Source organism: Drosophila gunungcola (genome assembly GCF_025200985.1).
Source record: "Drosophila gunungcola strain Sukarami chromosome X unlocalized genomic scaffold, Dgunungcola_SK_2 000023F, whole genome shotgun sequence".
Classification (NCBI taxonomy): domain Eukaryota; kingdom Metazoa; phylum Arthropoda; class Insecta; order Diptera; family Drosophilidae; genus Drosophila; species Drosophila gunungcola.
This window is the reverse complement of record NW_026453185.1, coordinates 97,715-371,876: the sequence shown is the minus strand read 5'-3', so window position 1 is coordinate 371,876 and position 274,162 is coordinate 97,715. Positions and strand designations below refer to the sequence as shown.

The 274,162-nt window shown below is 38.9% G+C and overlaps 23 protein-coding genes across 37 annotated transcripts; 10 read left to right on the top strand and 13 right to left on the bottom strand.

Annotated features, from left to right (window-relative positions):
* Positions 1–505: 505 nt before the first annotated feature.
* LOC128260469 (homeobox protein B-H1) lies at positions 506–6,828 on the bottom strand. Of its 2 annotated transcripts, XM_052993509.1 has the most exons (3): positions 5,751–6,828; positions 2,215–2,443; positions 506–2,024 (listed from the first exon to the last, which is right to left on the bottom strand). In XM_052993509.1, the coding sequence occupies exons 1-3, from the start codon at positions 6,637–6,639 to the stop codon at positions 1,439–1,441; spliced, it is 1,704 nt and encodes a 567-aa protein (XP_052849469.1). In that variant the 5' UTR covers positions 6,640–6,828; the 3' UTR covers positions 506–1,438. The 2 variants fall into 2 exon arrangements, with proteins under 2 accessions (XP_052849469.1, XP_052849470.1); XM_052993510.1 differs by lacking the exon at positions 506–2,024 and having other exon boundaries at positions 2,246–2,443; positions 5,746–6,828.
* Positions 6,829–92,812: 85,984 nt separating this feature from the next.
* Positions 92,813–103,843, bottom strand: LOC128260465 (homeobox protein B-H2). Its single transcript, XM_052993503.1, has 3 exons — positions 102,026–103,843; positions 96,293–96,545; positions 92,813–94,340 (listed from the first exon to the last, which is right to left on the bottom strand). The coding sequence occupies exons 1-3, from the start codon at positions 103,080–103,082 to the stop codon at positions 93,671–93,673; spliced, it is 1,980 nt and encodes a 659-aa protein (XP_052849463.1). The 5' UTR covers positions 103,083–103,843; the 3' UTR covers positions 92,813–93,670.
* A 9,762-nt stretch (positions 103,844–113,605) lies between these two features.
* On the bottom strand, positions 113,606–117,377 carry LOC128260471 (probable serine/threonine-protein kinase cdc7). Of its 2 annotated transcripts, none has more exons than XM_052993518.1 (4): positions 117,143–117,377; positions 116,434–117,024; positions 115,043–115,338; positions 113,606–114,484 (listed from the first exon to the last, which is right to left on the bottom strand). In XM_052993518.1, exons 2-4 carry the CDS (start codon positions 116,952–116,954, stop codon positions 114,345–114,347), a joined length of 957 nt encoding a protein of 318 aa, XP_052849478.1. In that variant the 5' UTR covers positions 116,955–117,024; positions 117,143–117,377; the 3' UTR covers positions 113,606–114,344. The 2 variants fall into 2 exon arrangements, with proteins under 2 accessions (XP_052849478.1, XP_052849477.1); XM_052993517.1 differs by having other exon boundaries at positions 116,434–117,028; positions 117,147–117,377.
* A 136-nt stretch (positions 117,378–117,513) lies between these two features.
* On the top strand, positions 117,514–135,407 carry LOC128260466 (plastin-1). Of its 2 annotated transcripts, none has more exons than XM_052993506.1 (5): positions 117,514–118,059; positions 131,433–132,543; positions 133,086–133,364; positions 133,597–133,850; positions 134,208–135,407. In XM_052993506.1, exons 1-5 carry the CDS (start codon positions 117,985–117,987, stop codon positions 134,409–134,411), a joined length of 1,923 nt encoding a protein of 640 aa, XP_052849466.1. In that variant the 5' UTR covers positions 117,514–117,984; the 3' UTR covers positions 134,412–135,407. The 2 variants fall into 2 exon arrangements, with proteins under 2 accessions (XP_052849466.1, XP_052849465.1); XM_052993505.1 differs by lacking the exon at positions 117,514–118,059 and adding an exon at positions 128,371–128,766.
* A 1,192-nt stretch (positions 135,408–136,599) lies between these two features.
* Positions 136,600–137,414, top strand: LOC128260477 (uncharacterized). The gene is made up of 2 exons (XM_052993523.1): positions 136,600–136,731; positions 136,799–137,414. Exons 1-2 carry the CDS (start codon positions 136,690–136,692, stop codon positions 137,348–137,350), a joined length of 594 nt encoding a protein of 197 aa, XP_052849483.1. The 5' UTR covers positions 136,600–136,689; the 3' UTR covers positions 137,351–137,414.
* A 1,371-nt stretch (positions 137,415–138,785) lies between these two features.
* On the top strand, positions 138,786–139,898 carry LOC128260476 (uncharacterized). Its single transcript, XM_052993522.1, has 2 exons — positions 138,786–138,899; positions 139,272–139,898. The coding sequence occupies exons 1-2, from the start codon at positions 138,834–138,836 to the stop codon at positions 139,851–139,853; spliced, it is 648 nt and encodes a 215-aa protein (XP_052849482.1). The 5' UTR covers positions 138,786–138,833; the 3' UTR covers positions 139,854–139,898.
* A 339-nt stretch (positions 139,899–140,237) lies between these two features.
* Positions 140,238–194,785, bottom strand: LOC128260458 (alpha-protein kinase 1). 12 transcript variants are annotated; one of them, XM_052993475.1, is made up of 13 exons: positions 194,421–194,785; positions 176,327–177,353; positions 162,389–162,733; positions 153,967–154,150; positions 152,262–152,444; positions 150,894–152,180; positions 150,333–150,807; positions 149,591–149,896; positions 143,908–144,445; positions 142,384–142,780; positions 141,545–141,793; positions 141,277–141,485; positions 140,238–141,201 (listed from the first exon to the last, which is right to left on the bottom strand). In XM_052993475.1, exons 2-13 carry the CDS (start codon positions 177,274–177,276, stop codon positions 140,793–140,795), a joined length of 5,532 nt encoding a protein of 1,843 aa, XP_052849435.1. In that variant the 5' UTR covers positions 177,277–177,353; positions 194,421–194,785; the 3' UTR covers positions 140,238–140,792. The 12 variants fall into 12 exon arrangements, with proteins under 12 accessions (XP_052849435.1, XP_052849436.1, XP_052849447.1 ...); XM_052993476.1 differs by having other exon boundaries at positions 141,277–141,473; XM_052993487.1 differs by lacking the exons at positions 176,327–177,353; positions 194,421–194,785 and adding exons at positions 155,344–155,841; positions 165,235–166,234 and having other exon boundaries at positions 141,277–141,473.
* Positions 177,904–178,847, top strand: LOC128260474 (uncharacterized protein C9orf85 homolog). Its single transcript, XM_052993521.1, has 2 exons — positions 177,904–178,024; positions 178,084–178,847. Exon 2 carries the CDS (start codon positions 178,109–178,111, stop codon positions 178,823–178,825), a length of 717 nt encoding a protein of 238 aa, XP_052849481.1. The 5' UTR covers positions 177,904–178,024; positions 178,084–178,108; the 3' UTR covers positions 178,826–178,847.
* LOC128260461 (3'-5' RNA helicase YTHDC2) lies at positions 180,052–184,504 on the top strand. The gene is made up of 3 exons (XM_052993494.1): positions 180,052–180,828; positions 181,350–181,557; positions 181,610–184,504. The coding sequence occupies exons 1-3, from the start codon at positions 180,142–180,144 to the stop codon at positions 183,655–183,657; spliced, it is 2,943 nt and encodes a 980-aa protein (XP_052849454.1). The 5' UTR covers positions 180,052–180,141; the 3' UTR covers positions 183,658–184,504.
* Positions 194,786–196,123: 1,338 nt separating the features above from the next.
* Positions 196,124–196,930, top strand: LOC128260383 (uncharacterized). Its single transcript, XM_052993350.1, has 2 exons — positions 196,124–196,206; positions 196,272–196,930. Exons 1-2 carry the CDS (start codon positions 196,201–196,203, stop codon positions 196,884–196,886), a joined length of 621 nt encoding a protein of 206 aa, XP_052849310.1. The 5' UTR covers positions 196,124–196,200; the 3' UTR covers positions 196,887–196,930.
* A 6,003-nt stretch (positions 196,931–202,933) lies between these two features.
* Positions 202,934–203,898, top strand: LOC128260384 (uncharacterized). Its single transcript, XM_052993351.1, has one exon. It carries the CDS (start codon positions 202,993–202,995, stop codon positions 203,470–203,472), a length of 480 nt encoding a protein of 159 aa, XP_052849311.1. The 5' UTR covers positions 202,934–202,992; the 3' UTR covers positions 203,473–203,898.
* Positions 203,899–205,721: 1,823 nt separating this feature from the next.
* LOC128260382 (loricrin) lies at positions 205,722–206,561 on the top strand. The gene has a single exon (XM_052993349.1). The coding sequence runs from the start codon at positions 205,758–205,760 to the stop codon at positions 206,400–206,402; it is 645 nt and encodes a 214-aa protein (XP_052849309.1). The 5' UTR covers positions 205,722–205,757; the 3' UTR covers positions 206,403–206,561.
* Positions 206,562–208,893: 2,332 nt separating this feature from the next.
* LOC128260399 (acanthoscurrin-1) lies at positions 208,894–210,104 on the bottom strand. The gene is made up of 3 exons (XM_052993372.1): positions 209,827–210,104; positions 209,367–209,486; positions 208,894–209,280 (listed from the first exon to the last, which is right to left on the bottom strand). The coding sequence occupies exons 1-3, from the start codon at positions 210,017–210,019 to the stop codon at positions 209,054–209,056; spliced, it is 540 nt and encodes a 179-aa protein (XP_052849332.1). The 5' UTR covers positions 210,020–210,104; the 3' UTR covers positions 208,894–209,053.
* Positions 210,105–211,952: 1,848 nt separating this feature from the next.
* Positions 211,953–212,629, bottom strand: LOC128260395 (uncharacterized transmembrane protein DDB_G0289901). The gene has a single exon (XM_052993366.1). It carries the CDS (start codon positions 212,501–212,503, stop codon positions 212,111–212,113), a length of 393 nt encoding a protein of 130 aa, XP_052849326.1. The 5' UTR covers positions 212,504–212,629; the 3' UTR covers positions 211,953–212,110.
* A 1,906-nt stretch (positions 212,630–214,535) lies between these two features.
* LOC128260386 (vitellogenin-1-like) lies at positions 214,536–216,745 on the bottom strand. Its single transcript, XM_052993353.1, has 3 exons — positions 216,482–216,745; positions 215,936–216,195; positions 214,536–215,469 (listed from the first exon to the last, which is right to left on the bottom strand). Exons 1-3 carry the CDS (start codon positions 216,720–216,722, stop codon positions 214,744–214,746), a joined length of 1,227 nt encoding a protein of 408 aa, XP_052849313.1. The 5' UTR covers positions 216,723–216,745; the 3' UTR covers positions 214,536–214,743.
* A 647-nt stretch (positions 216,746–217,392) lies between these two features.
* On the bottom strand, positions 217,393–219,999 carry LOC128260401 (vitellogenin-1-like). The gene is made up of 3 exons (XM_052993374.1): positions 219,714–219,999; positions 219,091–219,350; positions 217,393–218,412 (listed from the first exon to the last, which is right to left on the bottom strand). Exons 1-3 carry the CDS (start codon positions 219,958–219,960, stop codon positions 217,675–217,677), a joined length of 1,245 nt encoding a protein of 414 aa, XP_052849334.1. The 5' UTR covers positions 219,961–219,999; the 3' UTR covers positions 217,393–217,674.
* Positions 220,000–221,682: 1,683 nt separating this feature from the next.
* On the bottom strand, positions 221,683–224,020 carry LOC128260390 (probable phospholipase A1 magnifin). The gene is given in 4 exon segments (XM_052993357.1): positions 221,683–222,109; positions 222,111–222,604; positions 222,976–223,437; positions 223,567–224,020. Coding segments are annotated over 4 exon segments (1,533 nt in total). The 5' UTR covers positions 223,963–224,020; the 3' UTR covers positions 221,683–221,928.
* Positions 224,021–226,681: 2,661 nt separating this feature from the next.
* LOC128260396 (filaggrin) lies at positions 226,682–227,533 on the top strand. The gene has a single exon (XM_052993367.1). It carries the CDS (start codon positions 226,775–226,777, stop codon positions 227,345–227,347), a length of 573 nt encoding a protein of 190 aa, XP_052849327.1. The 5' UTR covers positions 226,682–226,774; the 3' UTR covers positions 227,348–227,533.
* Positions 227,534–227,710: 177 nt separating this feature from the next.
* LOC128260454 (uncharacterized) lies at positions 227,711–228,378 on the bottom strand (the record flags this gene model as incomplete). Its single annotated transcript, XM_052993469.1, has 2 exons — positions 227,711–228,096; positions 228,156–228,378. Coding segments are annotated over 2 exons (492 nt in total), but the record flags the coding sequence as incomplete, so codon positions are not given.
* An 817-nt stretch (positions 228,379–229,195) lies between these two features.
* On the bottom strand, positions 229,196–230,646 carry LOC128260381 (glycine, alanine and asparagine-rich protein). The gene has a single exon (XM_052993347.1). The coding sequence runs from the start codon at positions 230,577–230,579 to the stop codon at positions 229,341–229,343; it is 1,239 nt and encodes a 412-aa protein (XP_052849307.1). The 5' UTR covers positions 230,580–230,646; the 3' UTR covers positions 229,196–229,340.
* Positions 230,647–233,575: 2,929 nt separating this feature from the next.
* LOC128260453 (uncharacterized) lies at positions 233,576–234,620 on the bottom strand. The gene has a single exon (XM_052993468.1). It carries the CDS (start codon positions 234,451–234,453, stop codon positions 233,674–233,676), a length of 780 nt encoding a protein of 259 aa, XP_052849428.1. The 5' UTR covers positions 234,454–234,620; the 3' UTR covers positions 233,576–233,673.
* Positions 234,621–234,953: 333 nt separating this feature from the next.
* On the top strand, positions 234,954–237,515 carry LOC128260452 (polyglutamylase complex subunit TTLL1). The gene is made up of 4 exons (XM_052993467.1): positions 234,954–235,431; positions 235,485–236,064; positions 236,392–236,732; positions 237,134–237,515. Exons 1-4 carry the CDS (start codon positions 235,103–235,105, stop codon positions 237,363–237,365), a joined length of 1,482 nt encoding a protein of 493 aa, XP_052849427.1. The 5' UTR covers positions 234,954–235,102; the 3' UTR covers positions 237,366–237,515.
* On the bottom strand, positions 237,409–256,220 carry LOC128260451 (uncharacterized). Its single transcript, XM_052993466.1, is given in 10 exon segments — positions 237,409–239,276; positions 240,115–240,219; positions 240,503–241,055; positions 241,460–242,166; positions 242,226–242,507; positions 243,084–243,715; positions 243,787–244,085; positions 244,088–245,522; positions 248,040–248,381; positions 256,115–256,220. Coding segments are annotated over 9 exon segments (4,737 nt in total). The 5' UTR covers positions 248,223–248,381; positions 256,115–256,220; the 3' UTR covers positions 237,409–238,735.
* Positions 256,221–274,162: the final 17,942 nt, after the last annotated feature.

The window sequence follows — 274,162 nt, the reverse complement described above, 5'->3', positions numbered from 1 at the left end:
ACATCTAGAATTTTTGCACCTCGAACCCCTAATCCTTGGGTTCCGATTCCGATTGCGATTGCCCTTCTGCTTTCCCCGATCTGTTTGGTCAGCTGGCTGGGTACTTATGTTTTGGTCCTTCGACGGACTTCAAGGATCGTTTGCTGGACTTTCGCCTGCAGCGCCGCTTGCATGCGAGCACGCAATGCCGAACATGGCCTAAGCCCAAACCCCCCTTGGAAACGACGCCCCTGCTTTCGGCCAACTGGTGGCCAACGGTGGCAGTTATTCAATATATCAACTTTTGGCCTAATAAATGCACTAATTGCGGTTAAATGCATTTTGCATGCAATTATTATCATTAGGGGTTGGCTCGCACGTCGTCGTATATGCCACACACCCCTCCACTGCCCCCACACACATCGTTTGTAAATTGTTTCTGTTGGTCATTATTTTAATTGCCCTGGGACACCCGCCCGTGGAAGCCAATATAACGATTGCTCTATTTTCATAGTATTATTTTTTATTTAGACAAAAAAAATATGCGGTTAAATATACTTTACATTTTACAGTTACAACGTTTATAGGTCTAGGCTACAAAAAAAAAAAAATCCCTTTTATTCGATAATACATTTCGTGGTTAGGCTTAACTATACAAAATTCTTTTGCTTTTTTGGCTGCTAGTTTTTACAACATTTAAATAAATACTTGTTTAATTTTATTCCATTATTATACTCGTATATTAAAAAAAAAAACTTGTAAAAACATTTTGAATAAGTTACTAAAGCAAATCAAATAAATTAAGCAAGCACACGCACACACAGAGATACACAGATATATGATTATATACACACGCAGGCACACACAGACAAGCGGGGCCTATGCGCAAGCTCAAAAACGCGAATTCTTGGGAATTCTATTACTATTTTCATTGACTTTTAAGGGTTTCGTTTTAAATACTGAACATTTTTGTGCTTATTTTTATGACCTAACATATTACAACTGTTACAAGTTTTGTGTTGGTTTTAGGTCTTAAGTTTCTTTATGTTTTGAAATATATTTTAATTTAATTTAAACAAAATATTTTTGTACTTAAGTTTGAACCATAATAAGGATGATGATATGATTTTTGATAAATGCAAATTGCGATCAATTTAAGTTTAATTAAATGCAGGTTGAAATAAAAAGTCACTTAATCCCTATTATTTTGTTTTAATAACACCATTATTATTTTAAAAACAGCTGTATGTTTAAAATAATTAAAAACACTTGATCGTACAAATTATGATAAGTGGATGAATGTTCAGAATTAAAATCATCTGAGTTAATTTCTTGGAAAAATGTAACAAAAAAAATAATATAAATGAAATCCTTTTGAAAATCACGCTTTTGAGACCGCATAAGCCCAATGATAGACACACGTACACCCCTCCTTCGTACCGCTCCACCGCTCTATCGCTCACACCTGTATCTGGTCCTCGTCGTCCGACTGCGAGCAGCTGTCGACGGACCGCCCGGGCGGACTGCCCGGATTGAGCGTCGGACTGGGCGTCGACGGCGGCCTTGGCGGCGGCGAGGCGGAGGCGGGGGCGGAGTGGGGCTTGGCCAGACCGCTCGGCGGCGATCCTCCGCCCGCTGAAGTCGGCGCTGGCGGCACCGGATTCGCTGCGGCGGCGGCGGCAGCGGCACTCTGATAGTAACTGCTCAGTGAGGACAGCGAACTGGAGGCGGACAGGTGGGAGAAGGGCGCCGGACCCACGCCCACTCCAACGCCCACGCCCACTGACGGTACGCCGGCGTAGAGGTTGTAGGGTAGCGGCTTCTGCATGGCGGCGGCAGCGGCCGCTTGGCGGTAATAGATGTCGATGCTTGTGTGGGGCGTGGCCCCGTGGGCGGCGGCGGCAGCGGCGCCCGCTCCAGCAGCAGCCGCATACGGCCAGGCGCCCAAGTACGGCGATCCGCCGTAGAGCCGCTGGAAGGCCGCAAAGTTGCCGGCCTCTGCCAGAAGTTCCAGACCCACGGCCGTTTGGCGCTTCCATTTGGTTCTGCAAAGGCACACCAAAATAAGTAAGTTTTAAGGTGATTTGCTTTAAATAATATTCATTTATATTTAAGGAGTCTGACTAATAAAGTTTCAACAAACATTCGTAGAAATTTTAAATTACCTTTGCAAACTGTATAACTAATTGATTGATATTTTTATAGTTTATAGTGTTACAATTTCTTGACACCCACCTTCGGTTTTGGTACCAAGTTTTCACCTGGCAGTCGCTCAAGTCCAGCTTGTGGGCCAGCTCCTGTCGCTCCTGGACGCTGAGGTACTTCTGCCGCTCGAAGGACTTCTCCAAAGTCTGTAGTTGGTGGTCCGTGAAGGCGGTACGCGCCTTCCGCTGCTTCTTGCTCAGGCCGCTCATGTCGCTGGTGGAACCGCTCTTGACACTATTCCCATCGTCGTCCTTGCCGCCTAAAATAAAAGAGATGGGGATTGGTCTTTAGAAAAATGCAATATAATATTTAATTCTTAAAACTCTATAAACTCTAGAAAATTATAGTTCTATTAAAATTTGACTAAGACCCCCAAGGACTAAGTTAAACTGGGTATATCGAAATTCTATTCACAAGGAAATTAAATACTTTATTCTTTAGAAATAAGAAAAAAGTATGTTTTTTTTTATCAGTTGATAATGTTTAATAAGCTTATAAATTGTTAGCAGTTTTCATGGCAATAAAAATCACATTCTTGAAAAGTTATTTCTCATTTAACTGTTTTTTAAAAGTAACTTATTTTTTCTCAACCTTTAATGGTGATTTGGCATAGACCAACGACTTAAGTTCGGGTAATTCGATTCAGATCTCTGGGCGATCTATTAAAACAGTTGCAGCTACAGTTAGAGGCTCGTTTATGGCCACGCAATTGCCGCTTCCGCTCACAAAGCGGTTCGTGTGTGTAAGTGTAATAAAAACGTGTAGCAAAATGTCTAAACTTGCCACAAAAAGGCGCAAGAGAGATAGCCGGGCCAAGCCAAGTTCACCCCTTTTTGCGAGAAGTGTTCTTAACCGCCGCTTTTCCACCTTTTCTGGCCAGCCATTTAGTACATAAAATTTATGTAAATTCAACCGATTGTGGTTACCCGATAAGCGAGAGCGAGTTTTTGGGCCACGGTCAAAACAGGGGGCTACCAAGGGGGTTAGGTAAACTCTCAAGCGTTAAATTATTTAAAGCGAAAATTTGCCAAGTGCCGCATTTAAATTTGGTCAGCAGAGTGGAGTTTAATGGGCTTAGGAAAAAAAGGGGAAACAGCGAATTATTTACTTGTGTAAATACAATTCAGAAGCATTTAAGTATTTAAAAACACACACACATATTTAAAATAATTTTAAATAGATCAGATAGCTGATTAAATATTAATAATATCTTGTTCTCTGTTTATCACCCCCAACAAATTAAACATCTTTGTAGTATTTGGTAATAAATTTGTTTAGTATTGTACTTTGAGATATGAAACACATAAAAAATACAATGTTAATTATTTCAATTAATCATCGCTAATCAAGAGTTTAAAATGCCGCCAAGGCGAAAGTTGTTTACCGTATACAACGAAAACGATAAATGATTAATGGCAGCGATAAATGAGCGATAATGCCGCAATTGAATAAAATTAATTTTCAATTAAAGAAAATTACTCACGAATGTTGGCACCGACATTGTGAATTATCGATTTGCGAGCGAATATTTGTGGGACAATTTTCAAAAGGGCAATGCCAAAAATTGATCAATTTTTGAAAAAATGTTCATTCAAAATTTGACAAGTAAAATGTTAAATATAACATAGATTGTTTTCAAATTGATATACAAATATTAATACAAATCGTTTTCTGTATGGAATTTTAATTAAAGTTCATTTGTAGGTTCATAAATAATCTACTTTTAATCGATAATCGTTTTCTGTTTCTGTTTTTGATTTTGTTTTTGTAATCGAAGTTCATGGCAATTGCGAAATTCCGATGAACTGACGGATTGCCGCCTTCCCTGCCCGCTGGCCAATCGGCAGCCCACTTGGCTGGCTGTCATCCCAAAGGAGCAGGCCGACGCGACTACCGTTTATAAAATTGCAATTGGCAACAGGAAATTGCCGCAATAAATGGCACAAAACAGGGGGCCGCTGCGATGGAGAGCAGCAAAAACCTGGACAAAAGCGGGGATGTATAAGCGAACCGAGTGGCGATGAGATGGGATGAGCAAACAGACTGCAACATTTAGTTGTTGTTTTTGTGTTGCTCTGCTGTGCTGCTGCCATTGCCATGGGGCGACTATTAAAGGGGGTTAAATGCATTTTTATAACAATTTCCACAATTAAATGATTGCTGTGGGGCTGCAGTGGGGGGTAGGTGCGTGAGATAACTGTAGGGAAAGAGAGGCAAGGAGAGGCAGAGGGGGAGGGGAGAAGAGTGAGATGTGTGTAATTATTTGAGATTTTTTGCTGCGACTGTGGCGGTTTTTAAACTGCATTTTGTTGCTGCTTGCTGCAGTTCAGGCTGCTCTTCCCCTGCCTGCCCCTCCCGGCAGGCCACGCCCTCCATTCTGCCATAATAACTCGCAGATCCGCAGGTGCATGCCCCCAAGTTGTGGGAGGGGCAAGGGGCGAAGAGTGAGGTGGGGTAGATTTAGAAGCTTCGCAATGACGCAAACAAAGCGTGAAAATGCAATTTTTTACAACTAAAACCACAACAAATAGAAGCAACAAGAACGAGAATGTAAAATGGTCATGCAATAATTTTTACAGTTTGTTTTGCAAAGCGACATCGACGAGGCCCGCTCCTTCTACCTCCCCCGCCCCTTTTTTCCCACTTTCAGGCGCACGCTCCAAAAACAAAGACTTAGGCAACGAACTTGACTGCAGCACAACGGACTTACTTCATTTTTGACTTAATTGAATTATATTTTTAATTGGGTATGGAGAAATGTATTTAGCAACATAAATATAAAATTAACACGAATTTAGATGGAATTTAAAAGGTTAAAGTCGATTTTATTGCATTACTAACTGAATCTTTATGAATAATTTTGAGCCTTTGCTTGAGGATCAAAGTATTTACAAATATTTTAAAATGAAAAAATAGGACAGAACTTTAAAGTTTGGGTAGTTTTACAATGCAAACTTAATCAAACCAATAAGTTTCTCAATTAAAACAAATAAAGCAGACTTTTTTGTTGACCTTTCTTAATTTGATGACCATAAGTCAAATTTGTTATACTTTTGGAGTCCATTTTGTAACTCTTATTTGTATTTAGTTTAAGTTTTCAACAAGAACCCTCACACACTTTCCGCAAGTATATAATTTCAATACCTTTGACTAGGAAAACCCTTTGCCAAATGTTTTGATATTTCTTATTTCAAAATTGGTCTTGAAACTTAAGCTTGACACCTCTTCTTTGGTTGTTTGATGGGGAACTCAGTACTAACTATTAATAAGAGTATAATAACTAGGAAAAAATATTGTCTTATAAATATTATGCAAAAATTGTGGTTATCATGGAACAGAAGTTGACTGGTTAAAGTTTTTTTTATATAGCTTGGTCAATTTTCCCATTTTTCTATTTTTGATAAAAAGTTCCAAATTGGAAATATGCAGAAGTGTACTGTAGTACTTTAATATGAAAAATACCTTGATTGCTTGAATTTTTGTTTTTGAAATGACTAAGAGGGGCATCCTGACCCCCTGACCTCTATTCCCCCGCCCCGCCCTCATAGTACAGAGGCTCACCTCACCATTGCTACAAACGCTGTGATCGTCCATGTGGCCGCTGCCTCCCCCGCCGCCTCCCGCGCTGCCCGCCTCGTCGCTGTCGCAGTCCTCGTTCTCTTCGTGGTAGTCGCTGCTGTCGTCCAAATCCTGTCCCAGTCCACCAGCCGGTGGCGCCACTGCCACCCCACCACCGCCACCCACGCCGGGCAGCGGTGCCACTGCAGCAGCGGCTGCCGCAGCAGCAGCTGCAGCGGCGGCTGCTGCATTGTTTCGCGCGGCAGCGGCGGCCGCAGCAGCGGCATAGTGTTGCTGCATGGCCGCCGCATATTGGGCCACGTTTAACCCATTGCCGCCAGCGGTGGGTGGAAAATGGCCCAGCTTGCCATGCGGATGCATCAGCGGGTGCGAATGCGGATGCGGATGTGGGTGGGGATGGCCTTGCGGATGCGCATGCGGATGCGGCTGTGGGTGGTGCAGGTGGGCAGGTGGCAGAGCAGCCGTTGGTGGCTCAAAGTTTTCGCCATTATTGATGTTATTATTGTTGTTGCTGTGAGCGGGACTGCTGCCACCGCTGGATCCCGAATTGTTGTTATTGTTGTTGTGGTGGTGCAGTTGCTGCTGCTGGTGATGCTGCTGTTGCTGCTGCTTGTAGAACGCGGCCGCTGCACTGCCCGCCAGAATGTCGTTGATCATGAAGCGGGATCGATTGGGCTTCAGGCCCGATGCCGTGGTGGTGCTGCCGCCGGAGGACATGTTGGCTGTTATACCACTAATGCTGACCACCGCCGGTGGCTGCAGGCCGTAGTGGTGCGGCAGCGTGTGTGAGTGGTGGTGGTGGTGGTGCAGCTGCGGATGATGCACTGCGTTCGGCTCGCTGGGCGTTTGGGCGAGTATGCTCATCGAGTCTTTCATAGCCAGCCCAAAGAGGCGTTTTGTTGGATTTTTCTTTCTTTTCCGTTGAATTTTCTTGTGTTTTTATTTTTTTTAATTCTATTTAACACTTCACTAAAAAAATTCACGTTCACTGGAGTTACTTATTTAGGCAATTTTGAAGTTCTCAAGTTTTCTGCTCAATTTTCACCCAGCGACGTCGTGAGCGGCTTGGCTGCCAAAACGAGACTGAGCGTTTATGAAACGCACCTGCCCGACCCGCCGCTGCCTCTGCCAACGTCGACTTCGGCAGCGGCAGAGGCGGCATCAGTGGTGGTGGCAACAATTTTGCCACTTTGTCATAGGCTTTGGTATGGCCCCCTTCACTTCAGTGGGCCAGAAAGGGATGGTCGGATGCGCCCATTCGCCGCCTCTCGCTCTCCCCTGTTGCCATCTCATCGGGCCTCTCGCTCCGACACAGCGCCATGTTGCCGACGGTGTGGCGAATCCACCACGAGGTGTGGTGGAAAACCGTCTCTGCGCGGTTTTTATAGCACCACCAAATGTCGGTCAAATGGCCATGGGTGTATGCTCTTTGGCCCTTCGCTTCGGGTCTTTTGGTTCTGCGGAGCCTTAAATGTGGCCAAAATGGCGCTATTGATAAATTGGTGGATCTGTAGGGTGGAGGTAGGGTTTCGCGATATAACAAATTTTCAAAAAATAAACTGTCTGGTAAAATATATTAGCAATTAAAAACAAAGTTTGTATAAGTAGCAATACAAAAAATTAATAACAAGAAATAACCGTTTAAATGTAGATGTTTTTTATATTTCAATTACTATGAAAGCAACAATTTAATTTAATTTTGACAAAACATATGGAATTTCATTTTGGCATACCACATATCATATATCATATAATTTAAGTACTTTTAATTCTCATGATACCTAATTTTAATTTTGAATTACTTTTCATAAGAATTTTTCTGGCTCGTCTAAAAATGTAATTTAATACAAAATTTGTTTAACACCATGCTTTAAAGTCATTTAATCATTTCTTTAATTTATTTTAAATAAAATAAAACATTTACCATGTATAAAGGCTTTTAATCATTTGCCTAAATTATGTGCTATATTTATTGTTACTTCAGTGAACAAGTGTGGGATTTCTTTGTGAAAAAAAAGAAATAATAGTTGAACCCCCCGACAAATGACCATCCCCTTTCTTCGATTCCACGCTCCCAGACAACAAGATGGCAATTAAAATTTCACGCCAATAGCCCGTCCTTTGGTCTTCGTTGGCCACATGTTAACCAAGGACTAATTGCAGGAAGGGAAGCGGAGCGGAGTGGAGTGGAGTGGAGTGGGATGAACAAATGCAATTTGTCGAGAGCGGCGGTTTCCGTTTGATTGATATTGATTCCGGTCGGAGAAAACGGAGAAAAGGTCAGGTGACCTGCGAAGGTCATTAGTGTCGAGGAAAGGGGAAATTAGGGCGATGGAAGCGCGCGCTTCAATTGCGGAGCGCATTAAAATAATTAGCGTCTGCTGGAGCATCAAATGCGAGGAAAAGTCACCCGAGTCCTTCGTCCTGATGACGGTTATTGCACTTAAATGCATATAATTGCCAGCCCAGTCGCATATCCTGCGGTCTGCGGTCGATTCGAGTTCGAACTGCCAATGCCAATTGAATGCTTAAAATAATTGCACTCCAGCAGCAATGTCAGCACTGTGAAAAAAATATATATTACGAAGAAATTGAAATTATGTTTTTATGTAATTAGAGTTTATTTGATATTTAAGAAAACAAAAACTGACATTATTTTTTAAAAATTTTAATATATTCTTTAAGAATATCTTGAGGAAACAAATTAATTGATAAAGATAAAGAATATAAATGAAAATATGAAAGAAAATATTCTAGATACATTTATAAAGAAATATTAAATGCATATAAAGGTACATTTTCTAGACAACAATATTAGCATTAACTTGGTGTTATAAATCAGAAGAAAAATTAAGTTGTATTATATTGTTGTGTAAATATATTTGACAAAAAAAATGAATTGTAATTTTATATTTTATAAAATCCAAATATTTAAAAAATAATATCAAAGAATATTTTTAAAATGTAATTATTTTTTCCAGTGGAGCTGCTAGAAATTATGAAAAAGAAATGTACGAATGCAGAAACCGCAATGCGCAGTTGTCCCAATGCCACACCCCCTTTTCCCCTCGATTACTGGACAGTTGCCAGCCAACTTGGACAGTTGGCAGCGTTTTTCCGGTCTCTTCTGCGAACTGCTTAACAGTTGTCCATGTGCAACCTTCTATTTCTCGAATATCTATCTATCTATCTATCTATCTATCTATCTATCTATCTATCTATCTGCGTATCTCTCCATCTGACGATCGCATTAATTGGCCTAATGTCCACTCACTAAGTAACTCTGTTTGCACTGCAAACATCCGCAGGGGGTTTCTCCATCTTGAAGATTTAATACAATATACCGAAGGTCGAAAGAGAGAGGGGCCTAAAATTACGATTACGAATATTATACTATCGATGGTCAACGACAGGTTGGAATAGTTTATTTAAAATTTAAAAGTAAAAACTCTATGGTTTGTTAACAAAACTTTTTTGGATTATTTTATGCCAGCACTAATTTGGATTTAAGATTTAAAAAGGTGGCTATAAGACAAATCAAACGTTTCCTAACCCTTAAAGGAATATTAACTTTGGCAATTTATAAAAGAATACGTTCTTAAAGTTGGCAAATAAATATGTAAAATCAACGGGGTAATTTTCCGGTTGTAATATTTGCTTTCCCCATCTGTCCAACCCAAAAAAAAAAAAAAAAAACAGCAACCCACATGCACCGGGGCTCAACTCCTGTCCAAGCTGATCCCAGAGTCCGTCCATTTCCATTTCCATTTGTGATCTGTTTCCGTGGACCAACAGCCAACAGGCAACATTGCGGGGCCTGTGGAATCTTAATCGGCATCTTTGATATTATAATGTTCGTGTTACTGCGTGGACAAACGTAATAAAATAACTGATCGTTGTCGCTGATAAGTTAATTTACTTTTAATGTGCTGCCCTCGCCGAACCCTCGAGATCCAGCCACAGCCTGCAACGTGGGGGTAAATGGGTCCGGAGGTGACAAAGGTTCTCGCTGGACCGGGCCTCGAATATCGAAATATAGCGCTGAAACAAGGCCTCGACACCAAGATCGCGGCTCTGACTTGCCACGGCTTATTTCTTTTTATTTCCCGATACCCTTTGCACAAGGGGTCATTTAAATTGGAGCAGAAGATTTCGAATGTTCCTTCAACTTTTTATACCCAACTTAAAAACACTACCAATTTTAGAATATTTATATATTTAAATGGCTGACGACAACCTTAGTACATTTCTTATTTTAATATTTTATTATTAGCTTGTAGTTTTAAGATTAATATTTAATTTCACACTTTTATTTTCATTACAGTTGTTTTCTAAATTCTTAATTAATTAATGGAAAATGTAAATATTAATATTAATATTATTAAATGCTAGGAAACCTAAATAAATAATCTTTTTTCAATACACAAGGTCCCTTTTCCACTTTATATTATGAAAGGCAAGGTATTTAAATTGTCGCTTTGCTACATTTCCACTTGTTTTTAGTTTGTTTACCTTGCTTTATTTGGCTCTTGTTTTTGTTGGTCGCGTGTGCCGTCGATGGCCAACGTTGTTGCCAACTGATTTGTCAACAACGTGGCCAACAAAGGTGTTCTCCTGCCCCCTTAACCCTTTAACCCCCTGCCGCCCTGCGATTTATCGCTGCTCCAGATCAGTCAGCATGCCAGCTACAACAGCAACAATAGCAACAACTGCAGGATAAACATAAGCCCTGATTCAGATTTCGTTGCTCCCCCCCGCCACCCCTCTCAATTTTTCGAGGCGGCGCTCGTTTTAAAAAATTGATGTCGCCCGGGTCCCCCACTAAATGGATGCTATTTAAATTTTTACTGCCTGCCGGCACCTATAAATCCATTGGAGGTTTTCGTTATGGATCCTTTGATTCACTGGAGGAATGGGCTCCCAATCCGAATCCGAATCCGACTTCGATCGGTCCTCCCCCTTTTGGCACCTGCCCGGATTCGGGGCTTATTCACTTTTTATGGTTCAGCTTAGTCCGGTCGACTAATCAACACCTCGCTGAGATTTTGCTTTGATTTTATTTGATATCTTAATGTGGACGAAAAAGGTAATCCTTCTTAAGAGAGATGACTATAAAAAAAATTCCTCACAGAATTTGCGAGTTTCTAAAGACATTTCTAAGTACAAAAAAAATAGCCTTAACAAATTTAAATTTCTTATTATTACAAAAATATGTAATTTCTAATCAAATACCAATTCGAAGCTAAAAGTCCTGTAATTTAGAAGCCCATTAAAAATGTATCTATTATTTTAAATTCATAATTTAATTTCCACTTCTTTAAATAAAATGTTTTTGAATGTTATTTAATTAAAACAAATATTTCTTAATATGTAATTGATTTTCATTAGTAATATATAAAAGAACAATAACCATATAACCTTTATTGTACTGCGCTCGTGCCAAAACAGAAATGCCCCAGCTCCACACTCCTGTATATCTTTGATATTTTTTGTGTCCAATTTGTAGATAAACTAATGGTCCTCTCGCATATTTCCCTTATCTGCGGATGGGCCTCTTAATTAGGAGAGCAAGTTGGCTAAACGACGGACCAGGCGACATTTGCCACATTTGCATTGGCCATAAAAATATGCTTAAAGCATTTCCAAATGCAACCACTTAAATATCTGATGGCTCAAAGCTGGCGACGAAGTGAAAATGTATTTTATGACTCAATTTGGTGCACATAAAACGAACCACGGAAAAAAAAACTAAAAAATAAGGGGGATTTTTTGTGGCCCAAGCCATACAAAGTGCAACATTGTCTGGGGGAACGATAATGTTATAACGATCTTGAAGGTGTGATCAATAGCGATGTGCTCGTGATCAGAAAATAATGCTATCCAGAACGATTTTTAGTAAAAAAAAGAAAGAATATTTTTGCCCTAACATTCATTCACATATACAAATATTATAAAAAAAAATACTTAATAATAAAAAGGATACGAATATGAAAATCTTAAAACATCTCAAGTGCAATATATATGCAATATATTTATTATATATTGATAATTACTTAAATTTTTCTTAATCCAAAATTATAACACGTGCCTTAACAATATCGGCTTAACATATATTTCAAGGACATATTTTATAGGTCTTGAACTGTCACTCACGTTACCACCTCTAGATCCCATATATTTTCAGGCGGTTGGGGCAACTGCAGTTCGATAGTTATTGTTGCCGCTCGGCTGATTGTTGTTAATTTTTATGTGCAATTAATCGGCCACGCCAGTGAGCATTTATAAGCATTTCTCGCACCAAGACGAGGCTGCTATCGAAGAACCTCTTTGGGTTCCCACTCGCCGGGTCGAAGAAGAAATTAAGTCGTTTTGAATTAAAGTGAAATGCAAAATGCATCTTTGCCGGCAGGCCATAAAAAAAACGGCAGCTCGACGGCAACATTGTGGGGAAAATGCTGTGGAGAATACGGAAAGAGCGCCCCGATGATGGGCCATAAAAGTGGGCAAGGTGTTGATGTCGGGGCCATCTGCTGATCGCCCATTGTCGGCGATCCGATGGGTTAACGTCGAGCTCAGAGACCGAAACTCAACCCGACCGATCTCCAGTGCTCCCCAGATGCATCGGACATCCCGCTGCTTAGCCGCTTAGGACGATAAACTGGCGAAAGCGGAAAATATTGGCTTATACATATATGGGACAGCTGGGGACGGATGGATCAATTTGGTCATACATAAATGTTAAAAATTTAAAACAGGGGCTCGAGAAAAAAGCATAAGCCAAAAGTCAATTTTAAATTGAATTGTTTTGCGTTTTATTATTTATTAAAATTTCTTAATATTTATCTTTTTATTTTGTTATTCCATTGTTTAATAAATGTGTTTCGAAAAGTTACAAACAACCTAGCTTACCGTCTAATAAATCGTCTTTTAAGCAGTTGCTTCTTTAAATAGGAAAAATATATATTTACGTATTTAAAATGGCCGGACTGAAAGCGTGCTTAAAACCTATACTAGGTCTTAAGACCCTAACGAGAGCATTTGAAATATTTTGACAGCCTTTTACAGCCTGGAGGCTATAAAAATTGTTGACGCCCATTTGTCCTTGGCCTGGGTGGGAAATTTCCTCACCAGCCCACTGAACTCGCAGCTTAATTGCATAATTTCATATTCGGTTTCTTCGGTTTTCCTTCTTTTTTTTTCCTTTACCTTTGTTCATTTGGCAAAGCACTGAACACTGAACACTGAACACTGAACACTGAACACCGAACACCGAACACCTTAACCCCCCAAAGCCCCCGTAGTTGTGGCTTAATTGCCATGGCCGAAAGTGGCAAAGAAATGCAGTGCACTAATTACAACAACCACAACCAGCAGGGGAATTAGTGGCAGTCAGGCATGTCCTTGCTCGCCTCCTTTTCTTCGAGTGTACGATGGTGAAGGAGGAATGGAGGAATGGAGGAACGATGGAACAGGGGGAAACTGTGTCCTTCGAAAAGGCCAATTGAAGTGCGGCAACGTGGCATGTGAAATATATGTAGAATTTTAAAAGTCATAAAATTGCGGAATGTCGCCAATTAAAATTGTTGCACACACACACACTCGGGGTGTGTATGGGTATGGGTGTTCGTGTTGCACATGTGACGTGACATAAATGCATGTCATGTTCGTTGCCTGTTTTCTGTTTCGTGCGTTCACCAGGATTTTCCCAAGGAAAATGGTGTGGGGACAAGTTCGCGCGCCAAAAACTATGCAACACAATGCGCGCAAATTGCGCAATCAAATTACCAGGCACCCTCGGCAGTCAAATCCCCTCGAAATCCCCATCCGCCCCTTTAAGCTTAGGCAATCAATTATAATGTTAGCATGCAAGCTTCATAATTGCTCAAAGGGGTCTGCAGCAAAAACTGCAGGGGCACTGGTTTTAAGGACTGCAACGTAGCGAAAACTTAAAAATCCCAACTCAATGACAAAAAATGGAATGTTTTCCATTATTGATTTACTTTGATAGCCAACATGTATTTAATTTAATTTAATTTAATTTAATTTTTTTTTAATGCATTGAAACCAAAGTGAGACAGCCATTTGATGTCCTTATACTGTTAATTAATTACTTTATCATTAAAGGTATGAAAATAAAAAATAATACTTAGAAAATAAACATAATAGAATTAATCCTTTTCCATAATTGCATAATTTAAAAGAATATTTTAAGCCGAGCCTTTTTTTTATTAATAATTCTTTGTGGGCTAAAAAGTAACACTTTTAAATTAACAACGAAATAATAGTTAAATTGCTTAGAATTGTAAAGTTGAATTTTTAAATTTTTTTGTATTTTTAACTAAGGCCTTCAAGGACATTTGCCCTTTTTTCTCGCAGTGCTCGCACGTACCCTTTTCTCGCTGTTGTTGGACTACAAAATAGGCATTTTAGGCCGAGTCGTGCAGTTGGCTCCGCTGATTGCCGCTGCGTTGTTAGCCTAAGTACGGTTCGGCCTTTTGGTGTCACGTCAGTGGATTGTTACGGCCACAAGGTGGTTGAGATGGGGTGGCAAGAGGTGGGTGGGGGTTCTTGGGGGGTGGGAGGTCATTCAAGCTACGCTTTGGGGTTTTTTTTCCGTTTTAATTTCGAGCGTTTAACGTGACCGCGTGCAAATTTCCACACACAAACACACACACGCTCGCAGGCACTCAACTTTGTACTCTTTAGCGCTGTTTAGTTGCGCTTTGCATTCGCCGGCGGTTAAAGGAGTGCTGGTGGGCTAAGGGGGTGGCGGTGGGTTAAGGGCGGACTGCACCCGATAGAAACCCCCGTATTGGATGCCGGTGATTAATGACGGAATCGCATTAGGCGACCCGCGGCCAAGTGCAATGAGTCAATCAATCAGCGCGAAGGTGGCCACCGGAATTTCCATCTCCGTTTCCCTCTTGGTGACCTCTTGACCTCTGGGGCGGCATGATTAATGGAGGGTTAAGTGGCAGACTCCTGGGGAAAAATATAGAGCAGTTAAAAGCAATGTATTTATTGTTTATCTACTTTTATTTCACTAAGGCCTGTTTTTTTCTCATATTATTATTATTAACTTTTATTTTAAATAACAACAATAATAAACATAACAAAAATTTAATAACCGCCGTTTGGCTTAAACAAACAGAATTACTTAATGGAATAAATTAAATAAATAAATAATCTGTAATAATTAAGAAAAATTATAGAATTTTAGTATTCATAAATAAGAGCACCTTACAAAATGCTTTAATTAAATAAACTTATATTGTTGATAAAATACAATTTGAAGTAATATTAATGTAAAGTCAATAAAACTTTTTTGCAGAATAAACTGAGATTAAAATTTATAAAATTAAGGTGAGCTCCAGGTGAAATCAGCCAACTTAACTTTCATAAATTTAGTTTAAGTCTGAGCAAATAAAACGGAGATAGGGGAAAACTTAACTGAGTTCATCGTGTTCGCATTGCAAATTGTGTGAAAATCACTGCGGTTTTTCACAGCCGAATGTTTTTCCCTCCTAAAATATTGCCACACATTGTTTGCCCGTTGCGGGAAAAGCTCAGTCCATAATTTGCCATTACTGCCGCCCACTTCCTCGCCTTTCCCCTCTTCTCGTTTTTAATTAGTTAATTATTATTTGCGATTATTGCCTGGGTTATTTTTCGAGCGCTAACTAAGACAATTTGAAGCAGTTTTGGCGGGGGGCAGGGCTGCAGAAAGCGGAAAATTCAGGGAAAACAATACAAACATCAGGAAGAGCTTGTTTGTGCGCTACTTATAGGAAAACAAGAGAAATGTATCTGATAGCATGTAAATGTTTTCAAATATTTTGTACTTTTTTGGCAAATTACTGAAACTATATTATTTATGCACAAAAAAAAACCCTTACAATTGTTTTTATTTTTACTTTTATGGTTTGAAATAATGATGATATTTTTTGGTTTTGCGTTCAAAAAAATAATTTCGTGTTATTTTTTTTAATTTTGCTTTTGTAAGTGGCTTACATGTTCAATTAATCAAGTTTATTACTTTTAGTTTAATGTACGTTTTTGTATATCCTATCTATTTTCTTTTAACCTATTTGGTTTCCTACTTACCTAATAAACTTGTTGAAAGTGGTTCGCGTGCCTGTCCAATAGCTATTTAAGTACTGGCATATGTCTACATAGATATCCACACCAAATCGGAATGCAGCTCAGATATTTTGTCTTTCATTGCCGGGAAAAAACCCACTTTACCTCTTTTTCCAAACGCATTTCACGCACTTTGGAATTTTCCCTCGGCTCCCTGATTTTTCTTCGACTGCCAAAGCAATTAAGCCAACAAATATCGTAGACGACGCTAATCGCAACTTGAATAAATTGCATAAAAACGTTTTCCAAACGTCGGCGGGAATTGGGGATTGGGAAATGGGGAAATTCTTTGCAGAAAAGGCAAGAATACTGCAAAAGCACCAAAAGGAAAATGAAAACGAGCACGAAAATTAACTGTACTATAAAAGGTGGAAAATTGTGCAAACAAACCAACGGCCTGCCCGCCTAGCCGCAAATTTGCATAATTATGATTAATACAGACAGGGGGAAAAGCTGAAGAAAACAACAAAAAATAAAAACAACACGGAATATAGGGGACTGCATTCGGAAGCAAAAAGTTCGTGTTACTGGCTGCCAAAAAAATACAAAAAATAAAAAAACCAAATAAATGAGGAAAGGAAAGAAATGTTTCTACTGGCTTTATTTTTTATTTCGGTTTTAGTTTGTTTTGCGGTTCTCTGGCGTTTTCCGCCATAAACGCTCGCAATCAAATGTACATAAAATAATTCACACACCAAGGCAGCAACAGCAGCAGCAAAACAAACGGTTTGCTGGTCATGCAAAAGCCAATCTTAACCCCTCACCTTTGCACTGAAAGAAAATAAAGAGGTGTTTGGATAATATTATTAAATAAAATATCTTTAAACTAGTTTCTAAATACATACCCGAATTAATGGTAATCTTATTGATTGAATCTATTGTGGAAAAAAAAGATAAACAACTTAAAGATTGGTTGTTAGGTCCACTTGATATGCTAAACTTTTAATCCTTAAAAATTTGCGCATTTTTCATAAGGGGTTACATCATGATTTTTGCGTAAATTTACCAAAAATATAATTTTTTGGCTGAGAATACCAATCGATTGGAAATTTAATGACGAGAAATGTGAAATTTGTGCTCCTTGCGTTTCTGCTTACCATTTTCGCTCAGCGTAATCCAAATCGTGGTTTGCACTACTTTGCCTTGTAAGCCAGAAAGAGAGGGATGGTGGGGAGTGAGCGGGATGGGGCGAGTGCGAGGTGCACAACAACAAACCGGCGTTTAGTGGACCCTGAAGAAGGGAGTCGAGTCTGCGTGGCATTTAATTTGTCTGATTAGCATTTTCAGCGGCACGCATAAAACGCATTAAATTCGTTTCATTGTGAGCTCGCCGTTTCCCAGTTTCCCAGTTTTCCGCCCATCCACTTTTCCACTGAAAATGCAGCCGGAAAAGCACAGACGGATGGATATCAATAGAACGAAACACGAACCGTGGCGATAAGAACGGATCCGAATCCGAATCCGAATCCAAAGAGTGTAACTCGAGGGTAGCGAAAAGTGGCACCTGTTATCTGGAGGAACGTGTAAACTGCATATATTATAATGATATTTATTTGAAATTCTAAGCAGAAAAAGTTATATTTTATTGCTACCTGCCGGCGAAACATGTATTGATGGCATTTAATTAATTAAATTGTATCTATTTTTTATATGAGCAAATTTGGGTATCTAAACGTATAGTCTTTAAGGTTTTGGCCATGTTATTTAAGATATATCAAACGATACCATCCTTTATATTGCAATATTTATTAACTCTTTATTAAAACCATTAAAAAAAATCCCTTTAAAATACCTTTCAATTATTGAGCCGATGAACAATCTATGCCTATTAAATAAATGTTCATAATATTCAGTGTAGATTACGCCACAATTATGACAGTATTTAAGGGGAGTAACAATTATTAAATGAATTTACTGAGCGCAACATTTGGGCCCCGAAATTGTGACAAATCATCGCCGGATCATCAGTCAAAAGTTTGCGGCTCTGGCGGAGGTCCTGGACGCGAAGTCCTGTGACAGCTGATGAAGCTGTGGTCCAGGCTCTAAGTTCTGGGGTTTCGAGTCCCGGTTTTTGTTCCTCATTTCTTTTTTTTTCTTTTGGCCCCGAGTGAGTTGTGGTCATGGCTGTTGTTTGACGTTTGTTGACACATCTCGCTGTCATGATTGACGATGTCGCCTCGCTCTTTGACGAGCACGCGAGGCTGTTGATTTATTTATGCCCTTCCACAAAACGAAGCACAATAAAAAAACTGGCGTTTCAGAAAATATAGAAACCATACCGAAAAAAAGGAAGCAATTCAAGGGCCACATCTCACGCCCTTCCCATCGGCCAACTAATGAATTTCAAATGATGCGGCAATTTTTTTTCTCCTTTTTTCATTTTTGCCATGGCTATTAGGGCCTCTCATCTTCCTGCTTGTTCGCCGGCGGCTTTTTAATTGCCCCTCTCTTTCACTTTTTGTCTGCCCATCTCTTTCCCCGCTTTTTAAACTCCGTGTGTGGTTTTCCCGTCTATCTGTATCTTTGCATCTCTTGGATCGCCGTGGGTGCCATTGTCTTTGGGCGCGGAAATGCGCTGCCATCTTTGGGATAAAAAGATACGAGTACTTATGCAGATATCTGGCTATAGGTTTTATGTTGATTGGTGGGCGTGGCCGGTCGTGTGGGAAGCCTTTCCCAACGAGCACGCTATATCGGGCCGAACAAAAGACCCGAAAAGTCGGGGAAAAGGCAAAAGGAAATGGTTTAAGTCTTTGATTGAATATTTAAGACTTATTTAGAAAAACAAAAAATTTAATATGAGAGATTGACAAAATAAATAAAAAAACACTTTATTTTAGCCAACTTGATTCTTTTTACCATTTTTTTTTTAATTAACTTGGACAAATCATTCAATCCCAGGTGGATTTGAAAAATTTTATTTTCTTTTGCATTTGAATCATCATGAATTTTTGGAAAAATTGGCCAAAAGTGCTCTTTGTGAATGCCAATTAAATTTTTTATATTGTTTATAAGAACAATGAAAACTATTAGGGTGTTAAAGAAAATAAATCCTCTGCAGTTTTTAAACTGTTTGAGATCCTTTCCTAGTAACTCATTATATACCTCCCAAGACATATCCAAAACAAAGCCAACGGACATCGATCTGCCCACTCTCTATGTATCGGTAATCATATAGCAAAGCACAGAAACTTTGCCCGAAGTTGTTACAAATCTTTCGCTTAAGTACTTCATAAATATCTTAAATGAGTTTCCTTTTGTTCCAGTTTTTATAGGCTGGCCCCCGACCCCCGACCCCCGACCCCAACCAGCCATAGTTATGATTATTGTTTTTCCTTTTTTTTTCGGTGGTGGTCGTCCTGCGACGTTGTTGTGTGGCCGTGTTGAAGGCATTCGCCTAAATCATTCCGTGGCACTATCGGCACAAAAATCAAATGCCTTCGTTTAAACGAGCGATAAGGCAAATGCCTTCGAAAAGGACCTGCGGTCCCGGGAAAATTCACGCAATTAGTTTGTTATTGTTGTAGACGTCGAAAAGGCGTCCGAAGTCAACTCCAATCCAGTCGCGACTTCACCTCATTAACAATAATTTCGCTTTAATAAATAACGCTAAAACATGCGCTAAATAACATTTTTAGGCTGGTCCCAAACAGTAAACTGCGGGGGTGTACATGTGCACTGCGCGAAATTATGTGACGTACTTTTTTCTTTTTTCATTGAAGCAAACAAATTAAAAAAGAAAGTATTTGTAGTCTCCTAAGCTAGGGCTACTTAGATATTTATATCTAAAATTAACTAATAATTCATATATTCAAAAATAGGTTGCTAATATATAAAACCAAATAATTTGATTTTCGTGCTTTTAATTTAAATACAATTTTACGGTTTTGGATAATGGCTTTCTATAAAATGTATTAAATAGAAGAGCAAAATAATTTAGAGGAGCACCTTATCCATTTATTTAGCTGTGAATAAAATTAGACATTCTTTGAGAAATATTGTCGAATTTCTCACAGTGTAGTCCGCCTGGCTGGGCGTTGAAATTAATGTGCCGCCAGCCAGGGCGACACTAATTTGCCTGTGAACATGTCAAATCAGCCTCAAAGTAAATTTTACGCCAGCGCTCGCCGTTCATGTCCGAAGTTTCCCAAGTTTTCCCGCTCTCTCCCGTCCCGCTCGCACGGCGGGCACTTAATGAAAAGGTCCTTAAGTGCTTTCCAACGGTATTTTGTTTCCGTTTGTACTTTTTCTCTGACGTCGCCGTCGCTTGTCGTTGATTTGTTATTGTTGCCACAGTCGAGCATAAATCATCCGGCGAGCAGTGCAGCAGTATACAATGTAGTAGTACATATAGTAAAGGACCACTTGACTTCGTGGTGGTGGTTCTGGCTGTGGCTTCGGTGGATTTTCGGTGGCTCAAGTGGCTCGTGTGGTGCAAATCGGGGTGCCAGTGCCAGTGGCAGTGCCATGGGAAGTGATTAAAGTCATTTAACCCACTCTGCGCGCACGAGGCGGGCTGAAATTAATTTCTAATTGCGCACAAATGTAGGCAATGTGAGTCATATCTTGTGGGCGCCGAGGGGTTAAGGGTAGACAATTCCCACAATCCGAATTTTACTTTCTTATGCGTTTAAAAATGGTCTATACTGATCGATTTGTATGATGTTTATATATAATTAATTTTAAAATATATTAATAATAGAGAAAACTTAAAAATATAGTGACAAATTTATAAATACTCGTGGTTTAAAATTGTTTTTAAATGCATAAACCATTTAAAAATGTGCAAGAAACTCTTTATTGACTAGATCAATGAAAATAATAAATTTATGGACTCCATTGCGATGCGTAAATTATTGAAAGTATGCAATTTATTATCATTGTTACCTATAAAAAATCTTGATCTTAAATAGGTTACCATAAAATAAAATAAAATAAAATATAATAATATATACATGAAATCAAATCATTTTTTGAAAGTCCTACATTAAAAAATATGACATAGTAGTAAAAGAAACACTAACCAGACCTAAAATCTCAAATTACCGTAACTAAATTCAGACGTCAAAGTGCAAAGCGAAATATTTCTTTGATTAATTGACCGCCCGAATTTTTATGCGTGGCTCTTGCGAAAGGGTTAAGGGTATGGGCTTGTGGTAAAAGCCAAAAAACAGCCCCTTTAACCCCCAACCGCCACTGCATATGCTAATTGAGCTATAAAAATACTTTGTGCCCGAGGAGGGCAGAAAAAAAGAAGCAAATAACACACAAACATGGTCATAAATTGTGGGCGGGCGGCCACTCCCTTTGGCCTCTTTAACCCATCAAAATTCCAACCCACCCCTTCCCACAAAAGAAAAATCCCGACGCTCTTTCGCAGATTTTCTTGGCCCCAAACAAAGGGCAACTAAGTCTGATAAAGCTGGGGGTCTGAGGTTGCAGGACCCATGCGTGATGCTTTCACATAAAAATTATGACATTCAAGGCAAATGGAGCTTAGGAGGAAGAAGAAGAGCCGACCCCCCTGGATCCCCACCGGCCCACATGGGTTAAGGCGTCCTGGAGCCTGGCGTTAGAAACATGATTTTTATTTTACGCAACTTAAGTGCGAACAATAAAAACGATTTGAGGCAGATTATGTGCTGCCTCTCATAATGCAAATTAGTCATGGCCAACGCATATGCAAACGCACCCCCTCTTAACCCCTCCCGTGTGCCATCTTAACCCCCCCGTGCCGGCGCTTTATTTGTCCTGGCATTTGTTTAGATTTATGAGTGTCAGCCGCATTATGACCAACCACTTGACTTCCTGCCACGTGTGTGTGCGAGATTTTATGCCCCGCACGTTCTCGACCCACCCACACCCCTAACCCCTTAGCCCCTCAACCCTTAACCCCCTGCAGCCCCCTCGAACTTGTGTGTCTCCAGCACCAAAGACTCGTCATCAGTATTTATAGTTCCCCATTTGAGTAGTTACTTACTGGTACCACACGGCGCATACGCAACTTCCGGACTTATTTTCCCTACTATTTATTTAATACTTTCGTTTGTTTAGTATGCAATTAGCTGGGCTTTATGGTATTAAGCCGGCGAGTGCAAGAAATATAGACTAATTTATTGGCTAATTCGACTCGAGTAAGGTATGGTCACCAAGAAATGCCTATAAATGGTGGTTAAAAAATATTACACGCATTAATATAAATATATATTAAATATTATTAAAGTGCACCTTATATACATGAGAGTATTATAACTAAACTTTACTTTTTGAACAGATTTGTATCCCATTCATAGAATATAGTTTCAAATTGGCTTTAAAATTCGATGACTTTAATTTTTCAATGATTTTTAAAAACGTTATTAAAATATATTCTTGTTTGTAAACATATTATTTCTGCACACTTCAATAAATTCTGATAACCGCAGTTTATTTGAGCTCATACAATAGACATAAAGCCGTTTTATGTGTGCGTACTCATACGTACATACTTTCCTTAGATGTTTTGCCTGGGATTGGATGCTTTTTAATTGAATTTAGCAGCTAACTGAATTTTCTGTGCCGCAACTTTGTCGCATCGAAATCTTCTAGCTCATCAACTTTGCCAGCCATATCCTTGGCATATAAATGTACATGTATGTGTATAAGCATATATCCTGCCAATTAAGGGCGAAAATTCGACAACAAAGCAAAATGGTATTAACATATAAATTGCACAAAGTGCCGCTGATTTAGTTTTATTCAAGGGGGTGAAAGAGAGAGAGGGGGGGAGACTGCGCAAAGAAAGAGACGGGTAGAGACAGACTTTGCCAGTTTGTTTTTACGTCTTTGTCGTCATTTACGTTTATTATTCCGATTTTCTAGCGCAGAAAAATAACACTTATGTGCCAGAAATATGTAAATGCGTTGGCTGGGAAAAGTTTATCGTGGATTTGCGGCGTTTCACGCACGCAGTAACCACCCACAAAAAAGACCAGGAACCACCCACCCTGGAGGACACCCAAACACCACCACCCCCTCCCCCTCCCCCAAGCTCCCTTTTGCCACCGTCAACAATGAGAGCGCCATCTCGCTTTAGCGCACATTTCCGGCATTTGGCCAAAGTCTGCTTTTCTTGGCCGCCTCCTTTCCCCTCTTTCTTGGTCCCCATCTAATGCCTGAGCCCGTCTCTTTCCCGCCCACTCTACCCCTCTACCCCTCTCTTTCTGAGGGCTTTTAGCCTCCTTTCACATACAATTTACTGCCATTTCAAAGCTAAACATTTACGCTCTCTTTTTCGCCCTATTCCGTCTCTATCTCTTTTTATAGGGCACAAAATGTCGTCGACGGGAAATTGATATTTTTTGGCGTTTTTTGGCACATATAATCCAGGCATATATAATCGAAGGAATTTTACAGTGAGGACTCCTTCAATATTCTTAAAAAAGGACATAATGTCTAACATTTTTTATACTATAAGACATGTACTGTAAGTCCTTGTTAGTAAATATTACACGAAAAGTAGGAAGTTGTCATTGCAATAAGAAATAGTTTTGGCTAGCCACAAATAACTTAATACAAAAAAAAAATGTATAACATATTTTTTTTTCTTTAATAAGAAGAATCTGAATAAATAACACATTTTTTAATAGTTTTTGGGATTTTAAAAGGACAATTTTCAATCAATGTTTTATTTATAAAAAATATATTTTGAATATTTTTGAAACAGTTCCGTTACCAAAGCATCCAATCCTGACTGTCTGCCAGCATGCACATAAAATTTGGTTTAAAAATGAATTGAGTTGCCTTCCCTTTTCATGTTTTGTGTGAAAGGGTTATGCTGTCCCCCCAGAGCGGTTCTTTGTATTATTATTTCTCGTTTTTTTTTGTAAATGCGCGGAAATTGTTAATTTTATGGCCAGCCATATCCGCAGCTTCCCCGCATCCTGGGGCTCCGTTTCCATGGCCATTTCCACTTCCATTTCCATTTCCACTTCCATCGCCGTCTCCATCTCCTTTTCCAGCTGCTGTGCCCGCTGGCATTTCCAAAATGGCCGCCTCGCGGACAAAAGCGTGACCTGATGATGGGAGTTGGATCTTTTGGGGGAAAAGCGGTCTTGAAAAGGACAGGGGGGGGAGGGGGGCTGACCCCCACCAAGTGGGGCAAGAAGTAAATGCACCAATCGCATTATGGTCCGCCAACGTTTTGGCCTCAAATTGCCAATTGGCAATTGCAGTTGGCCCGCAGTATATACTATACATCCCTCCTTTCAACAACTGAGATCGGATAATGGTCGATCGATCGACGGATTCGATGGCCCCGTCTTCAAAGTTTTCGACCCCGGGCAGTTTGGCCCACGTTTTGCAGACATTTTTCTTTTGGCCCGTCTATAATTTTGAGCCAGCGACGGACGGGCCAATTGTTTTTCGAGGAGTTGGCCAAATAAAATGCATTTCTGATGCACGTCCCAATACCCCAATACCCCTCTGCCATTTCTCCCCCTCTGTTTGGGCAGCATTTGTGGCCTTTTGTCTGCCATATAATTTGCACAAATTGCAATTTAAAGAAATAAAGGGAATCGCAAAACAAAATAACTACATGAAAACAAAAATCAAAGAATATGCGAAGCAGTTTTGTTGGCGGTTCTCAATTTATTTTTGGCACTTTTGAAAATTTTCAGGTTTAGTTTAGCAAGCAAATTTGTTTTAAATAACTAAAAATTTAATGATAAAAATTTAAAAATCAGCTTTATTTCTTTAAATTTTGAAATTAAATCTTTAAAAATAAAAATCTAAGCCACAGATGCTTTAATTGTTTATTTCCATTATAATTACAACTGAATAAAAATAAAAATTGAAAAACATTTAAAGGAGAAAATAATGAATAATGCTGTATTGAAAAATCAGCACATCACATGTGTAATCAAAGCATATAGGGTTGAAAATGCAATATTAAAAATCGAAAAATATAAAAGACATAAACTAGGCCTGAAATTATTTTTACTGTATTATAACTTATCAGGTCCTTTGATTTATTTTATTTGTGTTTCTGTTTTGGTAGCACATTTTTAGTTCGTTGTGGATCGATCTCGCAGCTGGCAACCCCTATATAAAAAGCTAAACCTGCTATAAGCCAGATCGTTGGGTCTGGAACGCGATGTGGACGTGGATGGTGGATGTCGATGGCACTGCTAACCGCTCGTCAGCGAGTGGGAAACATAGAAATCACGTTTCGGCCATCAACGCTGCAAATGCAACAATTTTGAAATGCTGCCAACGGAGGATGGAGTTTGGAGTTTGTAGTTTGTTGTTTGGAGGATGGAGGATGGAGGATGGAGATGGAGCATGGGGACCCGCTGCAGTATTTCTTCATTGTATTGATTATCGGTTGTAATGCTGCAAATTAAATGCCTCCGCCATCAATCAGACAATCAAGGCATAGCCACAGCCATCGTTCTCCAACTCGAATTGAATTGAATCGAATGAAATGAAATGAAATAAAATGAAATAAAAGGCCAGACGGAGACCATAGTTTGGCGTTAGCAGCCCTGTAATTTCCCATGTTTTTCGAGCATTTTTATATGAGAAAACTTAGCAAAAATATAAATTGGCCGGACATGTTTCGGGGCTCTGGGCAGCGATTACCCGACTACGATAAGGAATTTATGCGAAAATTAAATGGCTCAAATTGCTGGGGGGAATCGCCAATTGCCAATTGCCAATTGGCAATCGGGCATTATTATGCCCCCTTTTTTCCTATATAGTTTTCATTCTTTTTTTTTTCTTCCATTAATTTTTTCATCTGCCATCTGACATCGTTTCCCATTGCCATGGAGTCTAGGTCTAATCGCGGCCAGATCTGCGCCCGATAAAAATTAATTATGAATGGGAGATCTGCACGCGGAGGTTGCTGCGATGGATGCTCGCCACTCTAATTGAAAATGCAAACAGCCAAAACAACAATTATGGGAGTTACGCCAAGGTTCCGGGCTAGAAGATACCTATTTTTTTTTTTTCATTTTTAGGGAAAAAACCTAAGGTTTTCACGAAAAATGGCCGTATCTATAGGAGCTTTTTTCTGTCTTATCAATATGGTATTAAGAAACTTATTAAAGACAGTATTTATTTATTCCATATCTTGTTCTTTTTTTTGTAAAGATCCCAAAGCGTATTTTACTCAAAAACAAAAATAAACATTTTCAAAATTTAACAACGGGTATTGTAGATTCATTTTTAATTTGATTATTGTATGTTATTTGTATTAAATATCTAAGGCAACCATAACATAAATATAGCTTTAGCAGGTGGTTGTGCATAATAATAATAAGGAAATAAAACCAATAAATAATTAAAGAAATTTATAATATATTTTTGTTTACATAAACACTTTGAGCAAATACCTTATTTCTAGTAGCAGAAATTCAAAAACACACTATTAAAGACTTCCTCTGATAAAATATACCCATCAACGAGAACTGCAGGGTATCGAAAACCGCAAAGACTGGAATATCGGCCAAGATGATGACGCTGGAGCAGATGAGACTCAGCCGTGGATTGTTTGGTGAAACTTTGTGCAACAATTAGTGGCAGCCCGCGTTGCAAGTTGCAGGTTGCAGGTTGCTGGTTGACGTTGCTAGTTGCCAGTTGCACGCTGCTAGTTGCTGGTTGCAAACGAGATTTACTTAGTGGAGCAGCAGGTAGAGATGATCGTAATGAAGCACTTAAATGAATTTAATTGTGTGAAAACTTCAAAGACAATGTGAAAAAGTGAGCGAATGAATGAATGCCAGCGCAATCATTTACTTATTCGCACAAGTTTGCTCATTCGAAAAAGCTTCAAAAGTTTTGACTTTTTTATACGGAAATAAGGCTGTATTTTTAATAGTAAAGCTGTTCAATTTTGTTTTATTATGAGCCCTTCAATACATTTCGAAAACCAACCAATTATTGTGTCAATCGGTAATTCACTTGCTGCTTATAACCCTTTTGCCCACTTCAAACGCCCACTGCCTGCCACTTGAATAATCACTCATTTATTTAACCATTCAAGTACTCACTCACTCACTCACTCACTCGTTTGCTGCCTCAATCACTCACTCATTCACCCTTTCAATCACCCAAATAACCCGCTCGCAAGCGACGAACCGTTAAAGAAGCGCCGCAACAAATCCGCCAAACTTCAATCGAACAAATCGGGGTGGCTAAATACACTGGCAAAATTTGGCCTAAATAATGGGCAATTGCTATAATGCTATTTTACAAAAGAACACTTTATTTTTAACGTTATATTTAAACAAAAAACATTTTTGAAATATATTTATTTATATTTTATTAGCCAATAATTTATATAACTGATTGGTTTGAACATTTATTTTATAATGTTGTTTAACAAATAAAGGTCAAAACTAAGAAACTTTATTTAAGATGGTGTTATCATCAATAACATGTATTATTTCACAATAAAACCTTGATTATAATTATTTTTAAAATTTGTGTAAGCAATTCCAGCCATTAATTTGATCAATTAAAATATTATTTTATCAATTTATTCTTTTAATGGTAGTTTTTATGTTTATCATATTCTAGGCATAAATGATTTTCTATTTACAATTTTTAAAGGAGAACAATTTTTAAAAATAAAAATATTTTTGTTGTGTAATCAAACTAGCGACAACCCCTTGCAATTACCACCCCAGCGACCCTGACCCGAATGTTTTTTCTCCGTTAGTTTTTTGAGATACAATCGCGGCGATAAGATCGCCCGGCGAAATGTAAATTACCACAAAAAGTGCAATTGCAGACAGGGGATTGCGATTTGGATTTGGGTTTGGATTTGGAAGGGGTGTGGGACAGGACACCAGATACCACACACTGTAGTCCGTATATGTATTTACCAGACCAGATGCCAGATGTCTATCAAGCGGCGGATTTGTTCTAGCAGCCGCTCAAACCTGGAGAATTAGAGAACTGGGGGGAACTAGTGATCCCGGAGCTCAGCTGGTGGCCAAAAAGGTGTGATCTCGCCCAGCGGGCGATCCTCGGACCTCCGAACAGAACGCGTGCCCCGCCTGATTAGCGCAAAATGTTAATTTCACACTCTGATCGCATTTCCACGACTGCGCCCAAGATGCGTTAATTTAATTTCGATTTAATTTGCGCTTCCATTTCATTCCGCTCCTCAGTTGCCACAGTTGCCAGTCCAAGTCTCCGTCCAAGTCCAGTCCATCAATCATTTAGCCCCATCTCCACCTCCATCTCCATCTCCATCTCCATCTTCATCTCCAGCTTCGAATACATATCCAAGAAGCGGTTTCATTAACAGCCGCTCGTCAAGTGCTTTTTCGGGCTCATTGTTGCATTTTGTCCTACGATCGCCGACGGCGCAGCCTTCAAAGGCATTCCAAGAGGCATACTGGCCAGTCGCTTTATCTGCATTCATCAGTTGCCAAACAAAACAAGTCAACTGGCTTCATTTGTAATGGATCTCCTCCATCGGAAGGAGCTAAAGCTGGAGCTGAAGCTGAAGTTGGTGTTGGAGCAGATGGATCTCCTGTATTCGCGGATGGAGCTGGCCAAGTTGGAGGCGGCTGCGCAGTAGTCAGGGCTCTGATTGCCTGGCATTAATCATCCAGGGTCGGCGAATGGAGCCAACGGGTGTGGATCACTAAAAAAATACACTTTTAAAATAATAATAAACAAAATATATTGTTAAGTCGCCAGACACATATATTGGAAATTTTAAAAGAAACTTTTACAAAAACCAAAAATAATGATAATAATCTGTAAAAATTCTCTGAAAAAATAATTTTAATGGTGGTCAAATTTTTGATAGCCCGTTTTCTTATAAAAAATAGTCTGGCAAAAAAAAAAGACCCTAAACTTAACTGATTCGACTCATATTATTAAATAATATACTTCTAAGACATAAGGGTTTAATTCTTTATTATTTTTCATTAAAAATGTAATTTTAGGTAATTTCTGTTTTGATGGAAGGTGTGATATTTATTTATTAAATCATTATTTTCTTAGTTATGTCCAAAACATTGTTATTTTTGTTCGAAAAATCAGGACTTTTTTGTGAATAGTAAAAACTTTTGGCCCAAAAAGGACAAATTTTTTATTTTGAGCGCATAACAGTAAGTGATTTGGCTTTTAATGGCAAAGCTGTGATGTGGCGAAGTTATATCAAAATTTAAGATTTCATGACACATTTTAAACAGCTAATTTTATATTTTTATACATTTGTTAAATGTAAGAAAAGGATTTAAATATTTTTTTTTTTCAGCGTAGCCTTAACAGTTTAGGCCGCAAAACTGTTTCCAGCTACTTACAACACGAACAAATCTCATTGTTGTAATTGTTGTTGCGGCTTCCAGCAGATCGCTTGGGTTATCGGCGGTTCGGTTCGGTTCGCTTTTCATAATGATCTCGCGCTCCCCGTGTAAATCGATCGCAGCTCATTAGACACTTGGCAATCGAAAGGCCCTGCGGTCTGGCGGTCTGGCGGTCTGGCTGGAATTGCGAATTTTTATGTAATCAAGCGCTTAAACATTTAATATTAACAAATTTACAATTATTTATGACATTTTGCGGCCGCCAATGAGGGAAATCGGAGAGCGTTAGGATCGATGATCTATAGTAGTGATGAGGGCGGCCTGGGTTGGCTTTGGTTCGAGAACTGCGGCTAGACAAATGAGCTTAAATGGCTTGGTTGGGCAAGTTATATGAATATCTGTGTATCGATTGCAGTTGGTTGGTTCTAGTCGTTTTAGGAGCAACTGTACTTGTTTTGGCTTAATAATGACATGAAATGTTATGGGACGGTATTTTTTGTTGTCATACGTGAGGCAAGCTACTTATCAGCAGGAAAATGATTTTGACTTAATAAATATTAAAATCACTTTACATTACATTTGTTTTAAGTTAGTTGAATAAGTTTTGTGGTGACTATCCCACAATAATTTCAAATTTAATTATTAAGTTAGTTAAGAAAGTTATGTAGTGACTACCCCAAGGTTTTTTTTAATGTTTTTTACTATAACTTCATTGAAAAGTTTCCAATTATGTGTAAAAGATAAGCTTTAAATCCTCAAGTTCCAAATATTATAGGTTTGCAGGCAAAGATTCGAAAAATTATAAGCAATGAATGAAATCCATATACCCGCTATATTAATTGTCTTGGACCTCTGGCATTTACCTCACACTTTGCGGCTGTTTCCTTTGACTTTGACCGCCCGCCATGCCACCCAACGCCCAACTAATTGCATTTTGATTCGGATTGATCATAGATCTGTGGCAGCTTCAGGGTGGCTGGGGCCGACAATAAGTGGCCCACATGCATATATGCCAACATTATTCATGGCTGGGCTGCGTTGGCGGCCGGGCCCAGTATGAAAACGATGCTATCTCGGGAGTCGCAGAAGAACTCCAAGAACTTCCAGAGCTCCAAGAAGTCCGGCCAACACAAAGGCCAACGGATGCACAGTAGCCACATTCGGCTAAAAGATTCCGATAAAAAACAAACGCAAGCCGGCAGCTGCCGAAGTCGAAGTCGAAGTCGAAGTTCCAGATGCCCGTCCAAAAAGAGATTGCCCTCTTCATTAATAACTCTTGCATTGATCATTAATTTCCCCACGTTTCATTAATCGTCGCCCGGCACACTGAGCACTATGTTCTTGGCCTTGTGTGTTGGCCGCCGTTGTTCCGCCGAAGTTGGGGGTTAAGAGAGTCGAGAGTGTTAAGGCCAGTAGCCGTCGATGGTACAAAATGTGTGCAATTGCATTTGGGCGGAGGGCACGAGCTGATCGCGCGGATCGATTGCTCTCAATTAGTGGCGGGAAAATTGTGTGCAGCGGCTAAGGGGGACTTCTTAAAGCTGGTATACAACTTGTAATACTGTTTCCCCTAAAAGATAACTAGTATAGGTTTTAAAAAATATTTTAAAACATTTATATAAATTTGGATACTTCGTAAGTAATATAAAATTCTATAATAGAATCTTAAGCTTTGGTTTTTTTTTCACTTTTATATAAAATGTTTACTATTATTAAGCTATTATGAAAAAAAATAAGACATAATTGTTCCACTGGTTTTTATAGCAGCAATTAAAAATAGTTACTCTTAATATTTATAGCAATTGAAATACAAATATTTGTAAAAAACATGAAATAGTTAGAAGAACGATACAAAATAATAATGCTCAAAGGAATGGCATAAAGTTTTTCTCACTTGAACAATACAAATGTATGGTAAACGACATATAGAAAACTAACTAAATATTAATGAGAAAACTGAAAAAAATTGTTGTAGCCAAGACCATAACTTGCTAAAATTGTATCCATAACAGCAGCTTAAAATTCATAACAGTTCTGGATTTGCATTCGCAACCTTTCAAAACCCAATTAGCGGTCGACATTGCCGATTCTGATTGTATTTTGCAGCCGCATAATTGCATGAGCCCCGCTCAAAGGTGAAATGGGATTGGTTTGGATTGGATCCACATCCACATCCACCCGAAAACCAGAGGAGGCTCCGCATATTCCGTAGATATTCCTTTATGCAAATGCCCATTGCCATCGTCATCGCCATCGCCATCGTCGCCGGTGCCGGTGCCGACAGTAACGGTGCTGAACATGCAAACTACCAGCCGTGAAAAATCTCGTTTTCATATATTTTACAGCATTTTTTGTGCCTGCCTAAACATGGAGCAGACCTTCTCGTCCTGCCGCCCATTGCCCATTGCCCATTGGAAAATAGGGCCAATATCAGCCAGTGCCAGCAGCACGTGTGTGTTTTCCAGGGGGCAGGAGTAGCGATAGAAAAATCCCCCCCTCTAGACGGTCACAAGCCACTAAACATCGCCCATCCAATGCCAATTCCCCATGGGCAAAACCATTTGAAAATTTCGTTTAGCGTCGCCAGGACAAACAAGGCAAACGCAAACGCACAAAAAAAAAAAAAAAAATATAAAACGAAATCAAAGCGAAATCGAAACAGGATAAATAAATGTGCACATTTCCGCTTGGCGCGCATATCCTGTCCACGCTTCCTCGACCCATCCTCTGATGCTCTATCTTTTATATATATTATTGATCTGCCGCGCATAAAAAGCCCATTTAAAAACAGCAAAAAGAGGGAAACAACAACAAAAAAAACAACAAAAAAAAAAAAACATTACGGAACAGAACAGAACCGAACAGACCACCCCCCCTGAAATGTCCTCGAAAAAAAAGGAGCAGGATTGTGTAGAAAAATTGTCATCGGCGAGACTTGAAATTGTAAAATTGGCCATTTTAGCTTTTCGGTTACGCTGGGCAATGGCTGATGGCTGTCGGATTTGGTGGGGTGGCGGGAATGTCCTGGCATATCCTGCCTATTGGCTAGACTATTTTCGGTGGAGCGGTATTGGGGGGCGCAAGGATGCCTGGGGATTCGGTTTCTCTGTATAACAGAATTTGGCTGCATTGAAGCAGAACGTAGTCGCTGAGCGGCTGGAAAAAATCGTTGGCAAATGAACGAGACGCTTTTTGGTGATACCCTGTAAAAATCCTTAAAAAAATATGTTTCGTACTAAAAGGACAAGAATGTCCTTCAAGGAAACGAAAAGTAAACATTTTTGAGAGATATAGTTCAGAAAACTTTGGGTATGGGTAGAACAATTTTATAAAGTTCTTAGAGAAAAGAAAATAATATATATAAAACAATATAATACTTACACACAGATGATAATAATCTAGAATTCGTACTTATTAAATATTTTTATTAAATGAAACATATTTTAAAGAATATATATTGGGATAAAGTGGAGACTTTTGTAATGCATACTATTTTAAGCTTATAAATTATTATTATATAATATAAAGTATTTTTATTTATTTTTCACCTAATTTGGCGTTGCCATATTAACCCTTGGTAGATCATCAATTTAGACAAATTCACGAGCCGTTGCACTTTTAAAAACCGTTTGCTCATTGCCATTTTCATTTTAATTTCACGTACAATTTTCCCTTTTTTTCCAACATTTTTCCCCCTACTATTTTTGCCCAGCTTCTTTAATGTTCTCTTTTTTCCATTGGATTTTCTTTTTACAGCATTTTAGTCTCTTTTATTCCTCGTCGATTTCCATTAAAATTCAATTGATGTGCCATAGATATAGGTTTTTCGGAAAAAGTCGGGGGAGGGCGAGGCGGAAGTGCTCAGTCAACTATTCGTGTATATAGCTGTGTGTTTGCATTGGCTGTGATTTATCGAACATTAGAGTAACATTCAAAATAAAATTTCTGTTTAAGTGCTTGGCATAGCAGAGTGAGAGTTGAGCATTTTAGCAGCAATTCATGTGGGATTTTGCCCGTTGCCCAAAAAGAGGGTGGCGGAAAACATGCAGAAACATTGTCACAGAAACATACACATAAAGAAAGTGGCAGTATTAAATGTACCACCAAGAAAGTCGATTGTAATAATTTAGTATCAATATTTAAAATATATTGAAGTTGATGGGTTTTAAGATAACAAAAAATAGTTTATCAAATTATGTAATCAAATAAATTACTTAAACAAATAAATAAATTATGTGTTAAAAAAAATATTTTTAAGCGAACTTTTAAAAATGATTTTGTAAATTCTTGTATCTAAATGCTCTACGACTTGATTTTTAGTTTGTTACCCCTTTTTTCACCCTGTGCACACATTAGACCCAAAAACGGAACTGAAGTTGAGCGCAACTTTATAAAGCCATCAAAATGCGATTAACCCTTGCTCCGATACCCTTTCTTAGTCTGTGATATTTCCGATCCGCGGGTGATTACAAGATTTCCGCCCAGCGTTGCCCAAATTAAAACAAAAGTCAAACCTAAACGGAAGTCATTTTCGGGCCGTGTATAATGAAATCATCTTTCCCGTAAGTAGTGTAACACGATAATTTCCAAACTAATTTGCTTTCGAAACAAAAATGATGAGATGAATCGGGAAGGGGAAGCGTTTGCGTTTCAGCTTGCGTCTGCAGCATCTGCATCACAATGGGAATTAAGGTAGCGCAAAACTAATTAAAGCAGATAAAGAGTCGCATTAAAACAATAGATAAAATAAGACTAGGGGGTGCATGCATAATTGAGTCTGGGTTTTTAGTTTGAGTCTCGGTTTGGAATCGTCCAACTCAATTAGATTCATGCACCACCCCCAGCCGCCAACCCCTTTTTATTTTTCATTTTTTTTATTTTTATTTGTGCGCCTTTGTCTTCTCGCCCGACGCTTTTCACAAATTAATTGGCAAACTCTACAGATACTTTTGTATCTGTATCTGCCGCTTATAATTACAGCTCGCACAGCAACAACAACTACAATGGGCATTTGTGAAATTGTCACTGTTTAGCATATTCGGTCACGAAACGCTTTGGCTTTTGGCTCCGGTTTTTGTATTCTTTATGAGGCATAACAATTTATGCGTTGGACCGATTTTCAGTTGCCACTTTTTGGGGTTGGACTGGTCTGATCTGCAAATGCCACACTCGCGTATTCCACTCGTGGTCCGCAGTTAACAGAAATTAAATGGAAATTTCAACATGGATTTCCGCTTCTGATCATGACATTAAAGTCGCCAATCTTTTGTGCGTGTTCAGTCTCATGGGCCAATTTTCGAAATAACAAAATAACCACCGTCCAAAAGCGACATAATAACTTTGGGCGTAATTTTGCGCGACACACATGTCGTATGCGTATTAATTTATGGTCGGCCCAATGGCCGAAAAGTGGCATTATTATTGAATTTCCAGTTACCTGCAATTTTCTAAAACATAAAAAAAAATGTTTTCTCGGGCTAGTAAAATTTAAAAAATTAGTAATCTTTTTTCCTGCGTGTTTTTAGATATTAAAATGATAAGTTGTTTAACAAGTTTGTTAGGTCAGATTATTATACTCAGTTATTAATACAACTTTATTATTAGAAATACAATTTAAATTATAATCCAAATATTTATTCGATTATTCTGGAATTTATTAATTATTTTTCATTTTTCAGTCCAACTAAATTCGTTAATACTATTATTAAATGAGAATTAAGAGCACTTCGAAAAAAAGAAGCCCAATAAATATTTGAAATATTTCCACAGTAACTTTCTACAAAACCCTTCGTGTGGAAGTGAAAAAACCAAGAGTTCCCCACACTTGGCATCTCCCACAAGTACTGACCTAATGAATGCCTACCATTATTTATTTGGGAAGACCCACTCACTTGCCAATTAGCATAGGAATTTACTATCTACTCGTTGCTTCTGTTTACAGCTGGCAGTAATTAAACAAGGAAATTTGCGCTGAGATTTGTGCCAGTTTCTGACCCTAATCTTGGCTTGCAAACTGGATGGGTGCATTTTTCATTTTTCCATTTTTATATATTTCTATTTTGCATTTTTCTATTTTTTCTATTTTTTTTTCATTTTCCATTGCAATTAAGTGTCGCATGCGAGGTGCGGAGGCGTTGGCATCGTGGCCATAACTATGCACATAATAACCCAATTTGGTGGGGCCCCTTCGGCCCCTGACTTTCGCCTGGGATCGTTCGGTTGTTGGTTGTTGGTTGTTGCCTGTTGGTTGGGATTCCATGGGAAAATCTGTTGCAATTAGCTGCTCGCTTTACAAACAAGAAGTCTCTCGGCTGCAAAACACGCAGCGAAAACAATTTCTAAACGCGCTCAAAACGACTTAATTATGAGTGAGAAATATGCGCGGCGAGCAACTGTATCTTATGGATACAGTACGTGTATCTCTGCATCTGTATCAGTATCTGTATCTGTCGCCCCAACTGTGGGCTAATGCATCCACATCCACGTCCACATGCACATCCACATGCACATTCACATCCCCCAGCCAAGTCTTAATTGCTCCCACTCAATCAAAGCGGGCCAACTTCATTAGACATTTGCGGTAAAAAGCTTCGGAAAAAATGGAAAAATACATTATAAAAACGAACAACTTATAACAAAAACCTACAAACCGAGTTCACACGATGTGATGAACCCGATGAATAATTAGCAGAGCCCAGCAGATGTATATACGCTGATATCGGGGCATAGTTATAGTGCCACCAGTGAATCGCCATTAATCACAGCGATCACGGGAGCTGGCTATGAAAACTGTGACTGAGAGAGTTCTTAAATTACCACCGTCGATTTTTCTTTTTTTTAGGATTAATAAATATTTTTTAGACCGCGAATTCCTAAGCTTCATGTGGCTGAGTATGGGCCTCATTTATGCATACAAAATAATCCGAACATTTTTTTTCACTAAAGTTATAATCTTATTTTGGTATTGTCTGTGGATTTTAGTTATCCACACACTCTTCTGTTATTTCACACCCCTCTCAAGCTGGAATTTTTGCATTTTTCACGCTGCCCTGCGCTTTTTTGGCCGCCCTATTGGATTTCATATTTGGAATTTTCGTTCTCCACTTTTTTTGTGCGTTCGCGAAACCATAGAAATATGTGTATTTCGTGTGGAAAATTAGTGAGCAATGTAAATAACTGTTAGTAGACACTTAAGTGTCGTCCAACCCCACTTAAAAGTTACCCATCCCCCATAAAAAGCAGAATGTGAAGTAACGATGGTCAGATGTTTCAATATATAAACATGAGATTGTAGTGTCAAATTTTTAAAAAATATATTAACTATGATAATGGCAAATATTTTTTATTAAACTTGTCTAGTTTCAAGATTGGTTTTGGGTACATAACCTTTTCATTTATTTGGTTTTCGTAATACAAATATTAAATTAATTTTATTACAGTTGTTTATTTATATAGAACTTCTTAATTAAAAAGTCTATATTTTTGTAGACATATTAAATTGGTTATTTATTTCTTAAAAAACATCTCTAATATTCGAAAAGAAGTCTTGAAGTTTGACCACAGGCATTCCCCTGGCATTGGTATTTGTAAGGCCGGTACTCACAGATACTCACGCACACTGCGACAGTTCATCGCTTGCGGTCAAATGCCCCACTTCACCCCCTCAACCACCCTTCAACCACCCCATGAGACCCCCCCTCATCCCCTCTTTCTTTTAGCGACAACTTCTCTTGGACTTTGTTAAACCTTAAAATTAGTTTAAGTATTTAGTTACCAATTTAGTGCGGAGCATGAGGATCAGGGTTGAATTGTGGAAAGGGGGTTTTTACAGGGGGGAATTCAGAAATGTGCAGGGGCGTCAGTGGGGCGGGGGGGGGCTGACAACTGCCCACTGTCCAAGCGTTGATGTCGATGATGTGTGCGGTTTTTGTGGTGACGACAACACCAAGCTTTTCAATTGAGGGTTTCCAGGGGAGGTTAGTTATATGGGAGACCATTGTCGATTTGTCGACTTAAGAATGCACCAAGCAAGCTACTGAAATAAGAAATTATTATATATATATCTAATATTTATAGCATCACTTATAAGAATATATTTAACTTCTAATAAAGATAAGAACATAAAAACAAGAACATGATAATCAAATGTTTTATAACAATAATTATAATTATTAAATTAAATATTTTTGAATTTGTTTAACAAATAAAGTCTTGTTATTATATACTAGTTCCTGAATTAATACATTGTAGGACAGGATCTGGAGTCTAGTGTCCTTCGACCTGACCTGTTGTAATTTGGTTAGGATTTTATATCTGAATGTTGGCTCTCTTGAGATCAGAACGGAAATTAAATACAAATACTAGAGTAGCTTTTAAAAAAACGCAAAAATAGGAATTGATTTTTAAATGTTGCCAGATAAAGATCGCCCATTTCGCAATGAATAGGTTATATTGTTATGGACAACATATACCGAACATATGCCTTATTGTGAGACATTGATTGCAGCCACTTGGCAGCAATCTAGATACGTTCACCCCCGGCTGGATATTGCTCAATTGGCGCATTGATTGACGGACAATACCTCAGGGCAGCCATCGGGAGATCGGGTTTCCCAACTGTGTCCACAGCGAATCCGAATCCGAATCCGAACCCGAGCCACCCTCAACCTGTTCCTCAAACCACCCGCAGGCGTGTCAGAAGATACTCATCGGGTGTCGTTCAAAATGTATCTGCCAGATACAATAACTCACAGTTAGTTACAAATTTTCGTTTCACATTTTTTGCGCCTCAGATGCACTGTGAAAAACAATACCCCAAATTGTTTTAAAAACTATCATTACCACTTTAACAGGATATGGCCTTATTTATTTGATAAATTTTCGGTCGTTTTACTTTTTAACTTTTCTTTTAAATGGTGAGAAAATTAGTTTACCTGTATACTTTTAAATCAAAAATTAATAAATACATATATATTTCTATTTTTAATAATCATAACTTTTTTCTGAGTGACCATTTTTTTCGAGTTTTGTTAATTTCTTGTTTGGTATTAAATTGTGCGGTTTTTGTGGTGGTGCCGGACTTTAAGTACCACGCATTTCTACAACATTTTCCACTTGACAAAGCCAAAGAAGGAGAGCAAAAAGGAGCTGGCGAAGAACCTGGCCAAGATGAAGCCACAAAAGCGAAGACGCTGGGCCATAAAACGGCAACAACTTCAACTATTATGGCCAGTGGTCAAGCATTTAGACGCGGCCAAAAAGGAGACGTCGCCAGTTGAAATTTCAAACCGCTGGAGCGCGGCTAAATGTGTTGAAAGCCGAAAGCCGAGCGACTCTTTGATTGATGATTGCAGCTCGGGGATGCCAAAAAAGAAAAAAAAAATGGAAACAAATGATAAAAAATTGAAAAATAAAAATACGAGAACAAACACAAATGAAATGCGGAAAAAAAAGTAAAATTGCCGGGCAGGTGAGAGATGAGCTCAGAGGATGGCCTCGTGATTAAGCGCCAAATGTATTCAGAAGATTGTAATTAAGGCCACAAAAGCTGGAGATCTGCACTGCCAGATAGCCGCTTGTTAACAATCGGGTGCTGAATCGGGCATATATAGTATGCCATGCCCCATCCATACTCGAGTATGCTATATATTCCATCTGCCGCTGACTCACGATGACGCACAATTGAATAATAACTTCTCAATGGTTTTGTCGCATGCAAAAATACGAATTAGCAACGCCATAGAAACCCAAATAAAAGCTCACCGCATCAGCATCAGTATCTGTATCAGTTTGTATCTAACCGTCTACGTAACTTTGTATCTATATATAATAGCTCCGCTTGGGTGGCATTCGTGGCTGGAAAGGCCGCCACCCAAAAATATATAAACTGTTTTTTACGACTCTTCCCGGCCGAAAGAGCTTAACAACTTCATCAGCCAGCTCGAAACGAATCGAACTGGATCGAATCGAATGATTTGAAGGAAAAGCGCTTGGAAGTAGAGCGTGCTTTATTAAAATTAATTTACAAAAATTCTAGAGCTAGATAATTATGAACCGCAATTTTATAGTTTGATATTATCATTTACATTTAATAACAATAATTTGGAATAATATTTAAAATTGTATATTCTATTCAAAAACTCTATGATCTGCAATTTTATTTCCATCTATATTCAAAATCAGTAATTTTAGAAATCGATTTCGTTGATTAAAAAAAAAAAGATATACATATCAATCTTAAAGAGTTACATAAAATTTAACTACATTTTCAATGATAAGAATAATTAGCATTTAACATAAATATTTAAAGGAATTTTCTCTGTTTAAAATTACCTATGTATCCTCTGATTAAAAAGTGCATTCAAAATTCGATATTATATATATTTTTGAACCCTCTTCCATTTATTCTTTATGAATTCATATTTATTTGCTGGGGTCGGCATTTCTGTTGGCTTTTGTTGTATTCCATCGAAGTTTACGTTTTCATTTTATGCGGCCGCAGTAATTTATGCAAAATCATTGGTCGATCGATCAATAGCCGCCGCTTGCCGTGCTTGCCAAAAAAAAAAAAACAAGAAAACAAGAAAAAACAAATAAAATCGAAAAAAAAACAGAACCGAAAATCCCCAGAGAAAATTAAAGAACCAAAGGCCGCACAGGTGCGAGCAGGAAGCGAATTTGGGAATTTTAGGGGAATCGGGGGAGTGGAACTAGTGCCGTCCATTTAATTGGATTATGAGCCAAATCCTGTCACCGTCGCAGACCACCTCCCCTCCCCCTCCCCATGAAACTAATTGCAATCGAATTAGTCAAGGAGCTCGGCAGCGACTTTCCCTCGACGTTTTTCACGTACTCGCACTCGTATTATTTTCTTCTTGGTTTTTACACATTTTTGCCCCGTCTCTTTCTCCCTTTCCACCGGCCATCTCTTTCTATTTCCGGACGGCGTCAGGGTGGCGCCTGCGCAAAGTCAGAGAGTTTGGCCTTTGAAAAAAGTGGGCGTGCCTGATGACTTAAAAGGTTTTAAATGGGCGCCCCGGCATCGCCGGACTACTGAAAAACATAAACCTCGGACTCGTATTCGTATTCGTATTCCATTCTCCTTTTTACTTTGCCGACAGCAACGCCTTGAGCCGCTCAGGTTCATTGATCCGTTTCTCCGACTCCTGGGATGCGGATCTTGGACGTGTTAAACGGTTGGGCGATCTGTGAGTGGAATTTGAAGGGAGTAGATCATGACCAAAGTAACTACCAAAATAGTTAAAAACCTCTTGCAAGCATCAATACCAGTAAAGTTATAGTTGTTTGGCTGTATATGTCATTCTATTCGAAATTATGCTATAAAGTTTTGAGAGTTTTCGGACTTTTTTTTTTTGGATTTTGGAGACCTATCAAAAAAACAAAATTCTTAAGAGTCCTTATGTTGTAACTTGGCCAATATAAGACGTATAGCCATAACAGTGACTGCTTTATAAAGCTGGCGACCTTTATTAACGATCTACAATCGGTTTGGCAAAATAAATTTAGTTTTGATTCAAAAACCGATTTTTAAAAATTGAATTTTTTGAAAAATTAATTTTTTGACCGATTTTGGCATTTTAACGAAAATTTCAAAGTCTGAAAATTTGTTCACTGAGAATGCCATTTGATTGGCAATTTAATGACGAATTCGCCGATGTATGACATTCCATCTGGTGGCTATTTTTTCCCAAGGTTTTGATACAAAACTGATATTTTAGGTGCTTTTTTTGGGTTTTTGGAGATTTGACAAATAAAAAATTCCTAAAGCGTCCTTTCGTTGTAACTTGGCCAAAATTAGAGGTATACCCATAAGAGTGACTTTTTTGGACAGCTGGCTACCTATACTACCCATTTACACTCGGCTTAGAGCAATTAATTTGGTTTAAATAAAAGAAACGATTTTTCAAAATATACTTTTTGAAAAATTAACTCTATGACCAATTTTTGCATTTTTGATAAGGGGGTACATCATCATTTTTTACGAAAATTTCAAAATCTGAAAATTTTTAAACTGAGAATGCCATTTGATTGGAAATTTAATGACGAATTCGCCGATGTATGACATTCCATCTGGTGACCATTTATTCCCAAGGTTTCGATACGAAAACCTGTATTTTAGGTTCTTTTTTTGGGCTCTCGGAGATTTGACAAATAAAAAATTCCTAAAGCGTCCTTTTTTTGTAACTTGGCCAAAATTAGAGATAGAGCCATAATAGTGACTGTTTTGGACAGCTGGCAACCTATACTACCCATACAAAATCGGTTTAGAGCCATTTATTTGGTTTTAATAAGAAAACCCGATTTTTCAAAATAGACTTTTGAAGAATTAACGTTATGACCAATTTTTGCATTTTTGATAAGGGGGTACATCATCATTTTTTACGAAAATTTCAAAGTCTGAAAATTTTTTCACTGAGAATGCCATTTGATTGGCAATTTAATGACGAATTCGCCGATGTATGACATTCCATCTGGTGGCTATTTTTTCCCAAGGTTTTGATACAAAAACTGATATTTTATGTGTTTTTTAGGTATTTGAAGACTTGTTAAAAAACAAAATCCGAAAGAGTCTTTTCGTTGTAACTTGGAAAAAATTAGACGTATAGCCATAAGAGTGACTGTTTCGTATAGTTGGCGACCTACACTACCCATCCACAATCGGTTTAGAAAAATTAATTTCGTTTTGGTGCAAAAATATATTTTTAAAATCGATTTTTTGATGAAATTAATTTTATGACCAATTTTTGCATATTTGATAAGGGTGGGGGTCATAATTTTTTCAAAAATTTGAAAATCTGAAAAAAATTTTACTGCGAGTGCCATTTGATAGGCAATTTAATGACGAATTCAGCGATGTATGACATTCCATCATTTGACTTTTACTTCTCAGCGTTTGATAGAAAAACTGATTTTGTAGGTGTTTTTTAGGTATTTGAAAAATTGTCAAAAAACAAAATCCGAAAGAGTCCTTTCGTTGTAACTTGGACAAAATTAGACGTATAGCCAAAAGAGTGACTGTTTTGGACAGCTGGCGACCTATACTACTCATCCAAAATTGGTCTATAAAAACAAATTTTGTTTTGATCCAAAAACCTCATTTTAAAAATCGATTTTTTGAAAAATTTATTTTATGGCCAATTTTTGCATTTTTGGTAAGGGGCTACATCATCATTTTTTGCGAAAAATTTAAAAACTGAACCAATTTTATCTGTAAATGCCATTCGATTGGAAATTTTATTTCGAATTTACCGATGTATGACATTCCATCTTTTGACCATTACTTCTCAGCGTTTTTATAGAAAAACCAATTTTTTAGGTGTTTTTTTTTTTTTGGGTTTTTGGAGACCTGTCAAGAAAATTAAATCCTTAAGAGCCGTGATCAAAAGTCTAATACTTTGTTCTTTCAGTGTAGCCGAAGTCGATGACTTTACAAAAACAGAAAGCATTTATAAACTGATTAATTATGGAAAGAGGCTTCCTGTCTTGAGCAAAATATTTCAAACTTTTCTATTGTCTCGTTTTCCATAAATGCATATGTATATACGATACATATAAATATATCTCCCAAAGCTGCCTCAATTTCGGCCTGCTGGCGTTTTCAAAGTCAAACGTCAAGCTGCCTGAAGTCACGTCACGTTTCTCAAATATATAAATTTATACAGATGTATATATGGGAGGACAATGGAGGCCATTCGATCAGTCGATCGGCGGCTATTATAAAATCGTTAATAAACGCTTGTCAATTTCCAGTAAAGTGTACAAAAAACGTTTATAATCATTAATAATAGCAATTTCATAATTTCGTATAGAAAACCAAAGTTTCCCCCCGCTCGCGATGTCCCTCGATTTGGAAGGGCCCTTCGGGCGATAGAGTCAGATCTCGACTCATTTTGGGTCTTTTCGGTCGATTTCGGACTCGGTCTCCGGTTTCGTCTTTCTCGAGTGCGTCAAACAGTAGCTAACCATTTTTAAAAGCTCATTTAAATATCTCTGGCGCAAAAGGCTGAAATGTGCATAAAAAGGGAAGGTATATAAATAACCAGTCGGCAGATAATCATAGACTGTCTACATAATATTTAAAGAGAAATTAACATGGGATGCTGACGGTGGGCAGTCTTTCGAGCATTTTTATGAGTTTTTGGAAGTTCTTTTAAATCTGTTATTTTTTTTTTTTGTTACCGAAGAGACTTTAATCCTGTGTTCTTTAGGACTACTTTCTTTTTAGGTCTTATAATGATTGTAATTATATGTATTTAATAATTGCTAAGAAAATAAATGTAGAGTGCGATGGTAGTCGATTTTTTTTCTATCTTGAAATAAAACTTTCCCCGCTTGATTTTCTGCATAAAAATGTATAATAAATCAGGCAAGAAGACGACACTTAAATGAGAACGCAGCGACGCATTGCGAAAACAATGCGAGGGCCTAAGCTGCTTATTTAGCAAATTGCTTGGGACTGTCTCCGTTCAAAATGTCTACATTAGGGACATTCAGCGCACAGAAAGCGGGTGAAAAAAGGGGGAAAATCGGAGAGGGAGTCTAAATTGTCCAGTTTAGGCATCAAAATTGCGCATTGCGTGCAATAAATGCCAGCAGAATGCGTGTGCGTAACTAAACGCATAATGTCAATGTACCGATTTTTACCCCTCCATTATGCACCATATCGCATCATATCATATCGCCTCCCCTCCCGGGAAATATATGGTTTCGCATTCTTTTTAGAAAATTGCCAGTTTCCGTTTCGCTTTCGCAGGGTATAGTATAGTAAAAAAGAGAAATAGATCGGGCTAAAATTCACTGGAAAAATGCTTAAACATTTTTCAAAGTGCTGCAATTTCTGGGCACAGTGAAGCGTGGCGATGCACCCACCCACGGCATTGTGGTCGGTGGAACACTGTGCGTAGCTAATTATATGGTGATCGGAATGGGACAACTGACATAGTTTTCAGAGTCAAAGGCAGACAATTCTGCGGTTTTTTTCTTTCTACACAGGTGTCTATGGAAAGTCACTGTTAGTTAACAAAAGAAGCTTCAGTAAATTGTATAAACACAATAATAGCTTTATTAAATGTTTGAAAGTATATTTAGTACTAGTTAATTTCTGAAACACTTTCTAATATCTTTTTATTTCCCTTGTATTTATTAGACATATTCATATATATGTTATGAATTTATAATAAATAGTTGAAAACTAATGGTGATAGATGATGAAACCTTATTATCTCCAATCTTTGTGTCCTAAAATCGCCAATCATTCAACAGTCATTTGTGTAACTTCTGTTCAAGTTCCACTGGCGATCTCCGCGATCCCTAAATGATCGATTATCGCCAAACTAGATTTCACACATTCCAGCTTACCATTTAGGCTAATGAACCGTTCCGCCACCAGAATGCCCAACTCATCATCATCTGCGATCTTTCGCTGATCTCTGCCCACTTTTGGCGATTGCCAGCTAGTGTAGATATGCCCATGTCGGTTACTGTACAAACGACTGCGTCATCGTCGTCATCGTGGCCAAATACTGTGCGTCATTGTCGGTAGCAACTACTACCGATCTTGCCTCCGACTTTCAATCCCGACTCCCGACTCCCCATTTCAGATGCCCCATCCCAAGTCCAAATTACCAATTCCCCGGTAGGCGCACAATTTTCGCGCCTGATCAAAAGACAGCCGGCAATTCTCCCAATCTCCCAATCTCCCAACAAAAAGATCATCTATATTCGGTGGGGGCGAGGGGCCGATTATGAATAAAAATAAACAAAATCGTACGGCATAGATCAAAGTGATCTCTCCACTTTGGTCAAGCTTCAATCTGTTTAGGGGCCGATGGGGGCGTGGCATGACGGGATAAATGCACAGTTTGCCGCATTTTAATTTCCTTGATTTACACTAGAAAAAAATGAAAAAAAATGTTTGGCAATGTAAAAGGTAAATCCAATAATAAGTCTATGGGTTAATAAAATTTAAATATAAAATGCTATTTACAAATATATTTTTATTTTATTTATATGCATTATTATTTGGGTGCATTAATAAACCGCTTGAAAACGTTTTTTATTGCCAAAAGTCCAATTTCTAAATTCTCAACAAAGTGTCCTGATTTTTCGCCCAAAAATGTCAATATTTTAGCCATAACAATAGAAGTAAGTGTTTAATAATGGAACGCCATAGCACGTTGAGCTCGTAATAAAATTGCAAATCGATTGGCATTCAAATCTGGAAATTTTCATTTTTGATCAAATTTCGCAAAAAAAGCGTGATGTTACCCCTTATACAAAATGCGAAAATTGGGCCCAAAAATTTTTTGTTTAAAAGTGATAGAGATTGTTAGATCTAGTCAGTAGCTGCACAAAACAGTGTTTTGTTTAGCTATGCATACAATTTCGGCCATGTTATATAAAAAAAACGTCTAAAAAATTGTTTATATTTTTCTGAAAGACCTGGTAGAGATTTATAAATTTTACCTGCCACTTTCTTTGAGTGTACTTATTCACCTCTTGTTGTTTTTCTTTCCTTAACCATAAAAGAAAATTAAACGAAGACATGAGGGGCGGCAAAGTCCATGCGGAAGCTAAGGCAGTAGCCCCGGTTTCGAGTCCAAATCCGAATTCGAATCCGAAGATGGGGCTGGAAGAGAGTCTTCGGATCTGAAGTGGGCCGAAACCACTTAACACAAATTACGCAGCAAAATGTCGAGACGAATTGAAACGTTTCTTCTGCGTTCCGATCAATGAAAACTCTCGGTTCATTCATGAAAAAGGCGATGCGATGATCAATGAAATGGCAAAATACCCGAACGCGACTATTAGACACATCCACAAAGTCAACAGATCGCCGGCGAACAATATATTCTAATGACAAGCGCCTGATCCCTGGTCTCGAGACTCGAACCCTTGTAACAGATTAACGACACGTCTGGCCACACAAACATATCTACAGATATCTATATATAAGAGTATCGCTGTGATAATTATAACACCTCGTTAGTTGTTTTTTGTTGGAACATTTACCCATTGATGGATCGCTTCTGGGAAACTTCAAAAGTCTGCCCGTAATGATGCGGATTGTTAATTGCGCGAAGCTTTTATTCGGTTGCCTATCATAAAGGTGCGAAAAACGTATGATCGCCGATTCAATGGGAAGATGGATGGACGGCTGTGGCTCGAAGTGCTGGAATGTCGGAAGGATCGACCCTGAGGTCTCAAGATCAATGTGATCAGTGAGCCAATCAACTGGCTGATTAACTTCATTTTGTGTTGATCTGGAAGGCGTATTTGCAATTATCTGCACTAAAATTTAAAATTCCAATGTTTGACCAATTTTTTATACCCATTTTTATGTAAGCTATTTCTAATGACCGATAGTTGCCCCAAATAATAAAAATGTGCCACTTTATTGAGCTATTTGTTACATTCTTCAAATGATTCAAAATTGGTTTCACATTAAGATGACTATTTGATTGGAGATTTAAACAAAATTTAAATTAAATTTAATATTATCTTATACCTTATAGGACCAAAAAGGTAAACATTTAAAATTCCATTGGCTACTTTTCAACGTAATTCCATAATTTCTATAAATATTCGTGACTCTGTCAACTCATCACAAGACTTTCAGCTACTGGTCACAAATCAATTCATCAAATCTTTACCAATTTTGTGTTTGTTTTTTTGGTATTTAAATCATTTTAGATCGTTGAACTTCCCTAAGAACTGAATAATTATAGGGCTATGTTGATATTAACCCTACCGACACGCAAAAATATATTAAGGAAAACCAGTAGCCAACATTTAGCCATAAAGAAATAAAAGTTAACGAAGGGAAAATAAGCCAGTGGTAAAAGTGGTAACCATTTTTTGAAAATGTTTGCATAAATTTCAAGCCAGAGAAATCACAGAGTTAGAAAGAAAGAGAGGGGAAGAGAGGGAGGGAGATAGACGTTTTCACAAACCAATAATCAGGCTGCAGAATTCTCCACGAAATGGAAAGCCCAGAAAGATTTAATGAAGTTTAGCACGATCACTTCCCCAAAGAGATGTTGGGCCGAAGCTGATCTTCGCCCTAATTGGATGCATTGCCTTCGATCCGCCAGATAAATGCTCAAAAACTGTGGAATAATGAGATAAACGCGAAAAATTAGCGATCGCAATGCCACAGATCGATGTGAGTTGTGCGATGTGCGATGTGGGATGGTGATGGGGATGGGATCCAGATCGAGATCGAGATCGGTTCGAGTTTTCAGCTTCGTTTCAGCTTTTAATCCAATCACAATCACGCAGCTGCATTTACTCACCAAAGTCGTTAGCCTAATTATATAGTGTTTCGATCGTTTCGTTTCGTTTCGTTTGCATATTTCGCAATTGTTATTGTAATTGGCCCATGATGGCTGCCAAACTTCCCGTCTCTTTCTCCAGTGGATAGTGCACGGTATTCCCGTCTCTTTCTGTAATGGAGGCCTTGTGTCTCAGCCACACATCATTTGGCCAACTCCTCTCGTAAACGAAAACGTTTTAAGGCTTTTCATAAGCAATCTTTTGCGTCGGTTTTTAATGAAGTTTTTTCAGATCTTTTTTTTTTTTTTGTTTTGTTTTTGCCCCCCTCTTTTTGTTCTTCATTTTGTTTGTTCACCTCCCAGAAAAATGGGTGGGCTAAGGTGGGGATTTGGAGGGGTCTTGAGAGCAGCTATCACTTAAGTGGCCAACGTTTCCGGCTTAGAGACTATTCCAAATATCATGGGAATCACCCAGGCAAACCAATGTCGCAGTTATACATTTTTGTACGTTTTCTCCAATATAAGTCATTGGAGGTTGTAATAAATACTTTGGCTTATGTCCTTAGATAGCCAAATAAAATTTGTTTCTTCTTTATCCTACTCCCATTTTAAGACGTAAAACAAACTTCCATAAACTTGAAGCAGTAAATAAATTAAATTATTAATATTAGCAATAGATTGTGTATTAATTTCGTCTAGTGATATTTAGCGGAATGAAAACACACAATGGTCTTATTCTTATTTCCTACCATAAGGTTTTAAAGATTCATCTTCTCACTACTCTTTGTACCCTCCATTCATCATCGATTAACAGCTCTTATGAATGAAAAAGAAAGGGTTTTTGGGAGTAGGGGGATGTTCGGGGGCCCCATTACATCTATTTTCAGTTAATTTGGTTCACTCCTTCTCAGCTCCCCAATAAACTAGCCCATAAATAATTGAACTCGAACGGAAAAGAGTTGGCGTAATTACGCTACAGAGTCTGGGGCTTTTGTCTTTTTTTTCTTTGCCTTTTCCACAATCCAAGCACTGGAAATAAAATATATTATATTCATTAATAAACACATTACTTTTTTGCTTGGAAAAATAAAAATATAAAATTATATATTCACTAATAACAAAAATAATAAATAGTTTTGACTATATTTTATGGCCACTAAAACGATTAAATGCTCTAGGTAGATAGTTGCCTTCAAGAAAACCTACTTTGAGATGTATAAGTGGTTGAAAAAAGGGTTTTCTTTCAGTGTGGGATATACATTTCCCGCTCAACTCTTTGTGGTTAGCCATTGTCTTGGCCCGAAGTGGAGCCGGCTTTTGTGGCGCGTTTAATGCGTTTTAAATGGTTTCAAAATTTGATATAATTATAATTACGCTACTACCACGAACCGCCGAAAAAATAGGGAAATAAATGGGGAAAAAACGTGAAGCGTTGTAGTACATACCGCAAAACGCGTCTAACAAGCTCCGGTAGCAATTACGGACCCTGAGATCTGAAAAGCCAGTTAATGCAACAATTGTAACCCCTTTTTGTTGCTCTTAATTAATTGCCCACAAATGAGGAGGGAAGATGTATGTGTGTCGCTATGAGGAGAGAGCTCGAACGCTTCCACTCGAATGCTCCGATTGGTTTTATGCGTTTTTTATGCAAATACAAGTCCTTCCAGGATCATTAGCATGCTCTCTCGCCGCTAATTCGATTCCGCGGCTCAAAAGTCAGAGCTCGAAAAAACGTATTAAAATTAAATGATAAATTATCCACTCCCCCAGTCACTCAGCCGACCAGCCAGCCAGCCAATGTCAAATGTAAATGATTATTATAATTGCAATTGTATCTCCGCATCTGAATCTGAATCTGAATCCGAATCCGTATCTGTATCTGTCGGACTTAACCATGCGTGAAATTTATTTAAATTCACTTTTAAGTGTGCACAAGTTGGAAATGTGTATAAATATTAAAATAGATTTATCACACGAACACTATGTATATTAACAAAGAAAAAACTGACTTTCCACATCTAACGTATCTTTATTGGGAATTTTTAATGCTAATAAAATGTTACTGAAGTGGGAAACTGTTTGCTGATTATGTAACTTTTGAATGGATATCATTTATTATATGAAAAAAATGTGTTACAACCAAAGGCAAATCCAAATCGTAGTTCCAAACCTCTAACTTATTAAGGTAAGTCAACAGAGGTATCCGGGAAAATAAATAAGGATGTCTTATGTATAATATTTATAATAAAATATTTCCGTTCAATTGTATATCTTCATTAAGAAATAATAAAATAACTCTTGAGATGTTTAATATCAAATTACATTGAATAAAGTCACAATAAATTTCGTTTTTGTTTACTGTTGGTTTGGCTATCATGTTTTGTGAAAAGGTTATATTCTCAATGCTATTTTTTCGATATGTTTGTCTTGGAAATGATATAGAACTTGATCAACGGCCACAATGTTAGTGTACGCCGTCTTTTGTTGGGGAGAACCGCACTTCCTGCCCCATGAAATGTCATTCAAAATGCGATTATGACAATTACAGTGTGCCTGCGTGTGTGTGGGAGTGTGTTTAGTGTGGCCAGGTAATTGCGTTGAACGTGCTGACAGAACGAACGACACGAAAACGATGAGTGAGGAGTGCGGAGTGAGGAGTGCGGAGTGAGGAGTGAAGAGTCGAGAATCAGTGACAGGAAACGAGGAACTTGGCTGAACGATGATGATGATGATGACAGCGCTTTGTTGACAAAACAGCTCGAAAACAGTTAAATGCATTTTAGTTCATATTTTAACAGTTGGTTAAGTTCTGTTTAATGATTTAAATAATTGCAGGCAGCTGACAAAGCACGCAAGCCGCGGCCAGGGAAAATTCCAAAAAGGGGGCGCAAGCGGTAAAAAAATTTCGAGGTGAATTGAGGTTTTTCACAGTGGCCAGGAACCGAAATTCGCGCGACAGGAACAATTAAACGAGCAGCCGACCATGACATCCCTCCCCAATTGTTCAGTTGTTCAGTTCTCTCTATATATATACACTGTAGATATGTTAATGCCGCGCTGGCGCAGGGAAATTGTCTCATTTATCAGGCGCGCAGGCGCACAAAATAAACGAATCCAAAGTGAAACGAAATTGTTCTCGCACTCGACAAACGAAATTTAAATTTTTTAATCGGTTTGTTTAGTGGCGGCACTCAAAAAAAGTGCATTAAAGTAATTAAAAAGTGAGTCAGCGGAGAGGAAGAGTGTTCCGAAGTATAAATGCTCTTAAAGTTTTACAAGGTTCATATAAAAACATATTTTAAGAATGTAAGTTCGTGAGGCTAACAATTTCTTTAAAACAAACCAAAGCTTGCAAAATGTATACTTATAAAAAGAGAGTGGTCATAAATATAAAACTTCATTATTTCAAATTTATTTATTTCAACTAAAATTATTTTTTTGTTAAAATATCGCGTAATCGAATTTAAGTTCCTGTACATATGTTACTTGGGCTGTACATTTTAATACTTATAATAAATATTATAGATTTTATTTAGAAGCTGATGTAGGGCATTTTTAAAAACCTGAGTATTTCTTTTTTATGTTGGTATATCTATTTTTAAGAAAACGATTAAAAGACTTTTTAAAAGTAAAAATACTTGTGCACATTTATTTTTAAGTTCAGGCAATTTCCTCACCTCCCAGATTAGATCATTCAGTTGCCCGTGGGTTTTTGCCAAATCCCGAATTGCTTGCACTGGGAACAAAAAAGTGTGTGTTGAGGGACGGGAGGGCCGAGAATGGGCCCGATAAGCATCGCTTCCGGTCTGGCGTTGGTGTTGCTCTTGGTTCGAACCCAGTCCGAAAATGAAAACCCAACTGAAACTGGCCCGCGGTTAGTCGGGTGTATCAAATGGGGTCTGTGGCACCTCCAACCCCGCCGAACCGGGCCATAAAAATGCGTCTATCTGTGGATAGAACAACACTGCCTCTCTGGCCACGATCCTCCCCTGATGGTAGATGGTAGATGGTAAATGCTAGATGGTAGAACGCGATACTAATTTTTGGTACCTACACTTAATTTACCTTGGGCCAACCCCGCACTCCAAATGGAAATGGAAATGGAAATCTGTAAATTTGTTTTTATTGTCATTATAATTTGTGGTGTTCCTGGTTCTAGTTGGCTGATAGCGTTTAGCACCTGACATTTTTAGTGGCAATTATCGGGGGCCGCGAGCGAAGTCAACGAACTGCCGTCGAGTGGGAGACAAAATGCCTAACTGTTCTGTTCTCTATCTGCCATTTATGCTCGTTAGAGGAGCATTAAAAGCCACACAACAAACAGAAAGCCACAAAAAAAGAAAAATAAATAACACAAAAAAACATAGAAAATCAGAAAATCAGCTGCGAACGTCATGTTGCATGTTGTCATGAGTCATAAAGCAGAGTTGCATGTCCGCGGGCAACACCAACATCCACGGTAGCAAGTCTCCAAAGAGCCGGGCTTAAAACTAAATTAGAAATTAAAAAACTGAAACGAAAAAAATGGTAAATATGAGCACATAAAAGGCGGAAGTGGAGCACTTTTTGTGGATTGTTTTGTGGGTCGGAATAAATTGGGAATTGTGGCATATACCCTAACCAAAAACTATCATACGCATCAGATGCCACTTAGTTTCCTATCATAAAAACATTTTATTTCTGTTGCTTAATTGCTTTAAACTATTTTATATTTCTTTAGAAATATTACATTTGTTAAATATAAGCACATCAGCATTATGTAATCAGTTATTTTTTGACTAAAAGGTATATTATGTTAATAAATTGGATTTTAAGTCAAATATAAATTTAGGTGAACATAGAGCTTAAGTCCATATTATCGTATTACAAATTAAATTGAATTCGTAGCGCATTGAAGTTGCGATTTAATCCATTTCACAATCAAAATCCGAGCTTCACTGCACATACCCTTCCATTTATGAGTCCGAATGCATTCCTGCAGCTGCACCACCCACCCAACCACCCCCATCCACCCCCCTTTTGCCTTCTGCCACCCACCACGAAGCCTCCTTCTTTATCTTTTTTCCTTCGTTTCGGGGCCAACTATAATATTTTGTGTAGCGTTTTTTACGACCACGATTACGTTTACGATTACATAAGAATATAATATCGCAATTAATCGCATTTAACACAAAAATGTTCGGACGGTCCAAGGTGGTATGCAGCCCCCCTCCACCCCCTTGTCCACCCGCCTATACGCCCCCCTTTTTGCATGGCATGCGTGTTGTTGCTGTTTGCGGCTGGCGCAATCTCGACACGACATACAACAATTAAAAACTTTTTTAATCGCTCCGTTTTTTCTTGAATTTAATTTGATGGTTTGCGCCGAACTCCCTTTTTGCCCCCTTTCCCCCCTTTCTACCCTTTTTTGGATTTCATTGGCATGCGATTTTGGATTAGCGTTACGAATTCCAAGTTCCACTTCCAGCTTTAGGTCTCCCATTCGTTTAAAATATGAATTCCAACAGAGCTTTGAATTTTCTCCTAACCTACCTATTTGAAAAAAAAATATAAAATATATTATTACTGAAAAAAAAGGGAAGTTAAATAGAAAATCAGTTGGAATTTCCAGCCAAACCGCAAAAATTATCCCCCAATTCCATCCATTACGTCGCTTTACGATTTAAACCCATTTGAACCCAACCAAAGGCAGCCAACTAATTTCCCGCCGAATTAAAACTTTTCAACGCACTTCAAGTGGCCACATAAAACACATCACATCGCATCACATCACTTTCCACACCTGGCCAAGACCACGCCCACGAATGGAGCTGGGATTATGGCCAAGTATCTCAGCCGTCATCTCAACCATCTCAGGCATCTGAAGCTCCGAAATTGTATTTTATTTGGTGTTTAGATTAAAAGATTATGGCTACAAATTATGGTACTTTGCTCTCCGGCGATAACATTTCCGTTGGCGGGGCGAGTCGGAGGCCTACTTAAACTCAACTTAATTTCTTTGGGCCGGCAATAAAAAATTAACAATTAATCTTGAATGAAAAATCTAACGGCCCTTAAGTTCAGAGAGATCTCTCTATATATGTATAAGCATGTATATACATATATATCGCCTCACTATCTATTTCTACGCGGGTTTCCCTTGATTTTCAGTTCGTATTTAAAAGGCTTAAAAACCAATTGAGTGGCCATTATTAAAGCGAGAAGCGAGCGGCTCATAAAACTGAGAAATTTATTCTCACACCCAATTTGAGCCCAGCCAGCAGATAACAGCCCCCTCTCGCTCTTCCTCTCTCACGCCGTCTCTTTCTATTTGTGTATACCCCTCTCTTTCCTACTCCCCACGACATGTGGCTCATTAACGCGCCACGGATTCGAGACTGCAAAACACACACCTTAATTTGTCATTAATTTGCATACGGCCAAGGAGTCGGGATCCACCCCAAAAAAAATGGAAATGGACCGAAGACGATACACTGAGGGAAACAAAGTTCTAAAGGGTTAGGAATAAGAACCTAAGAAAAGAAGTAATAAGAAAATCTATAACTAAGGTCTTGAGCTTTACAAAAAAATAGGATTTTTATTTATATTTATATTTATTTTCATAGTTTTTGTATGGGTTTTTCTATGATTTAATTATATTTTTGCAACGCAAAAAATTTGTTTTCTAATTGTCTAAGCAAATCCGCTATATAATTTCTCCCAGTGCCCAGCTCACCCTCCCACTAGAGAAGCACACAAAACACCAAAATACACAACGAGTGGAAAAATTGAGAATGGGAGAAGATTAGATTAAATGCAATGCTCGGCCGAAGCTCGGGTCTAGTGTGAACATAACTCTTAAACCAAATTACTATAAATCATTCGAAAATTCCACTTTTCACCTTCTCTGCGATGGACCTCCCATCTGGGCAGCGAAGCAAGCACAACAGCGAGGTAGAATTTAAATAATGCGGTAATAATAGACGCGCTTCAGTTGGTGTAATGACCGACTTGGGCCGACTTTTCGGGTTCTTGACTCACTTACTTGGGGGTAACACTTGTTCGCTGGCTCCGAGGGAACATCCCCATAAATTAGGCGGCTAGTTTCGGGCCAGCCCGCAACGCATTCTTTTCCTTTAGTTAGCCGAATTTTCCAAGCGTTTTCCGGTTCAGCAATTTTGCGGCCCTAATTAATCACACGACCCAAGTACGCGTTATTAGATGATGAGCAGCCATAAATATTTTATATGCATATTAGGGGTTTATCTAAACGGGACCATGTCCTACCAGATCGGTAAAGATATGGCCCGGGAAAGGAACAATTACTCTTTTTTTAAATTTGAAAGATCTAGAATAGCCTCAAGTCCATAAAATATATATATTCGAAATGAGTTTTTTATTTAGCTTATGTCTTTGTTTTGCTTCAAAATATATTTATTTAAAATGAGTTTACTATTTTCCTTCTGTCTTTGTTTTTGCCTTAAAATATATATATATAAAATTAATTTCCTATTTACGAAATGCCTTTGTTTTAATATTACCCACCGTTTTTTTCCAGTAAACTTTTATTGAGGTAACAATTATATTTTTAAGATTTTCAATAATGGTAATCTACAAGTCAGAGTCTTGAAATATATTTGCCGTCAGAAGAAGGTGTAAGTGTGCACTTGCCCTGGCCCCTTTGAAGCCACTTCCTCGCTGGGCTTTTAAGCTAACAAGACGTGAAAATGTCGCCGGATCGGCTGACTGAGCACCGACAACAAAGCAGGCGAAAAGCGGAGCAAACGAGCGCAGGAAAATGAAAATGGTAAGCACATTTTCCAGGCTGCGATGTCTGCGCATGCGCAACTCCGACGACTTCCGCTCGGAGGCTTTGGACTTGACTTTGACTGCGAATTAAGACTTGAGACGACTGAGACTGAGACTGAAAATTTATGCAGTTTTAAGTAAATTTGTTAAATGCGCGCTTTAATGCTTCGTTAACGCTTCGTAAATTTTTCACAAAAAAAAAAATATATAAAAATAAAAGAAATACAGAGCGAAACAACGGCGGAGTGACGAACAAAATAACTTGAGATCGCAGAATGGAGATCCGAGATCGGAGATCGGAGTGCAGAACTCCAGGGGCAGTTCGCTAGAAGAGCTCGGCATTAAAGTCAACCACCTGTAATGAACTGACGCCACCGCAATTTAATTCACTCTCCGCTCGGCCTCAAACTGGAACTGGCAATGGGAATCCGAGTGGTAAGTGGCGGAGGGATCGGGTTCGGGGCAGGGACAGGGGCAGGGGCAGGGACAGGGACAGGGACAGGGGCAGGGACAGGGGCAGGGAGCTGGGCTCCCAGACCCAGACCAAGACCCAGAAAAAGTCCATGACCATGGACTGTGCCAGCGATGCAAAACTGCACTGGGCCTCCGGGTATAACACTGTAAAAATTTGGAAGCTCTTGAGGTATTTTGATGACTCAAAAAAAGATTATAATAAGTATAAGTTAAGAAGTAAAGTGACATAAAAAAGGAATTTCGTTTACAATAGGTAGCCGCATAATTTAAAAGGTATTTTATTAAACTTGGATAACGTATTCACTGATAGAGGTTGTCCACCATTTGTTTAAGCTAAAAGTTATCTAACCTTTAATATTTATTTTAAAACAATATTAACACTTAAAAAAATAAAACCCTTGATTGCTGAGATAATAGAGGTTGGCCACGTTTTCTTAAAGACGCCAATATTATTAATAAAATAGAAAACTTTTAAAACTTAATATTTCTTTGTGGAAGCCCACCCTTTTTTGGGCAGTGCACACTCACACTGCAGTCTGCGCTCTTTTTCCCCCATTCCTCACTATGCGCTCCTCAATCCTCCTTCTGCCCGCGCTAATGAGCGGCGAATGGTTCTGGGACTCGCTCGTAATTAGTCATAGTCATACTTAGTAGCAGCTGAGGCGGCCTTGCCAGCAACAAATCAGCTGGCGATGGTCGCGTGACACGATCTTTTCTATATCTATATTTTTATCTATATCTATACCATATCTATTAAATATATTAAGCATTGCCATTGTGTTCTAAGTTGGGTGAACAAAAGTTTTATATTCATAGTCAACTATCGATCAGGTTGCCATCTCTAGTCCAAATCGAAGCTGCTGCGGTTGCAGATCTCCTTTGAAATTTAATCTATTGTAACTAATTAAGCTGGGAGTGGGAGGGAGGCGGTCTGGAAGGGGGAAAAGGGGAGGAAAAGCGCTTAATTTGCAGTTTATTTTCAAGCTTGCGGTTTTCGCATCACTCGCTGAAATGTATTTACATATCGCTGCATTCAAGTGCCCCGCTTTGCGAATTGTTTGCATAACATTTACACCAGTTTGCTTCCATGAGAGGTGGAAAGTCATAATAATTATGCTAAATCTGTGAATGGCAGCAGCAACTGTACTTTGTATGATAATGATGATCTCGGCGATGATCGTGAGGTGATTGTGGGTACTTCTGGGATATAATAGGGATTTTATTGGTTTCCTAAGGATTTATTGACTTTCCAGGGAAATTTTCTACAATGGATAATCGCATTGATTATCGTGAGATTTTGGGCTTCAATCAGTACTGTATTTAATGGGACAATAAAAAAAATGAGTTATTAGGATAACTTTCAGTGATCAAAGTGAGACATATATTTTCTGCACATAACCATATTTTTACGAGGGATCACCGTAATGATCGTTAGCAACATATCGGTTTATTACTGGTGCTGTGCCAGCCAATCGATTTTATCGATGCTATTAATTGAGCACTCGCATTAACACGCTAACACATTTTGTGTGCCCAATCCAACGATCACCGATCGCCGATCACTTGATCACCCGTTCATGATCGTCTGCATCTCTCTTTAAGCCGGCTGATTGCAATTTAGCTTCGCAATCCCCTCGAATCCCCCCATTTGCATATCTTTTTCATATCTCGGCTCCTCGAAATCGACGATCGACGATCGGCGGTCACACCTTCGACAAATGGCGAACTTTTAGGCTTGCTGTCAATATTCGTTAAGCTCGTCCGCCGGCTAAAGTGTCAAACCTGACAACAGCCGGGACATTTGCTTAATGATCTTACCCAGAAGTCGGGAAAATTGCACTGAGATTGCCAAAGCCGATGCGTTAAATGATATATACACCGAACAATAATTTGGCATTCGTTTCTGAAATGGTCTCTGATCTTGTACTTATAAAGATAAAAAAATATTATTTCATATTATTTACATATTTTATCACAAAAACATGTGTTGTTAAATACTTAGTGCAATTTGCAAAAGCTGTATAAAAGCTATACTAAAAGACAGTTTTATTTGTTCCTTAAATAAACTGATAGGAAGTTTTATTAGATTAGATAACACAAAATAATAATTTCGAACAGTGCACAATCTTCGACAAAGAATCCGCATTGCCATACATAAACCATGAATACGCAAATCAATTTGACATTTTCTCTCTTTTTCAATTAACAGCATTATGTTTTTGCTAAAGTTGGCTTAGTCCCAGCGAATCTTGAATCTGGGGACTCCGGGGACTTCGGGATCAGACCCCAAAAGTGCTTAATAAACTTGTTGCCAAAGCCACGGCAACGGTGAGCGACAGAAATTATAAATCGTTTCTGACATTTCAATTGACAGACACCAATGAGCGAGTTAATTTTCCAGCCCCACAGTTCCAGCTTCACAGCTCCAAAGCCAAAAGTAAATCCAATGCGTTACAGTGCTTACAAAAAGTTTTATACAGTGGCAAATTATTCCATTTTTTGTTGATTCCTGAAAAATGTATATTTATTTTAGCCAAAATGTCGAAATTTAATTATAATAAATATAACATGTTTCAATTAATAATTTGAATATATATTAAAATAGTTTTTTTAATAAATCTGTAAATCAGTTATGTATTTATTTGTTTTATACATTTTTAACTTCCTATTTTTCTTTTCCAATTTAAATGGTTTTTTTGTGTGGTAAGTCTTCACTCACCGTCGATCGGCTATGCTCATTCCCCACCCGATTTAGTCCCCCCTCTCCCCATCTATATACATATTCATATACCCCTGCCCCATCGACAGTGGCTACTGTGTTAGCTGTCGCTCAAACTGGCGATCAAATGTGGCGTGATCGCGGGCAGAGCAAAATCCAAAATGTGATTAATTTCTTGCATATTAGAAATCATTTTTCAATTACCAAGACAAGTCGACGGGCTACTTATGATTTCCTGACAACTTATCAAATTAAAACGACAAAAATCAAAAGTGATATCAATGAAGAGATCAACCAGAAGTAGCACCACCATATCGATCCGACATCAAAAGTAAACAAAACCGAAAACTGAAAACTGAAAACTGAAAACGGAAAACAGTCAGGAGAAAGCCAGAAGAAAGGGCCAAGAAAGCGGAGGGGTGATGTGTACGGCGTTGAACCGATGAATGAACGTGTGTAAGTCCGCAGTCAATGGAGAAAAAGAAAACCCATAAATGTGTACAAAAATATATATAAGTATATATGCACATATATATCGAACTCTCGTCCGGTCAAGCACACACATCAACGATCCGTAGGCCCTTAAGACGCAACGCATCGCGATCTTTAAGCTGCTTAGGGGATTAGTGTTTTCAGACATTTGACACGTTAACGTTACGACGGAAAAGGGACGGGGCAGTGGTCTGGTCTATATAAAAATAAACATTTGAGTGAGGTAAACTTGCCCCACTAAATACTCGCCAATGCAGAGGAAGTGCGTTTGCGTTCCATCAGTCAGCAGGCCGGAAAAAAAATCGAGAATGAACTGAATACCCTTTCGGGCTCATAGCCTTAGCTTTAAAATCAGCACAATTTTACTTATTTAATAATTTATTTAGATCGTTAATATATACCAATCTTTTAAATTAATATTTATTTAACTTATTAATTTCTTAAAAGTAATTTTAAGAATTATAATAGTTATAATGAAAGCACATCAACCAAACTCTTAACACCATCCCAAGATAAATAAAAAAATTTGTAAAAATACCTAGTCAATATCATTCAAACTCTTTAAGAGTATTTGAAGTTGTGAAGACTTATAGATACCATAAGCGGAAGGTATCCCAACCTCTGTAGCTGTTAAAGTGCTTTAATAAAACACATCGAAACTGTTGTAGTCACAGAAACATTAACTTAATTTTTTTAAAACTTTGTAAAATATTTAAATTTGCTTTTAGAAAATATATATATACCAACATTAAAATTTATTTAAAAATCACCTTTCAATTGAAATTAAAATTGTTACCTTATTAACTTGAATTTCATTTAATCCATGACTACTTTTATATCTATGTGCACCTTTTGCCCATTTTCCAGCTCGTCGTTGACCACTTCGCTTTCATTTGCATTTAAGCAAAAATATCTTAAGCGCACGTAACTCATGGATGGCAAGTATCTCATACCAATGTATCTTTACCTGCGCAGGATTCCCCCATTGGGGAAACGTTTAAGACACCTTTTTGGTTACGCATCGATGCGCTGCAGTCGCCAGGTGCTGCTGCTGCTGCTTCTTGTGCTGATGCAAAAAAAAGAACTGCATTTCCTTATCTTAATCTGCGCAAATTTAATTTAAACTCAATACGCAATTTACGCAAAAAGCATTTTAGATAAAGGACGAAAAACCAAAGCGAAACGCGCAACAAAGAGCTGGTAAAGTGAGCAGCCGAGCGGCTTAAAAGTCCACCTTATTGTGCCTTTTATTTTTTCCCATTTCTGATTTCTGATTTCTGCTGCTGCGCATGCGCAGCGCATGGAAAAGTTGACAAATGCCAAAATGCAAGCGGATTGTGTGTGACACTTCTGAAGAGCGGCTAAAAAAAGGTAAGTGACTCTGGGCAGTAGGGGGTTAAAAGGGTACTGGTACTGGTACTGGTGAGGGGGTTTTCAGGTCCTAGGGGTGAGGATGAGGTGCGTTCCATCGCATCGCCCGATGCATTCAATCGTTCAAATTGTTTTGCGCTAAAACTCACGTGACGAGTGCAATGGCGACGAAGCTGGGAAAGGTTTGCCATCTCTGTTCCCCTTGATTACACTTAGAAAAATAAAATGCAGAATTTACTAAAATATAACAAATGTTTTCCCAATTTTATCTAAACTGTTTAGCAACTGCTTTAATAGCAACTCTTTAAAAAATAATTCTTTGAATCACAAATTGCAAAACAAAAAGCAATTGGTTATACAGGTGTGTTTTTAGACTTTAAAAAAAAGTCTATATTGCCAAACTTTTTTCTATTACTCAAAATTTGTATAAGCACAGTTTCATGCCTTCAATTAGTTCATCATACCCCAGTTTTAATAAAATGTTTAACTATAGTGACTGATTTAACTGTTGAACTTATTTTTAGCTTATCAAAAATCCACATGTTTTTCTCTCAGTGTTCCTGCTGCTGCTGCTTTTGCGCCGCTCGGCATTTTATCAGATTTCTTAAGTGCAAAGCGAACTTGTTGGCTTTTTGTCGTCTTTAATGTTGAGTCCGAGGTTTAAATGTGACACTCGTGACTCTTGATGGGATTGCCAAAGACAGAGAGGGAGATGGCGGTGGGGCAGCCGAAAGAGATGGCCTTATGGGGGGAAAAAGAGACAGGGACTTTCGTGGGAATGGCAGATTAATTTGCACACTTAATTATTTTCAAACTCATAAACTAGAGCGCACTGCGGACACCGACTCGACTCGTTCGACAAATGAATAGAGCCGTAAAAAGTTATGCTCGAAAATTGAAAAACCATGTTAATCCACGCGAGGGCAACAACAACATTTATTTTGATTGCTGATTGAGACAAATGAAACGTTCTATAAACAGACAAATAACGAGGCCCCAACAACTTTGGCCACACGCCGCCGACAACTAAAACAAAAAAAATGGAAAGAAAAAAAAAGAACTAAAAGCGACACCGAAGCCTTGTCAAAATGCATAAAAATTCAAATCAGAATCGGGTGAAAGAGAGGGGTGATCCGGGGTAGAAAGAGACGGGGACGGGGCAAGATCAAAGCGGGATCTCAGGGAGTGGGCTTCGGTTCGGATCGGATCGGTTTGGAATCGGATCGTATATGGGATCGTTTGGGATCGAAAACTGTGAGATTTAATGCTTATTTGCGCAGAGTCAAAACAGATTTCGTTGCGGCCATAATCATGACATAAAAAAGCAGAACAAAAACGATTTTCAATTCGATTTCAATGCGCACTGCAATTTAATTAAAGCTTTTCGCTTTTCCCCGCACAATTATTACTCAAATTAAATATATACACATAAATGTATACATATGTATAAAGATTTGCCCACAAATCTTGTCGTTTGTCGGTGCTGTGCTAAGAGTCATTAAATCGGACATGCGATTAATATTATATCATTCTAAGTGACTTTAAATGCGTTCGCCTTGACAGTGGGATTTATTTCACATATTTTCGTGTGGGAAAGTCCTTGCAGTCATAAATCAAGGGAAAAACTTTAAATTGTAACCCCAAATTATAGGATGCATTAAACGCCAAGTAAGGGTCAGCATTTCGTCATGTTTCTGCTGATATTTTGTTGTATTGAAAATAAAGAAAAATGCAGCAATGATGTTATTTATTGGTTCTCTATATATACTTTATAACCTCTTAATTTTCTATAATTGTATTAAAAAAAATGTAAATGAGCAAATGTTTTCATGCTGACATACATCAATTTCGATCGGGTATTGAAGTGTTTAACTTTCTGTAGACTGTATGATTTTCCATATTTTCCCTCATTGCCGTTGAAAAAGAAAAACAATGTGTTGCGACCTTGATTCTCTATCCCATATACATGCATAGCTGACACGCCCCCCACGGCACCGCCTCCAAACCTCAATCAATTTGCAATTCGATGCGGTGATCTCTAGATTAACCCCCACAGCCCCCCGAATATTATTAGTCGTGTGGAGAACACAAATTTCCAATATAACTTGCAATTTATGTATTGTATTGCGAATGCATTTCATTTCCCTTGATTGCCCATTGCGGGGGTGTGAGAGTGGGGGAAGGGGGGTGAGCTGGGTCTCACACACGCGACCACGACCTACACAGAAAGAAAATATACTAATTATTACTGAAATTCCACAGATTGGCGCATTTCCAATATTAATCATTTCCGAATGTGGATATGAAAATTAGTGGAGTCCTTAAGAATTAATTTAATAGCGCATATTGTTTTGTTTTGTGCAGCTGTTGACCTAATCTTATGATCCCCATCACTATCCGAAATATTAATTTTTAGACCAATTGTCGTTTTTTTTTATAAGGAGTAACATCACTATTTTTTCCGAAAATGGATAAAAAAAATTGTCGAGATTTGAATGGCAATCGATTAGGCAATTTATTACGAGTACAAAAATGTACGACATTCCCTAATTGGTTTATTTACTTTTATCGTTATGGCCACATTTTTGGATGAAAAACCAGACTTTTGGCCAAATAAAATTAGCAAACCAGAGCTAAATTTATATTGTGTCTTAATATATACTTTCAAAATAAAATATATTTAAATAATAAAATAACTGAAAAACAATACAGAAATGTTATTTAAGTGCAGCGGATGGGCCAGGTGTTTGATGATCATTTTCAGAACTACTGAACTATTTCGCAACAATTTTCTCTCTGTGCATTGAAGCCGGCAACTGTACAAAATATGTTTTTTTTTCTTATTTCGCTGGCCGCCGTATGCAATTAAAAATCGGGATTGGGTGAGAATGAGTTGGCTGAGGAGTAGATGGAAGCGAAACAAAAGGAAATGTTTAAACAAATTATTTCGAATTAAACCGCAGGTATTTATTAATGTTTTGTGCTTGGCCGAGCGTGTCTCTGTCTGCGGCGCTCAGTCTAAGTGCATTTTGCGAGCTATTGCGAGCGTTTGCAATTTTACAATTAACAGCCAGTGAGTGGCAAGGTGGCGGTCGAGAGGGGGGAGGTGGCTAAGCGGCGGGTACAAAGCGGCGTATGCGTAATTTGTAATAGCTGCCAGCTGCTCTCGTGCCTCAGTGACTGCAAAAACGTTTCAATTTCAAATTCGCGGAAGTTTTCTTAGCTTTTCGGCAGTGCTTTACTTTTCGGTTTTTTGTTTTGCTTTACTAATTTTTTTTGTTTTGTTTTGTTTAGTTTTTGGTTTTTGCGGGCATTTTAATAACTGCATCTTAATTGGCACCGCAATTCCGTGAGGCATGCAACCCGGTTGGAGCAATTAAAAGCGCCCGCGGGCGATTATGCAATCGATTTCGGGTACAGTCTCACCTCGTGCTTGACAAACGGACAAATCCGAGCCGACGGCCCACTTACCCAGTTGGCCACTCGAGTGCTAAATTTGCCAACCGATTCAATCTGATCCAATCCAATCCGATAGGATACGATACGAAACGATCCGATACTGCATGACACAAAGTCGCGTTAGCCGCAATCGCCGGCGGATTAAGTATTTAATCGCCGCTAAATGGCCATGCGATAATGCTGGCCCCTCAAATTCTGGGTCCGTCATAATCCCATAAACGAGAAATGATTGCAAAATCGATGCCTCAAAGTTTGGGTGCAGTTCAATGTAAACAAATAACCTGATATCAAACTAAATCAAAGCCTTTAATAATGGTTATCATTTACTTATTTCTCTTTGAGTCATTTATTTAAAAGAAGTTCATAATCGATGCAAAAACGTTTGAATGAGGTGCAATCTAAGCAAAAACCTGATATTGCAAACATATCTACACAACATAAAAAGTATTAAAATATTTTCTTTATATATATGTTCTGTTTCCGTTTTTTAATATCTAAGTCGATATATTTATTATGTAATATTTTTGCTTGAAATGTGTAATTTGTAAATCTAAATTAAGGTATTTAATATATGACAAATCAGCAAGTCGTCTAGTTCAGTTGGCGACATCGATATGTCATCATATAAGCTCTCATTATACAAATTACAAATGATAATTTAAGTCAGCTTAAAGAGCCAATCGTTGACCTCCGCCAACAGTCCATGTCCATTCGAAACCCCGATCCCAAACTAACCCAGATTTCAATTTCGCGCAGACCCAACGCAAACAGAGAGGACAAAGCGATATATACCTATATAGATACGCGTATATATTAACAATAATCGAGGCAATTATTTAACACATTTTGTAACCAATTGTCGAGTGGAGATGACAGCCAGACAAAGTCGCTTGATGGTGAATGAAACGACGAGTTTTTGGGGGAACGATGGAGGTAAGGCAATAAGCGCAGCTAAACAACCAACAAAAACATAATGAAAAGGTCTATGTAACTGTCATAATTAAAGTAATTTGGTAGAAAATTTTTAGCCAATTAACCAAAAAACCAAGCAGAAAATGCGACAAGAAAAAAAGTTCGGATGTCTGACAGCCAAAGAGGGGCAGAGGAAAGGGAGGCACAGCGATGCTGCTTAGTTTAATACTATAAAATGCCATCATATTGAGACGATGACGGGGAAAAAATTTAAAAATAAACTTCCACAAAGAGTCTTTCTCTTTGCAACAATCAAGAAAAAATGAGACATACGTGAAGTAAGTGTAATTGAAGCCAGTTTTGACCTGGAGTATTTTTACGCATTTTAGGCGACACGGTTAACTAGCGAAATCAAAATCGTTTCGATATTTAACTCAATAAATTTACTGAAATTGTAAAATAGGTTTTTTTTTTATATTTATAATAATATAATATTTTTGTAAATATGATATGATATTTATATTGGAATGCCAGCTGGTAAAATTCAAACGAGACCCGGCGGCGACAATACCGAAAACCGCAAAAGTTTTGACGCTCAATCAAATCGGCAAAGCGTTAATAATCCGATGTGCCGAAGGTGCCAGTCAAGTGTCACCAGGAATTCTGTCAGAACCAATCGAATCATCACCGTCAGCGTGATCCCTGGGGTTGGGTATTCTTCGGGTATTCTTCGGGTTGAGCTTGAAAGCACGCCGCAAAAAAAATGAAAGGAATTCGCTAGAATTTAGTCCGAATTTTATTTTCATACTTTAAGGGAGAGTTTCGTTAAAAATTAAATCATTATAAATGGTCATTAATCTAATGTGATTAAATAAATGGTTTTTCGAAGGTAAGTCAAAATGAATAAGTTTATGTAGAGCCTCTAATTAAAACCTAAAAGGACTAAGTTCTAATAGAGCATCATGCAAGTTACAAATTTGTAGCTACATACCAGTGTTAAAATAAAAAAAAAAGTTTCACCATAAACCATAGTAGTTTACTGTAGATATACCCACAAAACTTGTCCTTTTTTTCTGCCCCAACGCGTGGGATTCCCAGCACAATTTGTATACGAAATATTTGTAACATTGTTGCCTCACCCTCCCCCGAAAATGTCTCTTTCCAAACCGAAGCCATTCAATTCAATTCAAATCCGATTCATTCATACTCGTTGCCCCGATTTTGCTGCCTCATTGTTGTTGTTTGACACAGCTGTGACCTTAGGCTAAAAACCAAAAAAAAAAAAAAAAATCAAAAGAAACAAAATTTGGGAAAATAAAACTAGAAAAGGCCGAAACCACGTAGTAAAGTAACAATCAGAGACAAAACTCCGATTTCGATTCCGTTTGGTCAGTGCTAATTATGTGTGGGGAAAACGAGAGCGAAAGAGAGAGAGAGATCGAGAGAGAGAGAGAGAGAGCGAGAGCGGGTCTTATGGAGGTGCCATAAAACTCAGTTGAACTCAACTCACCACACCCGCCAAGCGACACCAACTGCGCAGCCGTGGTGAGTGTGTGGTAGTAGTGCCGCGTGGTGAGCTCGCGACCTCCCCTTAAACTCCGCCTTTTATTTTCTAATTGATTTAAAGTGTGTTAACTTCCGCTGTCGATAATTTTGGTCCAGCCAGTCGGTCGGCCCTTCTCTTTCGCACTCAAGCGAAGACCATACCCAGCACATATGGCCATCTCTTTCGCTGCTTTCGCACCAATAAACAGCGACATCAGAAGAGTGCCAAAAAAAAAAACACGAAAATTTAATAAATAAGAGGGGAGTAGGGTGGAAAGAACCAGAACTTGGCAAATTGTTAATTAATCTTCGTGGACCCCGTCTTGCTGTGTCATGCTGTCCCGCTCCCTCTTCTGCCGACTGCGCTGTCGACGTCGACGTCGGGCAGGATGTTAAGTAAAAAGCATTTTAAAAGTTATTTTATGGCATTTAATGCAGTTTTGGATACAGAAAAACTGTGCGTTTAGATACTTTGACTCAAAGTTTGCCAGCGAGCGAGATGGCAAGCTCTACCCATCTTCCTCCCTCTCTCTCTCTGTCTCTCATATCCTGCCCCGTCACGCCCCGCCGCCCCCTTTTGGCAAAAATGGCGAACGTAACGGAAACGCTTTTATACAATTAGATGGCAAGTACGTGGCATGTGGCAAGTACCGAAAATGAGCAAACAAAAAAAGGGACCAAAGGATACGAACGAGGGGGGGTTGAGGGTTGAGGGTTGAGAGTTGAGGGTCGAGGTTGGTTGGCCACTCAAGCCAAAAGCACATATGACGTCAAATCTTTGGACTGGGGATCCAAGCGAAAATTGTCAAGGCTGGCTATAGCCTTTAATAAAAGTCTGGGTTCCCAAAAGTATATCTCACTTAGTACGCCAGTCCAGGCTCTGTAACTTTACACAATGCTTTGGCGAACTTCTGAGTTGAGTTTACAATGAACAAGTGTATTAATGTAAAATATAATAAATAAAAATTTTAAAATAATTTGTACTTATACTAAATAACTTATACATTCTATTTTTACTTTTCTATACAACTTTGTAAGCGTAAATAGCTTTATTAACAACCTAATAATTAAACAAAAAAAAAAAACTAAACTTTACCTCTAGCTCAAACTATTAAATCCAAACATTTGATTTATCAAAAAAAAAATCCTTCGAAATTAGAGGGTTCCCCATTAACGAACATTGTTAAAACTGCGATTTTCATGTACCAAATACATTGTTAACTGCCAAATGTTTCATGTTAACAACGCCAGTGCAATAATAATGAAAAAATCGATAGCGGCGAATAGTTTTATATAAACACACAATGCTAACACAGCACACAAAATTGCTTACAAAATCAACAAACAAGGCGGCCGATGTTGGCGATGGCCATGCAAAATGACCCATTACCATTAATTAGTTGCATTTAAACAGCGCCAGCAACAACAGCAACAACGACTAATGAAATGACCGCCGTCAATAAAAAGCGATAAGCAAACACGGGGCAACAACAAACTTGCTGCAGTTGCCAGTGACAATTTAAGTGCAATTAATTTTTGCGGCCATGCAACAGGAGTGGGCGGCAGTGGGGTAGGGGGCGTGACCACCGAGGGTTAACCTCAAAATTATTTTTCTTTCACTTTTGCAATACCCTTATTTATTCATAAGCTCGAAAAAGGTCTTAAAATATTTGTTTTAAATTGCAAAAATATAAATTATTTCAATAATTATGTACGGTATTTTTTGTGTGAAGAGAGGAAAGAACATGCTCTTATTAAGTTATTTTTTAGAATTTAAATTACTTGTGTTAAATCCAATTTTTGAACACTTTGTAACCAGTCATATTAGATTAAATAAAATAAATTCAAAAGATTTTTTAGTCTGCCTTTTTATACTTTTATTTTAAAAATTGTTAAGAGTATTGGAGGCTTCGTATATCAAATTTAGCATCTTGTTTGTAAATTCTCCTAGACCATGGTGTTTTTTTTTTTGTGGGGGAATCTTTGGGGGCAAATAAATATTATGACGGTATTATTAAATATGATTTGCTGTCACGCCATCTCGCACACGTAATGCTGATTATTTTTTAATTAATTTTTCTACTTTAATGCTTTAATAATTTCATTTTCGCTTTGTTTCCCGCCACAATTTTGTTTTCCAGCTTTGTTTCGCTTTGGAGATCAACACAGCTTAGAATGCCCATCGATTTGGTCGAAAGAATAGAAAGTTTAATCGGGAATAATATCTGCCTAGTTAATGATATGTTTTTGCAATGAATTAAAAACAAAGATTTATTTGTGATTCTCCGGTATAAAATTAAAATCCTATCAATGTATCTTGCAAAATGTTAACCAACATAAATTATATTCAAATTTTTTTAGTTAATGTTTTAGATTTTTCACTTGAATTCAAAAATATTAAAATACATACACATGATGTCTTAAATTTTGGACTAAAAATGTATTTATGTTTTATATTTTCTCAGTTTAAATGGATATATCCACTTATTTTGTTTATTTTTGAACTAATCGAAAGCGGAAATGTTTTCCAAGCTATTATCTTGTTTTCCGAAATAACGCGAACCGCGAATGGAAATCGGAATATTAGGGAAGGGGAAATTTGACCATAAGGACACATTCCCCACCTTTTCGAAGCGCTGTTTCGTGTAACTGTAATTAAACGAGTCAGCGATACATGATTTTAACGCCTGTCGCGCAGCCCCAGAAAAAGGACACCGAAAAAGGGAAAGCCAAACAAATAACACCTGAAAAAAAGAGCGAGTAAGCCGATGAGGAGGTGGTTTGCATTCGACTAGAGCCGTTCCGGATCCCCCGACCCCTTTGCCCGCCCCCCCTGCTCTCGAACAAGTTCACATTACCAGCGTTTCGGGACCTCTGAGTGCGCTAAGCGGCTTTTAAGGACATGTAGCCGTGTTTATCTAGTCACAAGGACAATGACGCCACAGAAATGGTTCAAGTGCACTGGCAACAATTTTCCTAAATAAAAACACGCCTGGAAAAAGGCAAATTTTTGGCTAAAAATAAACATTTTGTAAGCATTTTTTGGCCAAAATTAGACCCACAGCTGGATAAAACACTGTTTTGAGCAGCTATCCGACAATTTATTATTTTGTCCTATTCTTGCATTTTCCATTTGGGGTTACATCATGATTTTTTGGCGAAAATTGGGAAAAAATAAAAAAGTTATAGTTTGAATGCCAATCGATTTGAAATTTTATTGCAAGTACAGCAAGGTGTGACATTCCATTATTGGATCATTATTTTATTGTTGAGGCAAAAATACTGAAGTTTATTGTCCGAAATTGAAAGTAAGGCAAAATATGACTCAATAACAGAAAAAAAAAGGTTACGTTAATACATATACTTGAGCAAGGATTAATTAACTATTTAACTGGATTCAGTTGGTTTCAAAACATGAAAACTAGCTAATTTACCAAACAAAAACAATTTTTTCCAGTGCCATTTGCACAACATGTGCAACCTCGTAGGACCTTTCCGCCTATATCCTTGTGTGTGTGTCATGTGTGTGTGCCTGTCATGTCCTGGCCAGTTTTGTTTTCATTTGTGGCCAACATAAGTGACCAATTTTATGTGTCATTAAAATTGGACGCGCTACCTTCGCCTTCGTTTGCCTCTCGTTTGCTGCACTTTGTTTAATGAACACGCCAACACAACAACACTGGAAACAGGACCTGCTCTACCGCTCCCCCACCCCTCGATAGCCACTTTCTATGCTCGCTGGCTTGCATAATTAAATTACACCTGTCCCAGTTGCCGCTTGTCCTATGTCCTTTGTACTGGGCTACTCTATACGTTCTACTCGCGTTTTGGTATATTCTAGGCTCTGCACTGGAAAAAAATATCAGGAAAGTTGGTTTAAAATTAACACTATTTTTAAAGATTTTAATAAAGAAAACAGAGGTATTTTAATAATATCTTTCGAAAATGCCAAAAGAAAAGAAAATTTTAGAAAGTGGTTTAGTAAATTAGCTAATCTTATTAATACATTTCAATATATTTTATAAAACTATTTATTTCTGCAGTAATTTGGAACTCTTATCTTAAAATTTGTTGTTAAAAAATAAAATGAGTAGTTTTTGGCGTGTGTAACCCTATTCCTGCCACCGCTTAAAAGTTCATTAACGCGCCTGCGCAGCCCCGCTACCGGAAATGTCTGGGCCAAGAGGGCTAAGAGTCTATTCGGATCCGATCCGATCCGATCCATCCGACTAAACTAGTCCAACTTAGGCCCACCAGAGCAGTTGGTTTGCGGAGTGGTGTGTTATGTTGTGTTGTGTTGTGTTGTGTTGATAATTAGCCCGGCCAACGGGAACAACGGAGGGAATTTACAGTAGCACTGCCATATCGAGGCATCGAGGCCCGAGGCGCCCCACAGTGTCCGTTTCTCGGCCATTTCATTCATGGAATCTCACGTGAAACTCCAGCTGAACTGTATGGGGTTAATCAGAATTTCAAATACGCTGTCGAAAACGAATGGTATCGGGTTGACAGCCGACTTTGATCTTGACAAAGTATGATATAAGAAAGGTATCTGGGTACAAACATTTTAAAACCAATTGCAGTGACTTTGTGATAAAGAATTTCAGACATTTTAAGGCATAAGAATAATAATACAATTAAATTATATAGTAAACTGAATGCTTAAATATAAATATTTAAGGTAAGTTATGTATTCTTTATTTCCAATCTAAATAGCATTTCCTTACTTATGCTCAGCCTTTAGCTTTAATTAACTTAACCCCAACTTAACAAACTATTTCCCATTCTCCTATGCCGCATCCGTTTTGGGTTAAGGTATCACTAAATAAAAGTGTTACGCTTCGATTTGATTTCGTTTCGTATATATTACTTGGAGCTGGAGCCCGTCTTTCAATTTAAAACCAATTTTGGAGAGAGGGAGACCGATACCTAAACGCCGATCATTAAAGGATCATTAGTGCTCATAATCTGATTATAATGCGCTCAGTTTGACTCTGTTTTAGTTGATCTTTGTTTTGTTTGGTGATTTTATTTATTTTTTTTTTTATGTTGTTTAACATTTTATTAAGAAACTTTTACCTGGGAGATTTTTATGGGCTTGCCGGGGCCCAATTAATGGAGCACATCCCGTTCGCCAGTCAGCAGTCGGCAGTTCCATTCCCGTATCGTATGGAATCGCATCGGATCGTATGGGATTGCGTGTCAACGACAAATCTTGGGTCTGTCTGGGGTCATGTGAATCCGGGGAGCTAATGGTGCCGGAAATAGAATTATGAATACGTTGGCGTGCGTAATTTATGCCATTGGAAATGCTTTCGGCCACGATCTGGATGGAGGCCTCAGGGCTTTTAGATTTATCTATGGCCTAGCACTAAATAAAGCACAGGATGGATCTCTCTCCTTATTCCTCGTGTTTTGTACGTTCTCCTCACTGTTTTTTCTCCTTTTTGTTTGGTTGGTTTTTTTCTGCAGCCTCAGCGTGTGCGTATAATTTACACTTGAGCTAAAATATTGATACTTGAAAAGCAATTTAGATAAGGTCCGCAGCGAACAGACTGGAAATTCCGCTTCACACCTACCAAAAAAGAGGAAAAAGAACGGAGAAGAAGGTGTGAAAGGTATGCAGGACGGACATTAAGTGCAGCTGTCACCAGGCAAGAGAAAAATACAGAAAAACACAGGAGAGTAGAACAACAAGAGGGCAGAGGACGGAAAACAGGCGACGACCTTCGCTCGAGGACCTCGTTAGAAGTAGAAGTGCTACCAGCTGTCAGCGGACTCTACACTCTAGACTCAAGACCAACTTACCAACTTGCAGCTCACACCTCAACGCCCCAAACGATCCGCTTAATGAGTGGCGATAACATCAAAAGGCCAGACATGATTTGTCCCAGACAAACTATGCTCTACTATACTATACCAAATAGAAGTATGTATGTACAAGTGCCGGATGTCCAGCCGTGCAATTAACGTTCATTTATTTTCGAATTAACATTTGATCATCGAAAGTCAAGGCGTTGCCAGTATCATTAGCAAGTTGTTGGTTGCCTTCAGCCCTATTTAACGCCATTTTGATCTGGCCAAGCAGGAAGCTGATCTTATCAGTCGAATTAAGGTGGTTTCTCAAATAGATCAAGGACTCCAAATGGAATAAACATTAAATAAACAATACATATTAATATCAGGGTGGAATAAAAATATAGAACTATGATACGGTTTATATGACATGGATAATGTAGTTATGGTATATTAAACATAACTTTAAACATAGGACTATAGGTAAATCTAATTTCTGCCAAGGAAACAAACAAAAAATACTTGTGTTCCTTAGAATTCAATTAATTACAGCAAAAACACACACACAATAAATTTATATAAATATAAAAATAATACACATAATATTCCCTGATGTAAGGTCCCATCAATTGATTGATTATGTTCCAATTTAATTTCAAATAATTACAGCAAAAATATAAATAATATATTGGGATCTTATTCATTATTCCCCTAAAATTTCAAATAATTACAGAAAAATCCGAGTAACTTTTTGATAGACTTTCTCGACGATTGCTTCGATTCCATCCTTGATTACCTTAATGGAAAAGTTCTTGTGTGGCACACAATCTGTACTTTTTCCACTCAAAACCAAACTTGACCGTGCTTAAAAACAAAGTTATCGTGAGGAAAATTCCGGCTAATTTTCCACAGCGAGCCAAAGAACAAGTTGGGCACGGGAAAAAATGAAAAACAAAAATAAGAGGAGGCGAGAAAAAATGCAAAATGTTTTTAATGCGAACACTTTTAGCACTAATGGTGCCGGAATATTTAATTTGAGGACGCCAAAAGCGGAGCGACGATGGAGATGAAGGGCACCGAAAAGCGAATTCACATTAAGGACCAACCACCCACCGCAGAGCATGTCAAATGTGAAGCCACCCCCTGGGTGAACCACCCACTCCACTTCACCCACACCACCACCCCCCTTGGCGCTTTTGAGCTGGAGATGTTGGCGTAAATTTGTTAATTTGGCACCGATGACAACCAACCCAAAACAATCCAAAGCCAACAGCCACCACCACGTACCAGCTGAATGTGGATGGAGCAGTGGAAGTGGGTGGCAAGTGGGTGGAATGTGGGTGAGTGTGGGGTGGTTACATGGTAACAGCAACAGGCAACCCCTCGCCCACTTGGGTGGGTGGTGAACAGGTTTCAAGGACCTGCTCGGGAAAAGGTGGATTGGTTTCTTTTATATGTTCTTGAAAATATTTATTTAACTTCTCAGAAAATACTATAATGTAAGCAAATATATATTAACAGAATATTGAACCCTAAATTGTATAAATCATATTGTAATAAATATTTGATCTTTTTAAGGAAATTGTAAAATAAAACTATTTTGAAATTTGAAAAATAAAGAAAGTATGTAAATGCATTTAAAAACATATTGAACCGCCAACCATTAAGTTAAATAATATTACAATTAACTTTTTCCAATTATTATTGATTGAAATAACAAATACATACCTTTTTGGTTAAGTAAAAAAACTTGTAGGGCATTTATCTATTTTGTAAACATTAAAAGATCTTAGGGGGTATCGACATGTCCTTACCCTTGAAGATCGCTCGTTTTTTTCGACTTCTTCCTTTTTGTTCGCCTGTTTGGTGTTGCGAGTTAAAATTGTTTTAATGTCGAGTGAAAGAGAGAGGCAAAAATTTATGCAAATTGCGCTCTTTTTGCATATTTAAAAAGCGAATACACGAGCACTTTGCCAAAGTAATTTGTTACATAATGGTGGCCAGAAGAGCCAGGAACCAGGAGCTGGGAGGGCCACCAGGAAAACCCGGGACCACAGAGATGCTGCAGCATTCCGGCATCCCGGCATTCCGGCATCCACAGCATTCAGCATCATCATCACTTTCCACTTTGGGCGCCATTTTTGTTAAAAAGTTTAATTTGGCATAAGTGCGCGCCATTTTGCAGCATTTTCTTCAATTTTTTGTTGAGCTTTTCGGGGGCAACTACAAAATGGTGGAGGCGGAAGGGGATCGAAAATTATGCAAATGCCGTTTGGCTCTTAAAATATGTTAATGTTAGTCGCACTCTTTGCGCTTATTTTTTTGGGGCTTTCAGCAAATGAGTAGGAGGCCCGAAACAGGCATGTTAAAAATCCATGACGACGGGTCCGGGTATCAAGTTCAAGTGTTAAAAGCATTGAATTATATATCACTTTAGATTAATTAATTACTAACTTACCAAATTAAAAAAAACATTTGGAGGAAACGTAATTTAAGAAACAAGCTCTTTTGCTTTATCAATTGAAATCTTTATTTTAAAATAACTTTCTCAGCGCTTTTCATTGCTGTTACTTATTCAATAAAACATATTGTTAATGTATAGTATCAAGAATAAAATACAAAATTCATTTAAATATACAGAGCTGTACTTTCCCCATTTGAGATGACAAAAAATAGCCATTAAATTTGACCTCTCACACATCATGTCTCGCGAGCATAAATCATTTCCGTTGACTGAATGCAGATTACATAAGTCGTGTCATTGTTGGTCAACCGATTTCAATGAAACTAGATTTTTTTTTTGTACGCCATAAAAAGCGATTACAGCGAACTTTCGAAACGCAGAAAACACCTAAGCAGATCCAGCATATATATGAGATATAAGGGGGATATATATAGGGGTGGGGTAGTGTCATAAATCGCCAGACACGCCCCACACATCCCCAGATGTCTGGCAAAATAAAAACATGAGAGAGATAGAGATAGAGATAGAGAGAGAGACGGCGACAGCACTCAATGTCACCATTAAAAGCTGGCTAACAAAACCGGCGACAAAAAAATACTTGTCAACCTCTAACGATAATTGAGTCATAAACTTTATCTAATGACAATTTATGCCATTCAAAACAAAGCATTGAAATGGAAATAAATTTTATTCGTGCGACATTAAATCATAATTTCGAAAACAATGCCATAAAAAGATGGAGAATGAAATACCCTGGGTCTCATTAGCACCAGGTAACAGGTAGCCCCTCGAGATCCCAGTTCCTTTCCTCATGCGTAAAAGGCCGAGAGACTCGCACTAATTAACTTAAAAATTTCAATTAAAATGTCTTTTGTTCGTGTGATTTTCGCCGTTTGGCCATTAGTTCATAGCCGTGGCCAACCGGAAACTTTTGTCACCCGCAAAATGGAAACCTGCCAGCTAATGAATGCACACACGTCCGTTCCCCCCATTCCCATTTCCATTTTTCAATCCCATTTCCACGATCTATGAACTCATTTCATTTTGGGCTCGGTGTCCCCCTGTTTATTTGTTAATTTTCGGTTTTTGTTTTTATGAAAATTTCTTCATTAGCGCATAAATTAGGTTTAATTACATTTTAGTTGGCTTTATTAAAAATCACATGGCTGTGGAAAATGGCGTCGTGTTGCCCGGAAATGCCCCATGAAAAACAACAAACATTTCCACTTCCATAAATGTATCTACAAGTAGTTTTTTCTGTAATTTAGCAAACAAGTTATTTTTCTTCCAAAAAATAAGATTTCAAGTGTTATTGCAGTACTTGATATTAAGGATTAAAAGCAAACTGTTTTATAACTATTCTTCCTATTGTTGAATACTTAATATATTTATGAATATATCTTTAACAAACATTTTTAGAAAATATGATTTTATTAAACATTTTGACGACCAATTAAGGAATATCCATTTCCCCTTCCCTCGATTTTTTAAGCCTTTTTCCACTTACCAAGCTCTTCATTAATCACATACCATTAACCATCGAGCCGGGCCAATTGATTGTCAAGTGCTCAGCGAAATGAGAATGGGAAAACAATTATATTTATTTACTTTTATCGTTGCGTATTTATCTTAATTACTTTTGGTCTATTGAGTGCCCTGCGTCCTGCGTGTTGTACATTTCAATTTGATTCGACGAGCAGCTGAAATAAAGACAAAAACAAAAGCAGAAACAGAAACAGAAACAGAAAGGGGAAAACATACACGACATAACAAACCAGAGACAAAAAAGAGTCAACGACAACGACCACGGCGACAGAGACAATTCAATCAATTTTAGCCATGTTATCGCCTATCGATATCCTTTTTAATGATACGAGTGGCGGAGTGACCAAGCCCAAACCTTTTTCCATATCTACCTTACCTTTTGCTGACTTAGAGAGGCCAAGGTCTGCGGCATATCGTCGACCTCATCTCAATTTACCCTCGGCTTCTCGAAGCGGGAGTATGTCATCGAATCGGGCGGGGGCTGATGGAAAATGGTGTCGTTTTGATTCACCGCAAAACAAAATAATTCATCAATCATGTACACTTGACCGAACCAACGAGCGGACAATCCAGCGGACGGAGGAGCTGGAAGTGGAGTCCAATTTGGACAAGGCACAGTGGGCACTACATCTGGAATTAACTATTCTCATATTTAAGGTGTGTGAGAAACTGGCGGGTGCCTTTCTCGGCGCTTCTCAAGTTTTGATATCCGTAGGGGGCACGTGCCTTCCCTTGCGAATCTTAATATTTAAAGTTGCACTTTTTGTTAAGAATTAAATAGATTTTACTCTTACATCGATTTGGTACCATAAATATTTCACAGAACTAATTTACTACCCTAAGCGTATCTCAAAATTTTTCGTAATCTTTAATCTTTATACAATATTTCAACTTGTATATTCTGTATATCAGTAATTGTGTTATCTTACTGATAAGATGCTAAAAAAAACGATTTGGTACCATGAATATTTACCGATCTAATTTACTCACCTAAGCGATTGTTCATTTTATGATATTCTTAAAATCAGAAGCCTTTCTCTGCGCTTCTCAATACTTCAACTTGTATATTCTGTATGGCAAAGTTGGGCAAAATTAATATTTAACAGAACTAATTTACTCACCCAAACGTGGCTCACACAGCATAAATTACTCAAAAACTTACAGTAGACAACCTAAGTCATTTCTAATAGGCCTTTATGAGTACCTAACTAAACTGTACAATTTAAAGCGATAAATAATGGTGGCACATTTTTCACCACCACTCGCTTTAGTTAACTGCCGTCCCACTGTGCCATCCACGCCCATGTCAGTATCCAAAACCTAGGCATTCTCATACCTGGCACACTCACTCGAATAAATGTGTGGCCCTGCTGCTACCCCTGCCAACTTTCCTGCCCTTTTTCCCCTCTGGACCGTGTTAGTGCCTTTTCGAACGACATTAGATTGCCGTCGCCGCAGTTGACGGCGTCGCATCCTTTTTGGCCGAAATTGATAGTCGACCGTGTGACAAATTATCATCAATCAATTTGAGCGCCCCCGGCTGCCACGCCCACGCATAGTGACTCGCAGCAAACTATTGGAATACTTTTAGTATATAGTTGATGCTGTAACCAGGAAAGGAAGTAGCAATATGTTTGCGTTTTTCTAATGGGTATATACCCATTATAAGGGTTTAGCTAATTAGAAATGTCATACGTCATATGATTTATATGTTCTTTTTTATACTAGCTAGTGAAATAATTATCACTTTCGGTAAATTATTATTATTATATTATCAAGGCATTCTGAAAAACGAATCTTATGAATTCCAAAACAATTTACTAGTCTTACTAACAATATTTTGATAATTAATTGCTAGGGAGTTAAACCAATTCTATGATCTAACCACTAGCGCCCTAAGCTACTTATACTGTGGGGTGATTAACCAATAATGGTGCACAAAACGGCTTATATTGAGCATGTAACAACAAAAGCATGCTTTAAAAACCTTTTTTTTGTTCAAATACCGTAGTTTTGATTTCCCAACAAAGTGTCTCGAATTTAAGCCATAAAAATAAAAATAATAGTCCAATAAAGGAAAATCATACCTCGTTGGACTCGTAACAAAATTCGCAATCAATTGGCATCAAAAACTGGAAACATATATTTTTAGCCCATTTTCGCTTAAAATTGTGATGTTAACCCTTATGAAAAATACAAAAGTTGGCCAAAAAAAATTGTGGTGGGAGAGTGATAGGAATTGTTAGATTAGTTCATTAGCTGCACATACCTAAGTTTCAACAAAAACACGATTAAAAAGCCATTTGTTTGGCCTAAAGCCCTAATCCTAAACAAAAAGTCCCAAACTCATTTTTTATATTAAATATCCTTATTTTTGCCATAAGAATGAATGGTCCAATAACGGCACTACATTGGACCTTAAAAATTTCCCATTTCCCGATTTGAAGTCGCACCTGAAAACTATTACATTTATTCCAGTTATGAGCTTAATTTATTTAACTTCTCCAAAAAAATATACATAAATGGTGTAAACACACTGGGTATCTGCGTTTTGCGATCATTCAGCGAACTCTCGAGGGAAACCCCTGCGGTGTGGCTTGTCTCAACTATTTCAGGGCGACGATGTCTTCAGGTTTATCGATCTCTGATCGCCGATCGCCGATCAACGACTTCGCACGCTTAACGACTGAATAATTTTAAGCAATTTAGCAGGGGAAAAAAAGTAAGTACGAAGGGCGAGGTGTTCAGAGTGAATGGTAAGCAAATTGACAAACGTTCAAAATGTAATCAATGCGAGATGCGTAAACCGAAACCAAAGACACCATACCATACCATACCATACCATGCCGAACCAAAACCTGCCACTCTGCGATCGGGTGGATTCAATATATATTGAATGAATCGGGTATGTGGAGCAGGCCACTTTTGACCAAGTTAAGTGCTCATTAATGCGTAACACGGAGATTGGCTTCAAAGCCATGCACCGAATGCCTTTTAATTGTTATTAAATTACCTTTTGCCAGAGCCCACAGCGAGTTCACATGCCTGGACTGGACTTTGCTGGTCTGGAGTGAAGTGAATGTGAATGTGAGGACCACACGGGAGTCACTCAATCGAATACACCCTACACTGCACTGGGAAAAATGTTTTCCCAGACCATTGGGAAATCTCGGAGGCCAACTTCGTTACAAGACTAACCCTTCGCAAAAAGTAAAATATATTTTTTACAATTTACAGGCTCAAATTGAATATTTTTTACAGGAAAAAGAGTTTATCATTATTTTGGTATATATAATTTAAAGAAGTTTGGATACTTAAAATTATAAATACAGATTTTATTATATTTAAATACGATTTCAAAATAATACCATATTTTAAGGAATATAATTTTATAATTCTGTGCTTTAAAAGGTTACAACTCTTTTAATTGTCAATTTGGATCACTTTAAAATTATTATAACAATAATTTGAAGTTTTAATAATAAACCATTTATTTGTAATATCAGAAAATAAATTTTAAATAGGACATAAATAGTTTTGTACACCTAAAATTAACACCACATAAAAATAAAAATAAACCATATAAATTTCGAGAAAAATAGGTTACAAGTAGTATTTACTTCACTAATTTCGCTCAGTGTCATTTATCTGCGTGTGTGTACACAAATATTATTTAGCGATCTATTGTTGCGTTGGGCTTTCGCCAAAGAAGACGATGATTTTGCATATTGTCGGGGGTTAGTGGCAAGTTCAATCAACTATAATGCGAAACCCAAGCCCGAGGCCCAGAAGCCCGCGGCCTTTTCGTCTGCTACTGTTGGAGTAAAAATTAAAAAAAAAAATAAAATAAAACGAGTAACGAATATCGAGGAGTTAGGGTTAGGCCGGCCGTAGTGTAATGGGGGAAAAATCGAAATCGAAAACCCAAATTATTGACACTTGAGGAGAGAACGTCGACGCCTGTCTTCAACTCTTTTCGTGCCCAAGCTACCGAAAAGTGTTCATTAATGAAACTTAATTGATTCCATTCATTAATCATTAAGCATGGCCCCCACAACGAGGGGATGTGTCTTTCGCCCTCTCTTTCTAACATAGTCTCCCCGTATCTCTCTCTCCATCGCTCTGTTTTAATTTAGGGGGAGAAGGGGTTACTTCCGGCGCGGTTTAAGGGTTAAGCCTTAGAGAATGACGCAGCTTGAAGCACTTGCAAGATTATCCAGCCTCCTCTGTGACTTTCACTAAATGTTGGCGGAAAAATGGGGGAGAATTTAGGAAATATAGTTCCAAATGGGGAATCGAAGAAGCGGGCTCTCGGGTTACTAGGTCGTAAACTATGAACTGTTCATATATCATCTTCCTAAAAGGCCACACACTAAAATATGGAAAACTTCATTAATAGTTACTTAATACCCTTTTACAAGTTGCTGAATAGCCTTAGTATAATTTAAAAGTTTAATATATAATATAATTGGTAATAACATATTTCTAATCACTACAACTACAAATTTTAGAAAATGAATACTATTAGAATTAGTCTTAATATATATTTTATTTAATTCCCTAGATCGAAAATCAATTTATGAAATATTGGTGATTGCTTTTGAGAAATCATAATGTTTATCTATATTACTTAAACCTTTGATTTATTTTCCCTCTTAAAACCTTTTAAAAATACACCTTGATAGGGTATTCAATTATGCATTTTTGATTTAAAGTGTGCGCAGGCGCAGCTCTCGAAGAATGAAAAAGTGACAAATTTATGGGTCGCGACGCTTTCCACCTTTTTTATTTTTGTTTTCTTTATTTTTTATTTATTTTTTTTTTGTTGTGACAATGAAAACTCTTCCACTTTGATGTGGCTGCGATTGGATTACCCACTCGAAAATAGGTGTTAGACTAAGGGTCTCAGCGGGCATTGTTTGTGGTTGTTAAATTTATGTTCGGCTCTTAGCTAAATTCAAATTCTATCGCTCAATTATGTTGAGATAAAAGGAAATTGCTGCGACATTAACACTTTCTTAATCTGATGTTCTGAATTTATGTGCGGCCATGGAATTTTGAGGCGGCGTCTGGTCTCGGATCTCCAAAGTCTTCGAGATGGAGCTGGAATTGGAGATGGAGATGGGGTTGGAGCTGGAGTTGGAGTTGTTGGATGTCGCTCTGCGTTAATGCCACGCGCACACTAAGCGGGCCAAAGTCAAAGAAAAAATCACGGGGGAAAAAGGGCCGCTCTCTGTGGTGCTTTGGTGCTGTTGGGCTGTTTATTTTAAAATTTATTACCAAAATTATCGACTAAACGATGCAAGCAAAAACAATCGATAAAAGTGAATTCTTCGCTTGGGATCCCCAAAAGGCACGGGATGGGGGGAGAAAACCTTTTAATTTGCTTGTAACAAAAATTTGTTATCTCCTAAACTGTGCCATAAAAAACGAGAACGAAAAAGGCCGCGATCGCAGCGGACGCGGCCCCAGAGCCGAACCCAGATCCATTTTAATATATCACACACGGGAACAGGGAGGCTTAAACTGAAACTGAAAACTGAAAACTGAAAACTGAATACGGCATATGGAATACTGAAAGCAGAGAGTTGGGCACTGAAAGAGGCCATGGGCCATGGGCCACCAGACACTCAGTCTGGATTTGGGTTCGATACTCAGTCCTCCAGTTTGTTTTGGTCTCTTAGGTTTGGCTGCTTTTCGTTTCAGGCTCTTAAAAGGTGTTGATGTTTAAGTTTAACATTGTTTCTCGTTATCGTTATAGTTTAGTGGCAGCGACAACAAAAGCGGTCCAAACCAAAAAAAAAAAAACCGAACCGAAAACACACATCCAGCTTACTCCGAAAACCGAACTTGGCTAATTGATGCAACTTTTATGACGGCGAGAGGGTCCAGGGTTTCGGGTTGGTATTTTTAGCTCACACGTTTACAACCCGCCGATAAGCATCAGCAATGCTTCAGATAACAGCAACAACGACTGGGACACACTGCATATATATACATTTATATGGGGATATATACTCATACACATATATACGTATATATGGATCTCTGGGCAGTGTGTTTGTATCTGGAGCAATCGCGTACAACTTTTACATTATGCACTTTTGAATACATCTTGTGCAGATAAGACCCCAGCTCGAGTTCTGGACCTGGAGCCAAAGTCTTCGGCCTGAAGTCATCTGGGGAGTTAGGAGGTATCTCTGGGGTATTCCCAACTAAAATCATCCAACTCAACAATTTTTATTTTAAAAGGTTTTTTTCTACTATAAAAGGTTATTAAAAACGTACCATAATCGCTCAAACTTCATTTCACATAGGCCAACTGAACATAAAACTTTTATATTTTAAACTTTTATAATATATCTACCACTTTATTGTATTTATTACAGAAAAATATTACAGAACACAGAATAATATTATAAATTGGTAAATGGTTACCAAATTCTATGGTAACTATATTTTAAACAAATAAATAGTATGGATTTACAAATGAATTTTTGTTTAAATATTTGAATGATATATAAATATTTAATATATCATAATATATCATTTTTTAAAAAATTTCGAATGGGTTAACTATTATTGTTTGTGAACTTAAGTTATTGTGCACTAAGTCTTATCCTTACAACAATTACTACTATTTTTAATTATATAGTTAATTTCCATATGATAAATCAATATTTTTGTAACTTTTAGCAATCACTTTATGTGCTATTTAACCCATATTATCGGTTTCTGTGGTTGGCTTGACAATATGTTTTATTTAAATCATGCTTTTAGTTAATTCAATGGGTATCATCATGCCCATCAGGCATTGTTCGTCCGTTTTCTGGGGTTCCTTGGGTTCTTGTCTTTGCTAAAATATATTCATCACCGCCGAACTGATAGGAGGGCAGAGCTTTAATGAATGGCCACATGGAGAGTCCAGTTCCGCACTGGAGTCGAGATGAGATGAGTTGAGCTGAGCTGAGCTGAGTTGAGCCGAGCTGAGTCGAAGGTGGGTAGGTGTGCTAATTGATGTGCCATCTCCCCATCGCCATCTGCATCTGGATGGTTGGGGATGGAGGACGGAGGATGGTGGATTGAGGATTGAGGAGGTTTCAGAGGAAGAAGCATTTGAGGATGCGGATTGGGGAACAGACGACAGAGGACAGAGGACTGAGGACGAAGGAGGACTTTGGCGCACGTCATCGTGGTAGACGCGTGGGCTTATCGCGGCCCAAAGTTTTCGGGGCGTCATAAAGTTGCACGTTGTCAAGAGCCGAGAGTCCAGAGAGTAGAGTATTGCCCTCGCTTTTTGGCCCTCTTTGAGCCATGTTAATGCATCAATCTGACCACGAAGAAAGGCAGAGAGGCCAGGAACTATTTGATTTATGTAGATGCCTGTTACCGAGGTTGAATGGAAGCTGAGGAATGCTTGATGTGTAACAAAGAGAGTGCCAGGTATAAAAAAGGGGCATATGGATGAGGCTTCGAGGGGAATTTCTGGAGTATAACAGCAAAAGTCTGTAATTGTTAACATAAATAACACAAATTGTTTTTCAAAATTTTTAAAAAAGTTTCAATATTGCATAGGACCAAATTAGTAAAAGCAAAGCTCGAAAAATTATAATAAAACAAATAAATTTTGAGATTGATATATATAATTACATTTAAGAAAACACTTTAATTTAAATAAATTTTGGCAAACTAAATACCAATAAAAAATAACTGGGCTCATATTTAATCATTGCCATTGATTAAACAACATACCTTAATTTTTTTTTATTCTATCACAAACAATTATTGTTCCATACCGGAATCAAATATTTTTAAAGAACTCTCACCCGGCTAAATATAAAAAGGCAAGTCAAACCATTCCTCTCTAATGTTTCGTTGGACATATAAATAAGGAACCGTCAACTGTGTTTATTATAATCCAAACGAAAACCGAAGCCATTCAAAAGTCGCTTAGTATAGTGTATCGGCGTTACCATGACAAAGAAGAAATCGTAAGAAAAATTGATTCGAACAATGCGCACACGAAATCTATAACCATAACCATATAAAATAACCGACAGACATGAGCACACAAAATATATTTATGCAGTATACAAATACGAAAACGAATACAAATACGAATACGAATGCCGTACGAATGGCGAATATCGAATAATGAGATTCGAAAATAAATAATTTAGCACTTATCTTTAAGCAAAATGTTAACTTAATTAGATAATTACTTTAATGTCATTTTAAACAAAAACAAATGCGCTGTCGTCGCACTCCGTTCGATATTCAAAAATCGGAGATTGGATCGCGGCATTAACGCACACTCTTCCAATATTTACTGAATGAACAGTGGAAGAGAAGTAGGAGATAAAACCAAAATCGAACTGAATCGAACTGAACTGAATCGAATCGAATCGAATCGACTTCGAATGGAGCCGAAAACAAAACGTGTCGCCATCATCATCGTCATCGACATCGTCGTCGCTCTCCGTCTCTCCGTCTCCGAAACTTAATTAATGCACAATCTTTTATATTGTTGGAAATTGACTTAAATTATTTATTAGCGAATAAAATTAAAAACTTAACGCCATAAAAGTGTTAAAACCACTTAGCAAGCCATTTGCCAAAGCCACATCGCATACCCCCGCTGGGCATCCAAATCCCCCCAATCACATCCACATCCACATCCATACACCCATATCCACATTTAATTCCGATTCCACATCCACAATGCCCCCGAGTCGAGGGCAAAATCATTTATATGCGTAAAGCCTTTGTCACAAATCGCTTCATTTGACAAAAATAAAACCCAAATAGAATGGACAGTGCGTCTCGTTGGCATAAGACCGGAAAAAACGATTTACCGAAAGGGGTGAGAAATATTTATATTTAATACATTGTAAATATCAAGAAATTTAGTTTTTAACTAACTGATTTATCTAAATTAAGTTCGATTTTAATAAAAGAATATTTAAGCACTTAAATAAATAAAAAAGTCACCAAAAAAACAGCTCCATTAAACCTTATTAAGATGTTCAAATTATTTGATTTAAAAATAACTTTTAAAACCCTTTTTTACAACATTTTATTTATTTAAAGGTATTATAAAGAAAATAATAACTATTAGCTTGATTTTAAGATTACTTAACAATATGTTATATAATATAAAATAATAGTTGGTTGAATAATCTAGAAATAAGGAATCAAGAACATTAAAATAATACTTTCTTATATCACAAGGGTTCAGTAATCTAAAAACCTATTTTCTTAGAGATACTTTTGTTACTTACAACTTACTTATACAATCAATTTTTTTTAAATTTTGTTTATATATTTGGAAATTTCTATTATTTTGTGGACCCCCGATTTATATATTTAACCGCCTTACAATCGCCGGGCGCACTGTCCACCTATTAGTACGTGCTGTTTTGGAGGAAAGTCTTCGATTTGAAGCGCGAATTGGCTGTGTTTAAATAAATTAACCCCCGAGAGTTGTCTTTGTCTGCGTCGGATCTGCGATCTTGGGCCACTTGACAAGTCAGCGCCCGATTGCTTCACCTTTAACGTTTTGCGTTTTGATTTTGTCATTTTTCTTGTTGATATAAATATGCCTGCGATTAGCATAAAAAAGCAGTTAACAATTTGTACAACATTTATCTAGTTTTTCATTTAACTCTCTCGCCCGCTCGTTCGAGTATGGATTTTAAGTGGTCTTTTGTATAATGTGTAGGATATGAATGGCAGACCGTATATGTCGCTGTCTTCGGGGCTTGGTCAAGTGGGGTTTGGTCAACTTGGCATTTTGGCCCGGATTAAGCCTGGTTCATTCATGCCTTGCAGGTGAAGAGGTGGAATGTGCCGATCAGCTGGCAGCCCATAAACTTTCATTATTAAGAGCGTTTTTGATCGCAACCGACTGCGGGAACTTGACTTGTAGCTAAGCTATGATCTTGGAACTTGGTATGTGAATATGTTGTTGACAATAAGAATAATTAATGGGGTTTAAGTGGTGCAAATTTCAGACTTGATTATATCATAATAGCTTTGAGTTTTGCTTAAATTTTTCATGAAGAAAAAAATGAAAGTAAAAAATGTAGTTTAAAATATACATTTAAATGAAATTAAAAATAAACGTTAAACTTATTCTACTCTCAAATTAACAAATAAACATTTTCTTTATTTTCGTTTTCATTTTATAAGATAATTTTTTAAAAATGACATGGGTTTCACCGCAAATTCCGCAAACGAAAATGCAAATGTCTATATACATTATTAATTGTTATCGGTTACTTGTAATCAAATATAGGAATTGCTCCACAAGGAGCGTCCTTACAATTCATTTGGTAATTCGAAACGCTTACAAAGTTACAGGAGGCACAGTGGGAATTCCTCGCGGCAACTGAAAAGTACATCAAAATAGTAATCAAAAGTAATTTGCAACAGCAAAAGCAACAGCAACAGCAGCAGCAGCAGCAGCAGCAGCAGCAAAACCGAAACGGGCGACAGGCGGCCACTTGAGTCCTTTGAGCAGGGGTCCTGGATGGTATATCCAGTATATACCTTATGCCACAGGACGACGGGGTGCTGTGCTCGTCCTTCCACTTCCATTTCCACTTGGTTTACCGCGCACATCAACACCCTCGGCTAATTGATGACAAATTATTATGAGCTGCCGCCTCGCACCCAGAGCCAATTTTGATGAATGGAAATGGAAATGAAAATGGATATGGAAATGGAAATGGTTGTGGATGTCGATGTCGATGTCGATGTCGATGTTGCTGTTGCTGTGAAAATCGACGGGCAAATGGAAATGGAAAACGAAAATGAAAATGAAAATGAAAAGTCCGTATGCCAACTGACGCGCCTGACAACTGTCAAATTAGCAAATGAGCAAAGCAAGCTGGCTCACAACAATGGCAAATTAAGGCCAGGAATTACAATTTTGCATACAGGACAAAAGCCAAGGACGAACGCGAACAAAGGCCAAGCGGGGGTTGATCGATGGGTTTTTGAAGTGTCCGAATAATGCAAAGGGATTTTGGGACTTTACCACTGGGTTTTTGTTCGATTTAGGCGCCTCTCTTTACTAGAAACGTGTTTAATTCATGTTGACACCCAAGTCATCATAAGTATTTCTGTGTACAAAAGGCACAGCATTAGCAATATAATTCATATTTCAATATTAATTTATCCAGGTATTAAAAAGGAAAAAATATATAATAAAATACCATCTGCCCACTGCTCTTAAATTCTGTATGAATAAATACAAATGAAAACAATCGCAATGAGTGTAAAATTATATAAAATCAATTAAATATTACTGATGATTTGCGTTCAAGGTTACTTGCAATTCTTTGTATCACACGAACATTTTTGAATATTAAAATGACAAAAAGATTAATACAAATACAATTTACATAAATATAAAATAAAATGCACCGCTATTTAGAGGGTTTTTGTTTGATTGCAATTGTCTTCTAAATTCATCTCGTATTTAATATTCCAAATAAAATCAACAACAAATTATGTTAATAATAAAGATATAAAAAAAATAAAAAATAAAGTTAAAATATAAGTAAATGTATATTAATGACTTTCTTTGAAGTATTCAAACACTATGCAATTATATATTTGAAATCCCTTTATACTTTTGATATATACTTTTAAACAAATTTTTTTAATTGGAGACTTTGTAAAATAGTGTTCGCAATGCTCTGCATTGTACAAACAGTATTGAAAATTAAAATTACATTAAGGACTCTGATCCGTTTTCCCCCACCCCGCCGATCGATCAACCCTCGACGGTCCTTTTTGCCTTTGGCCCTTTTGCGTGCCGACTTATTGGGCCTGCTGTTGCCTTTTTTTTTTGTGTGTTTTAGTTTTTGTGTTTCTTCGCGGACCTTGACTTGGCACAATTGTGCCCGTAAATTGGCTCAACTCGAGTCGCAGTCGAAGTCGGAGGCAAAGTCGATTCCGTAATTGGATACCGATGTGGCAACTGTTTGCTTTCCGCGGCCTTTGTTTTCCGCACAGCTTGAGGTCCATTCAGCAGGACTGAACGACTGAACAACTGAACAACTGAATGACTGAATGACTGACAGGCGGCAGGACTTGCTTTTAGTATTTGTGCACCATTTACGATTTACATGGCCGCGGGCGCAGTTTAGTCACACTTCAGTTGCCCCCCAAAAAATCACAAAATGAAAACTACAGAGAGGAACCCCGGTCGGTGCGAGTTTACTCGTATTTTATGGCCACGTGCCGCACTCTCGACCTGGCCAAACAAAAGCTTGACTTTTGGCGCCTTTCGGGCATATACATACACACACACTTTGTTGTGTATATAAATCCTGGGACCACACACACGCTCGGCTAACGGCACTTGGCCCAAAAAAAAATAAAGGAAAATATACTGTCTGCAAATAATACTTCAAGACCAGGAAAGTATCGGCTTTCTGCCATATCACATCGCCACGTATGGGATCGCCTTTTTAGCCATCATCATCGCATCATCATCATCGTCGTCGCTCGGCTGTGAGAACCTTTTGACATTGGCGTGTGCCCCACCAAGGCGGCGAAATAAAGTTTTTGATACCCTATAGGGGGTATGCGGGGCCTTGCATCTCAACTCTAATGGTATATGGTATAAAGAAATAGATTTTAAGAGGCCAACATTGAAGGCTTTGACGACGTTAAGATAATTAGCAATCTTTTGGGCAAAGCATAATGGTTCTTAAGCTTATTATAGATTTAATTTTTTTAATTAAACCATTTTAAAAGATGAAATCTGTAAATATATTAAATATATATCTTTTCCAGGATATCATCCTAGTTTAGTGGATGTAGGTGCCGTAAATTTCAGGCGCAGACTGATGATTGCCTTTTGCAGTTTGCACAGTTAGAATTGATTGAAAAACCGAAAACAGAAAACAGAAAACCGAAAACCGCAAATGCAATTGCAGAGCGAATTGCAAATCGAACGCATGCAAATTGGGCCGGCGGCATCAGTTGTTGGCTTCAAATTTTCAGTGGCAGGTTCAAAACCAGTAGCCGCCAGTGGTCCATGTCCATGCTCGCGTTGGGTTTGAAGGCGATCTGGGCCTGGGCCGTCGTTCATCAGGGGAAAACTACGGAGCATCAGAGCTGCAGAGCTCCAGAGCTCCAGAGGGCAGTGCGGCAAATTGGCAGCGTTTAACTGGCGGCGACGACCGACAAATCGATTTTTCTGATCCCTGGCGCCACGGTGCCCATTTACAGTAATTTAAAGGCATCGGCATCGGCATCGGCATCGGATCCGATGAAGAAATAACTCTCGGCATTGACACAACCTTGCATCCCCCCCTCCCTACATCCCCCCCTTTTGACCCCGCTGCGCCCATAAATCTCCACTGACTCCCCGACTTTCCGACTTCCTGACCTCCGGCCATCTAATTCGATAAACACACGCATTTAAGCGCACAAATTTATTGATAACGGAAGCTAACAAAATCTCATACTCCCCTTGGTTATTCCATGTGGGTACATGGTAAAAAAAAAGTATATTTAATAAGTTATAGATAGATAGATAGTTTAAATAAATTGTATATACCCCTTTTTCCATTAGATTTTTCTATAACCTTTTTAAAGTCCTTTTTTTGTATTTTATCCATCAATAAAATGAAAAAATAATTAAGACAAGATATATTTCCTGGAAAAAAGAAAATTAATATTAAAAATTAATATTTTTATTTTAAGTTAACTTATCTGGTTATAATTATTTTTAAATCTAATCTGAGCATAATTTCTATGTATATTTATTTTTTAAACGTTCGCCTATCCAAGCAATATGTTTTATATATAACAAAGTTTTATGATTTTTAAGACGATTTTTTTTATTTCAAGACATGTGATATATATTAAAAAATTGTGGATATACATTTACTAATGCTTACTTAAGAAAATAAATAAAATTTGTACATGAAAAATAATTATATTTATTAATATTTTAAATAATTAAGAGCACGGGATATATTTTTATTTTTTAGATTATTTAATGTTTTAAATAATTATGTACCACCTTTTAGCTGAGTGTACGTAGTACTAACTATATTCCCATCGATTCAGCTCAGCGTTCGCTTTGTGCGCAACAAATCGCCTGTGTAATGAAGCAGCATCGCCTGCTCCATCTCTAATCCCGGCATCCTGGCATCCTCGCATCCTCACATCCTGACATCATCCTGGCATCCTGTGACAAATTAGCCTCACAAAGAAGTCGCTCGAGGATGGGATAAAAAAAGGCGGGCGAACTCAAGGCGCACCCTGGCCAGAAAGTTGTCAATTAACTGGGGAAAGACGGGCGATGAAGAGTGGGTGGTTGGGTGATTGGGTGGTTGGGTGATTGGGTGGCTGGGTGACAAGGACGACGGCGAACGCATTGCAATTGCTTCCGGTGTGAAAGCACTTTGTCAGCTCGGATGCACAAAAGACACAAAACTCGCCAAGCTCGCCAAATGCGGCAAATGGAGTCGCACAATGGACTCAATCATGGAAATGAGTGATAAAATCAAAGTGAGCTATTTAAATTCATGATATTATCTGTTATCCCCATCACATAGATATCATATCGAGAGCATTAACCCTAAATGAACAAAAATGTGTCACGAATTGCACAACCATTTAAATTTATGTTGTTGTGATTTCTACAATTATATTGTTGTGGGTAAATGGGGCGAAAATTTGAACCCCTTATAAGCAAATATTTACATACCAAAGAAGCATTAACATTTATTTTAAGCGGAACTTACTGCAGAACTGAATAGTTTGTTTTGTATAATTGTATAAATTCAAAAGATATTTTGAATTTAAGTCCTTAGCTTAATAAAATAATAAATAAATACTATAAAAAGATTAAAAAAAATGTCTCCTGGTATCTTTAATTTAAATAGTTTCTAACTTTTAGCCTATTAATAATCTTAAAATCTTGTCAACAAATTGTCGGCTATCCATAACCGCAAGTGATAGAAACAATATTTCCTGCACACCGAACTCCATTTGTGGGATTAGCTTGGGGAAGCTATGGTATGGATCCACTTTGTTTGCCCAATCAGCCGTGGGATGACAACAAAAATATGCAAATTTCCAGCACCACCAACCATTGGTTATGGCCTCCCACTGGCCAAAAAGTCCTGGCCGTGTTCTCAGTGAAAACTTTCGCACGGTCTGACGATTTGACGGGCCACTCATAAATTTATAAGTACTCGCACTCGAACTCGTCGCTCTCGGGGTACTCATAAAAATTTCAAATCGATGCGAAAAAAAAAAATTGTATTCAAACCGCAGCGGCGAATAATCAATTTGTTACAGAGGCGTTATGCAGACGTTTCGATGGCCGTCTCTACGCACAAATCCCGTCCAAAAAACCCTTCGACACTTGACTTGACTTGATGACGACGCAGCCACTTCACGCAGAGTCGCAGTCCCAAAGTCGACATTGATGCCAGTTGGGCTGAGAATCGGGATCAGCATTGGAATAAGGATCGAAGGAACGGAACACACATATCCCCTGCAAGGGGTTGTGTGTGTGCCACTCGAAGGCAGCGCAAATTGAATTCGCTTAGCCGCAACCCCATAAATTAAAACATTAACCAAGGCGGCGCTGTGCAAAAATTGAGATTGTCATAAAAGTAGCGAAAATGGCAAGCGGCATGTAAACAGGCAAAACAAACAGCAACGGGGTAGGTCCTCTTACCAGCTAGAGATGGCTTCGTGTCCTTGGATGTTAAAGGAAAATGATGTTTTTACTATTTTTGTATCCAACTTTAGCAGCTCTTTGCACTGCTGAAACAAACAGGTAAGTCCAAGTATTTTCTACCCAGTTTAAATATGTTTGGCTTTGATTTTCATCATCTATTCCGGTTTTATGAATATATAACGTCCTTTTTTATATTTTTAATTGGACTATTTTGGAACTGATATTATTAATTGAAAGTTTAATTTAAAATGAAACTTAATTAAACTTAATTGTAGTGCATTTAAATCAAACCAAATCAAATGTAATATTTTCCATAATATTTAATAGATTTCAATATAAAATCATTCAGTTTAATAAAATGTGTATTTTTTTCAACTACTCTTTTTAACAGCTATACAAATTATTCTTATCTATAAAAATCATTAAAATTAAAATAATACTGATAAATTTTTGTTTCAACTTGCTCGTATTGACTGTTTTTACAAGGAAAATAGTTTTAAGAAAATCTCAGCCAGCAATTAACCCCAGAGGGCCTCACGCGGCCATCTCTAAGGGGCTGATTTCCATGCAGGGTGGTTCCGATTCCGGCAAGTCAATTAGAAACGTTTCGCCACTCGAACGGCGAACGGCGAGCGGCGTCTTTGCGGAATCGGAAGCGGAATCACGATTGCCACTGGGGTGGGGCTCACTTCTTGGCAGGACTTCGCCCAGGAGCTGGATGAAATCCGGGATGAGGATGAGGATGAGGATGAGGACCAAGACCCTTGGCAAATGTTAACAATTTCTAAGTGAGCAGTTTAGTGGCCGCTTCCCAGGCCAAAATGCAACAGTTCCTCGAGTGCCCCTATCGAGTTGCGTTCGACCCCTTGAGATTTCGACTGCGACTTTTCGGCTCGTGTGTCAGCTCGCATTAGGCTCAGAATCAGAATGAGAATCAGAATCAGGATCGCAAAAAGGTCCTTCAGCCAGCGAGTCCTTCAGTCCGACGCAAAACAAAGCCCGACTCTTGATTGCTCTTTTTTCTTCGCTTTTATTATTACTACACACAATAGACGTCTTAAGACTAGGCACAAAAAAAAAGTTGTAAAAAAAATATTGTTTGGAAAAAAAAATTGTGTTGCTTTTGTTGTTGTTGTTGGTCTGCTGCGTATGTACAAAAAATAATTTACAAAAATGTACAAAATTTCCTCTAGGCTAGGTTTAATTAAATATAAAAAAAATGGTTTACATATATGTATATATATATATTTCTTCACAATTACTGGGGGTTATTCTTAGAGACAGATGAACATGGGGCTTGTCTAATACTGTTACTTCTTTTGTAATTCTATACTTATTTTTTTGTTGACTTTTTACAATTTTGAATTACATTTTTAGGTAAATTATTTTTACCACAAACTTTTATATTTTATGGAGAACTTTTAAATACAATTTCAGTGGCAGTTCCGGGATGATTTTCCCTTTTCTTAGCAAACATTAAGCTGTGCTAAAATAATAGTGATAGTATTTGTTCGTTGGGGCATATTATTTACTCCAAGGAAATTCAGAAAAATCTTGAATTGTTATTTGTAAAATTGCCAGAAACTTTTTTTAATTTAAAAAGTTACATTTTTAAAGGATTGATTTTTTGGAAATTATAAACAAATCTAAACGTTTATTATTTTTAACACAGCTGAATGTTTTTGAAAATCTAAGCCCATTGTCTTTGTTGTTTTGATTTCTTTTTATACTGATGTATTTTTAAAACAATTTGGATTACAACTTTTGCCAAAAGATGTCCACCATAATTCATAGGTCTTGAACACCACCCATAGATTATTTCTTTAGACAAATTTGTGAGATCCAGCTGTGAGAAGGAGGCGTTTCTCTCGGGGATCCTCAGACCTCCAGGGCCAGTTCCTCGTCTTCCTCCTCGTCCCGCTCCCGCTCCCGATCCTCCAGCTCACGCTCTCTGTCCCGCTCCCTGTCCCGCTCCCCCTCCTCCTCATTGAGCCGCTCCCGCGCAGGCGGACTGCCCGGATTGAGAGGCGGACTGGGCGTGACCAAGCGCTGGCGACTGCTGCTGCTGGTCCGCTCGCAGTCCGCCTCGCTGTTGGCGCTCTGGCTGGTGGCTGGCGAGCGGGACGCCGCCGGCGGCTGCTGCTGTTGCTGCTGCTGCTGGGCAGCGCCAGCGGAAGCGGCCGCCGCCGCCGCAGCGGCATAGTAGCCGCTCAGCATTGGCGCGGCGCCGGGGGGCGGGGGAGCGGGCATGCCTGGCATTCCGCCCATCCCGGGCAGCCCCATTCCCGGCGGCATGCTCGTCGGATACATGCGGTACGAGGCGGGCAGGGCGGGCTTCTGCAGGGCGGCAGCGGCCGCCGCCTGGCGGTAGTATATGTCGATGGCGGAGGGCGGGGCGCCGTGGGGGGATTGGGCGGCAGCGGCGGCCGCATACGGCCAGGCGCTCAAATAGGGCGTGGCACCGCCATACAGCCGCTGGAAGGCCGCGTAGTTGCCCGCCTCGGCCAGCAGTTCCAGACCCACCGCCGTCTGACGCTTCCATTTGGTTCTGCAATTGAGAGAATAAAAACAATCCATTTAGTCTTTCAATCGAAATAAATTAATAACCAATTATTTAGTTAAGAATTAAGTCATAGCTATATCTAAGCAACAAAAATTAATATATTATTTATAACATAAGAAAAAAACTAATACAAAAAATAAATTTAAAAAAAAAATGAATACAATACTAATATGTAAATTCTCTGCAGGGTCAATAATTCCTAATATTTTAACTCAAGAATAAATAACTGCATATTTTAATATACTAAAAAATATTTATTAAGGAAATATTAACTAACTGATACAGGTTAAAGTTTGGCAACTAAAAGAATAAACTCCTTCAAGTCAAATATTTATTCACTATGTTTTTTTAGCGCCTTAGGCTTAATTCTTTAATCTTTTAGCTCGAGTGTTTTGAGAAAGCGAGCGTTAGAAGCAGAGGAAGTCATCGAGTTCGATTTTGGGTTTGAGTCCTCATCCTCATCCTCGTTCTCGTTCTCGTTCTCGTCCTCTCAATTAATCATGGCCCAGTAGTGCCGAGTCACTCGAGGCCTCTTCTCATCCCATAATATCCCGCCGTGCGGCCTCAAGGATTCCGCCCCGACTGTTTATATTTCGCACTTAATTGTTTTGTCATTAATCTTGTGCCAGCCCACCAAAAAAAAAATAATAAAATTAAAAGAAATTGGAAATACTCTAAGCCGAAAGCTGAAAACCGAAAACTGAGGCCTTATTGGCAGCGACCCGCCCTTCTTTTTTGGCAAATCCCTTAATTGTTTGAGGCGCCAGGACCTCAACCGAAACTAGAACTAGAACCAGGTCGGGATCGTTTATTTTTTACAATTTTTGCCCATTCATCGCTAGGTTCGAGCAGCAGCTGTGAAGTGTTTTGACCTAATGGGAGATATCATGAGTTGACTTTGGGCGAGGTTATGACAGCCAAAGGTTTCTGTTTGTTTTTCCAAATATTTATTGCATTTCAGAGTGTTCTCTGGCAGGGATACTGAAATTTCAAAATTGAATTGAATTTAATTGAATAGAAAGCAATTCAATAAAACAAAAAAAAGCTTCCCTTTAATCAATACAAATATTAAACAATTAGATTGTTTTTTAATGAGCATAATTTAGTAACATTTTTTCTAATCTTAAAAAGTTCTGCATACATAAAATTCAAAACACACAACTGGTTATTTGCTATTTACCAAAATAAATTTGCAAACTTCCGCAAAAGCTGCTTAATGCCAACTTTGCTTTGAAAATGTAAAGTTTAAGTTGTTTAAGCCCTGCCACATATATATTTCACACATAAAACTGGGAGAAAAAGATGTCTAAAAATATAAACTAAAGCCTGCTACCCCCTTGGAGAATTCACACTGCCATCAGTCATATCCGGTTGCGTTTTGCGCCGTCAGCCAAGCAAGATGTTGGACTGCTGCTCCTCAGCGCCTCATCTCCTCAGCCACCACTACTCCCCCGGTTCACAATTGTTGTGGTAAGCATTCTGTGCTCGAAATTGTGACAAGTCATTGGGCAATAATTAAAAACGAAAATAAAACGCGATCGAACGTAATAAGGCGGCAATCGAAACGAAAGACTTAGGCAACAAACTTGCACTGAGAAAAATACGCAAAAAGCAGTCGACTCATTTATTGTACACAGTATACACAGATATATTCTTTTTTAACGATGCGCCGGGCAAAATGCAGCAAATTAAGCAATCAGCATAAAAAAACACAAGCACCGATAAGGTGATGGATGCAGAATACCAAAACAAAAAAAAAAAAAAAAAAACCTAACAACTGAAGGAGGAAAAGCAGCCATTAAGAGGATTTTTATTGGAAAACTGCGCGAAGAAATGGGCGCAACGCATTAAAGGCGCTGATTACCGGGCACTCAGACCCCCCGTCCCGCGATCCCCCTTTTCCACGGCCCCATAAAACCACAAAGCAAGCCGCTCACCTGCGATTCTGATACCAGGTCTTCACCTGGCAGTCGCTCAGCTCCAGCTTGTTGGCCAGCTCCATGCGGTCCTGCACGCTGAGGTACTTCTGCCGCTCGAAGGACTTCTCCAGCGTCTGCAGCTGGTGGTCCGTGAAAGCGGTACGCGCCTTGCGCTGCTTTTTGCTGAGACTCAAGCTCAAGTGCGACGAGGAGTCGCCGTTCGCCGAACTGCCGTTCTTCAAACTATCCTCGCCGTCGTCGTCCTTGCCGCCTGCAAATATGCGAAAAAATAAACGAATTTTAGTGAATATACAACTTTGGATTTCAATTTTACTGAAATAATGTTAAGCAACTTCCTAATAATTAATTATAGCAATTTATTAGTATATTTCATATAATTATGAAGAAATTAAACTCATTAAAAACATTCCTTTAGTAGTTTACCCATTTCTAGCCATTTCTTAATTTAATTTAATATTTGAAAAGGAAAATTGTAAAAACTCTTAAAGTAACTTAAATAAGGGTATGAAGACTTTTTTTTATTAAAACTAAAATAAGACCATTTTAAAAATTTATGTTTACAAAAACCAATACTTGGCCTACAACTAAAATACAAAGTAATCAAAAATAAAATTTTCAATATTATTATTTCGCCCTGTGCATTTTTTTTTAGATACGACAAGATGCCTATTGTTCTGTGCCCCTTTTTGCAGAATGCCCCTGACATATCTCATATATTTGCAATTTTCTGCAACATTTACGCGCTTTTTTTGTTCTTTTACGACCGTCCAACATGCAACAAGATCAACTGCACCAACAGCAGCAACTGTTGCAACTTTGCAAGAGCAGCAGCAGCAGAAGCAACAGCAGCAGCAACATGTGCATGTGGCAACATTGTTGTTGCTGCTGCTGCTGCAGCTACCTTTAGCTAATTTGCAATTAAACAGTTTATGAGCACAAATTACAACAACAACAACAAACAATTATCAGCATTACATTGATGGATGTGCACAGTGAAGATTGCCGCTAGCGATTTCAGCAACAGCAATGCAACCCATAATTTATTGGCTTATAAGTTAGCTTAATGAAGTGAAGTTTAAATCCGAGTGTTAAGTCATTGTTTGTGTACTTTAACATATCTGATGGCTATTTTTGTATTCTACAAATTTTGTAAAAGCAAATAATAATAATTTGTATATAAAAATTAAACACAAGGTAGGAGGAATTTTTTTGTATTGCTTGTGAAATATACCAAAAGTAAAAATTAATTACGCATAGAATATTTTTAGAAATGAAAAATGCATGTTTCCCAAATAAACTATTTTGTATTATAATATACGAATTTAAGATTTTGTATAATTTTGCTCATAATTTAGTCATATAATATCCGAATTAAAAATGTAGTAGTTTTCGAAAAACTCTTTCAGTGCATTTTGAACTCACTTGAGCTTGAAAATCTTTAAGAAATCTGTTTTACTTTGTTGAATGCTTCACTAATAACTGAGGCACTTTCTGGAGCCGGCCACGCCCCATCTTCCGCCTTCTGGCTTCCTCATTCTCCCGGGCAACTCCCACTCCACCGACCCCCTTTGTCGCCCCTCTTTTAAAATGCATTAACAACCGTTCCCCGAAGAAGTTTGACTTTCGAAGCATTTCCGCAATTTGTGTTCCACACTTGCGGAGCTTGTAGCGCCCCTTCTCTTTCCCTCCTTCTTTCTATCCTTCTCCCCCATAGTTTTAGATAGTATCACCCCCCGTGAAACCATCGTCTGCAGTTTTAACATTCGCATTTGTAATTAAGTGCTTGTGGCTAAACTGTATTAAACATGCTTAAGTGTGCAGCGCCTATAGCCCTCTCCCTTTCTCTTTAGAGCCTGCTGTCTCTTTCATTTTCTTTTTTCAGTCGGTTATTTTTTGTGTTTGCGTTTTAATTGCGCAACGGCAGAAACCATGGGAAGAAGCAGCAGCAACAGCAGCAACAGCAACACATTTGCAATTGGCCTTTTTGCATTTTAATTAAAGAATAAAAGCAACGTTCTTTAGGACCCCACCCATTTCCACCCCTGTCACCCCCCTTTTACCCTATTATTCCCTCTTTTTTGCTAAACGTTTATCAACATTTTGATAATGCTGGCGTTTAGTGCAGTCTAGTAACAACAGCAACAAAAATTGCAGGTGCAACATGAGAAGCGAGTGCGCTTACATAACGGTTGTTGGCTTTTAGTGTTACCTGCATTATAATTTGTAATTATTATTGTTGCTGTTGGGTCTGCGATTTAACATTTCCTTTACGGAAAATGTCTGGAAAATTATGTCAAGAAATAAATAACGAAATGCTCTGCCGGTAATTAAAAAAAAAAAAAACAAAGTATAATTTTTAGTAACATCTTAACATTAAAGAGGGATTTTCTAATTAAATGCTGATAGTAATGTTTGTATGGTAAAATAAATAAACCTACTAACAAATAGTTAATGGTAATCTTTAAAAAATGTTGAATAAATATGTGGGCTCTCGATATTTTTAAAACTTTTTGAGTATAGGTAACTTTTTATTTCGAATTTTTTTTTTTTTTAATAAGCCAGCAAACAATTTTACCTTTAAGGCACCTTAGTCAGGGAATTTGCCATATCAATCAAAAGTTAAATAATAAAAAGTAAGAAGCAAAAGCAGAAGCAAACCGCAAAATAGAAACAAAAGACTTGGGCAACGAACTTGGTTCGCTTTAGTGTTTTTCGTGGCGCACGTGAATTTTTTCGTGGATATCCATTAAACATTATGTGGATTAAGTGGATAAGCTTCGTCTGCCCTGCTTTGTTCCAAATATATATGTATATATACACGATCTTGGAAGCCAAAGCAAAAGCCTGGCATTCCTCAATTGCCGAAATATGTGAAAGATGATGCCCGAAAATATCAATTTCAATATTGAAACTCATTTTTTTTTTGTAGCACTCGGTGGAGGCATTGAAGTGGCAGGAGTTTTGCCCCCCTCTGATCCTGATCCACTGATTATTTTTCGAGCCCCCCGACTTTTTTTCGATCAGTGTACGGTTCGATGGGCAGAGAACAAGCTTTTGGGTCAATTTCAAACGCGGTGCCAGCAAGGATCGCTGCTTGAGACTCGTAAAAACACCACGATGGGTACGAAAAAAGGTAAAAAGAAGCAGATAAAGGAGAAGACTAAGAGGGAGTTGGAGGTGGAAAAGAATATGAAGAGGGAGTAAGGCAAGAAAAAGCAACAACTGTCGCTCGCACGCGTCTCAAGTGACACGCGAGTGTTGAATGCATCTTTCCCTCTTTTTCTGCACATATGTGTCCTTCTCTTTCTGTTGACATGTAGCTATCTCTTTCTGTTTATACTTTATACACTATTTGTATTATATTTATTAATTAAAATTTTCAATTTAAACAGTCCATAAAGTTTTAACCGGTTTCTGAAATCAGATTTTTTATATATAACTATACAAATGATTAAATAGCGTTTTAAACTTCTTTTTAGAGTCATAAAGACACAATATTAGCATTTTTTTATTGCATTGAGCGCAAGTTTAATAAAACTAAGGAAACTAGGGTATCGAATTATTCGGTGTTTAAGAGGATACCCTTCTTTTACTTGCGGTAAATCCCGCTTTTTGTAGCTTTTCTCAGCGTGGGCCCCCTGAAGGAGAGGGACAGAGAAAGCGAGAATGTCAATGGGTGTTTATATTATTCGAAACTGTGTGTGGGTTGCTCGGCTGCCCAGCCAGCAGATTAAATTTAATTTTGATTTCTTTAGTTTTATTTTTATTCATTTGTGTGTGTGTGGCTTGTGGCTCAAATCAAGGCAATTTCGTTTGGAAAAAATTGACAGCGGGAAGTCAAAACAGAAGGGGGTCACTTGGAGGGAGAAATCTCCGCTTTCTGGTTATAGTTTAATTTGTTAATTGATTTTGGCACAAGTCAAAAAAAAGAATAAATGTGAAAATTGTCCACGAAATTGGGGAAGCTTTAATTGAAACAAAATTGGTCAGGGACTCATTAAAAAAAGGGTTCAACTAAGAGCAAACAATTATGAAAATAACTAATATTAGTTGACTTTTTACAAATCTAAACATAGAATAAAAATTCAATTTATTGACGTTTTTGTTGCGATTTTTATAATATTATAAAAACGTATTATTTTAATGATTTTTAGTTAAGCTCTAAAACTAAACTTTCAAAATGTTGTATCCCACTTTAAATCTTGGAAAATAAACAACTCTTTGTTCTGGTTTCCAATCTCTTCAAACTAAATATATATATTTGTATTCTCGGCCTTTCTAAATTACATTGCAGCAAATCAATTGAAAACGCACGATTACTGCTATTTAATAGTAATTTGTCATAATTTGCATAACGTTTAAAAGCACTTAACGAGAGGAGAAAAAAGCTAACTTCAAGCTAGCAACAAAATCAATTAAATTGTTGCATGCAAAACGAGGGAGGCGGCTGTGCGGGGCGTGGCTGTCAAGGGTATTCCGATGACAGTTTCGACTGGGGAAATAAGCTGAAAATAAGCGAACACTTGGCTAATCTGGCCAACAAACCGAGGGGATTCGGAAGAGCGACAGAGACAGCGAGATAGAGGGAGAGGGAGAAAGAGAAGGAGAAGGAGAGAGAGAGGCCCAGAGACACCTGCCTCAAAACTCAGACTCACCTGTGTTTTTCGAGTCTTCGCCTATCAACCCAGCATTTTCCCCGTTCGAGCCTCACAATTTATGGTGGTTGTTGTTGCGGTCGTTGTTGTTGTTGCTGTTGTTGTTGTTGTTGTTGTTGTTGTTGTTGTTGTTGCTTTTGCTGTTGTGGCTGTTGCTGGCCGTTATCTATTAGCCAACAGCCACAACAAAAACGACAACAAAACCAACCACGCTTAGCACTCAATATATGATATATCTCGGTCGCGGGCATAAATCGTAAATTTAAAGTGGTGCGAAGTCAGGGGTCAGGTGGAAAGGTGTAAATTGGTATTTGGGATAGCCTTAAATGTATTACCGTCAGTTTTCCCTGTGGTTCCCAAAATCAATAGCAACCGAAACGAATAAAAAAGGTAACACTTTGATGTTTGCTAAACAGGACAGTCGTTTTAAATATCCGGGAAGAATGAATGCAAGGCATACATTTATTTGACTCAAAGGGCATGTTAGTGATTTAAATAATTTTATAATATTTTTTTTAAGCATGAATACTTTACTATAGTTATTTGTATCTTTAAAATGATTATCATCTTTAAATGGATTTTACCTTTTAATTAATTTATATATCAACTAGTTATTAGTTTTTTATTTAGCCTTTTTAGTTAGATACACCTCAAGTCATGCTTTGAAAACATAATTATTATCTTAAATGATATAACTTTAAAATGTATCCTTTATACTAAATAACCGCCCTTCCAGCCTAATACACTATATTTAATTATAACATTAACTAAACAATACCTTTATTGATTTATCTCTTTGGTAGACAATATGTCCGAACTTCTTTAACTTAAATTTGGGTTAGCTACCAAAATGTTACATTTTGTATACTCAAGCAGGGTTCTATGCCATATTTATATATTGCGCACATATTTATATATATATAAATATATATATATATATATATATATATGCCATATTTATACATTTGTGTATTTTCAATTAACTAGTTCTGGTACTATTCAAAGTTTGGAGCTCTTTCCTCTAGACAATAAAATATCATTCCAAATACATATTCTTTGCTCAAATCCAACTTACCACAATCATCGCTGTCGCTGTCGTCGATGGTGCTGGCTTGATCGCCGCTGATGCTGCTGCCGGCACCGCCGAGCAACATGTTGCCGTTGCCACTGCCATTGTTGTTGTTGTTGTTGCTGCTGTTGCCGCTGTTTAAGTTGCTGTTGGCACTACCACTGTTGTTGTTATTGTTGTTAGCACTACTGCTGTTGTTGTTGTTGTTGTTGTTGCTGCCGCTGACATTTCCCAATTGCTGCAACATAAGCGGCGATCGGGATCGCTCATCGTGTATGGGATGCAGAAGATGTGAATGATGCTGCTGGTGGTGATTCAGGTGGCTCAGGTGGCTCAAATGTTGCCCAGGATCACCTGGCAACCCGTGACCATGTCGATGCAGTGCCTCCAATCGCTCCCTCTCCATTTGCAGGTGATGCGGATGGGGATGTTGCTGCTGCTGTTGCTGCTGCTGTTGCTGCTGCTGCTGCTGTTGTTGCTGCTGCTGTTGCAGCACAGCATAGTGGGCGGGCGGAAAGTGGGCTAGCAAATGGGGCGGCATCTGATGATGGGGATAGGGATTGTTTCCAGGTGGCGAATGCCGTTCCCTATAATGTTCCCGCTCCCGCTCCCTTTCACGCTCGAAACGCAACAATTGCTGCTGCTGCACAATGTATTGCTGCAGAGCAGCGTGCTGATGTTGCTGCTGCTGTTGGTGTTGCTGCTGCTGCTGCTGATTATGATGATGATGTTGCTGATGCTGCTGTTGCTGGGCGACCAGTGATTCTTCCCGCTCCGAGTCCGGCGGACTGCCACGCCCCGAAGAGGCGGCTGCCAGGGCCGCTGCTGCAGCTGCTGCTGCCGCCGATGCGGCCGCTGCTCCGGCCAGAATGTCGGTGATCATGAAGCGGGATCGCGTGGCCGTCGTGGCCGTTGCCGTTGTGCCGGTGTTGCTGCCGACGGCCGGGGAGTCTGGACGCGGCAGTCCGCCGCCGACGGCAGCGGGATGGTGAGCGGTGGCACTCGGTGCACTGCCAACGGGAGCTGCCGTTGTTGCGGACATTTCCGGTGGCATTGTGGTCATGTGTGGTTTAGCCGACGACTCTGCTGCGCTGCACCTGCACCTGCACTTTGCACCCAAAAAAATAAAACACACTTTTAGCACTTCTCTGTTGATTTTAAAAGCAAATGTTGCTGCTGTCACTGGTGTTGTTCTAGCCTATGGCTTTGTTTTTGTTATAGTTTTTCAAGTTTATTAATGCCTTATACTCGTTTTCTTAGCCCGCTCTAGGTTGCCTTTGTTTTTCGTTTCAGTGATCTAAGCTCAACTTTAGTTTTAACGCAAATGTTGCTGCTGTTGTGCGCGCACTGTTGTGTGTTTGAAAGCGGAGCAACAACCGCTCGCCTTTGGCTTTCGACCGAAACTGAAACTTGCTGCCAGCAGCAACAGCAACCGCCAGCAGCAACAGCAGCAGCAACAACAGCAACAACAGCAACAGCAATAACAGCAACAACAGCAGCAGCAACATCGGCAACAACAACCAGACAGCAAAAACCAGTTGAGCCTCTGCTCTTCATCAGCAGCCACCTGTCGTCGTCTCTTTCTCGCCCACTGTCTTGGCCAACTTGCGGTGTGGTGAATTTGGCTCTCTTTCGACCCGCGGGGCCCTCTCGCTCGCACTCCCTGCTGGCCGCACTTATTGCCCGCATTTATTGGTCGTAATTGGCAGCAATTGACATTCATTAGGCTTCAATCAGCGGCCCTCGAGTGTGCGAAGTGTGGTGACTTTTTCGCCGGCAATGGCCGCACTTCTAACGGTTATTTTTATGGCACGTGGTGGACTTGGCTACTTCAAGTAATATCAATTTAAAGGTTGTCACAACTAACTAAACGCAATAACAATGGCTTAATAAATTACTAAATGTGGCTTAACTTTTTTTATATTTCTATAACTTTGTTTAATATTACTAAGCCTAAAAGAAATCTCAAAACAAACTTGAATTCCAGAAATTGTTTTTAATTTTTGAAAATATCTGTATCTTTCAAATTCTCAACTCAATTATATTCGCAACTCATAATAAATTCATGACTTTCAAGTAAATGCTTTAATAGCAAAGCCAACCTTTTTTTTTTGTATAAGGGTTAAATTAAGGCTTAGGGGTGAGTTTGTATGATTTTAGGTCATTTACAAAAATGGGGGTTAAACAGGAGTTTAACGGTGTGAAGGCTTAAAAAAAAATATATGGTCTATATGACAATTTTGAAATTTTAAAAAATATTTCAATATGTTTTAGTATACTGTTTAACATATATACTTGTATTTGATTTAAAGCCTTATTGAAAGGCTCCTTTCGCAGGAGATGTAGGAGTTTTTTAAATAATTATAAACAGATCACCACAAAACCATAACTACAGCAAACCATTTGTGAAATATCGACCGAGTACCAATTTTCAGAATGATATCCCCCGTGAGAGCCCAGTTCGGGTAGGATAGTTTAAGCAATAAGCTAACAATGACTTGCTATAAACTTTTTATGGCAGCCGGAAACTCAACACGATTATGGCAGCAACGCAGCTGCTGCCTTTGCTGTTGTATCTGTTGGATCTGATGGACAGATAGCCGGATGGCAAGATGGATGGATGGGATGCTGTCAACCCTGTTTTCTGGCCAGGCCACGCCCCCTTAAACTGGTTCCGTGAGCGAGAGGCATGCTGCACGGCATCTATCTGTCTCGCTTCGGCCCAAGGCGCGGCAGCATTTGGATCGCCTCAGGCCCTCTCGCTCTCCGAACTTTGTTGTTGGTGCCTTTTGTTATTTTTGCGCTTGTTAACACTTTTTGTTTGGCATTTAAACAGTAAATTGGCAGCAGTTAAATGCTGTACGCTTGCCTCTCTATCGCACGCGGTAGTGCGTTCTCTTTCTGCCACCTTGGACTTACTTCTTGGACTTGTATCGATGTCAATTTGCTGCCTAATGTGCAAGTGAATGGGTCTCAGGGGTTGGGAAAGGGGTTCTGAATTTTAGATGGGAAGGGGGGCACTCTGCCTAGTGGGCAGGATCTCCGCGAGGAGGCCGTCCCTGGCGCCTGGAGGCGGATGCTCCAGCTGGTTAGCTTTTCAAAATGGCTTCACGGCAGCAATTGTCGGGAATTATTTGCCATTGGTATTTCCCCCGGTTCCTGTCGCCAAACGCTTCCAGGAATATTCACTTAACCATAGATATATCCCAAGCATTTACGACCTGACAAACGATCGGTTTGAAGCAGGAAAACGGAGACGTGATCGAAATCACTGGATCCGACCCTCTGCAATTTGTTTTTCCTACGCCTAAAACCATATTCAAGTCTTTGGATCACCAGAACAAAATCAAGTGATTTTAACAGAGGGCCCAAGAAAAAAATATAAGAAATATAATTGTTGGTTTTTTAGAGGTCTACTCTTGTTTAATATAATTTAAAAATGATTTAATAAATAACACACCTATCAACAAATTGAGGTTGTTAACCTCAAATTTGTAGTACAATTTAAATTGAATATTTATCATATTAAATATATTTCATAACAATATTCTTTTTTTTAGTTTTTAAAAATTATTGGAATGAAACTAACTATTTAGTTTCGTATTGTTTTTCATATTTTTGTTTTAATTATTTATGTATATACAATAAATGAAATCAAAAATGTACAGGGTAATTTTGGGCTTTTTATTCGTATTTAAATTATTTTTCAAAATTTATGTGATTGTGAAATGATTGTAAAATAATATGCATACACTCGCATAAATTAAATGTGTCCTTGAACAATGTAAATGTAATATAATCAGTCATTTACTGCACGTGTTTGAATTTTAATTGGAATTCCCCTAAGCCTATCATCTTCAAGTAATTTCCCCATCTGTCACGGCTCTCTCCATGTCTCAATGTCAAAATGCCACCACCACCCCGTTAATGAGATTCCCGTAAAAATGTGACAATAATTTATCTTTCGGCATTCCCTTTGCCTGCTAATGAGCCATCTTGACTTTCGCCACTTTCCCGCGCACACAGCCATCCAAAATCACACGGATATTCGATGTATTTTCATTTTCCATCTGGGTCCGCCATTTTGTCGGGGTCTAACTAACGGCACTTGCCGCTCGTTCAGCGAGTACAAAGCGAAATATAATACACAGCAGTGAAATAAGTTAATTAAAGATGAGCGCGGTGAACATTTTCAACTGCAACATCGTCACAGAAATACTCTACTCTAAAAGAGATTATTTAAGTATTTAAAGCCTTTATTAACAAATCTTATTTAAAGAGTTTTTTTATTATTATATATTTTGGTTAATAAGGTCCTAGTTCCAAATTAAAAGACCAGTTAGCAACAGAGCTCCCCAGAATTGTTATCATAATAAAGCTTAAAAATAATAAGCTCCTTGTACACATTTTCAAAACATTTTAACCCAGTTTCTAAAGAAAAATTGAACTTATATCTCAACAGATATTGTCAGAACCATAACTTTATCCCGTCTTTAGAGTAACTAAGACCCAGTACCAACTCTCAGAAAGATATAGCCGACAAAATCCCAGTTCGGATGGGATAGTCGAAGCCCACAAGACTGGCATTAAGCCCGTTGTGGTGCATGGAGTGTGGCTCACCTTTCGCGTGGTTTAAAAAGACATTAAAAATGACAAATACGCAGTTGGCGGTGCGAGAAGGTCTCGTTCCCAAGCAAATGACTGGGGACGCTCATTAAGAGTGGCTGCAAACTGACCAGCTGACCATTAAAGTGACCTCCGACCCCGACTCCTACTCAAACTCCCTTTTTCCCCTTTTCCCCTGCCAGGTCGTAAATTTCCGAGTGTCGCTCTGGAAAGTAGTTTTAATTAGCCATTCCCACTCACCACCCACAGATTGCGATGGGAAGTGGGTGGTAGGTGGGTGGTTCGTGGGTGGAAAGCAGCTGAAAAGTGGGTGGACGGGCGGAACAACCCCCTGGGGATGCGCTTAAGTGCCTTGAGGATGAGCATATCCTCCGTCTCCCTTCGCATCCTGGGCTGGCTTTTTGAAGGTGTCGTAATTGCACTCAGCTCACTTGATTCCCGATAAAAGCGGAACAGAGGGAATTCGGATTTCGAATGCAAACAAATTAAAAAGCACTTAACAGGGGTCCAAAGCGACGGGGAGGAAATGCAGAGAGGTATTATGGTGTATGGTGTATGGTGTATGGTGTATGCTATATGGTATATGGTAGGTAAGCCATACCGACTCCTTCTAGGCGCCATTCGTCGTCGCCTGTGTGAGATCATTTAGCAGTTCGGATCCGGGGGATCGCATCGTAAATCCTCCAAGCGGTGCTGAGCTGACTGACTGACTGACTGACTGACTAACTGACCCTGGCGTGTGGCGTCAGTCAAAGCGAATTCAAATTGCCCCAAAGAGTTTAACATCCTGTTGGCGGACCCTGTCTACCTGGTTGAGATCCCCACAACCCCAGTCTCCAGTCCCCAGTCTTAATTGAGGTTTAACACAACATTTACCGCTTTTCGCTAATCGCCTTGATGCTGCCGACGCCGATTCGACGAGTCTTACGATAATGCACAGTGGTTGGAGTCTATTTCCCTTCCTATTATTCTATTTATTGGTCGATTAGATCAAAATCTTTGGACTTATTTGGGTAAATACTTAAAAACTATAGTATACCATAATGTAACGTATATTCTGTCTTCGAAGAAAATTGTTTGCAACCAGAAATAACATTTCTATAATATATTTTAATATAAAAATTTGTTTCTTACCAATTTAAAGCACTCTAATAATAACTCTAAAAGTGAAAATATTCTCTTAAAGGTCCTTGTCCGTAACATCATGGTACGCTTAAAAAAGAACTTTACAGATTAAAACCAGTTTCAAGCTAATGTAAATCTTAAAACGATTTTTTATTTAAGATATGGTAATATTCTATAGTTAACACATCGAAGAAAACCTATTATAAATTAAATTTTTAAATTTTAAACTAATTAAAATTAGTTTCTTAGCAATTTTAGGAACTCTGTTTGCCTGTTATTTTTGTTAACAAACAATTTATTATGAACTAAAACAAGTAGCGGTCTAATAAAATTCTAAAATATTTATATAAGTCGCTGCATTGCTGATTTTACCAGAAAAGTACCAAATCTGGAGTGATTACTATTTGGACCACTGTTTTCTTCGATCGGGGAGTGCCCTTTTGGGCCTGAAATTCCGGGATCGACACTAGTAGGCCAGCCAGGCCAAAACTCCACTCCTCGCCTGTTCATTCATAAAAATTCGGTCTTTGTTTTTGTTTTGATTATGCGGCTTAATAACAACACGTCATGTCATTTCATTTCGGTTTTCGGCTTTCGGCCGTCCCCCTTGCCCCATAAAACCATTTCGTTGATCCCATTGAGAAATGCTCGACGTTTGTTCATCACGCAATGTCGCGTCCGCATTTAAAACACACGGAAAATAACAAAAAAAATAAATATAAGTTTAAAAAAGCAACAGCCGCCGCGGCTCTTTTCATCAGTCATTTGGGGATCTGTGTGCTGTGTGCTGTTGTTATTCTCGTTGCATTTATATTTAATAATATTGACGTTTGACCATCATATCGACCCTCGTTAGCTTCCCCACCGTTGAAATTTATAAACATTTTTCGAGAATTCATTCAGAAGATAAATTAGGGAAATATTTCGAGCCCCTCAATTGGGCAGATTGAGGAGTTGATATCTCGGCCAGACTAATTGGTTTAGATTGTACAGTTCTCGAAAGGAAGTTGCGGCAGAAACCTGAGAAATGTCGATTAAATCGTCACTTTCCCAACTGCGGCTGATTTCTCTCTTTCTTATTAATGATTAGTTTTAATAACACTTGGGTAATGTGTAATATTTGTATAAACTGAGCATGTTAAACTGAGACTATAAATTAAGATTATTAACATATTCTTATTTACGTTAAAATCTTTATAGAAGCTTTAAATTCAATTTTATATAGGTACTTAGGATTTTTAACTTACATTTTTAACTACTTAGAATTAATCTTATTTATTTGGGAAGTAGTACTATGCAATTACCTAAGTTTCGGCTGAGAGTGCTAATGATTTTGGGGTCCAAGAGGATCCATGTTATATTCGACAATATTTGCTTACTTAGATGACACCTCTTGGTACCTCCCAAGAGTATTTTAAAATAAAAAAAGCCCCTCCCCAGCCGAATGATATATGCTCGCATTGGGGCGATTAGGCGTTATCGGCTGTTATATATCATGATGACCGAACAAAGGCCCACGGACAAAATCGTACAAAAAGAGCCACAAATAAAGGCGAGAGGAATGAGATTGGACTGAGACGAAAGAGTTTTCCCCGGGCGGGGTAATTTTAAGTTTTATGTTAATTCCCATAGACCAACCAACCGGGCAATATGCATAAAAAAAAAAAACCAAATCCAAACCAAAACCCAAACCCAATCGAAAGGCGAGACCGAGCATCAAATTAAATCAGTTTAAATATGGCATAAAATAAAAGTACAAAATCATGTTTGTCTAAAAGGCCAACGAACAAGCAGCGGACCAACGCCAACGGGTTAGAGTTTAGTATCTGGAATCGAATTTATCGCCGCACAATTTGTGAAATTAATTTACTTGGCCCCAGCGTTGAGTTCCTAATTTTTGTGGTTTTGTTTGTGTTTTTATTTTTTGTTGTTTTTTTTTCACTCGACTCGACTTGGAGTTTTAGTGATTTGAGTGAGGTAATTATGAGTGCCCCTAATGCCATGGCAGCCGATACGTTTGATTGTCACTTTCTGCCGATAAGTTAAAAGTCCTGGCTGGCTGGCTCGCATAAATCGGGGCCCCTATCAAAATCTTATCGCCGCCACACATCAGCGGTCAGAAAGTTTTCCTTTCCTCAGCCACAGTCACAACCACAGTCACAACCACAGTCACAGCCACAGCCAGAGTCACAGCCACATCCACAACCCACAATCCAAAACAACGGCCGAGAATCGCCATTTGGCGTTGACAATATTTTTCATGCTAAGAGACTTTTAAGCTGTCAACGCGCGGCGCTCATAAAAATCGACCACCAAGCGGGGACAGAACGGACGGAATCGAATCGAATTCAATCGCATCGGGGCGAATTGAATCGAATCGAATCGAGCCGGGTTGAATCGAACCAAAACTGGGCCTAAATCGGCACAGGGAAAAATTAATATCACCTAGATCTGGAAATTATAATTGTAAACTATACTATGAATTCAACTGTTCAAAAGTACCCAATAAAAAAATAGCTTTGATTTTTTTAGCTTAAATTGTTTCAAACGTTAATGTGATTTCAAATTGATATTAATTTGCTTCTAATTTGCTATGCCGCTTTTAATTTATCTGAGCATCAACCCAGAAATTAATTTGTTCACTATTAAATGTGATTTTTTTGGAAGAGCCTTTGTTTTAAACCCAAAGAGCCGAATTTACTACTTATATTATTTAAGATTTTTTTTAATAAGCTGCTTACTTAAGGAGATTAGGTGTTTATTTTTTAAATGAATAACCGATAACATTATTGTTTTAGTCTAATTTTTAATTATTTAAAACCATTTTCACTTTTGTATCAACCAAGGTTTTTCTATTGGCCAAATAAATAAATATTTTTCTCTGTGTATCTTGAAGCAGTGAGCGGGGCTTGAAATTGCATTTCGAGGTTGCCCAACAGCGTCAAACTGTCTGGCAATTGTTTTATGCATTTAATGGGCTCCGTCTTGAGGGAGGCGGGGATTTCGGTGGGGTTTTACTTGATTGGAATGCGAATTAAAAAAAATAAAGCAAAAGGCCTTTCAAAAATATAAACAAAATCGAGGGGTTCTCAAAGTAAGATGATTAAAATAATATTATAACAAATAATTGGGAATATAACTTTATTATTTTGTTTTTAAAATTCTTTTAATGTGATCTTAGAAGGTTTTGGGAAAACTTTCTGTTTTGTCACATAATTTAGAAGCAAGCATTAAAAATTGTACTTGTATATGCTCATATAAGCAAAAATTTAGGGAGTCGGTTATTGGTTTTGCCTTTTGATAATGTATATGTATTTCTGTTTTTGCACAATTTTCGCATATGTAAAACAGGCCTACAACTAGCTGGTCTATACGCCCCGAACCCCAGCGGGAAATACCGGGCTGTTTTCATCTTTATTTGCTTTTCCAATTGACACGCCCCCCGTCGCACTTTTCCTGCGATGAAAATCCGGCGAGGGCAAAAACAAATGAAACGAAACGAAATGAACAAACAAATTGCCGGCGTTGTAACAACTTGACATCAGCACGTGCCCCTGTGTGAGTGCCAATGAGCGAAGGCAGTGGCGTGCGAAGGTGGTTTTCAGGTACCCCAAGGAGGGGTTTTCGACAAATCCGAATGAGTTTTATTTATTTAATATACCAAACGCATTTAATTATTTGTTAAAAGTCAGGGAAAGCTTATTAATCTTATCAATCTAAATATGGAATTATTACTGTGTCCATGATGTATGGTATACTAAATTGCCGATTATAACATTTTGGTAAATTCAGTTTTTCTAGAGTATTTACATAAATAATCCCAGTTCAAGAAATATCAAAATTTTTCGAAGAAAATATATCTTGAATATCAAGCAATAGTGTATGTACGATACAATAAGTATTACTAAAATAATAAAAAGTGGTTGTTTGTGATCTTTAAACATATTTATATAATTATATAAATATTAAAAAATAACTACGGTGATTTAATTTTTGATTTAAAGGCGCTGTAAAACCCCATTAAAACCCGTTGCCCACGCCACTGGCAGAATGTGTAAAAGATTGTTGACAATTGCCAATGGCTGCTTGTAATTCCCAATCTATGAATATCAAATAGGCCGGGGTCCCGCGTCCAGGACCCAAAATCCCCAGCCCTTGTTTGCCAATCAAATCATAATCTGAATTTGCGAGCAACAACAAGTAGATAGGGACATGAGGATGCGGCGGCGAGTAGATAGGGACATCAGGAGGGGCAGGCAAATGCAATTTTACAATGTTACATGAAACGAGAAAACGCGCAATTTGTGCCAGAGTGGGATGGCAAACATAGTGGGTGGGGCCTGGGGGTTGAGAGGACTTCTGCTTTGACGCCTTTTTGATTTGATTGTCCATGACATGACGGGGTCCCAACCCGCTCATCTTCCCCGTCGTACCGCCCACCCGTAAGCCCTTACCCCAGAAACTATACCATACACTCCCTAGTCCGAAATGCGCCTCCACATCAGTTCTCGGTGCATGTGCTCCATTTGTAATTCAAGTCAAAAGGCAATCGATGTTGTTGTCGTCGTCGTTATACCCTGCGAAAGAGGCTATTCAATCTTAAATATTAAAAAAAAAAAAAAGAAATACCCAAAGCGACTCTATTCTTGAGGGTTTTTCTAAAATAAAGATTTTATTTTGGCAATTATACGCAAATAAAAAAGACCCCATTCATTCTCGACTAATGAAGTTGAGTTTATGCGCTGTTATTCATATATAGGTAACTTTTATAACTCGAAGCTCATTACAATGCCCATCTCATTTCGATTTTAAAGTACAAATCCACTTTACAATTTTATTTGTATTTATTTAAGCTTTAATACAAAATGTATACCACATGACTACTAGTAAAAATAATAGGTTTGAAAAGTGAGGGTATCTGGAGCTTCGGCTGATGGATTGGTCTACCCAGATGGGTCCTTGCTGTAGTTGCTGCTGCTTTTATTCCTCGACGGATTATAATTTTCTTTTCCGTTTCAATGCATTTCATTTCCGTGCCAACGCACGAACGACCCTTGATCCCATCTGTATGCCAATGTGTGTGTGTGTGTGTGTAATTGTGTACTTTGTATTTTTGCATTTTTGACTCAATTACAATTTTCATGCAAAACCAGCAGCCAGCAGGAGAAGCAAGGGCGTGGAAATAGTCGCAGGCATAAGTAATATTCCTCGTAATCGGATTGCATAATGTGATCAAAATACGAAATCTAATCAAAGAGAGTGAAGAGCTATTTTTTCCTTTGAAATTTTTGAATTATCTGACTTAAATTCAAATTTTATTTGTTTATTGAGTTTCCTTCAAATTTAATTATTGCATTTTCGGGGTTAGTTTACTGTGAATGACAAGAAGAGCGGGAGTTTTTGAAATTAAAATTGTTGCGGGAATGGCTGAGCAAGAGTGCTGCCAGATCGATAAAATAATATAAGAAAGTGATGCCAATGAATGTTAACAGAAAAAAAAATATTACCCATAAGTATACAACAGTTTTAATATTCCCAAAAACTGAAAAAACGTCGATTTCATTTTGCTTTTAAATTATATGTATGATATTTAAACTGGTCCAGCAATGTCAACAATATATATAATATTTATTGCCTTTAATTTAAAAATTGTACATCATTAATGTTCAGAATGCATTTATATAAATATTATATTTATAGTGTTTGCTGTTTTAAAGTTTCGATGGATTATTAATAAAGCTCTGTAATCACACAAATTTAACACAAGTTGCGTTAAATTTGTATCCTTCTAAGTTTATAGCATTTCCACCGCCCACAAAATAAAACGCAACCAACTTTCTCATTCGTTCCGCTTCTTTCTTGTTTTGCTCAATAAAACACTTAATTCTAATTTTGTTACAGTTTTTCTGCTTAATCATCCTCTACGGTTACTCAGAAAATAGGACTTTAAATTATAGAAAAAAATATATAATTATGCATTAAACAATCGCACGCACACACAACTTTACCGCCTAAAAACTAACAGAAGAACATAATGTGGCCACACGATTCTGATTCTGATTCTCACTTTTACTTTTACTTTCGCTCTTACTTTCACTTAAACTTCTTTCTCTATCGCGTGCCCTTCGCTCTTTTCCCGATATATCCGATATATATAAAGCTGATCCGTCTGACACCAAATAAGGGGTTTGGGGGAAAATGGGAGAAGCGGCGAAGGGGCTCACAATCGAACGCAAACTCTAGTTACGGGGGTGTGTAAGTGTGTAAGTATATATCAATTATATATATTGTATTGTACACGTGAATGGCGTTGGCTACTACATACACCGGAATATGCACGGCGTCAAGTGTATAAAAGTTTTTTGATCCTGTCTGTGTACAAATCCACTACTGAGAACAACATTAAGCCTATTGAAAAAAGAGGGTAAGGGGGAAAGTCTAGACATATCGTAAATGTTACATTCGCGCAGGTTTATGAAATGCTATCGATGAGTTTTGGGACCAAAGACCCCGCTCGTAAACGGAGGAGGATGCCGAATGCTGGGTGCTGGATGCTGAATGCTGGACGCCGCGTTCATTGGGTGTGCGCGGTTATCACGATGTTGATCTGCGGATAGACATCCGGTTTGGCCTCCGACGTGATCAGCTGCACCATCCGCTGCTGCAGTTCGTCCTGGCTGGCCTGCGTGCCCGGCGGTATCATCCAAATGGCATCTGTTTGGGCAAAGACGGAGAAGTTGGTGCATTAGAAATCGATTCTTAACCTTAAAGTACAAATAATTCTCCAAAAATATACATATAGACCAATTTTAAACCAGGAACTTAAGATAAAGTAATAAATATAATATTTCAAAAACACTACTAAGTTATTTTGATTATGACTCATGAAAATAGGATAGGATAACTTGGTTTGAAAAACTGCAAAATACTTTGGGGAAATGGAAATGTTGTATGTAAAATGTGTTTAGTGTATATCGCCCCAACAACAATTTCCATATATCAGTCAGTTATATATTACATTTAATTTAACATTTAAGTAAACAGTTGATTAAGTTAAAGTGCTTTTATAGAAAAGAATTTCTTAATAGTCCATGCAAATATATGTATATATTGATTCCCTTATTTAATCGGTTGCTTTTCTCTAATTTGTACCACGTTTTTTACTTTTAAAGTGAGATTACTTGTCTATAAATTGAATTGGTAGTTAAACATCTGGATTTTTAGCGCATTGAGCGCATCTAGGTCTAAGATCGAGGGCTGTCTCTTGCTCACCGCCAAAGTACCAGCCATTCGGAGTGCACAGCCGCCACATAATCGGCGGTTGCGTGGGCATCAGATCGGCCAGGATATCACAAGTTTCGCCAGGACGCAGGGCGGGCACGTTGATGCGCTGCGTCTGGATGGGCGAGGTCAGATAGCAGTTGTTCGGCCAGCGCTCGGTGCCGTCGTTCTGCAGCTGGAACGCCTGCTGCTGGGCATTTAGGTGCTTTCCCTGGACGATCTTCATCGAGGGCAGTGACTGCAGGCTGCAGAAGTCCAGGTAGCAGCCCACCGCCGTCTGCAGGCTCCTAAAAGTAGTTAGTAGAAAGTAGATCATTCGAATTAATAAATTTTGAAGAAAACTTGAAACCTCAGTTATTGGTAGCAACCAATCCAAAACTTTCCAAGTAACTTATAATATACATATATCTTTAGGAATGTACTATAACTTGTATTTGCCAATAATAAGCTTAAAAAAAGTATAAATTAGGTTGAAGAGACACGATAAAGATTGACTGTTCAACAAGACATTAGACTATAAATTATACACTTAACTGGGCTTATCTTCAATGTGGACAAGTGACTAAGAAAAGTTATAGTGAGAACACAATATTTACGGAATTTTTTATATATTGAACTCGGCAGAAAATGTCCTTATCTCTCACAATTCAAACTCGCGGAATTGCTATGACTAACTCACAAACGTATGTTTGCAGTTTATAAAAGTGTATTTACTTAACAACGGGCAATAAAACTGAGAAATACATTGATAACGGTAATTGGACAAAGATTTTATCACGAAGCGGACATTTGTTGCCAACGGCTTATAGTATATCTATTCCACTTTTTCTGATGGTGTTTTTTTTTGCAATTTAAAGCTTTTATTTCCGATCTGTTTTTATTGTAAACCCTAACAAATCCGCCGATATATCTTTGTTGCTTACTCAAAAAACCTATGATGTATGCCTTTAGTCTCTCTCTTATTTTGGTAACCAATTATGTTTCAAAATTCAAAGATCAAGGGACATTGTATCCGTTATATGTTTATCATAGTAAATGAAAATTTATTTTCTTACCAAGCACATCCTTAGGAAGATCTTAAACTTTAAAAGATATTGACTATCTTTATGTTTTATAATGAAGTCTAAGCTTAACGAATTTTTAGACTTTATATCTAAGATTCGGATATTCTTATCTGGTTATACATAACCAAATTAAAGAATTTCGAAGAGACTATGAGTTGTAATATGTAGCTAGCTAACTGTTTGATCTTGGTATCACAGTGTTTATGTTACCTTTAACCCTAACAAGTTAAGCAGTTTCGGATAGTAGTTAACTTGCAAGAAAAAGTTCCCAACGTTCTAATCTCGAAGGCCCATTGTTTGTGATCACTTTTTCCTTACCAGTTGCTCATCTCCAGGTAAAACCTGGCCGACTCCCGGTTCATCTGGTTGTTCATGAGGCTCTGGAACTGGCTGATGAGGTCCTCGTGATCCGTGGTTCCCATGCAGCTGAACTGTTGCAACAGCAGGGAATCTATGTCGAAGTCATTTGTCGGCAGACCCTTGATGGCGGATGCGGATGCGTTTGCGGATGCGGATGGACTGGGACTTAGATTTGAATTGGAATTCGGATTCGAGTTCGAGTTCGGAATCAAATTCGAATTCGTACTGATATTCGGAGTGGAATGGGGCATCATTCCGGGGGGCAAGGGCAGCGGTATGGCCATCATGGGATTTGTGGTTGTTGTTGTATTGGTTGTGAGTCCGAATAACGGTTCACATTGCATCTGTTGTTGCTGATGCTGCTGCTGTTGTTGTTGTTGCTGGTTGTCCGAACTTGGAGACGAATTCGGATTCAGACTCAAATTCATATTCAAATTCTGCATCTCAGCGGCATTTTCGTAGTTCTCCTCCACATCCATCTCGCTCGCTCGTTCTCTTACTCTATCTTTCTCTGGCTGGCTGTCTCCTTTGTTTACTTTCTCTCCCTTTCTTTCTGTAATTAATATATCAAATCAAAATCGCAATCAAATGAAAATGAAAATGCGTTTTACGCTTTTGTTGTTGTTTGAGCACTTGTACACACACACCCACATGTAGTTGGGAATACTCACACACACACAGCAGCTGGTTTTTAAGGGCGACAAAAACAACAACAGCGGCAAAAGTGGGGCGGGGTGGGGCGCGTTCCGGCGTCTGCTGGCGTGGCCTCTGACCTCAACTTGGGCCGAAAGAAAGCGGCTGAAATCGCTGGTCAGCGAAGAAATGCGGGAATTAAATAAAAAGGCAACAAATTCTGGACCGTACAGTGTGACCAGGCGATTTTTTATGGCGATATAAAGTGTGACCAAGGCGGTGGTCTGTCAAAATCCCGCGCGGTAAGCGATAGATACTATCGTAAGCGATCGATAAACATCGATAGTCCCTGCCAAGCATCGATAAGACCGATATTTTGAAAACATCTTTGATTTGCTCACCTGGCCACACTGTGCGCATTGTTGTTTTGCTCCCCCACTTTGTCGCGTCGCCTTAACAAAATTGTTAAATACTGTTAACAAAAACGCTTCGCACGCACAGCACCGGTCGATTTCGAGTTTGGACGCCACATCGAACGTGGAAACGAACCGTACTGGTTTGAAATTGTAAACAAACAAGGCGGTTAATAGCAGACTTGTATTTTTTTTTTTTGGTAAGAAAGCCAGTTACAAACCACCGACGAAAACAGGAGTGTGTGGGTGCAAATTATAATTAATAAAAAAACGCACAAACATAGATATAGAAATAAAGGAGCGCGGCAAAAAAAAAGAGAAGGAGCGTATTAAAAACGCCGACTGCGAAAACGGCCACAAAGTGAAATTGATAATAAACGCATAATTTATTTAAAATAATAACCAATCAGCGGCGGCAGTTATAAATAATTAAGAAAGTTAAGAAGAAAAGCACACAGCGAAAATGGCAACACTAAACAAATTCACAAAAACGTTGTCCATTGATGAAAAGGCCGAGATCAAGGAGAAATTCATAGAGGTGAGTGACAAAAAGAGGGAGAAAAAAGAAAATAATAGTTGGACAGGCAATATTCAATCAATGGCAAATTATTAAAATTCAAATTGAATGACTCACACAAACGAACACATACATATGAGCAGCAGGAAGAAAACCGTTAAGCGGTGCATGTGGGCGTCGGCGTTGACAATGGGGAGCAGCGACGCCGACTGCGACTGAGAGCCGACGGAGATGCCGACTGCAACGCTGGCCTTCAACAGTGCAAAGCAACCCCCCATGAAGTGCACGAAGAAGAAGAGGAAAAAGGAGCAGCAGGAGGAGGAAACCAGGGACGGATCTTAAGATAGATTTTGGAGGGGTCAGCTCACTGAATTAATTTATCTGAAAACAAACAAGATGCCAATCATTATAAATATCTCTTGATTGAAGTATCAAAATAGAAATTATTAATCCGATAAAATATTAGTTTTATTTGGAGACGTATCTTTTAGAGATTTAATTTACAAACAATGTTAATATCAGAGTTATACATCAAGCTGTTTTTTATCTGAGTAGGCATTATTTGATTGATATTGTGTAGATAATATGAAAGGCGACAACTATCCCCACCAGTAACAGCTTGAACAACCTAGTCCTTTTCCATCTGATTCCCCTTGGAGCCCCTACTATCCGCCACTGGGAAAAGAGAGAAGCAGAGACAAAGCATAGCTAGCTAACGGTTAATGCGCTGCGCCCGCTGCTGCTGCATGTGCGGGGGAGAGGGGGCGCGTGCGTAGTTGTGGGTGGGAGGGGGTCAGCAGATGAGCAAACAAGTTTCCCTTTCCCGCATCTCTTATCTCTCGCTCTCTTTGGGAGATGCACAGTGAATATTCGTTATCAAGCAACACTAAGAAGAAATAGTAAAAGAAACAAAAATACTTAAGAAGCAGAGGATCAAACAAATGTTTAAGCTTAAATCATCTTTAAAACTAATCTTGGTTATTAATAAATTAAAAATTGTATGTAATACGTAAAGTAGAGTGAATGTAGTCTATAACAGACTTTAAAACAATTCAAGAGCTTTGTTTTTGCTAAAATATTTTTTTATACAATATAATAAAGAAACAAAAAAAAAAATAAGAAGCCATCATTACCGAATTTCACTGTAGACACTTTACTTTGGCTTATACCCCCTTGATAAAGTACGCAAATATACCTTATCGGACTGGGAGAATTTCCCTTAGATATTTACAAAAAAAAAACTTTTTGGGTGGTGCCCTCTGGAACTGCAAAACCAAGAACAAAATCATTAAAAGCAGCAGCGCATGCGTCGAAAAACGCAAGTTCAATGCCGCTGTCGACGTCGCTGCCCATCTTCCCTTGGTGACTAATTTTAAACAAACTAAAGCTCGCAAACAAAAAACCGTCAAATAAAAAACAAAACAAACTGTCTTTCACTTGACGATTATTTCAAGCGAATTTCGCGAGAATAATATTTAGGCAAGGCCAGCGTTATAACGTTAACGTATAACGTGCATTTATTTCCATACCATGACACCACGTAAAAGTCGCTCTGCTGCCACCCCTTTTTTCGAGGGGGCTGAGGAAAGAAGGGGGGAATACCACGGAAAACCAGTTTCTGCTTAAACTAAAAATAAAAATAAAAATCTCAGGCCCCGTCACCGGGAGAGCGTGAAAAACTACGTCTCAGCTCGGCCGCAGCTTCAATTCAGATCTCTGCTCTCGAACCCAAGACAAGTCGCACAGTGGGCTTCAAGAGGTTCAGAGCGGGAGCGGGGATACAGAATAAATCCAAAGAGTTTGAGTTCATTATATTTCTTATTGGTTGCTGGTTGCTAGATAAATGTTTCTTCTGGCTAATATTATCTTACACAATAGAAATTCGCAAACGATTTTTTATAATTTCTGGAAAACGGCAACCAACTGGGAATTTTTTTGGATATTGAAAAGCGTTTTGAAAATTTTCACATTTAATTTAGTGTGATATATTTTCTAAATATTATTTGAGAAATTTATTTATTTCCGAAGAAAAATAAATATTTTTAATAATTTTATTTAATAAAGAATGTGTTGTAAAAAGCATTTGGTCGGTTTTATATCTTTGGAAATTTTTCAAATATATAGCAAACCTAAAATTGCTTTCGGAATTCCTCCAAAAAACCCCTTTTAGCACCACTGTGCACTCGTCACCTTGGTTCAAGGGGCAACCAGAGTCGAGCAATTTACGTTCAATTTTATGCATACATTTAATAGTTTACAATTGTTTCTTGCTGATTTCTTCGCCCGACTTTTCAAATCCCGCTCTGCATTTAGCTTTTCGCTGAGCTCGTAATTCCCGGCAATTCCAAAACCAAAAAGAGAGAAGTAATAAACGCCCACGCTGCAATTGCTTCGAGTGCAGGCCATAAAAATCCGTATATGCTGGAAGACATAAAAAAAGACTTCGCTTGATTGCAATTGCCAACGGAGAGGAATTTATGTAGGCATAAAAATGGTTTTAAAAATTCCTGAGAGAAGCATTTAATAACTTTGGATTCTTAAAAATAATGTGAATAAAACTTTTTTTGATTTTGATAAAGTCTGTGAAGTAATCTTATTATTATCCCAAATATTATAATGTTTAATGCGCTAACAGTATTCTCTCTTAATATTTTAAAGAAGCTTAAGATACATTGAATCTTTCAAAGATTTGTTTTAACAGTCCGTTTAAGGCTTTTCATTTTTCGAGTGTATTATTTAAGGCAGCTCCTGTCGCACGCGTGTTTGGCGTTAATCGGCCGAACAATACGGGTCCATTGTGTTTGGAACTCCAACAAATCTGCGTGGCCAACGAAACGATTTGCAAGAAACGGATTCCAAACGAGATCGGGATAAATACTGGAAAACGGCATATAATGAGTGGGAGTTGTGTTGGCGGGGAACAAACACTGCACTGATTGACACTTGAAAGCAGAAATCTGTTTTCGTTATTCCACTATTGTTGTTGGATGCTGCGATGACTAATGCCACTACTTGAGATCTTTTTTTTTATTTCCTCAATAAAGGTTGTATACTCCGATATTAAATTAAAGTCCCATGGGGACTGTGAATGACAGTATTATCAGGATACAAGTCTCAATATATAATGTAAAACAGTACTTTCCCTGATTGGGAAAGCCTTGTTGTGTAATAAGCCATTCTGTACTTTTTGTGGTATTATAGAGATAATTTCTTAAAATTTTTCGATAAACAGTATTAACTCTAGAAAATCGCCAAGAGATACTTAAAACACTTATACTTTTTAAAATGTAATTGCCACATAAAAAGATGTAAACAAATATTATTAAAATATGCTGCCCATCCCATTCAGGGTATTAAGGATTCAGGGTTGCTTTCAGGATTATTGCTTATCGCATGTGAGTGGCACATTGTTGCCATTTGCTTATGTCCAAAAGCGAGACAGAGTTGCCACACCCACATACAAAGCGTTGCTTTTGTTTATCTTTCGCCTCTGGTTTCTGTGTTTCTTTCTCATTCTTCTGGTGTTTTTGTTTCTGTTTCGGTTTCTGTTTCTGCGTGGGAGTGTCAGTGTTAATTGCCGCAAAGCCGCGCATTTTGAGTGCCACGATGTGAAGGAGATATGCAATGTGTTTTTATGGTTTATCGGGCTTGCATACTTGATAAACAATGACGGTAACAATTTTAGGAATGCCAGTCTTTTCCAAAGTTTTGATTAATACATCAATCAGTAAGAGGTGTCATCTGAAATTACTAGTCTTAAAATTTATGTTATAAAACTATTTTTATGTTGCACTTAAATCCAGGCATAAAATTTTTTTTTAAAAAATTGCTAACAATTTTAAAGTATTTTACTTGAAAATGCAGTTAAATTCAGAAAAGTATTTTGTGCCCTAGTTAGTATGCTGATACCTTGTAATCTGGCATAGATACTTTTTATTTTCCACAAAATGCGTGGCTTTATTGATGCTATTATCTTAGCTGCAGCTGTGTGCTGCCTTTGTTGCGTTGCATGTTGCTGTTTTCAAAAGTTGATGGGCAGGCACATAATTCATTTGGCTGCGTTTATTAGGTCTTTCGGCTGCTGCTGATGTTTTTTCTCTCGACTTTTTTTTCCTGCTTTTACTGTGCTCCCATTCACACAAAAAACAACACTTATTGTTGTCTTTTCCGAATATAATTCTTCGGGATGTTGCTACAGCTTGGCTTTTATCAACATTGTGGAGGTCTTCAAGTGCATTTTAAGTGCATGGGCTACTTGGGCACTCAAAACCGCTTTCTTTATTTATTTCGTTTTTAATTTCTTTGTCATTTTAATGCACATGCCAAAGATTTTTGAATACCCAATACAATCAACACACACAGTGTCCATCAAAAGTCGTGCCGCACAGTGGGTCGTGATCCAGCGGCGATGATATCACTCGATCCGAAGACTATGTGTTTATAAGTCAAAGAAACACGTAAGTGTTACGTGATTGGCGAATAAACAAAACGAATTGTGGAAATTATTTGAGAGCCATTTAAAATGTCGTTAAAAGAATGGGTATTAAATCAACACAGAATGTTTGCCAAGCTTGTTAAATATATGCGTTGTAAAAAATACTTGGGACTGGGACGCATTTAATCTGTGTTAAATAAGTTATTGTTGTAATTAAATTACTGGGAAAACCCCAGAGTTACACTGTGCATTGCTATCAAGAGTGAAAGTGTTCGTAATGCGTTGATTGCATTTTATGTACGATAAGTTGCGGCTGCATTAATACAACTTCTCCCTCACTTTACCACTTTTTCTCTTGCTTATTTGGTTGTCCTTTTGCCTTTCGTTTTCATGCTCTGGCTACGGGTAATTTCGTTTCCAATGATAATGAAGTGTTGTATTTAACTTGAATTGTTCCTTCTATTTATGCTCGATTTATGTTAGTTTCTAAATAAAAATATATATATATTTAAATGAACTTCAGTTGTCGTAGGGATTGAGTAAGATAACTTTCAATTCAAAAAGATAAGCTTATCTATCTTTGCATCATATCTAATTTTATTAATCCTGTTAATATTCTCAGTAAAATTTAAGTGCAGATAAAAATCCTCAGAATGTCAAAAATCATGTGTTTACTATTAAAATTGTTATCAACAGATATAGTGATTTTAAGGTGTACCAAAATCCCTATAAGACTTCTGATTTTTGTATATCCAAGATAAAAAATAATCTGATGAATAATAATGTCTGAGATAAGAGATCAAAAATTCCGAGTAGATGACCAATTTTATTGTTATTTTTTCATAAGGGTATTTAAATCCCGGGTACCATTTTTGGCAGCCTTCCTTGGTTGTTTTCGGAATGTTTTTTCTGCGTGTCGGGTTTGTTGAACTCTGGCCAGTTACCTTTTGGGGGCAGCGGTGGGTTGTTTGTCATTTCTTTTTATCAGTTTTTGCCATTTTCGGTTTTCACTTGGGACCACAGTGAGAGAAAGGGGGGATATGGATATGGATATGGGTATGGTAAACAGAGACACGGATGATTTAGTGGCTCATTTCCAATATTTACCGGAGTGTAACGTCGACCCCCCCGCCCCACCATTCCCTTTTTCACATTTTCACCCTTCGCTTTTTCCTCATATTTTCCACAGTGTTTTTTTTTTGTAGTTGATTAACTGTAAATTTGTCATAATGAAGTGCAACGTTGACTTTCACAGATCGCTTGTAGTCGCGTGCTCTATACACTTGACGAAACATTGTTTTCCCGCTGTCATTGTTGTTGTGGGAAATCATTGAGGCGCGGCCAATACAATTAACACCCACAACCGAGCGGTGAAGTAGTTCATTAGCCGAACTAAACGCTCCTTTAGCAACACAATTGAAAAGCCACAAAGTGATGAGCTTCAATTAACAGCACACTGATAAAAAAGGACATTATTAAATGTTTATTTAATTGACAAAAAAAGGATAAAAATTCTTATGGTATCTAAATATATTTTAAATATATATATTTTGACGCTATGAAATTGAATTAAATTAGATTGTATTATCTATTTATTAAATTGTATTATTTTTATTTTCCCATTTTTAGAAAAAAAATCCCTTAAATGAAAAAACTTTTATATGATATTAATAACGATATGTCGTACGTCTGTTTCAATTTTTGAGGGTGATATTAGTGTAATTAGCAAGTGGTCGTTATGACTCAGTTTTGGTAATTTATCCTGGTTCTGACTAATACAGATATTATATGTCACTCGCGAAAGTGTAATCAGTCGCAGTCCCAGTCGAAAAGGCGAGGCTTGACTTTGGGGGCAAAGGGAAACAAAACACCGAATACATTTTAGTGGAAACAAAACGAATCGCCCTGTCTTGTCCGACATTTCTACTTATAATTGAGGGCAATAAAATAGTTACCAAGCTACCTAGACAAGGCAATATATTAATTACTTACTTTTTCAACCAGAAATAATAAAATACTATCCGTAAACTTTTTGTCAATTAAAAAAAGACTTGGGAAACATTAGGTGAGTTTTAAGGGTATGAGTTTTGTTATATGATTCCAAATTATATGACTTAATCTATATATGATTCCAAATTGAATTATCACATTTATTATTTCCTAATTACGGTCCTAAATTGATTGAAGCAATTGAAATTTTTTTACGATTTCTGATCACTGTAAAACTTTATAAATCATTTGGTTAATAAATTGTTTGTATTAGTTTGTGCTGTATAATACATTTTTAACCGTTTACAGCTTTTAAATACACAATTTAGAAATCTAGCCTAGTTGTTAAATAACCTCTTATAAAGCCCCAAACCAGAGTTACTATTATTTCACCAGCAATTGTCTTTGGATCCACGCCCACGACTTGGCGAATCCCGCTGTCTAGTTGGCGGATATGTGTCACTGCTGATTATACAATTTACTTAACTTTTTTTGCGTGCGCCGGCTGGACGCACTTCAAATTTCTACATAAATATTTATTACACTCAAAGTTGCGAGTAATCGCAGACAAGCGAAAACTCAAAATTTGCTTTACGTGTTACAAATTTCAATTGACTGCGACAACGTCAAAAAACAAAAACGACAACGAAGCCCAAGTTAAATGCGAACAACGACCGACAAACAACCAGAAAAACAACAACAAATACAAATATAAAATAAAACCACAACAACGGCAAGAGAAACGAAAAGTAACGCACTGACACCGATTGACATGCCAGGCGACAAAAGATAGTTTTAAGTATTTTTATTTAAGGAAGAAATTGATGGTTTAAGTAACTAACCCCCTTGGGCTTTAATCGAAAGATGATCAGTCATTAACAAATTTTGATTAATTTACATATTTCAGGGGTTCTTAAAGCTTTTAAACATATAATTGGAAAAAAAGATATTTTTAAATTTAAGTTAGAAAGTATATTTTAAATGTTGAGGATTTTTTTAATTTTGTAAGGTGCACCTTTTAAAGTATCTATTGGTGGTCTTTTTTTTACGGCCGTGCAACGGTAAACAACTATCTAGCATATCATCATTATTATCGCCATCATCGGCATAGGCATGGGCGCATTATTAATTTTTGTTCAATTGATTTCCTTTGCCTGTATTTGAACAGCCATTTCTTATTTCGACCTCCAAAGCAGAGGGGTCAAAGGGGGGGCACTTCGAGTACTACTACACATATGCATAAAGCGGTACGAGTAGCTATCAAACAATGCTGATTAACATGTTTCGAATGCTGTTGACTCACGTTCAATCAGCGGGCGTTGTATTGTTATTTTTTTTTTTTTTTGTATGGTTTATTGTTGCTGTTGATGTAATGCTGCCTTTGTTGTCGAGGTCGCGACACACTGAAAAAGTGGGTGGAATGGGTTAAACGGGGTGGTGGGAGGCTGCCACCGGGCTTTATAAACTACATATAGTTGCATTATCGCACGGCATTACTTGATATGCAAAAGCTAGGGGAATCCACTTGTCGTGCTAGGCATACGAAATGGAAATGACAGTTTTTGGACTCGAAAACCGGTTCAACGAAAGCGAAAAAAAGTGGCACAAATAGTGTTTTCTCGGCCAGGTGACATTTGCAATTACGTCACTCAAACATTATCCCCTAAAAGCCGGGGCAAACAAAACTTTAAAAACTTTAAACGCCGTTTAGCATTTTTTCTCGAATTTCTCGCGGCTGCTAATGAACTTCATTTGTTGTAAATTGCCTTCAAATGACAGTGACTAAGCCCCAAATAGCGGCGCAAACATTGACGCTGAAAAGAATAACAAAATAGAAAAAATAAACAAAAAAAAACATACAAGGAAAAACGTTCATTAACAAAAATTTCGCGCGTTGTTTGTCATAATTATGATTGCCGCCTAAGTTCTCTTCTGGGTTCAAAATTAAAAAAGAGAACCTACACTAGACAAAACAAACTTTACAATAAATAAATACACCATAGCTAATATAAATGTTTTGTGTAACTTTAGTTTTTTTATTATTGAAACCTGAAAAAACAAGGCTGTTTTTTATCTTAATTTCTTGAATATATATTTTAAAAAATAGTTTATATGTAAATAAGCTTCAAAGCTATTTGGTTTATTCTTTTAAGTGTACAAAAACCAGGCAGGTGAAGGGTTAGCAAACATCGGTGACACCAAAAGTGAACCCGTAGAAAGTTGCTTGGGGTCAGGCGTGTGCGGTTCTGGTCTTTGGTTTTTCACTGGCAGTGAAAATATACTTAAAAACGACTTTTAAGAAATTTAAGTATTTAAAAAAAACATTGTGGTTCTATACCAATAAATTGTAGCAGTGGTAAAGGTGTTAATCATGTGCAATAAATAATTGATTTTGAATAAGATAAACACATCTCATGAACTGAGATAAATATTTATTAAACCAAAACAGTTTACACGTCAATTTAGGTTAATTATTGAGGGGAGTGGCACTGAAATAAGGTTAATGACTGATAAATAAACACCTGTCTAAAATGATTGTTTTCTTCCCTCTTTTGAACAAAAAAAAAAAGAATTTTAGAATTAAGACCATAAGTCTCAAACTCTGACAAAGAACAATTAGTTTTATTATAAGATTAAAAACAGATATATTATAATGAAGATATGATGATATTTCTGTACTAAGATCTTAAAACTTCAATCTTTTGATGTTGCTAAACGTTAATTTAATAACCCCCTAATACAATTATGTTGTAGAGGAAGTCTAACTTTTATTGTCGCCTTTCCTTGTCTTATCGAGTCCCGAACTTTCATTATCTGGTCGGAATTAGATTTATGTTCTACAAGCCGAAATGACATTTGCCACATAATTCACTAGCTGATACAATGGCTATTAAAAAACCAATTACGTTTAAACGCCGTGTCCCGCTCTCATTTCCCATTTACTCTCTGTAAGTTCACTTGGCGAGTGGTATTGCATTCCACCAAAAACTTTTTGATGCGTAAGCAATTTGCTGAAAGCGATTTGGGCTCTCGCGAATGTTTTTAAAAAGGGTTGCCACGTCACGGAAGAAAACGAAAATTAAAAGATGACTCAATTTACTCAACTATAAGCGATTCCACTAATTTATTCCATCTAAGCATGCATACTATATTTGTATATTTCCCTATAGGATGAATCACCATTATATATCATCCATTTAAGTTCGGTGGATTTGAATGTTTTCGACTTAAGAAATAGTTTGCTATAATGCATTTATTTACAATTAATATTTCGAAGAATTTGTATAAATTGTTATTAAAAATATTTTTTCATTTAAAATAATTTTGTTAAGAATATCGTCTAACCTCAGCGATTGCGGTTTCGATAAGATTTTGAACAGAACTTTTAAATAGCTTTTTTTTATTAATATGTTGATTTTATTTCAACTGAATCCTGATAAGGACATTCGGTCTGCATTTGTCGACCAGGTAACCCTGTTGTATTAGTGCACCTGAAAGAGAGCGAACGAGAGTGGCTCAATTGTTTTATCAGTGAAAGAAATTGAGAATGACTTTATCAATTGTTGGAGAGAGCGGAAAACTATAGCCAATTATTTTTGTTCGTTCTTAACTGTTTTTGAAATGTGTAATATGAAAACCGGGTTTCGACAGATGTCTTGTAATCAATACTTTATTTATGGTAGTTTTAAGGAGTGAGTAACTATTTATCAACATTTTTTAGTTATGATTCAGGATGACACGTTTTGTAATTAGCTGTTCTCTCTGTGCCGCCCTCTCTCTCTCTCTCTTCCCTCTCTTTTTTACTGATAAGGTACCGTTCGATTGGAATGTTTTTTTGCCTCTTTTTTTGTGATAAAATAAAAGGCATAAATAGTCCGCTCCACTGAACCACTCAATTAGTTCTCAGTTTTAGCTCGTGGAAAGCGATTCAGGCAAAAAAAAGAAGAGATCGACGAAGAAAGTAGGAAAGAAAGGAGTTTTTACAACAAACATAACGTAAAAGCTCGCATCCTTGGCTCTCTTTCGCTCTCTCCCTTTCTCTCACTTTCTCCCGATCAATTAAACTTCTCTTCTTCTCGCGCGCGCTCTCCATAGTGTTTGTGTGTGTTCAACTACATATCTGTGTGCAAATCAATTAATTTTTGTTTGTTTATTTTTGCAACGAAAACAAGAAGGAATTTCGTAAATAATAAAATTAATTCCGCGCGCAAACATACATTGGAATAATGGCCGATATTATCAACGTGAACCAGCACCAGACGACCGAGGAGTTCAAGCAGAATCTCGAGGAGCTGCTGCCCAATGTAGGTGGCGCCACTGGGCCTGCTACAGTGGATAACCGCTAAAGCAATAGTTGTTCGAAAAACATGATGAATTGCTTAAATTCTTTTAACTATTTATTTCAAAAATAAGTGGATGAATTCTTTTTGAATAGACGTTTCTGTTTCCTCACAAAACAGAAAAAAAATATTTTATTTTTAAATTGTTACCAATTTGATGGAGCATACAATACTAAAACCTTTCTTGGTTGTCGAGATCACATTATTTTATGTTAAATAATGTTAAATGTATTGAAGCATTTGGCATGAAATTAAATTGGTTTTTAATATTAAATATAGTTTGTTATTTACTTAAAATTTGTGTTTGAAGAAGTGAAGCATATTTACAAATCATATTCATAAAATTTGGGCATCACAGACTTTAAAGTTAAAATTTTTTTATTTACACAATTTTTTTTTAGAGGAGTTGAACTGTATTTTTTTTATTACTCACAACTCACGTAATCACTCCCTCTCGATTTTGGTGTGTCTGTGTTTTTTTCCTGCCCTATCACTTTTTCTCGGGGCACTTTATGGCTTTTTAATCGATAACACAGACAGGTGACACGCATACCAATACCCATAAGCGGGGCCTTTACAGTGAACACCTCCGATAAAGAGCACGCGCCACAATTGACCCACTGCAACCCCCGTCCCGTCCATTTCCCCCTGAAAATATGGCGAAAATCAAAATCACTTCCGTTCGATGTCAGTCATATGTATGTTGGCCAAAAGTATTTCCCTCCCATCAGCGTTTTGGCCAAGGACATCACCCCCGATGGCTTTTCGGTTTTCCCCCCTCGAGAACCACCCATCATATCATTACCATATACGTAATCGAGTGCTGTTTTCGATTTTATGTTAGCTTTTTGGCGCACAGAAATTTATCTTATCGGCAAACGGCAAAAGCAATGGACGCACCACTACCAAACCGCGTTACCAACCACTGAGCCATAAATTCCACAGTCCCACAGTCCAGTATCAGCCCATCCACGTTCCATTACCCCGTGGATTTTCCTTACTTCGCACAGAGAGGAAATGGGTAAAGGCGTAGGTTTTATGACAACGCCCGGCTAAATACTTGGTTTTCCCCTAATTTTGGATTTTGGCTTGGGTTCCAGGAAATTCGCAACTATCGCGTGGCTTTGTTTAGGGAAACTAACTACCAAACATATTGCAAAATATTGGTTAATATGGGCTAGCTTAGTCCTAGATATATAAAACAAAATGTAAAAAAAGGAATCATCGTGCATAATATGGAATGTTTAGAGTGCGATTTTTAATATTTATCTATATTCAATAGCTTAATTCATGAATAAAGTAAAACATTAAATGTTAAGGATAAAATTTTAGGTTTCTAGATAATTTAACGATAGTAATATTGGGTAAGGTTAGTTTTCAATACAATAAGTTTAGTAAGATGGTTCTTGAGCATAGTTATTTTACCACGTTTCAGTTTTAATTATAAAAATGTACAGATATTACCTTATTACCATCTTAATTTTACATTTTTTAATTATTTATTTTTTTATTATTTTTATTTTGAAATTACCTTAACTTTAATCCTGTAAAATTTATAATGTGGGAACTGACCTCTTCAAAGCTTGCCAAAGCTCGTCCTTATCTTAGGTATTTCAAGCATATTGACCAATACTCGCGGCCAGCCTTTAAATATGACTAATAAATTAAAAGCTTGTGAAACCCACTTAATCTAGACTATATATACTGATTGGCCCCACCTCTTTGATTATGTTGGCATTACAAAAAGTGAAAACATCTGGACTATAAATTGTATTTAAAACGGTGAACTCTTAGTCATCATCAAATGAGGAAATTAATTTGCCGGTCATCAGGTGATTTACAAAATTTGTTTGGGCTTTCACTTCTTTGAATTTTTTTTAAAGACTCTTCAATTACTGGGGTATTTTTGTTTTTCGGCACCCACTCACACGTTTTTGAACTGAATAATTTGAAACGAACAATTTTCGATAATCAGCTAATCTAGATAGTACCCCTCGAACTGGAAACTGAAAAATGGAAATGAAATTCGATAAGGCCGGCACACACAGGCACACACAGGCACACAGGGTGATAAGGTCGCGGGAGATGGAAAATACAATTTACAATATTGCATACCGAATTCCGCAGACAAAACAGGTGGGGGCACTGGAATGCGGCTGTGTGTTTGGCATTCGGATTTGATTGATGACTCACAGATCGATCGGGGCAATCAGCGGACAAACTTACTCATGACCGAGGATTACTCATAGATCGCTCCTCTTTCTCGACTGGTGTGCCCTTTTAAGTCATTTCGGATTCCGAGAAGGCCAGGAGGCAAATTTATGAATGAGAGAAGCTATTTAAAGGTCATCTGTTGTTTATTTGCTTGTATCAATCAACTAAAGAAATAACTGAAATGAATAAGCTGTACTTATTGCTTAAGTCATTTACACTATTTCTTTATTTCCAGATTTCACTAGCATAAATATATTAAAGAATCATACATTTCGTTATGATAAGATGCAAGTGACTTTTAAAGAACGCAATTCCATACATTTTCTCAGTTTAAAACCTTTCAAATTAATTATATGATTATTAATCTAAGCCGACGTAACATGCTTATTAATTGAAATCCTTCTGCCTTTTTCCAGTTGGACGCCAACAAGGATGGCTTCATCGACCTGCACGAGCTGAAGGATGCGCTCAACCAGGTGGGCTTCAAGCTGGCCGGCTACCAGGTGCGCGAGATGATCGATGAGTACAAGGGCAAACAGCGGACCGCCTTCCAGGGCAAGCTGAATCTGGAGGAGTTCGAGGCCCTGTGCCTGGACCTGAAGAGCAAGGATGTGGCCAGCACGTTCAAGACGGTCGTCTCCAAGAAGGAGAACCTAGAGACGCTCGGCGGCATGTCGAGCATCTCGTCGGAGGGCACCACCCATTCGGTGCGCCTCGAGGAGCAGCTGGCCTTCTCCGACTGGATCAACTCGAATCTGGGCCACGACAAGGACCTGCAGCACCTGCTGCCCATCGACAGCGAGGGCAAGCGCCTGTATCTGAGCATCAAGGATGGCATATTGCTGTGCAAGATCATCAATCACTCCTGCCCGGACACCATCGACGAGCGGGCAATCAACAAGAAGAACCTCACCGTCTACCGGGAGTTCGAGAATCTAACCCTGGCCCTGGTCTCCTCGCAGGCGATTGGCTGCAACATTGTGAACATCGATGCCCACGATCTGGCCAAGGGCAAGCCGCATCTGGTGCTGGGTCTCCTCTGGCAGATCATCCGCATCGGCCTGTTCAGCCACATCACGCTGGACAGCTGTCCCGGATTGGCTGGCCTGCTGTTCGACAACGAGCGTCTCGAGGACCTGATGAAGATGTCGCCGGAGGCCATCCTGCTGCGCTGGGTCAACCACCACTTGGAGCGGGCCGGCATCTCGCGGCGGTGCACCAACTTCCAGTCGGACATCGTCGACTCCGAGATCTATTCGCATCTGCTCAAGCAGATCGCCGGCAACGATGCGGATGTCAATCTGGATGCTCTGCGGGAATCGGACATGCAGTCGCGGGCGGAGATCATGCTGCAGCAGGCGGCCAAGCTCAACTGCCGCAGCTTCCTCACGCCGCAGGATGTCGTCAACGGCGTCTACAAACTCAATCTGGCCTTCGTGGCCAATCTGTTCAACAACCATCCGGGATTGGACAAGCCCGAACAGATCGAGGGACTCGAGTCCATCGAGGAGACGCGCGAGGAGAAGAGTAAGTAGCTGTTAAAATATTTAATCGGGAATATTTCCTTTAAGTTTTCAAGCATTGGAATTGTGAGGTCTGAACATCTTATTCTAAATATTAAATATTCTAAAATGTAATAACAATTCTTTTAAATATATTTTAAATATATATAAATATCATTACCTATAAAATTATACAACGTTACAAAATAGAACAAACTACAAATAGATTGCAACCAACATTTTTTTGAAACGACAAACAAAATTGATTAAGAGAAACCAGGCAATAAGGTTTATTTTAAAATAAATACAGATATCAACGACCATGGCTCCAATTTATGGCAGAAAAACAGCACTTTTTGTAATTACAAAGATAATATTTTATCAATGAGCTCTGCACAGGAAGTATAAGCTATAAAAATCTCAGAATTTCAGTTTAATTAGATAAACTGGTAGAAAAGTTACAAAATATATGAATATTTTTAAAAATAGAGTCAAAAATCGTAAATATTTATTACTCATAAGCTTATTAATTCTGTTAATTAATTTTTAATTTGATTATTTTTCCAGCCTACCGCAACTGGATGAACTCGATGGGCGTGGCGCCGCATGTGAACTGGCTGTACTCCGATTTGGCCGATGGCCTCGTCATCTTCCAGCTGTTCGACGTCATCAAGCCGGGCATTGTCAACTGGAGCCGCGTGCACAAGCGCTTCAGCCCGCTGCGCAAGTTCATGGAGAAGCTGGAGAACTGCAACTACGCGGTGGATCTGGGCAAGCAGCTGAAATTCTCGCTGGTCGGAATCGCTGGCCAGGATCTTAACGATGGCAATGCCACGCTGACGTTGGGTAGGCATAATACATTTAAGGGGAATATGCATAAAAGACTGAATTTTAAAATTATATTAAAATCTTTGAATGAGGCGTTTTAAATGCTTGCATGCCAGTCATGTTGCTTAAGCATTAATACAACCTAACACTTAAATTTGTATAAGTAATCACATTCCCAGTCTTTTTGCATTCCAACGTTGTTATGTTATTATGTGATACTAATTGTTTATTACTTTTTTTTTATAAATAGCTCTCATCTGGCAGCTTATGCGCGCCTATACCCTCTCCATTCTGTCCCGCTTGGCCAACACAGGCAATCCCATCATCGAGAAGGAGATCGTCCAGTGGGTGAACAACCGACTGACGGAGGCTGGCAAGCAGTCGCATCTGCGTAACTTCAACGACCCGGCCATTGCCGATGGCAAGATCGTGATCGATCTGATTGATGCCATCAAGGAGGGCAGCATCAACTACGAGTTGGTGCGCACCAGCGGTACACAGGAGGTGAGTTTTTGAAAATGCTGGATTAATTGCCGAACAACACCATAACAAAAGTATTCGAAATATTTAAAAAGATTTAATATGTTAAGTAAAAGAGAGGAAACATTCAAGTCAAGTATTTGTAGCATTTTGTTTTGAGGAAACTTTTTAAAAACTAGACATGTTATATAATGAAAAAAAAAATCCCTACTTTTGTTTCCCTAACATGTTTAAAAACTTTCAATTGTGATTTCACATTCCAATTCAACTTAGATTGTAAAGTAAAGCAATATTGAAACTGCAAAGAGTTGGCCAAATATCCTGCCATTTAGTTTCAATATCAATAACATACTAACGCTTTATTTTATTTATTTATTTCAGGATAACCTGGCCAATGCCAAGTACGCCATCTCCATGGCCCGCAAGATAGGCGCCCGCGTTTACGCCCTGCCCGAGGACATCACCGAGGTGAAGCCCAAGATGGTGATGACCGTCTTCGCCTGCATGATGGCCCTCGACTACGTGCCCAACATGGACAGTGTGGACCAGAACAACCACAACAGCTCCGCCAACAACAGCAATTAGGCGCCATAGCCACAACTCAATTATACATAACAGAATGGGATGGAATTTTGAAAGGGATGAGAACAGTGGGCACTACGTAAATTTGTCGTATTTGCTAATTATTAATTACTTCCTCCCTCCTGCGCTACCAATACATTTTTTGTGTTTTTTTTTTAATTTCGATTACTTTTTGTAATTTTTTTATTATATATATTTATATATATTATATGCTTGAGTATGCGTTTCCCCATATTGTAATTAAGCAAACAGATTTTAGAGTGTCGCGCATCTGTTTTCGAGCCCGGCGAGGTGTTTCTTTATTAGTTTTGTTTAACAATTGTTTAATTATACAACTGTAACCTTATTTTATAAATAGAGGTTTTGCTCTTTCTGCTTTAAATCCTAAAAAAAAAGAATTAAGAATCGAAAGAAACAAAAAACAAGCGACAAAGCTTACGTGCAAGATTAAGAGAGAATTGTAATAATATTATTGCGACGAAAACAATGAAAACAATTAACTTTGTAATATATATACATATATATTTATATACGATTACGATATGCGCCTATATACATAACATATATTTACATAAATCGATATATTTTTGCATAAATGCGTTGCCTGATGGGGAGATAACGAAGAAAGATCGGGATCGGGAATATCCAGAAACAAGAGAATAAGAGTTCGAAACAAAATCAGAGTAAATATTTTGTATTTAAAAAATATTTTTTTTGCAAATAATTGTAAGCCGCTTTTGTTTATGTTTTTTCCAACGCGTGTGTTTGTTCTATTTCTTTTTACATATTTGTATAATTTTGCGTTTAAGTGAGTTAGAGCGAGGTGGCAATAGGCAGCGCCAGCATGGCGCAGAAAGAGAGGGCAACAAACATTTTTTAGTGCAATGAGGCGACATATAAATCCAAGAAGAAAACAAAATGAGAAAAAGATGAAGTAATACTATATTCGTAATACAAATTAAACAATAAAGTAAACCTAAAAAAAAATTTTAAATAAAATGTGTTTCAGTGCAATTTTAATGGGGAAAAGCCTAATTTCAGTTTAGCTTGTGAAAAGCAAAACATTGCTTGCAACTTTGTTAAAATATAATTTATTTTTAAATTTAACATTTTCTGTTGATAATTACGTTGGTTTTTATAACGTATATTTATTCTTTTAAAACCCAGTCGTGTAAGTTTGCCGAAACTTTGACCGTTCATATAAAGTTGAGTCATAGGCATCAACATGAGAACAGAAAAGGCCTTCCTATATTTTATGTACTCTCATAACACCATCGTTTCTTAGAAATAATCGTATAGGAGATAAGGTTTCCCTAAAGTAGACTTTCTTGGCAATTCGGACCCTCCATTTAATAGCGAGGCTTATCAGATAAGACGCTCCTCACGTGGGAAAGCAAATCGATTGGAAAAGCAATGAAATCGAATCGCAGTACTGGTGTCCAGCGACAATATTGCTGATAAGCCTAGAATCAAAGCAAACAATATAAACTCAGCAACGAATGACCGGTGATTGCAAATGAAATGAATGGAATTGTGTCATGGCAAGTTTGCCTATCACGTGATAAATTATTTAATGACAATGTAGTATACGTTCTTGTATACATATAACAAAAACATATATTGTTATTTTTAAAACTTCGCTTATTCTTTAAAAACATGCGCCTTTAAAATGTCTGCCTTCTGCTATAACAATATTTTTTGTATGAACCTTATACTTTCCATACTATTTTGTTTTATTTAAGCCAAAAAGTAGGCAAATTTAAATTGAATTGTAGTTTTTCAATTGAAGATTAAGCTTTTTCAGTAAGAATTGCAGCCCAAAAATATAATTTAAAAATCGACCCATTGTTATGGGCTTTAAAACCCATCGTTATCTATTGATAAGAGAGGGCTGTGTCTTTCATAGGCTGTTTAAACATTGTGATAAATGAATATTCGATGTCCAATTGATCAATTGGCTTAGTGTCGTTATCAGGGCGTCAATGTGACTAGCTCAAGTTGAATTTGGTCTTAACCCGTTTTGAACATGTGGGAAATGATTTTTTAAAATTGGTAATATATAAAATGAATTAAAATGAAATTTGTAAAATTGTGCTTAATTGAAATTAATAATAACCAAATGCCAAAAAATAGAGACTCAATTAAAGAAAATAGGGGTAGCTCTAAACTTATTTTTTAAATGGTTAATCCCCAGACATCACATAGAGGGTTAAGGATCCAAATCATATAAAAGGCCCACATCGTCAGAAGTTGCTAATAGTTGAGTAATAACAACGAAATTATGAAGTATACCATTCTTGCCTTTGCCGTGTGCCTGCTTTGCGTGAGTTTGCTCTTTAAAAAAATAAAAATTAGTTGCATATACTAACTACTATAAAATTGAATTCCAGGTAAATGCATTGGTTGTGCCCTATCCCAGGGAGGACTCCTCGCCGGACCTGATCGACTTGTCCGATGGCGATGTGGCTGTTGAGGACTTCTTCTTTCTAAATAAAATCTACAAAGCCTTAAAGATCGCTTTGCGCAGCATCAAGGGACTCAATTGCGTCCTCAAGTGGGTGGCGGGCATCGAGGATAGTGCCAAGTTGTTCAACAGGAATGTGCTCCTTTGTGGCGCCACCGCCAGCAAGGAGGTGACCAATCTGATCAACGCCAATTTGAATATTATTAGCACCTGCAACGACATCATCAATCTGAAGACGAACGTTTGCGTCCTGGCCGAGGGTGAGGAGCCCAACATCACCAATAGCTGCTTCGTGAATACCCTTCGCAAGGTTTGGTCACTGAAGAAGCAAATCGACAAGGCCGTCAAACTGGCCAAGAAGATCCCGCAAACCGGTCCGAAGGCCGCCGTCTGTGTCAACGATGCCGTCAACACCCTGACCACCTACTACACCGCCTTCCCCCAGAACATGATCACCTGCTCCCAGCTCACCTCTTAAAGAGTTCGATTCCCACTCCCACAACCAATTCAAGCATGCAATAAAAAATCTGTGATTAACACAACTTTTGGGTTTTTATTATTTGGCAGAAAAATATTGTATTCCATTAATTTTTAAGGCGGCTTTTCGTGATCGAAAAAAATGATTTATCAGACTTAAAATTAAACTGAATTTAAAAGAACACATGGAAATAGACTTACAATAGTACTCAGTTATCAAATAGTTAATCCTAAGATATCATACCAAAACTTTCCGTATCATAACATAGGTTGGCTTTGTTCTTTATCAAATATATAAGTGGTTTGACTTGAAAAATGGGTGGAAATTCCTACCTTTTCACCATCTATTCCCTGTCTATATATTATATTAATGATATCGGGTGTCTATTAGCCCCGATTTTTCGTGCTTATGGTAAACTTAAAGTAGATTTTAGCTGTCAAATTAATTTTTTTTTTTACTTAGATGAGAAAACGAACCCAAGTCTATTAATGTTTATTATGAGTATTTTTTTTCAATGTGTTTTTGTAGTGCGAATAAACTTACCGAAAAACCTACAATCACGCTTTAGCATTGATAAAATTTGAAGTGTGGCAAAAACAACATTATCAAATAGATATGATCATATTGGCTTAGAGCACTGATTCAATGAACGTAACTTATACAATATGTTCATAATTACAGATTTTTTTGCCTTTTATTTATTTCATAATTTATTATGTTAAGCTTTCTTTGTAATTGGCATAGGTAATTCCAGAGTTAGATCTTATTTTATTACACCCAGATAAAAAACATGGTTCATCCAAATATTTTCGGTACTAATTTATGGAAAATTTTAGTTTCAAATTAAAAAAAAAATGGAAATCTACAATTTCTCCTATTAGATAAACAAATTTAATATGTTAATAATTACATTATCATGGTTTTATTTCTTTTTAAGTAAGTTTATATTTTTAAAAACAATGTTACCTTCAAGTATTTTAATGTTTAATTTTACTAGGTGGTTTTTCTCTGGGTGTATATTGAGCAGGTGTCAGTTAACAGAGATTGGTGACTTTTGCAAGGGTTTTGTTTTGGTGGCCGACTCTAAAATTAAATATCGCGGTTTTCCTGGGAGCAACAGTCAACCGGAGATTGTGCAGGTGCAGCATAGAGAATGTGTCCAAGATATGGACGTACCTATCTGGGGGCGATCTCTTCGAGCTATCGGAATCGGCACCACCCACTAAAAGAAGCCCCTTGGCTATCTCTTCTTCGGCGTCCACGCTGCATAGATAATGCCAAATTAGTTTCGGACTTTGGGTGGCGTTAATTAAACCTACATACCAACGCATGGCATATTCATCTTCGACAGTATTTGTGCAAATCAAAACATTCGAACCGCCAAATCGCCACTTCACTGATACGGCTCCCGTGGATCTTCTATATAAAACAACCCCACGGATCGGTCAGCAAACATTCGCCAGTGAAACCATCCACCAGCAACATGAAAGTGATCAGCCTGTGCCTTCTGGTTGTGGCCTCGGCCAGCTTCATCCTGACCACCGCCAACGTAAGTCGGCCGGTTTCTTATTTAAAAATAAAAAAATAATAAAAAAATACCAAGTGCCAGCAGTTGATAAAGCCAAATAAAGTGTAGCAAAAAGCCCAAAAAAAAATACGTTGGTATAAACAAAAGTTTCTTTTTTTTACTTTTTTTTTTTAATAAAACGATTGGATGATATATACTTCTGTGTCTTTCAAAAGTATACAATTTTTAATGTGTTGTGATACCAGTTATAAAAATTTATTTTTAAAATACTATTTTTAATATTTTGATAAAAAAGTGTTTTAAAAATTATGTTCTTCGTAAAAGTGATTCTTTTTAACAGTCTCTTGTTGGATTTCCCCCCCAGTAGCTAATCATTTCTTAATTTCTTTTAAGGCCAATGCTGTGGGAAACTTCGAGGACTTCGAGGCCTTCACCGATGTTGAGCTTGAGGAGCTGATCGCCGAGGAGATGCTGGACCAGGAGAACGACTTCATGGACGTCGAGCAGCATGGCTTCGTCAGCGGCTGCCGCAAGGTTCTGTTGGCTGGCTACAAGGGCATCAACGGCACCAAGTGTATCGTCGAGGAGGTGGCAGAGGTGCTGCTCACCTGCACCAGGTACGTGGACGCCGTCACTTCCTGCACCGGCGCCATTCCCCAGGACGTCCAGGCCATGTTGGCCACTGTCAAGAAGATGATCGGCACCGGCAACCAGATCATCAACTTGAAGTCCCAGCTCTGCGCCAACACCTCCACCAGGGGCGCCGTGTCCTCCACCAAGAACTTCTTCCACTGCACCTTCAAGGCCTTCTGCGCCACCATGTCCATGGTGCGTAGCATGAACGTGGTGATCAAGCAGGCCAGCCGCCTGCCCCCCAACACCGCCGCCTGCTACGTCTCGGCCACCAAGGACGTGGTCGCTGGCTGCAACGCGTTTGTGCCCAACATCAACTCCTGCATCGCCCACATGACGTAAGCGGGTGTCCACAAGTTGGCAATAAAACATGAGATTATGAGCAAAGCAATGGTACTTCTTTTTAAGTATAGGGGGTCTCTCGGTCTGGGGTTTTCAGAAATGCAAAGCTTAAAAGAATGAATACCTATCTTAAGACTTCAAAAAGAGGAAATTCCCAAAAACAAAATGGAATTACAAAAATGTGCCAAAAATATAAGTGTTTCCAGTCGACTAAGAATTGTATCACGAATTTAGGGCATGGTATGGCATTATACTATTTTCTTTGTTATTGAAAAAATAATTTTATTTTTGGAGCTTTAAACAAGCTCAACGATATATATATTATTTTATTGAACAGTTAAACTATGCCCAGGAAAAAAAAACTTGAAACCTTTGAAATTATATATGTATTTATTGATTCATTCGTTCGCTTGTTTATTCATAGATGTAGTATGTATTTGTGTATTTATGTAATTAATAATAATATTGTTTGAGCCGCGTATATAAAAACAAATAACAATAAAAAAATGCTTAGCCGAGACAATTAAATTAATGTCATTACTTAATAAATTCAAGCCGAGTCACACAAAAAAAAAGTACAATTATAGTTCGACATTAAAAATGATAAAAATACAACACCGAAATAAAACTCAAGGACATCAGTAAAGATTAGATATATACGGGTTTTCTGCCCCCCTAGGAATAACAATATTCTTTTTGCCAAAAAAAAAAAAAAAACAAAACGTTGAGTACGATTTAGGCGTAATAATAGGGGTTATGATAATGCATATAGTACAATGTAAGTAGCTAGTAACTTAGGCTAAGTTTTTATGGTTTATATTTAGGGTATCTCCTTTTAATGATTGCACATGCTTTAAGTTATTCGAAAAAAAAAAACAAAAAAAATGCACCGCTTAGAAGTTGAGTCATGGGCTGGATTTGGATTGGATATTGTGGTGTTCAGATCAGGCTGAGGCGACTGTTGGTCTTGCGCAACTGGGCGCGCCACGGAATGATGTTGTCCTCCTCCTCCTCGCCGTGTCCCTGACTGCCCTCCGAGGATTCGAGGAGCTCCTGGACGCCACCGACGGCCTGCTCCTGATCCTGATCAGCACTTTTTAGATCGCCATGGTTCTCCTTGTTGCCCAACTGGTGGAGTTGCTGTTGGAGCTGCTGATGCTGCTGTTGGAGCTGCTGATGCTGATGCTGCTGCTGCTGCTGCTGCTGTTGGAACTGGATCTGCTGGTAGTGCTGCTCCATGCCGGCCAGATTGATGTTGATGTTGTCGATGGACATGGCGCGATTCTTCAGCCGCCAGGTGTCCGCCACCCGGTTGTTCTCCTCCACCTTGGGCGTGTAGATGGCCGCCCTAGAAGAAGGTCAGACAATTGAGGCCAGGGGTCAGGAGACTCCCCACTAGCCGCCGGCACTCACACCCACTTACTTCAGCTTGTTCTCCGTCTCCTCGCGCCGTGCCAGTAGATCCCGCTTCCACTGGGGGATCTGGGACAGGCGGCGCGACTCCGCCTCCTGGGCCATCCGCTCCTCGAAGTCCTTCTTGGCCCGCTCGGCCGCCTTCTTGGCCATCATCTGGCGCTTCCAGTCGGGTATGGCGTTGCCGGCCTGGTCCCGTTCCGGTATCTGCAAGTAGATCTTTGACCCGCCTTCTTAGCCACCGTCCTGTGGGCACTTATGCGATGACCAAAACTCACCTGATCCACGTAGTTGTTGCCCGAAAACTGCTTGGTGATCTCCATGTAGTGCTCCGAGTCCATCCGGCTGGCCATCTGCTGCTCCACCTTCATCTTCTTGATGCCGGGTATGTCCTTGGAGATCTTCAGCTCGGCAATCAGGTCGGACTTGAGATAGGTGTCCGTGCTGGAGGTCAGGCACTGCATGCTCAGGCTGCGAGCGGGCATCTGGTAGGGCTTCGGCACCTTCTGCGTGTCCGTGCGGCGCAGCTGGAAGGGATTGCAAATGGGTTTGCATTAGGTATGTGTGATAATTTATTGTTTTTAAATAAATCAAGTAAGTGGCTGCTCTAGATGTCCGTTGTTACAACTCTAATGGTTTAACTTGAAAGCGTTAAATGGTTAAAGGAAAATGTTAAACATTCCTAGAGACTATGTATTCGTTTACATAAAAAACTACTGGAAAAGGTTGAATTTGTACAGTTTTTTTTTACAAAATGTAAGAAGTGGTTGTGTATTTTCAACATATGTATAAATTATAAGAATAATATATGTATATAAATATAAAATATAAATGTTTTAGCAAAAATCGGCTTTATTTTAACTACTATTTTGAAGTTATTTTGAAAAGAGTTTTTTAATAATATTTTTTCTAATAAATCTGGCAAGTGTTTATAATTTTTAAAATAAAAAAAATTGTTTGAAAACTTAATTTAAAATCTGGGAAATTGCAATTAAAGTCTTGGTAGTTAAGCACATATATTGTTAGGGAAACACTGCAATTAAATGTGTTTATAATTTATAATTTTTAAATATCGATTGGCTTTGGAATTGGTATTGGGATTGGAAACATCGCTCACCTGGACGCTGTTCAGATCCTGTATGGAGATGGCCGAGAGGGGCTGGTGCTGCTTCCTGGTGGCCGTGTCCTGGCTGTTGGGCGCCGATCCGTGCGGCTTCTTGGGCTTGTGCGACTTGCCGGACATGGTGACATCCTGGCCGCCCGCCCCGCCCATCGGCGGACCCATCATGGGCGGCTGCGGCGGCAGCATGCCGTGGGGCAGGGGCGGCGGCGGAGGCGGCAGCGGCGGCTGCTCGCCCATTCCATGCAGCTGGTGCGGATGGGGGTGGTGCGGATGTGGGTGGTGCGGATGCGGATGCGACTGCGGATGCTGCGAGTGGAGCTGCGAATGGTGCACCTGCTGCTGCTGCTGCTGGGCGATCTGTATCTGCATGTAGTCCTCCGTGTCCGTGGAGCTGTGAATTAAAGTTGGGTTTCTAATTAGGGAGAGATCTTGGTCTTGATTTTGGCCACTTTCACAGCAAAATGGCTAATGATTGGGTGGTGGGTGGTGGCTAGTGGACAGTGGCTAGTGGTTAGTGGTTAGTTAGTGAACAGTGGGCGGACCTGCGCCAGGCGTGGCGTGTGCGCAGTATCATCTTCGGATTGCAACTGAGTTGCACTGCCAGCTGCAACTGCGCAACTGTGGCAAGAAAAGTGGCAGGCCGCAAAGTGGCACGCATAAAATTTCATGCACTCTTGAGCGGCAGAGGAAGTGGCCAATCTCTCAGAAAAAGTGCTGGCAATTTAGATAGTTTACCACTCTTTGCTTTGTATTAATGATTTTCCATTTTAAACATTTTTGTATCTCAAATAGTCTGGATAATTAAATCTATTTTAAATATAAATTAATAAAGTTCAAATGCCTACACCACATTCATTTATACTGATCGGTGAAACAAAGCTTTAAGTATAGTAACGAAAAACTATACTTTCTACCTTTTTGTATTATTTTTAAATTATAAGGAATTCATATACCAAGAAAAGAATTATTTTTTAATAAACGAGAAGGGTTACTTATTATTATTCAAATTCAGTTAACAGTTTTTTAAGTTTGATTCAAAATAACTGGTGTTTCTATAATCTTAAACAGCCGACATCACTGAAATCTAGCCTTCTACTATCTGCTGAATTAGAGTAATTGAAAATTTAATAGATTGCAATAAAAACAATAGAGTACCAGAGAAAATGTTTTCAAAATTATAAAAAAAAATATTTGAATACTAAAAATTAGCCAGTTAATTTGTTGTAGCCAAAAGGCGGCATCACTGAGATCTAGCCATCTGCTAGCTGCTAATTGCCCAGCGGCAGCCAAGCGTCTTTGCAGCCATGTATCTTATTTTTTATATGTTATATTTTCTGTTGGATTTTGGCTAATTGAGGCGAGGCAACTGTACCGTCGATACTAATTATAAAAGCATCTGCACGAGATGTTCAGCCAAATTAATTCGGCTGCCATGTGCTAATTGAAAGTCAGGGGATGGAGAATGGTGGATGGACTATGGAGGATGGATAGGGGATATATTGGGGGATAACCACTCACCGGGCGGAGGATGGACACGAACGCTTGTCGATGCTGATGCTCTTGAGATACTCGGACGGCTTGATGAGATGCGTGACGCCGTCTTGTGATTTATTGGGAAAACTGGGCGGCACAAACGGCAGCACCAGCTGCTTGTTGACCAGATTGGGTCCGCCCGTCCGCTGTCCGCCGGCCAAGTGGGTTTCCCCGTAGATCTGCTGCTGCTGCTGGGTGAGCTCGTAGTGGTCCTCGGCGGAGGAGCCACCTCCATACAAGCTGGGCGTGTACTGATGATGCTGGTTGCTCTGATAATGCGGCTGCTGATTGGGATAGCTTCCATTTCCATTTCCACTTCCATTTGCATTTCCATTGCCCCTCTGACCCTTAACACCCTCTGCATATCCATAAAAATGGGCATTGCTATTGTTGGTTGCTCCAGGAGCAGTATGATTTCCATTGCCATTTCCATTTACACCTCCTCCGGATCGGGAATCCTCCGGACTGGCGGCACTAACTCCATTTGTGCTGCTGGCATTGAGCAGCTTGGCTTTCTTGTTCGCTGGAATTGAACCAATTTATTTATAAGTTTTGTGGGTTAGCAGTTATCAGTCTGACTCTGGTCATGCTAACTTGAGCAGCCAGCAACTGAGCAACAGAAAATGCAGAAAATACAGAAACTACGAAAACCCCACCACAATGGATCGCTGCGTAGGCGCCTTTCACCAGACGGAGCACTTGGAGGAGTTGGAGCCCCAGTTGCATACGAAATACGAGCATGGGCATAACTAAATCAAATAAATTTTCATTTAGACAGTAGTTTAACGGCAGTGACTAAGTGAAGCTGACTCAGGAAATGACCAATAATCAAACTATTTAATATAATATTTACGATGCGAATCTAAATTAAGGAAATTTTAATTACATTTGTTATGTGAAAGTTTTATGAACTCGTTTTGATATTATATATTCTGTTGGTTAAAAAATGGTCTTATTGAGTCATGACACAATTTTGTAATGAATGTTTTAATGTCTCTTACAAGCGTGAAACTATATTAACGAATTTGTAACATCATTTATTATGTATTCTTTTGGTATTTAAATGGTCTTGTTGCAATTAAAATACAAGTGTTTAAAACAAAATTACATATTTTCCAGCATTAGCAAATATATTTTTTTATGTTTGCAAATACATAAAAATAAATAAAAAACTTCAAAGTTAATTGGGGCTAAAATATGATTACTAATTGCTTACAGATATGTATAATCGTGTATTTGATTTAGACGGGCCAGACAAAGCTGCAGAGCAAAAAGTTCCATAATGGTGAAGATAAGTGGGCCAACTTAAGGGTGTCTGAGATTAGGAATGTCTACAAATGATAAGCATTCAAATGTGCCTTTGATTGGGGCTAAAAGTCCACACAATTTTTGGATCGAACCTCGTGGCAGACATACATAAATAACAAGTTTAAAGTATTTTCATAGACATATTTGTTCCAATTTCATATTTTAATCTATGCTACAAATTATGTAGATTATTTTCCTTATTGCTCCGCTCAATCTAGCCCAAATCGAATGGAAAGCTTGCAGTTTCCTGGGAAATTAGTTTGATAGTTTGATGATTATCCCCACACACGGAAGAATAGCTCCCTTGCCATTGCCATTGCCATTGCCATTGCCATAGTCGTTGTCGTGGGAGTATCTACATAAAAATTGAATTAGCCGCAGTTTCCATGGAAGCCGCGTATGCAATTTCCAGGCAGCCAGTTAATTGGCCAAAACCAAGACCCAGACCACGATCTAAACCCGATCGCGCCGAGTCCCCAACTTTCACGGCCTCGTGGCAACCCGTTTGCACGGCGATCATTACGTGGTGGCTGGTGCCGATTCATGGCTGCACTCTTATGGCCAAACCACTCGCAATCGAGTCCAGCCTGTTCGGCACTGAATTTATATTTATTCGAACTGATGGAGAAAAAAGAGCGAACGAAATGCACATTTTTTCACATGTCCCCACACATTTTATCTATTAATTTGTGCAGAGCAAAGCGGTTTGCACTTGTCAAGTCCGCGGTGAAATTCGAAATTGGAGTTGATGTCCAGTTCGGTTTTGTTTGCTGTTTTACGAGTGCAATGCCTGATACTTGGCCTTTAAAAATGCAACCAAAAATTGTTTTTAAAGCTTTTTCAAAGATAATAAAATTTACTGCATTTTTAACTTAAGATTGTCTTTTATTTAATAAAACTAAAATGAGTCTAAAATTAAAGATAATCTTATGCTTAAGATTTCCCACATGTTGATGATTCTTAAGCATTAAATTGCAATCTAGTTAATCATAACAGTGAAAAGCTCTACATTTTTAGCTGTAGCAATTTTTGCAACTGCAAACTGAGCAAAGAATTAAAAATGACTGTATTGAGTTTCAATGACAAAATTAATTAATATTTGTGTTTTTTTTTTCTTGATTTAAGAAAGAAGAATTTCGGACCTTTAGAATAACGATGAGGAAAGAAAAGGAATTTTATTAGTATTACTCAGATATATATGCAAATAACTATTTATACCTTTAGTAAAATGAACAAGAATTGATCACTGTTTTTATTGAATTTAAATAAAAAAAAAAGAAGGCAATGCAATTTGCATTTATATTAGTTATTCTAAAGTACCAACAGCATACAAAGTTAATAATTTATACTGACATATATCACAGATCATTGGATTGGATTTGCAGAACTTAACAGGGGTTTGGAATCGGATTAGATAAGATTCATCACAATATATGTTTACCACTTAAATGTAAAAACACTTCACAAGCTATATCCTTTCGATATCCATGATTATATAGCATTTTTTGGGGATCACTTACACCGAAAAATATCGAACCGATGAAAGCTGAGCGTGAAGTAATTTCGACGCGAGTTCTTGTGCATCTTGACCGAGCCCAGCATGTTCATTTTGTGCACTGCCTATTCAAATCAAGCACATTCTCAAGGGTTTTGGGCTAGCGCGTGAATTGATGGCCGGAAAAGCGGAAAATCGGAAAATCGGGGAAAACTTGACGATGTTGCCTTGGCGAGCTCCGTTGGCAGCCTGAACTGGGTTCAAGCCATCGCCAAAGTTATTCACCCAAGACGACGACGACGACGACGACGGATCGTATCGAATCGGATCGCATTGGCTCCAAAAGAGAGTGAGACCACTGCGCCTCGCAAAAAACACGTTCACTTTCGTGGGTAAAAGTTGCGCAGATCCACGACCCGATTGCCAGCCAAGCACTGGGGGCGTGGCACATGTGGGCGGTGGTGCGGGTGGTGGTTCGTTGGTCGCCAATTATTATGGTGGCCAAATATTTGTGTGTGTGTGGAACACTCGCAGCTTGTGGCTGGCAAATTGCTTCCTCATCGCAAATCAGGGATGCCATGTGTCCAGTGTATATGGTATATGCATTTTCTTTCGAAGGCCTCTAACCCAACGACAATTGACAACAATGTTGGTTCAGACACTTGAACAAAAAAGGCCAAAAATGCCACACTTTTGAAAATGTGTAATTTATAGCAGAAAATTAACCTCTTAAAAACCTATTCTCGGAATATTATTTTATGAAGTATACCTGCTGAGATGTCAAATAAATCTCTGGATATTTTGGAAACTGGTTTTACCATTTTTCTGAATATTATATTAAGCCAATGTTACAAACATTGTAATAGTGAAATGAATATTAACAACAACTTTTAAGTTGTTTAATTTCTAAAACAATATTGTATGTCAAGTGATTGTAACTTACAAAAAAAACAGAATTTTTTTGTATACATATTAAATTTATTTAATAAATATATTTTCAATGTTTCTATTGAGCTAGGCAAGAAAATGTATAGATTGTGCATAAATCATTTTGCCGAGTGTGGCTCAAAACTCATGACTTATGCTTTATACGGCAGTCAAGTGGCTGGGATTGTTTTCATTGCTGGCACTTCCACTTTTTCACGTTTCCACTTTTCCACCATGCATCCCGACTTCCACTTCTTTGTTTTGGCCACATTTTCCACGGATCTTTGCCGCCTTATCATGTGAACGTCGGCTCAATTGAAGCCTCTCTCCACCAACCGCCTCTTTCACCCCCTTTTACCCCCTCCTACCCCTTTCTCCATTTCTCCTGCTTCATTGGACATAATGGGCAATTAACAAATGGAAAATCGGAGCCAACACATGTCAAACATGGCAGCTATTATTCGCATTTTTCAATTTTTTTTCGTTTTTGCTTCTGTAGTTACGACTTTTGTGGCAATTAAGTAAGGCCCGATATTTATTGTGTGATAATGAGGGGTATTGTTTTTAATGTCTGCAATTCGAGGAGGAAAACGGCTATTTGGATTTTTAACTAATCATTAGCAATGGTATCCTTAGGTCTAAAGTGTTGGAAATAGTAATTGATTAAAAAAAACTATGTGTTATGACTGTAAACATAAACATTATTGAAGAGGGTAAACTTAAATTTTAACGAAGTTGATTTTTAAATCAAGCAAATAAGTCTCAAGTGTTTGTTAATACCTTGTTCACTCATCTTAAAGCAAGCACACTAATTTCCTTACTAGGTGCATTAAAGTTTGCCAAACTGACGACATGATTAGTGTAGCTTTGTTAACACAACAATTACCGCACACTGCTTGAAAGCCAATACTTCAATCAAGATGTAACCATTATCCCACCGAATGGACAGCCTGAAAACTACCACTGAAAGATCAGGTTCTCCTCGGGCAACTTGTTTCTGTCTTTTCCCACTGCAGGGCACACACTCCACTACCAAGCTGAACATGACTGGCGAATTTCCCCTAATTGATCAATCAAGGCGGACAAGTGGACCCTGGACACTGGATACTGGACACTGGACACAAGTCACAGGCCAGTGACGATGCGGAACCCCCATTGATATTGCCGAAGTTCAAAGACCTGGCGAACGGTTGCGGAACTTTAATTGATTAATATTTCCACAGCTTCTTGACGGGATGACTGCCCATGATCCTAGTGTGACTGCAACGATGAGACAGGAATCGGGAGACATGGCTTTTTCGAGGTTTCACTCCCGGGGCATTGTTTGCCCCCATTCCATGGAAAACAATCGAAGGATTCGGCCAAATCGGTGCTTCTGGCTTAGTCACTTTCACATCGCAGATGTGACAATCCAGTAGCTTGCGATCCTCTTCACACATATTTTTTGGATCTAAAGAGTCCAGAAAGAGCGTCGGATTGCCGGCGCTATAAATGATATAGGTGCTCTTCGTAATCAAATCATTTGGCTCTTTGATAGCCTGGCTTTGTTTGTCGCTGCTCATGGTACTTCTTCAATTTTGTAAGATACTCAATACCAAATCTATCTAGTCCAATTTGATAACAGATCCGGAAATTTCAAAAACTTTTTCGGAAGCCGAACGTAACACTTGTTCTCGAGTTGAGAAGCCTTCAAGACCTGACAGTTTTTTCATCTGTTACTCAGGGTATCGAAATCGAAAGAAATTTTCTTTACAAAACTGGAACATGATTAGAAAACAAACAGCCCCTTTAAATTTTTTTTACAATAAGTTATGAGGTTTCATAAATTAAGCACAATTCAACTATGCATAAATGCCTTTAGACAACGCCGTAAATTGGATAGTTCTTAAAATTGCACCCCAACTAGTGTACAATATTCACTAAATCTTTAAGACTTACCCGAAATGGTGGACATGGTGCGATTGTGGTTGCCGCGCACCAGTTCCGATGGCCTCAAGCTCGGCTCCTCGACCACCTCGAGTCCGGAATCCGAGTCAACGGCATCGGCGACTATGGGATTGGGAGCCGGAACTGGCGGAGGAGCAGCGACGGTGGCTGGACCCAGATTCGGTCCAAAGACATTCTTCTTGTAAATGCCATTGTTGGCATTCATGTTGTTGGACTGCTCGGCGTTCAAATTATTGCGCTGCTGCTGAGCAGGTGCCCCCAATGGTGGCGGCAAGGGTGGTGGAGGTGGTCCATTAACTTGGTGGGTAATACAATAAATTCAAATTAAATACGAGTTCCAAGCTTAAAAATTTGTGTCTTATTTTATAAATTAGTCTTTTAAAAATTTTCTTTGCGTTTAAAGAATGTTATAACATTGATTCTGATGTCTAAAAGTATGCAATAAAACTATTTGCACAATATGACAATTTTTTTTTTCAATTTTTTTAAAATAAGAAAATTACTTTCTAAAACTCTTTTGAGTAAAAATCAATCAATTGTTACTTTTAAGAGTGTTAATAATTTTAAAGTGATAAATATAGACTTTTTTGTATAAAGTACAAATATATGATTTAAATATATTAAATTAATAGTAATCAAAAAACAACTTTCCTAAGGGAAACAACTTACTATTTATAGTATTTATATTGTACTGATAGTTAAGGGATACGTTTTCATTATTATCAAGACTCACCCACAGCCAAATTTTGCATTGGCGGCGCCGAGGAGACCCGCTTGAGATTCCTGCTGCTCTGACTGCCGCCGTTCATGTTGCTCATGTTGCTGATGTTGTTGTTGCTGCCGCTGATGCTGTTGTTGCTGTTGTTGTTGTTGTTGTTGCTGATGGTCGAGGTATCCGCCAGATTGTTGCGGATCATGGAGTTCTTGTGCGTCTGCTTGGTCCGCTCGGCCACATCCTCCGGCGGACAGACGCTCTCGTAGGTGTCGCTCTTGATGCCGCCGTTCAGCAGCTGATTCTTCAGATTCACATTCTTCGCACTGTAGTTGTCCTTCAGCGAGGAGTCGTACTTGCTGCTGTGCAGTCCAATGATCGAATGCGACTTATTGCGATTCAGCAGGCTGTTATTGTTGTTGTTGGTCAAAGCGATGTTGCTGCTGCTGTTGATGATGTTGCTGCTGTTGTTCATGTTGCGCTTGTTGTTCAAATGCTGCATATATGCAAATCATTAATCTCATATATCATACAAACTACTTGGGTTTTTAGTTAAATATTAAAATGTAGGTAAACTCTTACATGATTGCTGTACTGCAGCACAATGTCCGTGCTCCTGGTGGAACTGGCACTGGCCGAACGCGAATGGGAGCCACTGTCCCTCGATCGCGAGCGTCCCACGTTGTATTTGTGTTGTTGCTGCTGCACGGCTTGGTGTTGCAGCTGATTTTGCTGCTGCTGTTGCTGCTGTTGCAACTGGTGCTGCTGCTGGTGCTGCTTGCGCGACTCCTCGCGCACCAAATAGATGTCCTCGTAGTCGTGATCCCCGCCGCCATTCTGATTGTTTGGCAGCCCCTTGTGCGGCTTATAGTTGTTGCTGTTGTTGTTGATGTTGTTCTTGATGTTGCCGCTGGCGCTGATGTTGCTTATATTGCTGATGTTGCTGCTGCTGCCGTGGCGATTGAAGCTCTGGCTGCGCAGCTGCTGCGGCTGCTGCTTCGGCGAGTTGAAGCTGGAGGAGATGGACACCGACTCGTCGGAGCCACTGCCCGCTCCACTGGAGCTGGAGTGGACGTCCGCCTGGATGGTCATGGCATTGCCGGCCTTCGACTGCATCAGCTGGTGCGAGTGTGAGTGTGAGTGGGCGTGGTCATGGCTCTTGCCGTGCTGCTTCACACTGCTGCTGCAATCGGAGTCCACGAACAAATCCCTCACGCGGTTGTAGATGATATCCTGCGGATCGTGCAGGAAGAAGGATTCACCGGAGATGCTGCCATTCGGCGAAGGCGTATTGTACATGCCGCCATTGCGCATGGGATTCACATACAACCCATCGTTGGGTAGCAGGGCACCACCACCTCCTCCTCCTCCTACTCCCCCTGCTCCCGAAGAACTATTCACTCCCGGATTGCCACCCAGAGAGGACGAACCATTGTATAGTTTCTCGGACGAGCTCCTCGATTGCTGGGAGTACAGGGCATCGCTGTTCTTCCTCGAGATTCCCATGCCCATGCCCATGCTCATGCCCATGCTCATGGCCATGCCCAGGCCCATTGCCGATCCTCCAGCTCCGCCTGTGATGGCCGGTGGATGCAAGTAGAATGGCTCCACGTCGGAGCTCAAAGTCGAGGAGGACTTGGACTTGATCGTATTGCTGCGACTCGTTTGCTTCGAGGAATTTGAGTTTGAGTTGCAGCTGCTGCTCAGGTGTTGCTGCTGTTGCTGGTGTTGCTGCTGCTGCTGCTGGTGCTGTTGCTGCTGCTGCTGATGTTGCTGGTGGTGTAGTTGCTGCTGCGACTTGTGCCTCTGCGAGCTGCTCTTGGCATTGTAATCCACCGAAGTGCCATGCTGAACCAAGACATTCAGGCACTGCAGCATAAAAAAGGGTTTTTTATACATTAAACTAATATATGTTGTACTCAAATGTAAAAGTGTAGATTTAAAACCCACCTCAACCTGCTGATTTTCTGCAGCATCGTTAATTGGCGATTTGCCGTACTTATCGAGGGACAATTTCGCTCCATGATTGAGCAACCAACGGACTACGGACAAATGGCCCCGGGAGGCGGCAAAGTGCAGGGGCGTGGCTCCATCGCCATCCCTCAAATTGGGATCCACACCTTGATCTTGGACCTATTAGAAAAGAAGAAAAGTAATATTGGGTAAATGCATTTAAAAACTTATAATTTAATTTATAGGGAAATCAAAACTCTGACAAATTGAAATGAGAAAACACTTAAAACCAAAACTCTGATAAATTCAAATGAGATTATTATAAAAAAATTATAAAAGTTTTCTATAGAAAAACTGCCGGAATACAACTTCATTATAGACTATAATAATGCAGGTAAAATTAAATATCTTTTTAAACTTAATTGATCGATTTTTGTACTTTGTTTGAGGATTCGGATTTCGATTGAAATAAACACATTATTATTATTAGTTTTTACAGAAAGGGGTCCAAGATACAACCCCATTCGAAACGATCGACGTATGTCTTTTTAGTGCGAAACACAACTGCCACGCCAGCCATGTTTATTATGGCTAATCCATCTGAAAGCCTAAATACTTCGTTTATGTCTTGGCGGGATGCTGAGTTATCTGTTCACTCACTGTCCACTCAACTGTCTCAACTGGCTCCTTGAGCCAGTGTCCACTAACTCAACTCAATGTCTTCCAGCAGCGGCTAAGTATTCCGCAGACGCCTGCTATGTGGAAAGTGGTTTGCCAGCCGTCAGGCGTTGTGGCCATAATGTAAACTATTTAGTTCAATTTAGAAAGGTGGATTTTCCACTGGCATCGCGCCTCTGGCGATGATCTTGAAAATGCATTCTGGCCAATTGGGGGGCCATTGTCAGCGTTGGTAAATCTTTTGCATAAGCAACTCTCTCTCTCTCTCTCAGCACCTTGGCCACCATACCCCTACTCCTCCTGGTCATCCACCTCCTCTTCAGCCGGACGCATTTCCCGATTGATAAATGGCACTGGCCTGGCGACAAACTGGCCGAGAATCCCACTCGAGAACCCCGTTAAAGCCACCGAAACAGGACCCACAGAAACTAGCAAAAAGAGTCAACTACTAAGCCACACTGAACCAAAATAACACTATTTAATTATCATCTTGAAAAGGGTATTACAATTTACAAGCATCTGCTACCTCTATTGAAAAGCATCGAAATATATTTAGAGTGTTGCAATATCGAAATATCCTATGTCAAAACAATATATAATTAGATAAAAATGTTAATAACTTTTGTGATTTATCACTGAAAATAAATTCTTGTCGCAAAAGTATATCAATCGTTGTTCTGAAATAACTCTATTTGAAAGTTTTTTTTAATTTTATTGAATTTAATTTTTGAAACTGCCTAATCTAATTAGTTATAAGTAATAAATAGACTACTTTTGTCGGATAATTTATTTATAAACACGTTAATGAAAACTGAATTTAGTGTTTTTTTGCAATACATGCTTGTTTTAATAACAGCAATCTGTCCCCAATAAAACTAGTGTTTTTCGCCAGTGCCGTTGACTCTGGCAATTGACCCGCATTGCCTGCTAGAGTTGGCCAAGTTGGTCGTGTTAGCCATGCTAGCAGTTTGCAGTTGGAAGCTTGCAGATCGGCTAAAGGCCGAAATTTAAGCGGAGCACTCACCATCCATTTGAGGCAATCCAAGCAGCCCATTTGTGAAGCGGCATGGATCGGTGCCATGCCGTCGCGTGCACGGACGTACAAAGAGCCGCCGGCCTCGAGCACCAGAAACTTGAGCACCTCCAAGTGGCCCTCCTGCGCCGCCAAATAGACGGGCGTGACATCGTTGTCCATTTGCGTATTGGCGCTGCAATTTGTCGAAAAGAAACCGAAAACATTCTCATTAATTGCCATCCAGTTAGGGCATAAAAATAAAGTGTTTAATGGGCAAAAAGTTGCACTGAAAATTGGCCAAAAGTGTTCTCATTTCAAAGACCTATCATTGGCAATCATACATATGTATATAACACAATATATAAATAACTGCAGTTAATCACTGGAAACGCACTGGGTCACTGGAAAATCTTCTCGGCATTTTCCTCTTCTTTGACCGGTTTTCCACTCTTTTTATTGCGGAATATCATTGATCGATCGATTACAAAAAGAGTGGAGATGGTAGGCAGAGATTAATCAACTCCGCCATTATTGGAATGGTAATCTTTGGAGAATGTGTGGGAAAAGTTATTCACCGATCTGTCAAGGCGATTATATTCCCATTAAATGTCCACGGCCATTGATCGAAATTGGGTAACAAATTCGGAGATTAACTCGTAATCGGTATGGATGCAGTGACGTTTGTTATGTGCTTTTAAATTTATTATGTTTATAAGCAAACTAGAGTTGCAATTAAACAGAAGGTTTATTTCAACACGGGCTTTTGAAACATGATATGTAAAGTATTAAGTTTCCACAAGTTATGTTTTTATGGTAAAAATCTTTGATTGATTTTTGACCATTGAGTGAATTGAAAACAATTATTTTAATAGTGAATAAAGATAATACATAAAGATTTAATTTATATATAAAATCTGAACACACATTTGAACACACCAATATATAAGAGGTTTCTTAATGGTTTTTAAATTATTTGATATACCTATTAGACACCAATATATAATAACTTCCTTAACAATTATTATATTATTTGCAATCCGATTATAGTACCCTTTTCCTTGAAATAAATGTTTTAAAAAAAAATGTCATTGAAATACTTTCATAGTCCAAAAAATTATGTTTTTTGTGGTAAATCTTACACAGAATATATATTCTATTATTTAATGGTAAATAATTTTTCGTTTTATTGTTATTGTGTGTAGACTGTAAAATATTTTTGGATAATTTGAAGAGTTTTCTATTCTTGGGTCTCCCATTTTTTAGGGCTTTGGTATAATCATATAAAGTTTATAATAATATTTATATACATTATATTTAAAATGTTTCTGTAATTTTTAGGTGGTCATCCTTATCACTCATGATAAATTTCCCCTTGTTGTGCCCCACCTGACGACGCTGCGTCGGTTGTTCTGCTCCTTCCGCCCCACGCCGCTCATCATGGGCGTGGCCTCGTCATCCTCGTTGGAGTCCTGATCCTCGTCGTCTTGCATTTGCTGGCGCACCACCTCCACGGCGGCCTTGCGATGGTGATGCGACTCCATTTGGGTATCCTTCTGCTGATGGTTTTGTTGCTCCCTATCCCTTTCCCTATCCCTATCCCGATTCCGATCTCTATCCCTATCCCGATCCCGTTCTTGCTCCTCGTTCCTGGAATCCTGGAGCTCCTCGATGAGCGTGGCAACGGCTGGGGGATTACCCTCCTCGAGCTCCGATCCCGTGCTGCTGTGCACACTGCTGCTCAGGATGGCGGTCGTTACTTCCGTGGCGATGATCGTGTGGATGTCATTGTTCGACTTGGACTTCTGCTTGCTGCGACGGTAGGAGGTCAGGCTGGTGGTCATGCGACCAAGGAGGCCCTTCTTAACGTTGATCGTGGAGAAGTAGCTGGAGGAGGAAGTGGGTTGGCATTGGTTTACGGGTGACACAAGCTTTTGGTGTTCAAGTAACTGGGGGGGGACTGTGGGGTTGTGTGTGTTTGAGTGGATCTTTCTTTCAACATGTATGTTTTTTTTTGTTTTTTTTTAAGGGTTCAATGGCAGTGCGCTTTGGTGCTCATGGTCATGGTTTGCTTTGGTTTGGTTTGGTTTGATTTTTTTTTATTGGTGGACTTTAATTTATTTGCCTGGGCTTACCGTTCGTTCGATTTTCACTTTCGTTTGTCACAGCGTTTTTTTTTTTTTTAATTTTCCGGTTTTTCAATATCTTTGATTTTCCTTGTACCGTTAAGCACACTTACACACACTTACACACACTCACACACACTGGAGCGAAAGAAAATGAGTTCGATTTATGGAACTGGTTGAGGAAAAAACACTTAAATGTCTTGATTTGCATAGCGAGTTTTTGGTAGCGGTCTTTTGTTTTTCGTTTTTTATGATTTTTTGTTATGGATCATATACGGCCGGACAGAAGTACCTGCTGAAACCGAAAGTCTGCATTTTACCGACAGCTCTCTGCGGTGGCTGAGCTGTGATTAAACCCTCGATGCTCGATCTGCTCGACAAACTTCTGCTTCTTGCCTGCATATATAATATATGTCTATATAACTATATGTACAAAACTTTTTAGGTGAAATTAACGCTTAAAAGCGAAACAAAAAAACGGCCAAGGGGAGGAGGTTTTCTCTGGGGCGAGTTACGCCTGACTCCCAGTCTGAAATCTGCACTTGTCTTGGCACTTGGTCTGCCACTTGTGTTGCTGCCGTACATGTTGCTCGAGTTGCTCAAGTTGCTGGTGATGCTGGTGTTGATCGAATTGCTCGTACTGCTGCTGTTACCATTTAGCTTGGCCTGGCTTTCCACACAAGCCACAGTGGGGCAAGAGTGGGTGTGGATCGCTTCATCCAACGGGAGAATTATAATGGCCACTGATCACCGTGATCACGGCAATTTGGCCATCGCCAAAATTACAGGCCACCAAAGGCATACGTTTGGTCAAGCTTTTCAAACTTCAAATTGCCCCATAGTCGCAGCTGAGAGCTGAGTCAGGAAAATCGCTCACTCGGGTCTATTTTGTGTATAATACTGTTAAGTGAAATAATTGAAATCTCTTTTGTGCTTTATAAGACACAATAAACACTTTAATTGTTGTATCTTTTCGGTGAACTACTTCCTTTTGTAGAATCAGTTTTTAAACTACACAACTTATTAGCTTTTATTGTTTATATAAATAAATAATAAATTACAAATCCATATTTTGGACTATTGAAGGTTCTGATTTTTAGGAAATTATTTATAATTTATATTTATATTATATTCTTATTAAATCAGTCCTATCACATTATATATTTATTTATAATTTATATTTAAATTTTATTTCTACGATTACGTATTTCCCTACAACTAAAAATTTATAGAATTTACTTTAAATGGATTATTGAAATTTAAAAGTTTTGTCTTGTAAAATAAAATGTATATTCTTTTAAATTGTGAGTTTTATTTAAATATTAATGGGGTTCTAAAACTTCTTTACATTAAACTTTTGATATATCTCTGTTATCGAAACTCCCACTAATATGTTTACGAGAAAACTAACTTTTGTAATAGGTTTCTCCAACTTTTGGTAAATCTGTGCCATAGAATTGATATCCAAACCCAAGTTTAGCCCATGTCCCACGGTGCTTTCGCCCCAATGTGCTCCAAAAGATTCGGGGGCCGAACGGAGGCGTCGGAGGCGATGATGATGATGATGGGTATAGTGTACAGTGTATAGTATATGGGTACGGATACTAGTATCTGAGTGTCTGTTCGCTTAGTCAACTGGCTTACGACTTCATGGATATTGCGCACGGCAGTGGAGTTTGGCTTTGGCTTTCTTCGTCCGACTTCGGACTACTTGTTACATTTTCCAGCTTTTCTCGCTTAGAAATGAATTGTAAACCAATTAATGTTGATTTTTCATCTTTATCTCCCTCGGTCTCTCGTCTATTTAGTTTTCGTATTCGTATCTTGTGGCTTCTTTAGTAGGTGAAAATACAGTAAGAAGCATATACTACTACTATATTCCCAATATTTTTTTCTCTTTTTGTGTTTCGGTTTTCGTTTTGCGCCGCCATGTCTTGTTTTTTCCTCTATTTGCAATCTAATAATTATTTTTTAATTTATTTAATGTGTCTGGGGGCCGAGCAGAAAATGGAATTAAAAAGCGAAATAATTGAGGCGAAGCAGGAGCCTTGTTAGAAATGCCAGTTGACAGTTATAGACTCGTTTATTTAATTGAACATTTGCGTGCTCGAATCCAATGACAGACGATCAACAATTGGCAATCCACAATCAAGACTCGCCGATTGTCCATCGCTGAGAGAATGCAGAATGAAAGCCACGCGAGTGACACAAATGGACCCCAGGGAGATACAAAGATACAAGATACATTTGTATCTGTTTCTGTATTTGTTTCTGTATCTGCAGACACAATGAAGATTGTCTTACGCAGCGATTAGTGGGAATCTTCAAGTGATTTCCCCAGAAAATGTGGGCAGTGAGTGCCGCTTCTCGACTTGTCTTCTATGACAATTATCACGCCGATTTGGTTAGTTTCGAGAGGTTCTAAACAAGGCTATATATTTTCTGTTTAATTCTAGGCATCTTGAAATGTATGTATTACCAAAAGTTTTAGTGTTAATGATAAACATACGAAAATGTTCTTTTTATCAGTTTATGTTTAAACATTAACTTGTTTATCTATCAACCTTTAAACATTGTTATTAGTAAATAATACATGCAAAATTTATATTGCATTTATTTTTTCCCAATCTTTATTAAGAAAATTAAAGAAAGTAAATAGTATAGTAATACCTATGTATTTACTACAAATTGTCTTTCCATTATTAAACTTTAAACTCGTTTAAATACCTGATGTCAATGATAATTTATCTATAAAATATTTACCAATCTATAACTTTCTACAACGATTTATCACAGTCTATCTGAAAGTGACTGCTTTCTTTGATGTTGTTATTTTTATAAATCCCATTTAACTTACGGAAGCCTAAATGATTCTAATAGGTGTTTCATACTAAGTTATAGTTCATATAGTTTCTAATTCCTGTGACTTTTAATGGTTTTCAATGAAAGAAATTTTTTTCATAAAATATAATTGCTTAATCCGATGTCTGATGATAGTTTTTGCAGATGGTTCAACACTGTTCACTTAATGTCAATAATTTAAAACGCCTTTTCCGTTCACATGTTATAAGACCAAGCACAAGCACTCACTACCGAATATTTATGTTTCAAAGCATTTGATTCATTTGGATGCGCACTCAAACACACACTGGCAAAAAAAAGCAGAAGCTTTTTAGCTTGGCATCCTTGGCGTCCCGGTGGCCATTTAATTTCCTCGCTGCCTTGGCCAATCGATTAGTAGCAACTGAATGTTGGCCAAAAGCAGCTGTGGCTACCTTTTCATGGTTGCGGTTGCTGCGGCTGCTGCTGCTGCGGATGTTGCTGTTGGCTTGGGCATTAAGCCAAATGTTGTGGCTACTGTTTGCGGGGCGAAGATGATGTTGCTGCTGCTCTTTTTGTGCCTTGCAGTTCTTTGGTACACTGAAACTGTTAATTAATTCGCGTTCCGATTCGTTAACTGCATTTGAAATACTTTGAAGCGCGAAATTTTGTTTGCCTTTACTGGTGTTGCTGGTGTGGCTGCCGATGTTGCTGGTGTTGCTAGTGTTGCTGTTGCTGCTGCCGATATTGCTATTGCTGCTGGCTGACCAACGGACAGTCGCGGAGGCGGCGGGGGCGTGGTCGTGCTGCTGCATCGAGCTTCAAAACGAAACCGCACTAAATCCACCATTGAAATCAAAATTCAAATTCATTCTATGGCCGCATGTTGCTGCTGTTGCGCATAACGGTTGCTGTTAAACGGTAACAACTTGAACACCATCAACTATCACTAGGCATATATAATATATGTATATAATATATGTACTATATAAGACGAACGAAACGTAGCCCACGAACGAAAGCACCGTTCGCCTCGACTAGCCAAACGCGAATAGCCAGCACCACCGAACGCCAAGCGCCATCGAGTCATCGAGTGGCCACCGCGAACCACTGTTTCCTCCTCCTCCTCCTCCTCTTCTTCTTCTTCTTCTGCTGCTGCTGCTGCTTCTTCCTCTTCTTCTTCTGGGGGCGGGAGGCGGGGCAAACCAGAAAGCTTGACACCGAGCTGTCGCCAAACGCAATATTATCAAATGGCTAGCAGCGAGGGCGGATTGACAGGTCAAAGGAAAGCAAACGGAAGCAACAACTTAAAAGTTACGCCCCATAAAAAACAAAAACATTTTTTTTACCCCTTTAATTGTATATAAGAGTAATAACTTACTTTTGCTTAAATGACTTTAAAGCCAATAGGGATTGGTCTTAAATTCGTACTACTAACTTTCTTAAATATATTATGATAATGTAAAAAGAAATATCTTGAAAATAATAAGATATGTAAACAGGGTTAAAAAGTAGTTTTTTTTAAGTTATTTATAAAATCAATATTAATGGTTAATCTATGTAATAAAATTTAAATAAAATTGAATAAAAAAGAAACATACTTTTATGAGTTTCATTAACAAAATTTAATACCAAACTTATAAATCTGCCCTCGCTTTCTTCTTTGCAATATCAACACAAGAAGCACCAGCTGTCTTAAGCGAGGTGTCTTTTTACGCAAAACTATCAAACGGTTTGAAAAGAGGGCAGGTTGAAATGTCGTCAGGAAAAATAAAAAATATACTTATTTAATATTTTTTCTACATAACTATAATTTCTTTGAATATGTTTACTTTTCATTGTTTTTAAAGAATAATTTATACCTCCCGATCGTATTTGATCTTAAACAGTTTTTAACATTGTTTTTGTACAGAATTTAAACTTTAGATATTTGAAAATGTTTATTTTGGTTTGCAAATTTAATAAGGCCAAGATATAATATTGAAAATATATTTTATGTTTCCGTTTTTAACTCGTAACAAAAATTTCAATTTAGCTTACATGTTCGTTCAATTAAAAAATAAGTATTTAAATAATTCTGAATCAAATTAAAATGAATTCTAGAGCTGTTTTCATAGTTTTTGTTGTGGGATATCTTTTGACATTATTGGATCTGCCCTCGCTCTTACCTCTCGTTGCTTTCTGTGTCGCTGTGTCAGCTGTCATGTCAATTGATCTGCCTTGGCGCTTTGTAAATATGAATTTTAGTAGGCGATCGAGGGGAGGGGATGGGAGGGGTGTGGAGGAATGGTAAGGCAGGGGGAGATCAGGCGGAGATCAGGCTGTGCCACCGATTCGCATTCTCATTCTGATTCTGATTCTGATTCTGATTCTGAGTCCGATTCTGATTCCTTGGCCAAGTCCAAAGCTGCTCCACTTCGTGGCGAGTGTCGAGTGGGGAAAACTCGTTGCAACGGTGCTTTGTGAGGCTGTGAGTTTTCCAGTTTGACTCCAATTGAAAATAACACAAGCTAGAACCAAACCTGGCCTGGACTCGATTGGATTGGATTGGATTGCATTGGATGGTTTCGGATGGGATGGGATGCGTTCCGAGGGGATTGGAGCACGGAGGATGCATCTCGCTTGGCTGGCTCGCCTTGGCCGCTTGGCCACTTGGACTCCCATTCCCATTCTCATTTCCCAATTAAATGAATCAGCTTTGGACGCGTGCTGCTGTTGGAGCAGAGGAATTTAGGTGAGTCAAAACACCGGCCACGGATCGCTGGCCCACTTGGCCGCGAGTTTTCCGACCAAGTTTCGCCAAGTTTTCCTAGCTTTTCCTAGATTTCCGCCACTTTTAACTCGCCTCCATTCTTTCTACCTTGTTGGATGAGCTAATAAGTTTTAATTAGTGCATTTAATTGACTGCTCCCAGCTCAGCGGGCAGATAATAATTTCACAAATAAACTCTTCGTTGATTTAGTTTATGATAATCAGATCGTTACACAGACTTAAGAAACTTAAATTATTGCAATAAATTTATCATAAAATCCGAACTGTAAATGGAGCAAAAGAAATGGACTTAAGAATACTTTTTATGTGCTTATCTTGTTTAATATAGATTATAAAATTTAGTTTATGGTGTATACTTGATTTATTTAAATCCCTACGCAGGGTAAGGGTTTTTTTTTTTTTGCACAAACAAGTTAGCTCCGTTTTTTTCCACAAATATTTAGCCACTTGTTTTTGCTTTTACACTTATCGAATCAGATAAGAAACCCCTAATGAGAATAATTGTCGATGGTTAATGGAAAGAAACTGCATCGAATGGAAATGCAGACAAATCGAGGAAATAATAAAATACAAATTGGCGCCCGGCGATCGATTTCCCCGACACATAAACACAAAGAACGGGTGAAAAAAAGCTTTCACCCCGCACTCGAATCGCGATGCAACTTTTGGCCACATACTATGTATATATGGTATACAAAACTTGGTCATCCACTCACCAAATATCCACGGATGCGGCGACCAGCAGTTGGACGCAATCGAGGCAGCCACGTGCGGCGGCATAGTGAAGGGCCAGAGCTCCTCCGTTGGGTCTTTCGCTGCCGGAAACGCTCCCCGGATGGTGCATCTGGCCCATTTGCTGGCCCATGCTCCCTAGATTCATCATACCGCCCACTCCGCCCAAATAGGAGTCCAGCTGGTGGGCGTGCATTCTGCTCGGATTGATGCTACTATTGCTGCTGTGGTTTTGGTTGCTGTGCAGGAGCTTGCTGCCGTGCAGATTGTTCAGTTTGTTACTGTGGTTCAGGTGCAGATTCGGGCTGAGCGCATAATCGTTTATGGTTCTGAAAGGAACAAAGAATAATTATTCATTTAAAATTAGTTTATATAAATAACTTTTTAATATTTCAGGCTAAGAACTTTGTTGTGTAATTTTCTTAATAAAAACACTCATTGTAGTATAAAGAAACTTTAAAATAACTTATAACTATTTTTAACAAGCATTGTTTTTTTTTTGTATACATCTTAAGTCCCTTTTAAATAAATTATCATAAAGTACTAACTGAAAATATAAGGTCATACCAAATAAGTTAGCTTAAAACAGGACTCACAACTTCTTCACAACTTAATAAAATCCAAAAAACTGCATAAAAAAGTGACAGTTGCTTAGGAAAATATTGCCTACTTTTGGTCTGTTTTATAAGAAAAATTGCAGTCAACTTTTTTGCAGGCGAAACAAAAGACTTAAGACACAAACTTGAAAACAAACCGACATATCCAAACTTCCAAAAAAAAAAATATAAAAATATGTTGAAATATTTATTTTAAGCAAAAATAAAAGATTTTATGGAAATCAAATTAAGAATTAATGTCAAATTCGCTAAACTACGAGTTTCTAAGACAATAAAAAATATAAATAAATAGAATTGACATTTATGCGCATTGTATTTCTTTTGGTAATAGCTAAAAAAAAAAAACACTTTTGTCCTGAGCAGCTATTTATTTAATTTCTTTCGCTTTTCATACATTAAATAACTATGTGTTTGACAGCCATTTAGGCACAACCCGTAATTTATTAATTAACCAGGCGAAGTGCTGGCAATTATTTATAATCGCATCTGTCTGCGCATCTTTGGCTTCACTTGGATTCACTGGGTGCCCTTTTCCGAATCACTAAACCAGGTCAAGTCTACAGCTGACTCACTTGATTGCCGTTTCCGCGGCAGCAAAACAATCATAATGATAATGCTAAAAGAAACAATACACACGGCGACAAATTAATTGAAAGCTGAGAAGCGAAAATACCAAGCATTTGTGGGTTGTTGTATCTCGTTTGTCGCTGCTTTCCACCTGTGGCAGCATAAACAACAACCAAACAGAAAGCCGCGAAGACGACACTTTCTTCCAGTTTATTGCATCAACGGTGGCAGCGTCGAAATGGCAAATGAAAAATGGAAGCGGGCCGGTAGCAGGTGTCAACAAAACAGGGCAGGTGCCACGAAACCCCACAAAATCCCACAAAAAACCACAAAGCCAAAGCCAACAAAATCTGACAAAACCCACAAAAACATTCAGCTGAGAAAAAGCGAAGTGAAATAAGCGATTTGGCAATAGCATTGCAGGCCAGTTGGTCAACCAAAGTGGCAAAGTGGCAAAGGGGGCTAAGAAAATTATGATCTTTAAGGGTGTTAAGAGGCGCGGCCCAACTGATCCCTAGTTTGTGATATAATACGAAAAGCCAATAGAGAAACTTTCATTAAATGATTTAATAATATGGCTTATTGACTTTAGTCTTTCTGTGGTTAGTTTAAATTTGTTTATAGGAATTTTTCCTTTTCTTATTAAAATTAATTAAACGATTTATTGATTTACTGTTCACATATTTGAAAAATGTATGTATTTAATTAATCCAATTGCAAAAAAAAAATATTTTTATTTCAAACATTAATGAGTATAGTAGGCAGCCAAGCGAATACTGCTGTAAAATTAGCTACTTTTCAAAGGCATACTAATAAATTATATGAGTAAAAATTTCATTCCTCAAAACAAAATATTTAACTATTAATCATTAATCTTTATGCATCGATTAGTTTTAAATAAAGAAAATAGTCTATGGCTTTTTAAGTACGTTCGTTAGACATTTTACATTTAAACCCAGCCACAAAACGTCTTTAAAAATCTATTGGCAGTTAGATATCCCAGAAAAGATATATTGGAGAGGAAGGGGATTGTCAAAGGCGAAAGCTTGGAATAAGTGGAAGAACAGAGAACGGAAGAAAATAATCATTTAAGAAATTATACTCGTGCAGATCTGTGGGTTTTTGTGAAATGGGAAACACTGAAAGTTGGTGGGAAATTTGCCTGACTCTTTGGAAGCAAAAGAGTTTGCACAAAACCCGATGGATTAATCAATAACAAAAATAAGCAATATTTCTGATTTCCATTTGAGATTTAGTAGATTTTCTACTAAATGTGGCTAAGTTTAAAATTAAACCATTAAAATTCTTGCTTATAGACTGTATTTTTTAACTCTCTATTAAATGTAAAACATCTTTGTACGAAATCTGGGATACAAATCAATACAAATTTAAAGAAATACTTGCATAATCGTTTCTTTAGAATCATAAGATGAGATTTAAAAACAGGACACTTTGTTGCACTTAAAAAATAATAATTTAAATTGTTTGCACTATATGTTTGTCAATATTTTTCCTGATTTTCTTTGTTATCTATTTATCCATACTCCACTGTGGCTAATTGATTTTGGCGCTCATCTATTTTAAAGCTCAATTTGTGTGTTCTTGTTTGGCGCTATTTTTTGCTTTTTTCTGGCGATTTCTTTTACCTCAATTTGATGGCAATGTCGCGGCACTTGACGCATGGCACCTGGTCGCCTTCCTTCGTCATCGGCATGGCTGCACTGCCTCCCTTTTCCGGCGGTGATATGGTGGCATACCGGGGTTCCTCCTTCTCCTCCTCCTGATCCTCCGGCTTGTCCGCCTCCGCCTCAGCCTCCGTTTCGCTGGCAAAGTCCACGACCAGTTCCTCGCTGGCATCCTGATGCACCTGCCGCTTGCTAAAGTAGCCCACATGCTGTTCCACTCCGGCATTGGCGTCGAGTAGGATGCGCTCGTAGGCGGCACTCTCGTTCTCGGAGAGGGCGAAACGCTGCTCGAAAACCCTGGCGGGCAGGGCACTCTTGCGGAGCACCTCCATCCGCTTGTGCCGCAGTTCGATGGAGAAGATCAGGCGGACACGGACCAAACGCCGCAGACCCTGATGCGTGGACCGGGCACGCTGCAAACGGCGTCGCTGCTGCTTCAGCTCCAACTTCTCCAGACCCTTGAGCGATTTGGGATCGACCAGGCCGTGGTTGTAGTCCGCTATGGAGGTGAGGTCCAGGGCGGAGCGAGTGCGTCGCCAGGGCACCAAGTCGAAGTGGGCACCCGCCCAGGGATGGAAGTTCACCTGACTGACGTTCGTGCTGCGATCCTGCTTCAGTATCCAATCCGATGACTGCTGCTGCTCCTTGGTCACGCGGACGTGATCGTTGCGGGCCGCTGCCTGCGGCTTGTGGCGCTTGTATCGCGGCACAAGGGTGGCCTCCAACATCCGGGCATCCAGACCGTAGTCCCGACGCAGCTGCTCCAGTTCCCTGCTGCTGGCCGTAAACTGAGCACCGTTCCACACGATCACCGGCGCACAACTGGCCATTTTTTCCCGACTCTCCGTTGCGTTTCCCACCCCGAAAGTTCTTTCTTCTGCTCGACCAGTATTATTATGTGATTATTATGTTTTCGAAACCCGCTTTCCGGTTTCCGTTCGGCAATGTCGCGTTTGTCGCGTCCGCGCTCCGTGACGCCGGCGACGCAAATGTTAGCTAGCTGGCTGGCCAAAAAAAAATTCAAACTCCAAATCCGCAGTCGATTCCTATGCAAAAACGTTGCGCCAACTGCGCTGCTGCCAACAAAACGACAAACGCCAAACGCCAAACGCCACTCATGATTAAGAGTTTTCTGTTTTCTGTTATTGTTAGTGTTATTGGAGTTGCTTGTGTTGCTGCTTTGTGTGCTGCTTGTTGATGCTACTGTTGCTGCTGCTACACGCAAAGAAAATCTGCCTAACTATATTATTTTTATATTTTTAGGTATTTACATTTTTGGTTTTTTAAAGTTTACTTTAAAGAACAGTGTTTAAAATCAATAGAAGGAAAAACAAAATAATGATTTTAAAAATCTAAGAATAAATTAACTTCAATGCCTTTAACAAAAATCCAATTAACAATAAAAAAAATGGTTTACTATATATGCATTTGTAAATTTTGTAAAAATTATGTTATTTACATATACTTCTTATAATTTTGTAATCTGCATAATATGGTAAAATAACTTAAATAAATGTTATTATCTCCTTTTTTTTAAATTTAGCTATACAACTTTATTTTGGCATTACATATAAGAATAGTTAAAAAAAGCTTAGCTTATAGTTGTTTTTTCAGGTTTTATGAATATAACATTATCATTTCTTCTTCACGTTTAAGCTAGATTATTGCCATATTTATAATCACATTAATTATTATAACACCCAATTGATCACAATATCGAGTTGTATTTCCTCTCTGTGTATCACTGATGTTTGCTCAACATTGAAAGAGTCGCGGGCTTAGCTGCCCCCTTTGATTGTATTATTTATTTATTTTTCACGCTCACTGCCATGTCAACTCTGCTCTGGGGCAACTCTCTGCCGGCGTCGACGTCGACGTCGCTTCACATGGTTGCGCACGCGTCAACAACAACAACTACGTATAATAATATTAACTAAACTCCATCGTTGCTGGAATTATCGCTGCTGTTGCTGGGCATTCAACAATTTGAGTTCACAATTGTATTCTCGGCTAATTGACAGCATCGGGCCATTGGCATTGTAGCGGTCAAATTGACCAACAATTGCAATAAAACATATGAAATAAGCTCTTTGATGGTATAGAATGAATATGAAACCTATAAATCATCCCCAAGCCTATATGAATCACTAAGCAACCAATAATACTTTAACACCCAATTTTATTAATATTGAAATGCTTTATAACAACCTTTAATTGTTGAAAATTTTAGAGTTCTTTTATAATTATGATTAAAATATAAAAAAAAAAAAACGTAAACGCAAATTCAATAAGTTATCCAGCCTTTGAAAATATTCTAATAGCCCAACATGTATTTATTTAGACCTTAGAATTGTAAACAGTGTTTTTATAATATCAATAATATTTTAATTCAACAACCATGCTGAACTACTGTGTTTTTTTTTTCAAATAAGAAAGGTAGGTAGTACTTAAGTGTGCCTTAAACCTTACAAATTCAAAATAACAAGGCTCTGTTTTCAATCACCTTAAGTAATATTATTAATTTCAGCTTGTTGAAGCCAACTTCATCATCGTTTTTAATTTGCCTCATCGAAATTTAACTAATTTCCATAGAAAATATGCAATTAAGTTGCAAAATATCCGCCTAGTGTTTAGAGTTCTCATTGCCTTTTAGACATTTTCCACATGAAGTGCGCTTTGAACGCGAAGCATGCCAAATATCAATTATGCTTTATACTATATATATAGAGTTTGTGCCCCTAGAACAGGCTCAACTCAAGCGTGGCGAAATTAAATGAATTGGGGGGCTGGTTTGCAGCTTCTTGAGTGGCAAATGACTAACTTCCCCCCGTTTTTCCCCTGGGTTTTCCATTTCCACTTGTGTTGTGAGTCATAGAACAGCGTGTGCAAATGGCGTGAAGAGTTTTCATGATTTCTGGTTCAATGGCGTTAAGACTGCGGGTGTCACACGAAAATTTCGTGGATTTCAGACCCTCGAAAAACTTATGACTATGTCCTCAACCTCTGCGTAATATCATTCATTCTCTCTGGGCCATCATCATGCGACACACAAAGGGCAATGAAAATGAAAATGAAAACGCCAGAGATGAGAGCCATTAGGTGACTTAGAAAGGCTGGCATTGGGTTCAGCAGAGTCGTAGTTATAATGCAAATATAACAGAGCACATTATAGTATAATGGAAGTCCGTCCATCCGCATTTCACGTATTTCCCATTCAAATTCAAATTCAGTTTTGGCCGAAGGTTGCCCAAATCGCATCCATTCAGTCCATCAAAGTGGTGTGACACACATCCCAAATATCAATAATATTTATTGTATTTATTGTATTTACTCTTGGCTCACTTTGCCCGTAGGCACTCGGCGAAAAATTGCGCAAGGAGTTTGTATTTTGATTTGTGTTTTCTGCATTTTAATTAGCATAAAGATAATCAAGCATTGGCCAAAAACACAGAACCGTTAGAATTATTTGGGATTTAGCTTTATCTCTATACAAATTATTGTTTGCTAGTCCCCACAAAAAAAATTAAATAATATTGTCTTAGCAGATTTCTCTTTGGATAAATGCTTAAATTTCAATAATTACTCAAAGCAAAAACATATTTTTGTAATTGTTATTATAATAGTAAAATAACTATTGCTAGATCCAAAAAATATTTTATGAATATAAACAAATGTTAAACCTAGTTAATCAATTCAATAATCAATTATTCGTACAATATCGAAAATATCGATCTTCAGCTAGATATTCATATGTAAATTCTAGCTTCTTTTATTAAACTTCCTAGTGCAGTAAAAACTATATTTGATTAAATACCTTGCTGAAATCAAAACACAACAATTGAACAAATTTTAGCAAAGTCTAACAATGTTCAACCGAAGCCTATTTTACTTCTTATTAATTTCTTTGGCCCACTCCAATCTCGTCTTAACGGTGGGCAAACTATTAACCAGCAAAGTATCCCAAATACCATAATAAACAATCTGAAAACACCCGAAATCAACAGCGAACAAATGCTCCAGTGGTTTTGAAGGGTAAAACCATAAAAAAAGAAAAACAATTTCTTTTGGGCGCGTTGGAAAACAGTTTGTTTGGTGGGTTAGCATAGCAGTTGCTAACTGTGTGCCCCACTCGGCGGATGGGAAATGAACATAAAAAGCACCACTCGCAGCAGCAACAAAAGCCTTAATAGCACAGTATGTTGGGGCAATAAAAACTAAAGAAGAAAATAAAGTGTTGTTGGCTCAGTACTGCTATTCGGATTTGATCCATTTAATTACGAATTTTTAGGTAATTGCGCAATATGGAAAAATGAGGAAAATAAATATGTTAATCAAAATTGGGTCAAATTTTTCGTGCACTTAAGTAAATTTTAGTTGAAAAACACAACAGATTCCAGCTGTAATTTAATTTTAAGTGCTCGAAATCATTTTGGAAATGACAGTTTAAATAGCATAACATTTTTATTAAGACGCTTTGTTTTAAGAAAAACTATGCCCTTAAACATTACAGGATTACAAAAGCCATATATAAAAAATATTAAAATTATATAAAAAATAGAAGACTGTAAAATATTTGCTAAAGTAAAATAAGGAACACAAACATTTCTGAGTTATTGTCAAACAAAAAAGTGTATATTTAGAATTTTCTTAAAATATCTTATAATATTTATATCTTTCTGGGGCTTTAATTCTTTAGTTTCCGCGATTCGAACTTTTGCGACCCCAACTTGCACACTTTTACTTTTCGCCCTTTTGTTTTTATAACTTTTGTTTTTGCCTATCAAAAGCAGAACACACCGCTAGCCTTCGATCTAACGGTATATACTATCCATCGATTTAGACATCAAAGATCCAAAATCTCACATTGCACACAAATGTATCTCCCGTCATCCGGCAGTCAATTCAAATTCAAATTTTCGAACGGCCGAGAATCGAAACGCGGGAAGTTTTCACTTTCGTGCGTGTGATTTTAGTAGAAGAGAAAAAAAATGGCAGAGGAAAAGTAGAAAGCAAAAGTCAATGTGCTAAACTATTAAACTTTTGATGAGCGGCGATCTATTAAGAATTTTTGGACATTATCAGCGGTCAAATTTTATTGATAGATCTTTCCATGTGACATTAAATTAAAATGATTATTATATAAAATATTTGGATTTTCTGAAAAATGTAATGTTGTTTAATCTACTTTAGCATTTATATATTCTTTATAACAAATAGAAAATCAATGTAAATTACCTATTTTAATGTTTGCCTTTTTTTTTAATAGCAAAAGCCATCGTTTAAAGAATAATTATTCAACCAATTCTTAATATAGTAAGCAAATGTATTGAAGCCAATTGAAGATATGTATTATAAAAATATTTTTATTTCTACGTTTATTTTCATTTTTCTCTTTTTATTTATAGCAGCAAAAAAGCTGGCTCGGCACCTATCTTTCTCTCTCTCTCTCTCGCTCTCCACTTTGTATACCCATCTTTCTCTGCAAATCTTCCGTGGCATTCATATGTAAAACCGGCGTTTGGTCAATCACCCATTCATGCGATTCAAATGAAGTTCGTCTGTGAAAGTAAGCCATGGCAAAAGTCCGAAAAACAAACATTTGTCCAACAATCAGTCGTCAACAAATGGGCAAACAGACGAGCCATCTGCATCTGTCCGCTCACCTGAAGACTCGCCTGAGTTGTGACAGGTCGTGGTCCGTTCCCCCGATCTCCCGCCTCCTTGCCTGCCCCGCTCCCTGACACCTACCCCTGTCCCGCCCCCTTGAGAAAAATGAAATCCAAAAGAGGAGGAGGTCGGTGAATGCCCTGCCTTGGAGTGGCGACTGCAAATGAGTCAACAGCCTGACAAACATTAATCCAAATATGCATATGCAGAATACCCTTCACCAACGTTGAAATGAACAACATACTCAAAGCTTCAAGTAGGAAATCTGTGGTAATATTATGCAGGAAACAGCTCAGGTTTTAAAGGCTGAACACCATTGCATTCTCATAATTTTATAAGTTACAAATCCATTAATAAATCTTAATTAGTTTAAAGTAAATTTCAAGTATGATTACTGATAAAAAAAATGTTATATACCACAAAGAAAGGATACAATTGATTTTAAATAGAAATTTTGGATCATGTATAATAATTATTTTTATAAATACATACATTTGTTAGCATTTTGTCAAAATCACATAAGTATAATTTAAATTAGTAAAAAAGTACATTTCAAGATTAATAACTGATAAAAAAACAAGCTTATTTTCAAAGTATAAATAAAATTGAGAATAAAAATTGTTATTTTATCATGGATTGTTGTTATTATGACAAATAAATAAATTCATTTAAAATTTTTATAAAATCCCTTTTCATCTAAATTTGATTAAAAGCATTTAGAGGCATGAAACTACTATTTTTTTTAAAACTTAAAGGTGTCATTTACGATATAACATTAATATTCCTATAAGCCATTTTTACAGATCATTGTAAATTTATGTACACAACCTAAGTGGCTTATAATGGATATCGTTCACATGGATTAACGACTCTTTCAAACATCAATGAACTTGGTGGACTTGTGGCTCTCCCTCGGCGGTTTTCTGCACTCTGCTAATGACCAAATGCGTGCAGGTCTTGGCCAAATCGAACGGGGGCTGATGCTGGGGCTGGGAGCACTTGGACAAATGGCCAATTACGATTGGCGACAACCACACGACACACGGCTTAACACAACTGCAAACAACACCGACAGGCGGGAAACCCGTTCGAGGCGATGGAAAACATGGAAAAGATGAAAATGCAGCGAAATATGTCGTATGTAAACGGTTGCCTTAATAATCGACATTGGTGGAAAGTTGCAACCGCCAGCCGGTTGTTGACCGCATCGATGTAAGTATATACCAAAGCATACGATATATACATACAAATAGCCAGCGCCTTGGAGTCTGGAGTCTGGGCAAACGAAAGCAAAAGGATCGGAAGAGGGTATGTGGACTCGCCCCTCTGGAGCAAACAAGTTCCCCCAGAAATTTCACTTTTTATTTGCCGTTTCTTGGTTGTGATGTGTTTTTTTTTTATATTTTTGCCTTGTTTTTAGCTCAGTTTTAGATGGACTCCTTTGGAAATCAGTAAAAGCGTTGCTAATTAAAGCAATCACAAATTACACAAATAAATAATACCACAAAATAATGAGCGTCTGGCAATCATTGCGTTCGACTTGCGATATGCTTGCAAGTAGCAAGTTGAACGAACGGAAATGAATCAAAAATCGCAGCGAAATCCAGACATCTTTCTTTCCAGAAGATAATCTCAATTTGATTGGCTCTGGCTTCGAAATTAGTCACAGAATTATTAGCCAAATTGAAATCGAATTAACCGAAAATGTGCCAGCAGCAAACAATCAAAAATAATGGAGAGTAAAGTGTGAAAAAGAAAGGTAGCTAAAGCAAGTCGAATATCAAAATACCCTTACAAATTTAGAATAAGGTATATTTTTTTTCTTGAAAATATATCCCTCGAAATTATTACAGAACGTTTACGGGCTTTTAAAACTTGTTATAAGACTTTAATTAAAAGTTGCTAAACAAGAAACCTATACAATTTTTTTTTTCTAAAGGTTTTTTACTTTTTATAATGATAACATAAATTCAGCACGGTCAACTTGGAAACTCTAAAAAATTTGTCAAATATACTACGAATTTGTATTAAGAAAAATCAAAAATACCCTCCAAACAGAGTATTATATATAATGCAAGAAATATTATTAAGCTTAGTAATTGCCATGCAATAATGAGCGAGTTTTCCGAAGTGGAAATCGGGGAGTGTGTGTGTGCAACTCCGAAACAAAACACAATATTATGCGCTTTTATTATTACCCATTTTTTTGGTTTTTTTTTTCAGATTCTACGCCGCACACGTCAGTGGAATTGGGTATGGATATAGGCACAGAGATATGGATATGGCCAGGCTGGTCCGTTCATTTATCACGGCACTCGCTGTGGAACCGAATGGCATGGCGGTACGTTGCACATAAACGCATTCGGCGTACGATATTCGGCGGTTACAACACCAACGCCCGTCGTAATTATCGCAGCAAGTCGTATAATCAGAGCCAACCCAAAGGGTTGTATAACTTAGGCAAATCAAGGCAAATAATGATACGTCGTGTCTTGCGGAGAAAGTCATCAACAATTCGTGGATCGACTATTTCGAGCCCGTTCGCCATGGCCTGCGGTGCGGAAGATTTTTAAGCTGGCTATGTTCTTAATGAAAGTTGGTCTTTGATTTAAAAAGGTAATCCTAAGCAATCAATAAGCAATTGCATATAAATTGGTTTGTCACTATAAATAGTAGAGATTCTTAAATACATTTTTCGTTAATATATTCGTACATATTGCAAAGAGATCTGAAATCTTTATGAATATCGAAGCATTAGAGTAGCTCAATAAACTACAAAAAGCTGGTTCTAAAATGTCTAACAACAAAAGCAAAAAGAATATAAGCTTATATTTCTTTATACCTATAATATAACATACCATAAAACTGGCAACATGGCTTTAAAAAAGCACCAACTAGGTTATTAGTATCTTTTAATTAAAAATAAAATTACTCCTACATCAGTTTTTTACACAATTTAATTGTTTATGCTAAGCACAAAATCGTGCTTTCTAGTTTAATTTAACCATGTATGTTTTGTTATTCTATTAGTTTTTTAAACTAGAAATTTTAAAATAATCTTCGCTATTAAAATTCTTTTCCATGCAATTTGGTTCTAGTCTTTAGAACTTACCGCACAGCATTTCCTCGAGAGATATGCAATAACCAGCTCTGCCAGCAATGATAGTTTGATTGATTGATTGCTTGCACACACACACACGCTCACTCACAAAGAAAAGCACATGTTTTTCACAAGTTGTAACTCCATGTTTTCTATTTTCAATAAAGACAGTAATGCAACTGCATTTTTCCAAACGAAAACCAAGTTCGTTGCCTAAGTCTTTTGTTTTTCTAGCGGTAAACGGTGAAAAAGAGTCTGAAAACGGCTGTTTTTTTTTCGTGGAGCGCGGCACGTGCTAAGCGAACAATGGTCGCGGCTTGTTTGAGTCGCAGGTTTCAACGCGGCGATCGGCGAAAGAGATGGCGTTGCAGTCGGCGAAAGAGACGGCGAAAGAGCCAGAGAAAGAGGTGGCGCAAGAGACGATCGCACGGAGATTTGGACCTGGACCAACTTGTCCAGCGGTCGCCGAAGAAATGTAAAAGCCAAAAGCAGCGGACCCCAAAGAAGTGCCGAGCGAGAAAGCTCTCGGCCAAGCCTTCTTCTTGTAGCCGCTGATGTTTATATGTTTATTAATACTCTTTTGAGGGAGTATTTTAAATTATCACTGATATATCCCCTACTTTGAGTAAAGCTGTTTTTGATTATACTCAAAAACCAAATTGTTTCGGAATAATATTACATTTTAAAAAGCAATCAATAATAAATTATTTTCCTTAAAAAATATTACTAGTTTTAAATTCAAGATTTAAAGTAAATAAACATCTAATGTTTATATGTTTATTTATACTCTATAGTCCCTGAACTATTTTTAGTTATCCCTGATATAACACCTATATTCAGTAAACTATTTTTTTTGATATTGTAAAAAAAAAAAAAGATTCCAAATAGTATTAAAATTAAGAACATTAAAAAGCAATTAACATGTGATTCTAGTTATAAATTTAAGATTTGCAAAGATAAACACTCCAAGTTTGGACATATGATAACATTAATGTAAACTCATATTCAATTATTTTGCGAAAAAGGTATTAAAAGCTTCTTGTTTTTTCAAAATTTAAATTATATAATTCAGAAATATATTTCCTTGAACCATTTTTGTTAAAAAGAGTATTTGTATTTGTGCATTTTTTTTTTTTGTACACCTGCTGTTGATGTAAACATCGGCTCATTCGAGTGCTGCGTTTGTGTTTAGTTGATTTTCGATGCGCTTTTTGCACATTGCTAGACTTTTTCTTGCTCGCCTTTTTGTAGTTTCAGTATGCTGGAATTTTTCTTTGGTTTGCCGCTGTTATTGTTGCTGTTGTTGCTGTTGTTGTTTCTGTTTGCTGTGTTGTTTCTGTTTGCTGTGGTGGGTATAATTTTATTCAATAGAATTTATGCTTTTTTATGGTCAAGCTGGTTGCGCGTCATGCGCGGAAACCTCATCGCTAACGGTTGTTTATGGCCAGTTTAAGGTTTTGTGCATAATTGTTTGGCTTGAGTCGTTCGTTGCTCTGTAAATCTGGTTGGTGCTTCGACGATCTTTGGCTCCCCGCCTGCGTCCCGCTGCCGAGGCCCATTTAAATGCAATCAATCAAAGTCTTACGACTAACTAACCAGTGCAATTTAATAGAAATACGAAAACACTTCATTAGCGATGCCACTAATGAGGCTTCATCGCTTTACGACGTGTTTACTTTGTCGCCCCAGCCACTGCTCGTTCGATCTTTGAACCCTCGGCAATGCCACAAAGTGCATCGAATAGCATTCGAATTGAAATTATCGCTTAATTATGTGTTTGCATCAATGAACCTAAAGAAAAGCGTGGCCAATTGCCACAAATTGAATTGATAATTGACACCACGATTGCCCAATTACTTAATTTCTTAATGGATTTGGTAATGTCTAAACCGTAAATTACCCTTCAACAAAATTGTTAACGCTTTTTAATTTTTTTTGAAAACTAATACAAACAAATGTATTTTTAATAATTATGTTAATTTATTATAATTATTATTATTTTAGTTGAACAATAAATGAAAATCTTAGCCCTAAATGTTTGCTCAAAATACACACTTAGATTCTACATTAAAAACTTGGCTAATAACGTTCATCATTTTAATACATTTACCCATACAAATTTATATTGATTTGGCTTTTTTTTACTAAGATTGAGATTTTTCGATTTCAAATATCTTTCAGCTAAATTATTATAAATAAGAGTTAAATAATTGTAAGGTCAAACACGAAAACTATCTTATAAACATGGCTACTAAATAATTTTGCGAGGTTTTTGGGAGCACTCACCTGATGGCCGCTGGCTGATGACTTCCCAGCATTCGCATGCTGCCTCCGAATCTGTACTGCTGCAGTGGATTCTGGAGCGGATCGAAGTCCGGATCGGCGGGATAGCCACTGGCCAGGCCCCTGCTGATGTGGCTGATGCGGCTCATCCTGCTGGCATGCGATCCCCGCTCGGAATTGCACTTGGAGCCGCACAGCGAGTTCTCGCAGAAGCGACAGCACTTGTTGTAGCTGAAGGTGGAGGTGCAGAGGGTGCAGAAGGAGTCCAGCTGGGACTCGGCCTGGTCGTCCTCCAGATCGGCATCCTCCTCGTTCACCGAGGCATCCATTTCCAGGCCATGGTGGTGGCGCATTTTAAGCGTGGCGGTGTGACTACTGCGATCCTCGTCGGAGCAAAAGTGATAGGGTTCGCTTTCGGTGTCCTCCTCCTCGCCCAAACTGCTGCCAGCACTGCCCTCCTGGCGACCACCGCCAGCTCCTCCACCTCCACCTCTTCCCTCTTGCGAGGCTGCGCCGAAGCTGCTCAGCGGACACGAGGGATAGCGGGTGAGGGGAAAGGGGCGCACGTTGTATTTGCTGGCCATCGACAGGTTCTCATTGAAGTAGATCACGTTGGGCGACGGCAGTGCACCTGGACCAGGTCCAGCCCGCTCCCTTTCCCTTTCTCTGCCCATTTCCCTATCCAATTCCCGATCCCTGCTTATGCTGAGATCATGGTATTTCCGCAGGAAGGCCGCATTGCAATCGGCGGCCGTGTATTCGTGTAGTTTCTTCGGTTTTTGGGCGGGCACATGGGTTTGCTGTTTGTGGGACTGGTTATTTCCTTTGTTGTGGTTCGAGTTGCTGCTGTTGTTGGTGTTGCTGTTGCTATTGCTGCTACTGTTGTTGTTGCTGTTGTTGTTGTTGCCGCCGGAGCGCAGCAGGTCGAAGAGGCGCTGCTTGAGGTCGCGCATTTTATTGATAAAAACGGCCTACTCAGCATTAGATTTGCAAAAAAGGTACTCCATTGGGCAGCGAAATCTACCAGATTCTGCAAAATATAAAATATTCAAATATAAAAAAACCGTTTAAAATATTTTTATAGCATTTAGCTTTCAGCCGCTTGCAGAACCGGTTCGAGCCCCGGCTAAACAGTTTTAAGTTACTGTGGTTTAAAACTTTGCTCAAACAATTTATATTGATAGTCTGGCAAGGCAAACAAATTTTCTTTATCTTCTATGGACTTTCCGACACACTTTTCAGCATTTGTTAAATGTTTTAAAATAAAAAGAAATACACTTTTTGATTATTTAATTGCCGCAAACCAAAAAAATTTATAACGCCAAGGTGCCGGTAAAACGATCTGGCAGCACAGCGCTTCTCAACAAGAATAAGTTAATCGCTTGCTACCTAAAAACAGGTGAAATCAAATGCTTTCCAAGAAATACTCAACTTCCTAACGTTCCTGAGAGCTTTGACACCTTAGCACTCATTTTGCACAAGCGGAAAATTAATAAAAACGCGATATTCCGAGGAGAAACAATTTCCCGCCGCGAACAGAACGGCCAGTCGGCGACTAATGAGAAATACTATCTCTTTTGCGTGAGCTGTTAGTATTGTCAAGGCAACAGCCAACGGTCACACTGGCATACTTTTATTTATTTTGCACGCAATTAAACGAGAAACATTTTGTCTGTGATCAAATTAGCCTAGTTAAAGCAGGTAAATTTAATTAAATAAGGAATAAATCAAAGTAGACCTAATAAACTACGTATTAATAGCAAAAATAAGCCAACCGAGCCAAAGATGAGCAGCCAGCGAGGCAATGTGAGTCGCACACGTGCGCAGAAGCACAAGAATCGGCATGTTTTCAAGAACGACCTGCACGACAAGACGCCCCAGCAGATCCGCCTGAATGCGATGCACGTGTCCACCGTGTGCCAGCGGTGCAAGGAGCAGATCGAGTGGAAGATCAAGTACAAGAAGTACAAGCCGCTGTCGCAGGCCAAGACCTGTGCGCACTGCAAGGAGCGGACGGTGAAGAAGGCCTACCATGTGGTCTGCCGCGACTGCGCCATCAAGGCGCACGTCTGCGCCAAGTGCCTCAAGAGCGCCGACGAGGTGGCCATCGAGGAGGCCCAGCCCACGCCGCGCGAGGAGCAGCAGCTGCAGGCGGAGATGGACCGCCTGGTTAAGTCCTTCTCGGAGCGCAAGCGGCGCGCCTTCCTGCGCTACATGAAGAAAGGCAAGAAGCAGCCGGCGGCGGCCGACGATGAGCTGGACGAGGAGCAGCTGGAGACCCAGGAGAAGGCCAAACGGGTGGCGCACACACGCGACGAGCTGCTGGACAAGATCAAGCAGCTGAATCTCGCTGGCGAGGATGACGAGGACGAAGATGACTCGGATTTCGATTCGGAGGAGGATGACAACTCCGAGTTCGATTCCGAGGACGAGGAGGAAGACGACAGCGAGGAGGAGGAGCCACAGAAACCTATTCCTGAAAAGCCCACCAAGGCGAAATAAACACTTTTTTTTCTAAACCTAATCGATTTGTTTAAAAAGTTGAAGTCCAATTCAGAGGAGAAGATACATACGTAACTTGAAGATTGATTCCGAGAAGATCTTGGTTGAACCAGTCATAAAGAACTCTTCAAGCCAAAGCTAATCTAATAGTTAAACCTTATTCATTGTTGACCAGGTTGACTTAATGCCCCAGAACAAGGCCAAACTGCTAAGTCTAAAATAAATGGACAAGAAGTTCGTGGAGAAAGATGATAGCCTGGAGAAATTCATGAGTTTGCTTAGCTGTTAGAAGAGCGGAGATTCCGTTCAGAAAGTAATTATAAATTGAATGAATAATAGATAAATCAGTACTAGAATAGCTAAATGAAACCATAATGTTGTAACTTTGTTTACCAAAGTGAGGGAGATGGCAACTAGACTTGTTTCAAAATCTTTGAAATATATTGCAAAGCTTTTATCTCACATTCGCATGAAAGCTTTAATAGAATTTCAAAATGTTTAATTATATGGTAAAGATATCTATTAGTATAATTTTTAAATTGAAAACTGTGCAGTACATTTATTAGGAATATCGGTTAAAAAATTAACAAAACATTGATGTTTTACAAGATAATTGGTATAAGTTTAAATGCGGAAATTTTTTTAAATTTTAATATTTTCAAAGATACTTTCATTTGTGTTTTGACATAAAAGATTCTTGTTCATACAAATTTGTAAACACCAATTTTTTATGAAAACTGTTTAATCTTTTGAAAAGTAAATGTTATTAAGTGAAGAATTATGTTTTTTTAACATTTAAATATAATAGTCAAAAAATCTAAACATTATTTAATTTCTACAATATAATGTAAACCATTAAATTTTTAAGTGGCTTGTTATGAAGATAGTTATTTAAGGTTGTTTTACAAAGAAAAATATCCTATAAAAATCGCAGGTAAAATAATATATATATATATGTATTTAAGTTATTTAAATATATAAAAATCTAACCTTAATTAAAATTGTGGTATTTGTAATATAAATTTAATATATAGTAATGGGAAGATTGTGAAGTTAGCTTATAAAAGTTCTTCTACGAAGAAAACTATCCTATATATATATTTAAGTTCCTCAAATATATATTATTAAAACAGTTTTTCTAAGCGTGTACAATCGGAGTCGTCCAATAGGTTTGCGTCACCGCTTAGCTCTACCTTCAAAGCAAACTACCGCCTGGTCACTCTATTTCTCAGCTAGATTTGAGTGGTATTTTCTTTTACGTCTAGTACGGTCGCACTGAAACGTTGAAACTCTGGGAAAACTGTTTAAAAAATCGAATGGCAGACAGCAGGAAAGAGATGGCCAAGGGCCGTCGCGAGGGCAAGAAAAAGGGCGCTCCGCCGCAGGGACAAGCACTGGGGGTATTGGTCAACGGGCAGGGAGCCGGGAAGTCGTCGTCCGGCGGTCGCACTGCCTCCAAGACGAAGGGCAGCAGGTCGGGAAAGGCCGCCAAAGAAGCCGGCGAAAATGCGGATCGCCTGGACCGCGAGCAGGAGAAGGCTCTGCGCCAGACGGTCAGCGACTTCCTGCAGGGCCGCGATACGGAGCTCCAGCTGCACGGCCTAACCAAGGCCCAGCGCAGCCACGTGCATAAGTTGGCCCAAAATCGCAGCATCAAAACTGTGAGCAAGGGACCGGAGGACAATCGCATCCTCTTCATGTCGCGTCCGCAGACGGGAGGCCTCCAGCACCTCTTCCTGGACAATGTCAAGCTGCACATGAGCACCCAGCTGTCCAAGGCCCTGAAAGAGCTTTCCGTTCACGTGGAACGTCCCCTGAACACCAGCACTCCGGCTTCCTTGCGCCAGCAGCAACATCAGGATCGGCGACCCTCAAACTTCGGCCTGGTCGGCCAACGTCTTATCCCGCCCGTCGCCCTCAACAGGAGCATGCAGCAGGAGCGACAGAGCCTGCCCATCTTCCAGCACCGCGAGAAGATCCTCAGCGTTCTGCAGAGCGAACAGGTAACTAATCTTTATTTTCAAGAAATCTTTTCCCAAATTTAAAAGAAGCATCTGTTTTACTTTACTTTGTAAAGGTTACTATCTTTTTTACCAACAGAAACTCAAAGAATTATCCTCAAGGATAGCACACCATTCCTCCTACAAGAACTTGCTTTGTCCAACATTTTCTATATTTCCCCCATGACTAAGAACAGATCTTAAAAAACCAGCATCTGTTTAATGTTACTTTTTTCAAGGTCTTCAATCGATGTTACCAACTGCTTACCTTAAGAAACTTAAAAAACTGTCTTAGCTTGACACTATTCCTCCTACAAGAATTGTTGTCCAATCTTATTTATAAAAGATCCTACCCCTAAGACCATGAGTATGTTATTAGATTTTTCATGGAGGTAATTAAGCGATGTTTCTGTTTGCTTACGTGTAGAAACTTTAAAAACTGTTTTCGCATTTTACAGATCTATACTAACTACTATACAAACTTAAACCATTCCTCCCTACTAAAACTTGCTTGATCCCCACAGGTGTTGATTGTCCAAGGAGCCACTGGCTCGGGCAAGTCCACGCAGCTGCCACAGTATATCCTCGAGTGGGCCGCCGAGCACCGCTCTCCGGTGAGGATAATAGTCAGCCAGCCACGTCGCATAGCGGCGACCAGCGTTTCGGAACGCATTGCCAAGGAGCGCGGCGAAGCATTGGGCAGCACAGTTGGGTATCAGATTCGCATGAACAGTGAGTAGCATCCAGGCTCGAAAGCAATCAGATCTAACTCGTTCACCGCCAGGCAAGTGCAGCAGCCACACGGCTCTCTCGCTGACCACCAGTGGTTGCCTTTTGCGTGCTCTGGCCATGGACGGCGAGGCCTTCTTCAGGAGCACCACCCATCTGATCATCGATGAAGTGCACGAGCGCGACTTGGACACCGATTTCCTGCTGCTGGTCAGCAAGCTGGAATTGGACAAGAATCGCCACCTGCGCCTGGTGCTCATGTCGGCCACCATGGACTTGCAGGCGCTGTCCAAGTACTTCGGCGGCGCCACTGTCATGGATGTGGAGGGACGCAGCTTCGGGGTGAGGATCTTTCACCTGGAGGATATACTCAGCAAGACCGGCTACATGACCTACAGGATGGAGAACTTTTTGGGCAAGCCGACGGGCGAAGAGGATGCCGGCGAATTGCTGGCCGCCTATTACGGCGGTCGCACGATTATAGATCCCGATATCGACAACGATCTGATCGTTTCGCTGCTGGAACTTTTGCTGCGCAACGGCGACTCCGGTGCGGTGATTGTCTACCTGCCGGGCTACATCGATATGACCGTGCTGATGGAACGCTTGGAATCGGCTCTGCCGCGCAACCAGATCCAGATCGTACTGCTGCACAGCCATGTGGACGCCAGCGAGCAGCGCAAGGTCTTTCGGGTGTATCCCGGGGTGCGTTTGAAGATCATCCTTAGCACGAACATAGGTCAGACCTCGATCACCATACCGGATCTGCTGTACGTCATCGACACCGGTCGCTGCAAGATGAAGACCTACGACCCGGGCACGGATGCCTCCCAGTTGACCAGTGTGTGGATCTCGCAGGCGGATGCCCAACAGCGGGCGGGCAGAGCCGGACGCCTGCGCCATGGCATCTGCTATCGTCTGTACGACAGAGACCGCTTTGCCAGGATGAGCCTGTACACCGTGCCGGAGATCATGAGGCGCAGCCTGGACGAGATATGTCTGCTGACCAAGGTGGCGGCTCCGGACCGGCTAATAGCCAGCTTTCTGGCCAAGGCACTGGATCCCCCGCAGCCGGAGGCCGTGCTGCAGGCCTGCTCCAGGCTGCAGCTCCTGGGCGTGCTCAGTGAATTGGAGGAGAGGATCACGCCGCTGGGACGCATCATTGCCGAGCTGCCCTTGGGCGTGCAGATGGCCAAGTGTCTGGTGTACTCCATCTACTTGCGTTGCGCGAGCAGCATGACCATCATAGCGGCCTTTCACTCCGTCAAAGATCCCTTCGTGCTCACCACGGATCGTGGCAAGAAGTCGGGCCAGCTGAACGCCAGACTCCTGTTCGCTGGCGACCAGATGAGCGATTCGCTGGCTGCCCTGAAGCTCTACAAGGAGTTCACCAGCCTGTCACGAACCGACATTGGGGACTTTTGCGAGCGCAACTCTGTGTGCCGCCACTCCATGGATATGTTCGTCTCGGCGGTAAGCACGCTGCGCGAAACCGTGACGCGCATTTTCGGCGCCAATCCAGCCAAGCTGCGTCTGGCCTCGTCCTTTGCCAAGGACACCAATCTGATCCGCCTGGCCCTGACGGCCGGCTACTATCCGAAGCTGGCCTACATGGACCGCGAGAACAAGCACCAGCTGGTGGCCGAGGGAGACCCCTTCTGCCAGGTGTCGCGCAACTCCTGCCTGCTGGGCAGGAAGAAGCAAAAGAATATGGTCAGCGACTGGATCCTGTTCGTGGAGAAGACACGCACCGCCGAGCAGCGATCCTCGCTGGAGCAGACCAGCCTGGTGAGCGGTCTAATGGTGGCCCTGGCCGGTGGCAAGCACTTCCGCCTGGAGCCGCTCGGCTCGGAGGTGCAGCTCTGCCTGGACTCCTGGATTCGCATCGTCTGTGCCAGAGATGTGGCCCGTAAAATTTTCCAGCTGCGCCTGCTGATGGAGCGTGAGGTGACCGAGCTGGTGCAGACGCGCAATCTGAACAAGGCGGACGAGTGGCTGGGTCCGGAGGCGATCCGCCGGCTGCTGCAGGCGGATGTGCCGTCCATGTGCCTGGCTGAGGGCAAGAGTCTGCCCGACGAGATCAACTGTGATAAGGACTATTAAACGACCAACGGAGTAGGCCTGCTGGGTGACTCCGCCCCTAATCCCTAATCGGCCAAAAACTAGCTATAATTTGCTACAGCAGTATTCGCGAAGTGATCGATTAGGCTCATAGAAGTATAAATAAACTTTTTTACACGATGAACTTACAATATTGTGCAGTGCGTTTCATAAGCCTAGGACACAGACTATCGTACCTGATTAGGGCAGCTAAAGTCGAAACTAAGAGGCCAACGAATATATATCCTCAACATACACTTACTTTTGTACATCGAATTCCCTTACATTTTGATAGAATTTACAAAAAAAAAACATATGTTTGCCTGACTTTAAAAATGTATTAAGCATTTCTTAAGTAATCAAAATACCATTCGACTTCCGGACCCATGTCCCACTGCAAAAAAGGCTTCACTGTACTTACTACTTATTAATGTACATTTTAAGTAACACAAAGAATGTCTAAACTAGATTCCTTTAATGTTGTGATATAAGAAGGCGCAAAAAAGGCATGCTTTAACTGATTAACCTAACTGATTAACCTTTTTTTGTAATGCTGAGCGAGATCTCGATACGCCATTTGATGTATTGTGGCGGGTATCAATTAACCAGTCCTGCTGATTAAATTCTTAGTTTAAATCTAAAACGTTGCCTATATTAATGTGAACCAAAAATCAAATGAAAAACTTGTAAACCTTGGAATATTTTCGAATATAAATCCAGATCTCTGTATTCCATTCCATGCATCATAACAGGTAATCCACTGATGTAACTAAATTAAGCTCTGAAACGCACTGTAGGCATATTATTAGCAATTCGAAACACACAGGGAATGAAAAATGTAAACCAAAAATATTATTTTCATTTGGAGAGTGCCATTGCGGGCACTCCCTAATTGCCGGGTGAAAATATGTGTGCCACAAGTGCCACGAGACGAGATGTCAGGGAGATCGCGACTTGGAGTCGGTGTCGGTGTCGGAGTCGGTGTCAGATGGCAGTGGGCGTGGCAGTTCCCTGCGGTGCATTGGGCCATGGCAACCGAGCTGGCTGGCGTTTATGCTCCACCTGCCCCACCTGCCTCCCACTGTCCATTCAGGCGCAAACAAGAGCGGGCAAATCACAAAAAAGAAATGTATAAAAAGAGTTAATTGCACAGACGACGCAGTCAATAAACCTGAAGTCGAGCTTGTCGCTGCTGCAGCAACAATGGCCACAAAGACACCGGGCCAACACCAACAGCAACATGCAACAGCAACAAAGACAGCAGCAGCAACAGCAGCAGCAGCAGCAACAGCAGCTTACTTACAAAGAAAGTGAAATTAATTTGTTATTTTTCGGTCGATTGTGGCTCTTTGAGCGACGTCTTTGAAAACTGGGAGAGAGCATGGCCAATCTCCAGCGATGGCCCTACAGATTCGATGTCTTTAACTGCATATACATAGATGTTGCTGCTGTACCATAGAATTTTTTGATGTGCGAAATAATTTATGGAAATATTTTAAATTGAATGTTTATTCGTGAATGTCACAGGCGAATAACGGCGTTAAGAATAAATTATATTATTTTGCTTATAAGCTTACAAATTAATTAGCACAAAACACTTCAAAATATTTTGCTATTATTTTTTTTCAACAATACAAATGTATAGAATTTACAAAAATGTATTACTTTTTAACACAAATCTTTTAAATAAGTACTTGTTTGGAAAACTTTTTGTTCCTCTTTTAATTTCTTAAATTTTTAAGCAAAATAAAAACTAGTAAGCAAGATGCATAATCTGTTTATACTAAAAAAATTTCATCTTCTAACTTAAGCTTAATATAATAAGACACCTAAAGTGAATGTGAAATATTTTTGATGTACCTACAACTATAGATTTTAAGAATAAAAGTTGGCTATAAAAATGATGAAAAGGGAAGCCTGTGTTGGTTGATTCGACCCAAATGATCTGCACCACAAAGTGGCGATCCAATAATCTGCAAATCATCAATGGGAATTGCGGGAAGTGTCAGTGGCTCAACCTCGAATTTTCCACAATTTGCTCGAAGAATTCCGCAAGAGAATTCCATGAGAAATCGGGGCCACCAAGAAAGCCACAGATCGATTTTCCCAGATGACTCGTCCATTGTCGGTGGCTGCCATTGAACTCTGGCGAGGATGGGGACAGAAGTAGGAGGAGCAGCTGGAGGAGGCGGACTGCCAAATGAAAGGCTATTGCCAATTGGCATCTGCTCTCGAAATCAAATGAAGTCAAATGGTCCGGCGCGCATTCAGCGCTAATGGATCGACCATAAACCTGGCCAACAAGTGGCCCGGCCTCCATGGGGAAGCAAGTCAGTTGAACGCACTCGCCATCGCCATCGCCATCGCAATCGCCATCAAGTCCCATTTAAATTGGCCACGGATCGCACTCCGTTGGCAACCAGCTCACCAGGTGTCTGTTTGTCATTGTCTGCGGACAGGAAGGCGGAGATTATCAGTCGGAATCAGTGATGCCCGTGATTACAACAGGGATTTCTGGGTTGGCTGGATAAACGAAGCTCAAGGAAGTCCAGAACTTGGCACATTCAATTAAAATATTTAGGATTCAGACATCATTGTTATAAAATATGACCTATGGGAATTTTAACCAATTAAAACACTCGATTTGATTGACTTTGGAAATAATATTAAAAATATGGAACGTCATAAGGCTCGTTATTAAATTCTAAATCAATTGGCATTTAAAAATGAACATTTTTATTTGCCCTCAACAATGTCACACCCAGTTGAGCTCGTAATGAAATTCAGAATTATTTGGCATTTAAAGCTGAATATTTTTATTTTTGGAAATTGTTGCCAAAATAAACTATGTTACCCCTTATAAAATACCGATCAAAATATGGACCCATGTTTGATATATCGGTGATTTCGTTATAAAATATTCCATCAATTAGTATTTAAAGCTGAACATTTTTAATTTTTGGCCATTTTTTGCAAAAAAAAAAATCACGTACTTTTTATTTGTTTGCCAAAAACCTAGAAAACATAGTCAAATACAAATTATTTGCTAGAATTTTTTAAAATATCTCCAGTTTTCGTATCCTCTCAATTTAATATTTTGAATATGAAAGCTCTTATGAATTTCATTAAATTTGTGGCATTTAGAAGATGGTCATATGGTCATATGACCATTCCGTTCTCCAAGATGAAAACTTGATCCCACCTGACCGCATCGCATCGGATCGCATCGCATCGCAGTTAGGCGATGAAATGTGAGCTAATGACGGCCCCTCGACTGATTGATGACTTGAGTGAGGTTCCAGCGAGCGCCAGTCTTTTTTGGGGCCGCCAGTTACAGTTACATAATTACACCAAATTGATTTCGCAGAAAAGTCGCCGCCAGATCTGCGCTGCTCCCAATGGCCCGCGATCCGCGATCAGCGATCCGCGATCCATGCTCGATGAACCCATGGCTCCCAGATATGACATCATCGCACATAATCGCACATCTGCAATAATCCCATCATCAGACATCATCTGTGCAGCACGGAATGCATTTCGGTAATTCCAAACTCCAAACTCCAAACTCCAAACTCCAAATTCCAAATTCCGAACGGGGGTTATTATCATGAATATGTACATACTCATGGTTCGGTAGTGGGGAGGGATTGGACCCAGAGATCACGCCAGTGAAAGTCTGCCCCTTTTGGCGGGGTCAAATCAATCAGGCTGGGCGGTGACCCGCCGCTACCAGGCGAACCGACTCGGTCCAACTGGGTGGCATTCGGCATTGGGCATTGGGCATTCGAAGTCGACCCCCCCGGACACCCCAATCTTACGGGGATTTTCTCGAGAGCAACACCTTTCCAAAAAAAAAAAAAAAACAACGCCTAATTATGTCATTAAAACGCTTGGCTTTTGGGTGCGCTCTTTTAACGACGATTTGTGAGAAGCTGGCCAGCAATTTCAATTTAAACAAAAGACCCTATGTTTTTGTAGCTTTATTTTTATAAATAAATTTCTTCTCTCATTGGATACATTCCCAACATTAAGCAAAAATATATGGCACTTTGATTATTTCAATTACATTTTTTAAATTTAAATACATATGCTAAAAAATTATATAACTTTATTAATATACATTGTTGGCAACAGTGGGCATGAAAGGGTTTAAGGCTATTTTTTTTAAATTCATCATGATATCATAAATTGAAATCATAAAGAAATTCTTTTGGTCCTTTGTCATGCTTATTAACCAATGCCATACTATACTAACTAAACAAGAACAATCTATGTATAAATATAATTCCCTTAAGGCTTGAGTTTCTCATTTTTTTTTGTGGAAATTATATTTAATAAATTAAAATTTTTAAAAACTTACTATAATAATGTTTAATTTCTTTCAAACTATTTATATAGTAATTCTTTCCTCACATTAGCAAAAATAATGCGTCTGGGGCCCAGTGGATTTTATTAAAGTTGGAAAAAGAGGGACGGCTGTGGGGAATATAGACGACCCATGGCGAACTTTAACTGCGGTAAAAGTGAAGTCATGTGCGAGTCTTTGGGGGCACCGAAAAGTAAAAGCCAAAACGAGAGTGAAGTGATGGCAAAACGAGCAACGATCGTGATTCGCATTTGGCCATGGCCAACAGCAGCAGCAACATGAGCAACCAGCAACTTGAGCCACCAGCAACATGAACAGCAGGAGCCGGAAATCTGGTCAGGTGGTGACCCCCGGAAGTCGATGCCACAATCAATCAATATCTGTGTGACTTTATGCGGATCTATCATTATTTATGCACGACTTGAATGTGGTGTAACGTCTGCCTTTTGTTTAATAACGGTCCGAATATTTTTTGCCATTTCCTTTTGTGGTCATTTAAGTGCCATAAATTGTTGCCAATTCCATGGTAAATATTCGGCAGTTCCCGAAAACTGATAATCCATGTTTTTATCTCATTTTTGTTTATGTAAGCCGAGGCGAGAAATTGCCACAGCAATGCAGTAATCGATGGCCGGAGGCGTGGCAACAACGGCGCCAATCAGTGGCAACAACAGCGATAACATGGCCAGCACAACAGCAACAACAGCAACAACAGCAACACCAGCAACATCTGCCATATCAGACACTCTCCAACGGCAACAGCAACGTTTGGACAAAAGCATTAGCCCGATCATCTTCACTCACCGAAAAATGTGCATTTCCACCAGATAATGTTAAGAAAATGTTTTTTATAAGGTAGAAATAATTTTTAAATCGGTGAGTGTTTTAAAAACTTTCCGTTTTTTGAGTAAACAATTTTTTTCAAAATAAAAATGAAAACCTCTAACAACAAATATGACAAACTAGTAAATATTAAACTCGTTTTTGTTTATTTAAGTAACAAACAAGTGCATCCATCTATCCATAATAATTTTTAAAGAATAATAATTTTCTAATATTATGATAATTTTTCTTAAGAAATAAAACATTATTAAAAATGTGTTTAAATGTTTTAAATTAGATTTATTTGTGAACCTCATTTGGTGAAGACATGAAGATTGTCTTTTTTATAATTATTTTATTTAATATTTTTATTAGGTTCACAACGATTGAAAAACTTTACAGAATTGGTAAATTTGATGTTTCCTTGTTGCGAGTGTAGATCAGCAACATAAAGAAAACGCAGCACAGCAACACTCTTGTGCAGCCACTTGTTGCATAGTCCGATGTCAAGAGCCTCTGCTTTGGTCAAGCGCCAATTGAGATGTGGCAGGTTGTCTGGTCAAGCTTCTCCACTAAAACTACCACACACTGTACTCCACTCCACTCGAGTCCACTCGACTCTACTCCACTCCACTCCAATCCCCACCTGCCCCCCATCCTGGGAAGAGGTCATCGGATTCCGGTGCACGAATAAAAAGCTGGATTAGTCCCAGGCACGAATTGCTTGTCATGATTATGCGATACGATCCATGATATATAACCCCTTTAATCTGTTAAGTTTTAATTTACTCTGTGTGTTTGTACAAAGCTATTTGCGCATTTTTAATGCTTTTTGCAATTTCACAATGTACACAGGAAAATGGAGAAAATTCAGGATAAATATGGTATTATGGCAGACAGTGATGAATGCTCCTAAATGGAATATTATATTCTGGGTCAGACTTTTCCTAGCCAGTCAAAGAAAATCCCAGGGGGGTAAAGAATATATATAAATCAACTAAGGATTATGAGTCGGTATTCAAAAATGTATTTAAATTTACTGCAGACTGAGAAAATGACAAAGACAAACGACAAAGTTGAATTTATTAATAATAAATCAAATGTTTTTGTACCTATTGTTTCGATTCGGCTATTCATAATATTAAAGGTGTTTAACCTAGTTAAATAATTAAATACAAGAAAATGTTCTTACAATAAACATACATCGATAAATATTATAATAAAGAAACTCGTTTAAATGGCTTGATTTATGGAAAGCTCTAACTTTTACTTTTTCAATCAAGTCAATCAAATATTTTCCCCACTAGTAATAGTTTGTTTTTCCCAAATGCATTTAATATAGAGCTTTAATCGGTTTAAAAATTATTCAGATCTGTCGCGTTAATTTTTGCCTTCAATCCGCTTAGCCGGCAATCAATCGACCAACACTACCAACAAGTGTTATATAAATTGTATAATTTTTTGATAACTGTTCCCCAGTTTGATCTTGCACTAATCGCCTTATGTGTGGCATCGAAATGCGTTCGAAAGTTACTGGTTTTCCAGTTCAAAAAAGCCATTGTGCTGAGTTATTGGAATGCCGAAGCTTATTTATTAACGATGGTTTCACTTTCCAGCCACACAATTACGATCGGATAAAGGCGGCGAAGAAATGAAATCAACACACAAATTTGTTTATAAATGTCGCACAAATGTTTTATTTTGTATTTTGTTGACGCCGTCATCGATTTGTCATTGTTCCGTTGCCGACGAAATTTATGAGGCCTCAAGGGGCCCTAAATTTGCCGCCATTCCGCGGAAGGTGAAGGGTTGACAATGGGCCATAGAATCGAAATTGGCTGGAAGTGTAACAATGGAGCCCCGGACAAGACAAGACAAGACAAGACCAAGACTAAGCGATTCCAATTCGAAAGCGAGCAGGCGCGGAAACTTATGCATAATTTCTGTGACAAATGACACAAAACGGCGGCTGGAGAGCACACAGCAAGGAAAGTGTGAAAAGTGTGAAAAGTGCATTGATAATTATGATAATTGTCTGCTCAAAACTGAGGCCAGCGATGGGAAATTATGAGTTCGGGTTCGGTTTCGGGTTCGGGGTTTGGGGATCGAGGTTCGGGGGTCGGCTATATAAATAGATATATTTTCACGTTGACAAAAGACCTCCAAAAGACCTCAAAAAATGTAGGGGGTTTTTTGTATTGTTCAAGTGCAGGCTAACTTTCATTCTTAGTCACTGATTTGTGGCGGTTGCCGTTTCTTATTTGCTGGCTCTTATTTCCACTGTTTTTTTTTATTTTTATTTTTTTTTTGGGTTGCCCGCCTGATTATATGGTACGTGCTATTTCATTCGCCGACAGATACAAGATACAAAGATGCACAACTGCCAACCACAAGACAACCAACAACATCCCAAGGGGAGGGCTTTCAGATGGGGCTATTATGATTAAAAACTGTGTCTATGCGAATCTGCAAATGCTCTACGAAGGGGTTTTTTAACCATCAATTATTACGCCGCAAAAACAACAAAATGTTACTTTAAGTAATTAACAAAGCGTAAGAGTGTATTTACTTCAGTATACTAAAATTGCATAACAATTAACTGCGCAAATCGACAGCTGGCCAATATTATTATATTTTAATAAAGATACTTAAAAATAATTAAAAAGAAATAGATAGAAAATAATAAAAAGGATATTAAAAATATGCATATCAGAAAGCACATGATAAAGATGGAACAGATCACCAAATGTTTCTAAATTTTCAATTTAAGGGTGTACGCATTTTTTTAAACCTTTTTTAAATTGCAATTTAAAGCTGTTCACTTGTATTCAACCCACACAGAGTTCCTCAGCAAGTTATTGGACCCGCGACGAGGTAAGCAGCACATCAACAGCTACAACTTGATCATGGTCATGATCATGTCTGCGTCGCTGTTTTACACGCTGGCAGTTGCTTGCTCGAGGAGGAACCCCATCCCCATCCACAGCCCCAGCCCGATCTTCTCCAGCTTCTCAGACTACCAGTGAAGTGGGCTAGCTACCCATCTAGCTGCAATTATGATCCGCTAGATGCGGATTGCCTACGAGGCATGTCAACGCCTAGGACCGAGCTCTCTCGAGTTTTTTAGTTGGGTGCCAATCTGCGGGAATCCGCGGAATCCACGGGATTCTGGGAAGCACTTCCCGGGGCTCATTTTCCCATCGACAAAATTAAAAACACCACACCACTTATGCAAAGCTTTAATCACATTGCCCCGACCGATGTGTAAAAGTGAAAATGCAGCAGCAGCAGCAGCAGCACATTGCGGTGGTGGAGTGGTGCGTTGCCTGGTCGGGTGGTGCAAATTATGAAATTAGTATTATGTGAAACGGAGTTAAAAGTGTGATTAAACTGGAGCTGCAGTCAAAGTCACACACATGTGTGTGTGTGTGTGTGTGTGGGGCATAAAAAACAAAACAGAAAGAGAAAAAAAGCCCACCTGCCGCATAATAATCCACCGCTGTCAAGACAATGAAAGTCACCTAAGTACCCACTCCACGGTAAGTGTGCGGGGCAATTAATATCATTTCAGCGTAGATGTGGACGTGGTTGTTGATGTTGATGTTGATGTGGATGTGGATGCGAGAGGTTTTCCGAGTGAACGAGTCGCCCAAATGAAAATGCCGTCGCCGGAAGGTTAGACCCTTCGATGCTCAGGGTCAAAAACTGAGGTTAACTGAATGATTTCAATCGAAAACCATACGTTTTTGGTTCATAAGTAAAAAAAATGAGCAAGCAAAAGTAAAGCCCAGTCAAGCTTATTGAAAGAAGTATTTTATATTTAAAACTCGGAAATTAGAAAATTCGGATATTTAATCCAGGTAGTAAAATCCAATAGTAAAAATTCTTAACTTACATTATCTTTTCTACAGTGGTCTCTCAAAACAACAAATCTTGTTTTCAAAGTTATCCATAAAAACATTTAGATGCCTATATTTTATTCAAGATACGTTATATACCTTTCACATTATATTTGACAATATAAATATATTTAATAAAGGCATTTTAATCAACAACATATGTAAAAAAAAAATATAATTAAAAAGAGCACTTTACCATACAATTTTCAAATAAAATTTTTAGAATTAAACTTAATTATAAAATTTATTTTAGGGCTATTAGCAATAATTGCATAATTAGCAATATTTTAATTTAAAATGTTAAAATTTAAATGATTACACAGTAATTACTACTAGTTCTTATGTGTGCTTGCGTTTTTCTTATAAAACCAACAATAAACAATGGTGTGTGAGGGAAGCTCGCAAATTCCGGGAATTTTATCAGCTGGTGGCGCAATAAAACACCTGCTGGGCATACCCCCTGCTACCCTCTGCGAGCGATAGGAACCCACGACAAGTGCAGCGACAAAAAAAGCAAATAACAATTCCCCGTGGCTTATTAGCAATGCCACTTAGAAGTTGGATCAGCTGCGGCAGGGAGAAAGTCATCCAGCTGAATGCACATGGTGGGGTTTCGCTGTCACCTGTCCCGCGCCCACTTATCCAACCCATCCAATCCGATCCAATCCCAAACCATACTATACTATACTACACAATACCATCGTCAGCAGAAACCGCAAGCGCACTCAAGTTTGTTGCCTCAGTCTTTTGTTCTGCCACGGCTTATGGTTCATGGTGAATTGCCCTAATCGCAGTTTCGGTTTCAATCGTCAATCGTCAATCGTAATCGAGGAAAATTTCTAAGCAACACCGCGGGGCATTGGCATTAGATCTTCTCCGATTTTTAATATATATGGTATATTATTTATCAGGCTCATCGAGGCTATCAAAAATATACTATATGTGCGCATCTTGATGCATAAAAGAAAATGAGCTGCTTCGGCAATTAATAGACCATGAACAGTTTGCTAGACGAAAGAAAACTGCGCACCACTAAGTCCAGCCGCAACTTAAGTTTGACTTATGCGCACTTATCAAGTAAGACCCAAAAAACCAAACTAGTTAAAGTCCATAAATAAAAGTTTTTAATTGAGATGGTGCTTTTCTATTTTTGGCCAGATTGATCATTCTAAATGTGCAGGCCTTAATGATTATGCTGCCAGCTACTCGTGAGAATAAAAAAGATATTATATGTAAGAAAAAGATTGCATGTTTTTAAATAGAAATCTATAAATGCAAATGTTTGCTTACGAATGGTGTCTGCGAAATTATTATTTAACGTTTTTAATGATCTGCATGAATTTATGTATGAAACAAATCTATTTGGAAGCATTTGCATTTTTACGGGACATATTTTCATATTGCCTTTTATTTGTTTATCATTTTTTACAGTAAGCGTGTAAAGGCAAATTTTTGTGAATCTGCGTGCTTTATTTTTTTTTTGTTTGGATGCAGTAATTTGTTCTGTATGCAAAACGTACATTAATTATCGAATCGTTGTTATTTGCACTTATTTAATATCTAACTTTTCCAATGAACTATTACATTGTTGTTTATTTTAAAAAATTAGGCACATAAACTGTTTGTTTGTTTTGAAACTGATCTTTTATTCCCAGCTAGTATTTTTCTTTCTGACTCACCGTAAATTAATTTAATATATTTAGTATCAAGCTGTCGCTGTATTCCTTTGTCGGCAATATTCCTCAGCTTGAGCACAGCACATTAATCGTGTTTCGTACTATTTGATTAACTTTTTCGATTTGCTGCCAGTTATGACAAATGAACAGGAAAAAACAAACAAAAGAACACAGGTTGGCACGCACATTAAGATGGATGTTCGGGTATGAGGATGAGTTTTTCCGATAATGGAAGGGCTATTAATCACTGCGAAAAAATGCACAAGGCGCGAAGGAAATCGGAAAAACGGAAAAACGAAAGACGGGAGGAAAACTGCGAAGGCGACGACGCGACGCCGAAGATCCGGCAAACACGTTTTCCAGTTACAACGTTGGCAACGGAATGATTTGGCCAAATCTGCAGCGGCACCAACGAAGCCCGAAATTATCCCAAAGAGCGAAGGCCGGCAAACCAAACAGAGAGTTGGTGAGAGAGAGGCTTTCTCCGGCGGCGAAGAAAAAAAGAGAAAGAGAGTGGCGGCAGAGATCGCAGTCTGCCACTTTGAATACCCTACATCGCAGGTGATCTATGAACCAAACCATTGGCTTCTGTGCGAGTTTCCTCGCATAAATCTCCACTGCTTATTTCTCGCTTCGATTTCTCAGGTTGCAAGTTGTACCATTAGTGATAACGCTTTGCCGACAGAGGCATTGGTTGCTTACAGTTTCAATGCACCCATTTGATAAGCGATTAACTGCTTACTTTATAAGCTCATCAGCCTAATTTTAATAATGGAGAAATATGGTTTAGTTGCGCGGACACAATATGTGGCCAAGAAAGGTATTCTAGATTTTAGGAACACATTGCAAACACTATTAAATTAATTTTAAATTAATTGCTGTCTTTTATTAATTGCTTTATTATTATAAATAATACTAACTGTTTTTTTTTTCGAGACTTAAAAAATGTATGCAAAGTGAAAGTAAGACAATGCTAAATGTTCCTGGTAGTAAATGCAATTTATTTGCATAAATTAATTATCACAAATTGGAAATCATGGTTTGACATTTTTCTAAACATAAAACTTGACTTTGCAGGTGAAATACAACTTGTGTTTTGGTGCCTGAGGACTTCCCCATTTCAAATATTTCCCATTCACAACAGTTTTTGCTCGGCAAGATTTGCACTTTATTTCTGTCAAGTTGATGAGTTGCATTGCGGTATTGTGTTGCTTGCATAACAAAATTCGTTCACTTTCAAAAACAAAAATAAACAAGAAAAAAAAACCAAATATATTTAGATATGTGGAGGAGCTGCCAGGAGTGGGCGAAGCGCCCACGCAGCAACATGGACATAAACTGGACGCACTGCGTCCACCTTTCGGGCTTTTAAGACAAAGCAACTTGGCGGAGATTGGGCAATCGCAAGCCCGAAGGCTAATTGCCGTCGCCGTGCAATTAAATTGTGACTTTTAATTAAAGCCAAGGAAAACAAAGCGACGAAGAGCAGCATCCGAAGAGCCAAGCCAAGCTAAGCTAAAGATAAAGATGAGTTCAGAGGGCTGCAGAATCTAATGATTGAGCGGAGCAAATTGATGTTTTGGTTTGTGAAAAATGAAATTGATTTGGTTTTTTTTTTTTTCGTTTGTTTGTTTGTTGTTTGGTGGCTTGAACGGATCATTAGCCAAAGAAGATCCATAGGATTTGGACTATAAATTCAGCTGTTTCTTGGCCCAAAGACATCACAAACCATTGGGTCTCAGCTTCGACTAGAATCTCAAATCTAATAATCTTTACTTCCAGAATGAAGGTGAGAATAAAAGGAGTCCTGGAGGATTTTCCAGATTTAATTTTTATAATTTTGACCATTTTTAGGTATTTGTCTGCTTGTTGGCTTCCTTGGCACTGGCCAATGCTGGTGGCTTCCGCGGTGGAGCAGGCGGTGGCGCTGGCGGTGGCTACCTGCCTGGCGGCGGACGTGGTGGTGGCGGCGGCGGCTTCGGTGGTCGCCCGGCCATTGGAGCTGGTCTGGTGTCCCACGTCTCCCAGTCGCAGGGAAATACTAAGGTCCACATTGGTGGTGGCTCGGCTGGAGGAGCTGGCGGTTACGGCGGCGGTGCTGCCTCTTATGGAGGTGGTGCTGCATCCCATGGAGGTGGTGCAGCATCCTTTGGAGGCGGTGCGGGATCTTATGGCGGTGGAGCAGGCGGTCGCGGTGCCGGTGGCTGGCAAGGAGCCGGAGCTGGTCGTGGAGCTGGTGGCTACGGAGGAGCTGGAGGAGCAGGAGGCTGGCAGGGAGCCGGAGGAGCCGGTGGAGCAGGAGGCTGGCAGGGAGCCGGAGCTGGCGGCGCCGGTGGCAATGCCTGGGGCAACCCCGCCGAGTTCGATTACACGGTCAATCACGCTTCCGGTGGCGGTCGTGCCGGTGGTGCTGGTGGCGCTGCCTACGGTGGTGGCTCCCGTGGCGGTGCTGGCTGGTGGAACGATTAAGCAATGGGATCTACATTATCTGTAACCAAATCTGTGCAACTGAAGCTGACCAATAAAATGTTAATGTAAAAAAAAGTATTTTTCTTAAGTCTTTTTTTTCCAAACAAGAGTTTTTTTCTTAAGTCTTTTGTTTCCAAAAAAAGGTTCTTAAATTTGCTTATAAAATATGTTTTAGTGGTTGTGAACTACACTAAACTTTAAAGCTACTGATTTAATATAATCATTTAATTAAGAAATGAATTAAAAAAAATGTCGCAAATAGCACACAATTTTAAGAAATTAATAGACTTTAATCTACGGATCCTCTATTCCATTTCATTTAAAATTTTGATAAATTTGTTAAACGTTAAGCTAATAAGATAAGAGTTTCTCATTTCATATTTTTATACCCTTGCAGAGGGTATTATAATTTCAGTCAGAAGTTTGCAACGCAGTGAAGGAGACGTTTCCGACCCTATAAAGTATATATATTCTTGATCAGCATCACTAGGAGAGTCGATCTAGCCATGTCCGTCTGTCCGTCTGTCCGTCTGTCCGTCTGTCCGTCTGTCCGTCCGTTTATATGCAAACTAGTCTCTCAGTTTTAAAGCTATCTGCATGAAACTTTCCCAAAAGTTGTCTTTCTATTGCAGGTAGTATATAAGTCGGAACGAGCCGGATCGGACGACTATAGCATATAGCTCCCATAGGAACAATCGGAAAAATAAATGAAAAAAAATTATAACTTTGCTGTTTTTTAATTTTTTGTTTAGTTCTTCGACATATAGTAATGGTAAAATATTTCCGATTTACGGTTTAAATTTCATCAAAATCGGACGACTATAGCATATAGCTCCCATAGGAACAATCGGAAAAATAAATGAAAAAAAATTATAACTTTGCTGTTTTTTAATTTTTTGTTTAGTTCTTCGAGATATAGTAATGGTTTAATATTTCAGAATTACGGTTTCAATTTCATCAAAATCGGACGACTATAGCATATAGCTCCCATAGGAACAATCGGAAAAATAAATGAAAAAAATTATAACTTTTCTGTTTTTTAATTTTTTGTTTAGTTCTTCGACATATAGCAATGTTTAATTATTTCAGAATTATGGTATAAATTTTATCAAAATCGGACGTCTATAGCATATAGCTCCCATAGAAATAATAAAAATATATAAAATAACTATCTAATAATTGAGCTGCAAATAATCATAGTTTCAATGTTTTTTTTTAGCACATACTCAAGTAAATCATAATTTAAATGTTTTCAAAAGTATTTAATTAATGCAATAGCTGCAAGGGTATATGAACTTCGGCTTGCCGAAGTTTGCTTTCCTTCTTGTTCATATTCCCATTGGTTGTTTAAAAATTTGTATAAACTAAAACAGAAACCCTAAAGCACATTAACACAGATTTATTTGTTATTGAAATGCATTCTAAAAGGAAATTTGGCTTGCAACTTGAAAGGCACCTAAAGTACACTTTTGCGCCACCATTTTGCAAGCTGTCAGCAACTTAGAATAAGCTAACATAAAATGGGTAACTCTAAAAGACCTGCAAGCAACGGAATTCGATTAGGTAAAATATGGATTTCGCCTTTAAAGTCACCTTTAAAGTAAGCCCCAAATTGTTTTCTCTGCATTGAGCACAGCTTTCTTAAACAGTAAGCTTTTATATATTGAGCAGTAGATGGCGCTGTCAAAAAGTTCGTTGCCTAAGTCTTTCTGGCAAACGAAGAAAATCAAACCAGTTTACAACTTTGCTCTTTACGCCCTGCCCTTGCAATGGCATTGCTGAAGTTCAAGTTCATTTCAAGCCGCTGCCGCCGAAAGCGAAAGTTTAGTAAGGGAAAAAGGTAAGTTAAATGAGGTGGGTAAGAATTTCAATTACTTATTATTATTAAATGACTACATTTTTGAGGTCAGGGAGGGGAACTTGTGTGTTTAATGCCAATCCTTGACACCAGCCCATAAAACAAACATTTAATTCAAGTGTGTGTGCTTAACATGAAGTTAAACAGTTTATTGGCTGTCATTGATTTATATGAAAATCAGTTTCTTTGCTTTTTAGTTTTTTTTTTTTTTTTTTGTGTATTTTGTTTTGTTTTACTTCCGCTGGCAATCGTTGTTTGGCTTTGAATCCACCGATTTTCTTTGTCCGCCTGTGTCTTTGATTCGATAATCATGAAGTTGCGGCGTCGTCGAGTCTCGACTGAATTTGCCATGTGCGTTTTTAGTTGGTTTTCGGTTACCATGGAGCCTTGGACAAACGCATTACGATTCGCATGTTTGTTTGTAAACAAATGGGCATTGGCCATCTCACTTTTATTTACACCAATCTGGACAAATTATGCCTGCGTTTGCGCCAACTAGTTTTAGTTTTTGCATTTTTTTCAAACTGGTTTTCGGCTTTGTGCTCTGAGTTGTTTGACAAACTCTTGATGCACATTTTAATGATTATCGCTGCGGAATGTCTTTGATTGGGAAATTTATTTGAAACTAATTTGGTCAATGGAACTCAAGTAATTCAGTGATACATTATATATTCTGAATGCCTTGGGAACTTTAAGCGGTAAACGAAGTTTTAAAATGTTTTAATGGTAGTACTTCCTGAATATTATTACATAAGTGTACATAACACAATAGATTCTGTAGGTAATTATATTTCCGCTTTTATAAAGAAATAACAAAATATAGTTTCTGTAAAACTGTAAAGAATTAAAAGCTTTTGTTTTGGTAACTTATCTTTATACAAAATAATTGGATGGTTTTAAGAGGATGAGTAGATAAATGGATTTGATGGAGATCTCATGATTTCAGTGATTGATGGAGAAATGCAATAAACTAGCCGGCAATTAACTATCAATATTTTATGACCCCATTGCCGACGATCTAGCAAGGCAGTGTAATTAGCTTATATTTATATTAGCCTGCCTGCCATCAATTTGCCTTTTGCATATGTACGAGTTCTCAGCTCTTAGCTGATTAAATTATAGGTATATATAATAGATATTGAGAAGGAATACATATAGCATGGTTATTTATGTGTCTGATGGATTCGCCATAAAATGGCAAATGCGATGGCACGGGCAATTTTCTATGCAAGCTTGCAAATTCGCTTGGAATGGAATTAATGTCGGTACAATATTAGTTATTATCATTACATATTACCAACTTATTTATGAGTGTCATCAATTTTAGCCGTAATGCCCTCCCATTTAAGATGATGAGTCATCCCATGGCATCTAGCAATAGTTCTCCACTCAAACCACAGCATTAACTCCGTTCACTGTTCGGATTATCCATATTTGCCTTTGTGTTTACTTTTGCACTGGTAATTTCATTTGGCTACATAACTCGCAATTAAATATGTTAATTTTGTTTTTTGTTTTTTAATGTAAGCCTTCAGCCGTCCGAAGGCGATGTGATGGGAAATAGTTTTGTAGGTTCGGTCATTACAGCCCGGTAATATAGCCACCATTGTAAGGCAGATATACTAAATACAATACTATACTATACTACACTATACTATACTATCCGTTTCGCCACATTCGAATCTAACACTAAGTGGAAGGTGGGTTCTGGCCGACAGTCCGATTTGACCTGGTCTCAGTTGACTAATGAGCAAACCAGAAACGGCTCCAAAAGAACTCACTTAAGTATTATGTATATATTCAAATAGAACTTTAGGGTTTTCCCTTAAAAGAGCATGGATTTACTTAATTTATTTTACTTTGCCCAATGAATGGGGAGTAAAATAGTCTCAAAAATAAAAAAATTTGTATTATTTAAATATTTATATTGTATGACTAGCTTAAAGTTTGAAAACTGATTTCATCCTTTAAAATATAAAAATTCTGATCTATACAATAAATAAAAACAGTTAGATTCGTATTCAATTTTATTAAATTTTTAGGAAATACAAAATTGTCTACACTTCTTATGCCCACATTTTATATAAGATAACTAATAAAGTCTATGAATTGGTAATGAGGAAATCTAATTAAAATTGATATTTCCTAGCATCTGAACGCTCGAGTGTCCATCACTCATCTTTTTTAGACCCAGAAAAGCACTTTATAGTTTGCTACTTCTTTGCGCTTGGCTAACTTGTTTTCCACTTAATTGATAAGTAACCCATCGAATGTCTGTTGATCTGTCGTCGGATCGCTAGCTTACAGCGTGAAGAATAATCGAATAATACGATTATGAATATTCATAGAGCCCAGAACGAGTATGTAAATGCCAAACACTGAAACGAATTGGCCAGAGTTGCAAATAGAAAAAAACCAAACTGTCTTATTTTTGTGTAGACTTTTTTGTTTTGTTCGATAGCCGAGGCGTGTGCTAGAGGAGTGCATTGAACCCTTCGACTTGTGGGAGAGTTCCCTGAAGAGTGTTTATCTTGCGGGTTAGTACCGACAACTAGGGGTCTTACGAAAAATTCCCAGGCAATCTGCCATATCCGCCGAGCCACTATGCAAATATATGCCAAACTGAAGCATAGAAATAGAATCGTTCAACCGGTTTCACGTATTAATAAGCGATGATGTGGAATATGGGCATGGGTTATGGGTATTGGGTATACCCCAGATCACTTGAATAGGCCTCTAAGCGACAAGTCGATGATTCTTGGCCAAAGCAGGAAGATTACTTAGTTTCCACCTCCCAACTTTTAAGTCTGAACCTTGGAGCAGAACTCACGATTTCATCATTCATCAGTTTGACACTTCGGCTGCTTCTATTTCTATTTCTACTTCAGCTTCTGCTTTTGGCCAAAAACTCTCTGCTGGCCAACTGACAAATCATTGATATAAATGTTGATTGTCGACCCATTGTTTCCCGCCACCAGCCGTGGTGATTAAATGCTGATAATTTGTTTGAGATTCGGCGATTGGCACAGTGGTCTAAGCACAGCAGATTCTCTAGCTGAATTTATTGGAGGACTTCTTATTAAGGGTTAAGAAAACTAATCATTTGTCCTATTTTGCCAATATTATTTCGAATTATCATTTTCTTTATATTTACAACAAAATGATTAAAAAGTTTAAATAGAACAGTTTTATAAAATTTATCGCACATCATGTTAATTTTTGCAATGTATACAAATACTACAGGAAATGAAAACATGAAGAAACCTACAAATTATTTAAGCTGCTTGTTAGAAGTAAAGGAAAACTGTTAAGATTACAGTGCAGAAATGGGTAGAAAAATAATTTATTACTACAAAACTCTTTGACTAAAAAAAAAGCATAACATAATCTAGATCACAACACAATGTGTGAACATTTAAAAAAAGTATTACAAATGCAACGCGTTTTTAATGAAACATAGAACATCAAATAACACTTTAAACAATAATTTATTGATGCAGTTGGCAAATATTAACCAATACTACAATATGTAATAAGGTATTTTATAAATTCTAGGTGACGATGTTAAGCCTTAAAGCCAATATAATTTTAATAAAATATAGGAAACCAAATTACCCTTTTAAAAATTAAGTAAATGCAGCAAGTAAAAATCTACAAATATTCTTATAAAGGAATCTGATAAATACTTCAGTTACCCTTTCAGTTTTATATCGATTGCTGTACTTATTCTTAATTTCGTTATAATCCATTTAATTAGAAATATCAATGTCTTCAGCGGACAAATACATGATAGGAAACCCAGAGGCCAAACTCGGTGTAATTTTGTGATAAACCAAATTGTGTGCCCTTCTCATCAAGGCGTGGATAACGTTGTCAATAGATTTCCCAACGCCGGCGACGATTTAACACCCCCAACCCAGTGTGCAAACTGGAGGAGAAGCGGTTCCTCATCCGAAGTGAGCCGCGCATGCGCACGGATTAGCATAGGCAAACAAAAGAACCGCCGGCGAGCATAACCGAATGTGGGTTATTATGAAATCGCAGTCGCAAACGCTCTGCTCATCAATGGCTTCTAATTGGCCCCCCCCCCTCCCCTCCCTTCCTCCCATCATCTCATCTTATTCGGATCGATGTTTTTCGATTTGTTCGATTTTTCGGGGGTATAAAGGTGCGTGCTCTGGCCGACGATGGAATTAGTTTGGTCAGCTGTTCGCAACCGATAGTAACCACATTTGAAGCCCAGTCGCGATGAAACCCTTTGCCTGCATCCTGGTGATCCTAGCCGCCATCCTGTCCGTTGGTCAGGCCTCTCTGGGCGGACTTCTTGGAGGAGGCGGTGGCGGCGGAGGAGCTGGTGGCATTGGCCAACTGCTGCAGAGCAAACTGGGCGGTCTCGGCGGTGGATTGGGCGGCGGCCTGGGCGGTCTGAGCGGAAAGCTCGGCGGAGGAGGCGGTGGATACTCCGGCGGCGGTGGATATTCCGGCGGCGGTGGCTACTCCGGCGGTGGCGGCTACTCCGGCGGCGGTGGATACTCTGCTCCCGTGGAAAAGGTCGTCATTGTGAAGGTCATCAGCGAGGGCTACTCCGGCGGCGGTCACTCCGGTGGCGGCTACTCCGGTGGCTACTCCGGTGCCCAGTCTGGTGGATGGTCCAATGGTGGCGCCCAGTCTGGAGGATGGTCCAACGGTGGTGGCTCCCAGTCTGGCAGCTGGAACAAGGGCTGGTAATCAACCAAAAAACCAACCACAAATAGTTCAAACTGCCAACCAAAAAGCCAAGCAGCTTAGGTTTTAATATATAATATTTTTTTATAATTTTTTTTTTAGCGGTATTTGATTGTTAGAATTTATGCAATATAGACAAGAAAAGAATTTCCATTTTTAATTGAGAGTGTTTTTGTGATTGGGATCGGGAAACCGGTTGAAGTTTGGCTTCCTGCTCTGACCCAATGGCCGAAAATGGTTGAGGTCATCACCTGCCAATCGAATGGATGCCAGTTAATGGGACAGGTACTTAGGCGATTTTCCACTTGGCGCAGCACTTGCGCAAGCAAAAAAGTGCATTTTATTGTTTTCCACAGCCAAGCCACATCGATCAATTGGACTGCAAACGACTGGCAGTTGATCGCACTCGCAAACAAAAGACCCAATTTGAGTTTTATACCGCCCATGAATTAAAATGCGGCCAGCGGTGGAAACGTGCAAAAGCCAAAAGGTTCAAGTGGTTCGGTTCTAGCCGTAGAATTGGTTTCGATCAGCGTCGTGTATAATTAGCATTTTGGGGACAAGATAGGCCCACATTAATTTCTAGAAAATATTCATTCTACTCTTTGTGCCAGAGACTGATTTATGAATATACATTTTGTTTTTTTTTTTTTTTTTTTTTTTGTTTCAATGCTATCCATGCTTAGATCTCTTAAAAGTGACTAATGACCTATTAAAGCTTTGGAAAACATTTATGCATTTTATTATTATTATTTGTTAGATTATTTGTTAAATTTATTATGGAACTAATGAGTTCTTTAAAAATTCTTATGTATTTAAAAATAATGTCTTTATAATTGACAAATAAAAATTTTATACGAGTATCATGTGGTATGCCTGTAAGAGTTTGTTGTTCATTGACAAATAAAAATGTTATACGAGTGTTCAATTCTCAAATTAAATTCATTGTTATTTTGGTTTTAGATTTCGGATGGTGCTATTTTTATGGTGCTATGATTATATGTGCCAGCTTATAATTACTCAATTTTTGCAATAGCTTGAAGGGTACATAACATTCAGCTTGCATTTTTTTTTTTTTATTATTTAATTTATGTTGATGACGAAATGAATTGATCTGCATCTTTGGAATAATGAAAATACAATGACACCTTCTAGCCAACCCCTTCAATCTCTCGTGATGGGTTCTGTGCCAACTCATAAGTTGCACCCGAACAATTGAGCCCAAGCACCCGATTGATTGATTGATATTGATTGATTTGCCGGCGAGGCGACCCGATTTGCCAGACAGCACGAATTATGTGCAACCGCAGCACGGTAGCAACACGAAGACAAACACGCAGCTGCCTTCCATCGCACACCTCCATCTGCAATTCCAATACCAATACCAAATCCAATTCCATCTGTAACGCCATCGCCATCGCCATCGCCATTCTGAATAATGGGCAGGCATAAAGAACCGATCGCCAGATATCGGTATCGATCCCTGGCTCTATATCTTGCCATAACAGCCATCCAAACGCCGGTAGGCGTACTCAATTAAGTACTTTGCGGTTGCTACATAAAAATGGAGAGCCAAATAGATCGATGATCATGATGCGGTATCAGTGCACCTGAGCTACACTAGCCCACAAATCAATTACATTTTTTGTCGTTTCTTTGAATCTATTTATTTTTTGCCATTTCTTTTAAAAGTCTTTTTGTTTTCTTGTTCATATTTTCATATTAACTTAAAAAGGGTCTTACAAAAATCCATAAGGTTTTTTAAATCTCATGGAATTTTCGGAGATTCATAACGATGTTCACTGTTTAATTCGTAACATCTTTATAAGTGATTTCAAAACGCTAGTAATTTCTATACCTTATCATTTAGGCCTTGGACCAGCTGTAGTCCAGTGTTCCCTGCAAAGTAGAGTCAGGTGGTGCTCCATCTGGAGGCGTTTTGCTGGGCGCAGAACAGTAGACGCAGACCTACAAAGCGTACGAAATCGAAAGTTGGAGTCGACATAATGAGCCCCAAGTGCTGAGGTGACTTGAGCCACCCCGAGCCTCCCCGACCCACTCCGAGTCACTCTGAGCCACTCAGAGCCACCCAATCCAAGCCCAACCACTGGCCATTGTGAGCTGTTCGCTTGGCAGTTTTGGCAATTACATCTGATTATACGAGGCAGTTGCTGTGGCGAAGCTGTGGCTCAGTGGCTCACTGGCTCACTGGCTCAGAATCTTGGATGGGTATAAATAGCCGAGAGTGGCTGCAGTGGGGCATTAGTTAGTGCACGGCAGCTGCGGAGATGCAAACCACAACGCGACGACTTGGCCTTCTCGGTCTGCTGGTGGTGCTGGGCGGCATAGTGGCCCAGGGCAAGCCACATGGCTGGAGCAGTGGCGGAGGTGGCTGGTCCTCTGGTGGCGGCAGCAAGGTCATCATCAGTGCCTGGCCTTCCAGTGGCGGCGGAGGAGGTTGGTCCTCGGGCGGATCAGGATCAGGATCGGGTGGCTGGAAGAGCGGCGGCGGTGGTGGCGGCTGGTCATCCGGTGGCTCTGGAGGCGGCGGCTGGAAGAGCGGCGGTGGCTCCAGTGGTTGGTCCTCCGGCGGCGGATCCTCTGGCTGGCCCAGTTCCGGTGGCTCCTCCGGCTGGAAGTCCGGCGGCAGTTCAGGATTATCCAGTGCCCTGTCCAGTCTCTCCGGCTGGAAATCGCAGGCTTTGAGTAGCCTGAGCAGCGGTTGGAAGAGTGGCGGAGGCGGTGGCTGGTCATCTGGAGGATCGGGAGGCGGCTGGTCATCTGGTGGCTCTAGAGGCGGCGGTGGCGGCGGTTGGTCCTCCGGCGGCGGATCCTCCGGCTGGCCCAGCAAGATCAGCAGTGGCTGGTCCTCCGGCGGTGGTGGTGGCAACGGCGGATGGTCCTCCGGCGGAAGCGGCGGCTGGAGCTGGTAAACGAATCCCGGACAAGAGACCACACAGAACCGAGGCTAGCCGGCGACAATGAGGCGATTACACTGCTCAGCTTGTACATAACATTTTCTCTGCCCTAAACTTTATCCAACTTTTTTTTTTTGTGTACCTAAATATGTGAATAAATCTTACGAGAATGTATTTGTGATCGAGTTGTTGTTTGGAAGAGGGTAAGAGTTTCGTATCATTCTAACTTGCTATTTGAAAAACTTTTAGAATTATTTAAAAAAAGCTTTTATGTTCTGATCAAAAAAAAAATTCTCAGAATATTGGTTATTGCTTAAAATTTTTGATTTACCATTGCTCTTTGAAGGAAAAAAATACTGTTCATACCAGAAATGGCTTGAAAAACATTATCCGGACTCTAGGCTGGGTAGTATAGGTCGCCAGCTACATAACAGTCACTCTTATGGGTGTACGTCTAAATTTGGCCAAGATACAACAAAATTACTCTTAAGGATTTGTTTTTTGACAATTCTCCAAAAACCCAAAAAAAAGAGGTAACAAATCAGTTTTTCTATCAAAACGCTGAGAAGTAATAATCGAAAGATGGAATGTCATACATCTGTGAATTCGTCATTAAATTGCCAATCAAATGGCATTCACAGTTAAAGTTTTTTCAGATTTTTAAATTTCTGCAAAAAATAATGATGTACCCCCTTACAAAAAAGTCAGAAATTTGGAGAAAATTAATTTTTCAAAAAACGTTTTTCTAAAATCGGTTTTTGTGTCAAAACAAAATCAATGGTTTTCAATCGATCAGGGACGGATGGTATAGGTTGCCAGCTGTTCAAAATGGCAACTCTATTGACTTTGGGTCTTATTTTGGCAAAGTTACAACAAAAATACTCTTCAGAAATAATTTTGTTTGAAAAAATCGCCAAAAATCGCAAAAAACACATTAAAAACTTGGTTTTTGTGTCAAAACCGTGGGAAATAATGCTCAAAATGTAGATTGTCATACACCGTTGAATTCGTAATAAAATTTCCAATCAAATGGCATTCACAGTTAAAATTTTTTCAGATTTTCAAATTTCTGCAAAAAATGATGATGTACCCCCTTACAAAAAAGTCAGAAATTTGGAGAAAATTAATTTTTCAAAAAAACGTTTTTCTAAAATCGGTTTTTGTGTCAAAACAAAATCAATGGCTTTCAATCGATCAGGGACGGATGGTATAGGTTGCCAGCTGTTCAAAATGGCAACTCTATTGACTTTGGGTCTTATTTTGGCAAAGTTACAACAAAAATACTCTTCAGAAATAATTTTGTTTGAAAAATCGCCAAAAATCGCAAAAAACACATTAAAAACTTGGTTTTTGTGTCAAAACCGTGGGAAATAATGCTCAAAATGTAGATTGTCATACACCGTTGAATTCGTAATAAAATTTCCAATCGAATGGCATTCACAGTTAAATTTTTTTCAGATTTTCAAATTTCTGCAAAAAATGATGATGTACCCCCTTACAAAAAAGTCAAAAATTTGGAGAAAAATAAATTTTTCAAAAAATGTTTTCTAAATTCTGTTTTTGTGTCAAAACAAAATCAATGGTTTTCAATCGATCAGGGACGGATGGTAAAGGTTGCCAGCTGTTCAAAATGGCAACTCTATTGACTTTGGGTCTTATTTTGGCAAAGTTACAACAAAAATACTCTTCAGAAATAATTTTGTTTGAAAAATCGCCAAAAATCGCAAAAAAAACACATTAAAAACTTGGTTTTTGTGTCAAAACCGTGGGAAATAATGCTCAAGATGTAGAATGTCATACACCGTTGAATTCGTAATAAAATTTCCAATCAAATGGCATTCACAGTTAAAATTTTTTCAGATTTTCAAATTTCTGCAATAAATGATGATGTACCCCCTTACAAAAAAGTCAGAAATTTGGAGAAAAATAAATTTTTCAAAAAACGTTTTTCTAAAATCGGTTTTTGTGTCAAAACAAAATCAATGGTTTTCAATCGATCAGGGACGGATGGTATAGGTTGCCAGATGTTCAAAATGGCAACTCTTTTGACTTTGAGTCTTATTTTGGCAAAGTTACAACAAAAATACTCTCCAGAAATAATTTTGTTTGAAAAATCGCCAAAAATCGCAAAAAACACATTAAAAACTTGATTTTTGTGTCAAAACCCTGGGAAATATTGCTCAAAATGTGGAATGTCATACACCGTTGAATTCGGAATAAAATTTCCAATCGAATGGCATTCACAGTTAAAATTTTTTCAGATTTTCAAATTTCTGCAAAAAATGATGATGTACCCCCTTATCAAAAATGCAAAAATTGGTCAACATTTTTTTTTTGTTATCGACCGGGAACGGATATTATAGGTCGCCAGCTCTACAAAACAGTCAGTCTTGTGGCAAATTTCTACAATTTTATAAAAACAATAAATAAGCACAAAGCAAAAATCGGTTTTTGTTTCCAAATCTAGTAAGTATTTTTAGTTGTTTTAAAAGAGAAAACAGTCATATACAAAATGCATAATATAGTTTTATTAGTACAAAAAAAAGTAAAAGCTGAAATAGAAGGGCTTCGGATTGAGGAAAACGGGAAGAAGCAGGAGGTTATCTCTATCTCTTTGCATGAAACACATGCCGGGTGGGTGAGATTAGGTGCACTTGGTGGGGCATTTACCAACCACCGCCGTGATGCTTGTTGCCACCACCGCCGCCGCCCCCGTAAAGACCACCGCCTCCTCCGCCGCCGCCTCCGTGTTTGTTGTGGCCTCCACTGGTGCCCTGCCAGGATATGGAATTTCCGCGATTTCCGGCCAAGGACCTGCTGCCACCTCCATGGCCACCACCTCCATGGCCACCGCCTCCATAGCCTCCTTGTCCGCCTCCCTGTCCATGGCCACCTAAAAGTATCATCATATATGAATAATAAAACATTTTATGGATATATTTAATGGAACATTATAGGTCATTTAATAAATATATTTACCTTGATTACCACCTCCGTAGCCGCCCTGTCCACCACCTCCATGTCCACCACCTCCATGACCGCCACCACCGCCTCCGCCATTCTTCTGCCAGCCTCCTTGGCCACCGCCTCCATGTCCACCTAAAAGAGTCAAAACCAAATAACAACGATTTTGATACCTAAAATGTTTAGACACTAAAAACTACGAATTTTATAGGATGTGTTTAATATAAACTTGTTAGATGACAATAAATTTTCTATAAGTTTGTCAATAGAATTATTTAAAAAAAAAAATAGGCAAATCAAAATTGTGACTAAATAAAAGGTGTTCGGTTTAAAAAAGAAGGACCGATGTTAAAAAATATATGAATACATTTAGATAAAATTGTATTTATATAATTGAGGGTAAAGGAAAAACAAGGACTTTGTGTCATAACAAGTGGTGAAGCTCTGGGGGTATATATAAATTAAATACACTTACCATGGCTACCGCCGCCATAGCCTCCTTGTCCACCGCCCCCATGACCGCCTCCTCCTTCGTTCTGCTGCCAGCCTCCTTGTCCACCGCCGCCCCCTCCGTAGCCCCCACCACCACCTCCTCCGCCCAGCAAACCGGCCGAGGCGAAGGCGATCATCAGACCGCACACAAAAGCAAGGATCAGAGCGTGACGCATCCTTAAATATCACTCGTAAAAAAAATATAAAAAAATAAAGGGAGTACAACGACTTAGAACCGCTGTGCAAGCGCTGCTGGAGGCTCAAAACACCACTGATGAACTAACCCAGAACTGAGGCATGTTTTTATAGCTCTCGAAGGCGGAAACTTCGGCTGAGTCAGCAGCCTGCCATCCCTCCAACTATATTCGATGACGATTCGAGCTCCCAAAGGAAGGTTGAGAACTGCACTTCATGTCGGCTTTGCGGCTTTGCACAATGCGGCTGGCTCGAAACAGTCTCAAGTACGGCGGCGCACTCGGCGGATACGCAATGTGCGCCGGCCTGGGAACATCGCGCATACGCCACCGCACCACTTGCAAACTGCTGAGCCATGGCTGCATCATTAATTGCCAGCTTACATAGCACACAGCACATTTGGCCACGAAACGCCTTGCAATTTGTCTTACAAGTTTACTATTTCCATGCGAAATTCTAAGCATTCTTTTTGTGTTGGCCGTGCAATTTGTTGTTGAATTTTTCTTATTTATTATTAAAGTCTGGCCGCTTGACTTTGTTTAATAAAGTATAGAATTTATGGTACACATTTGACCACGTTGGGGGTGTGAGAATCTTTCGTGAACTTAACATAGATTTGTATTTATTTTATTTTGATTTGTGCATAAATTAAAAAAAACATTTTAGATAACAATTTAAACGTTAATCAGTAGTTTATAATTATTTTGACAAACAAAAGACATTTATTGAAAGCAATTTTAATATTTATTAAGACTAACTTTTACCCATGAAAAGCAGCAGCCTTAAAGATTTAAATCGGGACTTAACCCCAAAAAGCTCTAATTTTTCCCATGCCGCAGAGCATTTAAATGGTCATCATAAACAATCGATTTTCCTATAATTTTCTTTTCGTATTTATGTTCATTTTCGGCTTCGCTCCTCGCTAATGCCATGCAATATTTGCAGTAATTAATCTTCATTTATACAGCAGCCGCAATTGAATCGCTAAATGTACGAGACACGACTCCGCAGACACTGGTTCAATGTCAATTGGTGTTCAAACATGGCTGGGTGCATGCTCAAGTGCATTACTTACCATAAATTTCATCAACTCCTATGTGTGTGATGTGATGTGTCTGTGAATATGGCCGTATGGCTTTTGTTGGCTGCCAACGCGTGCTGCAGATAAACACACTGAGCCAAGTCCACCAGATAACCTCGTCGGAGGCACAGAAAATTGTCTGCATACAGTGGTATTTGCCGGTCCCATCAGAAGGGAAATTTAAATAAGAAGTAATACAATTAGTCAAAGTAAAAATAAATAATCAGATTTCAAGTCATATATTATATTTTTTTAATTACTAAATACACACTTTAAGTGTAATGTTTAGGCATAGCCCCATAACATGTTTATGTGGTTTTGAAAATGGAACCACCGTGCCACCGTCCCGAAATGATGATGATCTTCGCTGAACTCCACTCGCATCACTACCTTGGCCACCACAGCGCTGTTCCACAATCATTTGCAAAATGCATAAAATATTAATAATTGCTGAGCCAGAGATACTCGCTTCTCAAGTTTAGAATGTTAATTGCTAACGATCCATAATTCAAAGATGCATCATAAAAATGCTAAACTAGTTGCATTTATGCATTTGATTGAATCATTTGTTTATTTGTTACAAAAAAATTGCTACTTCAAACTTACAAAATCGTGTGAAGTTTGAACCAGGTGCGGAGAGAGGGGATTTGGGATTGTGTGTTGGGTTTGACACTTATTCCTTACCATAGAGTTGCTACTGCTGCAGCTCCATGCGGAGTTTTCGCCCCATCCAGAGTTGCCGCTGCAGCTTCAGCCAAAGTTGCAATTGCCCCAATAGGAGTTTCCCACACATTCAGAGTTGCCACTACCCCTTTCAGAGTTGCATTTATGCATTTGATTTTAGCATTTATTTATCTGATACAAAAAAATTGGTACTTAAAAACTATGTTACAAAATTGTGTGAAGTGTGAACCAGGTGCAGAGAGAAAGGGATTTGGGATTGGTATTGGGATTGGGATTGAGTGTTGGGTTTAGAGATGGTCCTTGTCCTTTACCACCATCCAGAGTTGCCGCTGCTCCAGCCAGAGTTGCCGCTGCCCCATCCGGAGTTTCCGTTCCATCCAGAGTTGCCGCTGCTCCAGCCAGAGTTGCCGCCGCCCCATCCGGAATTGCCGCCCCATCCAGAGTTGCCGCTGCTCCAGCCAGAGCTGCCGCTGCCCCATCCGGAGTTGCCACCCCATCCGGCGCTATTGCCCCATCCAGAGTGGCCGCCACCGCCTCCTCCCAGCTTGATGACCTTGATGACCTGCGGCTGCTGGGCGGTCCACCCACTGTTCCAGCCCGAACTGCTGCCGCCCCAAGGATTCGATCCCCAGCCCGAGGATCGCACCACTCCTGCGGAAACGCAGGCCACCAATGCGCACAGTACAATGAACACCTTCATCTTGCTCTGAGTTTTTAGTTTTCAGTTTTTAGTTTTGAGTCCTGACTTCTAGGTGCGTATGTATATCCCGGGTGTTTTTTGCTGTGCGTCTCGAAGTGTAGCACTCGAATGCTGTAACCACTGGATCGCCACTCGCTATTTATGGCAAAACGGCAAAAAGGCGGCAAAAAGTGGCCCATACTAATCTGGTCGAGAATCCACAAAATAAATCTCGCGGGTGGCTGTTCCAGGTCGGGTAATTGCAGTTTATTAAACCACTTTGAGTGTCCGATTCTTGACCAGGGTCAACCGCTTTACAAGCAGAAGCCACAGCTATGTAGCCATATAGCCACATAGCCATCAACATCAAGTCAGCCAACCATGTGGCCAAGTTGCAAAATTCGTACATAACTCACACGCTTGATGGATCATTTCCTCGGCTCGCTGCTGGCGGAAACTGCAGCAGAGCTACACACAAAGAAAAAGTGGGCTACATTATTCCAATAATTCACAGGCCAAAAGAATTGGACTTAGAAATTTGTTAAAGACACTTACATATATCCAGTAGTTATGCCAATCAGAAATATAACTTTGTCCTACAAAATACTGTTTTATTGCAGCTTAAATAAGTATATCTTTTACTTTCATTTTATATGTGGTGTTACATATTAATTTGTTGTTATTAGTTGCATTATTATTTATTTATGATTATTTATTTATTTATATTTTTTTCTTAGTGCTCTTAATGAGCTTTGTTTTTAATTATGTTTTTTGTTAGCAATTTTATAATTTTGAAACGACCACCTAAAACATTTTCAAAACTGCTTTAGTTATGATTTTTGCGGAAATCCTTTCTACTTTTTTCTCAGTGCCGTCAGTGATCTTTGGCTTAAGCCGCATAAGCTGGCGTCTGGTGAGTCATTTGTCAAACTGGCAGCTAAAGCCGCCAACGGAGACACTTGCAAATGGAGATGCATATAAAGATGCAGATGCAGATCCCAGGTGAAGGGGCCAAAAATAAAAAAACAACTCAAAATCGAGGGGCACAGTGGAGAGATCAGCGCGAAAGGTAACTGGATCTGGGCGATGGCATTTCCTGATCTTGATGGTCAGTCGAAGGACATGGGAAAGTCCCGACATATCATAAAAAATATATACATATTTCTCGAATTAAAAACTTGGCCCATTAAACAACTAGTTTATAGAGCAAAGCTATCAAATATTATTAAACCATTACACCCATTTAAAAGTCAACTTTCTAGTAATGTAGATGCAAATTCATCTAGGACATCCAGGCCATTAGAGATCACCTAGAAATATATATCATCGATCGATCATAGAAGAGAGATGAGATCGTCTCTACCCCGACAACAACATTCACCAACTAAGACGGCTGGCCTTAAGTCGGCTGTAAAACTCATCTCCAACCAAGTCCGCCAGTCTCCGGTCCCACTGTACCTGGGCGCCACTCAAATACTCAGATACTCAGATAATAGTCAACAGCAAAGCCAACTCCAGTCGACAGTCAACAATTATGAGCTTATGTCAATGGCGACAACGCGGCCTCTTTTCTACAGGTTATTTATCTTTCGGTTTTCTTCCATGGGGTATTATGATTTATCCAAAAAATTTGGCACCACCTAATAGGTTTTCCATTCGTGATGGGTTACATTGTTAACCGCTTGATAGAATAATATATAGTTATAATTAACGTTTTAAAGATGATTAATCATTGCCATCAACGTTTGTCTTAAGTTATTATTTATATAATAAATTAATAAGACATCTAACAAAATAAGGAAATAATAAAATTGTTTCTATAAAATATTTAGATAAGATTAATACAAATGCAATAAAATGGAATATGTTTTTCTGACAACGTTTTTACCAGATTATAATCAATTAGGTTTTGACTCGGCAATTATATGTATACTTTGGAACATCAAGGTTATTAAATACAGAAGTAGCAAGCTTTTCAAATTATAATTTTATATTTATTTATTATACTTTATAAAAATGCATTTTGTGGTTCTTTCGCCATAACTTCTCTTTCCTTTCGCTACCTTCTAAAAAGTATTCCAACTTCGTGATTCTCCTTAACTCTGTTTGTGGGCTTTGCATAAGCATAATAAACACAAACTTAATTGAATTGTCAACGCTTGGAAGACAAATTGTGAATTGCATGTCGACCGCAATCGGGTCGGTGTTGGCCACCAAAAACTAGTAGTAGCTTAGGATTGATTGCGTGCGAATGGGATGTCTCAGAACCCGAATCTCCACGAGCTTCGCGCGGTTGTGGCAATCGTGATCGTTGAGGCTTCTGGGCACTGGCCGCACTGTGCCAATTGGGAGGATCGCACAGGGGAGCTATTCATGCCGAAGGGCGAATTGCCTCTGACCTCCAGGAAGTAGTTGCCCTTGACATTGTGCGGCACGGCGTAGCCCATGGGCACCTCCTCACCCCTGCAGCGGGATTGCCGGAGTCCAGAAAGCGATGTGCAGCGTGCGGCCAAAAAGTTGCGCTCATTGCCGGGATACACGGTCTCCGTGAAATATTGCCAGGCGCGGGCATGGGCGCATGTCACCAACACACAGCCCACGGACAGGGGTCCCATTCCGCCCGGATAGAAGTCCACATCGCCCAGCGGATCCCGTTTGCCCAGCACTCCGGGATTGCTGTGGATGACGTCGATGAAACGGGCATCTCCTCGCAAAAGTCCCGAGAGAACTTCACCCTCGTTGAAGCAGGGCTTGGCCGGGTCCAATCCCGTGATCCGGGGCACTATCTTACCGGTCAGGCTCTGCAGGTGCCGACCTGCGGATCCCACTATGTGGGCACCCAAACTGTGGCCAATCAGGTGGATGTTCTCCACCGGCATCACGTCCAGCAGCTTCACCAATCCGAGGGCTATGTTCTCGCCAATCTCCTCCGTGTTGAAGGCCGACCATGTATACAAGGTGTCCACGAAGCGAGCTGCATCCACTGCCTGCAATTAATTATATTACAAAATTGGTATACTATATTTTACGTTTATCTACAAAATTAAATCGAATTTCATTTTAATTTTTAAAATATTACATTTTACTATCTACAATTATTTATTTACCTATTAATATTAGCAAAAGTATTCGATATTAAAGGGTGGATTTAGCTTTAATAAATATAAAGAAAATGATATTAAATCAAATTAAATGTTTTGCGACATCATTAATTTGGGTAATAGCTCCACTGTTTAATTCAAATTTATTTTTTGGGGGTTTCATTGCATACAATTTTAAGCTGATTACCGAGTTATTTTACATTCAGATTGAACTGCAATATTTATTCTAACAAATAATATTCAAATGGAAATCATATCAGTCATATTGTTTATGGAAACTACTTTCCTAAGTAATTTTATTAAAAAATATGTAAAGTTAAGGTGTTTCTAAAAATAATAAGCTATTACTCACCACAAAGTTGACATCGCCGCGACAATTATAGGCCCTTGATAACTCCTCGATGGTATCCGATCCATTGACTGTGGTGGTCCATCCCGTGGCCAGAATGACCACCTTCTTTTTGGGATCGAATAGAGGGCTCATCCACATTTCCTCTGCATTGGTGAGCGGAAAGTTAGCCTTCGTGCAAGCCGTCTGCAGTTGAAAGTGCATCAGATTGATGTTCGGCGTAAATTTCGGACGGATTACGTTGGAGGACAGAGCCTTGGAACCTGAGAAAATACATTTATTCATGAGGATTTCTAAATGTTAAATATTCCATCTTCTATAAAGTCTTTGATTTCAATATTATTTAAATAATTTTTATCCCAGTAAAATTGGGTTACGTTAATATCATTATAATGATATATACTTTAATCTTTAAACTTACTTTATTCTTAATTAGAAAACGGTTTCTGAAAACCTTTAATTCAAGACTGTTCAAAATGACTCAAATTAATTGTTTTTTCATACCAATATCCCGTTTGGATCATACTTTTGACCTCAAAAGACACGCACATATAAAATTGACGGTGGTGGAGACGATGTGGAGGGGATAACCGGCGACGACATCTTTGCTGAGTTCGAAGATACCTTGGGGCGTGGGCAGCAGGTCGGGATTCAAAATGCTGGTGCTTAGATTCCTGAGGTGACCAATTGCACCCAGCAGGGTAAATTCGTGGGACTGCGAGAGACCCAAAATCTGGAGAAGGAGCAGAAGCACCTGGACCGGAAGCATCTTTGGCGCCATTCCTCCCATTCTGGACAAGATCTTGACGAGTACTAAATTCCGGACACCAAGTTTCAGCCCTATTTATAGAACCCAAGCTCTAGTTCTTTAGTTTGTACAGCCAAAACTAGATTTAATTGGGTATTCCCAGAATTCTGGACTCTCTTATCGCCCAACTGAGAGTTGCACATTCTCGAGACAAAATTATTTGGATCCTTATGTCCATGTCACTGATAGTGAAACGAAAAATGCACTGGAAAAATATTTGTAATATCAGTTTGAATAATTCTATAGACTTATTTAGACTAAGTTAAAGATTTGAATCAAATCATTTAGGAATTTTATAACGAGCTCAATAAAGGATGGCATTCCATAATTAAAGTTACTTTCATTGTTATGGTGAAAATATTGATATTTTTTGGCGAATGTTTGGATTTCTTGTTGGAAATCCGGATCAGAGGTTGTGGAGAACTACAATTTTTCAATTTTTTTTTCGAATTATTTCTTTAAAATTCAATGTACTGCTTTGCTCTACAAAATAAAATTAAAACAAATAATTAGCATGTATTGAAGTCTAATATATTTATTCGCTTATACTGTTGTTATGCTAACTATAGAACAGATTTAAAGAAAGAACAAGTAAGTATCCAATAAATATTTACTTAAATTAAAACACCAAGCAATTAAGCAACCTTCAAGAAATGAACATACATTTTTTGCTTTGATTTATTTGGATAGGCACATGTATGGTATTTAAAACGCTTCGTCATCTAAACAATTTCCTTCGGTATCACATAAACGGTATTCCCACTTCCCCATATCCGTTTTTGGGCCTTGCGTACGCATAAAAAGCACCAATTTAGTTGAGTTGCCAACGCTTAGAAGGCAAACTGCATATCGACCAGAACAAATTAGTAGTTGTGAAAAAAAAAAAAACAAAGGTAAGACCAGCTTAGGATGGATTTCCGGTGGACGGGATGCCTCAGAACCAGGATCGTGATTTCACTGGGGTTGAGGAAATCGGCGCCGAGGTGGTCGAGCTTGTTGAGGCGTCTGGACACTTGCCGCAGTGCTCCAAATGGGACGTTCGCACAATGGAGGCGTGCTTACCGAAGGGCGAGTCGGCGCTGACCTCCAGGAAGTAGTTGCCCTTGACAGTCGGCGGCACGGCATAGCCCATGGGCACCTCGTCGCCCGGACAGCGGGAATCCCGGAGTCGGGCCATCGAACTGCAGCGGGTGGCCATGAAGTTCCGCTCGTTGCCCGGATACACGGTCTCCGCGTAGTATTCCCACGACCGAGCGTGGGCACAGGTCACCGAGAAACAGCCCGCGGGCAGAGGTCCCATTCCGCCCGGATAGAAGTCCACATCGCCCAGCGGATCCCGTTTGCCCAGCACTCCGGGATTGCTGTGGATTACGTCGATGAAACGGGCATCTCCTCGCAAAAGTCCCGAGAGAACTTCACCCTCGTTGAAGCAGGGCTTGGCCGGGTCCAATCCCGTGATCCGGGGCACTATCTTACCGGTCAGGCCCTGCAGGTGCCGACCTGCGGATCCCACTATGTGGGCACCCAAACTGTGGCCAATCAGGTGGATGTTCTCCACCGGCATCACGTCCAGCAGCTTCACCAATCCGAGGGCTATGTTCTCGCCAATCTCCTCCGTGTTGAAGGCCGACCATGTGTACAAGGTGTCCACGAAGCGAGCTGCATCCACTGCCTGCAATTATAGGGTATTATTAAAAAGGTAATACATATTTCTTTATCAATTTTTTCAAGGTCATTCATTATTATATGAATTTATTAAGAAGAACTTGGTTTTTTTAAAGTATGTAAAATAAATTTTACAAAAATTATATAAATTATTATTCAATCATTTTTCTGTAACTTTAATATGGGTAATTCCTCTTTTGTTTAATTGAAATTTATTTTTCGCATTGACCCATTCAAACAATTGCAAACAATTATAAGCTGATAACCGAAAAAGCTTAGAATTATTGTTTTTTACTTTTAAGTGCAATTCTTATTTTTCAATTTTGTACTTCGAGAGGCTTTGCCTGAAAATGGAATCATCAGTTTTGATGTTATAACTTCAGTTAACTTGTGTTTAAAAATGAATCAGTCAAATTTAAGAGCATGAAGTCAAGTTGATTAAATTAATATTACATATTAAATAAATGGCAAACGGAAATCATTCAGATTAAATCCAGGGTTAATGGTTTGAACCTGTCTGTGAACGATACTAACTGTTCAAAGCCTTGTCAGTTAAAAAGCGTATTTCTTAAAATTATTAGATTGCACACAAATTTGTATAGGTGATTACTTAAAATAACCTTTTAAACTCTTTCTATTAGTTTTTCTATAATAACAAATATATTTAAATAAATTTCAAACTCACCACAAAGTTGACATCGCCGCGACAGTTGTAGGCCTTTGAGAAGACATCGATGGTATCCGATCCATTGACGGTGGTGGTCCATCCGGTGGCCAGGATGACCACCTTCTTCTTGGGATCGAATAGAGGGCTCTTCCACATTTCCTCCGCTTTGGTGAGCGGAAAGTTGGTCTTCGTGCATGCCGTCTGTAGCTGAAAGTTCATCTTGTTGATGTCGGGCGTAATTTTCGACTTGATTTTATTGGAAGCCAGAGCCTGGGAGCCTGGGATAATAAATTTCTTTATTTAAAATATCTTATTCCTCTTTCTACAAACTACTTTTAAACATTTTAATACAAACATTATACATTTTTTAAATACTTTAAAATATACCAATACCCAGTTTCTAACTTATTTAAATACCCAGTTTCTAACTTATTTAGATACAACTTTTGTTTCTAAAATGTATGTATTAGAATTTCCTAAAGCTTGAAATCAAAAATTGTTTTATTAATTTAAGGGAAAATTAAAATGCATTCCCTAATTAATTGCTGTTGCTATGAATGTATGATCAAATACCTCACTATGTGCCAATACCCAGTTCCTAGCTTATTTAGATCATAGCCTTGCCCTCTAAGGATACTCACATATGACGTTGAGGGAGTTGGAGACGACCTCGAAGGGATAGCCGGCGATGAGCTGCTTGCTGCCCTCGAAGAGGCCTTGGGGCGTGGGCAGCAGACTGGGGTCCACGATGCTGGTGCCCACATTGCCGATGGAATCGATGATGTCCGGCAGCGTCCATTCGATGGAGTGCGAGGGAGCCAGGAGCTGGAGGAGCAGCACCAGCACCAGCACCAGGAGCGGTTGCATCTTTGGGCCAGTTCGTCCCATTCTGGCCAAGATTTTGACGAGTACTGAGTGCCGGAAGCCAGGTGGCAGCCGTATTTATAGCCTCCAGAGGGAGGAGCGCGAAACGACACTCGCATCGCCTAATATAAATAATTCCACTCAACTGTGACCATATCGATGATGTGTTTTCCGATCAGATAAGGTGCACTTGTAACTTAATTTGTTGCCATTTCGATTCGTCGCCTTCGCTACTTCTACATGTCGACGGGAAATCGAGATCTCGGGCTGACGGCAAAGCTGCAGTCGCATTTCCCGAGCTAATCTGCATACATTTCAATTCTAATCGTAAACTAAAGCAAATCGCAGGGCATTAGTGATGATAAAGACAACAAAACCCTGTTATGCAGTCGGTGATCAGTCGATGGGCTTGATACCCTATTACCTCCCATTAACAGCATCGAAATTCGACCTCTAATTGATATGTTTCTACAGCAGAAACAAACAACCAATCTAAAAAGTCTTGGGGATTTCCCGAGAATTCTGATCTCTGCTTGAGACAAAATCATTTGGATTTACTAACAAAAAGTCTGCCTCAGTCGATTGACAGACACCGAACCACTGATAGTGTATCAAAATGTATACACTGGGGAAATATTTATACACGCAAAAATGTTACATTTTAATTCATAATCTATTTAATTATTTTTGATTTTATTTCCTATACATGTTCTGACTAGCCTTATAAACTAGGTAAAATAGTTGAACACAAAATTGAATAAAATATAAAATTAATACTTTGTTAACAATTTCAATTTAACTTTAATACTATCCTAGAGCCAAAAGTATTTTAGCTTTAAAGTTAAGGCACTAGTCATAACGAATTTTAAAGATGAAGAATTTCGAATTTGAAAACTTAATACTAATGTTTAGCCATTACGTTATTTATTTTATTAAAAAATGCTGTTAAGGTTACATTTTTTTTTGTTACTAATAGTCTGATAATGGCTATTCCATACCTAAGCTATTTTCCAGACATTTTGTTCCCAGTGTAAGGTCAAACCTCACGTATTTAACATCAAATGCTGCTGCTGGTTACGACAACAGTGCCATATTAATGGGGGCCCATTGCTCACTACTTATTTCCCAGTCTGTATTTCCCGATCTCGGCGCCCCAATCTCCAAGCCATTGTCATTCTGACAACGTGCCCTGGACAATTTTTGTGGATCCAAAACAATAAGACGTCATAAAAGATTAAATTTTGCGTTGACATCAGCGTTCTCCAATTTCTCACACAAATCACGGACCGATTTAGTCGAAAGAGGGAAGAGGGGCTCGACTGCGCCTTGCCCTTGAAATTATCGGGTAAAATTTTTGATATTAATGCAGCCTGTGAATTCACAGATACCTCACAGAGCATATTTTAAGTTATTGTAAGTTATCTCGCATACCGACTTATCTTACATCGCTTTTGAATATTATTAGTTTAGTTTACTTGCATTGGTTACACACGGAATGAAAATCAATTTTTCTTACATGGTATATCGACAAAATGTTGCCTGTGAATTTTATACAGAAATTATATAATTTAAGTATTTGCAATTTTGAAATACAGAGATAAGATATTTATAGCTCAATATATATTTTTGGAGAAACAAGCTCTTAATGTAGAAATAAAGCGCTAAGATATTAATATTTGACACAATGGTGTGTATTTTATAGCTTAATAAAAGTCCTGACCGACGTTTTTTAATTTTTATTGAAAATTCTGCTTTTCTACAGACACAAGATGTTTGAATTTTAAAGCTTAATAAAAGTGCGATGTTTTAATTTAATATTGAATAAGCTTTTAGTGTAAAAATTCAGAAATTTAAATGTCTAATTAAAATTTAATAGCTTATATTGAAAATTCCTTTCTGGTTTTCTGCTGAACAAGTCCTAGGTAGTAATCGAATAATATTGATTAATATTTGGTTTTTACTTTAGTTTTAAGGTTTTTTTCAGCCAATAATTTAGTCACAGGCGATGCATTTAGTGTTGGAGGAAGTGTAGGTCTGGGGATTGGCATTCTGGCCATAGGGCTCAGCTCCATTGGCGCCCACGTAGAAGAGGCCCAGTTCCGTGGGCTTGGCGGCATAGCCCATCACGGTCCGCGTGTCCTGGCAATTATTTCCCAGAAGGAGTTCCGAATAGCCTGCCCAGAAAGTCGTTCTCATTCGAGGGATACACCGTTTCTGTGTAGTAATCGACGGCTCTCTGATGGGAACAGACAATGGAGCTGAGGCCTAGGCAGCCCGATTTGAAGGGAATCCGTCCCTGGACAAAGAAATCAGCGTCGCCGGCCCGCTTGGGGGAGCCCAGTATGCCGGGATTCGAGTGAATAATGTCCACAAAGCGGGCATCGCCACTCCGCAGACCCTCCAGATCGTTGCCGTCGTAGAAGCATGGATTTGCTGGATCCAGTCCAGTTATTCTTTTCAGGATTGAGCCCCCCGACATTTGCCTGTAGTTCCTTCCCGCAGAGCCTGCGATCTGGGCGCCCAAGCTGTGGCCCACCAAATGCAACTGGTTGGCCACATAAGTCGCATTCAGCCGGAGCAGCGCCTTGGCTAGACTGGCTCCAATAACTTCGGTGTTCAAAGCCGACCATGTATAAAGGGTGTCCACAAGGTCAGCTGCATCCAGAACCTACAAAACATGGGAGTTATGTATTTTACTAGGATGTGATATACTCAAAAGGGTATTATTTTATCTTATCTTATCTTATCAGCTTTGTTTTTAGCCATTATTTTGTGTCTCAATTTTTTTATATATATCTTAAAAATATATATTATTATTCCCAATAACTATCTTTTTTTAAAAAGTGTTTTTTAATCTCTATTAAAGGTGTCTGAAAGTATGCAACAATATATTTTAAACTTAGAAATCAAATGCGTTCATTACCAAAGGCGGCTTCCTTTTTGTTATGCATACTTTTAGGCAGCTTTAAAATCCTCCCATATCCTTGTATATTTTTATGTAAATATTTTAAATACTTTTTTTTCCATATCCACACTCACCAAAACATTGGTATCATTGCGACAAGCATAGGCCTTGACGACGGGTCCACTATTCGAATCATTGATGTTCGTTGTCCAGCCGGTGATAAACAAGACCGTGGGACGATCCTGATAAAATCCCGGAGTAGTCCACAAGTCCTCAGCTTGCGTCAGAGGAATACTGACATTCCGGCACTCGAATTCGGTGCGAAGCTGAAAATTTAGGCGTGACACATCCGGAATAAGCTTGGACCTGACCACACCGAGATCGACAATGGTGCTGCATATATAGTTCAGGGTGGAGAAGGCTATGTCCAGAGGCAACCCGACAACCAGCTGACGCAACTGATCCTGTAGTCGATCCAGGATTAGGCTCTGATATGAAGCCGGTATCTGTCGCAAATTGAGGCCATCAGTTTCCTCAAGTCTCGTATTTTCCGAATCCTTAGAAAACCCATTTTTACAATAGCTTGCATTCTCGGGCTTTAAGAATTCCAAAACATTATTATTTTCGGAACTGGACTTATTTAAGGTATTATTTTTCAAGTGAGTCAAGTTTTTGGAGCTGTTATTTCTTAAATTATCAACTAATTGATAACTTATAATTTTTGCCTTAAAAGTTTCCAAGTTTTTTACGTCCTCCGAACTAAAGTACTTTTTATTTTCAGAGCTTGAAAGACGAAAAATTTCAGATTTCTTTGCACCCAGTACCAAGCTACCTGTATTTGGCAAACTAGATATTTTTTGGGCTTTAGTTTTTAAGACTTCCTCATTCTTGAAATCGAGATTTGGTATTTTTACATTTTCAGAACCAATTTTCTTTGAGCTATCAGACTTTGAACTGTCTGCAATTGAAGAGCTTGACTTGTTCAACCAGTTTCTTGCTAAAAAAGTTTCTTTTGGAAAGTTCTCACTCTGATGAACAGTTTGATTTATAAAATCTGCCTCAATGGACTGTGAAATCCAAGCCAGCACCACCAGCTGCACCAACAGAACCGAAAAAGACATGGCTATTCGAGAGTCACTGAAAAATTGTATTCTTGCCTAGCTTTTTATATGTGGGCCAACTGAGATAACTTTCATTTTAGCACACTTCAAGTGAAATTTATGACCCCCTGAGATAGCGACATCTTGTTCTAAGACACGACTTCATTATATCGCTCACGATACACGTGTCCTAACCTCACGAACTACTTTCTTGGCTTGCAAAATCCAGGTAGCAATCGCATAATTTCCAAGCAAATATTTTGCGTTAGGAAATGTTGGCCGGGCTGCCAAAATGCGATCCACCTAATAGCCACGTCGCTCCGCTACCAATTGCCTGAACATCAGCTTGCCGCCCCCACCATTAACAGAAAATCAAAAAAAAAATGAAAAAAACAGACAAAAAATTAAACACAAAACAAGCGGTGCTATTACATTGGTAATTTGTGGTGTTGCTGCCGTCGTTGATGTTGCCGGCACGCAACCCGCCAGCAACATCGCCGATCGCCGGCAACAGCAGCAATCAGAAGCGCTCAGAGCGAGTGCCTCCAGTTGGCCATTGGAATGGTGGACTCACAAATGAATACTGCCCAATTAATCACACCGATCGTATCCGAAAATATACTGAAATGCTGGGAGGATTGGGTCTTGTGTTAACCAAGAATATATTGTTAATGGAAATTTAAAACTTAATTTGTATCTTATTTTAAATAAAAGGTTTCTTATATTAACAATTTTATTGTTATTAAAATACTTATTTTACAAGGGATAAAAATCTGTTCCTTAAAGGCTTAAATTGTTGTTTTTCAAGCTCAATTCAATTGGAATTTAATTGAAAAAATTAAAGAATTTAATAGATTTGATTAATATTAAAATAGTTTGATACAAACGTTTTACATTTTATTTCATAAATAAATTTAATTAGACTTTAACAAAAGGTAGGGATACCAAATATAGCAACCTTTTCAAGGACTACCTTAAACTCTGGAAAATATGATTATTTAAGCTATTGTAAAATAACATTGCACAAGACAATGCATATCATTTAAATTCGAACACTTTATATATCTAAATATAAAATGAATAAAATTTAAAATAAAAAGTTGTATAAAATTCTTTCTCTAATTTTCTTTTATAAATTATATTTACTTAAGATATATTGAAAGAGTAAATTGTAAGTAAAAGTAGCTATTTATTGTATTTAGTTTTTGGGGTTTCTGATTAGAGCACCCAACGTTCGTTGCTTTTCCAATCTTCTTCGTTTTTGGGAATTTATTCGCACATTTCGCGTTGAATTGGCGGCAGGCACAATCGACAAATGTTTATATGTACAACGTTTGCTGTTTTGTTTTACTTTTGCAATCTTCCAGACACTCGTGCTCCATATATATATATATATATATATATATATATATATATATAATATCCATATCTGGTTGGGAATATGGGTGAGTGTGTCAGACGCACGGAGCTGTGGGTTTTCTGTGAAAATACTGGCGATGAAGCGCGGGTTTTTCGCTCTGCTGGCTCGTTGTGATTTTAATTGCAGTCCAGACTCTCATGAAATCGAAATCAATTTAGATTGCTCTATATCCATTTGGCTATAATCCTCCAAGTACCTTGGTATGTGGTTGAAATACAACTGATGTAATATGTGCTTATCGTATGTTATTGTGTCTTGATTTTTTGGTATAGATTTTTCTCTATACCTTATTATATTTTTTATATTCTTTATTATGAAATCTATATTTGAATATCCTAGATGCAAGCATATTTTAACTGGTAATATAAACTGTTAATATTACTTTAAAACCTATAAGTGCATAAGGAACATCGGTAAGAAATTAAGAAATCTTAGAAAGAAAGATGTAAAAATGCTCTTCATGTAATTGCTTAAAAATTGCGATAAATATATTAAGTGTAAGGATATTGCAAAAATAAAAACATAAATTATTTCGTGGATTTTGAATTTTGAAATAATTTTTATTTCTGGAAAAGGAAAAAGTAACACTAACACACTAATAGTAATATATTTGTATTTTAAAGAATTTTATGCTTGCATAAACTTCCGAAGTTTATCTAGGTTTTTAGTACACCAAGTATAAATGCCGCATTATTTCTGAAATAAGTTACCCAAATAGTTAATTGCACTTTTTGGCAGCTTTGCACAATGGACACATCTCACTGCATTGTTTGCGGGCCAATAAATATATACCTCAGATATGCGAGTGTATGTGAATGGCTCTTTATATTTGCCATTCTATTTCCACTACTTGCTGTTGATAAACCCAATTAGTTGGGCTGTGCCAAATAAAAAAAAAATGAGTAAGCTTCCGCCTTGAGTGCAAATATGTGGAGGGTTAAGGCCCATAGGGATTCCAAAAATTACGCAACGGTGGGGCGAAAATAACACCGAGAACGGGCCTAAAATTGGCCGAAAAAACTAGTTATAATAATAGAGAAGACGAAAATTATTACGTATACGCACCATTGCAACAGGCTTTTCAATGGCCCCGCCACTTAGACGTCGACGTAATGCGGAGTAAGTGCAGCAAATTATCAGCTCCAGCCGAACGAGCGGCAGATGTCCGTTGCAACATTTTTTTTCTCTCTGTGTTTTTTCGCTTTTCGCTTTTCGCCAAACAAAACAAAACAAAACAAAAGACTGTGTGTAAAAGTCTGTGGAAAATGCAGGAAAATGTGCGGTCCGAGGCATATATAAAACCAAATGCAGTTGAGAGTAGTATATTAGTTGACTCGAAACATTTCGCCGCGTCGGTTAAAGGAGCTTAACAATAGTTTCTTTTTTTTTGTCGTATACCCACATTCAATAAAGATGTTCACCTACCGCCAGATACTGATGATCCTGCTGGGCCAGCTGCTACTGCTGGGCATCCAGAGCTATCCTTTGAAGGAGGACCTGTCCTCCAGTGTGGTCCACTCGGCGGGTCTGCTGGGTCACTATGCCGGCGGTCTGACTGGCGGCGAGGCTCTGTCCAAGCTGGACTTTAGCTCGTCATCCCACGAGCTTGGGGCCTCCGCCGAGGCGGATCACCTGGGCTCCCTGGGCGATCACCTGGGCGAGGAGGGCTTCCCGGCGGACTACGGCAGCAGCGATGCCGGCGAGGAGTACGCGGAGGCCAGCGAGGTGCACTCGCAGTACGAGGACCACGAGCAGAAGGCCGTGCCCGGCATCGATCACGGCAAGGGCGCCTTCAGCTACAGCACCCTGTACGAGTTCAAGGATCGCGACGAGCACGAGCTCCACCACATGCAGCACCAGGCCCTCGAGGAGCAGGTGGAGCACCAGCACCAGGCGGAGCACCAGCACCAGGCGGAGCACCAGCACCAGCACGACCACGACCACCACCTCGACCTGGACCACCACCAGCTGGAGCATCTCTACTAAGACTGTGATAGTCTCGCACCCAAACCTAGAAAAATGCTCAAAAATTACTATATTCTAAATCTGTTTTTTTTTTTTTGTTTGTTAATGATTACTGAAATAAAACTAAGTTATATCGAAATTGGAAAGCATTCTTTGGGGTTTTAAAATTAAAACGATAAGTCTAACAACCTTTTAAATAAACTAAAGTTAATATCTTAGAAAAATTGAACCCACAAAAAAAAACTTTTTTTTTTTTATTAAGATATTAAACAAGCGTTACTATTAATAAAAAGTATATATATTCTCAATTTTAATATACATTCATAAATTCCACAAATTGTTTTTATAGCAAGTTTATTCAATGTCTGAGTAAAGCTAAAAAAAAATAGTAAATCAAAGGCAATAAAAAAACAACAAAAAAAACCATAGGCAATAAACAAAATAGGCCAGTTGGATAATAATAATTTATGGGAGTTTGTAAATAGATTTACGATAAACCATCTAGCGTCCATGGGAGTGGACAACCTGATGCTGGGGCAATTTGAGCTGCGAAAAGTCCACATTATCGCTGACCAAAATGCGGTGTTCGTGGACATTTGGGAGCGATGAGTGTGGCAGGTGCGAAGCGGTCAAGGTGTCCACAAAAAAGTGCGGCCAAGGATTTCCCAAAGACGAGGATTGGACATTGGGCACCAGTAGCAAATGCGGTTGTTCCGTATCCGGAGCTAGCTGAAGAACCCCCGAACTAATATGTATGGCTGGTCCATAACCTGTTGATACATGTAGTACTTAATAAGATACAAGCGCCTAACAAATTAATCATACGCACCGTGGCTGGACAGTTGCTCCTGCTCCACCGCATGACCACCAACTGAAGCCTCGGCAACCACTGCCAGAATATACAATTGAAGTGCAAACACTTGCATTTTGCTTGGCCAACTCTTTGGGGACTCACAGCTTTTATAGGTATTCGCTGGCGAACGGAAGTTCTTGGTCTTGGCTGAACGCCCATCGGTGACACCTTTGGCTGACTTGCCCTCAAATCGCACACGAATCGCATGACATGTCGGTGATTATGATCGTAAATTGTGTTTACAATTCTTAATCGGTGTTTCGATCACTCGAAGAATACAACTAATTGGGAACGCCTTTTAAGCCACTCATATTGTTTTTCAGCTTAAAAGCATTCCAGCAATTAAGAAAGAAAACATTATTCGAATAGGTATTTTACATTAATTTCATTTAAACTAAAATCCTAAATACCTATGTAATTGATGCCCATTATTTTCCGAATTATTTAAAAAATAAATTTTTGTGGCAAGATCAACAAAGTATGGCATTTTATTATGAAACTATTATTTTTAAGTATAATTTTGAGGTTACCAGTTCTGAACGCGTATAAATATGTATTTTATGCAAGAGCAATTATTGTTTTATAATTCCACATAAATAATAATGTTATAAATTTTTAAATTCTGGATATTTAACGTACTTCATTTTTTTGTGGAAAACATTTATCTGGAAGTGGAAGCTTGACGGCTATAATAATTAAATGCAAATTAGCAAACCCTATAGATCCCAACTCAAAACACTACCTCTCTGCCGGTCTCACGATTCTAACCTCGCTCTCAGGGCCTTCTTCTCGATCTCTTCAGATCCGGAATCGGAATCGGTATACGAATCGCCACCGATTCGTTGGGAGTTAGCAACAGGGTGCTAATTTCGTTTAGAATCAATAACACAATGAACCCAGTCGTTGGAGAGCCATGAAAAAACCCCGAAAGAAAATATATATATATCAGCAGACAGACAATTCGTCTGAGGTTCTGGCGATTACATAAGATTGTAAAGACATGAAGACCTGATATCGGTGATATATGTTGATTTATTTTATGTACACATCGATCGAACAAAAAAAATACAATTATTCGCTTTAGAACTAGAAAAAAAATAGTTGAGTACGCTTTAGGTTAGGATGGATTTGTCAGATCCATAATCTGCAGGATTCCATGGCCTAGCAGCCCACCAGCTTCTCGAAGATGCCGCCACGCTTCCAGCCGCCATTGAATCCGCCAGAGAATCCACCATTGGAGCCAGAGTTGTAGCCGCCGTTGTAGCCACCGTTGTAACCACCATTGTAGCCAGTGTTGTAGTCGCCATTGTAGCCAGAGTTGTAGCCACCACTTGAGCCAGCCGAAGCGGAGGCGGAAGAGGAGGCACTGGAGTAGCTGGACTCTACGGCCGGTGGTCCGTACACCTGGGCGGGAGCACGATCCTCATCCACAATCAGCTTGATGGTCTTCACCACCTGCTGGCTCTGCGGCTGCGGGGCGTAGGAAACGGGAGCGGGTGCGGGTGCATAGCTGATGGGCGCCGGAGCTGGGGCGGCGTAGCGCACCACAGGCGCCGGGGCGTTATAGGTCACAGCGGGAGCGGCCTGAATGCGAACCACCGGTGCGGGAGCAGGAGCAGGAGCGGAGTAGGTCACAGCGGGAGCAGGAGCGGAGTAGGTCACAGCGGGAGCAGGAGCGGAGTAGGTCACAGCGGGTGCAGCCTGAACACGCACAACGGGAGCGGGAGCAGGAGCGGAGTAGGTCACTGCGGGAGCAGAGTAAGTCACAGGAGCGGGAGCAGGAGCAGAGTAGCTCACGGCAGGAGCAGAGTAAGTCACGGGAGCGGGAGCAGGAGCAGAGTAGCTCACAGCGGGAGCAGAGTAAGTCACGGGAGCAGGAGCGGAATAAGTCACAGGAGCGGGAGCGGGAGCAGAATAGGAACTGGAACTGGCACTGGAACTGGCAGAAGCACTGGAAGAGTAGCCGCCATAGTTGCCACCATAGTTGCCGGCCGAACGTCCGTAATCGTAAGAGGGTTGCTCCACCACCTTGATGACCTTGATGACCTGTTCGCCACCGCCATAACCACCGCCATAACCACCGCCATAGCCACCGCCATAGCTGCCTCCATAGCTGCCTCCATAATTGCTGCTGCTGCTGGCTGAGGAGCTGCCATATCCAGAACTGTAGACCGGACGGCTGGGCTGGCTGTAGTATCCCTGGTTGTAGCCACCGGAGTATCCGCCGCTGCCATAGCCGCTGCCATAGCCGCCGCCATAGCCACCACCGCCAGAGTTGCCACCACCCAGACCACCGCCAATGGCCTTGAGCAGGGCCAATTTGGCGCCCAACAAGGCACTCGAGGGCACTGGGGCCGCGATGGCCAAAAGGGCCAGTGAAACGCAAACGTATAGCTTCATGGTGATATTAGTACTGGGGATGCTGCTGGCAAACCTGACAAACGAAACTCAACTGATGTCCCAAATCGAGACGGGGCACTAATTTATAGTCGGCCAGCAGCAGCAGCAGTAGCAGTTCGTACCCACAGCTCACCTGTGTGTGCGTTTTTGTGTTGTTCTAATCTATGCTCCGACCTAAAAGACAAGACAAGACGAGACGAGACGAGAGATTCCCCCTGCGAACATTGATGTTTGCTTAATTCATAAATGGTTACTTATGGGCCAAGACACACGGACAGGCAGGCGCACAAGACGACAAAATATATCAAATCTGGGCGGGGCTGCCAGCCACCGGCTGTCTGTCACCTCAACTACTTAACCATCAAGTGAGATATTTGCTCGCATCTCCCGCGGGCAGAGCAAAAAATAGTTAAATGAATCCACGGCCCAAAAGCGTTACGGATTCGCAAGAAGCTCAGGTAATTCCCCATCACACAAATTGGCACTGAGAAAAATGTTTGGCCTAAAGATCATAGAATCATAGATCATAAAATCAAATAAAATTCCCAGTTAGACTTAATTTACTTTATGTTTAAGAATAAAAAAATGTTTTTTATAATTACCAAATATCAATATTATGATTTGCAATTTAACAAATAGCATGACTCATTTTTATAGTTCAATTTTTAAAATATGGTTTATCTGTGACATGGATTTTTAAAAATGTCAATAAACGATTGGGAAATTCAGCTAGACAATTCAATGTGAGTGGCATATTTATTGACTCATTTATTTATTGTGTCAATTTGAGTGTGGGTGATTTGGGACATTAAAATAAATGTTAGACCTATTCAATAGTGTTAGTCAGTGTTAGTGTTTTTTAAAAACTGAATATAAAACTATTGATTTTGTAGTTTTAAAATATGAAAAACGTTAATTGACTCATTTATTTATTGTCCCAATTTGAGTGTGGGAGTTTTGGGTCATTAAAATAAATGTATAGACCTATTCAGCGATTTCTCGCAGTGCATGCTGGCACATGTGCGTGGCCAGTGTATTGGCATTGTCACTCATTCAGCCCCCGAAATCCTATGCATGACTCCACGTAGCCAAGGGGCTCAACGGGTTAGAGCCTCGTCAATATCCAAATATCCAAATATCTAAATACCCAAAAATCCAAGTAACCCAAGCACGCCCGAAAATCTTCGCTCATCTCGGATTTCGACCCGAAAACCTGTCCACGTCGGCCACGTCCACATTTTCTGACGAACTCGTATTTCCTCCCATCTCAGATCAAATATTACATATATGTAATATTTGTCGGTTTAGGGCTCTTTATTCTTTGTTTTTTTTGTTTCTTTGCTCATCTATTGATCTAGACTGTTATGCAAATTGGGTCAACAGAAAAAAAAAAACAAAGCAGATTTAGCCAAAGATGTTCCAGCTGGCGAAATTTGATGTTCCCATAATTTGACAACTGGTTCTTGGCCAAACACGAGAGCGTCGTAAAATTGATTTTTTAAGGAATTATGCGTGGAATTTTAGGCATATAAATTTGCAGCATACATAACTAGTTCTTATATTGTATTCCTTTTTGAGTTTTTAAGCAAGTTGCTGTCTTCTTTTTTGAGAGCAACAAATCTCTACAAAGACACAGCGTTTAGAAACTATTGTGCTTTTTAAGGGTCAAATATTTATGAGACTGAAAAAATTAAAAAGGAGGACTCCGCATAATGCATAATATGAGTAGTATAATTGTAACTATTATTTTCTTAAATTAAACAATGTTCTTATTATTTTTCAGTTGAGATGACAATATTAAAATTATTTTAAAAAGAGTCTTACAGTTTACAAACATATTTTATTTCAACTTCTCTATTTGCATTGTATTTCTTTTTTATCTCTTTTATTGTTCGAGCATGGCAAATATTAAATCATAGCCAATTTACACATTCCCATTTACAGATTGTGTGGCTTTTTCTCCCGGCATTTGTTGTGTGGTGTGTTTCTTTGGCCTTTTGTGGTTTCAGTGGCTCAAGTGGTTGTAGTGGCTGCGACATATGTGCCTGGAGATCGAGATGGAGGTGGAGATGGAGATGGAGCTGGTCCAACTCAACCAATTTGCACCCATGGGGCGTACAGCATTCTCGGCCAAACGTTTTGCTTTTTTTTGGGCTTGGCTCTTGTGACTTTGACTTTGGATTTGCTTTTGGTTTTTGGCACTTGATTACCATTAACAGTTTGGTTGGGCTCACGATCTGCAGTTGGATGTTAAGGGGGTAGAGGGGGGCGGCGCAAAGGGTTAAAGCCGGCTAACTGAGTGCGTAAACAGCACTCAACTCTCGGTTTCATTCAGAGTCCCAAACGAAGGTCACCAGGGTTGGGTGGGCCTATTTTTTTTCGGGGGAGCTGACTTCTTCAATTGGGTGCGAAAACGTATTTGGTAATTGTCAAGAGTTGAATTGCAAAAGCCCTAGATTGTACATGACATGTTGACGAATAAACATTAAAAAAAGAAACGTTAGCCAGGTAAAACAATTACAAATAGAACTAAAATACTTAAGGTTTTTCGGCTTCATTTTATTTTAGCACACTTTTGGGCTTATCAGTTCATTCTTTGTATTTTATTGGATCTTAAAATAGCATACTCAAAGTTTAAATGTACTTTTTTTAAAAGCAAATTTAAAAAATTGCACAATAATTTTAATAATTTTGTTGGTTACAAGTTATAATTTAAGCACCAAAAGTCTAAAAAATATATAGAAGAAATGTATTTTAAAATAGATTTTTATTGACACTTATAAAAAATTTTAACCTAATATTCCTTTTAAAGATACTTCAACATTTATAAATGTTTTTTTATAATAAAATTTTCTTTAAAAATAATATAACAAAATATTTAAGACACATCCAATCCTTATTTAGGAATATGCTTTAAAAAACCCTTTTACCCATTATAACCATCAATTAAAAAGCCATCAATTTAAAATAAAAACAACTGCAAACTTAAATCGTTATTTATACATTTTATTACAAATCGTTAACTTTTAATTACAAATCGTTGTTTAAAATTATCAAAAAAAAGTACCACTTTGTGATGTGGTTTGCTCGTTCTCTAGCAAAGTCCTCCGGCCAAGCCCAGTGGTGGAGGTACTGGTGCTCCGAATCCCAGTCCGAAGCCACCGCCGGCGCCATAGCCGGCTCCAAATCCATAGGAGGCGGGCAGGGCGGCACCACCACCGAAGGATCCGCCGTAGCCACCTATGCCGCCGGTCAGGCCACCACCGAAACCACCCACATAGCCGGCACCACCTGCCAAAACGGGAGTGGCCACTGGCGTGGACACCGAAGTGACCACCGGAGTAACCACGGCAGAAGTGGATATGGCAGGGGCAGCTCCCACAAAGCCGCCGGAGTAGCCACCTCCGTAGCCACCGCCAAAGCCGCCGGAATAGCCACCACCATAGCCTCCTCCGACTCCTCCACCCGGCACAACCGACACCTTGATCACCTTCACCACGTTCTCGGGAGCATATCCATAGCCGCCACCATATCCTCCTCCATAGCCTGATCCATAGCCTGATCCATAGCCTGATCCATATCCGAAGCCAGAGCCATAGCCGGAACCATAACCATATCCAGAACCGTAGCCAGAGCTGGTTGCTCCGCCCAGCAGAAGATTCAGCTTGCCAAAGGTGGCCTCTCCCGGTTTGGCCAGCGAAACCATCACGACCAAGATCGCAGCCAGTCCCAGGTAGAATTTCATGATGGTGATGTAATGTGTTACTCGGCTGTCCTCGCTAATCCAAAATCCACTCTTGACTTCGCCGCTTGGTCGACTGATGAACTCTGGTGACCATGCCATCGACTTTATACCCGGCCAAGTCGGATTCATCGACAATAGTCTACGATTGTTCTGTACCCAAACCCGCAATGTGTGAAATTACTCAATGGCTTTCGTGGTGGACAGGTGAACTAGTCTCACAAATATTTGTGTCAAAGTCAGTTTTTCACTCGTCGCTGTGGTCTTGGGATTCCGCAGAAGGTTTGCGTTTATCTAGAACCAATGAAAAATAACGCCATTTTTGGGCAAACATTGCAGCTTCAAGGGAATTAACACTTTCGTTTTCTTCAGGGCGATGATGCAAGCGGATCTGCTTTGGGGAAAAACAGTTATTAGTCGTGGGAACAAGTCAATTACCATAAATAAACGGAATGAAAATTAATAAGAAGTCAAAAATCTAAAGGTTACAGTTTCTTAGTTAAAATATGCTTAAGAATTCGCGTTTAATTCGCATTTTTTTATTCAGTAGAATAGAAAAAGTCTTACAGATAAATTAAAATTCAAATTGAAATGCTCAAGATAACTATGCTTGGAATCCATCTCAGGATCTACAAAGATGGCCATCAACCAGGCTAAAACTATATTGTCAGCTTCTAATGTACGAGCGCCTCAAAATTAAGGTAAAATTCTCAGTTAGTGTTATAGTGTCTGGAGTCCAACAGAGGCAGTTTCCCACAAACGCAACCGTCCGCAAAAGAGGATGAAGAGGCAGGCCAGTGCTCTGAGGAATCTTCGCCAGAAATGCGGTGGCAGTTACACCAGTGACGATGACCTGCCGGAGGTCAAGTTATTGCCCTCCCCCCTCATGGGAGTGCCCTTTATCCAGAGTCGCCTGAGGCCACCAAAATCCCAGAAGGGCATGTACTACAGCACAGATTGGGAGAAGTCGGCGCTGGTGAGCAATTTCCAGAAAAGAGGTTGGCAACAGGTGCCATCGTTCAATGGCGAATGGAACTTCTACTGGGCCTCCACCCAGAATTGTCGATATATCTTCGGCATTGATCATCCGTATCGCATGCGATCCGATCAGTAAGTAGTAATAGGATTTCTCTGGTGGTTTAACTCTCTAGCTTAACCCGCAGAGTGATCAACCACTTTCCAAACTCCGTTGAGCTGTCACGGAAGGATCTGCTGATCAAGAACATCAAGCGGTATCGCAAGGATCTGGAACGGAGAGGCGATCCCCTGGCGCAAACCCATTCGCCGGACACCGAACTGGGCATTGGTGGCACTCGGTACATGCATCTGGACATCATACCCATGACCTTTGTCCTGCCCTCGGACTATCTGCTCTTTGTGGAGGCCTTCCATCGCAATCCCGCCAGCACATGGATCGTCAAGCCGTGCGGCAAATCGCAGGGCGTGGGCATTTATTTGGTGAACAAGCTGTCCAAGTTGAAGAAGTTCGCCTACGATGCCCGCACCTTCTTTCCGCCAATCAACCGGGATACCTACGTCATCTCCAAGTATATTGATAACCCCCTGCTCATCGGCGGCAAGAAATTCGATCTGCGGCTCTTCGTCCTGGTCACAACATTCAATCCACTGAAGGCGTATCTCTACAATGAGGGCTTCTGCCGTTTCTGCACCGAGAAGTACGACCAGACCGAGATCGACAACGTCTTTATGCACTTGACAAATGTCAGTATCCAGAAGACGAACGTAAGTTAGTTCAAACTTGAAAAAAAAACTAGTGTAAAATCAAACATTTAATAGTTAAAACTGACCCAACCCTTAAAAATAGGTAATAGTTTACCCCATGAGTTTACCGATGATTTTAAAATAAATCAAAAATATGTTATTTTTTCTAACATTTTAATGCTATAATACTATTCAATGGCCCAAAAAATAAAACAACAAAATACATGAAAACTTAGTAAATAGTTAAGTAACAATATTTCAATGTTAAATTATAATTTGTTTTGTTTTTGTGTCCTTTAACACTTACCTACTCATTTTTAATCTCTTGCACTAACTCTTGACTTCCAGCAAGAGTACAATTCGACACATGGTGGCAAGTGGCCTCTCCAGAATCTGTGGCTCTATTTGGACAGCATGCGTGGCGAGGGTGTTTCGGAGATGCTGTGGACTCGGATCATTGAAACCATCCGGCACTCCTTGGACGCAGTGGCTCCAGTGATGGCCAACGACCGGCACTGTTTCGAGGTCTACGGCTACGACATCATCATCGATAACAACCTGAAACCCTGGCTAATCGAGTGCAACACGTCGCCATCGTTGCACTCGACCACCACGAACGATCGCATGCTCAAGTCGCGGCTGATAGACAATGTCCTGGATGTGGTGGTGCCGCCAAAAAGTTTACCCGAGTAAGTTGGCCTCCTCCAATAACAATTATGGTTTAAAAATACTCGTTTCATAAAAATAACTTATTATGTTGTTTGACTAATATGGTACCAAGGCGAAAATGAAAAAGCTTTTAGTGTAAGACTAAACAATTCGCGTTTAGAATCCGCCTCACAGAGCGAGTGATCCTTAAGACCCCTTAAAAAACACCAATGCTGATCTTTAATTTAAGAAAATGAAAATGATTTAAAAAATCTTACGGTTAAGACATCTATCTATCTATGCTGAAGAATTTGCGTTTATTTTATTTTCAAGTTCAGTTGGAAACTAGACTTAGAAATAATATTAATCCAAGATATCTATCTATGCTGAAGAATTTGCGTTTATTAGTAAACTGATCCATCATTTCTATCCACATTTTAAGTGAGCACTGGGACAAGACGCCCGACCCGGAGCTTCTGAAGAACTTCACCGTACTGAAGCCCATTTCGGTCTCAAGCCCACCGACGGAAGTGCCCATTCGGCGCAAGGTCAGATCAACCAAGAAACGCAAAACAAAATGCACAGCTATCAGTCCAACCGCAGTAAACATATCCGTTCCACCGCCCGCTGAAGGCGAACCAAAGATTAGGAAGAGCACCAAGGAAAGGCGGTGATGCTGGTTGTGCTTGTCAAATGAAAATCGCATCGTGGTTGAACTGCTGATTATGGAAATTTGTAACTTTTAATTCGCAACTCGGTATTTCGGTATCGCACAAATTACTTAGGTTGTACACAAAATTAAAGTATCGTATATATTCGCTATACATGTAAGGCTACTCACTAATTCGACTTAATCGTAGTGGTTCGTATAACTTAATTAAGCTGCTTGTCTTTTTTAGAGACCTAAGCCGAGGTCGGCTGCACAAAACTCCTTGTCTAGGCTCAATATTCGTTAGAACCAAAAAAAAAAAAATTGCTTCACTTACTCATATGTATATAGCTATGTATATATGTATATGGTGGTGGCTATAAGTTTTACTTTTCGCTTCTTGCAAATCTTAACGTTTGCACACACAAAATGGCGTCCGCTTTAAAGCTTAACAAAATAAACAAACAAGTTCTATTTACAAATCAAAAAAATATATAGGGTATACATAAAAAAAAAATAGGATAAATGACAATGGAAATTCTTAAGACCTTTCGTAGTTTTCGAATTTGATGTTGTTTTTTTTTTCTTGTTGGCTTCTGCGTAAACTAATTATGTACAAAGGCGTTTGACTTGGACTTACAGCTAAATCTTAATTCAATCGGAAATCGTTTGTGTTTTTGTTTAAACAATTAAGTCTAAGCACTTGACAATTGGATAGCGCTTTACGGGGGAATACTTTCCTTATTCGTTACTCTCTTGGTTTCTGGTTCGCCAAATATGAATATCTTTAAATATATATATATATTGTGAATTGTGAACTTAAGCTAGATGTGTGTCAGGGTGGGTCAATTGGTTGAAAGTCTGATAATTCAAAATATTATTGTTTGCAATTTACAAATATAAAATCAAGTTTATCCTTTTCTAGCGGACCCTTGAAAATGTTTCGGAATACTAAAGTAAATATTATCCTGGTTCTTTCCGTTTAGCAAGAAAACGTCTTGGTTTCGTTTGCTTAATCAAATATCACGGATAAATATATATTCATTATTCAGGACATTAAATAAATTAAGTGTTAAACTTTTTCCTTTTACAAATTCTTGTATAGCCTTAAATATATATTTTCCTTTTGCCCTCAATGATTAGCTGCATTTTAGGCTTACAACTGCTAATACATTGGATTCCCTTTAAAGATTACAATCAGCTTTAACCCACCCCTAAATGTGGAAATTGCATTTCATCCAATTTTAACAACACAAATCCCCCGAACATGATTTGATATGTTCAGCACTCGGTGGCAAAGTAGAAGACCTCCACCTCCTCGTTGACCTCGCTGAGAATGACCCGATTTTCGGCTAGCACATCGCGAGTGGCGCGCGCTTGCGCCAACACCTATAGTCACACCTTGGAGGCATGTGGCTGGGATCCGGCGGCACTGCCATACTGCGATTGTCCGGACATCTTCTGGACAGTCTGGTAGGTGGGCTGCTGCTGCTGTTGCTGCTGTTGGAGTTGCTGCTGCTGCTGCTGCTGGTGGAGGAGCAGGTGGGCTGGTATGCCCTGCTCCCTGATGGTCACCTGGGTCACAAAGGGACCACGACTGCGGGCACTGCTATTCAGGCTGGCCGGCGAATAGCCATTCATGGCCGCCGCCTTCCAGTGCGGCACATTGATGGGCGACGACGAGGACGATGTGGCACTGCTGCTGTGACTGTGCTTGATGCTCCCGACCCGCTGTTGCTGCACCGTCTCATACTCGTAGTAGCTACTAATCGGTCGCACTCCTCCGCCTCCGCCTCCTCCTCCTCCTCCTCCTCCTCCATTCACCTGCGATTGCGGCTGGGCCGAGGATCCTGGCTGGGATCCGGAACTCGTCGAGTGCATGCTCACATCCTGCGAGCGGGCACTGCGCTGCGAATGGTAATGTTGATGGCGGCGACTGCGAAAGCAAGCGAGTAATGTTCATGAGTAATTTACAAAATGCCCAAAATCATGCCAAATAATAAATATGTAACAAGCATCACGAGTAAGCAGCTTAAAATCCTTTTAGTAATAAGGTGCAGTGCGGTTTTTACTTTTAAATCTTAAACAAATATAGTAATAATAAGAGCAAGTGGCTTTTAAAAGGGCTTTGTCACCTTTAAATATTTTTATTTTACAACTAAGCTTCAAACGATAGGTTGAATATTTAAACTTAAAGTTTTAAAGCTTAATAGTAAAATGTTTAACTTTATCAAAAATCGTTCTAGTACTTAGCAACTAATTTTTCTTTTATTATTAAAGACTATTTATATTCCTTTTAAATGTAATTTTATATTTTTACTAATGAATCAAGTTGTTGTTTTCCAAACCGCGTTTTTTAACATTTTTTTTAGGAATGGCTTAGTTTAATTAAATTTATTAGTTGCTAAAAATTTAAGTAACTGATTGCTGAATTATATTATGTCGACTAACTCAAAATTAATTAATTATATATCCACTAATTTATGATTATACAAAATACAAATTATATTACACTTCAAAGCTTTATGTTGCAAAGTTTTTCAAACTTCTTTTTCAAATCAGAATGTTTATTGTCATTGTTAAATTTGATTGTTAAATAAATTTGTTGCTCTACTGACTTTTGCTCATAGTGTTCATGCTCTAAACCAAAACCGCCTTATATCTACAAACCGCACTGCACTGGAGTGTGTATGTGTGTGTGTTGTGGTTGTGTGTATGGTGTGGTTGTGTGTATGGTGTGTTTGTGGTTGATAGTGTGGTTGTGGGTGGGTTACCTTTCCGCCTCCACCTTGATGCGCTGCCGGATGACCTGCTGTCGCATGCACTCGAGCGTTGACTCCGAAAGCGTTTCCGAAATGGATGTGGTGGAATCGCCTCCACTGCTTTTTTTTACCAGTGTAATTTTTTTAGTAGTGGTAGTAGTAGAGTGTGTGTGTGTGTTTGTGTGGGTGAGTGTGCGTTTGTGGGTGGTTTACACATGGACAACAACATAGATACACGGACACGCGGAACAGAGAGAGAAAAACCGGGGCGAGAAAGAGAAAGATACGACACATGTACAATATGGTGTTGTTAAATGGCTAATAAGGTTAGTTAAACATTTAATTCCGTCACCGGCAAAATGAAAGTGATGCAAAGGACAGGACGCAGGCCCGCTCTCACCTAATCTGGTGCTGCTGCTGATGCTGCTGGTGCAGATCCTCGTAGTTGGCATAATGCTGATAGCGATGGTTAAAGATGTCGTTCTGATGGATGCCGCCATTCAGCTGGCCACCATTTCCCGCCCCATTGGGAGCTGGAAGCGGTGGCGGTGGCTGGTACGCCGGCGGCTTGCCATTCCGCTCCAAAGCAGCCAGTGCTGCGGTGGGTATCTGTTGGTGTTGCTGCTGCAACTGCTGTTGCTGCTGTTGCTGCTGTTGTTGCTGCAACTGTTGCTGCTGCTGCTGCAACTGCGGCGATGTGACCGTGGAAACCACCGAACTGGGTGGCGAAATGGTCAACGCATAGTTGTTGTCCACCGGCACCACGCCATCCTTGCGATTCTTGCCAAAGCGGAACATGTGCCCAATGCCGCGCAGAATGCTCGGCTTCTTGGCCCGCGACGACTTGCTGCCATGTTTGCCATCGTTCAGGGAACTCTGGAAGGGTCCATTGCGCTGCGAGGCAAAGCCGCCCTCGTGATCGCCATCCTCCAAAAGCCAGGTCTTGCGAGGCTCTAAAGAAAATCGCAAATAAAAGATTTGTCATTTTTGAAATGAAACTCTTGCGGTCAATATAATAGTAGTGAGACAATGTAAAGGGCTCAAAAAAATATAATTTTAAGGCATAAAACAATTTTACTTTAAATTTATATTAATGCCCAATTACCAATAAACAAAATGTAAAAAAAATTAAACTTTGACATTGTTTTATTTTTTTTTAATTTAAAATGTCAAAAAATCTCAAAAATAAAAAAATATATATATTTAAGGCATCAAACAATTTTTCGTTAATATATGAATTCTCAAATAACAAAATAAGATAAAAACTGAACATTAATATTAATTTAGTTACAAGCTACGATTGCCAAAAAAAACTTCTATTACTTTGACCCCCGCTGCTGTATAAAGTTAAACTCACTATTTGCGTCCGGTTCACTGACCACCGCCGCCCGGAGGCTATCCTCCCGGCCACGCCCACGAGGAGCCCGCAACGCCTGGTGGCCACGCGGCTCATCCGACATCTGCAGCTCCTGCACCATCGTCTGCAGCGACTCCAGCGACGAGGACTTCTTCATGCCCAGCGAGGGGCCCAGATCACCCAGCTGATCCCTGGCCTCCGCCTCCGCAGCTGCGGCCAATTGCTGCTGCGCATCCCGCTGCTCGATACTGGATGCCGTCTTGGCATGTTTATAGCCCGAAAAATGGGCATTTGCACTGGCTATGCGGGCGGTGAGGGATTCAATGGAGCCACCGTACACAGCCGACTTGGTCAGCTGGATGCGACGCTCGCGTTCCCGCTCCTCGCGCAACTTCTTGTTCCGCTGGTAGGTTCCAGTTTCACGGGCATCCAGCGCCGCATGGTGCTTCTCCGAGATGCTGCGACGTCCCAGGGCATCGCGTGAGAAGTGCTCCACTCCCGAGTTGGTCTCCAAACTCAATTGCGACGAGTAGGTGGCATCGAAAGTGCTGGACGTCGACGGAGTGCCCGGCACCACGGGATTGGCCACGACGACACCTGACCCTTGGCCCTGCCCGTGCTGATTGCCAACTGCGGCCAAATTCTGCGATGGATTGGCACTGCTCGCGTTGCAGTGCTGCCCATCGTGCTGACGCGACGGCAGGGTTCTGTTTCAAAAATGAGATGTATTTAGTTGGCATTAAGATGTGAATGTTGGCTAACTTACGGCGACATGGGCTCGGCATCGTCCTCGATGAGCAGGGCCGTATTGCCATGGCCAGTGAGCAGATGCAGCTGCGCCGGTGACCAGTTGTCATTGGTGGCCATGTAGTAGCTCTCGTTCCTCAGAGCTGCACTGCTGCCAATGGGCGCTGGAGGCAGACGACGTTGCTGCTGTTGTTGCTGCTGCTGCGAGGGATGTTGCTGCTGCTGCTGCTGTGAGACCGGCTGCGCTGAGTTCGAGGAGCAAATGCCACCGGTTAGGCGATCCAAAACGGGATTGCTCCATCTGTAAGACAAGATAATTGGTTAATCTTTTATTTTTAGGCAAGTTTCTCAAAGAGTTCAAAAGTTGAAGTCATGCAAACTATAATACCTAGAGATTGGGAATTTAAATACAGAATCTAGTTATTCCCAAGCAGCGCAAGTTGGTAGAGGCAATATATTTGCTAGCATATGTGTATTCAATGAACATCTGTTCAAATTGAACCAATATTTTTGAAGTTATTAAGAAATAAAATGTAACCAGAGACGTCAATGCAAGCAGCTAAGCCTTTTTTTTGACAACAGATGGCGCTTTCGACTTTATGGTTTGCCAAGTCAATACCATTGCTAGCGTCATCTACCGGAGGCATTAAACCATTATTTTAGAATTTATTAAGAAATTAAATGTAATCAGTGACGAATATCATTGCAAGCTGTCAGATATGCCTCCGAATATTTTTTTTTACGACAGTTTGCGCTTTCGACTTTATGGTTTTGTCAGGTCAATAAAATTGCTAGCGCCATCTGCCGGAGGCATATTTATTTTTAAAAGTGGCTTGCAGTGGTATCTACCTGTCTTCTAATCCCTTGGATTACCCACCTGTTCATCTCATTGCCGGCACTGCCCCCACTACCGCCACCATTGCAGCGCTGCTCCCGCTTCTCCGGACTCAAATAGATGACCGTGGCTCCCGAATTATCGCTGGCATTGGAGCTGCTGTTGTTGTTATTGCCGCTGCCATTCGAATTGCAGTTACTGCCACTGCCGCTGCCGCTGCTATTGGTATGGCTGTGACTGCTGCTGTGGTCCAAGATGTCACTGGAGCTGGCCGATCGCAGGATCTTGCGGCCCACCAGCAGGGTAATGGTGCCCGGATGCTTGCCCGGCGTGTTGACCATCGCCCGACGCAGTGTTTCCATGGCCTCGGCATTGTTTTGGCCACGCAGTGATACTCCATTAACGCTCAACAACTGATCGTTCATCCGCAGGCGTCCATCGCGCGATGCCGCACCGCCATGGATCACGTTCTTCACGAAAATGCCCAAGTCCCCGTCGTGCTTCATCAGACCATTGCTGCCACTGGAGGCACTCGATCCGGAGGCATTCAGATTCGAGCACGTCTTGCCCTTCACACTCACGCCCAGTCCGGCCTTTTCGGTGTCGTGAACGGGAATGTGCAGGGTCAGCTCCTCGCGGGAATGCCAGCTGTTGCTGCTGGGCGGCAGGCTGTCCTGTTGGGATTAAATTAGATAAATTGGATTAGTTATGGTCAATGTTTCCCCTAGCTTCCCTTTCAACTTACATTTGAAGCTGCCGACTCGCTGCCCGCATCGATAAAGTGCTGAGATTCGTTGAGCTGCTGCTGTTGCTGCTGCTGCTGCTGCTGCTGCTGCTGATGGGTGAACAGAGATCGTGCACTGCTGGATTTCTGGACGGGCACAGGCGGCGGCGGTCCTGGAGCAGGGACTGCAACTGGTGGAGCCACTGCAACCGCCACGCTAGCACTCTTCTCCGCCGGCTGGTCAGCCTGCTGGTCTGCCAACTCCTGCTGGCGGGAGACCACAATCCTAACCGTTGCGCCCGCTGGCATGCCCCGCAAATGGCCACCACATCCGTTTGCGTTTTGCCCGTCATGGGAGTGCCATCCACCTCCAGCAAACGATCGCCTGGCTTCAGGCGACCATCCTCGATGGCCGCTCCGCGTGGCAGGATATTCTTAATGTAGATGGGACAATGTCCGCCAGCGGGATTATCGCGTGTGGTGACCGAGAAGCCCAGACCATTGGGTCCCTTCTTGAGCAGAATTTCGATCTTCCTGCCCAATTTGCGGGTATTGGCCACCTGCAGTGAGGTGCCCACGGGAGCAGCATGTGGCTTGCGGGTGGGTGACACCGTGGCCACCTCCACCATTTCGGCCACCTTGGAATCCCGCTGCTGGCGGCGATTGCGATCTCCCCGCAGCACTCGAACCCTCAGTTCCGAACTCTCCAGAGCCCGCCTCAGTTGTTCCTGCACCTGCGATTCGGTGAGTCCAATCAGTTTGATGCCATTGATCTCCAGGATGCGATCATCTCGACGTAGTCGACCCCTTTCGGCTCGACTGCCCGGCTCCACGTGTTGCACCAGCAGGCCGCCGCCATGCTCCTTGTCCGGCAGAGCAGTGAGTCCCAGCGGATTGCCGTATTCGTTGATGATCAGCAGCATTTCGCCATCCTTCTCGCGTATCGACTCGTACGCCTGGCCCAGTGGCTCCTTGCGCTTGGACTCCCTGGGCAGGGATTTGCTGGAGTAGGCACCACTCTGGCCGAGTCCCGCATGATGACCCCCCTGCTGCTGGTAGGATTGCTGGGCTTGCGGCTGATTCTGCAACTTCTCGGCCGCCTCCATCCACTTGTAGCCGTTGCCGTCGCCCAGAAATTGCATGGACAGGCGACCGGAACGGGCGAATGGCTGGTGGTTACCCGAAGAGGAGGAGGAGGAGCCACCGCCCCCTCCATTTGCCGCATGTGGTTGCTGTTGGTGGAAGAGCTGTTCCTTCAGCTGCTGGCTGGGATCATCGTCCTCCTCCCACTGCGGCGACAGCTGACCGCCGGCCTTGTCCAGCAGCAGGCGTTCCGGGGAATCCCCGCCAGCGTAGTGCGGTGCCGCTGCCGACCAGCGCTTGTTGCTGCCCTCCGCCTTCAGGGAGGCCAGCAGATTGGGATCACTGCTGCGGCGCACCATCAGTCCAACGCCCAGTCCGGCCATCGGTCCCGACGTCGTGCTGGTCACCTCGATGTGCGGCGTGGACAGATCCCGCGGACAGGTGGGCGCCTCCGTGTTGGTGGGATCCCGAAAGATGTCCGGCGAACCGGTGCCCACGGACGAGCTGCCCGACGCCCCATCGCCGCCGCCCTGCGGGACACCCGGATCCGGTCCTGGGTCATCGAAGTGCGCCAATATCTGCTCCCGATCGTCGGCCACGTCGCGCACACAGTCATCCGGATCGAGGATGCCCGACTGTGTCTGCAAATGCGTCACTGTCACCCAGGAATCGGGCTGAAAATGGACAAAAAAAAATATTTCATTTAAAAAAAAATGATAAATACTAAAGAATTACGAAAAATTGGTAAACATATTTACTTTAATCATACTTGTAGTTTCTACATTACATTATTTCTTTTCTAATGTTTTTTTTTTTTTAATTAAAAAGTTAGCCTCTTTTTATAAGTTAAGTTTATGGATTCAGTACTGTATTTTGAAAGAGGGGGAAACATGTAGACCTGCAGGTCTTTGCATCTGTTATTTCTATTACACTGGGGGCCATGGAAGTCGCGGAAGTCTTTCCCAACATCCAAGCCCTCCCCCAAAAACGCCAATCTCGCATCTTCCATCTGCAGTCTGGTATCTGGAGGAGGCTCATCACAACCCATTTGCACCAGCTGCACATCCACATCTGCGCTTCCGCATGGAGCAACCACATTACGTGTTGAGTCACACTGTCGTCGTCCAAATCTCGGCTCACGTGGGCTCAACTTGAACTCCCTGAACGATGCCTAATAAGCCAGACCACGACGACCTCCAGCGCCCCAAATTGCAATCTTCTTGTTGAGCCGAGCTATGTTGAGCTGATCTGAGCTCAGTCAAGGAGCTGGCTGGCTTTGCTTTGGCATTCCGATGGATTCCACAACAAATGCCAAATGCCGGCCACTAACAACAAGGGCACTTGGAGAAAATCTCATTCTAATTGGGTGTTTCTTTTAAATGTTAAAACTGCCTTCTCAGCAAATAATACATATATAAAATATAAAATATTTCGTTTCCACCATTAAATTACAATTATGTAATAAATTTTATAAAATATTGAAATTAGAATTCTAAGATTTATATTTTTGTATCGTTTCTAAAAGATACATTTTAATACAAAATAGTACAAAATTTTAATCAACTTTAATTTGAATTAATTTTTTCTTCCTTATCTCAATTTATTTCTTTAATTATTAATATCAGTAGATAAATACGTTGGCTTCTACACAAGCAACAGCACTTTCAATGTCTAAGTCTATGTTTATTTTTAATGTACTGTTTTTTTATCATTTGTTTGCCAGTGCTTTTATATTCTTTAATATGCAAATATTATTTGTTTACTAATTATTTGGATCATAATTTCTCTGTGTGCATAAGAAACAAAAAAATTGCATCATGGCTGGAAACCAGTCAAAAGCGTTGGAGGCTCAGCGACTGAGACGAGCTGCAGAACTGGAACGTCGAACGTCAACTTGGCGCAACAATTTCGGCTATTTTTCGCGTCTTTTTCTTTATTTCTTTTTTCGGTTCGCCTTTGTCTTCCACTGGTTTGTTTCTTCACATGGTTGTTCGATGTCTTTGTGGGTCAAAGAGCGCGCATTCAGGCATTCTATCTATCGGATTCGGATGCAGCACCGATTTTTGGGATTCCAAATCGCGATTTGCCGCGGAGAACGAAGCGTTAAAAATGCAGTTGGGGCACAGTGGGTCAACAAGTTGGTCAAGAATATCGATCAAATTTCTAATGAAATTCAAGTTAACTTAAGGATGTAGGGTAATCTTTAAATCATCCTTGATATAATATAGTTGATGTAATCTATTTGTTAATGATAACATTTATATTTAATGCTAATAAAGGAATTGGAAACAAAACTTTTTTTTTGTCAATTTTAGATTTTTGACTAAACAAAAAACAATCCTTAAGAGAATTTTCTTTCTGTAAATTGTCCAAAAAACTTACTGGTTTGTGCTGCTGTTAACATATACAATCAATACCCGCGTATTTTCGAAAAATGAATTTTTTTTGTTAGATCTAAAATTTTTTTTGATCATGATTTTTTGCCAACAATTTGTTGTTGCTCAATTATATTTGTAATTTAAATTTTGGTTAATTATACTTTAGAGTGCCTTTCGTCCCACTGTGCATGGTTGATAATATTTCTTTGTGGTCATTTGTCAATGGAAATTATGCGGCAAGGATGACAACACGATATCGTTCTCATATATCATAAAAAGATTGAAAACACAATGTGGGCGTGGCCGCAAGGGCTAACACAAGTGTCGTATCGAACTGTAGGAATGTCAAATGAGATTGGGATTGAATTAATCAAGTGTGCATATATCAGCACGTTAAAAAAAATATTTTATCAAAACCAGTAACAAAATTATTGTGATATTGAGAGATATTTTAAAACATTATAAAAATGTATACACTTAAAACTCCATGTAAAATTGTATTGCCACTTTTTAATGGATAATAATAGTACAAAATAAGATTAAATACGGAAGATATAACACTCTATGTTCTAACAATATTACCCGAAGTTATGATGGTTTGGTGACCTCTATCTTTTTTACAGGACCTACACCTTTCACACCTCTGGGCATACTTTTAAATGTGTTTAGATCTTTTTGTTTCGAAATTATTAAGGGTCAAGTGTTTGATGTTTTGATGTTTGTTTTTTTTCAGTGAATACATCTTAGAGATCTGTTGGACTTGATTATCATTGATTCTGCATATTCCTATATTTAATATCGTTATATTTTTACCTTCACACACGAATAGGCCGAGGGCGAGGGCGGTCGCTTGGGCAGCGTGAGGGAGTAGGACTTGTGGAGATGACCGTGGGGAATCCCCTCGTGCTTGGCGGCCACCTTGTAGGTGTGTCGCCAGCCGAAAAGACCGCCCAACTTGTTGGCCAGCGCCGGGCATTTGGGCGGTACGTCGAACATGCCGGCGGTCGATCCAAATCGAATCTTTGGTATTTGCTTATTAGTTTTTTATATATTTTTATTTTATTTTATCGATTTATCTTCCCGTTTTATTGTTCGCTTTTCGTTGGCTTTTCTTTGTCACTGCCGACTAATTGTTTTTTGAGGAACATTTCACCGCTATATGACATTTCAAAAGGTATATATATTAAATTGTGATTCAACAACGCTTAGTCACTGCACTGTGCCATTGTTATTATTATTAGTGTTCTTCTTGATTTATTCTTCGTTCTTATCGGTGATGCAATGCGGCAACTGTTAAGAGCCGCCCTATCAAAAACGCTATCAAAATGCAGTGTGAATTGGCTGCCTTATCGGAGGCACACGGAAATGCTATCTTCGGCAAACTAAACAACAAAACTCAAGTCTACGACATTGGAATTCATGAGTAAAGGTTCTCTGGATGGCGGCAGTTTAAAAATAAGTTCCCGAAAGAAAACAATCAGTAATTCAATCGCCACTTGGATATTTTCCAAGTAAACATACAAGAAAAAAAGAAATCCAATCCCAAATCAAGAAAAGGAAGTTACGCCAATCAATAATAAACAAACTGACTTATCAAATTTATAACAAACAACTAGGAGTCGAAAACAAATCATAAACAATGAAGCTTATAGGCTGAAGCTTTTAATCGAAAGTTGTTGACATATTTCTTGTTTATATTTTTCCACTTTAAGGGTTTTGCTTCTACGTATTTTAAACAATATATTTATTTTTAAAGACATTAAACTGCTTTTACTACTCTTGCACATTCACCAAAAATGTAACCCCGTTTTTCATTTGGGTTTACAATTATTTTACAAACTGGTTTTTCGGTTCTGAGAGTCTTGGCTGGCGGCGACGGCGACGGCCTTTCCCAGGCAATTTTCCTGCTTGCATGGCTACCATTTTATTTCCCCCTTTACATACGACTACTATGTGTACGCGCCGCCTCTCTGTTCGTGTTCAGGCATTTTTCTTATATATTTTTTTCTGTATGTTTTCCTATAATATATAATGCATTAATATATAGATAAATCAACTGACAACGGACAGTTGCAACAGCAAAAAGGCAGTGGCAATTGCAGTTTCTGCGGCAGGTTGAACTCATTTCGCACACAAATTCGCTTTGATTATGCACATGAGCAGCGGCCAATGCGAGTGCCGTGAGAGCGAAAGAGATGGAGGGACGGACGGGACACACCTGTAATAAATGCGACGTTCGGTTCGCAGCAGCAACAACAATGGGCCACAGTTTTGAAGCGCCAACAACGCGCTGAAGCATGACAAGATATATCTCCCATATCCACCATCCCCCGCTCGCAAATGCGATTTATTTGCTTACTAGAAATTTTAGACACAGCAAAAGGAGACTGAAAAAAAACAGGCACAGATACACATTCATTTATGTTTATATAGACCCTGGAGTTCGCATAAACATTTTTCCAGGCCGAGCCAATATTAGCTTAAGTCGAAAATAAAAGACAAGTCGTGTGCAGAAATTAAACAAACTTTTCGTATTCGCGCATTTCACTGGCTTGATCTACACACAGAGAAAAGTGTATGTGGTAGCATATATAATATATCAATTTCATTTTTGGTTGCATTATATTTAAGCTTGAAAAATACATCAATAGTTATTTGCACGCTAATTTGAAGGTCAGAGGAGTGGAATTCACCTGCTTGTCTCATTCATTAACATTTCCATTCAAGTGGAAGTGTATATTGTGAGAAACGAGTTCATTCATTCACTCAAGCATTCATTGATTGATTTATTCATTCTTTCATTTGGCTAATTAAAAATAGTCAATAAAAGTGTATTCACTTTTTGCTAATTTTTTTGAAAAGAAAAATATAATACAATATACAATAAATATAAAACTGATTACAAAGTAATTAAATGGAGTTTTGAAAAAAAAACATTACTTGCATTTTATTTACGCAGGCAAGAAAGAAAATTTTTCCGAGTCATTACATATTTTTTTAAAAAGAAATCATCGCCAATAATTATTATTTAAACTTGACTTTCCTATTTACTTGTAAATTCCAATTTATGTATTTGGTATAAAATTTGATTACAAATCACGCACGTATTTAAATTATCAATTAGCAAATCCCTTCTTGGCTGCGATTTGGAAAAGCAAACGTTGACTGCATAGAAATAGCGATACGATGCGATCGCCCCCCGACCATATATATCATACAATATATGCATATTATAATGGAATCAGCAGCGCCGCTCGCCACTCCCTTGGGTAGAAATTAATTGAAAGGAGAAAAATACTCGTAAATTAGCATAAAATGCGATCATATAAAGTTTTCTGATGCGGCCACGCCCCCGAAGACATGCAAACCATGGCCCCCGCCCTCGTCGTCGATTCCTTTGTGGGAGCGCTGCTTTTCGCCAGAGTTTTCAGTTTTCAGTTTTCAGTGTTCAGTCTTCAGTTTTTGAGTTTTCTGGAAAGAGTTTGGCCATAATTCGCAATCAGGCCTTTAACACCCACGAGATGCCGTGAGGTCCCAATCGGCAGGGGAAATATCATAGAGTTGGTCGACTGAGGACGATGGAGATTGGGGGGTGGGGTGTAGGGGGTAGGGGGAAGGGGGGGATAAATGTGAGTGCCACAAACGTGCAAGAAATATGCAGGAGAGGCAACGAAAAGAAAGGCCAAATTACACGTTGTCATTATGCATGCCATGCAGCAAAGGGCGGGAAAAAATCTGAAGAAAAAATCCATAATGAAGTGTAGCAAACGGCAGGAAAGAGTGGAAAAAAAAAATGTATGCAAAAAAGGGAGGGAAAAAAATAATTCACAAATAACTACAGCTAAGTGCAGCAACAAAGAGGCGGGCTAACGGGTGGGGGGCGTGGCTTGCTATTGTTGACTTAAAAAAGCATTATTGTTAACGCTGGAATTAGAGATGCTTTATATTAGCGCCGGGGCCAAATAACGGAGAAATTCACGGTGAAAGAATTTTCCAAGAAATACCAAAAGGGAAGTATCCGAATTTGTTATGGGGAAGAAAGAAAAATTCGAATAATTATTTACTAATGCCATTCAAACTTGAACATTTTAAATAGTTCTAATAATATTAATAATAGACCTACATTAAAAGTGCACCAATTTATAGCTCCATGGGTGAGCATTATACACAGCAAACAAACAATTACTCATTTCTCTTGTCAAAACCGAAGCTTTCAAGAGCCCAGAGACTGAGTGAAAGGAGAGAGGCGGCACCTTTTTAGCAGCCAGCTGATTTGCATATGATTAACACAAAGAAAGCAAAATAATATAGCATCATGCAAGGCATTTACACAAATAATTAGCAAATAATTGAATCGAGAATGTCTGTTTCTCTTCTTTTTTCTCCTTTTTTCTTCTCTGAAAACATATGTCGGGGGTGCACAAGGGCACTTGAGGGTCAGATGAGGCAAAACAACAACAGATGCTGGATGTCTCAACGGAAAAAGCTGTCGGGGAAAACAAAGTGAGGAAGGTGAAAATGCAGTCTCCACCATTTAAGGCTATTAATGTCAATTGCAACGCTTTCTAATGGCAAGGCTGCCTTGCTGCCTGCCTGCCAGCCATTCGACATTGGCTTTGGCTTTCCCAATCACATTAAGCACTCTAATTATTATCAATCGCGGCGATATGATTTGTGATATGGTGATATGGCATCGAGTGGCGGTACTCGAGAGTGGGTGTCATCCAGTTTGTTTCCCATATGTCGAGGTCGCTGGCCCGCGGGAAATATTTCACAATGGACTCAAAAAAAAGAAAAGCCTGAAAAAGTGACACAAGCTCCGCAAGTAAGCTCACACTCTATTCCAGGTTGATGGCCAAAGAAAGCCTTCCACTTAATGACTCAAAAAACAAAAAAAAACAAAAAACGAGCAAGAAAGAAAAGACAAGTCAAGTTAAGAAAAAGAGCTTGAACTTTTAACACCCATCATACGTGTTATGAAGATCAGGGGGGAAATGAAACCTACCACTATACTGCGGCTCATCAACTTTTGCTTTTGTTTCTTCTCGGTTTTTACTGCCTTTTCCCTTTTTTGCCTAATTACTAGCCTAGGTAATTATGCGACACTTTAGCCAAGATCAATGGTGTTGAGAACCAAGCGCTGCTTGTGTGTATCTATAAAGTAGTTTTTATTAAAACAGTAAATAACAATCTTTAATCTTTATCCAGTGCATAACTTATAGTTTCAAATATTTCTTATTGGGAAATCAATATTTTTTATTGGAGAAATTTTATGTGTTTGTCAATGCTCTAGACCTTTTGCTAATTTTAGTGTGAAAACTGGCAGTTACATCCGATCCCACTCTGTACTCTGTATATATGGTATATCAATCTGCCCTAATACTCGTTTAAATACCTAGTTGAATCACAAATTATATTTCACAAACACGCGCTTGGCTCACAATTCCGCTGATAGGTAAACAAATTATTACCCCACCCGTTTTAGCTCCAAAACTTAGTGAGTCAGGGCCTTGGAATAGATAATACCCTTATCCACATTCGCCTTTTTGACATCTGGACAAATTGAGAAATGTACGAGGGAAAACTTTGAGTAACTGCCATATAATGTGACGCTTTATGTACTCTTTGAAATTGTTTACTTTATGCGCTGTTTCTTTATTTTTTTTTTTTATTTTTTAGTTGGTTTGTTACGTATTAATATTAATTGCTGTTGGAGCAGGGAAAAACTTTCATCTTTTCCTACCCATTTATAAGTGGAGCGTCGTCGACATGAACTGCAAGCGAATACGGTGAGCACAGACGAATGGTAAACAACAAAAGCCGCTTACAAACGTTAACTGGTAATTGCCATTGCCGAAAAATATATTTAAGGAGGGCGGTGAGTGGTGGGAGGGAGGGAGGGAAAGGAAAGGAAAGGCCCCAACCGGATCGCTTCTCGACTCCACAAACACACAAAAAGTTGACTGAACTCGCGAGGGAAAAGGGAGATTTTGGGCGAATGAGTATGAGTTGTGATTGAGTAACACCGATTTTAATTGATTTAAACGGCAGCGACTTTTGCTTAATTGCACGTGAAAATGCAGAGGAAGTTGTGGAAGTTGGGGAGAAAAGTAAAAGCTGGGAGCGAACACTGTGAGAAAATATATAACGATTTTAGTTTGTATACTACTACAGAATTATCTGTAGTTATTATTATTATCTTTCTTTTATAGGATTCTTTCATAGGATTCTTTTTAAGTATTTATCAGAGAGTAGATTTTTAATCTCTTCAAATAAATACTATTGAATTTCCTTAATACTTAGGTAAACAAATTATATTTAAGTATTTTAAAAATAATTTTTGATAGAAAAACAAAACTATGTAAAATAATATCATACATAAAAGTCTTCTAATTTTTCTTTGTGTAGAGATAAGAGAGTACTTAAATTCATTTGAGTAGGCTTCACCGATTCCCATTACTCTAGCGTTATTTAATATCTTAGTTATACGCATTTTATCTAACCAAAAATGGTAATGATAAGGCTGCGAAAGAGACGGACAGATACTGGCAAAATGAGATGCTGAAAGAGAGAGGGAGAGAGCCTACACGTGCTCGTATTTCGTATTCGTTTCAGGTCAATTGAGTTCACTGTCACTTTCACTCACTGTCGTCTCCAACCAACAAGTTTGTATTTATTTATTTTGGTTTTAAGCCACTTTGGTGACAACACTTGGCAGCCAAAAACAAAAAACAAAAATGAGTAAACAGTTAATCAAGCAGAGCCGGCTTTTAACTGTGTATTTCGATTGTTTTGATTCGATTTGTTTGATGGCGAACAACCAGCGATTTATTGGTATTTATGCTTTGTTTTGCTTTCGGCGCTTTTGCGGCTTGTTGCTGGTATCGTTTGGTTTTTTGTGGAAAATGGGAAACATAGGGTATCAAATTTATTGAATTCACATACTTTTAGCATGTATCTAGGAATTTCGAAGATAAGTTCAGTGAATTGATAATTGTGTGACTAAACATTTTTAACCCTAGATAAAAAAAAGGAGAACTCCTTTCTAGATACAATAATACTATAATTTAATTCTCATCAATTATACGTTTGTAAACCCTTTTTAAGCCAATAAAATATTATCAAAATCCTTGATAATCCATAGAATCTAAATACTACGTAGGTACTTAACGTACGGGAAGTAAGCACTTCAAGCGAAAATCGAATAATTGACTGATCATGGAATCAAGATTACCATCGATAACCCCACCCAGAGCAAACCAAAAAAAAATTTACGACCTTTCGCGCTTTAGATTGCATAAATCGAACGTTTGGAAAAACCCTCGCTCCCGAAAAAAAAGAAAAACAAAAACAGCCAATGGCGAAAATATTTTATCAAATCGAAACCACAAACGAACCGTAACCCGAAAGCTATTTTATCTGTCCAGAATGATAAGATTAACGCCAAGAATCGAAGGCACACCGAATAGAATGCCATAGAATGTAGTGTATATATGGAACCACTCTAGTGGGTCAAACCCACCCAATCGATGCCAAAGTCAGTGAAGGCCAACCACAAAGCTTAACTCAAGCGGCAACTCCAACTGGTGGAACCACCCCCTTTTTTCGATGCCCCCGGGCCACGCCCATAGTTTCCCTGGCTACCAACCTGCTCCAAAGCCAAGCTTAAGCTTGAGCTTCAGTTTTAGTTCTCGTTCTCATTCGAATACGGATTCTTGTTCTTGCAGCATTCCTGCCAAGTGAAAGTCGATGGAATCAAGGCTCTTTTAAACTCTCAAGGCTTAAGTTGCATGTTGTGAATCAACAAAATGATATATATTTTAACGAACTTCCCATACCTCATGCTCAACGATATAATACTGAAGGATTTTGTTCAAGAAAAAAAAGGTAACTTTCCAGCAAGCAATGATTCAAATTGTTTGGGACAAACCCGATGGAATTTCCAATTGTGATAAGTGCACAAAGAATTTCGATTTTTGGAATTTACCTTTAGAAACTCATGATAAGAATGTGATTAAGCCAATCTACACATATCAAACAAGGGATAGTGAAAATAATGTTTCCCACCGTGAGTTAAGTCAATAATTCCTAAATATCCTAATCCGGAAATTAACTTTTTCGAGCAAACGCATAATAAAGTAAATTCATTTGCCACCAGACCCGTAAGAATGTGGAAATGTCTGGTTCTAATTACGCGCCGTTAAGCCAATTGAAATTGGAAACCCAAATGGATTTATTAGCCATCTAAAAGGATGTGGAAAAGGTAGGAGCAAGATAAAAAGAAAAGGTCAAAGGATCCGATCCTCAAAAGAAGCCACCAAAAAGTTACAAAAATAAATGCAGCAAGAAGGGGAACATAAACCATATGGTGGGAAGATTCCCACTCCTGAGCGGCTTCTAAGTACAGGTGTCCTTCGAAAATAATGACATTGGGGGTTGTTTTTATAAATTAAAAAATATTGCATTCATCCATTTATAACATTCGACATTTTACACTAAGTTTTAATGAAGAATTTATGAAAAGAAAATAAGATTATTTTTCAAATATTTGCTTTGTTTTTAATTAGCAAACTCTCTTAATACTGAATTATTATATTTTGAACTCCCAAACTATATAAAGCCTATTTATATACATAAGTACTTGGCTTTTGAGTTTAGTTTTTCCGAGTGTATCTGTTTGCATGTCAAGACATTTCCTGCATTTCCTTGATCGTCATGGGAAACTAAGCACAAGAAAACCATTATGAGAAGAATCACCCCCAAACAACAAGTGTTTGCGACTCGCGCATAATTAAATAAGAAACTTTTGCGTTATCTGGAATTTAATCTTTTGGCATGTTTAGATATATCTCTCTTTTTTATCAGATAGCTGAAAACTTTAGATAAACCTTAAATTCTGGCAATTTCAACAAAAGAATGCAATGATATTAAAACTGTGGCAATGCCAAGTTCTTCACTATTTTGGCACTTGAACAAAACACAAAAAAATAAGAAATTTTCGTTTGTTTTTTTTTTATTTTCATTGTTATTTTGTCTATTATTTTATTTGCACTTTATTTCGAACCGTTAAAACAATTGCGTTAAATAATTGTGGTACCGACGACGGCGGCCAGCGACGGCAACGTCCGACGGCGACGCATTTCTGAAGCGAAGTGAAGTGCGGACGACGGTCCCGTCCCGGTCGCAAAAACAAAACACACACACAGCTCGCCAGTCGCAACCGCCGGAGAGAAAGAAAGAGGGAGAGCGAGCAATCGCGATTGCAGGTGGGAGAGCGAGCTAGGGAGAGCCAGCTGCACTCGAAAAAAAATTTTTTTTTTTTTAAATGCTTTTTGACTATTCTTGATTTTTGTTTAGACCACAACAGAATTTTAGTTTCAATATTCTTTAAATACAACAATAATGCGTCTACTTAGCTCCTAAAACGATGAAGACCAATGTAGAATTAAAGCTAAAGAATTTGCAGCCAGTTTTTACATTATTCAAATGAAAAATAATTGATAAGGGCAAATTTATGGTTTACCAAAATTTTGGGCAGTGCGTTCAAAGAGCATGGCCCGTTTTTCTCTCTTGTTTTTCACCTGCCTTGGCAAGTGCAGGCGGCGTCAGTGGCTCTCAAACTGTTGGCAAATGACCACTGGGCGAAGATAGCAACAACAAACACTGCGCAGAAGAACTTTGTCAAGCGGAACGCAAACTCAAATGCGCAAAAAAAAAAACAAAAAAAAACTAAATAAAAAAAAACAGCGATGCGGCAGGAAAAGGGGATGCAACCAACACAACAACAGCAAAATTAGAAGCAGCAACAAGTGCCAAGAATGCAGATATAAAGAAGTCATCATACCCTATATAAAGAAAGAACCTAACAAAATATTTAATTATATATTATTTTTGCAAAAAAATATAACAAAAAATATAACTCTTAGTGTTTACAATTTCTCTCATAGGAGCTATTCATTTCTTCAATGACTTGTCATTTAAATCTGATATTTTGACACCCGAATTTTTCTTCTGTACAATTTCTGATACTTGTAAGAATGTAACCTTCTTTATGGTTTCTTAAGACTTATTTTATTTTAGTTTATTCCTTAATATAATTGTGATGAAATGCATGACTTATTGGGACTGCAATTACCATATCTTTCTGTGACGTATAAACCCAGCTATCAAACCTAATGTAATACCTCGTAAATCAAAAGAAAAATGAAATATATTTACATAGATCACCCATGCGATCACATAATCCATATGCCCCGACGACGCCTTCCTGGGCGGCGCTGAATGCAAATTTATGTGGAGTGAGCCAGGAGTTCGAGAATGAGAATGAGGATGAAGTTGGGGTTGGGGTTTGGGTTTGGGTAAAAACAAAAGGCAGGGAAACGCAGAATTGACGCCAGGACGTCGTTGGCATTGTTATGCGATGTACTTGTTGTTAGTGGCCTGGCAGGGAAGTAAACTAGACACAAAATGCCAAGAACGATTGACGACGATGTCGGCGACGCCTGATAATGACGATGGTTGGGATGGTTGGATGGTAATCATCATCATTAGCAGTTTCCTTTTTCCACTTATTCTGGGACCAAAACCAAAACCAAAACACCACACACAACATCAGCAAAGGCAACAACAATGGTCCGGCCTTCGAGTGCATTTGCAATTGTTAGTTGGTTAGGCATTTTTTTTTTCCATATTCAGCTGAAATTCTCGCGCTATGAAACCAAACGAACTGGAAAGCTTCCTTTTTCCACGAACAACAACTACAACAACAACGGAGGAAAAACTCGGCAACATTCGCATAATTAATGAGAGAAACGAATCAGCAAAAATAAAAATTAAAAAAAAACAGTAAAAAAATAAGTACACAAGTTTGTTGGTAGACTTATTTGTACAGTATTGGTTTTGTAAATACATTTTTCATATTTAATGGTTAAGCCAATCTTTCGTTATTCCAAATTGACAGGGTAGCAAGAATATATTGTTAAATAAGTTAACCTACAACACATAAAATGCCACCCATCAAAATTTAAGGCTTTTAAGTAAGCTGGCAAATAAACTGAGAGCTTATTTGAAACAATTAAACAAAAATTTTAAATTTTTTTTTAATTTCCAAAGTAAAACTCACTTCTCACTGTACTCGATTGGTAGGTACTATTAGCACTATCATTATTATGTATCCGCATAAAAAAAAAAGAGAAAGAGTGAGTGGTCACTTTGGAGTGTTCGTGTGTGAGCTGAAGCTCGTCAAGTTCTGATTGCATTTAATGAATACATTTCGCACAGGTATTTTCTTCGCCGACCAAACCACTCAATCACTCAAACAGGTGAGTCATCAATCAAAGCCCAAGTTTCCTTTCTTTAGCAATTAGATCGACATCTTTCTTTTGCTCTTTCATTCATTAATTTACAAATTCCCATTGTTTGGCCAGTGTCTCTAAAACTTGAAGCAACGAAAACTTCCGCTCGGCTTTAAAAAAATAACAAACAAAACAAAAAAGCTTTGTCATTAGCCAAAATTCGAGCACACAATAACTAATGAGCAATAAGTCGAAGGGGAGGTGGGAAAATTTTTAACCAGATACACAGAAAACATTCAAAAATTATATTTAAATATTTTTTTTGATAAAATGTTTAAGGTCAACACAATACATGAAATTTTTTCATTGCCATCAAGTGCTATAAATGTAAACGTATTTGTGACACATTTTGAAATCCAAAATATAAATTAAAATAAAAAAAATTAAAATACAAAATATCTTTTTAAGTTTCTCAAGAAACCCAGGATTTCTGGTTAAACTCAATCCAAACAAATCGGAAAATTTGTAATCAATCTTATAATTATGTAATTTTTTTTGTGTGTAACTAAAAAGTATATGGTTTCATTATTGAAAACCCTCTCAGCTGTTTTCGAGCAGCAATCTAATCAAATCTTTAAATTTGTAATCAATCTAATGTTTATGTTTTTTTTTTTCTGTGGAACTGAAAAGTATATGGTTTCATTTTTGAAAACCCTCTCAGCTGTTTTCGAGCAGCAATCTAATCAAATCTTTAAATTTGTAATCAATCTAATGTTTATTTATTTTTTTTTGTGTAACTGAAAAGTATATGATTTCATTATTGAAAACCCTCTCAGCTGTTTTCGAGCAGCTGGTCTCGTTTTATTTTTTTTTTTTCACAGTTTCGCGTGTTTAAGACGAAGTTGTTCGACTGGTCCATTGTCTCAGCATCTGGGTTTTATTGCTCAAGTGTGTGTTAAAAACAATAGATATAGACGCACACAGGTGCACCCAAAAAAAATCTTAAGTTCGTTCACCATTTCACCCAATTTTCGATGGCATTTTGTGTGTTTTCATATGTTGTCCGTTCCGTTTCGATTCTATTGCTCAAATTGTCGGTCAAAAACAAACGTATGTTGAGAAGTGGGTGTAATTGTAGCGCTTCGTTGACCTCAAGGTCAACTTTCACTGTTCTTACTTGCTCTGGCTTTAATCTAATTTTAAATTTTACCGACCCACAATCATTTAACTGGCGCCATCTACTCTGAAAGTTTCCTCTGTGGCGACCTCTGTTCAAAATGATCATTCAATTGCTTTCAAACTGTACTCTAGAGATGGCAAAACATAAGTTGTAGAAGCGATAAAATAGTTTTGGGTTTTGTTTTAACTGTTCAGGTTATTTAAAATCAAATAAATTTAAATCAAAATTAATGTTGCACTCCTATTTAAACTTTTATAAAAAACTATAAAGATCGTTCAAAATGTTATTGAAGAAAGTTAATGGGCGCCGTCTAGACGTCCGATTATGGAACTATATGTAAAAGCTGCGTCAAAAAGTGAGTAAGTTGTATGTAAAGTTACTGTAGATAGATATTTTTGTAGAGTTTGAAACGAAGAACAATTTTTATTTAAAAAATTAAGTGAATAAGACTTAATTTTTTTTTAAATTTGTATAAAACAAAGCAAAAAAACTAATGGCCGAAATTCAAAAATGCATGTTATTCATGCTATTCCTTTTCGTTAATCTTTAGAACATCAGTACGGATTTTATTGTCTTCAGTCATTTGTTGTTGTTTGTTTTTGTTGTTATTGTTGGCTGTGTCCCGTCCCCAGACATCAATAATTTATTAGTTTTTGGCATTTGTTTGGTTTCCCCGCCGTCCCATTTACCCCAATATTGTTTATTGGTTTCCCCCCTCGTGTTTTTACATATTTTGTTGATTTTTGTACTTTTTGTTTGGGGCGTTGAGCTTGCAACATGCATCCATTGGTTTTGGCTGATAAGAAATAGGAGCTATGACTTTTGGAGGTAAGAGCCCGCTCTTGCCAGCCCTCCCTAATTTAGTGTATATATACACTGGAATCTCTGCATTCTGGAACTGCAACTACAACTCACGACTCACTGCACCCATGGCATGTGTCAGTTCGGTGCTTGCATTTCATTTGTCAGTGGAAATAAATGCTCGTTCAAGTGGGTCATCTATACGGCATACCTGTTCGTACCCCACCCGCTTTCGTTTCAATTAACTAGCTGTTATCTCACCTGCAAGTAGATAAAAATGGAAATGAAAATTAGTTTTAGATTACTGGCTTTTTTTTTGGGTACTTTTTGGGGCAGGCACTAAATTGGAACAGTGATATTAACTGTATTGATAAGTGTTTATAACTAGGTTACAATGTTTCTTTTTTGATAACAAATCTAATTAGATGTTTCATAAATAAAAACCATCAGTCGTTAATGTATATAAAAGGTTCAAATAAAATAAGAAAATACAACTAATTAAAAAAAGAAATTAAATCAAAATGTAAGTTGACAATAAAAACGATTAAATTGTTTTATTTAGATTTAATTTGGCAAAACTAATCAACTAGCAAACAGTTGCGAAAATTATTTTGTGTGAATTGTATGTATTGTGTGTATTGTATCCCTTCCTATTTTTTCACTTCCCACATGAACATCGCTTTTGGTCTTTATAAAATTATTGTATGGTTAACTCCATGTTGAAATTAAAACCTTGATGTTTACAGAACATTTGTAATAATTTAGTCATTTCAAATGCACAAATGATCTGAAATTCTATATATATATTAGGGGCTTTTGTTTAATGTATCGGTAGTTTACTGTTTATTTCCTTCTCTAATTTCCCCTTGTTTTTGTTAGCCTGTTGCTCCCGCCACGTCTCATTTCATTTGACACTCTCTGAATCTTTTGAACCATTTGTGCGGCTTCCTCTCTCTTTCTCCCGCTCCACCTCCTTCCACCTAGTGATCCACCGCCCCCATCCAACACCCACTCCTCCGCCAACAACCACCCAAACACCCGCCGCTAAGTGGATTTACTGTCGCTGCGTGCGCTTTATTAGCCACCGTGCACCAGTTGGCCGACGAATGTCGACGTCTCGTGCTTGCGTTACATTTTCATGCAACAAGCAACAACAGCAAAGAAAACATAGGGAAAACTGGGGAAAAGGGGAGGAACGGAAAAGGCGGGCGGAGTGGGAGAAGAGAAAAATGTTTTTCTAATGTCAAAGACACGATCAATTACAAGCGGCTTAAAGTCGGCGGCTCGTGACTGGCTGCTGTTGTTGTTGCGGTTGTGTGGTTACTGTGGTACAGTGAAATTATCCAGTACAAATGAGACAAATTTAAGATTATTGGAGCTTAATATATTCAGGATTATTGCCAACAAAAAAATCCTGATCAATTTAAATTTAAAAAAAATTAAAGACATCAGGAGGTCATCTTAGAATAATTTTACTTAAGGTAAAAACTAACAAAACATGACCTTACAAGTAATCTTCTTATTCAAGGGTGAAGCAACACCATTTATTAGGTAGTCTATTTCTTATTATGAAAGTAATTCATTTTATCAGTATTGTTAGTGTCGTATTTTATTATTACCTTGAATAATTATAGTAAGTATCTATTTTTTTTGTATTACAAATATTTTACTTATGGAATTTAAATTTTTAACCAGTGTTAACGAGACAAAGTGGTTTCTAAGATTGTTGAATATCAACAAATTTTAAAGTGGTATAATTTCCTAATTAACGAATTTTCACTGTACTTATTCGTCGTTGTCGTGTGTTGGGGGTGGGGCCCACATATTTAGATAGGATTACGAGGGGCCGGGTTGGAGGGAATTCTCAGGGGAGCCGCACTCAAGTCGCACTTTGATTTGACACGCAGTGAGCGAGGGAAACGTGAGAGGAATCGCAGTGTCAAAGGCAGGGAAATCAGGAGTGAAGGCGGGATGGGTAGGGAATGGGTAGGACCAAAAACTAAACCAAACCCAAGAAAGAAGCAACCAAACCCCTGACATTTTTGAGCGAATGCCTGACGTTTATTTATGCATCTGCGTACTTGCTCTGAATTTTAAAATGTGCGGCAGCAGAGTATCCTGGATTGTGGTTTGCAGGGGATATTCAGTGTGAGAATCTATTTACCTAATGGGAATGTGTCCATTGGGAATGCGCCAAGCGAATTCTTCGAAATGCAACAGAAATTAAGCAATAGGCAAGACACGTAAGCTGAATACTAATGTTTGGTTTTGAAAATGATTTTTTTTAAGAGTATATAAGTATATTTTTATATTATTCAATAAGCCATACAATTGAGGCTACTTTCTATATAATTTGGACTAAAAAAAATCTTCTAGAAAACATATGCGTGATGAGCAACGTGATCTAGTGATTCATCAGTATTTGTCCCATTTAGAGCACTTATCTTGTGTTTTCCTCAATTTTTTTCTTTTAGCCAAGTCATTTAGCGCCAACGAAACAAATCGAAGTAAAAACACAAACCTGAACCAGAGAGACGAGAAAAAAACATATAGAAAATACATGGCGCTCCCAATTGTAATTGTCTAAGCGGCTTGGCTTCTTCCTCTTTGGTTAAACAAAAAATCTTAAAATTTAAACTAAAACAAGACAACAATAAACCAATCGGATATTGCGCAAGCTAAAATTGTTGTTTTCGTTTTGGCCTGCTTCTTTTTTGTATCTTTTTTGGTTATTTTTAATGTGTGTGAATTTCCGCAATGCCATCAACATGTTTAAAAGGGGCGATGAAAGTGGGAGGGGGAGCCGGGGGTCAGAGTTCATTACAAAAGCTCGTTCAATCGCGGTTATGCAAAAGCCAAGGCAGAAAGAGATAGTCAATTTGAGTGAAAGTGAGACAGCAACAGGTGATGAAGAAGAAAAAAGCCAAGACAACGACTGAAAGACAGAAAAAGAAATAAAAACGACGGAAACGCATTTATTTCAAGGCAAACCAGCTGGAGATAAAACTCAGAGATGTAGCTGCAACTTTACTCAATCAGTCAATCAATCATCCAATCAATCAAGTGAATAGGGTAAAGTAATCCCCACAACTGGATCCCCTACCAAAACCACAAAGAAAAAGCCGAACAATAAGCGTAAAGAAAAGCGATCATCTTTCTACAGTGTGGACTGGAAAAATAAAATGAAAAACAATTTTGACAAAGCATAAAAAACACATCTTATATTAAAGTAAAATGATTTAAAAATAAAAATATTAATTAAAATTCGTTATGAGCTCTACTATATTAAGCTCAAATACACACAGCCCTCCCTGTCAAATTTACGAGTGCTTACTGTATTTGGTAACTGGATGTCGCTTTGGGGATTGTTTTCTGACTGTTCTTATTATCTTTATTCTTTTTCTGGCCAAACAAAAGCAACGATCGAGAGGAGAAATGCAAGATGAAGAAAGGCTTCTTCTTATTCTTATTCTCCTCATCGTTGGGGTATTCAAAAACCATATAATTTATTGTTTGCGGAATTGAAAAAAAAAGACAACACTCGCATACGCACGCACAAAGGAAAAGAGTAAGCCGAGACTTACATTTATGTGTGTCGCATGACACAGAACGAGAGTTACAGTGAAGAACAGCGATAAGTTATTGTTAAATTAGCAAGATTAACTAATTTTTTTATTGGCATACGGAAATACCGAATTAGGTACTTTATGCACACAATTTTTCACTTTTTTTAAACAGCTTTTGGAAGTTATATTTTAAAGATTTTGTATTTCATAAACCATAACATTTTATTTGTCTCTAAAACAAAGAAGTTGCTTCTTTGTTATTATTTTAGCATTTATGGTTATTTTCATTTTATACACAGGCATTTTAAATTAATAATTTTCTCACCTAACTTTATTATAAAATAATCTTTTATAAATACTCCATTTCTTTAGAGTTCACTGTACCGCCGTAGAAAGCGTTGAATGAAAGCTTCCTTTTTCAGCCACAAAACAAACCCAAGACAAGCAAACCCACAAACAAAAGGATCGCAATTTCATGCTAAATGCCACTTAAATATGTTCTTCAAATAGAACTACTACAACAAAGCCCCTTTCTATTATACCCATACTAAAGGTATATATAGATATTCTCCGCCACACCCTCTCTTTATCTGTGCCTTCAAGAGACCTGCATTGTAATGGATGAGAGAACTGCGTCTCAGGTCAAACAATTTCCAATTCCAGGAATTTACCCGAATGACGGGCGACACAACATTAAAACGAAATTAGAAGCGAAATTTATGGGCTTGGTTTCTGTGATGTGCCATCGTAAACATAAAAATGTCACTTCATTTGCGGGCTTCAACATTTTTGGCTAGAATTTTAGATTCGTTAAACTCTCTAAGGAATTTGAGCAAAAAAATAAACCCTGAACCAAAACAGCCCTGTCCAAAAGTTCACATTGTTTCATAAGCTGGTTTATGCAGTCAAAAAAAAAAAACAAACAAAAATTTCAACACAAATAACAATTATCATAAAGAAACACAGTCAAAAACTGAAGTTCACAAAAACTATGAAAAGACAACCACAACGCGATGACAAATCTTTTTATACCCTTGCAGAGGGTATTATAATTTCAGTCAGAAGTTTGCAACGCAGTGAAGGAGACGTTTCCGACCCTATAAAGTATATATATTCTTGATCAGCATCACTAGGAGAGTCGATCTAGCCATGTCCGTCTGTCCGTCTGTCCGTCTGTCCGTCCGTTTATATGCAAACTAGTCTCTCAGTTTTAAAGCTATCTGCATGAAACTTTCCCAAAAGTTGTCTTTCTATTGCAGGTAGTATATAAGTCGGAACGAGCCGGATCGGACGACTATAGCATATAGCTCCCATAGGAACAATCGGAAAAATAAATGAAAAAAAATTATAACTTTGCTGTTTTTTAATTTTTTGTTTAGTTCTTCGACATATAGTAATGGTAAAATATTTCCGATTTACGGTTTAAATTTCATCAAAATCGGACGACTATAGCATATAGCTCCCATAGGAACAATCGGAAAAATAAATGAAAAAAAATTATAACTTTGCTGTTTTTTAATTTTTTGTTTAGTTCTTCGAGATATAGTAATGGTTTAATATTTCAGAATTACGGTTTCAATTTCATCAAAATCGGACGACTATAGCATATAGCTCCCATAGGAACAATCGGAAAAATAAATGAAAAAAATTATAACTTTTCTGTTTTTTAATTTTTTGTTTAGTTCTTCGACATATAGCAATGTTTAATTATTTCAGAATTATGGTATAAATTTTATCAAAATCGGACGTCTATAGCATATAGCTCCCATAGAAATAATAAAAATATATAAAATAACTATCTAATAATTGAGCTGCAAATAATCATAGTTTCAATGTTTTTTTTTAGCACATACTCAAGTAAATCATAATTTAAATGTTTTCAAAAGTATTTAATTAATGCAATAGCTGCAAGGGTATATGAACTTCGGCTTGCCGAAGTTTGCTTTCCTTCTTGTTTTATGCTTCTTTTTTTTTGGGTTAAATAAAAAACTTTTCTATATAGAAATTCACTTAACTTTTTCTGGTATTTTTTTATTGTTCATGGAAGTGAAATTAAATGCCCAAAAGTGGTTAAAAATTACGAGGGGAGCGGAGAGACGGAGCGTTTGTCTCTGCATTTCCCACAAATAAATGGAAAGTGTTTGGGTGACTTTGGGCAATAAATAAAGACCAATGGAAAGCAAGAAAATTGTTAAAAACAACGTTTTTTGTTAGATAATCGGAAGCTGAAAGCGAATCTTGATTTTGGGGCAACTGGTTTGTTTTACACAGATATTTGTGTTTTATATATATATCAAATATTTCGTTTATTGTAAAAGGCAAACAAAATATGTTAAGATTTGTTCATATTAAACCGACAACAAAACCAAGCACGAAAACAATGTTAATATTGAACAACAAGCATTTGTAACTGCGTCCAAGTCAAAGAATAATTTTTTTCTGTTCCCTTGTTTATTTGCTCTCCGATTTAAATTCAAGGCGTGCAAAATAGTTGTGTTGTATTCTTTTTGTTGTTGCCAAACAATTTCAAGGCCAGGCCAAAGTTGTTGTTACTTTTATTGTTGTGGCATGTGGGTGCATTATACGCACACCTTTATGCCAACATATACTTGTATATATGCGATAGCCTGCTCAATTGGAACGACTTTTTCTCTTCGTCCGCCATTTGCCGCCAGCGTCGAGTTTGTCGCCTCAGTCTTTCGTATTGCGCGAACGCAAAATGAGAAAATGAGAGAGCGAAAACCGCGGCAGGCATGCAAAAGAGCGGCCAGGCGCTCTTTCTGGGCAAGAGCATCGCCCCCGCTCAGAGTACAGTGAAACTTCCAAACTCAAACACAGGAAATATTTGTCATATATTCTTATTAGGTTTATTGACATTTCAGAGTATTTTCGTAGTACTTAACGAATTAAAAATAATTTTTATGAAGATGTATCTACTTATAACAACAACCACAATAAATATGTAAAATATCCATCCTAGCGACATCTGACTGTCTTTTATTAATTAAACAAGCAGGGGAGGCAAGTGCGCAATTTGGTCTGGGCGTGTCCCAAATTGCGGGGGCATTAGAGGGGTTTTAACTATCGGCGTTGCCTTTAGCGTTTTAGCTCACCTTCCTTCCTATTTTCCGTTCAAGCGTTTGCACGTGCAGCGCCTACGAAAAGCGGTCACAAAATAAAAACCCAAAAGAAGCCAAAGCCAAGACTATCTTTACAGCCTTTTGCGACGACGGCCTTCATCATCGACATTCTTTGGCACCACTTCTTATTTATCTCTCTCTTTTGTGCGCCTCTGGATGAATCATTTGTAAAAATTTCACGTCGCGTTTTTTTTTAGAGGAAACACCTGGATAAATACAAATAGAGAGAAGAAAAAAAAAACGGATAGCTAGTTTTTATTTAGGGGGGAATATACATACATATGTGACTCAGTAAAATGTTCATTTCGGTCTGCCGGCTGACAAATGCTTAAATACATTTTAAAAAGCATTTATTAATTAGAGCCGAAAAAAAGCTGTTCGAAATTAATGGCTCCGTTTATTTGGTTTCTGGAAGTATCGGCTTTCATTGCCCGCCAAACTGACCTAGCCCAAAAAACGCCGCAATCCAAGCTCTTTGCCTTTTTTTGAACTCGATAACCGTTGGCTGCTGCCAATTCAGTCGCAATTCCACCCAGCCAGCCAGTCGTTTATTTTTTTGTTTTTTCCGTTTTTTTTTTTCATTTTGCATCATCGAGAAGAAAAATGCGGTTTCTGTCGATTTCTACTGCTTGGTTATTTTTGCCTTTATCACCGAAACGTGAGCGACGTTCTGCTTTGAGTCTTACGTTTTTGGTTATTACACAAATTGAAAATGAAATAAAAACGTTAAGAAAACAAACACAGGAGCTGACAATACGAAGATGATAATGCACTTTGTGAAAAGAACTGTACAATATATATAAATATTATATTTATATATTTATAAAAAAAAAAGTCACAATTTTGCCAGCATTTTTTCATAATTAGTCATAAATGCTATATTTGGAAAGATTGGGTTGTTTGGAAAAAAAAGTAACGTTTGTGGTTTCTTATTTATAAAATAAAAAGTTTACATTTGATACTTAATAAATTCCTTTATTGTTACCAAGTACATCAGTACCAAAATATATTATAATAAAACAATGTTTAATATAGTTTTTGGATCCTGAGAACCAAGACACCATATTTTCCAAGAGTGTTGAGGGATTGAGAATTGCAACAGAAGTTGTCCGGGTTTTTGGTTACCCGGCGACAGAGTTGGCTGGGAATTCAGCGGAATGGAATCAAATGGAATGGAAGAACCCAGGGAATGAAGTGCAAAAGTTGACCAACGAAACAACCGTTTTTGAGCATGTATGAGTGGGTACTTTATGGCTGATGAATGGTGACGCCGCTACTGTCGATGACTGGCGATGGGTACGAATATGGCTGCGGGTATGGGTAGTTGACCCAAGCCAACCCTTTTGGCAAACACTCGCAAAAAATAAATAAATAAAAAAGATATACGTATGCTACATTCCGATACGTGCCTATATCAGACATGTGCGATCGACATCAGCTCCAAGCTTTTGGGGGTACGGTATATGGTACACAACATGCAAATGTTTACACGATAAACAAACATTACTAAGAATTCAAATAAAATAAAATGGTATAAAAGATAAATGAATGAAATGACTTATTTATTGTTGGAGATTATTGTTATTTTCAAAAAAATATATGTGTAATTTTATTCAAATTAATGTTCATTAATATTAAAGTTTATGACGCTCAAACGGTTAAATTTATAAACAAGCATGTTTAAAAATTTTTTAGGTGAAGATCAACATACTTAGTTAGCAAGCAAAATTGTTTCCGTGGGTTTAGTTTCTTTATTGGTTCGAATTTTTTTTTAGATTTTGTTGATATGCCTTTTTTAAGATCGTTTTTATTTTTTATCAGTGTCTGAGAGACCGTGTTTATTTCGCGCTTACTCATTACCTGAAAACGTCACGTTACTGCACAGAGAATGCTTTTGTGCAACGAAAAAACTAAATACCGGGAAGAGGGCGGAGGCGGGCGGAAGGTGCCACGCCCACTCGAGCTCCACTGACCAGCAGATCGGTGCATTGTTAAACGCTGTCGGTTTATTTGTTTTCGTCTTGTTGCCACTTTTGTTTGATGACAAAACAAAACCAAACTAGTTTGAGCAAAGCCCAATTAAAAAATAAAATAAATAAATACCAACAAAATTAAATGTGCCGTGTGTTTTGGACCGGATTTGATTGAAAAGCGGAACTGGAACCACTTAATAATAATATGGGATGCTAAGAGATGTTAAGGGAAAATTAGATATTATAAATTGAAATGTAAATGCAGATGAAATTTATAAATAATTAAATATTATTTTGTTTAAGTATGTGTAAACTAAAAATTTAGACAGTTTAAAAAAGTTCTATAAGCAAAAATATACGAAATTATAATTTTATATAATTTCCGAACATTAACCTTAAAAAATAAAGTTATAAAAAATTAAATTAAGCAATTTGGAAAAAGGACCGTTTTAAAATAGTTCTATACGTTATATAAAGTTTTTTGATTACAATATTTTTAAAAGATTTTTTTATTTATCATTACGAATGGTTTAGTTTGAACTTGAACTATTTGGCAACTGCAATGCACTTGACCCCAGGGTTCCCCTTCAATGGAGCTTGTCGACACACACGCACTGCCACCTCCCCATATTTTTAATGATTTTTTTGAGCCACCTTGGCGACCTAACCAAGCATGAATATGACGTGGAGTGGTGCTCCCCACCTTGAACTCTCATTACTTCTCATTAATTCGAATGATATAATAAATAAGGTTAAGTCAGAGTGGAGTTGGTGGGTGGGTTAAGGGTCGGTATTTATTTTGGGTGGTTCGGAAGGTGTGTTTCAATGTTTCCGCTGTCATAAGCTTGTCCAATAACAATATAAACCAATTAATTTGCCTAAGGCCTGTTGGTTTTGTTGCTTAAAGCTTCGGGTGCAACGCAAACAGCAGCTGTTACTCCCATTTCCCCGTCCCCCATTAATGGGTATTAACCCTCGATCCTGAAATGCATCCCAAGGTATATATAAAACGGAAGCGACATCAAACCCAACCCATCTGCAGCACACCACCGCAATCGAGTGAACCACCAAAAATAAAAAAAAAATAACAAAACAAACAAAGGACGGGGGCTGACCGGAGGTCAGGGGCGTGGCAGGGAGGGGGCGGTGGGTGCACACACACGTGCGTGACCAAAAATAGCTACTCAATTAGTGTGGCAATAAAATGTTTTGTAATTCTACACGATAACGAAAAATGCACTTTAGGTTGGGCCCTATGAAGTGCATGTTTCGACCTACACTGACATAGTAAGAAAAAAAATGTATTTAAAAAATACGTTCATTGCAATTTTAGTTAAAGCAATCCAACAATTTTATTTTATTTAATTTGACATATTGTTAATATTTTTTAGTGAAACATTTGATTTCTAAACATAAATGTGTCCACCCTAATATCCTATTAAACGAGGCCTCAAGCAGCAGAATGATATGATTTTATAGAAAGGGGAAGAGGATAAACTTTCATAGAGAATGCAGCCCAAGGCAGCAATTTCCCAAACACAAAAACAATCGTGCAATCGTGCCAGGCATGCAAACGCAAGTCAAAAGTGTCCATTTATACCCCTAGTTCTCCCTCTTAACCACATACTCTGTTCAAAACTCTGCTGTTAACCCACCTTTTGCAACACACAATATCAAAACCAAAGTTGAGTTTTCCAATCCATAACGGGGAAAACAATTTTGCAATGTATGAAAAGTAAACAATCGAGGGCAATAGTGGGGGAAAATAGAGGGGATAAGAACAATAGCTCAATAAATCGAAAGCCAAAAGGTGCAATAAATTTCAGATCAATGACGAATTCTTGTGACTAATAAAATTTGTTGGACAAAATGATGTATAACTAAAAAATTCAACAACACTGAGGCAAGTAATGTATTTTTTTTTATAAACAAAGAAGATCAACAATTAAACATGTACATCTATTAACTCCCCCTTTAATTGTTTTAATTTCCTTTTAAGTTAAAACTGAAACACATCGGCTAAATTCAGAGAAGCCCTCGACAATCGAACCTTTTTCAGCGAGTTCTTTTCTGGGAAAACCAACTGGCAAGTGGAATAGCAATTCCATATCCAATCGATCGCTGCATTTTGTAGAATAATATATAATTAATCGAAGAACCAGTGTAGGCGAACACAGTCTGCGATATCGGTGAGTGGGTGTCAATTGAAATTATTTCCAATTTCAATTACACACAAATAAAGCTAGAAATAATATACTATATAGTGAGTGGAGAAACGATAATTCAATTGAATTTCTCGCTCCTAATTTGGTAGCGTGGCCAAGTGAATCAGCCCACAATGCACTGCAATAATAATATCTATGGCCTGGCTATATAGAAAATGACGCAGTCAACTGCTATTTTGTTGTAGTCCGTTGTTTTTGCCATATAAATACATACATATACACACACACAATGGAAAACATACAGACGGTGTAATCAGGTTGTTGTCATGCCAACCGACAAAACAGAAACTATTATAGCTGCAGTCACAACCCCCAAGAGTCGAGTTTTTCTGAGTTTGAGTCTGAGTTTGGGTTTGGGATTGGGTTCGGGCCTACATACTGTATCATACGTAGTACAGTGCTACCTGACGCCCGACGACAGGCGAGAAGAGAGTGGTGGGGAGGGCGACGTGGCAGGGGTAGGGGTTCTAGTATAGTCAGGCATTTCATTATATTGCTTTGACTTTTTACGATAAAGAATTTTGATTGGAGTTCTTTGTTTACAGCGTTTAACTTCTGTAAATCGGAGCAACTTTTCTGCACGCTTATTTATTTATTGCAATAGATTATTGAATACAATTTTTTTTCCATGTAGCATCAATTTTAATGGGAAAAACTATAGCCGCACAAGAAAATTAATATTCAATTGATTTTTCTCTTTTTTCCTATTTTTACCATATTTTCTTTTGGTTATGCAGAGGTAAGAGTGAAAAATGGCGATGCCAGGGGAGATTAGCTACAAAGAAGGTGGGGTAGGGTGTACGTGTGCGTGTGGTAGGTCCACCATAAATTGTTTTCTTTTGGTCAGCCTGCTGGAAGGCCTCTCACATTGGCTCATAATTGGCTTGCATTTCCTCATTTTTCTTTTCGACCAACAGCTGCAAATATGTTTAATCTATATTGTTCAAGGGGATAAACTAAAAGATCGCGGGTGTAAACGGAAAAAAGCATAAATAAATGTTAAAGAGAAAACCAGGCCTTCATATATGATAATCTTTTTAAAGCAAAACGTTTATTTTTACGCAGTTAACGGTTTTTCTACATTATAATATTTTTGAATTATTTTTAGGCGAAGGAGAACTTATGGTTATGCTTGCAACCTTGTACCTAAATATAATTCCAGGTATTTCCGACCTTCGCTCCATAATTACAGCCTACATTTCACCGACAACCAAATGCCAACGAAATTCTAACGAAATTCCATTGGCCATAAAAAGAAACTGCCCAAGGTGTTTGGTCGCTTGGATTTATCGATTATTTGCCATTGTCGAAGCTTGGCCCCTACAAAAACCCCATAAATAAGCCCCCTTCCGCTTTTCCGATCACAGAGAAAGACCACTCATAGTGTTGCTACCATATTTTCATTGTAATTATTGACTTAAACCAATTAGAGCGCACTTAAAATACGCTTACAATTAGCGTGAGTAGAAAAATCAAAAATGTAACCGCAAAAAAATGTGCAAGCGAGATGACAACACAAAAGGAAGAGCGAGCGAGTGTGAAAGAGATAGAGAAGAGAGCTGGATATATCTTTTTATGACTAAATAATTTACAAATTGTGCAAAACTGGTTTTGCAGTCTCAGTTTTGCTGCTGCCGTTGTTGCCACTTAATGCCAAGAATTCAGCAACAGCGACCAGAAAAATGCTCAATGAATTTTTTTTTTTTCTACTTGGGTTAATGTGCTGTTTTTCTCTGTATTAAAAAAAAAAAGGTATTCTATATCTCTGGTTTCCCAGGCAAACCAAATAAACAAATGGGAAAGAGTAAGCTTCTACCCTTCGCTTTATTTGATAAGAAATAACGCCCACTAAAGTCGAGCTCGAACAAAGGAATTGTAAGTCCATATCATATTGCTTTTAAACTGAAGCCGAACGTTAAACTATTTTTATGCGAATTTTGTGGATTGTGAATCGTTTTGTTACATGGATCGAGTCCGTATAAAATAGCTGGCTAAGAAGCAGTCAGTTTTAAGTTCATTACTACAAATTTATAGACCGGCTTGAATAAGCCCATCGAAAACATTGACCTTGATGTCTAGCTATAGAATATATTTTAAAAACTAATATCTTATGGCTGTTTAATAATCAATAGTAAAAAATCAATAGAAATTTCATTTAAGTTTTTCTAAGGATTCACTTTCCCATGTTTTTTTAAGAATTACCTTTTAGTAACATTCTATTACAAATATATAAAACGTGTTAAATTTAACTATTTTTTTCCAAACTTAATTAATCCTTATACCAAGTTTCAGCTCATTCCCTTTTAGAGAACCCGAGTTAGAGCACCATATGTAAAATAATTCAATGTTATATATCTTCAATTGCAATAGGTCAGTTGGTAACACTCCATCTTTCCACTTATTTTTAATATTCTCGTTCTCCTTATTCCACTTCACACCTCACACAAGTTTGCAGCAAAAGATAATGAAACGAAACGCGAAAAACAAAACAAAGCACTAGGAACAAAAAACTGCGATCGCACAGCTGCAAAAAAAAAATTGGATTCGGAATAGTAGAAATAAATAAAAAATACAAAAGTATCTCATGTGGCCGAAGAATTTGAAGTTTAGCTAGCTGCAAGTCATTTGATTTCGTTGATCTTGCAAAAAACAAAATGAGTATACAGTGGAGGTGAAATTATAAGCAACTGTATTGTTATTTCATATTGCAAAGAGATCAAAATAGTGTAGTAAAAAAAAAAATTTAATAACATTCTG

Bases quoted from the DNA above. Each gene is read 5' to 3' on its own strand.
- LOC128260401 (XM_052993374.1), bottom strand. From the start codon at position 219,960: ATGGGACGAACTGGCCCAAAGATGCAACCGCTCCTGGTGCTGGTGCTG. The intron at 219,351-219,713 runs GTGAGTATCCTT...TTATTATCCCAG, and splicing joins CAACTCCCTCAACGTCATAT to GCTCCCAGGCTCTGGCTTCC. The intron at 218,413-219,090 runs GTGAGTTTGAAA...CTATAATTGCAG, and splicing joins GCGGCGATGTCAACTTTGTG to GCAGTGGATGCAGCTCGCTT.
- LOC128260469 (XM_052993509.1), bottom strand. From the start codon at position 6,639: ATGAAAGACTCGATGAGCATACTCGCCCAAACGCCCAGCGAGCCGAAC. The intron at 2,444-5,750 runs GTGAGGTGAGCC...CTTTTATTTTAG, and splicing joins TCACAGCGTTTGTAGCAATG to GCGGCAAGGACGACGATGGG. The intron at 2,025-2,214 runs GTGGGTGTCAAG...GTGCCTTTGCAG, and splicing joins ACTTGGTACCAAAACCGAAG to AACCAAATGGAAGCGCCAAA.
- LOC128260384 (XM_052993351.1), top strand. From the start codon at position 202,993: ATGAAACCCTTTGCCTGCATCCTGGTGATCCTAGCCGCCATCCTGTCC.
- LOC128260386 (XM_052993353.1), bottom strand. From the start codon at position 216,722: ATGGGAGGAATGGCGCCAAAGATGCTTCCGGTCCAGGTGCTTCTGCTC. The intron at 216,196-216,481 runs GTGCGTGTCTTT...GTATTTTCTCAG, and splicing joins CACCACCGTCAATTTTATAT to GTTCCAAGGCTCTGTCCTCC. The intron at 215,470-215,935 runs GTGAGTAATAGC...AATTAATTGCAG, and splicing joins GCGGCGATGTCAACTTTGTG to GCAGTGGATGCAGCTCGCTT.
- LOC128260477 (XM_052993523.1), top strand. From the start codon at position 136,690: ATGAAGTATACCATTCTTGCCTTTGCCGTGTGCCTGCTTTGC. The intron at 136,732-136,798 runs GTGAGTTTGCTC...ATTGAATTCCAG, and splicing joins TTGCCGTGTGCCTGCTTTGC to GTAAATGCATTGGTTGTGCC.
- LOC128260474 (XM_052993521.1), top strand. From the start codon at position 178,109: ATGAGCAGCCAGCGAGGCAATGTGAGTCGCACACGTGCGCAGAAGCAC.
- LOC128260461 (XM_052993494.1), top strand. From the start codon at position 180,142: ATGGCAGACAGCAGGAAAGAGATGGCCAAGGGCCGTCGCGAGGGCAAG. The intron at 180,829-181,349 runs GTAACTAATCTT...TGATCCCCACAG, and splicing joins GCGTTCTGCAGAGCGAACAG to GTGTTGATTGTCCAAGGAGC. The intron at 181,558-181,609 runs GTGAGTAGCATC...GTTCACCGCCAG, and splicing joins GTATCAGATTCGCATGAACA to GCAAGTGCAGCAGCCACACG.
- LOC128260381 (XM_052993347.1), bottom strand. From the start codon at position 230,579: ATGAAGCTATACGTTTGCGTTTCACTGGCCCTTTTGGCCATCGCGGCC.
- LOC128260476 (XM_052993522.1), top strand. From the start codon at position 138,834: ATGAAAGTGATCAGCCTGTGCCTTCTGGTTGTGGCCTCGGCCAGCTTC. The intron at 138,900-139,271 runs GTAAGTCGGCCG...ATTTCTTTTAAG, and splicing joins TCATCCTGACCACCGCCAAC to GCCAATGCTGTGGGAAACTT.
- LOC128260471 (XM_052993518.1), bottom strand. From the start codon at position 116,954: ATGGATGTGGAGGAGAACTACGAAAATGCCGCTGAGATGCAGAATTTG. The intron at 115,339-116,433 runs GTAAGGAAAAAG...AACTACTTTTAG, and splicing joins TACCTGGAGATGAGCAACTG to GAGCCTGCAGACGGCGGTGG. The intron at 114,485-115,042 runs GTGAGCAAGAGA...TTGCCCAAACAG, and splicing joins GAATGGCTGGTACTTTGGCG to ATGCCATTTGGATGATACCG.
- LOC128260399 (XM_052993372.1), bottom strand. From the start codon at position 210,019: ATGCGTCACGCTCTGATCCTTGCTTTTGTGTGCGGTCTGATGATCGCC. The intron at 209,487-209,826 runs GTAAGTGTATTT...TGACTCTTTTAG, and splicing joins CTATGGCGGCGGTAGCCATG to GTGGACATGGAGGCGGTGGC. The intron at 209,281-209,366 runs GTAAATATATTT...TGATACTTTTAG, and splicing joins CTACGGAGGTGGTAATCAAG to GTGGCCATGGACAGGGAGGC.
- LOC128260395 (XM_052993366.1), bottom strand. From the start codon at position 212,503: ATGAAGGTGTTCATTGTACTGTGCGCATTGGTGGCCTGCGTTTCCGCA.
- LOC128260453 (XM_052993468.1), bottom strand. From the start codon at position 234,453: ATGAATCCGACTTGGCCGGGTATAAAGTCGATGGCATGGTCACCAGAG.
- LOC128260396 (XM_052993367.1), top strand. From the start codon at position 226,775: ATGTTCACCTACCGCCAGATACTGATGATCCTGCTGGGCCAGCTGCTA.
- LOC128260382 (XM_052993349.1), top strand. From the start codon at position 205,758: ATGCAAACCACAACGCGACGACTTGGCCTTCTCGGTCTGCTGGTGGTG.
- LOC128260465 (XM_052993503.1), bottom strand. From the start codon at position 103,082: ATGACCACAATGCCACCGGAAATGTCCGCAACAACGGCAGCTCCCGTT. The intron at 96,546-102,025 runs GTAAGTTGGATT...GCATATTTGCAG, and splicing joins CAGCGACAGCGATGATTGTG to GCGGCAAGGACGACGACGGC. The intron at 94,341-96,292 runs GTGAGCGGCTTG...TCTCAATTGCAG, and splicing joins ACCTGGTATCAGAATCGCAG to AACCAAATGGAAGCGTCAGA.
- LOC128260458 (XM_052993487.1), bottom strand. From the start codon at position 166,103: ATGGCCAGTTGTGCGCCGGTGATCGTGTGGAACGGTGCTCAGTTTACG. The intron at 152,445-153,966 runs GTGAGTGCTCCG...CTTTTCTAATAG, and splicing joins TGGATTGCCTCAAATGGATG to GTCCAAGATCAAGGTGTGGA. The intron at 149,897-150,332 runs GTGAGTCTTGAT...TTACCCACCAAG, and splicing joins AATGCAAAATTTGGCTGTGG to TTAATGGACCACCTCCACCA.
- LOC128260452 (XM_052993467.1), top strand. From the start codon at position 235,103: ATGAAGAGGCAGGCCAGTGCTCTGAGGAATCTTCGCCAGAAATGCGGT. The intron at 235,432-235,484 runs GTAAGTAGTAAT...CTTAACCCGCAG, and splicing joins TATCGCATGCGATCCGATCA to AGTGATCAACCACTTTCCAA. The intron at 236,065-236,391 runs GTAAGTTAGTTC...CTTGACTTCCAG, and splicing joins TCAGTATCCAGAAGACGAAC to CAAGAGTACAATTCGACACA.
- LOC128260466 (XM_052993505.1), top strand. From the start codon at position 128,689: ATGGCCGATATTATCAACGTGAACCAGCACCAGACGACCGAGGAGTTC. The intron at 128,767-131,432 runs GTAGGTGGCGCC...GCCTTTTTCCAG, and splicing joins TCGAGGAGCTGCTGCCCAAT to TTGGACGCCAACAAGGATGG. The intron at 132,544-133,085 runs GTAAGTAGCTGT...TTATTTTTCCAG, and splicing joins GGAGACGCGCGAGGAGAAGA to CCTACCGCAACTGGATGAAC.